Source organism: Mirounga angustirostris, unplaced genomic scaffold (assembly GCF_029215605.1).
Source record: "Mirounga angustirostris isolate CCGP_5_RB_7025 unplaced genomic scaffold, mMirAng1.0.hap1 SCAF_8, whole genome shotgun sequence".
Classification (NCBI taxonomy): Eukaryota; Metazoa; Chordata; class Mammalia; order Carnivora; family Phocidae; genus Mirounga; species Mirounga angustirostris.
Genome location: NW_026991716.1, coordinates 86,187,598 through 86,475,955, shown reverse-complemented (window position 1 = coordinate 86,475,955; position 288,358 = coordinate 86,187,598). Strand labels below are relative to the sequence as shown.

Genomic DNA, 288,358 nt, shown 5'->3' with positions numbered 1-288,358 from the left:
GATGTATGTGATAGTTTTATTTTTATTGTAGTTCCTTAGTGGAATTCCAATATTATTCAGCATGTTTTATGTTTACAGAATTATTTAGGGTATAATCAAGAATGCCATAATACTGTCTTCATAAATGGGCACTGTTTTAAAAACCAGGCACAATTAGCAGGAAGATATTCATAGTGTATGTCTGACATTATTATGACTGCAATATAAATTCCACGAGGTGGAGAAGGCCCAGAGAAAGAAGGCTACAGATTTATCATAGTATGATGCATTTGCAATATGGATTGTACTTATCTTTTTATTTGCCACAGACAATGTAAATTAGGAACATCTGCACGAAGATTCAAATAATTTAGCATCTGCAGCCCACTATAAAATATGCTGCTCTGATGCCTAGAGTGGAAACAGAAATTTACTGTTTCCTGCCTCTAATGAAATGATTTGGCTTTGGGTCCCAGAGGTAGCCTGCCACCAAAGATGGACCGGGAGCCATCGTGAAGGAAAAGTGGGGGAAATGGTGGTGGGTCACTTACCATCGTCTCCTCCTCTTCTCTCTTTAGTGCTCTAAAGAGCATATTGTTCTTTGGTCAAGACGTCAACAACAAACAAAACCCTTTGTGGGGATGACGTTTGGGGTAATGATGTCATCAACCCATTTTCCACCTTCCCGTTATTTATTCCTCTTTTGCTGAAATTAAAAGCAAGTGAACATTTTAAGTTCGTTTAAACTCGAGCGATTTGGGGGGGTGTCCTTCATGGTTGAACCCCTTCTGGTTGGCTAACTGTCCCAGCAGGGAAGAACTGGACCGTGCTGGGAGCACGTGAGCCGCCATAGTGATAGACGAGAGCGAGAGGAATTACAACAAGCCTGGAAACCGGTCATGGATTTTCATGTTCGCTTTCCCCCTCCACCTGGTTATCCTCATTTGACAGATGAGGAAGCTGAGGCTCGGAGATTTTTTAAATGACTTGCTCTGGGTCACTTCCCGTTCTGTGGCGGAGATGAAATAGCACAACTGGGCTGTGGCTAGAGCTGCGGACACGTGTCAGGGTGGCGAGCCTCGGCCCTTCCGGGGCGCTGGGAGCACCTGCGAGCCCAGGAGCAAATGTCAGCTGCGAAGCTGCGGTGGAGAGAACGTGCGACGGGGGCGGGGAGGCGTGTGGCCAGAGAGCCGCGAGGGCGAGCACCGGTGTCGTGGGGAACGTGCGCACAGCTTTCAGCCTCGGAGGCAAGAAGACCGGCGGAGGACCGCACTTTCCTCCTGCCCTCTGAGCGTCTGGAGGCATTTCGGAAGTGGTTTTCCAAGTTTTCTCATTACACAACAATTCGGAGAGTTTGAGTAAAAGCGGCAGACTCTCTACGGCCTGAGAGGTTGTCTCACTCCTGTTTCATCTGTGTCTGACTGAGCCATTTTTCCCACTGGGGGCAAGAGGGGCTTCTCCTTGCTGCACCCATTTAGCAACAAACAACAGCCGGCTAGTTTGGGTCCAGTTATAGCTACTAATTTGCAAGTGGCTCTAAGCGGACCTGAGATACCCCATGACTTTCTCTGAGCTGTGTGTCTTAAGCTCAGAAAGTGGAAACACGATGTCCCTCTGGGCTCCCAGGCTACTATGAGAGACTCGCCTTAATGCGGAACTGATTTCTTTCTTTGAGCTATAATAGCAAAGCAAGCACTTCAAGAAGACCAATCCATCTCCTCTCCATAAAAGGTTAATACCCTTCAATGTGCAAAAAATAAAAAGGTACAGGCTCTTACTCTTTTCATGGCAAGCACCAACTGAGAAAAGCAATAAGGACCAAGAACGTTTGAGTATCTTCTTTTGCAATCCATCCACTATCCATTTATCCGATACTGCAAGAGTTGGAGAATGTGCATCCTCCCTGTGGCTTGCCTGTAAGTTTGAGCTTTGCTTACACTTGGGGCAGGGGGGGTGGGGTTGTCGGGAGTGGTGAGGAGGGACAGCATCCTCTGTGAAGCCGCCCCCCCACCCCACAGCCCTCTCCAGGAGGCTGTCTGTGTGGGACTCTTGCTCCTGGGCGCTTCCTGTGCAACTTCACATCAAAGCCGATCCCCCCCCCCCCCCCCCCCTGGGAATTAGGATCAGGGATATAGGAGAGGAGACGCTGTTTTCAAGAGGCATGTGAACATGAACTTCTGAAGAGTCTTTGGTACTGTCATCATCTCCTGCCCAGTCCCAATTTGGGAGATTACACCACTGGATTATTAGTTTCTCTTTGCCCTCACCAACTTTCTACACTGTTCAGTTAGTCTGATGCTTGGAGCATGCAGTCACTTTTAGAGGGAGGTGTTTCTGGTGAGGAGAGGGGGCAGGAAATAATGAGTAAACAAGTAGCTTAGTCTCATCACTCTTTTTCCTTTGTTCAGGACTAGAGACCAACTCTTGGTTTGGAATACTAACTGGTAATTTTTCAACACAGAAGTGGCAGGAGAAATATTTAACACATTTCATCGACTATCAGTTTCAGAGTTTGCCACCCCCTGGCTGTTAAGGACTGGTAGCAGTTAACAACTTGCACCCTGGACCAAGGTTCCTTATTCAAATTCCAGCTTTGTCCCAAACCAGCACCAGGACCTTAAGGGAATTTGCTTAACTTCTCTTCATCTCCATTTTCCCATCTGTACAATGAAGATAATAATAGAGCCTACCTCACAGGACCTCAAACCCTATCTGGCATGTAGTAAATACTCAGGATGTGTTAACTGGTATTTTTTTATCATAAGGTATTAGGGAGCTTAATTCAATTTTATTTCGTGATACCATTTTGTCAACATTATATAGGTAGCTTATTCTTCTTGCTGGAAAATGATTGAAACAATTTCTCTTAGACTCAAAAAGTAAAATTTTCTACAAAAACCAACTTGTGCTCTTTTTAGGAGTGAAAATCATCCCTCATTGATAACCATGGCTTCTATAAAATAAACATAATTTCTGACACATTTCTGAGTTAACTCTCATAGGGTATCACCAGGGAAGAAATAATTTGCTAGTGTATTTCGATAGCCTGACAGACACAAGTGACCTTTAGATTTAAATCACATAATATTTTCTTCTTTCTCGGTTTATGTTTTGTGAAGGTTAATCGGTATAAGCTAATTACTCTTTTAATGATACTCCCGGGGCGCCTGGGTGGATCAGTTGGTTGAGCCTCTGACTCTTGGTTTTGGCTCAGGTCGTGATCTCAGGGTTGTGAGACTGAGCCCTGAATCTGGCTCTGTGCTGGGCGTGGAGCCTGCTTAAGGTTCTCTCTCTCCCTCTGCCCCTGCACACTGCATGCTCAATCTCTCTCCCTCTAAAATAAACAAATAAATCTTTAAAAAAAATAAATAAAATGATACCCCCAATTTAATTGATTCTCAGGACTTTCTGCAAAATAGGTGAAATTCTAGATAATTTTTAAAGGAGAGCTATGAGATATATAAATTGTGAAGAAGATCGTGTTCCTAAATGATAACATAGTGGTTACATAAAATATCCTTACGCCATTACTCTTTTCCATTTTCAATACTCTCGACAAAATAACTAAGAGAAGCTGAGATGAGGTCTAGGAGAAATAGGCAGCAGGATTATTAGAAAATATAGAACGTAATATTGCTCTGGGACTTTGATTTCATCTTCTTACTGTGAAGGATATTCTGTTTTCTCTGAGTCTAATAAAGGGAGGATGTGAAATATAGACATCTAGGTGGGGCCATATGATTAAATGCTGGTCAATAAGAAGTGGTGAAAGCGATATCCAGGCTACTTCTAGGCCTGGCCCCTCAAATCTCCCGCACTTACCCGAGCTCTCTTTCTATAGGCTAGATGGAGAGGATCCAGTGATGGGCTCCAAGGCCATAGACTAAGGAGAAGCACCTAGATAGGAAGAGTCTGGGTCCCACACTCGTGAGCAGAATTACCCTCACAACCTGTCCTGTGATGTGGATGAAAACACTTCTGTTGTGCTAAGCTCACTGAAGTTTTGGAATTGTTTGTTATACCAGCTGACATTGCTTTCCCTGACTAAAACAGCTCATATAAGTGCTTCTTTACCAACATAGAAATGACTCAAAATAATAAATGTAGCTAATATCTATTGAACACTAATTCAATGCAAGGACTGAAGCTTAGAGAGGATAAGTTCCTAGACCAAGGTCACAAGCTAATGAGCGATAGAACCAGGATTGAAAGCTGGGTAGAATGATCTCGAAGCTTATGCCCGAACCATTTTATTTTGATATTGTCTATGAAATATATCATGTATTATAATTATTTTTGCATTATAGAGGTAAATCATGGGGTGGCGTGAGCTTCAAATAAGTTTTTGCTCTAGTCATCATAGAAAATATTGTGACAAGTAGCTACAAGTAACTATAATTTTCATAGCTGAAAAATCTCAGTTCTTGGGTCATTCGTACCTATTTCAGCACATATAACAATGTAAATAGATATGCATCATCTTTATAGGTTTTTTTTCCACTTGGGCCAGGATACCTCAACTGAGTAAGACATTACACAATAGAATCTACCCACTTTTCTGTTTTTTATTTGGCGGGATTACTTTTTATTTCCATTAGTTCCACATCTCCCATGTGACTCTTTGCACCCCAGCTATCAAGGGAGTATAGCCTCTGAATCCCAATGGCCAAGGTCCTGATGATGATGGAGGTAGTCTCTGTGAGCTTGGGTCGGTGGGGGCCTAGAGAAATACCAGATCAGGGGCAAGATGGCTCTGTGTAGCTCTGTACATTTTTGCTCTATGAGAATCCATTCTTCGTACTTGTCTGTTAAGCCTCCTGAAGATCATTATTTATTTCCCAAGTAGAATGTGTACACTCAAACTCCATTGACCTTAGGGAATTTTAAGTCTGATTGTATGTGGTCCTTTCAGGAAAAAAACAAAAAAAACAACACTTTTAAAGTGTTAAAAAAAAAAGGTTTTCTCTTTCTTTCTTTCTTTCTTTCTTTCTTTCTTTCTTTCTTTCTTCTTTCTTTCTTTCTTTCTTTCTTTCTTTTTTGTAAAGCTAAATTAGAAACAAAAGATCTGAAAACTCTGGAGCCTATACATATAGAAATAGTTTTTTGGGGGGCCATATGTTCCTCTTTGTAATACAAACGTGTCGAAAGAGCAAATATCTGCAAAAAACAACTACAAAGAATACCATGCGAGTTAATGCATATCAAGCCATTCAGTCACGAGAAAAATTTGGAGTAACCAGCAGTGGGTCTGTCCAGACTCACTCTCTGCAGTGGTGATAAAATCCCAGATGCTGTGCCAGCCGTGTGTGTGGAGACTCCAGGTCGGAGGCACCCTTGGGATGTGTGTGCTTGGGGAGAGGACAAGACCAACTCAGCCTTGCCATTTCAAAGCTTTGAACAGCATGTTTGGAATGCTAATGGGTAATACTTTCTGCTTGTAGAGAAGGATGATTTTTCTGCAAAGCGTTAAATCATTCCCTTCCCTCCTGCCCTCACCCCCCTCCCCGCTCAGGTCTTTCCAGTAGTAGTTTTATCAAATTCTATCAAATGATTCTTTCTGGACTGATTTTTACATTCATATTTGGAGAATATATACCACGATCCACAGTGACGTAAGGAAGGCATAATAAGCAAAGCAGGCCAAATTCAAAAGAGGTAACGTGGGAAAGTACTGAAAAGGTTCTTGGGGGAAGAGAAAGGGTGAGAAGGAGCAAGAGAAGGAGGGAGCTGTGGAGCCATTTGGCGTCCATGTGCAAGGCTGAAGCACAGAGTTCCCGAGCATGTAGTGGACCTTCACCCATGACCATGGCAATGTCAATATTAGCTGTGGGTTCAACTCCAGTTATAGCATATTAGTTTATATATAGAACACATATTGCAAACAGAGAAAGCTGGGTTTGTTTTTTTTTTTTATCTGACAGACCTTCAGAGGGAATCGTGTTAACTAGCAATTTCACACATCTTCAGCTGAATGATAAATAGTGTTAAATGATGTGCCTGAAGCAGAATGAGATTCTCAAGGGCCTCCCACACCATTAAGGGAAAAAGAAGTTTATCCCATTGAATGCAGGAAGTGTAATGTTTTGCTGTCGTATCTTCGGACACTGATAATCCATAGATAGCGTGTGTCTATGATAACCGGGGTATTTTCTTACCCAGGACTTTCATTTCTAACTAGGCTGCGAATAGTTTATACTCAAGGAACTCTTGAGTTTCTTGAACTTGTATTTCTTCTCATCTTGAAGTGGAGCTCTTTGGGGTGCGTAGTTGTGTTCTCTGGGGTTGATGTCGAGGCTCCTTTGCTGAAGACCAGAGAGGAAGAGTGCATTCTCGGACTTGCCGCAGTTCATTCTTGTCCCTCTTGTGCTGGTCAGGCTCTCCTTGTAGGGAGCCTGTGCTAATCGGCTCCAGGCTTCTGCTCTTACTGAGGCTGCCTCTAGGTCATCCTAGGAACACTCCTTGAGTTTGTTACCAGTCCTCGTTTCTCCTAATCTTACAACTCGGGTTCTTCCATCCCAGCTGTTGAACCTTTTGTTGCCTTGGCAGTTCCGTAAACAGAGCTGTGTAGTTAAGAGCGGAGTCACCTCTTTGAAAACCAGTGTGTTAATTGCCAGCATATGTGCTGTTGGAAAGCCGTGTGAGGCCATCCATGCGAGTCCATCCATGCGAGCATGCGCCCAAGTCACCTGGCAGTGTGTCCACAGATTGCGGCAATGACTATGCGAAACACGGAGGAGGAGAGCCTTACCAGTACCACTTTGGGACCACTTGAACTTGTCTCCCCTCCAGCTAAAGCTAGGTCCTCAAGGACCTACTATCTGTTGCGAGCGGAAAGGCTGGTCCGGCACCAGACCTGACTGGCCTACACACCCACTGTCTGCCAGATGCCCCCTGTTTGGGAAATTTCCGGATCCTACAGCGTCTATCAGACCTGGCACCAAGCTGCTATCACACAACTGAAACATTTTATTTTTCATGACAATTTTATATCACTTCCAGACTTTCAAACTTTTTTCCATTTTATTGAAAATTCTTGGTTTGCTTGTTGGCAGATCAAATGCTGTTCTTAAGTGCACGTATTTTATTTTTATTTTTTTTAAAGATTTTTTTATTCATTTATTTGAGAGAGAATGAGATAGAGAGAGTATGAGAGGGGGGAGGGTCAGAGGGAGAAGCAGACTCCCCGCCGAGCAGGGAGCCCGATGCGGGACTCGATCCCAGGACCCCAGGATCATGACCTGAGCCGAAGGCAGTCGCTTAACCAACTGAGCCACCCAGGCGCCCAAGTGCACGTATTTTAAAATTAACTGTCCTTTAACTCCAGTGAACAAACCTGGTGGGGAAGCTTTTTACCCCCAACACAAACTCTTTTAATTCTCTCCCAACTCTTGTGAGTAAGGAAAAATCTAATTCCCAGCACCCGCGGGTTGAGTGTCTCTCTACATATGGTGTACAGGGTGTGGGCCTGACTGCTTTCGGAAGCAATAATTTTTCAAGTCTTGTGTTGTTAGTGAATTTTTTATGTTTCCTAGGCTTTGTTAGTGCACTGATTTAAACTGCAGTTTGAAGTTTGAAGATACTTACTTTACCTCATGAGAAAGGTGGCTGATATCTAGATGACGTCGAGGAGGCACTTGGTTATATGTGACTGCGGCCCAGGGTGGCGTCAGTTTTCTCCCGGACTCCGGATTGGACAGACTGATTACTCGAAGGCCTCCACTGTGACTCCTTAGGTTGAAAACCTAGCTAGCTGTGTGATCTTTGAAAATTTACTTAAACTTTTTAAGCCTCAGCTTCATAGTTTGCAAAGTGGGGATGAAACTAGGACTTAATTGTAGGGTTGTCAAGATTATTAATTGAATTATTACACCTAGGAAACCTAGAAGAGTGTCTCAGAAAATGTTAGCCATTATTGTTAAGGGGACCATATTTGAAAGATAATCTTAAAAGCATTTTTTTGTGTTAAAAAATTAGTTCATGTAGTCAGACAAGAGGGGAAGAAGTCTCTCATCGCATCTTCTTCTCTGAAGTGAGGTTATGATATTCTACAAACCATTGCAATTCTGCTCCATTAATTTGCTCCTTAAGCCTTTCCATTATTAGTATTAGTAATGGCATTTGACAATCTTCCTACATCTGTGGGACTGTCTGGCCTATCCATTTTCTCAAGACCCAATGTCAACTCCTTAACCTCTGTGCTCCCTATGGCTCTTTAGGAATTATCTCTCAGCTCCACAGGGTGGGCCCTTGGTGGTCATATTTATATGCTCTTACCTTTAACCAGTGCTGTCAGGACACCTGAGCTAAAATGGACCAATCACATTCTTTCTCCCCAAAATTTGGCTTTGGGACTAAGACTTTTAGTCACTATATGTGGCTGGTTCTATAACATGTAAACCTGGGAGCCATAGGGCCGCCATATTGGGCCATTGGTGCAGAGAAGTAGAGAAAACCTGTCTGCAGAGAGAGGAAAGAATGGAGCAGACAAAAGAAGCCAAGACGTGATTCAGAGAGATTTGAAGAGAACTGGCCTACAGAATTTCTGGTTCCTTGGCAGTTCCAGCTGTATTCTTGCCCCTCAGTTTTATGAAGCCTCCTCTGTCTATATCATTAATTTCCTGTTTTTACTTAAGGTAGTTGAGTAGCAACCAAATCCTTTAAAGACTCTTAGTTCTGATTGGCGATGATTTCAAATCAAGTTCACAAGTCCATTGCCATCAACCCACAGGCCTCCACCACTCACTTGTGACCTCTGTCATTCTATTGTTTTTATTTACTCATTGATTGATTGACTAATTGATTTTTGGTGCAGTGGTACTTGATCTCCATGTATGTTTCAAACAGTTGTTTTGTTTGTTTGTTTTTAACTCTTGGAACACTTGGAACATTTCATCTGGTTTAGTTATACAAATTTGGAATTAGTCTAATTTTATAATTGAGCTGAAAGTTTAAGAAATAATGATTGATTACATTCATTTACTTCTAACCCAGTGTTTGAGAGGTGCCTCAAATTCTGTTAAGATTATTTGTAATAGTGCTAATTCATGTTTAAGAAAGAAACTGTGTAACATTTCTGGTATCAACTAAAGTTGAATCTCAGAGGAGAGGATTCCTCACTTTGGGCAGCCCAGAAACCCAGACCCAGAGGGTGGTTATAGTCGAATTTCCCCAAGTATATTCCTTAGGACTCTTGTTTTCAGATGTTCATGAATGTAATGAGAAAAAAAGGTCCATGTTCAAATATTCTGTGAAATACTGAATTTAAACACAGTTCAGCTCTTTTCTTTATTGAAGCATTTTAAAGACTTTATACATGATACACATTGTGATTCTCCATTTGTGGTAGACTTGTAGTCATTCCTGAACAAACTGGTCATGGAATCCTTTTTCTGTAGAGGACGTTTTCAGGACAAATGTTCCATGGGACATATTCTGGGCGTATTGTCGTAAGAGAAGTACTTAGGTAAGATTGGCATTTCCTGGGGTCGCTTGGCTTGTCACCATTGTCTTATTGCTTACACGTGGCTCTTTCATTTATGAATCCTGCCAAAATCCCTTGGGAATCACAGGTATTTTTTTATCGGTACCAACTTTTAGTGACATGGCAATAATGAAACAATACTCCTAAAGGCACATCTGGGGACACATAGATGACCCTGACTCGATTATAAAATCCTTGCAGTGTCCCATTCATCCTCGGATCTCTGTGACAGGGCCTGTCGATGCCTATCATATCAGTTGAATTGAATTATTAAATTGCCGAAGATCTAGAATTAAATATTGTTCATTCTTTCAACAATTAGGAAACTATATTTCTTTTTCCAACAACACACTCCTTTAACACATTAACTTTGATGTAACAAAGCTATAGCTAAACTGGCTACCTCAAGTGGCACGATTTTAATTCTTGGAGAGAGACTGCCAGGAAGTTTTTTACAAATTTCTTTATAATTTAGTGAAATATCTGTTCTGCCTTTGCTAAAGGAACGAACTAGAAATCCTTATGAGTCAGAGAAATCAAGATTTTGTTTTGGCACTGCTAAGAGGGCCTTAAGTAACAGGCCATCAATATGATAATTTAATAAAATTGTAAGAGAATGTGATGCAGAACAGTTCCCTGTAAGATCTTGTTGTTCTTATATCATTAGCAGAATGGAGTCTGGCAGTATGAAAACAAGCTGGGTAAAGTTAAGATGCTTTAGATAACATAAGTATCCATACTTATAATGCATATAACATATGCCCTGCATTTTAATTTATGGGCTTAAGGGAACAGTGATTAAGTAGGAGAGAGAAGAGCTTTTTAAACACCTTCTGGGGAGTGATTTCTATTCTTTGCTGTCACATCTCCAATTATTCTTTCTCTTCAAATACTTATTCTCAATCTTTGAGTTTTCCTGGTACAGGTGGCTGCCATTTGTAGAGCTATCAATTTTGCTGCCCCGTTTTAAGGCGGCTATTATTTATGCCAGTTCCTGCTTATCCTTCTTTGGATTCGTTTGGACAAAAACAGCTACAAAACATTTTAAACAGCTTCAAAAAAAAAAAAAAAAGGTTACCTTTAAGGATCACATGTTATGATGCATAACCTCCAGATAAAACGTGTGATCGGCTCCAGCACACCTCTCAGGGATTGCGGTTTTAACACCCTTCTAGGTGTCCGCAGTGCGGGGACCCGGGGCCATGCCAGCAAGGCTGCCCCGCGGGAGGGGCCGCAAACCTGAGCTCTGTCCGAGGAAGGTTGTCTTCCTCTTCGAGACAATGTGGAACTCATGTCCCTTGGAAGAATTGCTTTCCTTCTGTTAATTGGCGCTGTGTATTCTGCTCTGCCCCATTGTTTGGTTTAAAGTTTGTTATTCAGAATTAATGTCAGGTTTCATAGTCTGTTAAACCATAAATTACCACTCCTTGTCTTGGTACTGAAAGAGATTACTTAGCCATTCACAATTTTCCATGGGATGTTCTCCAGATGTGTGCCATCTGAAGTCTCCTGACGCCTCTCTCCGGTGGACGAAGCCGGCCTCTTGCTGAGGAAACAAAGAACTGGGAAATATATACATCAACATTAAAGCATGCAGGTCCTCAGACAATGTTAAGACGCCTTCACACTTGCACGGAGTTCATTTGCGTCCCCTAACAATGCCCCTACTGTGGGGACCAAGTGCCACGGCTTTACTTGCCCTCCTGTATGGATAATTTTATGCTAATCCCTGAATTGTTGCAGGAGCCTTTAGCGGTCAGCTGCCTTTCTCTGTCTTTTGAGGTATCCAGTGATGTTACAACTTGGAAATGCCATAGAGGCAGCTGATGGTGTCTTCAGACAATTCGGGCCCATCGGGTTTTCTGATATGTGAGGTGTTCAGGACCAGGTTCTCTCCCGTCCACCCTGAAACAGGGCGGCGGATTCTCGATCTCAAAGTGGCCCAGAGGAGATAGCCATTAAGACAACGCTACCTCTAATCCAATTTCCCATCATCTCAAACTCTGTGCAAAAGCAAATGTTGAACCTGTAGCTGAACCCAGTCTTTTGAATGCCAAACCGAGACCCGTCATGTATTATCTTAACTATTTCGGGGAGAGGCTGATTGTTTGCAAAATATCTTTGGGTTGCCATTAGTTGGGGTTTAATCCTTTAGAAATATTCAGGGCTCAGGCCTATTCAAGCACGCCGGGCCCCTGCTCCTCGCAGCAGCTCGGCTCGGCCCGCGCTGTGGCTTGTGTACTCAGGCCCCACTTATTTTGTTCAGGTTCACGATCAGGCGAGACAGCGCTGTCAATTCAAAAAGACATTCTTTTTTCAAACTATTGATCTCCGTTGCTCTTGCAAATCCTTTCGTATTGGCTCTCAGGATTACTATAATGCTATAATCATTCTGTTAAGGATTCAGATTTGTGGTGGGCGAAAAGATGGGAACATCAAAAGGACTGAAATGCCCTTGAAGCAATCAATTTTTGTTCATCAAATACAAATGCTGAGAGGCTGCTTTCGGCTAATAATTTATAACTGAATTAATGACACATGGCTTCCTTCAGTCTTTTTTTCCTTGAGTTCCCCCCCGCCCCCCGATGATCTGATTTTATATTCTGGGAAGTGAATTTGAATCGCTTCGTGTTCTAAACAAGAGGACTGCTTTGGGGAGTGAAAAGCTCATTTCGCTTGCTTTCAAACTTCGAAGGCAGTACAAATCTTTCCTCTTCCTTTGGGCTCTACGAGAAGGTGAGCCCAACACCATATCTGCTCCACTTCCTCTGGTAACAAAACAATGCTCTTGTGGTTACGGTGTAGGTCACATCCTGACAGAAGCTTCCACCAGCAAAATAATTTCTGCAAAATCACAAGCGGGCTGCTGTGTCTCTATCAACTTTTACACGAAACAGTTTCAACAAACACTGTTTATTAATCATAAGATGATGATGTTAGAGGACAGGCTCTTCTTTGGTGTTAATAAGCACAGTTTGTAGATCTCTGTGAACACCATGATTAAACCTACTAAATGTTTAAAAAGTCCCGAAGGTTCTAAGTTATTTTCAGCTGCATTTCTCCCTCACGGCTTGGAGCACGTGATGTTCTAGAGGGCAGTCTCCAGCTTTCATGTTCCCTGTTGCCAAAAGACAAAGATGACATAGCTGTACTCTCGCAAGAGAACTGAGACAGACTAACATTTTCAGACATTGGGGGTTGGTTCTCTCTCTCTCTCTTTTTTTTTTTAACATTCCAGTTGAAAGTCATCCTGGGGAAATAACAATATAATTTTCACTGAAGTGTAAGTAATGTTTTCCTCATTGATGTAGGCCTGTTAATTTGAGACAAGCTATAAGTCACAGAAATAGCTTGTGATGGAGGAATTTTACTCAGCAGGAAATAAAGGAGGTCCTTTTAGCTAGCAATGTCTTGAAATCTTACCAGCCCGGAGCCTGCTACCGCCAAATTCACATCCTTTTAAAGACTGGTCTCGGGGCTCCTGGGTGGCTCAGTCGTTAAGCGTCTGCCTTCGGCTCAGGTCATGATCCCAGGGTCCTGGGATCGAGCCCCGCATCGGGCTCCCTGCTTGGCGGGGAGTCTGCTTCTCCTTCTCCCTCTGCCTGCCGCTCCCCCCGCTTGTGCTCTCTCTCTCTCTCTGTCAAATAAATAAATAAAATCTTAATAAATAAGTAAATAAATAAAGACTGGTCTCAGTGGCCCAGTTCCAAAATCTGCTTCTCATCGTCTGAGTCAAAATCCACTTCCAGAGGTGTTTAAACACTCATAGCTATACTATTATTTTCTCCAAGTTATTTTTACAAAGCTTTTGACATCTGCTTCTCCCCCCGCAAATTTCCCACTGCTTTTTGCACTGTCAGGAGGAAGTCACATCTTAAGTTCTTTGCTTGCCTGAGTTTCTCAGTGTTGTCTGCCTTAATCTCTGTAAACTCAGATCTATCGAAGGCAATGGTAGAATGTTTGTTATCCTTTGTGTCATGTGATATTTATCTAGCTGCAGCAGTCATACTGTTGGTATTTGGAAAGAAATACCAGGCCACTTGTTTTAAATACCCCTGGCACTTTTATGCAGGTGTGGAGGGTAAGGGAGAGCTTCCTATCTTGGAATAACTGAGTTATCATCTTTTAAACAGAGCCTGGGTTTGTTACTAATGGCACCTAGGAGCTTACTACATGCAGGTGTGAGTATGGGTGGGGGAGAAGGAGACACTCCGCCTGCTATTGTGGGGTCACTAAGTGGCAACAACATTTATAGATTAATAACCTGCTAGAAACTGGCACCCATGAGGAGTGATGTTTTTCTTCCTTGAAAATAAGAACTATCGCTTCCTGATTCATTATTCACACACTCCACCTATTCATGCAGCCAGCTGCAACAGAAGAAAAACACACACAGGGGTCACATACATTTTAGCTACAAGGCAGTCTAGTCCCTACTTATTTGTTTATTTATATTTATTTATTTATTTATTTCCCTCCAGGGGCAGCAAAGCAGGGAGGGTGACTTTAACATAAAGCATGGTTTCACAAAGTAGGAGCTGACTCGCTCATCCTAACACAATTTCAGAGAGTGGGTTGCGTTGGAAAAGTAATGCTTACCCTGTAAACCACAGGATATCAAGCCACACTTGCCAGGTCTACTTGAACTTAGTACCGGGTCTGGTCCCAGATCCTGGGGTGCTGCAGGCTCTGTCTAGACTCAGTACATTTAGCAGCATTGTGGTATAATTACAAAAATAAATAAAATGTGATATCTTTAAAATGAAAATCGCAAGTGGCCTAAATAGAACTGCCAATCTGTTCATGGCACGGACATCATGTATTTGGTCCATTTCTGGCAAACACCATGTTGCTCGCTTTATTGGTTTCACAGATATTTCAGTGAGGGTGGGGAAGAGAGGGGAAGCTGAAAGCACTTCCTCTTTCCTGGTTTGAAGGTTTTTCTCTCCATCAGGAGTTGAAAACAGAATTTTGTTCAGGAAAATAAAACCATTGCCTCCCAATTACGGAAACATTTGGTATTTATTATTATGACTATCTCTTTCTCAATGATAAAAGATTGGATTTTTCTGATGAATCTAGAGAGAGTTTAATACCACTTCATACAATCAGTGGGTTGGCTTTTTCAAGTCGTAAGGAACAATAACATGTTCTGGGACCTTCGCTGGTGGAGTTGACCTGGAGAGAGTCCACGGGGAAAGGCAGAAGGCTGAGAAGCTGCCTCTGAATTAAAGAGCCAGACCTCAGTGAGGACTGGGACATTTTCTAGAACAAGTTGGCAACTCCATCAGGTGGAGTGGTGACTTTCTGGTGACTTGGCCTTTCCCCTTTACTTTTCTATGCATTCTCCCTTCCTGCTTCCCCAAGAACTCCTCTCACAGTCTATCTCCTGGGGTCGTAGTCAGTCGGTGAGGGGCCATCCAGTATGGTGTCTGGCTGTGGGCATTGTCCTTTCTGCCAGGTGTTTGCTGGGCTGGGGATCTGAGCCGGCCAGTGTGGCGCGGTCCTAACGTATCAATCTCTTCAGATGTATTATGTACTACATACTTACTTGTGATGGATTATGTAATGTGCATCTTCTACTAATATATATGTCCTTGAACATAGTCTCCTAATTGTGCCGGGCCCACATCAGCTTTCAGTACGTGTTGCTGTAATTTGCAGAGGAATCTGACCTTCTGCTTCTCATGCTCATGGCTCTGTAAGAGCAAAGAATGCCTCCTATGCAGTTTAGGTAATAATACACACGTTAGAATCACTGGAAGCACCAGGCCACACCTCAGGAGTTCTTAAAACTTCCCAGGTGTTTCCGATGGGCAGCTGAGTTTGACACTCCCTGTTATAAAAAAGCATGGGATAGGGCTTATGTGTTCCTTGGGTTCTAGAGCCTCTGTTTGCATGCGGCTGTGTGTACGCGTACATGCGCATAAAACTAGCTGAATGCATCCACTCTAGCCCAACGCCTAAAGCAGTTGTTTCCTTATTTGGGTCTTCTCCAGTGATCCAGACATGAAATAAGCCAGGGCTTTGGAGTCAGACCCCCTGGGGTTAAGAGCTCATTAGGCTGCTTTGTAGCTGTGTAACCCACGGCGAGTTCCTTTATTGGGGCGGTTCTGTTGTTTATGTGGAATGAACGTGATATGGTCCTTAAGATCCAAACATAGTAGGACCCCCTTCCCTCGCTGTGCTCCTCTAGAGAGATCGGTTTGGCAGCTGTTATTGCAACCAGCCTTTCCCAAAGTGTGGATGTCTTACTGCTGGTGGCACGAGAGATGATGTTTGGGTCCCAACATGGCATTAAATAAAACTGAATCATAGTAAGAGAAAATTTTTCCCTTTTCAATTTTTTCCAGTTAAGTTATATTAAAGGGAAAGTTTCAACCTGGTGCTAGCATTGCCTTTACAGTAACTCTAACCTTGCTAATGATCCTTTTTAATAAAACAGAGATTGGGCCTTCAGCTCAGAGCCTTGATGGATTACGGCATCTAGCCAGAATTTACTGACATTGAACATATTTAGTTGTATTTATTTTTATGGAAGCTCTCTGTTTATGGTACCGATTTTTCATTTTTATAATGCCACATAGTTTTCTTTAGATAGATATTTTCTTTGAAAATACATAGTTTTCTTTAAAATAAGTGTATTTAAGTTTTAAAAGGTGAGTTTCATACTACTATAAAAAAACAATAACATCTGTGGTATGTGGTTTTCTGAGTTTTGGAAAAAGCATCGTGAACCATGGAATGTAAGGTATCCAATGGATTCTTTTCCACCGCCTCTGCATCCTTCCAGAAAGCAAAGTCCCCAGCAGTGCTGGTGGTAAATTTAGCTAGTCATACCTCTTGTTTTCAATCCCAGCACTCATACTGCCCTCCGGCCTCTTACTCCCCGCTCTGGTGGGTTGGTGAGGGTACCTGTGGTACTTGTCCTGAACCTGGTCAGCGTCAAGAACCTTTGGTATCCCAGGCTTGTAGTCCATTGAGGGAATGGAGGGGCGTGGCTTACTGTAAACGTGGAACCACACCCATCCCTAGAAGACTAATTCTGCAATCCAGTTTGCAACCCCCTGGTGTTGGTGGAATTGGATATGGCAGGCTTAATAATGCCCCCCCCCCCCAAGATGTCTATGTTGTAGTCCCTGGAACCTGTGAATATGTTACCTTACATGGCAAAAGGGACATTTTTTTCCCCCTGATGTTATTAAATTAAGGATCTTGAAATGAAAAGATTGTCCTGGATTAGCTGGGCAGGCCCAATATAGTCATGAGGGGCCTCGGAAGAAGGAGGCAGGAGGATGAAAGACCAGGCAATGTAAAGACGGAAACAGAAGTTGCAGTTGTGCACTTTGATGATGGAGGTGGGGGGCCACAAGCCAAGGAATAGAGGGTGCCTGAAGTAAAGGCAAAGGAATGGATTGCCCCATGAAGCCTCTAGAAGGAGCTCAGCCCTGTCAAGACATTTTAGACTTATGAGCTCCAGAATTATCAGTTAATAAATTTCCATTGTTTTGAGCCATGAAGTTTGTGTACTTTGCCATGGCAACAATAGGACACTAATATGTGACCCATGGGACAGGCTTGGTGACAGATGGTGTCTGAGGCTCCAGGAGGAGCCCCTGCTGAAAGATTAGGCAGAATAGCCAGAGGGTCTGGACCTGTATCAAATCTGCCTGGTGCTGCTATTCCATGATGCATGATTCACCATGTTTGGGCTTGGTGGATCCAACATCCAGCCAGGCCCGAGAAAAGAGGAGGTCCTATAAGCCTGGGGGGAATGAAGTTAGGTTTGGGCGCAGTCAGAAGCTACAACTGAAGCAGACAACTTTGGTTGCCAGTCTGACTTCTGTTTTCCCTTTCTCCCACCGAAGCAGAAACTTAATTTTGTTCTAATTTCCTCTCCCCAACCAAGTGATGTTCTCCTGGGGAAGCTGGCTCCATCAGCAAGTTCCAGTGAGAGTCAATCACTAAGCCATTTCAGCACATGGCATTTCCTGATGGCTGTTACTGGTCCAGAAATGGACACATGACCCTAGAAGCCCAAAGGGACTGAAGCAAAGGTCCTATCTCCACATAGAGAACAGCTTTACTCTCTCGTGTGAATCTGAAGGCATGGCTCTGTCATTGTTGCAGCAATCTATTGACCACAAAGGGAAGCCAATTTTAGGAGAAGCTGTTACTGAGAACAGCTAGCAGATGGACAGAAAGAAGCTGAGTCCTTGAGAACATAATAGACAAAATAGCTGATATAACATCCGATGTGAGGTACATTATTACTTAAAACCAATTTGAGTTGGCGTTACTTATAGCAAGAATAATTCTATTAAAACACTTTCTCATGTCTGAGTCCACGTCCCACACCTTCCTTGGTGGATGGTAAATGTGGTTTTCACTAAAAGAAACATGTCTGTTGATAACACTTAGTACCTACAAAATAATGTCACTTTTCCCATCTATTTTCTTCTGTCAAATTAAGTTTGTGATCTAAGTGGTAGGAAATAGGTATTTTTCTTCAAGAGACCCAATAAATGTTAATCTGAATAAAGACAAAAGCCACATGGATTATGAAATAACTTAATTTTTTCCCCAACTAGAGCATAAGTTCTTAAAAGTACCTTGCCCACATCTGGTACTCAAATGTGTTTGATTTTAATAGGCACTTTCTGAAACCATTACTTTATCCCAGGGATGGTAAATAGGTTTAATCTGGTGTGTCATCTCCTACTGATTATTGTGGATTTCTGAAGATCTGCACTGAGAAGGATTCCAAGGCCTGCTGGCCCCAGTATGAGAAGATGCTGAGGTTACTAGCAATGTCCATCATAGACATGGAATGGGGGTTGCTGAAATTGCTGCTAGTGTTCAGCATCCTCATCTTAACCCAAGAACATTTCTCTTGAATGAAGGGAGTTCTAAGTTCCCTGGAGGCTGATTATGTTTATATATGAAGGTGAGTGGCTTCTTTGCTTATGAGTGAGTCAACCTTGCAAGAAAACATTTCTTATTTGTTGGTTTTCTTTCTTGTGTGTGTGTGTGTTGTTGTTATTTTTTGGACAATACTTTCAGGAAATACAGTGGACACATAGAGGGTTAGGTTTAATCTCTGTAGAAATCATCTCTTTATCAAAGACGGTAGTAGGCAGCATTCTAAGATGGCCTTCAAGATTCTAACACTGGTGCACCTGTGTACGTGAATGTGGGCAGGACCTGTGAATATGATGGGATATCACTCTCATGATCATGTCACATTTTCACAAGGGTGAAGGGATTTGGCAGATGTAATTTAAGATCCGAATCAATTGATTGAGTTAATCCAAAGGGAGATTGTCTGAGTGGGCCCAATTTATTTTAAAAACATACTGGACCCTTCCTACAGAGAGATATTCTCTCTCTATCTTTTTAAGATTTTATTTATTTATTTGAGAGAGAGCGCATAAGGGGGGAGGAGGAGCAGAGGGAGAGGGAGAAGCAGGTTCCCGGCTGACCAGTGAGTCCCACATGGGACTCAGTCCCAGAACTCTGGAATCATGACCTGAGCCAAAGGCAGACACTTAACTGACTGAGCCACCCAGGCACCCAAGAAATATTCTCTTTTTGGCCTTGAAGAAGTAGGTAAGCCACTGTGTTGTGAGAGGGCCACGTAGCATGGAACTGAAGCAGCCTCTAGGAGCCACGAGGTACCCCAGATGAAGTCAGCAAGGAAGTAGGGACCTTGATCCTACAATTTCAAGGAAATGAATTCTGACAACAGTCATATGAGCTTGGAAGAGGAGCCCAAGCTCCAGAAAAGAACACAGATACTTAGTGTGCCCTATAAATATTTAATTGAAAGATGACTTGGAAAACATATGGGAGATACAAGGGTTATTTGTGGTCAACATCAAACTTAGTTAATCAAAAAGACTTAATGAGGAACATGGGAGTTATGCTGAACCGTGACAGATGGTCATAAGTGTGTTTTGTTTTAAATTAGTACATTTGTGATAATTTGTAATGCAGCAAAAGAAAACTAATATAATTACCATTAAATCATAAATGATAGAGGGGAGAATGAAAGAAAAAGCCTGTGACAAATGAACCAGTGTGGACATCAAACCATGAAGAGAAAAGGCTTCATGGGTGAATGTGTACAAACTGTACCCTCAATGCCATTGGACACATTGATTTGTCCCTTTCCCAGCTGTATGAGCAGCATAGGGTCCACAAAATAGCTTATGATGCTTTTAAGTCACCTAGAAGGCACTCCTGGTCCTTCAGCATTTACTTGTTAACATTTTCTATGAACAGAGTAACACAAACAGAAATAAGTAAACAGCCTCACCTGATATCATTACTTCTACAAATATAAATGTAATTTATTTCCCCACAGTTCCCTTCACTTGTTGTCTACTTATAAACAAAATATGTTAGATATGTAATGCATATAGACACAATTTTGTATTCTTAAACATTACATGATACGTACTTTTCACGTTCTTTCATGATCTTCAGTTATTTTTATTGGTTGAATATCTTACTGAATTGACGTGCTGAAATTTCTATAATCATTCTCCCATTGTTAGGAATTTAGATGATTCCTTTTTAAAATTTCTACCTCTGCTACTGTAAATAAAATGGATTTTTCCTACCAAAGTTAACAATTTCCTACATATAGATTTTTTTAATGATTACATAATGTTTTTTTGGCTTAAAGGTACAAACATTTCTTTGGACCTAATTGTTTCCCCAAATTTTGCCAATGTACACTCCGACCAGTAGTGTGAGTTGTGTTCATTTATTCATTTCAGGGTCCTCTTGCCAGCTTTAGAAATTCCCTTTTTAAATATTGGCCATTTATTTTTTTAGGCATAACCTTCACTGAGGTATAATTACATCTAATAAATGCACCCGTGTATAATTCAATAGCTCTTGGCAGTTGCAGACATCCATGTAACCACCACCACAATCAAGCTATAAACCATTTCCATTGCTCCTCAGAATTTTCTTATGCCTGTTAGTAGTCAGTTTACCTCCCATCCTGTGCCCGTACAACACTGCTCGGCTTTCAGTAAATCAGTTTTGCTAGTTTTACTAGAATTTAATATAAATGGAATCATACGGTCCTAACTTTTTTTTTTTTTTTTTGGTCTGCCTTGTATAATATATTTGAGATTTATACATGTTGTGTATATAGGTAGTTTGGGGTTTTTTTTTTATTACTAAGTAGGAGTCCACTGTAGGGATATACCACAATTTGTTTATTAATTGACCTACCCATTGTTAACATATGGGTTGATTTTAATTTTTTGGTGTTATGAATAAAGCTGATCTAAATATTTGCACACAGTCTTTATATGGACATACATTTTCATTTCTCTTCGGTAAATACTTAGGAGTAGGATTGTTGGGTCATATGAAAGGCAAATACTTAGCTTTTTAGAAAATTGCCAGACTATTTTCCCAAGTAGTTTTATCAGTTTACATTCTCACTCTCCATGGGTGGGCATTCCAATTGCTCCATATCTTTGCCAACACTTGGTATAATCAGTCTTTTTAATTTGAACTATTCTAGCAGGTGTGAACTGGCATGTCATTGTGGTTGGTCATTTAATTTTTATATGATTGTTATATACAGTTTTTGGGGAAAAACCAGGCTATAAAATTTAATTTCTAATATTATATCAACAATAAGAGTAAATGAGATAAAGAAATACTAGAAATTTAATTTCTCTTTTTGTAATGAAAATAAGTGAAAATTAAAGAACCTGAAAAGAACGCATACTTTGCACAGGAAATGAGAATACATTAAATAGACTTTATCATGTAAGATGGTTTCCAAAGTAGGGCTACTTTGATTTGTTTGAAATGAACAGACTGCCAGACACCATGAGAGGGCCGTGGGGGCAGCATTAGCATCGCGAGCCGTGTGGGAAAGCTTGCGACAGGCAGGGTGCTTGCAGGTAGCCCGCAGCAGCGACAGACTTTCCCGAGGCAGTGCACTGAGGCTGCATGATTGCTTTTCTCATCTTGCTGATAGAGGTTGCATTATTAAATACAGAATGCCGCTTCCCAGGTTGACTCTCTCTTTCGCCTCCTAAACCCAGGGACAAAGGGGATGGAATTGAATATTTACTATTGTCGGACAATGATCTCCCCTTCAATTTCTGCTCTGCTTTGGTGTGCTGGGATAACATTTGGATTAGGTCTGTGGGAGTAGGAAGGACAACGCCAGTCTATTGGCTAACCTGACCAGGGGTCAAGGAAAAGACAATACTCCCGAATCAGCAATAATCATGCCCCAAACCCTCAGTCTCCAATGTGCTTCATAGATGGTCAGTGGCTTATTTCTGAGTCTAAAATCTTTGTGCAGCTAATCCCCTATACCATGAGAATTAAACTTATCGCTTTATGCAGAACTTGATAAAATGTGGAGACATGAGGGAGACGTAATCTCAGTCAGGTGATCTTTAAAAGATAAGCACAAGATGATAAAAATGACGACATTCAGTTTAGAAATTCTCACAAAACCAGTCGTACTCCATTCTCTGAAACATCACTGATGCTTATGTGTGTGCTGACGTATTTTGTCCTAATGGGATATCAGAAAGCTCACAACCTAAGAGAGATTGCCAAAGAATAGTGATTTTTGAGCAGCTTATCATCTGTGATGGGGGACAAAGTTCAACCAGTAACAGCCAGTGTGGATGAAATTGCTGTTTGGAATTATTTGAAATCACATCATCATCACTACCCACTAATGTATCTTTTCCATTAACATTTATTTATATCTTTCACAAAAAAGGAATTTGAAAGGGCAAATTATATATCTTGGTTTATGTGAGAGTCAGAATCAAAGCACACAGATTTAACCCTGACCCACCCTCTATTCCTATTGGGACCAGATTTTCAAAATTCAGTCAAATGAATAATGCCTTACACTCTTATCCTCAGTTTTCTGAGATATGTCCTTTTCCAAATCATCTAAATAAAGACAAGACCACTTTGTTTATTTATTTTTGCCCCAAGTTTTGGTTTTTTAAATTTCAGTGCTGGGCTTGTAATACCATAAACTAATTAATATTCTTTAAAAATATAGTTTAAGTGTGAAGTAATTGTGAGGTTACTCTTGCCACCAAATATATAACTTGGAACTTAATGCCTCCAAGCAATGAGTACTTCAGAGAAGACTCCTGAGAGAATTAGACCCAGAATTCTCTTCTAGAGCTTTGATACTTTTCAAACCCTACAAATGAAAAGGAATAACATATTGAAAATGGAGATCATATGTAGGGTGTAGCTTTTCTGCAGAAATTCCTTAAAATAAAAAAAAATGGCAATAAAGCCCTATTCCTTCAAGCTGAGAAATGGTGCCACGAAGCATCAATAGGGACCTGGGTTAGATCCAACATGGTCCATCCTTAGTAAAGAATACTGTTCAGCTGTTGAAAAGAAAGAGGTAGACTTACGCATACTGGCTTGGCAAGATCTCTAAGACATATTTTTAAGTAAAAAAATACACGAAACAATAATATTGTATAATCCCATTTATACAAAAAAAGACATGAAGTATAATTGCGATATGAACACACATGTATGTAAATGCATGGTATACATACCAAACTATCGACAGAAGTTACTTCTGGGAGGGGAGTGGCCGAGTATGTGTGAGCATGTGCGGGTGTGTATGGATGTGTATGTGTGTTTGGCAGGTGGCACGAAAGTCAGTGAAATGGAAACTAACATGTTTGGTACCATATGATTCATTTTGTTTGACTATTTTGCAAGACGATATTTAGGCAGATGACAATTACCCCCAAACAGAAAAAGTTTAATTAGCTATATCTTCAATGAATCCAAGGTTATAACATAACACTGGTATATACCCAAATCTTCTACATTTTCTTTTTTAAAGATTTTATTTATTTATTTATTTGACACACAGAGAGAGTACAAGCAGGGGGAGTGGCAGAAGCAGGCCCCCAACAGAGCAGGGAGCCTGATGCGGGGCTCGATCCCATGATCCTGGGATCATGAACTGAGTGGAAGGCAGTTGCTTAACCAACTGAACCACCCAGGTGCCCCAACATTTTCATTAATAGCAAAATGGAATACTGTTCTGGAATTAGTTCTTCAGCACCAAATCATTGAAGAGGGAAATACAGACACAATCCAATGATGAATGGTAAACTCTGTAGGTGCCTTGCTCTCTACCCTATCCCTCATGCCTAGCACAGGTCCCAGCATTAAATAGGGATTCAAAAATATTAGTTGAATAAAAGTTTTCAGTGTGTTGGAAGCATATTATTTTTATGACTTAAAATGCAAATATGAAACGAATGCTATTGTATTTGAGACACAGATGAATTTTACTACCTGAATTAATTCAGCTTCCTCCGCAAAGATAATCCCATCACAAACACTAGCAGCCAAGTGCTTTGTGAAACAGAAGACTGCCAGGAACCAACATGGCATCCAGCTCCACACCAAATGGAAATTCTCTGGTATGACGGTAGTGCCCAACCTTCACTGGATGTCACATCTGGCTTCTTGAGCCCTTCCTTCGGCATCATCCACCAGCCCTACTTAACATGAAACGCAAAGCAGGATCACCCACCACATGCTCCTGGAACTCAGCCAGGCTGCCTGCCCTGTGGCAAAGCTGTCTGCAACACAGGATCTTTGGGGAGGACGTGTGTGGAGAATGGACAGCAACGCAGGCTGTGCACTGAGCTGAAATGGGATCGCCGCGAGCAGGGTGGGCAGAAGCAACACTGCGATTTAATATCAAATGATAGGCTATGGAGGTGGACTGCTGGGAAATCAGATGCAATGGAAAAATTCCTTTCAGGCCAAGAGTCTTGTTGTGGGGAAAGGGAAGAGGATAAAGAACGAAAGAATTTTTTTTTTTTTTTTAAGTTTTAGCTTTGATTGAAGGCATATTAGTGAATGGGTGGGATATCAAATAATCTGCCCACCATTGGCTGTCGTCAGTACAGTCATTGCCAACAGTTCTATTAGTTTTAGGCACATAGGGCTTTTGTACGGGTGATAGAAAGTATGTCTATAGATGTTACATTTATAAGGAAAAAAGGTGTTTTCACAGTCACGGGGTTTACCTAGGTTTGAGATTTGCAACCATGTCACATTTTAAAACTTTGGAAAATGATTCTATGTTCATAATTTCCAATGTAAAATGAAAACACAGACCATCTGGAAATTATCAAAATGCTATGTAAAGGCAATGATGCCGTTTACTGTATAGAATCAATTTAGCACACCAATAAAATCATGCACACGTATAAACCTCGAGAAAGGAGGCTATTTTTTTTCCATAGAACTTTCCATTTAAATTCTGTTGCCATTGTTGTGCAATAAATTTTGTTGTCACACAGCTATAGCTAAAGTGCTTTTTATTTGATGTAATCCTACTGCATCATCAAAATATCAGTATTTTTTATGTTTCGCAAATATTTGTGGACACCATTAGGCAGCATGAAGCATAGTGCAGTAACAAATGTCCATTTTATGGCCGCTGTCAGACTATATATTGTATAATGCCCCAATATTATCAGCAATCTAGACCTAAATTATCACAAACCTAAGTCCATGAAACAGAAGACATATATAATCTCCGTTAGTCCATGTATTGAAATGCTAGAATTAAAAGGTTGGGCTATCAATTCAGGCAGAAAATGTTGTTTTCCAGAGGAATTTTTCACTCAGGACAAAAAAGGAGAAAAGGCAAAGGAATGAAGCTCAGGGCTGATTTTTGACAACTCTAAACCCAAAAGAAGATTTTTATGTCCCCGAAGAGGAAACACAGGTGAGAGGGGAAGTAAATGTGCAACTGGGAAAGTTGTTCGGTTTTGGTCACTGGGTTTTATTATTATTATTTTAGTTAACAAAGACATCAGATTATCAGTAGACAATGTTGGTTTATGGTGTTAGAGAGTTTTCTCCCAATTCACAATTCTATTTGAAAGAAGCCAAGGAGATTGATGTTTTGAAACGATGATGACAAATTACCCACAACATACGGTTCATTGTAAATACTGAGCAAATAGTCTCTAAGGTGCTGTGGAATGTGACCAGCCAAGGGGCCGCAGGGAATCTGCATGAGATTGGATCAAAATTGGAAATATTTTGTCACATAACTAGGCAGAGTTAGTGTGGGACTTGTTGTAAACACCCCGTGGTTCAATCTGCCCTATGACAGAGCCCCCTAACTTACTGTTAAATATTTCCTTTCTTCTGCTGGATTTATCACTTCCGTAAATTATAAAAGACAAATCACCTCCCACCGGCGGCCATACATCCCCTGGTCTTCTTTTTGTACAGCTTTGAAGGTGATGAAAGAATCGATCTCATTGACTACAAATGACAGTATTAATCATAAGAGTTTGTCAGGACTCATCATGATGAATGTGTCTAGAGGAGTTAAGTTGGTAAAATAATTTGGCCCACTGTAGTTTCCTTTTCATTGTGACCCTTGGTGGTGGCAGTTGGAAGGATGGGAGGGAGGTGCTGGATCTGGCTACCAAAGAGACAAGGCAGGGGGAGAAAAAGCACTTCTAAAAGCAAGTGTTATTTTCAATACACTTGTATTCCAACAGCAAGGGCATTTTGATGGAAGGCAAGCCGTTACTAATTATGAAGGAGATTTCAAAGTCTTCTTCTGAACTCTGCAGACCAAATGCACATAATCTGCTTCCCAAACATACTCTGCAATGCAGTGTTTTTATTTTTAATTGCCTGTTTATTATAAATTTCAGAGGCTCTCTTCCAATGGAAGAGTTGTATCTTCCCCTGACAGAAGCTGCCTTATCTATTAGATGATCAGTTTGAATTATAGCTTCTTCCCCAGGTGTTTCTTAATACGAGTGCTAATTGAGAAGTTTGATTTTCACTCTGTCGTGGGTCATGTTACTGAAATTGGCAAGATTTGCTAATGTTAGGAGACAACTTGATCAATAATTTTGAAATAATAAAAAAAAAAATCACAGATTTACTTGGAGAGTAGTTTTTCCCATATGAGATAAATTGTTGTCAAAGAATTAAATGAGAGTTATATGATTTCTATCCCTAAATAATAATGAAGTTTTTGATAGATAAAAATTCAATTTCAGGTCAGAATATGTTGAAATGAAGGAATTGTTTCTTATTCATGTAAATAAACAAAATTGTGATTTTTTTTAAAGAACTTAAAAATAAGGAACAGGACCATGAATTATTTTAATTAAAAATATTAAAAATATGTCTAAATGTAGTAGGCAACTGTTAAAATTTCAATTTGATGAGATTTCAAAAAAATTGAAATATTGAGACTTTTAAAAATTTCAGTTGCTCTTTTAAAAATCTACATGGGAGCTTTTGGCAAGAGAGTTTTACTTATTTTTACATATGATATAAAATAAATGGGAATTTTAGAATATCAATTTTTAAAACATTTGCATTTCTTAATTTCTATATCTTCCTATGTTCAATTTAAGCAGTGATGGTTAAAGTTAGGTTTTTCAGATTGCTTTAAGTAGTGGTTTATAAAAGAAATTTAAAATCATACAATCGGCACATAGGTCTTCCTTATGACTTGTTTCTCTTTTAAGGTTTTTATTTTTTTTTAAATATCAGCATTTGAAGTTTTTGTTGTTGTTGTTCCATTTTCCTTTGAGCCTATGTAGAATTATGTGGATAATTCTCCCCATTACTTTTAGTGGAGATTTGGATGTGCTGCATGTTATGAGTCATTAGGATTAGTGACAGGGACTTGAGACAGCAGGAAACAAAGCACAAACAACTGATGAATTTATTTCAGAATCATGCTTCTTATAAAATGTAGTGAAGTCATCATAAAGAAAATGTTCACATTTTTCTACACCAGTTTTCTCTAAAGCATAGAGTGGAATAGTTGTTGCATTTGTGTTCTGAAATGGAAGTACATTATACACACGCTTGTACAGTGGTAGGTGAGTATTCATAAGTGTGAGTACAAATATAAACATGCATTTCTGGATGGATATATTAGAAAGTTTTAAACAATTTTAGGCAAAGTCCAGGGTAGCTGGGGATGAGGGAGGAGGGAGATGTTTACTTTTCATTTCGTTTCCCTTCTGAATAGTTGGAATTTTTAAACTATGTGTGTTCTGCTCTTATTTTTTAAAGTCGATGATTATAATAAATATACTAGATGGAATTATGTATTATTTTCTTCATATTTTCCTGCGTTAAAATTTTTTTGGCTAGTAATTTTTTCCCAAATACAGGAGATTTTAATATATTTTAAAAAAGCTTGAAATCTGGCCACCTTGTTACTTGGCTTTTAGGAACAGGCCAAAGAGCAGTTACACAGGGTCAAAAATATCTTTTAAATGGATTTTGTCACTTGTTTTTGTGCTCCTTCTTGCTATACAGTTTCATATCTGAATATTTATGATGATCAGAGCATTGCTTGACTTAGAGTTAGTTGTTTTTCTGTTGATTTTCTTTAGAAAAAAATTAATATTGAGATCTTTCAGCAACATTGCCTAGATGCCACTCGCGGGTTTGAGAACTCACTGCTAAGCAGAAGTGCAATGTCCTGTGTAAGTCTATAGGAATTGCCTGTATTTGGTGTCCCTTAAAGAGATAGGATTTTCTTTATCAGCTTTGTTTCACTTGGAATGTTATGTTTGCTTGGCATATCATTCTGGTCTGACTTTGGTTGTAATATGATAGGTCTGCAGTGGATATTATAGTGTCTTTTGGTTCTAAACATCCATTTGGATGTCATTAAATAACGTCTACTATTGTTTCTTGTTTTCTCCATTTCATCGTTATACATTTAGTATCTGGAAGGAACATTGTGTAATTTTGCCACATGCTAAAATAGGATTTTTAAAATTAAAAACAATGCCAACTTTCCAAGATGATACTCACCAACCCCTGTAGCTAGAACTACATATGTGTGAGGTAATAATTCATTTACTTCCAAGGCATATCTGCTGCTGGCAAGAGAAGACAGAATTAAGTAGTGCTAGCTTGTGTCTAAAAGATCCCAAGGCAATAAATTTGGTAACAAAATTGTTTGAAACAATTGCCAGAAAATTTTTAGCCAAAACAACTGGCCATTGAATATTTTAATTTTTAAGGAGGTTTTCTGGTATCGCATTGAAGCAATAATAAAAAAGTAAATAATAAAACATGTTTCTATATAAAATCTAGTCTACAAAATAAATAAAAATAAAATAATTATTATTAAATGTATTTCTGTCTCAGTCAGAATGCAGAAAATAATTGGTGGAAGAATTTGATATCATATAGATAATAAGAGTGTGCTAAAGCTGTTACTTGGATTTTAAGGCAGAAGATTTGTTTTTAAATTTACAGATATGCAGATTTTCAAGATTAAGGTTAAAAATATATTTTGCTTTCAACTTTTTGTATTGTTATAAAAGGCCCTGTGGGAAATAATAAACATAGCACATTTAAGTTCAGGTTTATTTTGTTATGCATTTTTTTTTAAAAGATTTTATTTATTTATTTGACAGAGAGAGACACAGCAACAGAGGGAACACAAGCAGGGGGAGTGGGAGAGGGAGAAGCAGGCTCCCCGCCGAGCAGGGAGCCCGATGCGGGACTCGATCCCAGGACCCTGGGATCATGACCTGAGCCGAAGGCAGTCGCTTAACCAACTGAGCCACCCAGGCGCCCTTGTTATGCATTTTTGTTGGAAATTATACTTTCTGCTTCCTTCAGAACCGCAAGTCACTGTTTTTTATACATCTAACAGATAATATTATGACAGAGATTCAAGAGTCTTATCACCAAAAGTGAAAATTGAAGGCCATTTACCATTAAGAAAGCACTATAACACCAAGATTTTTTTTTTTTTTTTTTTTTTTTTTACTATTATGTACTCCTAAGCCTAAATGAAGTCTAGTTTTTCAGTTGCTGGAAATGGTTATAAGACTATGGTCTATGAAAATTTTATTTAATATAAAGACACAAAGATTAGTATTAAGTACAGGAGGAAAAACACATTTATGATTCTGGGTTTAGTTACAGTGTCAATTCCCCTTCATCTTTTTTTTTAAACTTAAGAATTTGTGAGATGTCTCATAGTTTGCTTTGCATAATTCCTGTAACAGTGATTCAACACTTTTTATACAGGTATCTCTCTAAGTTATACTTTAAAAGCCATGATGGTTTGGTTGGAGATTTTTCAGGGAGTAATGCATCAACAGAATGATTTTTTTTTCTTGCCTCATAGCCACAACTTTCTGTCATAAAAATTTTTAGAATACTTCCATTTTGTAAACAGACATTTCTCTAAATTACCGCTCTACTGTTGCTATTATTACTACCAGTAGATATTATCAAACACTTAATTTTTCCAGTCACTTTGCTTAATGCATTATATGTATTATCCCATTTAATCCTTCTGACAACTGTAATAGAAAGAAACACTGCATTTTACAGATGCAGAGGTGAAGGCACAGAGAGGTTAAATAACTTGGCAATTGTTTCATAGCTAATAGCTATGATCTAACTCATCCTTTAGTCATCTCCTAAGTAAGTTTTAAATCTATCCTCTTTTTGGGAGGTGAATTTCCATTTGGGAGTGTGAATTTCCATTTTTTGCTTGTTTTATACAATAACCACTTTTATGAGCAAAAAATTATAAAATTTTGAAAAATGATTTTAGTTGCTTAGTATTTTTCCTATCTGTAGATGGGCTTTACATTTATGGAAAACATAAATTGCATGTCCTCTTTAGATTCAAGAAAGCAGCTGCAGGTAACTAACTGGGGCAAATTGAACAAATGCAGATGAGTACTTTTTTTCATTTATTAGTTGCTGGCTTTGGGTGAACCACTGATATTTAGAAGAAAAGGGCACACTGCCTGTTTTCAATTCCTTGTATTCTAGTTGGGGAATCAGTTGAGTAAATAGATAATTAGATGCAGTACAAACATGACTAGATCAGAGGCAAATGTGAATTCACAGAAAGGATCACCTACCTTCCTTAGTTTTAGGGCCGGTGGAAAGAATTCCTGGAGGTAGGGATCCTTGAGCTGTATACATTTTGAAAAGGATGTGTTAAAGTTTTCCAGGCAGAGAAGGGGTAGGATGGAGGGTCTTGTGGGCAGAGGAACAACATGTTCAAAGGTACAGGGACTTGTAACAGGGTGTGATTTGGAAACTTCATGGCTACAGCATGCGATGTGGAGCATAACAGATGAAGCTAGAGAAATAGCCAGAGCCTGTAAAATAAACTGCCTGTATACTGTTCTAAGGGTCTAGGATTTTATCTTGAAGGTCACAGAGAACCACTTAAGGATTTTAAGTGAGGGAGAAAACATAATTAGATTTGTATTTTAGAAAGCTTGCTTCAGACAAGTAATGAAGGTTTTGATGCAGTGGGGCAACATGCGTTAAAAGATGTACATGATTGTACATGATTATAATAACCCTGGCGAGCTGTAATTAGAACTTGAATTAAAGCAATGGAAATGGGAAAGAAGAAGAGAGAATAGATTTAAAACTTAACTTAGGAGACGACTAAAGGATGAGTTAGATCTAACCCAAAGGTAAAAAAACATTCTGGTTTTTGTACTACAGGTTAGTTTTAGTTGTTTTTGAGTTTTATATAAAATCATACAATACTCTTTTTTTTTTGTCTGGCTTTTACTCGACATTTATGTTATTGCATGTAACAATAAATTGTTCTTTATTCCTTGCTATAATTGTATTCCCTTATGTATTTATCACAATTTATTTAGCCTATTTATTATTGTTTGCCCATTGGGTTGTTTTTATTTTTGTGTTAATTAATAGTGCATGAATATTCTTGTGCATTTTTTTGGTGTACATATATATGCATTTCTATTCGAAATGCTGGATCATGGGCTATAAGTATGATCAGCATTAGTGGATGTATCAGTTTTCCAAAGTGATTGTATCAGTTTTCACCACTCTCAACACTAAACAAGAGATTCAGGTGCTACCTACTTTCACCAATTGTTAGAATTTTTAGATTGTTTAACTTTAGCCAATCCCATGGTTGTGTTGCGGTATCTTACAGTTTTATTTTGCATTTTGCTAATGACTAATAATGCTGACCACCTTTTCATATTCTGGCTGACTAGTTGGATATCCTCTTTTGTAAAGTTCCTGTTCAATCTCTTGCCCAGTTTTTAAAAATTGTGTTGTCTGTCGTTTGCTTATTGATTTTTAGAAAATGATTTTATATTCCAGATAAAAGTCCTTTGTTGGAAAATACTTTATTGGACCTATGTTCGGAATATCTCTTCCTGATCTGTGGCATTCCTTTCATGCTCTTAATGTCTTTTGGGTAACAGGAGTTCTAAATTTTATTTATTTATTTTTATTCTTATGTTAATCCCCATACATTACATCATTAGTTTTAGATGAAGTGTTCCATGATTCATTGTTTGTGCATAACACCCAGTGCTCCATGCAGAATGTGCCCTCCTCAATACCTACCACCAGGCTAACCCATCTTCCCACCCCCCTCCCCTCTAGAACCCTCAGTTTGTTTTTCAGAGTCCATCGTCTCTCATGGTTCATCTACCCCTCCGATTTCCCCCGCTTCATTCTTCCCCTCCCACTACCTTCTTCTTTTTTTTTTCTTAACATATATTGCATTATTTGTTTCAGAGGTACAGATCTGAGATTCAACAGTCTTGCACAATTCACAGAGCTTACCAGAGCACATGCCCTCCCCAGTGTCTATCACCCAGTCACCCCATCCCTCCCACCCCACCACCCACTCCAGCAACCCTCAGTTTGTTTCCTGCAATTAAGAATTCCTCATATCAGTGAGATCATATGACACATGTCTTTCTCTGTTTGACTTATTTCACTCAACATAATACCCTCCAGTTCCATCCACGTCGTTGCCAATGGCAAGATCTCATTCCTTTTGATGGCTGCATAATATTCCATTGTATATATATACCACTTCTTCTTTATCCAGTCATCTGTCGATGGACATCTTGGCTTTTTCCACAGTTTGGCTATTGTGGACATTGCTGCTATAAACATCGGGGTGCACGTACCCCTTCGGATCCCTACTTTTGTATCTTTGGGGTAAATACCCAGTAGTGCAATTGCTGGATCATATGGTAGCTCTATTTTCAACTTTTTGAGGAACCTCCATACTGTTTTCCAGAGTGGCTGCACCAGCTTGCATTCCCACCAACAGTGTAGGAGGGTTCCCCTTTCTCCGCATCCCCGCCAACATCTGTCGTTCCCTGACTTGTTAATTTTAGCCATTCTGACTGGTGTGAGGTGGTATCTCATTGAGGTTTTGATTTGGATTTCCCTGATGCTGAGCGATATTGAGCACTTTTTCATGTGTCTGTTGGCCATTTGGATGTCTTCTTTGGAAAAATGTCTGTTCATGTCTTCTGCCCATTTCTTGATTGGATTCTTTGTTCTTTGGGTGTTGAGTTTGATGAGTTCTTTACAGATTTTGGATACTAGCCCTTTATCTGATATGTCATTTGCAAATATCTTCTCCCATTCTGTCGGTTGTCTTTTGGTTTTGTTGACTGTTTCCTTTGCTTTGCAAAAGCTTTTTATCTTGATGAAGTCCCAATAGTTCATTTTTGCCCTTGCTTCCCTTGCCTTTGGCGATGTTTCTAGGAAGAAGTTGCTTCGGCTGAGGTCAAAGAGATTGTTGCCTGTGTTCTCTTTTAGGATTTTGATGGACTCCTGTCTCACATTGAGGTCTTTCAACCATCTGGAGTCTATTTTTGTGTGTGGTGTAAGGAAATGGTCCAGTTTCATTCTTCTGTATGTGGCTATCCAATTTTCCCAACACCATTTGTTGAAGAGACTGTCTTTGTTCCATTGGACATTCTTTCCTGCTTTGTCGAAGATTAGTTGAGCAGAGTTGAGGGTCCATTTCTGGGCTCTCTATTCTGTTCCATTGATCTATGTGTCTGGTTTTGTGCCAGTACCATGCTGTCTTGATGATGACAGCTTTGTAATAGAGCTGGAAGCCCGGAATTGTGATGCCGCCGGCTTTGCTTTTCTTTTTCAACATTCCTCTGGCTATGCGGGGTCTTTTCTGGTTCCATACAAATTTTAGGATTATTTGTTCCATTTCTTTGATAAAAGTGGATGGTATTTTGATGGGGATTGCATTGAATGTGTAGATTGCTCTAGGTAGCATTGACATCTTCACAATATTTGTTCTTCCAATCCATGAGCATGGAACGTTTTTCCATTTCTTTGTGTCTGCCTCAATTTCTTTCATGAGTATTTTATAGTTTTCTGAGTACAGATCCTTTGTCTCTTTGGTTAGATTTATTCCTAGGTATCTTATGGTTTTGGGTGCAATTGTAAATGGGATCGACTCCTTAATTTCTCTTTCTTCTGTCTTGTTGTTGGTGTATAGGAATGCCACTGACTTCTGTGCATTGATTTTATATCCAGCCACTTGACTGAATTCCTGTATGAGTTCTAGCAGTTTGGGGGTGGAGTCTTTTGGGTTTTCCACATAAAGTATCATATCATCTGCAAAGAGTGAGAGTTTGACTTCTTCTTTGCCAATTTGGATACCTTTGATTTATTTTTGTTGTCTGTTTGCTGTGGCTAGGACTTCCAATACTATGTTGAATAGCAGTGGTGATAGTGGACATCCCTGCCGCGTTCCTGACCTTAGGGAGAAAGCTCTCAGTTTTTCCCCATTGAGAATAATATTCGCTGTAGGTTTTTCATAGATGGCTTTTATGATATTGAGGTATGTACCCTCGATCCCTATACTCTGAAGAGTTTTGATCAAGAAAGGATGCTGTACTTTGTCAAAAGCTTTTTCTGCATCTATTGAGAGGATCATATGATTCTTGTTCTTTCTTTTGTTAATGTATTGTATCACATTGATTGATTTGTGGTTGTTGAACCAACCTTGCAGCCCAGGGATAAATCCCACTTGGTCATGGTGAATAATCCTTTTAATGTACTGTTGGATCCTATTGGCTAGTATTTTGGTGAGAATTTTTGCATCCATGTTCATCAGGGATATTGGTTTGTAATTCTCCTTTTTGATGGGGTCTTTGTCTGGTTTTGGGATCAAGGTAATGCTGGCCTCATAAAATGAGTTTGGAAGTTTTCCTTCCATTTCTATTTTTTGGAACAGTTTCAGAAGAATAGGTATTAATTCTTCTTGAAATGTTTGGTAGAATTCCCCTGGGAAGCCATCTGGCCCTGGGCTTTTGTTTTTTGGGAGATTTTTGATGACTGCTTCAATTTCCTTAGTGGTTATAGGTCTGCTCAGGTTTTCTATTTCATCCTGGTTCAGTTTTGGTAGTTGATACATCTCTAGGAATGCATCCATCTGTTCCAGGTTATCTAATTTGCTGGCATAGAGTTGCTCATAATATGTTCTTATAATTGTTTGTATTTCTTTGGTGTTGGTTGTGATCTCTCCTCTTTCATTCATGATTTTGTTGATTTGGGTCATTTCTCTTCTCTTTTTGATAAGTCTGGCCAGCGGTTTATCAATCTTGTTAATTCTTTCAAAGAATCAGCTCCTAGTTTCGTTGATCTGTTCTACTGTTCTTTTAATTTCTATTTCATTGATTTCTGCTCTGATCTTTATTATTTCTCTTCTCCTGCTGGGTTTAGGCTTTATTTGCTGTTCTTTCTCCAGCTCCTTTAGGTGTAGGGTTAGGTTGTGTACTTGAGACTTTTCTTGTTTCTTGAGAAAGGCTTGTATTGCTATATACTTTCCTCTTAGGACTGCCTTTGCTGCATCCCAAAGATTTTGAACAGTTGTGTTCTCATTTTCATTGGTTTCCATGTATTTTTTTAATTCTTCTTTAATTTCCTGGTTGACCCATTCATTCTTCAGTAGGATGCTCTTTAGCCTCCATGTATTTGAGTTCTTTCCGACTTTCCTCTTGTGACTGAGTTCTAGTTTCAAAGCATTGTGGTCTGAAAATAGGCAGGGAATGATCCCAATCTTTTGGTACCGGTTGAGACCTGATTTATGACCTAGGATGTGATCTATTCTGGAGAATGTTCCATGGGCACTAGAGAAGAATGTGTATTCCGTTGCTTTGGGGTGGAATGTTCTGAATATGTCTGTGAAGTCCATTTGGTCCAGTGTGTCATTTAAAGTCTTTATTTCCTTGTTGATCTTTTGCTTAGACGATCTGTCCATTTCAGTGAGGGGGATGTTAAAGTCCCCCACTATTATTGTATTGTTGTCGATGTGTTTCTTTGCTTTTGTTATTAATTGCCTTATATAATTGGCTGCTCCCATGTTAGGGGCATAGATTTACAATTGTTAGATCTTCTTGTTGGATAGACCCTTTAAGAAGGATATAGTGTCTTTCCTCATCTCTTATTACAGTCTTTGGTTTAAAATCTAATTTGTCTGATATAAGGATTGCCACCCCAGCTTTCTTTTGGTGTCCATTAGCATGGTAAATGGTTTTCCACCCCCTCACTTTCAATCTGGGGGTGTCTTTGGGTCTAAAATGAGTCTCTTGCAGACAGCATATCGATGGGTCTTGTTTTTTAATCCAGTCTGTTAGCCTGTGTCTTTTGATTGGGGCATTTAGCCCATTTACATTCAGGGTAACTATTGAAAGATAGGAATTTAGTGCCATTGTATTGCCTGTAAGGTGACTGTTACCATATAATGTCTGTGTTCCTTTCTGGTCTATGTTGCTTTTAGGCTCTCTCTTTGCTTAGAGGACCCCTTTCAAGATTTCCTGTAGGGCTGGTTTTGTGTTTGCAAATTCCTTTAGTTTTTGTTTGTCCTGGAAGCTTTTTATCTCTCCTTCAATTTTCAATGACAGCCTAGCTGGATAGAGTATTCTTGGCTGCATATTTTTCTCATTTAGTGCTCTGAATATATCCTGCCAGTCCTTTCTGGCCTGCCAGGTCTCTGTGGATAGGTCTGTTGCCAATCTAATGTTTCTACCCTTGTAGGTTACATATCTCTTCTCCCGAGCTGCTTTCAGGATTTTCTCTTTGTCTATGAGACTTGTAAGTTTTACTATTAGATGTCGGGGTGTTGACCTATTTTTATTGATTTTGAGAGGGGTTCTCTGTGCTTCCTGGATTTTCATGCCTGTTTCTTTCCCCAAATTAGGGAAGTTCTCTGCTATAATTTGCTCCATTATCCCTTCTGCCCCTCTCTCTCTTTCTTCTTCTTCTGGGATCCCAATTATTCTAATGTTGTTTCGTCTTACGGTATCGCTTATCTCTCGAATTCTGCCCTCGTGATCCAGTAGTTGTTTATCTCTCTTTTTCTCAGCTTCTTTATTTTCCATCATTTCATCTTCTATATTACTGATTCTCTCTTCTGCCTCATTTATTCTAGCACTTAGCGCCTCCATTTTTGATTGCACCTCATTAATAGCCTTTTTGATTTCTACTTGGTTGGATTTTAGCTCTTTTACTTCTCCAGAAAGGGTTTCTCTAATAACATCCATATTTTTTTCAAGCCCAGCTAGTATCTTTAAAGTGATGATTCTGAACTCTAGATCTGACATCGTACTAATGTCCGTATTGAGTAGGTCCCTGGCAGTCGGTACTACCTCTTGTTCTTTTTGTTGAGGTGATTTTTTCCATCTTGTCATTTTGTGCAGAGGAGAATAGATTAATGAGAGAACAAAATGCTAGCAGAGTAACAACGTCCCCAGAAAATATACTCTAAACAAATCAGAAAAGACCTGAAGCAGTGGGATAAGAAAGGGAAAGAGAGAAAAAAGAAAAAGAAAAAGATAAAGATAAAAACAAAAACAAACAAAACAAAACAACAACAACAACAACAAAAACCAGAATGTGATCAAATATGATTAGGCTGGTATATAGATCAGTGCCACAGACTAGATTTGGGGTGTATTTTGGTCTTTTAGAAGAAAGTGCCTCCCAAAATTTTAAAGAAAGAAAAACTTATATATGTACAAAAATAAGGGTTGATATGGTGAAGGGATGGAATATGACTGTAAAGATGGAAATTATAAAAAATTTTATAAAAGGAATTGATAAGAAGTTGTTTGAAAAAAGAAAGAAGAGGATTTAAAAAAAGAAAAAAGAAAAAGAAAAAAAAAGGAGAGGATGTGATCAGGCAGGGGAATAGAAAACACCATATACTAGAGATTTAGGGTATATTTTAATCTGTTAGAAGAAACTATCTCAAAATTTTAAAGAGAGAACAACTTATATATATAAGCCAAAAATATGGGTAACTACTATGAAGGGATAGAATAGGACTCTAAAAATGAAAAATAAAATTTTTTTTTTAAAAAAAGGGATTGATAAGATGTTGGTTGAAAAAGGGAAAAAGAAAAATTCAAAAAGAAATAAAAAGACAAAAAGACAGTTAAAAAAAAAATTAACTTTAAAAGACTAAGGAATCATGGTAAAAAAGCCGTGAATTCTATGTGCAGTAGTCCCTTAGCGCTGGAGTTCTGCTGTTCTCATTGATGGGTAAACTTGGTCTTGGCTGGCTGTTCTCGCTGATCTTCTGGGGAGGGGCCTGTTGCCGTGGTTTCCAAATGTCTCTGGGGGAGGCGGAATTGCCCCGCCCTTGCCCCCTCCCGGCTAAGTAATCTGCTCGGGTTTGCTCTCCGGGGCTTTTGTTCCCTGCGAGCTTCCCGTACAGCTTTGGAGGCAGAGAGTGAAAATGGCGGCCTCCCAATCTCCGCCCTGGAGGAGCCGAGAACTCGGGGCCCCGCTCCTCAGTGAGCCCCCAGAGAAAAGCCGTCAGTCACTCCCGTCTCCCCGGTCTCCGGCCACACTCCGTGCTCGCCCGGCCTGTGACCGCGTGTTTCTATCTCTGGCACCTGACCCCGGGTGGAGTCTCCAAACCCAGCAGATCCCTGCGGTGCCCTCCCACGCGGCTCCTCCCCGGGGGAGGAAGGTGAGTCTCCTTGGATCTGCTGCTTGTTGGGTCCCTGCTGGAGGAGCAGGGGCCCGACTGTGCCGGGGATCACAGTTTATGGCCACCCCGAGCTGAGAGCCCGCGCCTGGGCTCCGCCTCTGCAGCCGGCTTCCCTGCTCCGATACCTGGGAGCTCTGCCGCACTCAGGCACCCCTGGTCTTTCTGTGACCCCGAGGGTCCTGAGACCACACTGTCCCGGAGGGTTCCACCCCCGCTTAGCCACCAGAGTGACGTCCCTCGGCGGAGCAGACTTTTAAAAGTTCCGATTTTGTGCTCCGCGGCTCTATCACTTGCCAGAAGCGGCCGATGGAGGCCCCTCCCCCGCCGTCTATCCTCCCGAATATCGCCTCGGATTCTCTTCTCCGCACGTCCTACCTCCCAGAACGTGGTCGCTTTTCTGATGAGAGAGTTGTTGCTCTTCTTTTCTTCGATCTCCTGTTGAGTTCGTAGGTGTTCAGAATGGTTTGATCCCTATCCAGCTGAATTCCTGAGAGGAGACGAAATCCAGGTCTCCTACTCCTCTGCCATCTTGCTCCGCCCCCCCCAAGAGTTCTAAATTTTAATAAAGTCTATTTTATTAATCTTCTTTGTGGTAAATGCTTTTTGTGTTCTGTATAAAAAATATTTGCCTATCTTAAGTAAGAGGACCTTTGTCTTTCTTTTCTTCTATTAATGTCATCTATGATAATCTAGAATTGATTTTTCTCTATATTGTGAGGTAGGGGTCAAGTTTCTTTTCTTTGGTTTCTCTTCTCTTCTCTTCTCTTCTTTCTCACGTATGTGTTTCCAGTGGATCCACTGTCCTTTCACCAGTACTGTTCACCTTTATCATAAATCAGATAACCATATATGTGTAGGTCTGTTTCTCAACCATTTGTTCCACTAGTCTATTTGTATATCTTTGCTCTAATACCACACTATTTTATTATTGTAGATTTATAATGTCTTAATACCTAGTTGTGTGCATCCTCTAAATTTTCTCCTTCTTCTTTTTAAAAAAATATTTATTTATTTGAGAGAGATAGAGCACAAGCAGGAGGGGCAAAGGGAGAGGGAGAGAGAATCTCAAGCAGACTCCACTCTGAGTGTGGAACCCCATGCAGGGCTCGACCCCAGGACCCTGAGATCATGACCTGAGCCTAAACCAAGAGTCAGACATTTCACCAACTGTGCCACCCAAGAACCCCTAAATTTTCTTCTTTTTGACCATTACTTCTGTATTAGCATTTCCTTATAAATTTTGAAATTATTTGCAAATTTTTCCAAACCTACCATTACTAATATAGTCTGTTGCCTATTCATAATGGAAATAGCTATTCTTTTTCTATTTGAGATTAGTAGAAATGAAGTTGTACATTTTCTCTTCCTATTTCATGGATCTTTTGAATTTTAGTCCCTAATTAAGAATTCCTGATATAGACATAGCTTTTACTGTTTCTTTCACATTCCTTATAATTTTTATTATGCTTAGGTTAAAGTATTTTCCAATTTTCTTTTTTTTTTTTAAGATTTTATTTATTTATTTGAGACAGAGAGAATGAGAGAGAGCATGAGAGGGAGGAGGGTCAGAGGGAGAAGCAGACTCCCTGCCAAGCAGGGAGCCCGATGCGGGACTCGATCCCGGGACTCCAGGATCATGACCTGAGCCGAAGGCAGTCGCTTAACCAACTGAGCCACCCAGGCGCCCAAGTATTTTCCAATTTTCATTGTTATTTGTGTTTTTTTTTTTGACCATTATTATTTAGAATATTGCTTAAATTCTAAACATGTGTTATTGCTCTCTAGCTTGGCTTAATCTAGTCTGATAACATTTCAATACTTCGAAATTCATTGGACTTACTTTATGGCCTAGTATATGGCCTATTCTGATAAATATATCTTGTGTCCTTAGAAGTCTAAGAGGTCTATTTGTTTAATCATGTTCAAATCTTCTACAGATTCAGTGATTTTTTTTTTCTCTTTCTTCTATAAATCCCTGAAAGGCATGTAAAATAATGTTAGTTTTTGCTTTACATGTTTTGTTACTAGGCACATTTAAATTTTGGATTGTTATATCTTCTTGTTAAATTGACACTTCTGTTATTACAAAATATCTTTCTTTATCTCTAATAATACTTATTGCCCTAAAGTTTTTGTCTGATATTATTATAGCTATAGAAGCTTTACTTTGATTGATACTTGCATAGTATACCTTTTTTAAATCCATATACTTTGAAATTTTTTGTGTCATTGTATAAAAAGTACAACTCTTATAAGTAATATAGTTGACCATTGAACAACATGGGTTTGAATTGTGCAGGTCCACTATACAAGGATTTTTTTTCTTTAAATCAATACAGGACTGTAAATGTATCTTCCCTTTGTTATGATTTTTTAAAAGATTTTATTTATTTATTTATTTATTTATTTATTTATTTATTTATTTATTTATCAGAGAGAGAGAGAGAGTGTGTGAGCACAAGCAGGGTGAAGGGCAGAGGGAGAAACAGGCTCCATACTGAGCAAAGAGCCCAATGCGGGACTTGATCCCAGGACCCTGGGATCATGACTTGATCTGAACGCAGACACTCAACCGACTGAGCCACCCAGGCATCCCTCCTTATGATTTTCTTAAGAACATTTTCTTTTCTCTAGCTTACTTTATTGTAAGTATACAGTATATAATACATATAACATAAAATATGTGTTAGTTGACTGTTTATGTCATCAGTAAGGCTTCTGGCCAACAGTTGACTATTAGTAGTTAAGTTTTGGAGAATCAAAAGTTACATGTAGATTTTTGACTGTGTAGGGAGTCAGTTTCCCTAACCCCCACATTGTTTATATAAAATATTATATATATACAGTATACACACGATCATTGCCTTTTAATTGGGTTATTTATTCTATTTATATTTAATGTAATTACCAGCACATTTTGGTTTAAATTAGTTTTATATACATTTTGTCTCCTCTGTTCTTCTTTCCCTTTTTTGGCATTTATTTAATTATTAATTAATTTTATTACTCCATTTCCTCCATGTTTTAGATTACTAGTAATATATTGCTTAAGGATTACTCTAGCCTATAGCATGCATCCCTATCTTCTTAGAGCCTACCTTCAATTAGTGTCTAATTAGGCTCTGATTTTCCATACAATGGAAAAACTTTAGATGCTTTAATTTCATTTACCACATGTCTGTCCTTTGTGATGCTGTTGTCATATATTTTACCTCTGCATTGTTATAAACCTCACTATACATCAATATTACTGCTTTAAACAATTGAAATTCATTTAGAATTAGCCACATGATTACCCCTTTCCAGGCTTTTCCAGGCTTCCCATTCCTTCTTGCATTACCATAATTCCATCTGAGATCATTTTTATTCTTCCCGAAGAACTGACTTTCTTATTTCTTTTAGTTCAGACTTGCTGACTATGAATTATCTCAGGTTTTGTTTGTCTGGAATCAGCTTTGTCTTCATTTTACAAGATTATTTTCATTGATCATAGAATTCTAGTTTGGCAGTCATTTTTCTTTCATCATTGGCTTCCATTGATTCTGTTAAAAACTCAGCTGTCAGTCTTATAGTGGCTTCTCTGAAAATGTGTCTTTTCTCTTTGGACGCTTCTAAGATTTTTCTCTGTGTCTTTAGTTGCCTAGTTCTGGTTCTATTTGCATTTATCCTTCATAGTTTCATGGAGTTTCTTGAATCTATGGGTAAATTATTATTCAGTTATCTCAACAAATATTGCCTTTGCTTCCTTCTTTCTTCTCCTTTGGGACTCCAATTACATGTGTGCTATTGATGTCATATATGCTTTTCCTCTGTTTTTTTATTATTTTTTTCTCTCTGAGTATCAATCCTAATTTTTAATTTTTATTGATCAATATGTTATTTCTCTTTTTTTGTTGTCTGTAGAAACCATCTATTGAATTCTTTTTTATATTGTATTTTTCAGTTCTATAAGTTCCATTTGATTCTTTTCTTATAGGTCTCAGTATGCTGATTAAATAATCCATCTCATTGTTTTTAATAAAATGCTAATCATAGTTATTTTAATGTCTGTTTTATACAACTCCAACATTTGTATTGCCTCTCAATGTATTTTTATTACTTGCTTTCTCAGTTTTCAGTCATTGGGCTCTGTTTTATTTCATACTTAGAATGTTTTATTAGATGATGTGCAGTTGGTTTTCCTGTCTCTTTTTTTCCTTTATGATCATTTGTTTTGTTTCTTAAATTCTACATATGAGTGAAATCATATAGTATTTGTCTTTCTCTGCCTGACTTATTTCACTTAGCATACTACACTCTAGTTCCATCCATGTCATGTAAATGGCAAGATTTCATTCTTTTTCTATGGCTGAGTAATAGTCCATTATAGATCTATACCACTATAGAGAACAAACTGATGGTTACCAGAGGGAAGGTGGATGGGGGGATGGGTTAAATAGGTAATGGAGTTTAAGGAATGCACTTGTTGTGATGAGCACTAGGTGTTGTACCTAAATGTTGAACCACTAAATTGTACATCTGAAACTAATATTACACTGCATGTTAACTAACTGGAATTTAAATAACAATGAAAAAAAAAGTTATTTTCCTTCATAAAATCCTTTAGATTTCTTCTGGCAGTATGATACATACAATAGGAGAAGGTCACTAAATCTCATTGAGGCTGAACTATTTCCAGTTTGCCTTTATTTCTATGGGGTAGCCCTTTCAGAGATCTCAAAAAAGATCAGAACCCCTCTTCTTTGGTAAGCTCTGTACTCCAACTTTTGTAACACCATAAGAGTGTCACAAATCTCTGCCTAACTTTTAACCTCTTATTAGATGCCTTCTGCTTGGTTTCTCAGAGATTCACCTTGTACATGCACATTCACATTTCATGTAGACTATTGGTTATGCTTTCCTGTAGCTCTGTTTCTCTGGGACCTTGATCCCTCAAGACCTGGCTGTTTTTGTAGCATTGAATATCAACTGTATACTGCTGTTTCTGTTTGGCATTTTAAACTTCCCTTGTGATTTGACAAATGTTCTGAGAGGGAAACCTGCTATGAACAGAGATAGGCCTTTCCTCAATGTACTTCCCTTTCCCTCATAATCCTATCACCTCAAATGCTGGCTGCCTTCATTGCTCTTAGTTATTGTTTTCTGAGATTTTATTTATTCATTTGAGATAGAGAGAGTGAGTGAGAGAGAGAACACAAGCAGGGAGAGGGGCAAGGGGGTAGGAAGAAGCAGACTCCCCGCTGAGCAGGGAACCAGACATGGGGCTCTATCCCAGGACCCTGGGATCATGACCTGAGTCAAAGGCAGATGCTTAACTGACTGAGCCACCCAGGCACCCCTATTGTAACTTTATTGGGTATTGTCTTAGTTGTTATAATTATTACCAGTGGCAGAATTATTGTCCTAGCTTGGATATGTTAAGTTGAGGCACCTGCTCAAATGGAGATGTCTAATAGGCACTATGGTACATAAGGAAGGAATTCGGGACTGAAATTTGTATTGGGACCATGGATTAAGAGTTAACATCACCCAGGGGTTCCTGGATATTATGAGAGTGAATGAATCTCCCAAGGACAATGTGGAATGTGCAAGAACACCTGAGGAGGTTAATTTTGCCAAATATTATGTTTTGGGAGTGAGTAGAGCAAAAGGAAGTGGCCATAGATGTTGGAGGAAATCCAGGAAATGATAATGTCACTGACAGTGAGGAAGGAGTCTCAAGAAAATTTGGAGTGTCAAGAAAAGTCAAGGTAAGCGAAGAAATCTTAAAAGTGTTCCATTGTATTATATGGGCATTCCATTCATGACTTTGGCTAGAGAGATTTTAGAAGTCAGAGGTTAAAGAATAAAGTGGTTTTAGAAGTCAGGTAGGTTAAAGATTAGAGCCAGTAAAAACAGTAACTAGAGACGTAGTTTGATAAGCTTGGTTGTGAGGAGACAGAGAGAGAAAGAAAAGACTTGAGCATTTTTATAGGCTGAAAGAAAAGTCCCATCAGAGAACAAGAGATAGTGCCTAAACTCTGTGAAGGCAGGGGTCACATCTCTATTGTGATATTGTGATTAGCTGAATCCTCTTCGTGAAACAGAATGCTGGGACATGCCTGGGTTTCGGTATTTGTCTGTTGAGTGAAAGACTTAAATGAAGCTGATGAGGATAAATTTGAGAGGCAGGATATGGCTGGAAGGAGATCACAAAGAAGTTTGAGAGGGAAAAATGCAAAGAGATGTACCGACCCGGGAAAGATGCAAATGAGGAAGGGAGAAGGTGCACATAGTTTGTAGGTCAGGAAGTTGAGGGAATTCTTATTTTATTTTCTCTGGGAAGAAGGAAGTGAGAGTGATGGAGGATGCTGACTATGCCTGAAAGCTTACAGGATATTTAAGGTTGAGACCATGAATTTATTTAATCTGATTTTTATTTCTAAACATAATATATTTCAGATATATAGAAATAATGTAAATTAATGTAACACACACCCTCTAGAAGCCCAGATATGCACCATCTAAGTATAAATTGCTAATATTCTTTTCATATTTGTATAAGATCTAGGAGATAAAATTTTACTGAAATATTGACCATTTGACATTCTCCTTCCATGACCTTTCTCCTTTCCTTCTCTCCTCATGTTCCTAAAGATAGTGCACATCATTGCCATATAGATTTTAAATTTTTATCATAATGTATCTACTCATAAACACTACCGGAATACCTCCGAGATATTCCGGGTTTGGTTCCAAACCATCGCAATAAAGCAAACATCACAATAAAGCGAGTCAAATGAATTTTTTTTGGTCTCCTAATACATATAAAAGTTATGTTTACACTGTTCTGTAGTCTATTAAATGTGCAGTAGCATTATGTCTAAAAGAACAGTGTAAATACCTTAATTTAAAAGTACTTTATTGCTAAAATATACTAACCATCATCTGAGCTTTCAATGAGTCAGAATCACTGATCACAGAATATATAATAATGATGAAAAAGTTTGAAAGGTTGTGGGAGTTACCAAAATGTGCCACAGAGACACAAAGTGAGCAGATGCTGTTGGAAAAAATGGCGCTGACAGACTTGCCCAATTCAGGGTTGCCACAAGCCTTCATTTTGTAAACAAACGCAATATCTGGGAAGCACAATAAAGCAATTAAGTGCAATAAGATGAGGTATGCCTAAATATGCTGCGGTTGCTGTGTTTGAATTTCTCATAAATGTAATACTCTATCATTTTACAACTTTTAAGCATGATTTTTATTTTTTAGGTATATCATGCTAATGCATCTAGACTATTCATTTCAGCTGCTATATAGTATTACAGTGTTTGAATATACCAGAAAGTACTGATCCACGGCCCTGAATGACAACTGGGTTGTTTCTGCCTTTCTGCCTTTGCAAACAGAGCTCTACTGAGCTCTCTAGTACATGTCTCCTTGTCTACATGTACAAGAGTCCTTCAAGGGTATTGGTAAAGTTTCTAGGGTTTATGGTTTGTATGTCTTCAGCGTTACTCAATATTGCTAAAGTGCTTGCTACGAAATTGTGAATTTATAATGGAACAATACTATGTGTGTGAGGGAGAGAGATTTTTCACTCATCAGCTTAAGGTTTGGAAGGCAGAAAGTAAATGTTTGGGGTGGCCTATGGTTGAAATATTACTGGTAGTGTGGCGAGGGTCGATAAAGTTGAAACATCAAAGGAAATGAAGACTGGAAGAGAAAGGTAGATTGAGAGGAAATGGAGGATGAAAGAATTGAAGATTCCAGCCAGGCCAAAAGCAAGCCTATGAGAGAACAGGAAGTTCTATGGCTAGGATGTGGTTAGCTTGTGGGGAATGCTGTTATTTAAATTTTTGGCTCTATATCAGTTATGTTAATTATAAGGTATAAGAGCAGAAATAAAGTGGAGGTGAAGGCAAATGGGAAGACTGGGTGTTAAACCTATCACCTACAAACACCATTGAATTTGTCCAGGATAATAGTGGGATTTCACCCCAAATGATGTCACACATTTTGAGGGGTCTTTTTCTGCCAGGTAGCAGATGGGAGGTAGACCCTGAAAGCTCAGTACAGCAGCATGTGATCTTTGCTGAGAGAAGTTGGGAGCAGTCTTTTTTTTTTTTTTTTTTTTTGGCAGAGAGAAGGCTTTTGAATAAGCGGTGCTTGGAATTAAGATGGAGGTGTTAAAGACGCAATGGTTATTGCATATGCTCAGTCTGCGAAGTGGTCAGGGCTGAGCTGGAGCAGATGGAGGGAGGAAAGGATGGCAAATAACAATTCATGTCACATTTTACTCTATAATTGGATGTTTGGGGATCATTTGGGATCAGTTGCTCAGTTGGGATGTCTATGACAAATTTCTATGCTTGTGAAAACATCCCACCCCAAAGCTATGGATGCTACTAGTGGAGAGAGAAGCTTGAGAAGATGAGGAGAGAACAGGTTAAGGAAGACAGCACTCCCAACTGTGCTTTAGGTTCATTCCGTAATCCATATAGAATGGGAAATAACTTCCCAGCCTGGAGTAGCGGCGAAGGCACCATGCCATGTAGTGCCTTGGGTTTTGTTTTTTTTTTTTTAAGATTTTATTTATTTATTCATGAGAGACAGAGAGACAGAGAGAGAGAGGCAGAGGGAGAAGCAGGCTCCCAAGACGCAGGGAGCCTGATGCAGGACTCGATCCCAGGACCCTGGGATCATGACCTGAGCCGAAGGCAGACGCTTAACCATCTGAGCCACCCAGGCGCCCCCAAGCGCCTTGGTTTTGAAAATGGAATTTACCAGGCAGTTTGGCAAACTCAACAGTCCAAGTATGTCATTATGATGATAAAGCAACATAGGGATGATGAGGCTCACTATCCTCAAGAGTGTTGTTTATTCCAGGCGGACACTGTGGAATCATACCGAGTTAGAGCTCTGTCACGGCTGCCAGGTTTATATTGTCCTTGAACCTTTCTTCTCTCCGTCCGGGCCAGGTGGGTTACAAGCTGTGTCTCTTATGTCTCTACCGTGGTACTTTGCTTGACCATATACTGATTAATTCATGATTTCTTGCCTGAAAAATAAAACAAAATAAAAACTATTGTATGCCCCCAGCTAGAGAATCTGGACATGTCCTATTAATTCATTTTCCAAGTGAACAGATCCATTTCTCATTTGGTTGCTTGGCTAGAATTTACACTTGCAGTTTAGTGGAAAGCTGTTTTGCTTAAACTTTCTGAATTAATCTTTGTCTCTGGATAGCTCTCTTTTTAAGGAAAGAAATCTGAAGTTTAGCTGCCGTGCTAGACAAAGGACTACCTATATATTCATTCTTACTATCATCCTATATTATAGATGTGACAGTTTCTTATGCAATTTGTCACACCTTTTGGGCAGCTGTGCCTTACACTTTTTCACAAGGAACACCCTTACATGACGCATTGGGATGGAATTTCCAAAATCAGAGTTAAACTTCTTGGTATTTTCCTTCTTAACATATAGGGTTTTCCCCAATCTCACTCAGGGACAAAAAGCCAAAATCTTCTCTAAAAGATTGTCTTCCATCCCTACACTGCTCTGTTAACCCATCTGACTGGGGGAATTCCCAACTGTCTTCCTAAGAAAACCAGGCCTCTTGTGTTCACAGATAGTTTTTAATTTAGCTCTATAGATAATTTTCTCTCTGGGCATTATTTTAATCCTTAAATTATATTTAACATTTTTAGTTAATACATTTATCATCCTTATAGGTAGTATATTGAGGTGATTATTATATATATATATATATATATATATATATATATATATATATATATATATATATATATATGAATATACCTAATTTGGCAAATAATCTTCTCTTTACAAGCTCCACCTACAACAATCCATATTCATAAAAACATTTCCACAACAAATATATCAGGGACATAGTCATTACCAAGCGGTATGGTTAAAGAAAAAGTGCTGTGGGGAATATCTAGCAAGTTAGAATTTCTTCCATCATTCTCTCCAAATGTATCTTCCTCTTTTACTTATTTATTTTTTGGCATGTCTTTAAAGCTAAGAAATGCTGTGAGTGTTTGGTAGCATGCACTAACAAGAAATCTCATGAGGGATTTGTGAATTTTTTAAATGACTAAGTCATGTGGCAGCAAATGAGATGTGTGCAGAAAGGGTTTGCACTGAGTATCAACAAGGTAAGTTCCAAATTCCCTCATATTTGGAAGGTGGCCAGTTGAAGCAAATGGTATAGAAAGTATTCCATGGTGAGAAGGGCTTGATCCCAGTCTGATTGCTCAAGACTGGGACCCATGGGCCAGGCAGACGAGGGTGGATTGGGGTGCAGAGGAAGTGATTGGAGAAAAGTGAGTTCCAAAGTATTGAGAACACTTCAGTGGCACTCTTATCTAAGGACCCCTCTCTCCAGATCTCTAGGTTGGTTGTAGAGGTTCCTTGCTAATTTAAGGCAGTGTCCTGCTTCAGGCCAAGGGCATGCATCATATGACCTCCTGGGCTCTTCTCAATGCTATGACTACCACTTTAGGCCTTACCATGCAGTGGGATTTAATCAGGAACCACAGGTACATCCTTACACGCTTTCCAAAGCTCTGGGATTTTGTGGTGGGGCGGCCTCATTCTACTTATGCTCTAAGAGAGTTTGATGTTTGGTTGGCTAGAGGATAAAGTTTCCAAGGACAGGGATGCAAACACGACCTGTACTGAATAGCTTTGTAAAGCACAGAGCACAGGGCTCTGCATCTTGTTGAGGACATTCTCTGAGCACCCATAAACCCCCTTGAGATAGGTGCCACTCTTTTCTCCACTTTATGGGAGAGAAGCTGTAGCCCAGAGGAGGTAAAGAACTTACATACAGTAGTAAACAGCAGGGGTGGAGTTCAAACCCAGAAGTCTGCCTCCAGAGACTATGTACCCTGAGATTTGTTGAATTAATTTTAAATGCTTTGCTAAGGGAGGAAACTGTTGCTGGAAGTAGGAAATGCTGTTTTTAGGATTGTACTTAGTACAAGCTACAAAACCTAAGGTTGGCCTCAGTGGAGGTGCATACTTGAGATAATTTATATGATACCTATGAGTTTGGTTAAAAATAGTGGATAAAATCTGAAATAATAAGCAGGAAAAGTTGAATGATTTTGTTATTGATTCAAATGGTAAATTTTGAGAAGTTACTTGAAAAGTTACCTCCTTCTACAAACTCTTTAATAAGCAAACAAAAAAATCACTGGGATTTTTGATTCCTTTTATTTGCTTTGTCCCATAATGCACCAATGTGGTATATATACACAATGGAATACTACTGAGCCATTAAAAAAAGAATGAGATCTTGCCATTTGTAACAACATGGATGGACCCAGAGGGTATTAGGCTAAATGAAATAAGTCAGAGAAAGACAAATACCATATGATTTCACTTATATGTGGAATCTAGAAAGCAAAAAAAAAAAGAACGAACAAATAAGCAAAAATAGACTAAATGAAATAAGTCAGAGAAAGACAAATACCATATGATTTCACTTATATGTGGAATCTAGAAAGCAAAAAAAAAAAAGAACGAACAAACAGTAAGCAAAAATAGACCTTCTAAAGATTTTGAGTTAATTAATACACATTCATAGGTAGACTTCAGGCCCAGGGTATATGGTATTGTTGAAGAGTAAAAAGGTAAGATGAAATGAAGTATTGGCACCAAGGTGGTACTAGTCTGGTAGGAGGCAAGCAGGGAACCAGGCCAGGGGTGTGGAGAACAAAGAGAACAAAGAACACCTTGCAGAATGGAGAATAGAAACAGGTATAAAATCAGGGAGAATTTCCTGGAGAAGGTGAGCCTGGGGTGCCAATTTAAAGCAAGGATTAATTGTAAATTGTCAGAGCCAAGCATATTTTTATTATTCTGGGGCCTAATGGAGATGAGAAAAGGTATACTGAATATAGACATCTTAGAATAAATAATACCAAACTAGGAAGGAAAAAGAGCAGTGGTGGTAAGCCAATGGTTCTTTTATAGTTCAATGTGGAATCCATTAAGAGAAAAATAAATGCTTTGTTTGTACAGTTTTAATATAAAAATTATTTTAGTTTCAAGTGATAAAGAGGTTTATGCAAAAAAAAAAAAAAAAGTAGGGAGAGAAAAATAATCTATTCACTAAACTAAAGTTTGGTGTATCTAGATTTAGGGCTCAGATGACTTGGTCTCTCTCTATCCCAGACTCTGCTTGTCTTTGTATTGTTGTTTTCCCCTTAGGCAGGCTCTGTTCAGAAGGTGGTTAGATGGATCCCAGAAACTCCAGGCTAACCCAGCGAGCCTCTCAGCAACTCTCATGGAAATTCCTAGGGTGACTTGGATTCACCTGTTTGAGTCACAAGCCTATCTCTGAATGTTGCTGGAGGGATGAAACTCTATGATGGGCTGCGTCTGGACACAGGGTAGGAGACCATGGTGTAGTCCATCCCATTTAGACTACATGGTCTGAAGAAGGGGAGGTACCTCATGGGAAAAGTAAGGTCCTGTTACCGAAAGACAATGTTGGGCAAGGCAAAACACAACTGTTGACAGCAATAGTACCTTTTTTTTCTAGAATGTTCCCATATAATATCATATTCTAATACAATATAATGACAATTTAGTGTGTGGGTGTATGTCCTTAAAATAGTTTTAAAGATCCCCACAGCCTTCATGTGTGCTCTTCCCCCTGCCTGCATTGTCCCTCTTTTCCTCAACTCCCTTTATAAACTAGTGACTGTCTATTTATCTTTTGTGTCTCAGCAGGAACATCACTTTTTCAGGAAAGCTTTCCTTGACTTAACCAACAGTTTAGTGCCTCTTTTAAATATAGGCCTCTGTACCTCGTTTTCGTGGGCTTACCATAAGATTTGTTAATTTTCCATTAACATTGACTTAAATTTTTGTCTTCCTGATCACCTACAAGCTCCATGAGGACGGAGCATGCAACTATGCCATCCACTGTTGATTTGCCAGTGCCTGGCAATGTGGGTATAAAAATACTTGCTGAATGAATAAATAACTCAAATTAAGCCTTAAAAATCTGGAGCATTTGGCTAAAATGTAGAATAAAATTTGCTGAACTTTCTTCTTTACATTTTGTTGTTGTTGTTAGAAGCCACATCTAACAACTGAGTGTTCCAAGGTCTTGAAGATCTGCACTTCTGTTGAGAGTTATAGTAGTTTGCTTTTACTTAAAGATATTATACATCTTATAACTAATCATGCTTTTCTTATTTACTGGATTTCTAGGAAGACGAAGAGTCAAATTTACTGAATTTATTTAAATATTTTATCCTGTACTTTTGTAAACTTGCTTCAAATCCCCCTTCAAGCACAAGTAGGACAGAAGTAAATAAGCAATAATGAGTGATAGTTTTCACTTTCTGAGATCAAACTTAAAACTAGAACAGATCTTTGTTTCCCACAATTGTCTTTGTTAAACCCATGGTAAATACCTGAAAAGAGCTGGGAGTTAAAATGTTTCATAGGATCTCTTCCCACATTACAGCATATTTCCGTCTGAGAAATTGTAAAACTATACAGTTCTAATTACCAGAAGCAGAACTGAATTAATTTATGGTGGATTATTCCCTATAGAAATCACCTCCCCTGTCCTTTCAGAATATTTACTACCAGATTTATCTCACTGAGATTTGCACAGATCTGCTTCACACAGAAGTCTTGGGTGATGGTGAAGCCTTCAAGAACTTAAGAAGGGGGTTCTCCAAGAAAATGTGGGTTAAGAACAGTACTGGCTTGCTATCTCCTCTCTCCTCTAGGGTGCCCCCTGGTGGCCCCCTTTCCAGAGCACTCATTTAAAATGGAGGCAAAGGAGTGTCACAGACATACAGACTGAAGTTCCCCCACTGCAGGGTAATCTGATACCACTGTACTCCTTGGGTAGTTGAAGTCCCAAGCATATATTATCAAAATTATCAAGCACCCTTCTGATAATCACCAGGTTTCTCTGAACCTTAGTGTAGAGGAGGAGTAAGAGCAGGGAAAGTATGTTCCTCAAAGATTCTGACTAAGCATGGAGCTCTTTCACGGAAGCATCATACTGAAACAATGTGCTTCTTGCTCTGGATTTAAGGAGAAGCCTTACACAAAAAAGTTCCCTAATTCTATTTCTGTACTATTTTATAATTATAATATTAAATTAAGACAGTGAGTTTTATTGAACTATTTTCTGCCTTAATGATTATTCAGCAAACCACTGTGTTTAGTTTTGTGAAGAATCAAATAGTTCCATGCAGAATAGATAGATAGCAGTGTTCGGGAAGAAAGAGGTTTTCTTTTGTAGTCCTCTTCTTAACCCATGGCCTAAAAGTTTAACAAATTTAAAAAAGACTCCAAGACTTGACCTCAAATAATCTTTACACGGTCTTTAAGAAACTAAGTATAAGTGAACAGAAACATATGGAATTCATTTTTAAGAATACAGATCTTGATTTTAATTAAGAGAAGGATATGTGAAAAAATACATTCTAGATTTCAACAAGTTTTAAAAAGCTGCAAGCAAGTCCAAGATGTTTGATGAACTAGTATCCCTTTTCTACTTTTGAATTTACCCCGTATGCCTTCGCTCACCCTCCCTGTCTATTGCCCACATTTTAGAGGAAAGAATGGGCAATATAATGGGGAAAGACCATGTCAAAATGATATCCAAACAATGGGATAAGACTAGTGAGACATTTGTAAAAGCTTTTTTGGCATTAGAAAGAGAAAGAACAAATTAGAGAAGCTGGTGGTAGTGGTCAGATAATGGGGTGGGATTTTGAAGTGCTTGCCTGTTTCTTGGGTTTGAGTCCACTGCTTCACTTCTTGTTTCATGGAAGCCAAAGGACATTTTTTATTTGAGTAAATTCCATGGGAAGAGAAGATGATAATTGGCTTTCCCTGTTGTTCGACTTCAGAGAAAATAGTTATAGAAGAAGCCTTACAGATGGGATCCACACCAAAAAAAAAAAAGAAAAAATTTAAAACAAAGGTTAGGAATAATCTGAAAATGAAAAACTCTTATTAATGGTAAGCTACTTACAGAGTGCAGCAGACTATACTCCTCGCTACTTTGTAAAAGATTGGCATTGATTATCCCCAAATGCCATGCACGATTGCTGCTCCTAGTCAATTTACCAAATTGTCTTTATGATGTCACCCTTTTCCTAGATGTTTGCTTATTTCAGAAGATGTAAAGAAATGCCGGAATTAGCCAAAAATTCTAGTAACACCTTGAGAATTTTAGGATTGGAGTTTAAAGTCACTATAATGATCATCAATGACTGCAGGAACATTTTTCCACCACAGGAGTTTGTATGTTCAACTTGAAAAGTGGACATTAGGTGAAATTAGGTGGTTGTAGCAGACATACCATAAGTTGACCTCCAGTGAGTGATGCCCTTGTATAATCCCCTACCACCACCCTGAACGCAGAGGGAACTTATTATTTACTTCTAACCAGTGGCAAAGGTTATTCATGGATGTCACTCCCATAAGTATGTTTAGTTGTAGAACACTGACTCAGTGGATTGGAGTGAGAGATATTCTCCTGCTGGCCCTGCAGCAGTAAGGCGCCATGTTGTGTGAGGGTATGTGAGAGGGTCACGAGACAGGAATTGTGCGTGGTCTCTAGGATCTAAGGGAAACCTCTTGTCAAAAACTAGTAAGAAGCTGAGGCCTTCAGCCACAATGCAAGGAAATGAATTCTGCCAATAATCTGAATGACCTTCAAGGTAGATTCTTCTCAAATTGAACCTCCAGATGAGAACCTCTTAGCCCAGCGGACACCCTGACTGTAGCCTTGTGACTTGATGCACAGAGGACCCAGTTAAGCTGTGTTCGGGAATCCAGCCGATAGCAACTTTGAGTTGGTAAGTGTGTGTGGTTTTAAGCCACTATTTTGATGGCAATTTGTTATGCTGCACAGAGAATCAATATAGTAGTTGACTTACTCTAGCTACTCCCAGGATAGGCTGTTCTACCATCTCTCCCTAATGCTCTCAAAAGATCTCACCACCTCCTTGGAAACGTGAAAAAGCAGAGAGGTAGCAAAATAGAAATTAATGGCTCAGCAAATTAGCTTGCCACAAATAGAAGTCATACTGTTAGTAGTATTTTCCTGAAAGTGGAAAAAACATCTAATAAGAGAAATTCTTTAAGAAGCTGTGAAATAACTAAGTTATATTGACTTTAAGTAATAAAGTTTGAGAGAAATGCAGGAAATCAGTTACCTGAAAAATTAGACTAAGACTTGGAAAGGCAGGAAGTTTTAATAACTTTTTGGAAAATCAATATATACTCTGTGTGGGGAAGTTAGAAGCCCAGTTAAGTATTCTAACACCAAGGTCATGGCAGTTCTCAGTGATGAGGACTTATTTTTCTTTCATAAACCACCTTCTTTATAGTCTATTCACAGAATAATATTTATTTCATGGGTATACATAGTGCATAGTTGACTGCCAAGTCCATGTTAAAACCCTATTGAATTTGACTTCAGTTCCCTTGGAGTCAGCTTTCTATATACTTTCTTTCTTTTAATCAGCCTACAAAAGCCTTTTTGCATTCTCCCCACCCTCCCTACCAAAGTTGGCTGTGATAAGCTTCTCTGTTAGCAATTATCCAGGTAAGTCAATGCTTTATATGTCTCAGGACAATTTGCACTTCAAGCTTTCTGTCATTCATTCATTTATTCATCCATCTGACACATTTTTTATCGAGTAATTTTTACATGACAATCAATATATTAGATGCTGGAAACACATCATGGTGGGCAAAATAGACTTTATCTCTGTTCTCATTTTGTTTACCATCTAGTGATGAATAGGAATACCAATCAAATCATCTCAGGAATTCTAGCCACCGACCAGCATGGATTAGTGTATTTTGAACTTAACCTTGTCTACATCATTGATACTGTAACATCTCTCAGCCCAGGAAGACCTACCCTTACTCCAGAGACCTATTTTTTGAAAGATGCACATATAGTGCATGATTCCATGATTAGGAGATGCTTGAAAAGAGCTTCTTTTAATATATATAGGAACATGGCATATACATTCCGAGCATTTCAGAAATATCAATAGTGAAAACATGCTCCATTGCAAGGAAGAGGCATTGGGCGGCAGAAAAGGGGAGCTAGCTTGATAGTTCCGTGCACACTGCAGTGGAGAAGGATGGAGGGATGGGAGAGACTGAGCAGCAACCCCTTTGGCATCAACTGGAGCCCCGAACAAACACCCTGCAGAAAGGAACTTCTTGGGGCAGGCTAGGTTGCTCATTGCCAATGATGTCTGAAATCAGTTTTGAAAAGAGTGAAGAAACCTGACAATGACCCTGAACTCTGGGCACAGTGGTGATAGAAAGAAAGGGAAAGGGGAAATGAAAATAGTATATGTAGCTTATCTCCTGAGTCTAAGATGTGGAAGAGAATTACTGAGGGGATGAGAGGCTGACATACCCCTTATTTCCCTTCATATTTTATTCTCTCTTAAAATCTTTCCATTTCCGTTTTTGCCTTCTCACGAATGTCTATATTTTTATCACTATATGTTTTTGCTCACTTTTGTTTCCTGTTTCTCCTTTAAATATCTCACTCATATACTTTTGGGGTAGTCTGTTAACAAACTGAAATTAGTGAGTAGCTGAATGATAACCTACTGTATCCAGGGTGCTTTGGTGTATAATAGGTGTAGGGGACGTTGGAGATGCACCAGGACACTGTACTGACCACGTTTTTAAAAGAATGTGTAAGAAGTGAGAGTGAAATCCATCATCCCACCCATAAGTCATTCTCTGTCCTATATTTTTTGTGTTTAACCTTTTGTCCAACTTGCATTTGTATGCCGTTGAAAAAGAACTCATCAATATTTAATACATAGACACCAGAAGTTAGCAACATTTATTGCATATTCACCATGCAAAAGGTGATATGCACATTTCTCATAGGTAAGGATAATCACTGAGAAGTTTTAGCTTCAAAATCATAGAGGAAGATTCTCAGAGAAAAGATAGTCTATTTTTTAATGTTCAAATAATACATATGACTGTAAAAATGTTGAGATAGAAAGAGATTTTATACTTCAAGGTGGTCCCTTTTGAAGCTCATTGGAATCTTGAAACTGAGAAACACAGTCATATTTTTTTAACCTCTAACCTTGATCCAGTCAACCAGAGTTTATGTGCCGGCAACAAGAAAGTCACAGAAATGGCGCTGTGGTGGTAAGGTGAGGAGGCACCTTACCTCCCTTGGATATTACAGTCCACCGGAGCAGACAGGATGTATGTACAGATAAGTAAATTGCAAGGCAGAATGTGCTCAGTGCTGCAATAAAGGCACAAACTGAGTGCCCTGGAGGTTCTAACAAAGGAGAACTTCTTCTGGTTTCAGTGTCTGAACAGAGGAAGCATCTGAGCCTCGTCCTGAAGAGCAAGTAGGCAGAGATGGTGTGTGTGGAGGAAGTTGTACGTAGAGAACCAACTAGTAATCATGGAGGATGTGAATGTGGGCCTGTCTGGGGAAAGAAAAATATGCCAAGGTGACCTCAGCCTCTGTGAGATGCTGGGGCCAGGTCACCAAAGGCCTCCTTAAACACCACAGTACAGAGTTTGAGTTTTGTTTGACATGTTGTAGAGATTCAGTAAATGTCATCGGAGGAATGGCAGGGTAAGAGCTGTGGAAACCGCATGGATTCATGGAGCAGGGAAGAGACTGGGGCTGGGGGGCCAGTGAGGAGACAACTACAGGATTCAGGGAGAGAACTGACTGGGTGACAAGAATGATGGGGAGGGTGGATGTAAGAGATCTGGGAAGAGAGATCCACGGGGTTTGGCACCTGTGCAGATCGAGGAAGCATTCCAAAAGAGTTGAGGGTGGTTAGGAAGAGAGGTGTATCTGTGGGGAAAGGGGATTTAGTTTTGGTTAATAAAATAATTGGTCTTTAATTTTTTATTAGGAAATTCTGTATTTTACCATGCTTCAAAAAGAGAATAGGGTAACATTGCATTCCTAATTTTTCACTTAGAGAGAGAAGCATCAAATTAGAATTGCCCAGCAAGCGCTGTGACACCGTAATATGTTTGTTTAAGAAACACCAAGAACTCGAGCGGATCTGCACACACCCCTGAGCCAGCGGACTCCTCGCTGTTCTCTAGATCTCAGTTTAAAGGGCTCGTCCTCAGAGACTGCCTCACCCATGTGGACATGACTGTTCTTGAGCTGTGCCTTCATTACGGTACCCACAGCGTGTTTTGTGAAACTCATTACACCTCATATTAAATATACATGGAATTATCTACTTATCTAACTTTCCACTGAAAGCTTTAGAGCAAGAACGTTAATTTTAACTTAAAAAATTTAGCAAATGCCACCGATATATGCTCACGATGTAACGCACCCTGACACAGAGTAGAACAAATAAATACCAAATCGATGCTGTTGCCCTGACCAAGGACATTTTTGCAGCTCAAATGAAGATGTAGCTTATTGGAAGCTTTGTACAACATGGAAAATCAGGTGCATATTTACAAGATCAACCAGAGAGGGGACATGAAAAAAAACCATTTTTTTTTTCTGACATCTGCTCTTATTTGACTTAATTGCATGTAGAGTGTTAATTTGTCAGGTAAATTAAATTATTCTAGTGGGTGAATGATCTCTCCCTCTCCTTCCTTCCTTTCCTTTCAGAGAGAGTAAGGAAGAAATGGCATTACTTGATGTCAGCTTTCACAAAGGTTGGGACAATCAGACTTCTTTAACTGTGGGCAGAAGGCCCGGGAGGAGCTGCAGAGCTCTGGATGGAGCCTGCAGCCCACATGCATACTCAGGATCGCCCGATGACCAGATGCATTCATAAACACGTACTGATAAGCTGCAAATACAAACAGATGTTGTTGTGGTTAATAAACTAAAATACATATAAAATATCTTCTCAATCAAGAGATATTTTAAAAGACTGGCCCAGACACCACGTCAAACCACTCAGGGGGAGTTTTGACTGTATGACTTGGGCAGTTATGTAAAATTCCGCTTAATGAGATGATGCAAATTGTTCTCCAAAGTGATTGCACCTGCTTATCTCCCACCAGAAGTGAAATCTCATCCTCCTTGCTCCACATACACTCAATCTTTTAAATTTTTGCTAAATCTGTGGGTGCAAAATAGTATCCTATTTTGGCTTTAATTCTAATAAAGTAATATATTTTACTACATTTTAATATATATTTTTATATATTTTAATGTATTTCTTAGACATCTAAATTGTCTTGCCTGTCAAATGCTTGTTCATGACTTGTGCTCATTTTTTATAAGTCATCTGTTGATTACTGATTTGTCGGAGTTATTTTTTTAAAATACATCTTCAGGATATATCTTTCTCTCTTCTGCTTGGTTGTATGTGTTGCAAACCTTTGACCAGTTTGTTACTTGCTTTTTTTTTCCCCCCACTCTATTTGTAGTGTCTTTTGATGAAAAGAAGCTGTTAATTTTTTCTTGGCCAAACTCATCAATCTTTTCCTTTACGGTTTGCACATTTTGAGTCTTGAGAAATCCTTTCTTTATATATTCTCCTTTTCTTTTCACCTAAAGGTTTTTAAAAGTTGCTTTCTACATTTAACTTTTAATGGTTCTAAAAGCATAAGTTTTGTACATTTACCTTCATCAACCGTGTCTTTCTGCTTTTGCAGCAGGTACCCGAGAGCTCCCGAGCAAGGGCCGTTAGAGCGTACCTGCTCGAATGTGGCAACTACACAAATCAGAACTACTTTCCATCCCGAAATAGACTTGCAAGATTGATCCCAAAATGCAACTGTGTGACTTTTTGGAAAGCACTCACTCAGTATTTCAAGTATTTTTAAAGTTGAATGCAAATTTTGGATTTCAAACTACGTTCTCAAAATTGTGAGTGTTTTCAGTCCCTAGGTAACTAACCTCATCTTCTTTCTTAACTGGAAGAAAAAACTGCTTTGTCATGAGGTGGGATAAAGGGGCTGCCTACAGGCAACACCATGAGAAACATCATTTGGAAATGTCTCGGGCATCAGTGAAAGTCTCCAATGTTGTTGGTGAGCAGTAGCTTCTGCTCCATCTGTTTAAAAGATTTTACTTTTAGGCTATTTTTAGCAACTTTGAAAGTTTTAGAAAATCCAGTTTGGGGGGGTCTCATTGTATGTATTACAAATCTTTCCTTATATTAAGTAAGAAGAAATGTGTTCATAAAAATGATCTGGAATTTTATGTATTTCTTCTCCCTGAAATGCCTCATTATTAAGACATTCTCAATCCTTTCCCCCTTAAAAGACATTAGAGAAATTTGGGGGGGATGTTTAGTCTCAATGGAAAGCTATAGAAAATAGCTTTAATTTTTCCAATATGATTTTTCTGTAAGGAACAGTTAAATACCTGATTTTTTTTTCCTTGTCATTTCCTTGGGGAATAAAAGAGGACACAAATCACATTGTCGAATATTAGTATCGCTTGGATTAAATCGAAGACGAATTATTTTAATCATGCATTGGTCTTGGTCTCCAATTTCATATCTGTGTAAAATTAAGTGATACAATTTCCTTACATCAGAAACCTGCCCATATGAAGATGTAGGATAATATCACGTGGAATTAGTGATTCGATTTCCAGAAGTGGATTTAAGCTGTACTGGGTATTAAAGCAATTTGGGAGAGTGCCTTTGTTATTTTCTTGGGCGTTTAGAAATATGGGTTGGAGATAGGAATATAGTCTGGTTGAATCAATACAGGATAGTAAATATTTAAGTGTGTCAGAATAAAAAGAGGTAATGTAGTTAAGTTTAATCCTGGGTAATAACCATCCAGGCCAGTGGCCTGCTTTTGAACTGAGAACACACCTGCTTCCCTATGCATCCTCTGCCAGAATGTGTAACACTTCGAGCTGGGATTTCAAGGACAGTCAATACAGATTACTGCACAATCTCATTTACATGACATCCTGGGTGTTCTGAGAAGAACCTGGGAAACCTATGCAATAGTTTATAGACCAACAGGACTTCCATATTAGGCTTTGCCTTGGCTCTGGGCACGATATGGGCCCTTATTGCATAATCCCTCTTGATGGAGAGGTACCTCTTGCAGTGAAAGTCAAATGCATTATTTTGGCTAGTCAGTCTTCCCAGCTGCCACATGTCTTATTTTATGTCAAGTAGGCAGCTGCTTACAGCTGCCTGGAGATAGTTTTATCCATTATAGTCTTTTGGTGAGGGCTTGTGCTTCTCGAAATTTAGACCATGGGTGGTAGGTGTCTCCACAATGACAACGATGAGAGAACCCAAGCAGCTTTGGGACTTTGAGAGGACTTCCCTGACTGCAGAGGGATTCTAAAGTGCCAGGTTCCAATCCTGACACCAGATACTGTGCTTTGTGGACTAATTATTCATCCTCTTCTGAACCTTATATTTCATTTCCACACCAATCTTGCTCATCCTGCTTCCACCTCAAAAAGGGATAGAAATGTTGGTACAGGGGAAAAACACAAGGTGGTCTTTTAGGGTGATGTCTCTGCAGAATGCTCAGTATTTTAGCACTATTTGAAGAGTTTGAGCTCTTGGCTTTTGCTGCAAAGCTGTGCATAGCTCTGGTGACAGACTGGGACCCCGAGTTGGAAAATGTGTGGATGGCAGAGCAACAGGGAAGACGGGGCAAGCAGAGCAGCTCTGGAAGCTTACACTTGGGCTGCTAAGTGAAAGAGAAACCATTTCTATCTCGTCAGAGTCCTGCTGTGTGTGCATGTGTGTGTTGCATTAGCTAGAGAATCACACCAAACCTGCACGCTAATACACTTTGATGCTTTCTTTCCCTTCTGAGGAATCTCTATGTGTTCATTGTTAGGAGTGTTTTGTGGTAAAAATATGCAGAGATATTGACTGGCCATAAAAATTTAGAGTAGAACACATACTTGCTCTACTAACTAATAGAGAAAGTTCCTTTGCAGACTGTTAATGTACATGCTATCTTCCGCTGGGACACAGTCATCACACTGCTTGGGTGACATTCCATTCCATAGGTGGACAACATGAAGTCAGGTTGGATACAGAAAAGACACATCCAACTCTTCATTTGCAACTTTACTTTCAAGCTTTATTGATTTCTTCCTTCTTTTGAATTTACCTCTGTCTCTTTCTAACTCCCTTTATTGGTCCTAGTTTTGCCCTTTGTAGGTACATAGCAGAATCTACAGAAGCTACATCTCTTTCCATAGAACACACAAAGAAAGGCTATATACTCTTAATAATAAGGGGTTGAAGACCAACCACATACCAGGATCCATTCTAGGTTTACGTGAATGCCACATCCAATCACTGTAATCTTACTAGATAATTCCTATTAATGCCCTCATTAGTTGAACCTTAGAATAATTAGGTGACTTGCCCAAGGCCACACAGCTGGTAAGAGGCTAAGTCAGGGTTTGAAGTCAGGCTCATACCATAGCCCACGCTGTTACCATTGCTCTCACTTTCCTTCTCTTTCTTTTTTTTTTTTTCCTTTCCGGTATCAGTATCTCCTATCAGTGGTTACCCAGGTGATCAGCTGGTCTTCAAGTGATTAACAAGGTCTTCATCACTTTTTCCCATCCTTTCTCTGTCATCCATGGTCATTATTATTTGTCTGGCTTGAGGCCCTTCTCCAGCAGGTTGTGGATGAACTGCATTGAACAGGAGAGAGCCAAGCACGTGCCTCCTGCTGTGTATAAAATCAAGCCATTAGTCAGCTGTCTTTGGGCTCTTTCTCTGCCTCCCTCACTGAGTGAGACTGTCAAATGTTTTGCTGATTCAGAAATAGAGATTTCTTCTTCCTTTGTCATCAGGGAAACTATATTACATTTTAGAACTAGTTCTCGATATTACTTTCCTCTAAACTATTACACATGGTTAGCATGCCCACTTTAAGAGGAAACCCTTGGGTCTATTCACAGTTTTAAGGAGGAAAACACTCTGGAAATTGTGATGATGTGTTAAACCTAGAAATGACAACAGACAGCAAACTCTAGAAAATGAACGACTATTCTAAGCAGCTTTAATATTTGGAATAATAATCATGCATTTCAATACTTTTGTGTGTTCTTCCTCCATTCCATTTACTATAAACTTATAGGCAGTGTACTGTATTCACATATTTAGAATCTTTCATCAGAATATGTTGAACGTGGAACTGGGAAAAGCATGTCTAACTTGACTCACAAGCTGACTATTCCCATATTATGGATGATGCTCATTCTTGGATTCAATTTCTGTTTCTGCTCTATATCACTCTAACTACATCTCAGTTTCGATTCAGAAAGAACAAAGAATGTTAGTCAACCCTGGTAACCGTTCAAATGTCATGTGGGCTAAATCAGTTTAAAATCAGCCAGGGGAACTAAAATATTCATTATTTTACTATGTTTTTATTGGACTTTGCTTTTTGTACAAACTCTAGAGTTCAAAAATGCAATGATTTGGTTATTGGTCTTACTGATTAGATACCAAGTGTACCCTACGTGGGGAAACACATGTTGAATATCATGGCGGTTACTATATTAGGTTGGAATGCTTTTTTCCATCCTGTGACCTATTATAGAAGCGAAGTAGAAAGGGAAAGAGAGGTGTAGCGGGGAGAAGAGTCTTCCTCCAGCTTATATTGAGTTCCCACTCATGTTTAGAACCAAGACTTTAGAATTTCAGGAAGGGAAATAAATGGTGCAGATATTCCCAGTTTTCTTGTCAACACCTATGTTTGGGCCATTCATGGCTTAGGAAAATTTTTTTCATCACTGTGATGCTGATAGGAGGGCAAAATTGTTCTAAGGAAATGTCTCTGGGGGCGTTAGTGTTAAAAGATACCTTGTATGAAAACATTCAAAAGTTGGTGCTGGTTTAAACAAAGTTAAACAGTTTTCTTTCCATCTGGATTTCTCAAAGTCTTTTATATGCTAGTGTGCATTGAGAATCTGAGGGGTAAGGGTAGGGAGAAGAAATAGCTCTCAGCAGTTCCCCAAACTTATTTGACCACAGAATTCTTTTTTTTTTTCCCCCACAGAATGCCATCCAGATATTCGTATTACATGGGATACACTTTCTAAAATGCTCTTTTGAAGACTTGTTGGATAGTTGCAAGACTAACATCAAATTGCAGTGAAGTCATTTTCAAGTTGGGAGTTCAAAGTAGAATTAGGACCCACTCCCATTAATAATGACATAGTTGTTAATCCTTGCTGGATATTTTATAAATAATGCTAGGAACTCTGACTATCAACTAAAGTTGAGTAAAGTTCCTGATGGCTTATAATTTCAGTATTGTAGCCTCCACTGATAGCCTTTTGAAAATCCTTTTGCTTACAAGAATAATCTAGGTTGGTGATAAGCCATAAACCTTCCCTCCCTTTCTGGTCCTCCATATATTTCCTGTCCTCTGAAATCCTTTTAGTTTTTATTGAGTTTTTAAAAGTACTGTGTCAGGTTCTAATGCTCCTGCTGGTTTAAGGAAAAATGCTCTCACTAATAAATTATAATGAATTGTCAGTCTCAACAGGCCTGTGACCTTCAGTCGGTGGGGGGTTCGAGGCTCCACTCCACTTCCCCATCTTCTTGTTGGAGCTACTTCTCTTGTTCCAGTCTGTCCCTCTTAATTCATGGGTGGGCTGCCCACGGGACAGCTCACCTGCAAAAACAGTTCACGCTGTGGTGTTTATTATACTAAGTAGGGCTCATGCTGACTGAGAGTTTGTACAAGGGGATGGAGTTGCTGTCAAGATCTTCCATCATCTTGAGCTGAGCTGGCACTCCAAATCTCTCATATTTCAAACATATTAAATTTAGTGGGGTGGGAGTGGGACGGATCAGAGTGAGATGGGACACGGCAGGGTGAGGCCTGCTTATAAGTCTTGTTCCAGAACCTCTGTAAATCTGACTTTAGCAAAATGTATCAACAGGACAGCAGAACAGAAATAGTAAAATGGCGCTCTGCTAGCCCAAGGTCATGAAAAATCTCTGTAGTCTACGTGAAGGAATGTTAAGATAAGTAGCTTTAAGCTGATTTTTTCAGCGAGCTGAGTGAAATACTAACTAATAAATATAACAGATATATTTTCTTTACTCCCCAGTTTTAAGCATTCCTGGCTTATTAAATTAATATGGACTCCTTATAGAGTATTTGAAAAGAATAAACTCCCCCCAAAGGAGAAAAAAGAATGCCTACCATCCTCTCTTAGGGACAGTTATTCTTAAAACACTGTAGATTTTTCCCCCCAGTGGGTCTTCTATGCATATTTGCCATAATTGTGACAATAGAATATATACATTTTTGTCTTTTTTTTCGCCTAACATTATATCATCAGCATTTCTCATATTACTTAACACCCTTTGCAAATGTGCATCATTTCTAAAGCTGAGCAGTGCTTTATAGCATGCATGCTTTGTTAAGTCATTCTTAACATTCTTAACATAGTGGAAAAACCTTAATATCATGCTCAGTCACATGGGCTTTTAGTTTTTACTTTTCTTTCTTTTTTCCACCCTCCCTCCTTTCTTTCCTTTCTCCTTCTCTTCCTTCTTTCTCTCCTTTCCTCCCTTTCTTTTCTTTTCTTTTTTTTTTTTTTTTGCAAATCAAGTTTCTTCCTGAAACTCAGGGCCTTTGCTCTGCCATCTCCTCTCCCTACAGGACTCTTCTGTCAGATTTGCAGAGACAGGCCCCAGGAAAGCTCTGGGGGAACAACTGATGGAATCATTCATTCACTGTTAGTCCTGCTGCTCTTGGAATAAGAACTCCTTGTCTGTCTTGTTCAACACTAAATCTCTAGCCCCTCTGATGGGTCTGGGACATTGTAGGTAATTGGTAAATATTATCAGTAAAAAAAATTAATTTATTGAATTAATAATATCAAACCTTTAAGTTATTCCTCTTTACAAACTATTTTTGGTTTTACAATACTATGAAAAAATGTTGTGCTTAAATTTTTATCTGCATTTTGAATTATCTACTTGGAATTGATTATTAGAATGAAAACTTACAGACCAAAGAGCCTGAGCATCTTAACATTCTTAACGCATGCCAATTGGCTTTTGTGAAAAGTTGTACTGTTTATATCAGCCATAAAGGAGTGTGCTCTTCTAACCTTAACCTCAGTTACAATTCTCACTGCAACCAGGATAGGCTCATTTGTAAACCAAATGCCGCAAAAATTGGGATCATGCAGTTTTAATTTAATGTCTTTGATTACTGTAAGTTGACTTCTTCCGTCATCTGTGTTTCCCCCTTTGTGAATTGTCTAAGTTCTTTACCACTTGTCCCTTGGGTGTCTTTATATTTTCTTATCAGTTTACATGGGGTTTTTGTAAGCCAAAAATCTAAGTCTTTTGTCTGTCATATTTATTCAGATTTTTAGTTTACTTTAACATTTTAGGAATCATTTATAAATCAAATTTATCAGTCTTTCTATATTTCTGTAATTTGTTCAATAGTACTTAATCCTAGAAAATCCTACTCTATTCCAAGAGCAGATAGTCATCTGTCTTATAACCTTTCTATGGTTTGACTCTTTTTAAAAACTTTTAATTTGTTAATTTGTCTGAATTTATCTTTATATATAATGTGAGGTGAGGATCTAAATAGAACTTTTTTCCAAATGGCATATCACCGTCCCTGTCTTTCCAACTGAGTCATGGTGCCTCTTTCTTTATCTTGAAATATTTTGAAGTAACATATACAAATGTAACAATTGCTATAATTGAAATGAGAATAATTTAAATGTCTTCACAACTTTTAGAAAATATGTGATTTAGTCCTCCTAAAACATGAACAAATTTATTTTGGTGTTTTACTGACTGCTAATTAGCATGTCTTGATATATCAGTAAAGGCCTGCAAAGTCTTTTTAAATTCAACAAATTTTAACATCAAGACTAAAAACACGTTGGTGTAAGGAAAGATGTTCAAGTGAAAAGCAAGACAAGACCAAAAGAACATACAGTAATGTATAATACAAAGATTTAATACCCAGAATACAGGAAGTACTTTTATGAATCAATGAAAAAGATAACCAAACAGAAAAATGGGCCAAAGTTAGGAATACGTGATTCATAGAAGAACAAACAAAAATCACTAATGAATAGGAGCACCTGGGTGGAGAAGTTCTTTAAGCATCAGATTCTTGGTTTTGGCTCAGGTCATGATCTCAGGGTCTTGAGATCAAGACCCATGTGGGTCTCTGTGCTCAGTGGGGAGTCTGCTTGAAATTCTCTCCCTCCACCCCTCCTCCCCATGCTCTCTTTCTCTCTCTCAAATAAATAAATAAATAAATAAATAAATAAATAAATAAATAAATAAATAAATCTTTTAAAAAATGACTAATGAATAAATGAAATATGCTCAGACATGAAAAATTAAGGAATTGCTATTTAAAAATGGAAATATATTTTACCTTCATCAATTTGGCAAGTATTTTAGAAGACTGAAAATATTCAGTACTTCCATGAACTTTGTTGGATGGATAAACTGGAACAGTCATTTTTGGAAATCATTTTCATAATTCATCAATGTGAAGTAAAGATGAATCTATATTTCTTCAATCTAACAACTTTATTTCCAGAGTTTTATATTGTAAAGCTACTTAGATATGTTTCCAAAAAGGCATATTAAATATCTTTTAAAGGATGTTTAAAGGTTTGTTTATAACACTGAACTATTTGGTCACGACCTACATTTCCATTAATGAGGATATGGGTAAACAAATATGGTGTAACCGTATTATGAAATAGTAGTCAGCAGTTAAAAAGGAGATAATAGCATCCTAGAGAGAACTCCAAGACATGTTTTTAATTAAAGACAATTATGGAATAATCTATATGGTATGAACTTATTCACATCTACACTCTATTCACAAAACAATGCTCCGTTTCTAGATTCTATCATCTATCTATTTTCTATCTATTTATCTATCTAGTTTCTCTATCATCAATCAATCAGAAGCATGTAAGAATATTTAAAAAAAAAAAAAGTCTGGAATGACAGATACCATAGGAATAATAGTAGTTATTTGAGGAGAGGAGAATGGGGGTTAGTGAAGGCAAAGGCATATTTTTGCTTTTTCCTTTAGTTTTAAATGCAGATTTTAGATAGGGGTGACATTTATATTTGTGTACATATTGGGCTGATTTCTAATTTTGGCTTTTACAAACCAATGCTACAATTAAAAATCCTGAAAATACATTGATTGGTCCATCATTCATTTCTATAATAATTGTATCTTTTCATTAAAAAGAAATCAAATTAGGGCGCCTGGGTGGCTCAGTTGGTTAAGCGACTGCCTTTGGCTCAGGTCATGATCCTGGAGTCCTGGGATCAAGTCCCGCATCAGGCTCCCTGCTCGGCAGGGAGTCTGCTTCTCCCTCTGACCCTCCTCCCTCTCATGCTCTCTGTCTCTCATTCTCTCTGTCTCAAATAAATAAATAAAATCTTTAAAAAAAAAAAGAAATCAAATTATATCAAAGCATATGGAGGAAAAATCAATTCTGGATTTAGGAGGTGTCAGGAACACATACTATAATCTCCCCTGCCAACCTTAAGACTATATAAATGAAATAAATAAAAGGCTGTTCTACTCTCTGAAACCAACTAAGTATCCAGCAATTCAATTCACTTCTGCCACTGATTAACTGGAGTTAGCATGGCCTCCACAGTTAAGGTCCAGTCCCATATAACGGTCCCCACTTCAGATGCCAGCAGCAAATGGTGCGCCCCATTGCCCACCCTCCCACCACCTGATCACAGATTTGAGGGGTTTCCCACAGCCCCCTCCTCAGATCATTCCCTAGAACAACTCATAGGACTCAGACACTAACACTTTGCTTACATTCACTGGTCTATTATAAAGGAGGCAATTCAGGGACAACCAATGGAAGAGATTTAAATGCAATAAAATAAGCTTAATGAATTACTTATTTCTAACTCAACTTTTAAAAATAACCTCACTTCAAATACTTTGAGGCACATTTGTCCCTGCTTTTAAGGCAATTATTTACTATCCTGCATGTAGGTTGGCAAAAATTGCCCATTTTTTGTTTTGTTTTGTTTTCATACAGATTTTTAAAAATACATTGAAGTTGCCAGATCTTCCATTTCTCCTGGTTGTGGAGCTTCTCAATGAAGCAAAAAGAGGGAAAAATTTTTAAAACTTTATCTAAAGTATTGAAAAAATTTAAACACAATTGCATGGAGCAGTGTTTTCAGCCTAGAAATAAAATAGACCAGTTTTCCCTGCTATTTCCATGTTTATATTTATTCACTGTATTTTATTTTCACCACGAAGAGAATATGACTAGTAAAAGATTCTGTCTTAAGTTGGACATTGCACATTGGACAGATTGTATCAGTAAGCCACACCTGTAACTGACTTTGTAGAGATCAGATGCTGTTGATATGAAATATGGTATGAATGAGAGATAGGCAACTCTTTTACAATAAAATGTTGTGGCTTTGAATTTTTCCCACAGTTTTAATATTTTGTATTAATAAAATAGTTCACCAGAAACATACACCAACATGCTTTATACATCAACATAAGCAAAATGACAAATGTGCTTGGCACCTACACATTTTGTAACTTGTAATTAATGTTACCAAGCCTGAGAAAATATAGAAAATATTTATCCCTGAAAAGAGAATTTCCCAATAAGTTAGTTTATTCAAATTAAGCTTACCCCTTTCCCTGTTTTCCTTTACTTGGCTGAATTTGTATTCACAGACAAGGTATTGTGAGCAATCCCCAGGGTCCCAGTGTCTCAACTTCCTACATGTAAAATGTGTTTCCTTTCTGTTGGGACAAGGGAACTCAGGACTCAGTGATTGGTTTGACCCTGAATTTGATTTCATCTGGATCGTCTAGCTGGTAGTGCCATATACAATATGATAGTGCGGTGAATCTTTTTCACCAATTTCCCTGTTTATTTTTCACAGGGTAAAGTATCTGAGTGGTAGAAAATCTGTAGAGAAGTCAATTCCAGTAATCAAGAATTTTAATAAGAACTCTAAACAACTGTCTATTCAACACAGCCACTTGGGTGTCTAACAGGCATGATAGATTTAACATGTCCAAAAGAGACCTTCCAATTCTCTCCCACCACCCCCATACCACATTTAATAAATGTTTTGCCATTTGTCAAAACCTGGAAAGTTCTCCTCTCCCTACTCTTCCTCAGTTTAGTAACTGGCATCTTCAGCCCCTTAGTCCTCAATGCTGAATCCCAGTAAACCTCTCTGGTTCCTCCCTTTTCCCTCTTCATTCACCTCCAATCCCTCAGCAAGCTAATTGACTCTTCTGCACTATTTCACAATGCAGCCTTTGCCTCTGCCTCTGACTTTATATCAGATGGCTCTTCCTTGTTCCAGATGCCCCAGCCATACTCACCTTTGGTCTGTTTTTGGAACTTGTTGAACCCCTTCTTGCCTTAAGGACATTGCACCACTCTTCCCTTGTCTTGAAATGATTGTCATAGTGTCGCATAATTGGCTCCTCCTTGCCATTTAGGTCTCAGCTTGAATTTCACCTCTGCAGAGACTTTCCTGACCACACAATCTAAAATAGCTGGTTCAGTGGCTAATTTTGTTTCGTTTTTATCTTAATAGAGAATGTCTAACACATATTTTGTTTGTTACCTGTAAGTTTCAAAAGAGAGATACTTTTAAGTTTTGTTCAATACTCTGTATCCCATGCCTAGAAGAAGGACTGGTACATAGCAGATGTTCAATGAGTGAGTTACTCAATGCATGACAATAACATTCTGGAATCTATGATCCAAGTGAATTGCAGCTTTTAATCTATACTTCACAACCTACTAAATCTTTCTGCCTTCCTTTGCCCCTCTTGACTATTTTGCTTTATCATCTCTCCTTTTCCCTTTGTCTTTCTCACTCCATCTGCATTTCACTTTTATCTTTGTGCAGCTTCTTTCCCCCTCTAACCTTTTTCTTCTATCACTCCCCCCAACTGAACATAAAATGGGCCTGGGAGATCTTTTAAAAATATTTGTTTCACTCATTGAATAAATCTTAATTTCCCTGTCCTTAATTTAAAAAGCAGATGAGCTGAATGTTTTATATTTTTCTAAGAAAAAGAGATATAAATTAATTTTTAAAAATTATTTCAATATGTCAGTGACCTCAGCGAGGTGGGGAAAATCTTCCCCGTGTCTGCTCCTGCTTCAGTGTTCAAATAACTTTTGAACATCTGTAAATCTGGAGCTTAAATGGAAGAGTCATTCCCAGAGAAGGAGAGGAACTTGCTGTCATGTGCATTGCAAGAAATCCAGAAATCCAGAAAAAGCACCTGGTGTCCTCTTCCTGGGGCTGACTATTCAGGAGGCACCTAAGTCTACTTAGGTAGGATGACTCTGATGACCCCAACCACACATTGTCACACTCCCTGTGACCCAATGCCAAACACCACACCGAATACGAAGGCTCTTTGGTTTTACCACATGTGCTACGGTTTTGATGACTTGTCATCAACATGTTGCTGATTCTTCTAGTTTGAAAATGACCTAATCAGGAAAAGTGCGTATCTTGGGTTGTTTTGTCTGGTTATGGAGTTCTGAGAAAATAATGTCTGCAGAAATGAGAAACTACTTGATGAGACTATGTTTTGAGGTTTTAAGAATTAGTTCAAGAGAACAAAGAAGTAAAATTGAGATAAAAAGTGGCCTGCTATAGGGTTGCCTGGGTGGCTTAGTTGGTTGAGCATCTGACTCTTGGTTTTGGCTCAGTTCGTGATCTCAGGATCATGGGATCCAGCCCCTGTCGGGCTCTGTGCTCAGTGGGGTCGGTGGGGTCTGTTCAGGATTCTCTCTCCCTCTCCCTCTGCCCTTCCTCGCCCCTCTTTCCCTCTCTAAAAAAAAAAAAAAAAAAATGGATTGCTATAAGGCTTATGCTGATAGACTGTTTTTTTGTTTCTAAAGATTTCATTTATTTGTTTTTCAGAGAGAGAGAGACAGAGACAGAGCACAAGCAGGAAGGGGAAGGCAGGCAGAGGGAGAAGCAGGCTCCCTGCCGAGCAGAGAGCCCAATGCAGGACTCTATCCCAGGACTCTAGGATCATGACCTGAGCCAAAGGCAGGCACTTAATTGACTGAGCCACCCAGGCATCCCGAACTTATGCTGATAGACTGTTAATCACCTATAACAAGATGAATAACCTCATCTTTGGTGGATCATGATTAAACCCAATGGGTTAAGAAAAACCAGCTGGAGGATGATTGTGGGGGCATTATTTATTTTCTCTTCTTGATAGTTCTTTCCAAGTAGTAAAAGAAATCTCATAACACTTCTTACTCCCTCTAAGACCCCCTTTAACTAATTGCACCAAAGGAAACTTGGAAATGATTAAAAGGCAATGCTTGATTAGTACTGCTATGTCCTTCTTTCCCTTGGGCATGAGTTTCCCACAGGTGTGGGCTCTGATCCTGAAGAGGGTGAGAGCTACCCTCATTGGGTTATACTGTGACTGGGTGGGTAGTCTGCTTGATTCAGAGATTCAGGTAGAAAATCGATTGGAACCTCCGTATTAGACTTAATCATGAATAAAGTTTATATCTTTCTCAAAAAAATAAAAAGTAGATTCCTATAGAGCCGGAATGGCATGGTCACATCTGATGTGAGTGTGTGTGTGTGTGTGTGTGTGTGAGAGAGAGAGAGAGAGAGAGAAAGGGCAACCATCAAATTAAACGAAATAACTTCTTCGGTTACAATTTCAAAATACAACAATAATATTAGAATATGATCCACCAAACTCAATGCTTTTTTTTTTTCTATTTATGAAGCAGTAAGAGGGCTTGAAAACTATTTGACATTCATTGTATTTTTAAATTCCTCATTAAAATGTGTAACGTCTAGGAATATTAGGAGTGACTAAGCAGATTAAAATATTAGCATTGAAATTGTTAATATAAATCAATTTTGTTTAATGAAGAATATATTTCAGTTAAAGGGGAGGCTTTATTATGAATGTTGATAGCTCTCCACTTCAGACGCATATGTGAATTCTAAGATGTTTTGACAATTTAAAAAAGTTTTGACATGTAGCAACTGAAAAAAGTTGTTTATTTATCTGAGATAGGAGAAAGAAAATTCCTGAAGTGGTTTCCATTCTTTCATGCCAATCAGGCTGTTCACATTTGAATAGCACGGGTCTTGGGAGAGGAGGGGGAAGAAGGAGAAAAGACATGGCAAGAAAAGAAAATATTTAAAAATTTGGTGGTGCACCAAGGATAAAAACATGAGAATATGTTTGCTTCCACCCAGACTGTCACAAATCTGGAAAGTAAAGTTGAGGCCCCATTAAGAATTTGGCCCGAAATGTAATGTCATCTAACACTTGCAGATGACACGTAACACAGATTTTAGCTGTACAGCTGTGAAGACACCTGCCAGGACCCTCCAACTCCTCAGATTTCTTGCCTCTGCATTATTGAAAGATCTGATCTGATTTCCATGAAGGTATTTCTCCTGTAAATTTAGGATATGGTGACTGCAAAAGTATGATTTGAGTCTCATGTGCCTTCATTTTGATACCCCTTTTGTTAGAGTACATTGCTAAGCACATTCGTTCAGATATTTGAAACATAAAGCCACTCACAATCATTTCTAATTGTCTACATAGTTCACTAGCCTCTTCATTTCTGGTTATTAGATGATCAGAATACCTGCCTTTCCATTGAGAGGACCTGTGATATATCCTTCATGAATGTGGCTTTCCTTCAAAGCAAGGGAATTCTCTCGGCAGTTCCTGACTTTACAGTGGAGGAAAAGGTCTCAGTTGCTGGAAGTTTCCACTTATGACCCAGCTAAGGATTCCTTCTCGAGCAGGCATCCCACACAGATTTAGAAGAGCTCTCTGAAGGCAGGAACACTCCAAACCAAAGCTCTGTTGCGAAGGTCGGGGGAATCATTCCTTCATTCTACTCTGTGCAAGGCAGTCCACGTTCCAACCATGGGGCATATATCAGAGAATAAAACAGGCAGGAATTCATTCCCACAAGGAGCTGATTTTCTAGTCAGGAGGAGACACCACAAATAAAATAAATAAGAAAAGTACATAACATGTTAGTATAAAGAGCTAAACAGAAAAAAGAACAAAGAAATATATAATGTATCAGGGAAGGGAGAAGGCTAAAATTTACTTAGAGGGGCTAAGGGAGGCCTCCCTGAAAAGTACTGACTGTAGAGGATACTGGGGTGTGTCCCCCAGATTCTCCCTCATGCCTATGGCACATGCTCCCCAGCTTCAGGAAGAGCTTGTGGCTGGCAGCTCTCAGCTGAGTCACTCTCATGGCTTAGTCTTCAGAAGGGTAGTCTTGAGGCCAAGGTCATACCTGGGGGTAGCCCGCATCCAGTGACTGGTGAACAAATTGTTGTAAAATCCAAGCCCCAGGGGCTTGGGTGGCTCAGTCGTTAAGGGTCTGCCTTCAGCTCAGGTCATGATCCTGGGGTCTTGGGATTGAACCCTGCATTGGGCTCCCTGCTTGGCGGGAAGCCGGCTTCTCTCTCTCCCACTCACCCTGCTTGTATTTCCTCTCTCGCTTCTCTCTCTCTCTGTCTGTCAAATAAATAAAATCTTTTTAAAAAATAAAATAAATAAAATAAAGCCCAAGCCCCTTTGTCTCAAGATAGTGTCCTGAAGGCCATCCCAGCACCAGAGCGCCGATGAAATAGACTGAGGCCTTTGGTATGATTTCATCACAGTTCAACTCTTTCCTCTGCATAGGAACTGAGATCACAGCTTTATTATAAGAATTTCAGGCCTAATCCGTCATTGTGACCTGTTACCAGAAAATGTTCTAATTGGCAAAGGTGTTTATTTGATGGAAAGTGATTTCAAGATGTGCTGTTTTATATGCCCCTTTATCTTTTTTGCCTAGAAGATTGTATTCTGAGTTCTGCTAAGCAATCACAGAACACATTGGTCAAGATCATTTCAATTAATGTTCTGTTAAAAATGGATTTAATTTGTACATTTGAATCCATTCTATTCCATAGATGGTTTCTTTCTTTGTCCCCAAGCCCTACCCTCCAGCACAAACCCTGACCCTGTATTTCAAGGGTCACACACATAAATGACTAAAAGGAGCTGACAGGTAACAGAAACGTGCCGAGCAGGTTCTACAGTGGGGAGTGGTGCAGACTGTGGTCAACTAGAGGGTGCACGCCCGGTCTAAAAGGGAAAGCCAATACCCAGTGCCATCTGATCTATTACCGAGTTGTAATGATAACCCGATGTTGCCAGATCCTCCAATTTTTATCTGGACAAGCCTGAAATTTTAATATTTTAATGTAAAATCTCTGAAATTTAGAATGTTGGTAACCAAATCAAAAGTCTAAAAAACACCGTGCATGACAAACCACATCTGTAGTTCATAGTCAGCTGCGAAGCTTTGCATTTAGGCTTCTGACATCGATAGGAGATTTAAAGAAGATCACATCTTCATGCAATTATAATTTGGAACCTGATCTGGCTACTTTTTGTGGAGCCCTGCACATAAAATATCACTTCTTCTTTGTGCATGTACGTTTGCCCCACTAGAGAGCAAGTGCCTTTGAAGAGAAGAATCAGGTTGTCTTCATCTCGGTGTCCCTCAAGTACCTACCCCGAAGCTTTCATGTGGGAGGCACATATATATGCTTGTTTGATAAATACCACAGAGTTGTCATCCACTGGTCCCGTTTTAAGCATTTCGGGTTACGATATTATGGCAAAAACAAAGTAAATTGAGTATAAAAATCAGTTTTTGTGGGACAGTGATTTCATTAAGTTGGTGCCAAAGGACTTCTTAGTAAAACACTCTTATTCTATAGAATCTTACTCTGTTAAAACTGTAGATCAGAACTGGTTTTCTACTACTGTTTCCTAAAATAAGGTTAGTTACACTTTGGTAATATAAATGGCTCATTTATAGAATAAATAAACTATACACGTTGAAAAGATGTTTTCACTCAATAACGATTGTGCAAATTGAAGTGATAATAATGCAAGTATTTTTTACTTATCAAATTAACAAAAGTTTAAAAGTTTGATGATTCTGAGTATTGGCCACTGTTTGGGCAAACAGGTGGTCACGCATTGTTTCAAGGAATATAAATTGCTACAAATTTTTTACCTTGTAATTTGACAGTAATAAAAATACACATACCCTTTGATCTGCAACTGTAACTTTAGGAACTTGTGGTACAGAATGATGGCTGTTAGTGTTCCGAGATGTCCATGCATGGATGCAGCATCTTTTGTAACAGCAAAATATGAAAACAAGCTGCATGTCTGTCTGTGGCAGATTGTTTAGGTTATACTATAATTCCATTATTATATAAATAATATAGATCTATCTGAATGTGACAGCACAAAGAGATGTCCACAATATAGTGAATGACCAAAAATGTTCAACTTTTGTAAAATTATAAAACATGTTTTTATAGACATATATATTTGAAAGACTTTGAAAGCATAGGAAATGTCCAGAAAGATAAACATCACAACACTGGCAAACTGGAAAATGACATAGGGGAGGAGGAATTTTTTATCTTATGCTCTTCTATATTTTTATTATTTTTGACAACAAAGGCTCTGATTTTTCCCTGTATGGTCCTAGTGAAAGTGTTGTTTTATGAAACTACTCTTAGCATATAAACTCATACTCCATTATAACTATCATGTTAAAGACATACAGTTGTGTTTTTTTTCATTAAAAGGCTCAAAAGATTTCAGAGCTCAGTATGGACATAGTTTGTTACTAGACACCTCATCTGAAATGATTTGCTTTGATGCAGTTGATATGGGACATATAATAATACCTAGTGCCAACTCCATCCTTATTTGAGTTACATAGAGGCTTCTAGCTCAGGAGTGGGAAAAGCCCCATGTTTGAGATATAAGACCTAGCTTGGTTATACAGCTTACCGTTGAACAACATGGGTTTGAACTGTGTGGGTCCACTTATATGTGTTCTTTTTTCGATAAATACAGTAAGTGTATTTGTGAGTGAATTTTTTCTTCCTTATGATTTTCTTAATAACATTTCCTTTTCCCTAGCTTACTGTGTTGTAAGAATACAGTATATAATACATTTAACATACAAAATCTGTGTCAATTGACTGTTTATGTTAATGATAAGGCTTCTAGTCAACAATAGGTTATTAGTAGTTAAATTCTGGGTGTGTCAAAATTTATATGCAGATTTTTGACTGCACAGGGGTGAGTACCCCTAACCACATGTTGAATAACCCACGTTGTTCAAGGGTCAACTGTGCAAGATTTGGCTTACGCATTTTAGAATATGGTTCATTATTGTATGAATTCATCTCTACTGTGGATTAAGTTAGTACTCCTCAAACCTCACTATATGCAATAAAAGCCAGATGAGCTCCAAGTCATGCATATTAACATTGAAATGTTTTATAAAGGACCCTAAGCACTGGTGTTAGGAGATTCTTAGTTTCTCAACAAAACTTTTGAGGGATTGGTACCATTTTTTATTCATTTTACAAGTGAAAAAAACTGTGCTACTTAAGGCTAAACAAGGAGTAGTTAATAGAGTTAGGGTTTGAACCTGATATTTCGGGGAGCAATGTGGTCCACAGAAAAGCAGAGGCTTCCAAGTGAAAAGTAATAAAAAATCTGCTTGATCACACAATAAACCATATAACTGAGGAAGTGCCACGTTGGCTCTAAGAGTTAGAAGATCAGGTAACAAAATGTTGCTATATTCTTACCTCTTCATTCTGTTAATTGTGAACTGGTCAGGTAATAAACACTGTACTTTCGGGACAAGCCCAAGAATAACAAACTTAACAGCAGTGGAATTTACCGATGCCCTCTGCCACTAAGGCAGTCAGAACCCAGGAACATATGCAGAGATGATAAATTCATGAGTGTGTCTGGTGGAAGAGCTGAAACAGATGTGCAGAGCGAGGGACATCAAAGTTAAAACAATTACCATCTCAACAAATGGGTAGTTCTCCCAGATACAAGCTTTGCATTTTTAAAAGACCTGGGCATTCTTTCTATCATACAGGCAAATCCGAGGTGGTACATTCGGCTGTGAAGCATATGTAAATCATTAAAACAAAGTAAAACAAAGCAAAACAAAGCAGAGTGGCCATTAGTTGCTTTAAAAGATACTTCCATTCAGCGGCAAATGTCAGGGCATGCATTCAAATCATCTGGGGAACAGCCTTTTTTTTTCCCCTCCTCCCCTCTACCGCCCTCTCCCAGAGGCTTCCCTAACATGGATACATTTGCAAGGTTGAGAGTTGGGGCCAGAAGGGAGACCAGCCATCCTGTACTGCCGGGTGATGTTGACCATAGGGAAAACAGTGAGTGCTGCAGACACAGCCAGGCCTAGGGCGAGATGTGGCTGGATGCACAGCCCGAGTTTTCTCTGGTCCATGGACCTGAAGTCCTCATAGTGTGGATGTTTCATTCAGATGCTGGGGATTTCAAATGGTTTAAAAAGAACAATCATTCAATGTGCTCTTTTGCCTATGTTACATGTAAAGGAATTTGAAAAGATTTTTCCATTAAGTGATGATTATGTGTTTTATTCCAAGCTTATTATAATAGGTAAGATCAAGATTTAGTAAATTAACAAGTAAATGAACCATGCTCTTTTTGACTTTATGTATAGGTATTTATAAATGGAATAGAAATGGGCCAAAAACATAATTTTTAAAACTATATTTCATTTTCACTTACCTGCAGCTTCACCGTCTTGTCTTAAAAACATCAATAACTGGAAAGACTTGCACCTGTGGATATTTCAAGGGGGTGCTTTGCCTGCAAATGGTATTTATTTGGTATTTCAGTAGCTTTTAAGTTTTAGTGCTCCTGTTTAACAGTCTTTAAAAAAATGTAAACTACTTGTCTGTATTTCCGACAAATCATAAATTGCCTAGATGGAAAAATAGCATTATAATGAATTAATGGCTGATGACCATTCAGTATCAGATCTGAAGATTCTGCTTTTTCACTGTATGCCCCTAGTGAAAATGCTGTTTTATGAAAATGATACCTGAGCATGCAAACTCATACTCCATTATGACTTTCATGTCACAGTCACACAGTTTACTGGTTCAAAAAAAAAAAGTGTTGCTATGCTCTGCGCTACTGGAATTGAATTAAATTATTAAACACAAGCTGCCAAAGAAAAAATAGTGCAGCTGAATATTTTTGTGGATTTGTTGGTGAGCCTGTGTGTTCTTTAGACTTTAGCTGCAATTATAGGAATTCTCCACAAGGGATGAGTGCCCTTTAAGTGGCTGCCTCCAAGAGTAGAGAAGATGCATGTAGCAAGGGGAATAAAGATGTATTTGACTCTCTTTTCTAAAAATAGATATACATCTCATTTTGTGTGTATATTTAGAAATTATTCTTTTAGGGATGCCTGGGTGGCTCAGTCGGTTAAGCGTCTGCCTTCGGCTCAGGTCACGATCCCAGGGTGCTGGGATCGAGCCCCACGTCAGGCTCCTTGCTCAGCGGGGGCCCTGCTTCTCCCTTTGCTTGCCACTACCCCCCTGCTTGTGCCCTCTCTCTCTCTCTGACAAATAAATAAATAAAATCTTTAAAAAAAAAAGACAGAAATTATTCTTTTAATTTCTAGGATTCTGGGAGTATATAGTAAAGTGTTTTTGGTGGCCATATGGATTAAAACTACAGCGGCAGAGTTGCTTGACCTGGTCATGTGTTGAACGGAAGCAATCACTAGTTTGCCAATTTTACTTATCTTGCCAGTGCTTTCTTATATCTGACAAATTCCAAGTGTGAATCATCCATGTGGGAATAGACCAGCATACTATAGCTGTGCTCCCTACTTTCCCCTTTTATGTATGCCTTACAAATAAGCCAAGATATTTAATACATTGATTAAAAGGCATACGGAATTCTGTTGAGATCATGGACAAATAGAAGAGTGAAATGAGAATCTCTACCCCCACCCACCATTGTTCTGAACTTGAAATATTTTGTCCAAAGCAGGCTGTGTAGAGTTCTGAGGGACCAACCCAGGATACAAATTTAACGTGCACTTTAAATTTTGGTTGTTCTATCTTTCAAGCTGAATTTAAATCTCATTAATTTTTAGTGAGAGCACAATAGTTAAATATCTTGCAGATGTAGCTTGTGTATTTAAAATTCCTTAGAAGTTTTCCATTTAAGGTTTTTACTGCATTAGTTTGATCTACTGTGCATGACGATATGGCATGTGCATTTCTCTCAGGATGTGCAATTTGATTTCATACTGTGGAAAAATCCAGAGCGTAAAATATTAGCATGAACAGTGTCAAGTATCGGTGCTAATTCTTTTATTACTGTGACATTATTTAAGGACAGCAATCATTCAACTATTTTAAGTGATAGATATTAGAGATTGAAAAATAGCTATGTGATCGGCTAAGATACGTCCTTGGAGAGGTGAAAGTTCCAGAAAGTTCTAGAAAGATGATAGATATACATCCAATCATAGATTTCTTCTGCTTGTGCAAGATTACAGAGAATGCAGCTGTTGAATAAAATCAAAATATAACATTTAAAATTGTTGCATGTGTGTTACAAAACAAGTTTGTTCACTTTGGGGATCATAGGCTAAAGGCATTTATTTCCAAAGAAGGATAGATACCTTCATTCCTTAGCAGACATATATATTTTAGCACAAATGATGTAAGATGACCAAAAAAAAAAAAAAAATCCAATATACACTTCAGAGACTTCTAAGGAATTAGAAAGGTAAAGTCTTCTGTTAAAATGAAAATTATTTAAAAAGAAAATATTCTGATTTACATTGCCTATTTTTAGAAGTTGTGTTAAGTATAAACTTTCTAGAGAAAATTTAGTTGGAATAGAAGAAAATTCCATACCATTGGTTTTCTCTTGGATTCAAATTTCTTACCCTGATTTTAGGAATAGGACCAGAGGTCTTTTCTCCAAGTACTTTGTGGAAAAGCTAGAATATATTCAGTGGAGGATGCAGTAATAATATTTTACTTTATTATCATACTTTTGCAGTTGACAGAGCACAATGACCTATATTATTTACATTCCTAAGATACGTTCAGGACAAAAATATTAATCACAATGTAAAATTCTAGAAATGCCAATTCATTCATTAAGCAAATGCTTTTTGAGAATAAAAACTAAGCACATAAAAGAGTTAGATGAGTTAGATGTTGGAGATGAAAGCACATCAGGTTGGTGAGGAGAGAAAAATTACGATATAATATCATAGGTCTACAAGGGGATCACTTACAAAAGGCGTCAGGACAACCAATCTGCTTGGGAGAAGTTGGCGCATGCAAGGAGGCTTCAGGCAAGAGGCTGATAGTGAAGGACTAGGGAGCATTGTTTAGTACACCAGTGAGGATAGGGCAGGCTAGAGAGGGAAGCTGAAGGGCAGAGCTCTGAGCAAAGGTGGCATGCTGGGGACTACACAAAGTTTACTGTGGTCAGGAGCAGAGTTTGATGTAAGGAGAGACTGGCTCAAGCTGAGATCAAATCATGCAAAATCTTGTACACTCTGCAAGGAGATTAGATTAAATCCAGTAGGTTAAGAGAGAGCTTTGAATTTTGAGCAAAGGAGTAACATGCTCAGATCTGAATGTATCATTTTGTCACCTGTTTGGAGAATGGACGGGAAGAAAACATCTTGAATAACTCTTGGGTTCTGGCTCAGGTTGATTCTGGTGCCATTCCCTGATCTTGGGATTTCAGGAGGGGAGCGGGTTAGAAGGGTGGAGGTGGGGACAGTAAGGGAGACAGTGAGGTCTATTTGAATATGCTGAGGAGCACCTGGGTGGCTCAGTCAGTTAAGCCTCCGACTCATGATTTCTTGATTTCCGCTCAGGTCATGATCTCAGGGTCAGATTCAGGCTCCCCACTCATCGGGGAGTCTACTTGAGATTCTTTCCCTCTTCCCCTCCCCCCCCACTTGTGTGCTCTCTCTCTTTCTTTCTCTCTCTCTCTCTCTCTCAAATAAATAAATAAAGCTTTAAAAAAAAAAAAAGAATATGTTGCGATTGACAGGAGCAAGAAAGATCAGGCTTCTAGTAGGCAATTATATATCCTGGTCAGGATTCAGTATGGAGCTAGAAGGAAATGCTAATAAATATAAATGGGCAAGTCACGAAAATGACCATAACTGAAGAAGTTGTAGGCCAGTACGACATCTCAACCATTTTGAGCAGGGAATCCCAACCATGAGGAGAGAAGCAGTGCAGTGTAGGTGTTGAGACTAGAGCTGATTGCCTGGGGTTAGATCCTGGTTTTCCTGCTTATGACCCAAGGCACTTCTATGACCCTGGGCAGATTAGTTTCTGTGCCTCAGTTTCTCCCACTGTGAAACATAGATAAGAAAAGTACTGACCTCAAAGGGTTGTTGTGAGGACTAACTGAGTTTCAGTAATGTTTATCTTTTATTCACATGTAAAGTATTTGGGACTTAGAAGTTGCTATTGTTATCATTAATAATTATCTTTATTATTCTTCTCCTAAGCCCTCACACTGTAATCTCCATCGTTCATTGGGTTGCAATGGGTTGTGATGGTTTAATTTTGTTCTAGTTGGACCTGAGGGATCTGTTAAGAAATGGTCAGCCATGGTGCCAGAGGTCCCAGTAGAAAGTAGAATATTCTTGTCTTCAACTCAAAACTGTGTCATCTGCTTTTAAGAACAGGGGCCAGCAGCCAGCTCAGCTTGAGGGAAGCTTGTAGTTGGCCTCGGGAATGTAGAATCAGCTTGGTGGAGCCCTCCTGCTTTGAAGGACTGGAGTTGCCTGGTGGAAGAGAAAATGGGGGAGATGTGGGTGACTTGTAGACTCATGACTAGCTGTTCCAACTGGCAGCCGGATGAATAGGCCAAAAACTAATATTTACTAAAAGCTTGCTATGTACCAGGCCCAATTTAAGCACTTTGCATGTATAATTTCATTTAATTTAGCATAGTATAGTCTTAATAATAAATTATTGCTGTGATTTTCAATTGATGTCTTCAGTTATTTTTTTTATAGTTTACATCTTGTTTACATAATATACCTTGTATTTCTTAATTCATATACTTCCCATGAGTTTATTCCTAGAGTTGAATGACCAGAGATCAGGGAGCTTATGTTATCTTTCAGAACTTGATAGAATGTGATGCTTGTTGATTTGATCTGATAGGATCAGGGCTGCCATGTTGCACAACTTCGGAGGGTATCAGTTCAACTGGTGGTCTATGTGTATGGTGCCCCCCGAAGTTGTGTTGTGCATGGATGGGGTGGTCATACACATTGGCCCTGGATAGGAGGCAGAAGGATCCATCATTGAACTGAAAAGCAACCTTACCCAAGGACTGGTGACTTCTTTGCCTATTGGTCTGTTTTCCTCTGATAGACTCTGAATTCTTGGCAAGCAGGGTCCACGTGGTGCTGGCCCTGCCCTATCTTGCATAGCACTAAACACACAGGATTTTGCAGCAAAAATATTTGCAAATGGTATTTGAGAATAGGGCAAGGGGGGCTGAGGCAAGGTAGTTTGGCCAGCCCATCTGTACTCTTGCCTTCTTGCGCTCCAAATAGTAGAACAAATGGCTTTCTTGACCTACAGAGTGAAAGAAATGACATTAAACACATTTAAGAGAAGGTGGATAGAAAATGAACTTCATGGATGTTACAACTCATCTGCCCTTCAGGTATTACAGATAAGGCTAGGCAGGCCAGAGAGGTTAAATGATTTGCCCAAGGTTACACAGCTCCCTGGCAATGGAGCTTGGTCTAGCTCATAGGTCTCTGACTCCCAGTCCAATGCTTTTTCCATTATACACTGTCAGAAAGAGTGTCATGTAATGATTTCTTTTCAAGGAAAGGAAATCCCGCATTAGAATTTACAGATTGCTTCTAAATAAATAGATTTTAAATTTCTGAAATTAACCTATTGTCTATTTAACAAAAGCCCTCCTAACACCTACGGACTAGTGTGTCTCTAACCATGTATCTACAAATGGATACATATTTCTAAGCCTTTGTATTTCCGATCAAAAGTTACCCCTGCACGTAATGCTGAACTAATTTAGAACGTTTGCCTTTGTTGAAACAAAAGCAATTCGTTCCATTCACAGCAATAATATGTAATTGTATGTGTGGTGAGCCGTGTTCGCCCGGGCTAATGAATATTCAACCAGGAGTGAGAGAAGGGCGCCCCTGGAATGACCACGAGGGCCCCTTTCTGGTTTAGCATCGCACCCGAGAGCCGGGCAGGACAACACAGCTTTCTCTTCCCAGTTCGATAGCGGGGCCCCGAGGCTCCGCCCACCCTGACGCAGAGGCCCGCCTGTCTGATTTGGGGGCTCTGGCAAAAAGCCTGAGCCCATTGATTACAGATCGCTGTTAATAAAGAGCATTTGTAATGCAGCAGTGGCGAGGCGGTCTCCGCACGCCGGTTCATGATGGCCCTTCAGGCTCCACAATTAAGTCGTCCAGCAGGCATGCCCCCTGTTGCAGCTGCTCTGTCAATCTCATTTTGAAGCACAAATGATCTTAGACCCAGTGTTTGACATGGGGTTTTAACACCAAAGAAGGCAATTCTGCAACTTCAAATGAGCCTAATTGGCTGAGCGCTCGGGCGTTCACTCAAGCTGCTTCGGTCCATCAGAGAGAGATTTCCCGCTAATTGAACTGCTCAGAAGGAAAAGGACCACGAGGAACCACAAGGTGCGGAACCACTGGAGAGAGCGGCGTATCTTTTTTTTTTCATGATAGCAAACCTAAAGATACATTCCTCCTTCTTAATCAGCCACCTGTCAACATAAAAAAGGTAGTTATCGCCGCAGATGCTCACAGAGTTATGATCTAAAATTGAGTTGTTGCTGTCAGGGGTATAAATGTACATGTGCTGCTGATAAAGGACATTGCAGAACATTTGGTCTGTACAGCATTTTTCTGCATCAGTCTGAAGGCTGCCCGAAATAAAAACATGTAAATCCAGACTGCGTAGAGAAGACCGAGGAAACTAATTAGAGGTGCCTTAGTTGGGGTCAGTGTGTATTCAACCAACACCTTCCTGTACCTGTTCTTCCTCTGTTAAATGAGGATCAGATGAGAAGAAATGTGTGATTATGTGTATCTGTGTCTATAGCCGTATTTATATCCTGATCTATATGGCTGATATATCTGTGCCCATATCCACACCCATATCTGTATATCTGGTATTTCTTATGCAACCCAGAGTAGATAATATTCTGTGGATAATCAGCCTATATAGCAATATTGAAAGAGTATTTAATTTTGAAATTGTGAAATTGATACAGTAATGTATCAGGCAGGACCTTGGAACTAGGAGAATTGATCTGATGTGAGGTTTTCTAAGCCAAAACATTGCTTAAAAAGTATTACTTAATAACTCTGTTTTTGGTGTCAGATTCTCCGCATATGTATCTAATTTACACAAATGTGGTTTTACAAGACATGGTGGTTGAAAAATAATTAGGGGGAGGGATAAAGAAATGAGAAGATACATAAAAAGATTTAGGACTGGCTTAATTTTTTCAGCTATATTGTTTCAGATTTGGAGAGGATCTAGAAAAAATTCCACTACCTATTTTAAGATATGCAGGGGTTGGCGAGTGAAATGTGCTCGGTTTCAGTTACTTTTCAGTCTGGGAGTCTATGGTGTGCATTTTATGGTGGCCAAGTCTAGGGGCTCATAGCAGTAGCTGTGCTCAGGTGGCGGAATTTTAAGTCTTCAGAGTTGTCCATCTGAGTTCTTCCTCTGCCTGACTGTGAGTCTGGATAAACCATTCACCTTTCCTCGGCCTCACTTTTCTCCTCTTAAAAAGTAGCACGACTGAGTATGATCCACTGGCAACATCATCCTGAGGATGCCTGATGAAAAAGACAAACCACTTTTTTCACAAGTTTAATCTCTTTTTGGGGGGAGGACGTATATAATTTTGTGCCCTGTGTCATGGTCAATTTCTATTCAAAACTCCAAAGAAATCAGATCCTCAATTCTCCACTTGAGGCAGATTTAGCAAAGAATCCTGGTCAGAATCGCCCTACTGAAATGAGTCAGTTTGGGAATCAGCATCTGCTTGCTGGGTGTCTTGGGCCAATGTAGAGAGATGTTGCTGTTTTTTCCCAGGCAAGGGCTCGAGGCAGGGTGACTCTTTATAGGCTAAGCTGGCAGTAAAAAATTAACTTGTCTTATACTTAGTTTTTATTTTTAGTAAGGTAATAAATGCACATGGTTAACAGAGCAAAAGATAGCACTAAGAAGCTCCTATTAATAGTTGCAGCTCCTACCCCACCCCACCCTGCCCTAATTCCTGTTTTCGGGAGGAAACCACTTGCTCTTCTTAGAGCTTCTTTGGGCACAGTTACCTTCAATTTTTAAGTAGCATGCTTATTTCTCTAATATTTCTTATTTGTCAATTTTAAGCACAATCTTATTAATTTCTTATTAATGTAGTATGAGGAACTATCCTATACCTCTCCTAACTTCCCCACCCCAACCCTCCATACTACTAGTATATAGACATTTTTAGTTAAATCAATAATGCATATTGTGATAATATGCAAGTTCACCCATATCATGTGATACAATTATTTTTGCTCTCCTGAACACTTTTTTTAAAAGACTTTATTTATTTATTTGACACAGAGAGAGAGAGCCCAAGCAGGGGGAGTGGCAGGCAGAGGGAGAGGGAGAAGCAGGCTCCCCGCCGAGCAGGGAGCCCCATGTGGGGCTTGATCCCTGGACCCTGGGATCATGACCTGAGCTGAAGGCAGATGCTTAACCAACTGAGCCACCCAGGTGCTCACTTGAACACTTTTTTTTAACTTGGAATCTAGATTTTCCTGATTCTTCCATTTATTTATTTGTTTTTAATAGTTCACCCAAAGTGTACAATTTAATGGTTTTTAGCAGATTTATCAAGTTTCACAATTATCATCACCCTCACCTAATTTTATAACACTTTCATCACCCCCAAAAGAAAGCTAAAACTCATTTAACAGTTGCTGTCCGTTCTCCCCTCCCACCCTGTCCAGCTGTAGGCAAACACTAATCTGTATCGTATCCCTATACATTTACCTATTCTGGACATTTCATGTAGATGGAATCATATGATATGTGGCCTTTTGAATCTGGCTACTTTCACTTACTGTAACCTTTTCAAAGTTTATCCATGTTGTGGCACGTATTAGTACTTCCTTTTTTTCTGTGGCCAAATAATATACCATTGTATGGATAGACATAGATATCCATGCATCAGCTGACCAACATTTGGGTGGTTTCCACTTTTTGGCTATTTTGAATAATGCTGCTGTGAATATTCATGTATCATTTATTTTTACTTGTATAGTTTTCTCTTTTTCCATTCTTATTATTTTTTTCCATATGTTCCTTCAGATCTGATACACAACAGTTAGTGATTTTTTTCCTCTAATGCTCAACTACATCAGATAAAGTTTTTTCCCCCCTTTTCTTCCGGAAACCTTTCTTATGGGTCTTCTTTCCTTCTGCTCTAATATGGATGGTTACCCTCAAATCTACTATGTAGCTTTTTTACTAGAACATTCTTTCAGTGTGTCAGAGCCTCTGTCAGAGCCCTTATATCCTGGATCTTATGCCATCCAGTTTCTCAGTTGATTCCCCTTTGAGGCTGAAGATGTGTGGGGCACCAGAGGGCACTTGAGGTCCAACTGCTCTGTGTACATGCAGGCTTTCAATTGACATCTCTCATCCCACCTCCAAAGCCTGAGCCTCCTGGGGCCCCTGGGTGAATTGACTGACTTCCCATTGGTAACCCCTCTGCTCTGCTTTTCATCTCCCAAGTGTGCATTAAAATCCCTCATATACAGAAGACTCCTCTTTAGTTCTCTTGTCCTTATGAGTTTATGCTGTCCTTGTTCCTTTACTGTCACTGGGAAAGGGTCTCTGGAGAGAGAGAAGGGAGGTAAAAATGTGGACTGAATGAGGACTTGATTTCAGTGATTTAGTGTGTGGTTCCTCAAAACCATTCTTTCCTACTTACAGGTTTTCTCCTTTCTTTGGGATTGGAATTTTAAATTCCCTGTAAGAAAAAATAACCGCCAATGTTTATTTTATTTTACCTGTTCATACTCGCAAAACATAGATGTCATTAAAAAATTATGAAAGCAGAAATGAAATACCAGTAGTTCCTAAAGGATAGGTGTGCACCAAGCCCAACAGGTGCTGGAATTAATTAGACGTGGAAGGGAGATTAAAGACATAGGGCCTAACTCCGTCCTGCAGGAATGCGGAAGCAGGTTCAGTGAGGCCACCTGACATGCTCGGGATCCCACAGTTAATAGGTGAAAGGGAGTCACGAGGAGGACCCAGGAGCACTGGACTTGACTCAGTCCAGTGAACCTTTTATTGTACCCACTACCTCCCATATTACCCTTTAGCCTTTGCTAGTCTGTCTATAAAGCCCTCAAGGAAGAATTCTGCAACCTCTGTAGAAGCATATTCCAGGACTTAGTGATCCCCATGGAAATTCTTTTAGACATACAGTGTAACCAACCCTCTTGGGACACAATTAAAGCCTGCTTCTTTGCTTGTTTTACCGTGTTTCCTTAGTAAAGATAGAGTCTCTGGTACGATTAGATTTGATGACTATCAAGTCATTCCTCATTATTATAGCCAAGGAATGTAACATTTTTAAAAATGTTATATTTTTTTAAGGAGGGGGAGAGAGAGAGAGAGAGAGAGAGGCGCATGGGGGAGGGGCAGAGGGAGAGAGAGAATCTTCAGCGGACTCCACACCCAGTGTGAAGCCTGAGGGGGGGGGCTGGATCTCACGACCCTGAGATCATGAGGTGAGCCGAAATCAGAGTTGGACACTTAATCGCCCCAGGAAATTTAACACTGATACAATATTATCTAATATCCAGCCCCTTTCAAAGGCCCCTAATTGTCCCAAGTATGTCCTTTAGAGGTGTTGCATTTAGCTTTGTGTTGGTTACCTACCAATGTGTAACGAATCAACCTGAAAATTGGTGGCTTACAACTATACCTATTTATTAACTTATTTACTTATTTATTTACTTACTTATTTGATTTACTTACTTACTTATTTACTTACTTACTGGCTGATAAGACAGTTCTTCTCCACATGGTATCAACAGGGGTCACTCATGTCACTATATCCAGCTGCCGCTGGGGTGGACGGGCTGGAGGGTCCAAGAAGCCCTCCTCACATGTCTGGGATTTGGGTGCTGACTGTCAGCTGGGTGCCTCAGTTCCTTCCCCTGTGTTCTCTCTGTCCCCATGGCGTGTCATCTATATGATCTCTCGCTCCAGTAGGAGAGCCTGGACCCTCTTCTAACGTGGCAGCTGGGTTTGGAGCGAAAGCCGAGGCTGGCAGGCCTCGTGAGGACTACTCCTGGAACTTGCACAGCATCTGTGGCTTTTTATGGATCACAGGTCCAAAAGCCAGCCCAGGTTCGAGGAGGAGAAGTAGACTTTACCTCTTGATTCGGAGCAGCAGGGAGGTCCAGGGAGCCAGAATTATTGGCGACCGTCCTTGGAGACTGTGCTCTGCAATTCTTTTCCTTCCCTTTTCTTTTTATAATTTTTCTTTTTTTCTTTTTTAGAGGGAGAGAGAGAGAAAGAGAGAGAGGTGGGGGAGGGGCTGAGGGAGAGGGAGAGAGAGCATCTTAAGCAGACTCCACGCCCAGCACAGAGCTCGAAGTGGGGCTGGATCTCACGACCCTGAGACCATGACCTGAGCCGAAACCAAAAGTCGGATGCTTAACTCACTGAGCCACTCAGGTGCCCCTTTGCCTTTTCTTTTTTTTTTTTTAACCTGTGTTCACCTATTTTTTTTTTTCGATTGATTGATTGATTGGTGTAGTGTTCCATGATTCATTGTTTGCGTGTAACACCCAGTTAAAATGCCTTTCAGGACATTGCCATTTTTGAAGAGCTCAGACCAATTGTCCCATAGAAGTTTCACAATCTGGATTTATCTATTTTCTCATGACTAGATTCAGATGAAACATTTTCGGTGAGAACACTATGTAAATGTTTATGCACTTTCACGGGAGGCACAGTGTTAGTTTGTGCTATTGTTAGTTGTGCTAAGTTTGATCACTTGATTAAGGTGGTGACTGTGTATTGTGATGATATCTTTTCCCTCCATAATTATTAGTAATACATGGTGTGATAGTTGGCTTCATGAAGTGACTTTCCCAGGAAATTTGCCCCTAATTATTTTAGCACTCAGTAGTAATACTTGCCTGAATCATTTATTGCATGAGTAGTTATAAATTGGTAATTTCAGAAATTCTATCATTCCTTCCAATTTATTAGCTGGCTGGCATTCTTCAGCTTGTCCTCACATACCTTCTCTCCCCCTCCATTATGTTTTGTTATTATCTTATACAGCATGGATTACAAAAGCAAATGTGTTATAATCCATTAACATCATTATTATCTGTGATGTTCAAATTGTCCCAAATTTGGCGGGTGAAAGACCATTGGGGCTGACTCCCCTACATTTTTGACATGTCCCCATCAGTCTTGCACACTTTCTTTCTCTATGACACAAAGCAATGTTCCAAGAAATAAGCATGTTTTTTAATCCTGTTATCTGTGTCATTCACAGTTTTCAACAGACTGGATTCTTTCTAAATCTTTGAGGGAAATTACTATTGTTCATCTCCAAAATGCCATGAGATTTTCTTCATAACTTGTGCATCTAGGGTAACCAACCATTCCAGTTTCCCCAGGACCAGTGGGCTTCCTGAGATGAAGGACTTTCAGGTTTAAAATCAAGAATGTCCTGGGTGAACCAGGATGAGTTAGTCACCCTTTGTGCATCAAAACCTTTCATTTCAAAATGGGGCTGCCTGGGGGCATCTGGGTGGCTCAGTCTGTTAAGCAGCCAACTCTTGGTTTTGGCTCAGGTCATGATCTCAGGAATCTTGGTTTCAGCTCAGGTCCTGATCTCAGGGTCCTGAGATTCACTGAGCCCCCTGTTGGCTTCATGCTCAGCGGGGAGTCTGATTTCCCTCTCCCTCCCCTTCTACCCCTCCCTCCACTCATGCACTCGCTCTCTTTCTCTTTCTCAAATAAATAAATACATCTTTAAAAATAAAATAAAATAAAATAAAATGGATCTGCCTGTAGCTTTATTACATTTTTCAAGATTTTGTTGCATATACTTAAACTAAATTTATAAAAACTTCAGATAAACAGGTTACACAATTATGTATAATACACTTTTACTTAAGGTCTTATGACAAACCCATATTGAAATGAAACATAAAAAGACCAAATGAAAAGAAAATTAAAAGAATTTTTAAAAAGATTTATTTATTTTTTAAAAGATTTATTTATTTATTTGAGAGAGAGAGAGCATGCAAGCATGAGTGGGAAGGGCAGAAGAAGAGGGAGACAGCATCTCAAGCATCTCAAGACTCTGAGCTGAGTGGGTAGCCTGACGCAGGGCTTGATCCCACAACCCTGAGATCACAACCTGAGCCAAAACCAGGAGTTGATGCTTAACCAACGGCGCTATCCAGGTGCCCCTAAAAGAATTCTTTAAAAATTAAAAGGAAAATAAGAGATCGGCTACTGGCTGCCTCCATAGGTTCTAAGTAGGCCATTTATGCAGAAAATATTTATAATGTGTTATGGAATAATTAAACTAATGGTTAGAATACTCTAGTTCTGTGTAGTAGATTTTAGAGAGCTTTTCCAGTTACCTTCTTTATTCTTACACCAAGTCTACAGTGTAGGCAGGATACTGTCCTGTTATTATTGCTGAGAAACTGAGATTCAGAGTTACAATATCAGAAATTAGAAGCAAGAGCTAGGAGCAGCATATAGTTCCCTGATTTTCTGTCTTGCTTTTTTTTTATTACAGTACAATTGATCAATCAATAAACAAACAACACACATGTATCAGAGCCTAAACAAAGGTGAGGAGGGCTTTAAAAACTAAGAATATGCTTTAAAAGATACCATCTTATTTGTATATTTGAAAGTTGCTAAGAGAGTAGATCTTAAAAGTTTTCATTATAAGGAAAAAAAGAATCATTACACCTTAAACTCATGCAATGTTACATGTCACTGAATTTCAAAATTTATTTTTTATTTTTTTAATGATTTTTCAATAAAACTGGAAAAAACACTTTTTACAGAAAGAGAAACATTCTGCAAACTTGACCAGAATAAACAATTTCTTCAGGAGTCCTAAATCTCTTTTGCTTAAGAACTAACTTCACCGTCTGGTAACTGCTAAGGGAATGGGTCCATCTGTCTCTCTTTATTTGGTGCCCTCACCTGGCAAGGACCTGGGGCAGTTGTTTTAAAAGCTCATTTCAAGTTCATTCTACTGGCATCACACAAGCTTGCGTATCAGGGTCACTGGGTGACCCATGGGTAATGATCTCCTTTCTTGGTCCTGAGAAGACACCACATCTGGTGGCAGACTTTGTCTTTGCAATCGGTCATGTGTAAGATAACTAAAAGCTTTCTTGCAAATAGTCCAAATTCTGATACTTTAACCTCTCGGAGGAGACTATTAAAAGTAGAGATAAATGTTCATAAAACTTCCCAGAAAACATAAAGAAATTTTTACAGGAAAAGAAAGTTTCAAATTACACAGACCCTTCCAATAATACACTTTTGGGGGGATAATTGGGATAATGTTGGTGGTGAATTATTTTAAGTGCTTACCAAGAAGACAGATAAAAAGTCTGAGATAGGCTTTAAGAATATAATATGTCCTTATCAAATCCTAAGAGTGATGTCTATGTTTATGTATGACCTAGCCCCCACCATGACCTCTTATCTGTTGACGCCCATCTGCTCCTCATTTCCTCCTGGCTCTCATCTTTGTCTCCCTATGGCACCTCCAAAGGACACGAGGAGCACTTTTAGTATGGGCCTTAGTCCTCTCCTCTTTTTCTATCTGGCATCGTCTTCCCCCAAATATCCACAAGGCCAGCTCCCTCAACTTCTTCAAGTTTTTTCTCAGATATTTCCTCAGTGAGCCTACCCTGACCATCCCATTTCAAATTTCAGCCGTACCAACAAAGCTCTATTTTTTTTTCCATACCACTTATTACATTCTTACATAGGTATAATTTCCTTTTCTTATTGCGTTTTTCATTTTTGCTTTCATATTAAAGCATAGACTCCACGAAGGCAAGGATTTGTGTCCACCTCGCTTCCCACTGCACCCCAAATTCTTCAGTACAATTTGATGATTGGATGAATGTCTGTGAGAATGCATCTTTATGCCTGATTAAAATAGTACCTTAACATTAAAAACTTAAAACAAAATCTGAATTTATATTTCTTATTATAAAAGTAACATAGGCTACAGCAGCAAAATCAAACAAAACAGAAATGTATAAAATAAGGAGAGAACATCTGCCTTTTATCCTCACGCATATCCCTGGAGATAATCTCTGGAAATAGTTTGATATGCTTTCTTCCTGATGTTTCTCTTTGATTCCTCAAATATACATATTTGAATGTCTATATTTGGCATCACTTAATATAGCTTGTTCATCTTTCCAAGTCAGTGCTTTGGTTTTTCTTTTTAATAAGTGTATATTTTTGATTCTGTGTGCTATAGTTTGTTGATGGGCATTTATGCTACATGAAATATTTTTCTCTTAGAAACAATGATGCAATAAATACCTGACATGTAAGGATGTAGGTATTCGTCCTAGTATTTCCACAGATAGAGCTCTTTAAAAGTATGTACATTTAAAATTTTAAAATAGTCTCCCAACATGTCTTCCAAAGAGCTTGTCCCCACTTTCACCACTTCAAACATTGCCAGAGCCTGCTTATTTCTCCCGCCTTGCAGGTATTTGTTTCACTCATTGCCAATTTTATGGAAAAAATAGTTTTTCTCTTTACTTACCATTTCCTGGTTGTTGGCTAAATTGAAAGTCTTTATACATGATTACAGCTATGTGCATTTATTCTATAAATTGTTTATTTGAGTTGTTTCCCATTTTTTTCTAATAGATTATTTGCTTTTTCTTGAGTTTTTATGTATTAGATTGTATCCCTTTGCTGGTTAAATGGGTTATACAATATTTCAATCTGTCCTTTATCTTTGCACATTTCACTGTACAGCAGCTTAAGATACTTACATTATTAAATTGTCAGTCTTTTTCTTTATGAATTCTAAGATTTGGGTCTTTCCTTACCAGAAACTGTATAAAAAATATCTTAGGTTTTATTTAGAACATTCTTGGATTTATTTTGGTTTGGCAATTTCATCTGGCTAAAATTTATTTTGTGTATCTTTGAGGTAGGGAATCTACATTTATTTGTTCTTAATAAACAACCATATTTTCAACTCAAATAATTAATTAAGCCAATCAATGTTATTCCCACATTTTAAGATGCCACTTTTATGTTTATAAGTTCACATATATTCATGGGTTTTTTTCTGGACTCTCTCAATACTATTCCATTGATATATTTGTCTTTTCTGTGCCTGCATCACACTATTTTAATTAGTGTAAGTTCAGAGTATATTTTGATATCAAGCAGAGCAAGCTCAGAAGAAAAAAAAATTTGAATATTTTTATTTTTCTTTCTTTCTACATTGCCCTTTCCCAACCTAACTGCAGTCTCTCCAGTTTGCTATGGCTGCGCTGATTTCTGTGTTTATCTTGGCTCTTCAAGATCTCATACTTTACATTCTTATGCACTATAGCCACTTTCCTCCTCCTTTGAGGCTAGACCCCATTTGGTAAGAACAGTGTTGTTATTAAGATTCTGAAGGATTTAAATGGCATCTTTACATGCCAAGTGAGGTAGACTTTGAATAATTAATTGACAGATGACAAATTTGGGTAATTTGATCATTTCCAGCTCATCAAGCTAAAAGGTAAAACAACTCTCAGGACATCTTCCTGCCTCATTCTCCCAAATTCTCCCATTTCTATTTACTCATTAGGACATGACCAAATTCTCAGTCTGTGCTGAATAAGAAGAAAAGAAAAGAAAAGCCATAGACCATACAGCATCTCCATTCACTTTAGCTATTTAAGTGAACTGCTTACTATATAGCTATGCCATCATTTGGCCAGGTAAGAACAGTGATCTTTTGTGCAGAATAAGGATTGAACTTTATACTATAATACTGTCTGCGTCCTTAATAATAATAATAATAAAATACTATATTTGTAATGTACTTTAAAATTTTCCAAGTGCTTCCATTCACGATATAATTCCAACAGACTCTTCAAAATAGGGTTTCCCGTGACATAGGATAGCTATGGGTCTATTTACAGGTATTTCAAGCAAACTATATCTTGGGAACCCTGAATACTAATTAAAGTTAAATTTAATAATGAAATGTTAGAAGGAAATAGTTTTTTAAATTGTATTTCCAAAATGAAAGTGGAGTTTTGGCTTCTGAATTTTTACTGAAATAACATGATGACTTTGGCTATAATTTTTCCTCTTTTCATACAGGACTTTTGATCTAACATGGGATGTCTCCCCTCCTCCAATCCTGCATTGAACAGTGATTGTTGACTGCTAGGTCCTTTGACTGTGGGGTTGGATGTGGACTCTAGACTCCCCTGCTGTTGAACATAACAAACAAGCTGACCATGAGATTCCAGATGTTTCTACTTCTTTTTGTTTAAGACTATTGGACCTCCCAGGAGCACACGTCAGCATGGTTGAGTGGTAGACCCTGTCCCCTTCATGTCGGGAACAAAATTTTAACCGTGTGACATTGCCAAAAATTTCAACGTGGGTCTCTTGGAGCAGAAGGGTCTCACGGATGCAGAGCATCAACTTGCACGGCCAGTGATAGCAGTCAGAAATTAAAGTACGCTTAGAAAACAGCCTAGGTCGAAAGACAGCTATACTGATTTGGTGCTGTAAATGGGCTACATGAATTACGCCGAGCTCTGACTGATTGTGATTTTTAAAATGGGATGGGGACGGGAAGGAGGTTATGGGGAGATTGAAGTAGAAAATTGATGGCCCCTAATTGGGGTAAAGAGGACGCCTAATAGAGATTCTGCCTGGAGAGAAAAGGGAAGGCTGGTGGAGAGAGTCATCAGGTGTTTGGTTTGATGAAGCTCATTGTTTATCTCATTTACTCTGCTTGTCCTCCCAAATGTGCATTTGGAGCCCAATCAGCAAGAGCTGGTTTTAAAATGAGAAAGCCTACTTAAAAACCCATTGACAGAAACAGAACTTTTGAAAAACAATCCCTTCACGGACTCATCACATTTTAGTGGTATGTGGGCTTTGAGGTCAATGCCATGGAATGAATTAATCTCCTCAAGTACATACAGGCTTACATCTGAGTTTAATGTGGTTGTTTTAGACCGATGGTTTATTAATCCATGGCTGTTTTCATAATTTTATTTTTTTTGGTCTTGAAACAGACAGTCCTTTCTAACAAGCCCTCTAAACTTCTACTTAAGATTCCACTAAAACCGCACTGAGGCAATTAGTGAGAGGAATTGAGAATTATAAATGGTCCTCACAGTGGTAGTTTGGCATTTGGGCTTTTGAGGGAAGGAAGGTGTGCTGCTTGGGTTGTTTTTTGGTTGCCACGCAAAAGTCATGCAGAACCATTAACAATGCTAATTTTAAAAGCTAATCAGTAAGATGAATTAAACTGAGCCGTGGAATTAATCTTAAGAGTGCTTCGCACAGAGACGTGTATGTATACTAAACAATGGCAAAAGACAAAGGAAGAAAGTAAAATACTCCTTCATTTCAAGACTATTTTCAGGCCAAGGGCAAATATTTCCTAGTGTGAAACTGGTGCTTTTGATTTTCTGAAGAACTGATATCCTGTGCCTCCACCCCTATATCCCCCTAGTCTGTCGGTTCACTATTAAAGTTGAGTTTTCACTGGGCTGAAAACTGCTTGTACCTTGGCCATTTGACTTGCCAGCATTCTGCTCTCCTGTGGAAAATGTGGATCTTCAGCCACATAATGTCCTTCCATTAGCGATGGCGGCTCTCCAAAGTAGGGCTGTGGTTTAAACACAAATGGGCAGTGTGGGCCAAAATGAATGCAGTTTTGAGTCTACTATCTTTAAAAGGTGGATCTGGAGGCAATTTAGTGAGTGTAAATTACAATTGACTTTGGAAGAAATAACTCATACACTTGAACCTCCTCAGATGTGTAGCCAATAGGGGGTAGCCAGACTAACATGAAATTTTACACATCCATCAGCTAAAGAAGAGATCCAAATGTAAAAATCTAGCTATCATATGGATTTGTAACACCCCCTGGAGGACTTGCGGCCCACAAATCAATGAATGGTTTATGCTGAGCCAAAAATGTACTTTCATGGCGCTTCTCATTTTCCTTAACTGTTTCAGAACACCATATGTGAGAGGCTCAGCAGCCTGGGAATTGCTCCTGCAGAAGGCACTCCTCGGCAGTGAGGGGGTACCCTGTAAGGCAGCCAAAGGCATGTTGTTGGTGAGCTCCTTAGCTTGACAATAAACTGCATTTAGTTACTTTAAACATTAAGCTGGGGAGATATTTTCTGCCGTACACGTGTTTTGGTCTGTGGTACTCTAGAAGGCATCAGATACGCTACATACTACCACTGATTTTCTTCACTGTTATGTTACTAATCAGTGGTGGATGAAAACAATCTGATTTTGGTTACTGTCTTGTTCTCTTCTGTGTGTGCGTGAGACCTGTTCATCATCTTTGCTTGAATCAGCAGCCAGAAATACTTATGCATTCACAGGATTTGTTCTCTCTCCCTGTGTGTTCCCTATTTAAGATTGCTCAAGAGAAACGTATTTAATGTTAGCTCTGCATATGAGTAAAAAGGACATTTTTTGTAGCCAAATTTTTAAAGCGTCAATAATTAAATTATAAACAGCAAGAACTGTTTATTAACAAGTAAGTGAATAAAATGCAGGTCATTTCTTTTTGGATAATGCTGTTGTCTAAGGTGATAAAAATGATAAATTCTTGTGCCTATTTTGAGAAGGCGGTCTGATGTTTATGTGTCTTGAGTACTGACATTTCTCTATTCAGCAGACTTTAATGAAAACATCTTCATTGCTTGCATGAAAAAATAGCCAACTAAAAGGTTCAAAACAAAAGCTTATGTGGATTCTATGTAGACTATTCTAAACAAGTAGATGTGGAAGAAAATGTTTTTCATTTATGGTGGTGTGAGACTTGGGATTACAAGTTTGCACCGCATTTTATGTGTATTTTTGTATAAATATAAAACCTTAATATATATGTAATATATATGTCTATAACATATATAACCTTTTTGTTGATGTTGTTTGTAATCTCAGCATTTCAGTTAGAAATTGCATCTAGCCACTTGTAACTGGGATCTGAACAGCAACACAACTGTAGAAAGAGAAATTAGAGAAACGATTCCATTTACAATAGCACCAAGAACCATAAGATACCTCGGAATAAACCTAACCAAAGAGGTAAAGGATCTATACTCTAGGAACTACAGAACACTCATGAAAGAAATTGAAGAAGACACAAAAAGATGGAAAAACATTCCATGCTCATGGATCGGAAGAATAAACATTGTTAAAATGTCTACGCTGCCCAGAGCAATCTATACTTTCAGTGCCATCCCGATCAAAAAATTCCAATGACATTTTTCAAAGTGTTGGAACAAACAATCCTAAAATTTGTATGGAATCAGAAAAGACCCCGAATTGCCAAGGAAATGTTGAAAAAGAAAAACAAAGCAGGGGGCATCACGTTCCCCGATTTCAAGCTATATTACAAAGCTGTGATCACCAAGACAGCATGGTACTGGCACAAAAACAGACATACAGACCAATGGAACAGAATAGAGAACCCAGGTATGGATCCTCAACTCTATGAACAGAGAGTGGTTTAAACACATCAGGGCACTCGTTTTTCTGAAAGAATTCTGAGGTTTGAGGTTCAGGCTAGCATGGTGGCTTCATCATGTCGCCAAGGATCCAGGGTCTTTCTAGCTTTTGGCTCGCCATACTTATGGTAGGGGGTGTAACCCTGCTCTCATATGCTCAGGTTGGCTGCCCCTGCTCTAGCCAGCCTCACACCTCACACTTTCAGGCGAGAATATGGAGGCCAAGGAAATATTCCAGTTGAGTCAACATCTTTAAGTGCTTTCCCAGCAGCCCCACCCAGGGCCTTCCATTTAGATCTCATTGACAAGAACTTTCTCATATGACCTGCTGCAAAGGAGGCTGGGAAAAATAGATTTTTAGCCAGACACATTGAAGCCCCAAATATCAGTGTTATGTGAGTACGAACCCTTGAAGAGGCAAGTAGTGCTGTTTGCCACAGGTGTATCAGGTAATTTAAACTTCTACTCTCATAGAACATGCTAGGAAACATAGTGACTGCCCAACATGCTTCTTTGTAGAAACCTTTGCCCTTTCTGTTCCCTTTGCCTGAAAAACACTTCTCACAGAGTTGCGGAGCTTTATGCTTTATTCAAGTCTCTGCTTAAATTTTACCTCATCACTGAGATCTTCCCTGACATCTGGGAATGGATCCCGGTTTCGCGGGATCTGAAGTTTACACCATTTGGGAGACAGAGAGAAAACTGTAAAAATCAAATTAGATACTTACATTTGAAAGTGAGTGTTGGTTTAGAATGAAAAACTTCCTGTTACACAATTAAGAAGCTTATAACCCCACTACTTATATCACAAAATCCAAAAGAATAGCAAAGTAAGTTTTATTAATTAATGACTAAACACACCTCTTTAAAGCTCTTTTCCCCAATATTTTGACTGTATATCCTTTGATCCCCTCTATACGTAACAACTTTATATTTTCTATAAAGAAAATAGAAAGATATCCCAGCTTTTTCTGTAGCATGGTTATAAAACATTTTTTATCATTGATAGTTTGTAAAAATTCCTTTCAGCTTATAAACAACTTGTGATTGGTAATATTGTGTAAATTTTTAGAACTGTCAAATTCAGGGAAACCTCTATCAAGTTTTTTTGATATATGAACTTTAAGATTTTAGGAAATACCAAATTTTCCTATGCATTGACTCACCTTAAATAGTCTTCAACTGAGACACTCATTACCTTGTTTCTTGTTGATGTTTTTCTTGTAGTGGTGAGTTATGCAGTAGTCTCCCCTTATCTGTGGTTTCACTTTCCATGGTTTTAATTACCCATGGCCAACTGCAATCAAGAAGCAGATGAGGGGCTCCTGGGTGGCTCCATCAGTTAAGCATCTGACTCTTGATTTTGGCTCAGGTCGTGATCTCAGGGACATGAGATCATTCCCCATGTCGGGCTCCATGCTGGGCATGGAGCCTCCTCAGGATTCTCTCTCTTCTGTGGATAAAGGGGGAGCTACTGTACACAACCTTAGATTGTCTTCGTTGACATTGGCTTTTTGTGTCCCATTTATCAGGTGATTAATAATACCAAGACAATTTCAGACGGAGAGAAGGTCATGGGCAGATGTGGGGTCCAGTGAAGGCAAGGAGCCCAGTTTGGGGCAGTGCAGTATACAGGTGGAGTGCTGCAAGAAGTAAGACCACGAAGTCGTGTTGGAGCCAGATGGGATGATTGTCAAATGCTGGCATCGCTGAGGAATATTTCAAGTTGTGATTCTTCTAAGTTAAGGGATGGAAAGCTCCTTAATGAAAAATTAAGCACATGAAAAGTGATAAGCATTGTGTTGTGATTGGTATCAGAGTTGGACAAATGTAATTGGTATCAGAGTTGGACAATATAAAGTTGTGTACAGTAGCTCCCCCTTTATCCACGGGAGATAGGGTCCAAGACCCCTCCTCCCACCCAGCAGATGCCTGACACTGCAGAAGGTATGGAACCCTATATATGCTCTGCATTTTCCTATGCATACATTCCTATGATAAAGTTGAACTTATAAATTAGGCACAATAAGAGATTAACAACAATAATTATAAAATAGAACAATTATAACAATATACTGTAATAAAAGTTATGCGAATATGCAAATGTAGACAAATGCTCGAACAAATCTTAGTTCTAATGCTTACTGGTCTATGAAACCTTCCTAGCAGTATTATAAGCAGTAATGACACTGAACTACATAACTATATCTCACCAAAACCAACTAAATGGATTTCTAGTTCATACCCCCCTTAGCTATACCCTAAATATGCCCAAGACCTACCAACACCACCCCACATGAGGCAAAGTGTGATGGAGGGGAAATGAGAGGAAGAAGATGGCAATGTAACCAGTTTCAGTTAAAACTTCATACATTTGCAAATTTTACAAAAGCATATTGGAAAGGGTGCATATCACTGAGGGCTTCAGTTTCATTAGCTTCACAGTAAATCCAGCTCTGTGATCACCCCTTTCAAAATTACACTCCTCTCCCCAGTACCCTGTTTCTCTCCATTCCCTTGGCTCTTAAGTTTCTCCACAGCACTTATGATATTATATGTTGTAAAACTATAATATTATCTATTTATTTGCCTACTGTTTGCCATTTAATCCACCTGACTAGGACATAAACCTCCAGGGTGAGAGGGACTTCTTTGCTGCCAGTGTATCCCAAGTGTGAGAAAAGTATGTGACATGTTGATCCTTGTTGAGTGAATGAAAACAATCAATGGCTTGTCTGTTTTGTTTTGTTGTGTTTTTGACTTCTAAGTCATATTTGGTTTATTCTGTGGATACAAACAAACTGGTCAAATGATTGTTTCTATGCTATATTTTGGCTTTCAGAAAGCAAAATGGGAAAATTGCTGGTGGGGAAGGTGATGGGGGTAAGGGTGAAGAGACAGCCAAGGCAAAGAGAAAACTCAGTCATAATCAAAAAGTGAGTAAATGAAGTCGCATAAAAATTAGGCCATCTAAAGGAGCCCATGAGTAAGCAAGGCTCCATTTCTGACTTTCCAGGTCCCTTAAAAAGCTGTTTCTGATAAGTGTGTCCTTTGAACCCTACAGTGAATTTTTTTGTGTTGCACTTGAATATTTCAGACCTCTTGCTCCTGCTTGGTTCTCCTATCCAACATCTACACTCCACAGCCCTGGAGAGAGGCACAGCTTGATCTATGAGTCCCATAAAGTCTTAGCAAAGACTAAGTCTCGTGCTGATATGGATGTACTCTTGAAACAAGAAACCTGACTCTGTGTAGGCACTAATCATAACTTTGGTCTCCTACCATATAGAATTATTAAATAAAAAATTGAAAAGAACTTAAAATTTGCTTTTCCACCTTTTCTGTAATACTTTGTCAAATGAGGTAGAGTGGTCTGTCCCAACCAGAACTAGAACTCATCTGTTCTATTTCTTAGCCCATGTTCTTTTGCTATAATTCAGAGATAAAACTTGAAAAGGAAGAACCAAAAGAAAATGATCATGCACTTGCACTTATTTCAAATTTTTACTTCTGTGAAGCTTAAGGTTTGGGTCAGGGAGGGGACTCTGAACAGCAAGCTTACATCTTCCTTTGCAGTGAAGGTGTTATTGGGGTGCCTGTGGACCTAGTGGCGTGATGCCTCCAAGAAAATTTCCAAGTAATTTTGATTAGCTTCAAAGCCTATGATAGAAAAATTCAGATATGCTTTTGTGGAGAGCAGTCTAATTTCCACAACTCATATCTACTCTTCAAATATTCCTTCTGAGACGTGGATTCTCGTGTTCAGAGCATTAGGTAAAGAGGACCCCATATATATTACTAAGAAATAAAAAGGGGTGATGTAAAGAAAATTGCATTTTCATAAAAAGCAGCCTGCATTCTGTACTTTGTGTGGGGGAGAATTCATTTGTGGGTTTGTTTGTTTGTTTGATTGGGTTTTTATGTTTGAAGTGGTCAGCCTTAAAAAAATAGGTCTAAAACTATGTTTTAAGTAACATTGCCTTTCTCTCCAATGCCAAAAATGAATGTATTGTTAAATAATCCAGTTGTTTATGAGCTTTCCTCACACTTTTCCTTGCAGGCCTTCCACATCTAAATTTGTTCCATAGTACTCCCTCTGCTACAAAGGAAATAATTTGGTTAGAGTAGACCCAAGTTGTGCTGGCTGATTGGCTCACAGGGATTCTGCAATGAGTTTATCTGGGCCCCAATCTTCAAGAATCCACTCCTTCTTCCCTCTATTCCAGTGTTTTCCTCTGATACTCTTTATTAAATCCCTCTCATCCTTTGACCACTATGATTTGTCATAGCAAATGTCCCCAACTCAACCTAGGCCAATTATAACATCTTATCTGCCTGACTGGTTAATTGAGTCAAAGTTCTTCCCTGAGATTTTTCAAACTGCAATTGAGGAAAGAAAGCTTTTCTCTTTGTCCATGGAGCTTCAAACGTACAAGCTTGGCAACAGCCCTAAGCCTGCCTCCTACCATGGGGAAAAAGCAGGATGGCAGAGGGAGAGTGAAGCCGAGATGAACCTAAAGATGAGCTAAGGGGTGCATTTCCTGAGATCAGGGCTACCATTGTCTTTTCTTTTCGGTTATGTCAGTTGATTTCTTTTCTCTCTTCCTTTTCTCTGTTCCTCCCTTCTTTCCTTTCCCCCCTTCCTCTTCAGGCTAGGATTTATGAATTTCCAGCCTCAGCAACCCAAACCCTGATGGATACAATAAATCAAATCATTTCTTCCTACTTGGTAGTCTAAAACTCAACACAGGCATCTGTAGGTGTTTTGTAACTCTAATATATATATTTTTCTGAATAGAATTTTGCCACACAAAATTTTTGCTGTTGTTTAAATGTAAAAGTATTTGAAGGCAAAATATATTATGGTGTTTCCACCATTGGTCAAATTTTCTCAGAGCAGATTAACATTGTTAAGGGATCAAGAGGAGGGAGGCAGGAAAAGAGTCCTCTGTAGCATCCATGCCATAGTCCTCCCAGAGCCACCTGATCATAGCATGGACATTGTCTGGAGTAGACAGGCAGGTTAAGGCTGGCTGTGGAACTGAGTTCTGGGGTGTGGCCCATTAAAGTTTGGTACTCAGAGTGGGGATGTGAAGGGATCTGTTATGTTCTGGCCCAGGGCTGATGAAAACTGGACTTTATCGGGTTAGGGAGATGATTCTCTCCCTTTCCCTAGATTCCTGGTGTAGGAAATGCTCCTGTGGTTTTCTTGTTGCTCCTCTTCCTGCCTTTTCCTCTACCAGGTTGGGCTTGTAGGTGCTATGTTCTCTTTGGTCACTCCTGCCCAGAGAGGAGAATTTCATTCCTTTTAAAAGCTATATGTTCTTTTAGTACCTTAAAAATAGCTTTTAGGTGGGAATGTAAAATGGTGCAGCTGCTATGGAAAAGAGTATAGAGAGTCTTCAAAAAAATTAAAAATAGAACTACCATATGATCCAGCAATCCCAGTTCTGGGTATCTAATCAAAGGAAATGAAAACAGGGTATTGAAAAGATATCTGTACTTCCATATTCATTTTGGTATTTTATTTACAATAGCAAAGAGGTAGAAGCAACCCAAATACATATTGATGGATGAATGAATAAAGAAAATGTAGTATATACATACAATGTAATACTATTCAGCCTTAAAAAAAGAAGGAAACCCTGTCATATGCTACAACATGGATGAAACTTGAGGACAAATATGCTAAGCAAAATAAGCCAGACACAAAAAGAAACATAAGGCATGATTTCACTTATATGAGGTATCTCAAGTAGTCAGACTCCTAGAAACAGAAAGTAGAATGGTAGTTGCCAGGGGCTATGGGGAGGAGGAAAAAGGTAGCAGTTGTTTAATGGGTATAGAGTTTCGGTTTTGCAAAATGAAAAAGTTCTAGATATCTGTGGCACAACAATGTGCATATCATTAACACTTGTGTTGCACACTTAAAAATGGTTAAGATGGTACATTTTATGTTATGTGTTTTAATCACAATTTTAAAAAGTAGATTCAGGACTACCGTTCCTTACCTTAAGTAGGGATGGGCTACAATGTATTACATTCAAGAGTCCAGGCCTTCCTTTCCTTTGTCCTATGTTCACTCTGTTTCTATCTTGTCCTCCACAGATGAAATCATCTTGGATCTTGGAATTTCCCCCTGCAGAATCAGAAGGAGGTTAAGGAGGTAAGATAACCAGGGGTGTAAGGAGGGAGCAGGATGGTGTTGCTGCTTAAGGGTTTCTGAAGAAAGAAGGAGAGAGAGAAACTAGGGTGAGAAGATTGCATATGTTTGTATACACAAATAATATGTAGTATCTTTGGGCATCTTTGAGAATTTGTATCTATCGAGAGAATCCTTTTGAAACTTGCTTTTTGAATTCAATATTGTATTTTTGAGAGATTTTCATCTTACATACAGATCTTGTTCCATCATTTTAACTCCTCTATAGTATTCCTATATGACTACCATAATTTATGTACCTATTTCCCTACTGGAGAACAGTTGGGTTGTTTGCAACTGAAAGCAATCCAGCCCCTCTGTGCATGTTCTTATCAGCCTACATAAGCACATGCCCATTCTGCTACTTCCCTCATGCAGAGAGAACTACTGATGGATTGCCCTGACACCGAACATTCCTGGGGTAGACATTCCTATCAGGTCCCTGTTGTCAAAGTTGATGCACTTAGGCCACTTTCTGCCCCAGTGTCTGGCTTTTCCTTCTTCTTGGGGCTCTCCCCAAGTGCTCTCTCCATCATAACAATCATGAAATGCTTTGATTCTTCCATCTTGCAGAAATGTTGTGCAAAGTGAATAAGGTACCTGAGTTTAAGTCTGGATTGAAATTTAGCCCTAGGACCTTTGAAATCTTGATGACAAGTTTAGAAGTAGGACAAAATATTATTCAAAAGCTGCAATTTTACCCTTTTCCCAGAAGTGGGATGGAGAGTTGGCCACAGGTTGGCACAGGCTGTCTCTTCGTCTGGGACAAGCTTTCAAATGACACATATAGTTTGGCAAACTTAAAATAGTAACTACAATTAGACAAGATGTTTGAGATCAGTGGTTCCAAGGAGCTCCAGATAAAGATATTCCATATCTTCTGAGTGGTAAATAGAGTAACATGTCTGCAAATTCTACTTCCTTGGGTCTTTTAAAATTTTTTTCTATGCAGGTTTGAGACTGTTCCTGTGCCTGAATAATGTCGTTAAGACTTGTGGACATGGATTATTTTTTTTAGACATAGAAGCTAAAAGAGTTGTTGCCAGGAAGCACTTCGTGCAACACTGCACACAAGCAGGGCAACTTTGGGGCAGAGTTGCCAAAAAAATATTTGTTGAATAAATGAAAGCGGGCTTTGTTGGGATGCAGGACATTCTTTCCACTTCCTCATGGATTCTGCGGTCCTGTGAAGAGATCCATTAAAAGGAGCTGTAATAAGGATTCCTTGTGGCTTGTGAGCAGGAGAGCAGGGATTCCAGAGAAACAGAAATAAGAGGACAGAGGCAGCCCTCTGGTTGTGACGGGGGTGTGTGGGGGGGAACCTTTGGTTAGCAGACACAATCACCTCTTCGGGGACTTCCAGAAATAATTGGGAGACATTTTCTAGGGGCACAGAAATCAATCAGGTGAAGAGACATTGTAATTTGAACATTGAGCATTAATTCAACCTTACTGATACTCAGAGGCTGTTGACGAACTTGTGCTGGTAAGGAAGCCAGACTGTATAGCTCTGTTCTTTTTTCTTTTGAGGAGCAGTGTTTAAAAAAAACGGCTATGTTTCCTCCTGTCCTTATGCACAGAAATCCTTTGGAAAGTGGTGAATTCTGCAGGGAGGGTTTTAGGCTTGTAAAGGAGGTAATTATAGAATAAAAATGGGAAAAGATTTTTAGCTGGCAATCCCAAAGGAGTTGAGGTGTAAATGTACTTCATATATATTTTGAATTTAATTCCTTACCTTTTTTGTCTAACCTGAATGTTAAAAGTTTGGGGGAGGGGGTAGGAAAGGTCAAATTCAAACCCCTTTACACTGTCCGAGGTTGGGGTTTCACATAGATTTTTATAACATTTTAATCCAAGTATATACTTTAAAAAATCCTTGAATAATTTTCTTTTTTGATAACCTAATTATTAATTGAACCGAGATGATGTATTTTACTTTTGACTGCATTGACTAGATTTCTCAAATGCATTTGGCATACATAGACGATGAATATGTAGTATTTCTATCCTTGAGGGGTAGGAGATACCTCATTACTTGTCTGGATCACTTTGGACTTTAAAGTCCTAATTTTTAAAGGTATTGGTTTATTGTTGCTTTTAATTTCATTTTGAATTATAAAGCTCTCTGAGACCTTGCTGAAGAAGGCTGTGTGAATTTATTATATTGTTCGTATTACCGGTCATACATTATCCATGCAGTATTAAGGGGAAAACCAGGAGAGATAAGTAAGGTTTTAAAGCAAGAGACTCATTTACAAGAACCAAACCTTAGAGCCTCTTCTTTTTCCTCTTTTTTTTCCCCTCCAGTTCCATCATTTTTCTGCCTCTGCCTTGTTCTGTTAGCTTGTTAACAGTATAGTTTCTATAGCAACACCTATTGGTTGTTGTAATAATGGAAACCACAGCAAGATCTCCTGCAGAGAAATCCTTGATGCTGACAAGATCAACTCATATTTTCTTTGTCTGGTGCTTTCTATTTCTTGTTGGAATGACCCTTTTAGCAGAATATAAAAGATCTGTACTAATTACCTGTGAAATAAACAGCTGAAGTCAGGCAGCCCTGCCAGCACATTGGATGTTAGTGTTATTCCAGTGATGGTGAAATGCAGCCTGAAGGAACAAGCCGATTTCTATTACTATAAATTTTACTAGCTAGCGTGGTTATAACATGAAATAAAATGAAGGTCAGTCCACTTCTTCCAATTTGAGTTAAAAGGCTTTATTTAGAGACAGTTTTCCATGTACTCAGGTTTTAGCACTTCATCAAAATAGCAAGAGTAAATGTCTGTTGTTATTTTGATGTATGATTTGGAATAATAGATTAAAAATAAAAATAAAATGTTGAATAGTAATTCTGACACGACAGGTTTGGATAACCATGATAGACCACCACTTAGACAAAATCCCTCTTTTGTCTCTGTTTTTGGAGCTACTAGGTACAAATTTTTCTATCTAATATTCCTTTCCTGAATTGTTCAGATAACTGCAGTGCTTTTCCATTTGCCTTATAGGACATATTCATACCTGTCAACTTAAAATGGGAGGAATTGAGAAGTTATGAGTTTTCTTTATTGTGAATTTACCCATTGTACATAATTAACCAAAAATAAAGTATTATTGCTTAATGTTTAATCCCAGGTCCTTGATGAGTTGAGGATCTTTGGCCTTATTTCTTATCTATTCCAGCTTCCTTTTGGGGTCTTCCTGATTTCCAAGTGAAGACATCTACTTATTATTGTTTGTTTGTTGGTTTGTTTTTAGAGAGAAAGAGGGAGAGAGAGGGTATGAGTTGGGGGAGGGACAGAGGGAGAGAATCTTCAAGCAGACTCCCCGCTAAGCCTGGAGCCCGAGGCGGGGCTTGATCTCACCACCCATGAGATCATAACCTGAGCTGAAACCAAGAGTCAGATGCTTAACAAACCGAGCCATCCCAGTGCCCTTTTATTATTGTTTTAATGACATCTTCCTTCTTATGAACAACAAGAAAAATCAGCATTAAGTTGGGCTCTTTGAAAATCTACATTAATTCTTTCTGGGTGCAAACCATCTATTTCATAAATTTAAATAGTTTTTAGGGTTTTAAAAAGTTGATTCATCTTTCAATAGTTTAAACATAAAATATCACTTAAATTCTTAATGTCTAGATGTCAAAAGCACTATTAGATGGCCATGCTTTTTGATTTCAATTATAGACATTAAATATGTAAAGTGTTTAATTGAATTGAAACCCAGAAATTGTCAAAGAGGACAGGGCCAGAATTAGTGTTTCCCTTTCCAATTTCTTTCATATTTTTGTATTTAGAGGAAGTTTTAATGTCTACCTAGCAAACTCCTACAGTTTTCCAAAACTGTCATCTCTTTAAAATACATAGACACACACACACACGCAAATACATACATACATCTATAGAAAAATATGGTAATGTTGAGCTGTGAATGTTGGGGTTAAGGAAGAGTTTTGTTTTCTTCTTAATGCTTTTTTGCATTTTTTCCAAAATGTATTCATTGAGATTATCTTATTTTTATAATTAAAAAATATAAGGAAAAACTTCTTGGTAAAGTTAATTATGGTAAATGCCTTCCCACTAGGCTTCATAAATTCTGGTCAGCCTCTGAGTGTTATTTCATCCTGAAAATCTAGTAAATCTCATCTCCAGCAGAATGAGTAGTTATGTTAGAGATAATAAGGAAAAAAGCGTTAAGGACTCTGCCACCTGAATCTCAATGAGAACCATCTTGAACCCTACATATCCCTTATTTAAGGTACAAAGACACCCAGATTCAAAATCCCATGTGTGGTTTAACATGCATCTAAAAAGTGCTCCACCACACACTCTTTAGAAGAATATCAGACGTAACCTTAAGCTATATCTGCTATTCCGATTCATCAGGGTATCTCTAGAGCACTTGTTTATTCGCTTGCTTAATCATAGCCTTTAAATGCAAATGTTTCTTAGGGCTTGGAATCCCATCTGGCCTGAAGATCAGCTGATACTGGCTCCATTCCATAATCTTGAAATTAATCTGTGACCACAACCTGCATATTTCCAATTTCCGTAGCTATTAAAACTTCTCTCCATTTAGACCAAGTCTCCAGTTATTTGATTCCTCCAACTTTACCCAACTTGTCACTAGTGTCTCCCTTGGAGCCCATTTTTCTAAATGCCTCAGTTAGTGACTCCAGTGCTTTGTTCCTTCTCCCTTGACTTGTTCACCCACTACCCGCCTATCATGGCACAATGTTAATCTAGGTTATTCCCAGTGTATTCTCTGCACGTGTCCTCCTTTTTTCTAGTTTGCACATGTCTTCTCATCTTAAAAAAAAATCAAAGGCAACAAACAAAAAAACCTATCCTGTGTACTGTCATAAGGTTAACCACTATTCAATTGATTTCTTTCTTTTTTGTGTCAAACTCTCTAATGAGTGATCCGAATCCTCTGCCTTTCATTTTGGTACCATTTATTTCATTCCCTAATTCCACATAGAAGCAAGTTTCTGCCTCCATTCATTTTTTAAAACTGGTCTCTCAAAAATTGCTAGTGAGCTCCTGGACAAACATAATGGCGCTCTCAGTCCCATTCTCCTGGGATTTCTGTATTATCCACCAGTGCAGACGCTCCTCTTTCTAAATGCCCATCTCCCTTGACTTCCATAAAGCCATTGTTTTCTGTTTCTTGTTATTTATTTATTTATTTATTTATTTATTTAGTTAGTTAGTTAGTTAGTTAGTTAGTTAGTTAGTTAGTTAGTTAATTTCCTCAGATACCTCATTAGTTGGTTGTCTTCTCTTATTTTTTCCTTTCTTACCTGGGGCTTTACCTAAACCTCAGAGCCAGGTTGCTGCCTTTGTCTCCTTATCCTTTTCCCCTTGGAGAACATACTGATTTTTGAAAAATATGATCCCTATCCTGATCACCTTTTTACATTCCAGCCCTTACCCTCTCCGTAGAATTCCAAATGCCAACGTATTCCAGGCCCAGAAATCAGGAAATAGCCCTATACTTTCTGTAGGTCCTTAATGTAGTTATTTCATTCTCTGAAACCATGACACACGTTGGTTCTCAGCAGGGCCTATATAGGGTGGGGTGAAGCATGGCTGTGGTGGTGGTCTGGGAGCTTTACCAAACTATGGACGGCAGATCCTAGCCCTAGTGGCTCACCAAAGGTAGAGTGGGCATGAGTGAACTGCTCTGGGTGCAAGCAGTAAGGGTGTGCATTTTCAGTATAGAATTTAAAAACAATAATAAAACTGACTTGAAGTTGATCTGCTTTTTATTATCACCATGTGCCAGCAATTCCAAACAATGTCAATGAGAAATTCCTCTTCCTCAGAAAATGTCCTTTGTTCCTCTACATTCTAAATAACAGTTGTGATTACTGTTGATTTTTAACTGTACAGGCAACTTTCAAATTAGAACATTTTAATTACTTATCCTTTAATGAGCATCCAATTCCATGTGAAAGTTAATTTGAAGCAACTCCCTTTTATACGGTTGCTCCCACACACAGGGACTCAGCTACTATATATGTTCCTTCCAAGAATAAGTTCAAGATTGTTTGGAACTTTTGAGCTCACCTCAGGAGCAGTTCTTGTCTCCAATCCCTGTGATACTTCATACTCCTGAATTTAAGCAGAAGGTTCAAAATGAGCAAGAGATTGTAAGGCAGAACTTGAGTCATTTCCATTCTATCATACTAAGTGGACCCTTGGAGTTTGCATTTCTGTTTAAAAGAGTATGACTGAGTATGAACTATGAAGTGTGATATTTTTGTTTGGTTAGTGAAAATTTGACCTTGTATGTGCAATATTTTACTGAATTTGAATAATATATTTAAAATTTAAGTTTATTTTTAAAAAATTATTTGTTTGCTTTGAAATTAAAGAAAAACTCAAAAGCAATGATTACTGATTACTATAAAATTATTACTCCAAATAATTTTGTTTTATAGATGAGGTGGTCAGATCACAATGAATGTATATTCCATAGTTTCCCTCTTTTTCTTTGTTATTTATCCAGTACTTTTATAAACATCAATGTTTGATTTTCCTTGATATTATGCATCATATAATATTCATATCACACACTAAAAGACGTCCACACTCATAGATTAAATTACAACAATACAAAAAGCTGACTCCCAAGCGGTATCTTTATTTCCTCTTGTCCATGATTGAAATTTTCTGTGGTCAGCTCCTACTTTATTTTCTAAAACCTGGAAGGTCATTTAATTTCTCTGACATCTTAATGGAACAATGGAGATGTGTGTGTGTGCACGCATGTGTGTCTTAGTCCGTTTGGGCTATTATAGCAAGATGCCATAGACTGGGTGGCTTGTAAACAGGAATTTATTTCTCACAGTTCTGGAATCTGAGAAGTTCAAGATTAAGATGCTGGCAGGTTCAGTGTCTGGTGAGGGCCATTTCCTACTGCACAGATGACTGTCATTCACTAGCCCTCACCTGGCAGAGAGCAGAGAGAGGAAGCAAGCTTTCTTGTGACTCTTATAAGGGTACTATTCCCATTCATGAGGATTCCACCCTCATGACCTCATCTAATCCTAATTACCTTCCCTAAACCTCATTTCCTGAAATGATCACAGCCAAGGGTAGGCTTTCAACATACACATTTGTCGGGGGAGGGGCATAAACATTCAGTCCCTAACAGTATAGCTACATACTAAAAATACCTACTTACATCTCTATATTATGTCTATATCCATGTACATACATACACTTTCTTTCCTAACTTCTGTAATATTTGATACTATTGACCATGTCTTCTTTCTTTCTTTCCTTAACTTCTAGGACACCATTCTCTTGATTTTTCTCCAGCTTTACTAACCAGTCTTTCCTTAACCTGACCTTTGAATGCAGGATTCCCTAAGGCTGAATTCTGGGTCTTCTCCTTCCACATCCTCTTCCCAGGGTTTTCAACTACCACCCATGAGCCCAGGACTCTTAAATAAATAGCTACCCACCCACTTGCCTTTGCTTCAGGTCCATATTTCCAGGTGGATATGCCACAGACACCTCTAACTCGGTGTGTGCAAACATATCCCCTTCCTCCCTCCGACCTGCACCTACTCTTGTTTTCCTCACTTCGGTCAGTTGCATGAGAAATCTTGGAATCATTGTAAGGTCAAACCTGAAATCATCCTAAACTTCCCTCATCACCCCCCATTTCCAAATTCTGTTCTTTCTACCTCCTAAATACATCACCAATCTGTTCTCTCTTCTCTAACCCATTCCCAGTATCCTAATTTGGTATCTTCCTAAATAGTTACTGAATTCCTAAAATTGGGCCCCCTTCCTCTCTGTTCTTCTCCCTTTTCCTCAGAGCTTCTAGAGGGTTTCTTCTACAACATGTATCAATCTGTGTCACCTCTTTGCCTAAAATCCTCTACTAGACTCCTAATGCCTTCATGACAAAATTCACACTCTTTAGAATGGGAAGTACAGTCTGTCATAATCTGATGTCTTTTTACCTTCCCTAAAATATCTCCAGCATCTCCTCATTTGGACCCTTTCCTTCAGCTTTGTTGGGCTAACTTGGGTCCCTAAAGCTGCCTGTGCACTCATTCAAATCTCCCATCTCTGCCTGAAGTTTTCTTCCCCCTTCCCTACTCCTCTCCACAACCTTTCTCTTCCTGGTTAAACTGTTCTTGTCTGTTCTCCTTGGCTCCTCACAGATTTTCCTGACTTCTCTTACTGCTTCTTCTCAGCCTTCCTTGCTCTCTCTTCCTCCTCTAATGAACTGCTAAGCATTGGTGCTCTTCAAAGCATGATCCCAGATTGTTCTCTCATTAAAGTCTCTCTTTTGGAGATCTCATCTAGTTCCATAGCTTTCTGTCATGGACTCATGTGTCGATGCCCCCTAAGCTTATCTCCAGCTGAAGTCTCCTTTGCACACTCTACCTGGATGTATCTGGCTTCCTAAATTTAACCTGTCCAAAGTGGAACATCTGAAATTCCTGCCTTGTTCTCCTGCTCCTCTTTCTTTCTTCCCCATCTTAGTAACTGGCACTACTGACTACCTAGATTTGGGTGGAAATAAACCAGGTTTTGAACCTTCTCTTATTTCTGACCCGTCCCTATGTCCCATCTATTATACCTCCTCAGTACATCTCAGGCCTCTGGTGTCCACATCTCCACCGTCGTCATCCTAGTTCAACCCCCATCTTCTTTTACATGCATTCATGATGTAACCTCCTGCCTGGTTTCCTTGCTTCCATTTATGCCTCTTTATAATTGAGTCTCCAAATAGCCACCAAAACAACATTTTAGAAAAGTAAATCCAATCAAGTTGTTTTCCTGTTTAAAACCCCTTGGTAGCAAAACAAACAAACAAACCCCAAGTGGCTTCTCTTTACACTTTTTAAAAAAGATTTAAGATTTTATTTATTTATTTGAGAGAGGGAGAGAGAGAGGGAGAGAGGGAGAGATCATGAGCAGGAGGTAAGGGTAGAGAAAGAAGCAGACTCCCCACTGAGCAGGGAGCCCGATGCGGGGCTCGATCCCAGTACCCTGGGATCATGACCTGAGCCAGAGGCAGACACTTAACTGACTGAACCACCCAGGTGCCCCTTCTCTTTACATCTTTGATAAAGTCCCAAATTCCTGCACTGGTCATCAGTGCTCTGAAGGCCCTGGCTCCTGCCTCCCTCCCCAGGGTCACCTCACACTGCTCTCCTACTTGTGCACTACACTCCATCACAGTGCCCTTCCTTCATTTTCTAAAACAGGCCATATTGTTTCAGGTACCTGCTTGCTTCTCTTGGAATCCTTTTCACTCTCTACCACCTCACGTGAATGACTCCCTCCTTCTCATCGTTCATGTCATAACTCAAATGTCACCATTCTATTTTATTTTAAGATTTATTTATTTGAGAGAGAGAAAGAGAGAACATGAGTGAGGGGAGGGGCAGAGGGACAAAGAGAGAGAAAGAGAGAGAGAATCTCAAGCAGACTCCTTGCTGAGTGCAGAGCCTGAGGTCTCCCATCTCTGCCTCGGTGTGTGCAAACATATGGGCTTGATTTCATGACTCATGTGATCCTGACCTGAGCCGAAACCAAGAGTCAGATGCTTAACCTACTGAGCCACCCAGGCACCATAAATGTCACTGTTTTATTTTTATTTATTTGTTTTTTATTATGTTCAGTTAGCCAACATATAGTACATCATTAGTTTTTGATGTAGTGTTCAACGATTCATTAGTTGTGTATAACACCCTGTGCTCATCACATGCCCTCCTTAATACCCATCACCTGGCTACCACATCCCCCCACCCCCCTCCCTTCTGAAACCCTCAGTTTGTTTCCTGGAATCCATAGTCTCTCATGGTTTGTCTCCCTCTCTGATTTCTTCCCCTTCAGTTTTCCCTCCCTTCCTCTATGGTCCTCCATGCTATTCCTTGTGTTCCACATATGAGTGAAACCATATGATAATTGTCTTTCTCTGCTTGACTTATTTCACTTAGCATAATCCCCTCCAGTTCCATCTGTGTCGATGCAAATGGTGGGTATTCATCTTTTCTGATGGCTGAGTAATATTCCATTGTATATATGGACCACATCTTCTTTATCCATTCATCTGTTGAAGGGCATCACGGCTCTTTCCACAGTTTGGCTATTGCAGACATTGCTGCTATGAACATTGGGGTGCATGTGCCCCTTCTTTTCACTACATCTGTGTCTTTGGGGTAAATACTAGTAGTGCAATTGCTGGGTTGTAGAGTGGCTCTATTTTTAACTTCTTGAGGAATCTCCATACTGTTTTCCAGAGTGGCTGTACCAACTTGCATTCCCACCAACAGTGTGAGAGGGTTCGCCTTTCTCCGCATCCTCACCAACATCTGTCATTTCCTGACTTGTTAATTTTAGCCATTCTGACTGGTGTGAGGTGGTATCTCCTTGTGGTTTTGATTTGAATTTTCCTGATGGCTAGTGATGTTGAACATTTTTTCATGACATGTCACCATTTTAGACTTCCCTAACCATGTTTTTCATAGTTCCACACATCCCTAATATTTTCTACTAGAACAACCAATCTCTCTTGTAGCATTTATCACACTATCAGTGTTTTATTTACTGACTATCAACCCTACTAGAATATTTGCTCCATGAAGACAAGGGCCATGTCTGTCTGGTCCAGTGCTGTAATGTAGCACAGTGCCTATATGCAATACATATTTGTGAAGAAATAAAGGAACACTTGACAAAAATGCATTTTAGGTATTAATCTCTTTTGGAAACATTTCCTAATAATGCCCACAGGAATTAAGGGTTCAGGTGAATCTTGCTGAATGAAGGACTCCTCTTGGAACTCATTCCTTCCTTTTATACTTTACTATAGCAAATTTTTAAATAGTGTGACTGTTGATTTTCATATTATTTTCCCCCAATAGATTGCAGGCCTGAACCTTGCTCATTGGTGCATCTCTGATAGTCTTAGCACAGTGTCTAACCCACAGTGGGTGATCAACAGTCATTTGTTAATGAGTGAATGCATTGAGGTCTACAGTATCAAAGTCAAACTCCCCAGGGGTTTCCCAGTTGGGTTTAAAGAACAGTTGGCATTTTGTATCAAACCATTCTTTGGTGTATAGAACCATCTGGTATCTTGGGGACATTGGATATCTCTGACTTCCGGGATCTAAATGCCAGTAGCACCCGCAGCCACTGTGTCAACCAAAATTGCCATTCTACCTTTCCCAGTGTTACCTCCCTTTCTAGAAAGTTCTAAGAGTTCAATTGTCAGCTTGAGGTAGCCATTGTGTCTTAACTTCTCCATTTCCCCTAGAACCAGGACTATTCTTTCCACACACGTGCTTAGAAATCAATAAACACATATTTATCTTTAACTCATACTGGAAGCCATTAAGTTTGTTGGAACTCTACAAGACCAAGAGATGAACTTTTGAGATCAGTTTAGTCATTGTCACCTTTCTCTGGTATATTTACTTATGAATTATACACTATTGTTTCACTAAAAAAAATAAAATGAGGCAGTTAAAAGAATACACTAAGGGAAAGCCAGAGAATATAAACTTTTTTAAGAAGAAAAGGAAAAGAAAGGAAAGAGAGAAGTTAGCTTGGTACAGTAGTATCTGAATATAATTTGAATATAATATATAAGTTGAGTATATAATATAATATATAACATAATTTGAATACTCTTAGGATTCATTGTATTCCCATACTTAAATATAACTGAAAGAAGTTTACCATGGTCCTTTCTTTGAAAAATATGGACTATCAGATGAGGATCAAACATTTTACTCATCAAATTGAAATTCTTCAGTGGCATGTGATTTCAGTGCCTCCTTTTTCAGAGTGCAGTCGTGTTTTTTGTTTTTACCTAAAGCATTTTGCTATCTATAATGCCCTCCTGGTACTTGTTAACTGGCTCCTTAGTGAAGCCAATTGTTTCCTTTTTTATGTTGCTGTGAAATCTGCCAGAATTATGTTTTTAATGTGAAATGATATTTCTTTCCTAAAGTGATTAGTCTGGCACATTTCTTTCCTGGATGTGATTTTGTTTCTTCTTCTATTTCATGTGAGATAGCAACATAAAGAATAAAACAATAAATATTAGACTAACATCAGCCACATGAGTAAGCTGGTACTGCATCTAGCTGTGGGATGTGTGGAATAATGTGTTTATCTTTTTTTCTTCCTCTCATTCTAGTGAGTTTTATTCTAATGACTGATTCTGAACTATAAATTTATTATCTGTGAAAATTGAGCTGAATTCCTTTGCTGTTCGTAGCTCCAAATTAAAACCCATAGTCTCTCTCCTACTACCCCACCCTCCTGGAAGCAAGCCTTATATGATGTTTTTTAAATATTTAAACTCATTTTTATCATTCCCACACCAGGCTTTGCTAAGGAAATTGAGGACTCTCTCTTTATAATGACTCAAACATGAATTTTTTTCTTTTTTTTTTTTAATGATTTTTATTTATTTATTTAACAGAGAGAGACATAGCGAGAGAGGGAACACAAGCAAGGGGAGTGAGAGAGGGAGAAGCAGGCTTCCTGTTGAGCAGGGAGCCTGATGTGGGGCTCGATCCCAGGACCCTGGGATCATGACCTGAGCCGAAGGCAGATGCTTAATGACTGAGCCACCCAGGCACCCCAAACATGAATTTTTCTGGTAAGGTTATCAGTACCAATTCTTCCTTAATGCCCATATGAATTGAGTCAACTTATCAATTACTGTAGAAGACAAATCCGGTGTCCCGATTTCTTCCAAAGTGGTCCTACTGCCCTCAACCTGTGTAGCTAGGTGAGGTCTGCCTGCCACACCCTCCATTACTAAAAAAAATCACTGAGGAAGACAGAGGGAAAGCAATTTAGGTATATAATTTAAGTATGTAATGAACTTCTAGACAATTTAGAAATCATATAATATTGTCACAAGCAGATTTCTGTTAACAATTTTTAAATCAAACTTTTATAGTTTTTCTAAGAAAAGCATTCTTATTTCTTTCTATTTCTAGAAAAGAAGCACTAGCATGAAGGGAGCTACTGAATCAAGAATAAAAAGGAAAAATAGATTTGAGCCTTTGCTGATTAATGAAATGTTTAATCTCAGTATAGAAATGATCCCATGCTGTGCTTTCCACAAAATCCAGACTTGTGTGCTATTTGGGCTCTATTTCATATTCAAATTCATTCAGATTTAACTGAGAAATCACTTACTAGTGCATGAAAACATGGACTATCCTTTTAACATTTTCAAGTGAGGTTGTCAACTCCATTTTACCCTATGTGAAATGTATGAGCTCAAATGATTTGGATTGTAAATCATCTATATTCCCGTAATTGATTGGAGCCAAGTAAAATGGAACTTACTGTGAGCAGTCGTCTGAGCTCAATAGAATTTGGTGACAGCTTTATGAAATGGAAAATTTTAAGGTGAGGATATTAGCACAGATGTGAAGGGACACTAAACATAAAAACAGTAATTTGTCTTTCTTTAAAAGTTGCAAAATTCATTTGAAGGAAATATTGGAGCTATATTGTCACATTTAAAAAAGATGCTTAAGAAAATTCAGAAAGGGACAATAGTTGTTCACTTGAGATATGCTTCGTAGTTTTATTTCTAAGAATAAAAAAATCTGAGGGCATCTTAACAGGCAAGTTTATAAGGAACTTGAATAGTGTATTATGGTACGTAAATTAGAATGTTATGGAGCTGCCAAAAATGATGATACCTAATGATTTTTTAATGATTTTTCCCATTTTTTAGTTAAATGGGAAAAAAAGAATGTGAATTGAAGCTATGCTTTGATTTCAGTGGTGTTGAATTATGTGTGCTTGTAATTAGTATTAGGATGATGAGAACGTGGACTTTTTGCCCCTTTTTTCCCCTTTGCTGCAGTACAAATATAATTTGTGCTTTAAATAAAAATTAGGCAATAAAATAAAGATAACAGAGCCATTCCTAACATAAAAATATTGTACAACTGTTTTCCATTGTTTTTGGTTCTGCTTCTGTTGAACTTGATTCTTATAAAGGACAGTGAGCTTGACTTCAGTGATTTTGTTGTTCACCATATAGTCCCAGGATAACTGCATTTTACTGCTGAAACACCATCTGGACTTTGTTCAAAATCCTCCTTAGCATGAATTATAGTTGGCTAATGTCTCTCCCTGAACAAACACGGTAAATTATCTACTCTCAACAGGGACTGCTATCACTTTATAATTTAAGTCATTTCAACTTTTCGGGACACGGCTACAGAAACTTTTCAACACTTTACACTATTTTTTTTTTGTTATAATTAGCATATTTTAAAAGATATTTTATACTGAGGTGTTTTTTTTTTTAAGATTTATTTATTTATTTTAGAGAGAGCGAGCATGAATGGGAGGGGAAGAGGGAGAGGGAGAGTTCTCTCAAGCAGATTCTGTGCTGAGTGCGGAACCAGACATGGGGCTCAATCCCAGACCCTGAGATCACGACCTGAGCCAAAATCAAGAGTCGGTCAACTAGCCGACTGCGCCACCCAGGTGCCCATATACTGGGTTCTTTCTTTCTTTCTTTCTTTCTTTCTTTCTTTCTTTCTTTCTTTCTTTCTTTCTTTCTTTCTTTCTTTCTTTCCTTTCTTTCTTTCTTTCTTTCTTTCTTTCTTTCTTTCTTTCTTTCTTTCTTTCTTTTCTTTCTTTCTTTCTTTCTTTCTTTCTTTCTTTTCTTTCTTTCTTTCTTTTCTTTCTTTCTTTCTTTCTTTCTTTCTTTCTTTCTTTCTTTTTCTTTCTTTCTTTCTTTTCTTTCTTTCTTTCTTTCTTTCTTTCTTTCTTTCTTTCTTTCTTTCTTTCTTTCTTTCTTTCCTTCTTTCTCTCTTTCTTTCCATGCTCAGGTTCAGGATTATATACTTATATTCTGTATTCTTTCCATCTTCAAAAGTTTTTTTTTTAAACAATCATACAAGAAATATGTTGGATACACTGTGTTAGAACAAGAGTAGCAAGGAAGTATTTCCCAGTGTTCTCTTACTTTAACTGGTAGAGGTGTGGAAGTAATTTTAATTTTCTCGTCCAACCATCTCACATTCCTTCCCTGTGATGGTCTTGCTCCTTGTCATCCCTGGAGGTTCCTGCTCCTTAAGTAGCAAGCAGCTGTGGAGGTGATAAGAATGTGGTAATAATCATCTCGAGGTGATTCTTTGTGTTGACTAAAGGCAAACACTCCAGCCTCAAGAGATGAGGAAGAGAGATTGACCTCTTGGCCCCTAACTGGAGAAACTAGAAAGAAGGCTTCACTTTGAATCTTCAGGAACACAATGGCTGCCCCTTAATCTCTTTTGAGCTGATAGGCCGGCCTTTGCCTTTCTCCATCTACTGCATTTTTGGTCCCATAAATACAATGAATCACCTTGCACCTGCTCAGTAGGTACATTAACTTGACCTCAGAAAAGCATCAAGCCCATTCTCTCTGTCCTGCTTTCTGGGTGTGGCAGCGACCTAATACCCCATGAGATGTGGGTGTTAGGTTCACTTTGGAAAGAGAGCTGAGAGGACAAGCTATCAGCCATGCAACAGACCATCTAAACCTGAGCTAAAAATACAGACAGGGAGGTTTGAAGTGAGTATTTATTTCTCAAGTAATTATCCCAGAATTTGAGCACACTAGTGCGTCTGGGTGATATTTGGTCTTGGCAGTTGGCCTCCCATGACACCGTAGTAAGTAGCCCATGGCCAACACCATAGACGGAGAGTAATGGATTGATAAAAGGAATAGGAGGAAGCACTGAGATGTGGGGGTTTTTATCAGCTCACTGAGGTGACCCATCCTGCTCTATTCTCTCCAAAATAATGTTTCAGAGTGAGACCTTCAGGAACCAAGTAGCCCAACTGTTACAACCAAGTAAGGGAAGGTGGGAGTAAGGGAAAACAAATAATGAACACCTACTGTGTACCATATATGGTGCTAGGTGTTTTATGTATCTTAATCCTCACCCTATTGTGAGTGACATGTTAGCATCCCTGTTTCTAGATGAGGAAACCACAGTCCATACTTGGTAAGTTGTGGAGAAAATATTTGAACTCCATATGAGCCCATAGCCATCCTGCTAACACATGCTGTCCTTCATACGTTGTCCGAGCCTAAAATTACCTCTCAGGTTTTGGGGGTTACCATATGGAGATGTGCTTGTAAATAGGCAGAATGGAAGAGAATCAAATGGGATGGCAGTCAGCGGACTTCAGGGCAGCAATGGGAAGGAGCAGGCAATGTGCTGTTTTAAGATATTGGATATTTACGAGAGAAATGGTAATCACTAATAGTGTGCCTTTATATTTGAAACCTTCCAAAGAGCTTTGCTCTCCATTTTGTCTGCCAAAGTTCATCATTTACAGTGAGGCCAGGACTGGCCAGACTAGATATTTTTTGAACTGCCAGAGTGAGGACTTGCATTCAGTAAGGCTGAACTTGGAGTAGGGAATTTTATGCCCAAGGTAGAATACGACCCTGAGGGTAGGGAATACAAGTCAAGTCAAAGTCCATAGGAAAATGTCAAAGGTCACACCCAGGGAGACTCTGTATAAACATCAAGTCCACAGTGCCAAAGGTAGGATCGAGGGCAAGGTCAGAGATCAAGGGTTTGAGACCAGATGGGGATGAGATTGGAGCAAAGGCAGGCCAGGGGCAAGCAGGTTAAGACTGAGGGCTGGTGGTAAGGCTTAGAATGCATTCTTAGAATCATAGTGGAAGTTTGTACTTGCTTTCCTGGAGGTGGGTTCATTATGTGTGGATAGGTAAGACTGGCTTAAAGCTGAAATGTTTTCAGGGTTAACATTGGCATTTGATTTTCAGGATGATAGGGGATATAATACTATTTATATTTTTTTAAATAAAATAGACCAAGGGAGACTGACTCTAGTTGTCAGTCACACAGCAGCTAAGCAATGGAGTGGTGGGTTGGATTTACAGAAATGGCAAAGGAAGAAGTGAACACATCAGCACTATTCATGAGAATGGGATGGAAGTAGGCAGAACCCAGGTTCATTATCTCCACTTGTCTGGTTGACAGGCTGTCAGGTTAACACAGATGTGAGGGGTCTAAACTTACTCCCCAGACTCAAATGTGCATGAAAGGTAATTTTATTAGTTTTTATAAATTATATTTAATATAATTTACATTTCTGTGATGATCACCTGCCCCATGGCTAAACATCTCAGTCAACTCAGGGAAAACACCCCTTCTTCCCAGAGTTGCTTTAAGTTTCAGGTGGTGTGACAGTATGAGGGCTGGGAGGGAGGAAGGGTGGGGATGGGGATCTGGTGTGGGTCTGTTTTTCCACAGTGGTGTCTGCTGGGCTATCTTCAGTCCAGTTTGTTCTCCAGAGATCTCCAGTTGGTCCCTTGTTATCTCATGTTTCCATACACAAGGTTCCTGCAGCTCTCACCAATGTCCCCAGAGGATATAGACTCATTTGCTTCCCTACTGGGGTGTCATAAAATCTGGTGGTGTGTTGAATGGGGATTTCTGGTCTCAGATACAGGGGAATTGTTCTCTTGTTGGAAAACTCGCCCTTGCTCCTTTAATTATTTCCACAAGTCTTGGTCCCCTGCTCTAACCATCTCTGATGTGAATAATTAATATTTCCTCAATTGAATGTGAAATGTAAGCAAATGCTAATGCCCAGAGCAAGACCCATCTTGCCCATGAGCCCTCCTGCATAGAAATTCTGGAGCTGTCCTGGCTGGCTCCCTTAATAAAGCCAGCAAGACTTCATGGGATGCTGGGTAAGATGAAGACTACAGTGAATTTCTCTGAGGTATCTTGCCCAATGTTTATCTAGCTGCCCTGATTTTCCTCAGTCCCTAGATGGGATTGCCAAATACCTAAATGACTAGGTATCATTCTGTCCCCTTCATCAGAAATTACAGCTAAGGCCAGGTCAGCCTGACATGGAAGAGAAGTCAATTGCTGGCGGCTGACCTCATCTCTGGATGATATCCTTTGTAAAACATCTATAACCTTACATGTTTTAGGAACATTTGATAAATGCTAATAGAATATTCTGCTAAACTCTTCATCCATTAAAGATATTTTCTTTTTATTATAATAATTACGTGACTATTTTTACAGCTGATTAAGAATAATTTTTCTCTCATTCACACTGTTGTTGTTGTTGTTGTTGTTGTGTCCTAGTGTTGTATTCCCATGTCATGGTGTGAGGGATGAAGGTTATAAAATTTCTTGCATGAGACTGAATCATTTTAGCTAATTGTGTTAGAAAATTGAGCTTTTCTCAGAGATAATTCTATCACCTACGTAAGTGGAGCCTCTATGGGCTGCTGCCTTTCTCTTCATCCATGCATAAATAGAGTGTCTGGGTACCACGAAATGGAATTGCATCAAACAGATTGAGAATTGAGTTCAAGGGGCGCCTGGGTGGCTCAGTTGGTTGAGCGACTGCCTTTGGCTCAGGTCATGATCCTGGAGTCCCGGGATCGAGTCCCACATCGGGCTCCCTGCTCAGCGGGGGGTCTGCTTCTCCCTCTGCCCTCTTCCCTCTCGTGCTCTCTGTCTCTCATTCTCTCTCTTGCAAATAAATAAAATCTTAAAAAAAAAAGAGAGAATTGAGTTCAAATTCTGACTCAGTACTAATAAATGTCACCTCAAGTCAGTCACTTAAATTCCCTGAGTTTTTGGTCTCTTTCTCTGCAAACTGTGCCAAAGTACCTGCTTTGTGAGGAGTGTACCTTCCGGTGAGTACTTGTACTAATTTGCCCCAACGCATCTTCAGCTACTTAGTAGCTCTTTACAGATATGTCATATTTAGTGAAAAATGAGAACACAATAGTAAGGTTAAAAGATGCAATTAAAGAAGAAAGACCTTTTAAGCACTTCAGCTGAGGCTGGAGTTATAGCAGAGAGAGTGCAGGTGTCAGAAGACCTGATTTCAATTCTTGTCTATTGTTTTTTGAGCTCCTGGCAAAGAATTTCTATGAGTCTCAGTTGTAAAAAAAAAGAAAGAAAGAAAAAAGAAACAGTCATATCTAACTTACAGAGTTTTAGAACTTAAATGAGATAACACCTGAATATTTACAACAATGATTGGCCTTTGGTAAGTGTGTAATAGATGCTTGTTATTGAATTAAAACACTAAGGTTATTGAGAATTAATTTTTATTTTTGCAGGGAGGTAGGATATTTAACACTTTAATTTGCCAATCCATGATGTGCTTTTGTAAATACAATAACGGGATCACCTCTTAGCATTTTTTCTTTTTTTTCTTATTGGTTTCAGAGGTAGAATTTGGTGATTCATCACTTGCATATAGCAACAGTGTAGGAGGGTTCACCTTTCTCCGCATCCTCACTGACATCTGTCGTTTCCTGACTTGTTAATTTTAGCCATTCTGACTGGTGTGAGGTGGTATCTCATTGAGGTTTTGATTTGAATTTCCCTGATGCCGAGTGATGTTGAGCATTTTTTCACATGTCTGTTGGCCATTTGGATGTCTTCTTTGGAAAAATGTCTGTTCATATCTTCTGGCATGTCTTGATTGGGTTATTTGTTCTTTGGGTGTTGAGTCTGATAAGTTCTTTATAGATTTTGGATACTAGCCCTTTATCTGATATGTCATTTGCAAATATCTTCTCCCATTCTGTTGATTGTCTTTTGGTTTTGTTGACTATTTCCTTTGCTGTGCAAAAGCTTTTTATCTTGATGAGGTCCCAATAGTTCATTTTTGCCCTTGTTTCCCTTGACTTTGGCGATGTGTCTAGGAAGAAGTTGCTGCGGCTGAGGTCGAAGAGGTTGCTGCCTGTGTTCTCCTTTAGGATTTTGATGGACTCCTGTCTCACATTGAGGTCTTTCATCCATTTTGAGTCTATTTTTGTGTGTGGTGTAGGGAAATGGTCCAGTTTCATTCTTCTGCATGTGGCTGTCCAATTTTCCCAACACATTTGTTGAAGAGACTGTCTTTTTCCATTGAACATTCTTTCCTGCTTTGTTGAAGATTAGTTGACCATAGGGTTGAGGGTCCATTTCTGGGCTCTCTATTCTGTTCCATTGATCTATGTGTCTGTTTTTGTGCCAGTACCATATTGTCTTGATGATGACAGCTTTGTAATAGAGCTTGAAGTCTGGAATTGTGATGCCACCAGCTTTGGTTTTTCTTTTTCAACATTCCTCTGGCTATTTGAGGTCTTTTCTGGTTCCACTCAAATTTTAGGATGATTTGTTCCATTTCTTTGAAAAAAGTGGATGGTATTTTGATGGGGATTGCACTGAATGTGTAGATTGCTCTAGGTAGCATTGACATCTTCACAATATTTGTTCTTCTAATCCATGAGCATGGAACGTTTTTCCATTTCTTTGTGTCTTCCTCAATTTCTTTCATGAGTATTTTATAGTTTTCTGAGCAAAGATTCTTTGCCTCTTGGGTTAGATTTATTCCTAGGTATCTTATGGTTTTGGGTGCAATTGTAAATGGGATCGACTCCTTAATTTCTCTTTCTTCTGTCTTGTTATTGGTGTATAGAAATGCAACTGATTTCTGTGCATTGATTTTATATCCTGCCACTTTACTGAATTCCTGTATGAGTTCTAGCAGTTTGGGGGTGGAGTCTTTTGGGTTTTCCACATAAAGTATCATATCATCTGCAAAGAGTGAGAGCTTGACTTCTTCTTTGCTGATTCGGATGCCTTTTATGTCTCTTTGTTGCCTGATTGCTGTGGCTAGGACTTCTAATACTATGTTGAATAGCAGTGGTGATAGTGGACATCCTGCCGTGTTCCTGACCTTAGGGAGAAAGCTTTCAGTTTTTCCCCACTAAGAATATTCGCTGTGGGTTTTTCATAGATGGCTTTTATGATATTGAGGTATGTACCCTCTATCCCTACACTCTGAAGAGTTTTAATCAGGAAAGGATGCTGTACTTTGTCAAATGCTTATTCTGCATCTATTGAGAGGATCATATGGTTCTAGTTCTTTCTTTTATTAATGTATTGTATCATATTGATTGATTTGCGGATGTTGAACCAACTTTGCAGGCCAAGAATAAATCCCACTTGGTTGTGGTGAATAAGCCTTTTAATGTACTGTTGGATCCTATCAGCTAGTAATTTGGTGAGAATTTTTGCAACCATGTTCATCAGGGACATTGGTCTGTAATTCTCCTTTTTGATGGGGTCTTTGTCTGGTTTTGGGATCAAGGTAATGCTGGCCTCATAAAATGAGTTTGGAAGTTTTCCTTCCATTTCTATTTTTTGGAACAGTTTCAGAAAAATAGGTATTAATTCTTCTTTAAATGTTTGGTAGAATTCCTCTGGGAAGCCATCTGGCCCTGGGTTTTTGTTTGTTGGGAGATTTTTGATTACTGCTTCAATTTCCTTAGTGGTTATGGGTCTGTTCAGGTTTTCTATTTCTTCCTGGTTCAGTTTTGGTAGTTTATACATCTCTAGGAATGCATCCATTTCTTCCAGATTATCTAATTTGCTGGCATATAGTTGCTAATAATATGTTCTTATAATTGTTTGTATTTCTTTGGTGTTGGTTGTGATCTCTCCTCTTTCATTCATGATTTTATTTATTTGGGTCATTTCTCTTTTCTTTTTGATAAGTCTGGCCAGGGGTTTATCAATCTTGTTAATTCTTTCAAAGAACCAGCTCCTAGTTTCATTGATCTATTCTACTGTTCTTTTGGTTTCTATTTCATTGATTTCTGCTCTGATCTTTATTATTTCTCTTCTCCTGCTGGGTTTAGGCTTTATTTGCTGTTCTTTCTCCAGCTCCTTTAGGTGTAGGGTTAGGTTGTGTATTTGAGACCTTGCTTGTTTCTTGAGAAAGGCTTGTATTGCTATATACTTTCCTCTTAGGACTGCCTTTGCTGCATCCCAAAGATTTTGAACAGTTCAAATGAAAATGAAAATGTTTCCATGAATTTTTTAAATTCTTCTTTAATTTCCTGGTTGACCCATTCATTCTTTAGTAGGATGCTCTTTAGCCTCCATGTATTTGAGTTCTTTCCGACTTTCCTCTGGTGATTGAGTTCTAGTTTCAAAGCATTGTGGTCTGAAAATAGGCAGGGAATGACCCCAATCTTTTGGTACCAGTTGTGACCTGATTTGTGACCTAGGATGTGATCTATTCTGAAGAATGTTCCATGGGCACTAGAGGAGAATGTGTATTCTGTTGCTTTGGGATGGAATGTTCTGAATATGTCTGTGAAGTCCATTTGGTCCAGTGTGTCATTTAAAGTCTTTATTTCCTTGTTGATCTTTTGCTTAGATGATCTGTCCATTTCAGTGAGGGGGGTGTTAAAGTACCCCACTATTATTGTATGGTTGTCGATGTGTTTCTTTGATTTTGTTATTAATTGGTATATAAAGGGCTGCTCCCATGTTAGGGGCATAGATATTTACAATTGTTAGATCTTCTTATTGGATAGACCCTTTAGGTATGATATAGTGTCCTTCATCATCTCTTATTATAGTCTTTGTTTTAAAATCTAATTTGTCTGATATAAGGATTGCCACCCCAGCTTTCTTTTGATGTCCATTAGTATGGTAAATGGTTTTCCACTCCCTCACTTTAAATCTGGAGGTGTCTTTGGGTCTAAAATGAGTCTCTTGCAGACAGCATATCAATGGGTCTTGTTTTTTTATCCAATCAGATAGCCTGTGTCTTTTGATTGGGGCATTTAGCCCATTTACATTCAGGGTAACTATTGAAAGATAGGAATTTAGTGCCATTGTATTGCCTGTAAGGTGACTGTTACTGTATATTGTCTGTGTTCCTTTCTGGTCTATGTTACTTTTAGGTTCTCTCTTTGCTTAGAGGACCCCTTTCAAGATTTCTTGTAGGGCTGGTTTCATGTTTGCAAATTCCTTTTGTTTTCGTTTGTCCCAGAAACTTTTTATCTCTCCTTCTATTTTCAATGACAGCCTAGCTAGATATAGTATTCTTGGCTGCATATTTTTCTCATTTAGTGCTCTGAATATATCATGCCAGTCCTTTCTGGCCTGCCAGGTCTCTGTGGATAGGTCTGTTGCCAGTCTAATGTTTCTACCATTTTAGGTTACAGACCTCTTGTCCCAAGCTGCTTTCAGGATTTTCTCTGAGACTTGTAAGTTTTACTATTAGGTGTTGGGGTGTTGACCCTATTTTTATTGATTTTGAGGGGGTTCTCTGTGTCTCCTGGATTTTGATGCCTGTTTCCTTCCCCAAATTAGGGAAGTTCTCTGCTATAATTTGCTCCAATATACCTTCTTCCCCCTCTCTCTTTCTTCTTCTTCTGGGACCCCAATTATTCTAATATTGTTTTGTCTTATGGTACCACTTATCTCTCAAATTCTGCCCTCATGATCCAGTAGTTGTTTATCTCTCTTTTTCTCAGCTTCTTTATTTTCCATCATTTGGTCTTCTATATCGCTAATTCTCTTTTCTGCCTCATTTATCCTAGCAGTTAGAGCCTCCATTTTGATTGCACCTCTTTAATAGCCTTTTTTGATTTCTAATTGGTTAGATTTTAGTTCTTTTATTTCTCCAGAAAGGGTTTCTCTAGTATCTTCCATGCTTTTTTCAAGCCCAGCTAGTATCTTTATAATCGTCATTCTGAACTCTAGTTCCGACATCTTACTAATATCTGTATTGATTAGGTCCCTGGTAGTTCGTACTGCCTCTTGTTCTTTTTTTTTAAGGTGAGTTTTTCCATCTTGTCATTTGTCCAGAGGAGAATAGATGAATGAGAGAACAAAATGCTAGCAGGGTAAAAAGGACCCCAGAAAAATGTACACTAAACAAATCAGAAGAGACCTGAAACTGGGGGGAAAGAAAGGGAAAGAAAGAAAAAAGAAAAAAAAGAAGAAAAAGGAAAAGAATATGATCAAATATGATCAGGCTGGTGCATAGATCAGTGCCACACACTAGATTTGGGGCGTATTTTGGTCTGTTAGAAGAAACTGCCTTCCAAAATTTTAAAGAAAGAAAAACTTATATATGTACAAAAATAAGGGTAAATAGAAGGGATGGAATATGACTATAAAGATAAAAATTATAAAAGATTTTATAAAAGGAATTGATAAGATAAGAAGTTGGTTGAAGAAAGAAAGAAGAGAAATAAAAAAAAAAAGGGGAGAGAATGTGATCAGGCAGGAGACTAGAACAAAACAATACACTAGAGATTTAGGGTATATTTTGGTCTGTTAGAAGAAACTGTATCCCAAAATTTTAAAGAGAGAACAACTTATATATATACCAAAAATAAGGTTAACTACAATGAAGGGATAGACTATGACTCTAAAAATGAAAAATAGAAAGATTTTTTTTTAAAGGGATTGATAAGATGTTGGCTGAAAAAGGGAAAAAGAAAAATTAAAAAAAATAGAAAAAGAAAAAAAAGAAAATTTAAAAAATTAATTTTGAAAGCCTAAAGAATCATGGGAGAAAAGCCATGAATTCTATGTGCTGTATTCCCCTAGCACTGGAGTTCTGCCATTCTCATTGTTCAGTAAACTTGGTCTTGGCTGGCTGTTCTTGGGGATCTTCTGGGGGAGGGGCCTGTTGCCGTGGTTCCCAAATGTCTTTGCCGGAGGCAGAATTGCCCTGCCCTTGCCGGGTAGGGCTAAGTAATCTGCTCGAATTTGCTCTCGGGAGCTTTTGTTCCCTGCAAGCTTTCCATACAGCTTTGGAGGACAATAGTGAAAATGGCGGCCTCCCAATCTCTGCCCTGGAGGAGCTGAGAACTCGGGGCCCCGCTCTTCAGTGAGCCACCAGAGAAAAACAGTCAATCACTCCCATCTCCTGGGTCTCTGGCTGCACTCTGTGCTCACCCAGCCTGTGACTGAGCATTTCTATCTCTGGCACCTGAAACCGTTTGGAGACTCCAAACCCAGCAGATCCCTGCAGTGAGCCCCCGCACTGCTCCTCCTGGAGGAGGAAGGGGAGTCTCCCCGGATCTGCCCCTTGCTGGGTCCCTGCTGGAAGAGCAGTGACCCGCCTGTGCCACGGATCATGGTTTATGGCAACCCCAAGCTGAGAGCCTGCGCCTCAGCTCCGTCTTTGCAGCCGGCTTCCCCACTCCGATACCTGGGAGCTCTGCCACACTCAGGCACCCTGGTCTTTCTGTGACCCTGAGGGTCCCGTGACCACACTGTCTCAGCAAGGGTTCCACCCCCTGCTTAGCCACTGGAGCGATGTCCCTCAGCAGAAACAACTTCTAAAAGTTCCAATTTTGTGCCCCACTGCTCTATCACTTGCCGGTAGTGGCTGATGGAGGCCCACTCCCCCACTGTCTATCCCCCCAAATATTACCTCGGATTAACTTCTCTGCACGTCCTACCTTCCAGAAAGTGGTCGCTTTTCTGTTCAGAGAGTTGCTGCTATTCTTTTCTTCGATCTTCTGTTGAGTTCGTAGGTGTTCAGAATGGTTTGATCCCTATCTAGCTGAATTCCTGGGACCAGATGAAATTTAGGTCTCTTACTCCTCCGCCATCTTGCTCCCAGACCCCACAGATTGGTTTTTGACTTTTGGAATCATCCTCTGTGTCTGGTGATTGTCCATTTGTTTTGTTTCTTAAATTGCGCATATGAGTGAAATCATATGGGATTTGTCTTTCTCTGACTGACTTATTTTGCTTAGCATAATACCCTCTAGTTCCATCCATGTCATTGCAAATGGCAAGACTTCATTCTTTTTGGATGGCTGAGTAATATTCCATTGTGTACATATATACCACATCTTTTTTATCCATTCATCAGTCAGTAGACATCTGGGGAGAGTTAATTATTTGAATTGAATTTGCATGGAGATACTTTTGTATTATGGCCCATTCCATAGTTTGTTTTAAGTAAATATATCCAAAAATATGACACTAGAAAATAACCTTTCATAGACTACCTTTTCTCCACAAAAATTAATGGTGATGACTTCATTTACACAGAGAGGCCCTATGATAATCTATCCTGTTATAACACAGATTTGGCTTTGATACAACTGGTAATTGGGTCCTGTCCTCCACAGCAGGCTTATCCTCATCAGATCTTTAGTCTTGCAATAATGACACCAAATTTTATGTGACTGGATTTTTCAGACCCCAGTTATAGTTGTATGGTAAGGTTCATGACAACTTTACCCCATGGCACTACTACTATGTTTGCTCAGTATCTTAGTAGAATAATGAGTTGCCACCATATTGCAGGTGAGGAAACAGAGCAGACAGATGGTCAATACCTGTCCAAGAAGAGATGATAACAGCAATGGATTGGGCTTAACAGAAGAAAATTTTGGGATAGTTTGTCTTCAGCGCTCTCCTACCCACTCTCTTCTTCCAGTCTAGCATCTGGATCTCCTTTTTTTTTTTGCTTCAGATTTTAAGCTTCCTTCACCTTTCATCTGTCTCTTGAACTTGGTAAAATGTATGGGGCAGATCCAGTGCTTACCAAATATTCCATTTGTCCCCTAAGTTTGCCAGTCTTCCATGGAGCTTACAACCAAATGACTAAAGCTCCCCAATGGAATATAAATGGAAGTGACACTTGTGACTTCTGAACCAAGACAGTTAGGAGCCAGTGTGTTTCCTTTACTTCTTTTCTCCCCAGCTCCAGTGACCTTGGAAATGTGTGGAGATGGCAACATTCCAGAGGGAGAGAATCTGAAACTTTGCATCACAGAGTAGATAAGAGCCCTCGTGGGCTGCATTAGACTTCATGTAAGGGAGAAATAAACTTTTCCTGTGCTGATGCACTGAAATTTCAGGGATCATCCATTACAGCACCTAGTATTAATAATTTCAATAAAGAACAAGGTATTCATTTGCATGAATGAATTATAATGAATTATAATTCATTTAAAATGAATTATAAAATTCATTTTATAACTATGTGTTTACCTTCTTTTTGCAAAGAGCACCTAGCTTAGTTTTGCCTTTTCTAGAATTCCAAATAAATGGAATCATACAGCATAAATCTTTTGTGTCTGGTTTCTTTTGCTCAACCTAATGTTAATGAGATGCACCCAGGATTTTCCATGTTAATTCCTTTTGATTGCTAAATATTATCCCATTATATGGATATATCACAATTTATCTATCCCATTTACCTGTTCTTGAACATTTGGGTTGTTCCTGTTTTTGGCTCTTACAAAAAAATTGTTTTAAAAATCTAGGTACCTTCTGTATATGAATATATGTTTCATTTCTCTTGAATAAATACTTAGGAGTGTAATGGCTGGGTCACAGGGTAAGTGTATGTTTAACTTGAAAGAAATACAAAACTGTTTTCCAGAGTGGCCTTATCATTTTCCATTCCATGAACAATATATGAGAGTTCCAGCTACTCTGCGTCCTCATCAGATCTTGGTCTTTTCTTCTTATTTTTAAAACTTAGCTATTTTAATAGGTGTATAGTGGTATCTCATTCCAGTTTAATTTACATTTCCTTAGTGGCTAAGGATGTTGAGCATCTTTTCACATGTTTTTCTTTGTCATAATATCTCCTTTCTGTCAAATGTCTGTTCAGATGTTTTGCCCACTAATCAAAATCAGGTTGTACATTTTCTTATTGAATTGAAAGAGTTTTTATACATTCTGAATAGAAATCCTTTATCAGACATATGCTTTGCAAATATTTTCTCCTGGCCTATGGCTTGCCCTATCATTTTCTTAGCAGTGCCCTTTGAAGAGCAGAAAATTTTAGTATTAAAAAAATCCAAATCATTACTTTTTTTTTTAATTCATACTTTTTGTGACCTAAGAAATCTTTGTGTAACTCAAAGTCAAAAAGATTTTGTTCTGTGCTTTCTTTTAGAAGTCTTACAGTTTTGCTGATATATTTTGACAAAATTTTTGTTTGTGATATGAGGTATATTTATTTTTGCATTTATTTATCTTTCATTTTTGTTCTGGCACCATTTTTGAAAATTTTATCATCCTTCATTGAATTACCTTGACACTTTTGTTGAAAATCCATTTCCCATATCGGTCTGAATTTATTTCTGGATTCTCTATTCTGTTCTCTTGATCTACATATTTATGCTTATGCCAATTTCACATTAGCTTGCTTACTGAAGTAATTCTTGAAACCAGACAATGGAAGTTCTCCAACTTTGTCCTCCCACTCCCATCCCAAAGTTATTTAGGCTGTTTTAAGTTTTTTTTTATTTCCACATAAACTGTAGAATCAGTTTATCACTTTTTACAAAAAAAAAAAACAACACAAAAAACTTATAATGATTTTAATTAGAAATGCATTGAATCTGGGGCGCCTGGATGGCTCAGTCGTTAAGCTTCTGCCTTCAGCTCAGGTCATGATCCCAGGGTCCTGAGACCAAGCCCCGCATTGGGCTCTCTGCTCTGCGGGAAGCCTGCTTCTCCCTCTCCCACTCCACCTGCTTGTGTTCCCTCTCGCTGTCTCTCTCTCTGTCAAATAATCTTTAAAAAAAAGAAAGAAATGCATTGAATCTGTACACTAATCCAGGAAGAAGTGACATCTTAACAATATTGAGCTTCAATACATGGTATAACTCTCCATTTATTTAGTTGTTACGTAATGTTTTTAGCAGTGCTTTATAGTTTTTCAATATTATGTGTCTTGTACACACTTAAAGAAAATATTTCCTAAGTAGTTCGTATTTTATGATGTCATCATTAATAGTATTGTTTCTTTGTTCCAATTACCAACTGTTCATTGTTAATATATAGAAATCCAATTGATTTGTACGTAGACCCTGGATCATGTGAGTTTGCTAAATTCACTTATTAGTTTTAATAGATTTTTGGCACAGCCTCTAGAATTTTTCACATAGACAGTAAAGTCATCTGAAAACATAGAAAAGGAAATAAAGTTTTAATTATGGAATTTCAGACATAAAAGAAGTCCCAGAGGAGACACTGGAAAGGTGCCGTATAGGTGTGATTTGTGAAAGTAGACACTAAATTAACTTGTGCCTGAAGTTGACTTCAGACCCTGTGGAAAAAACAAATAAACAAACAAACAATAACAACAAAACAAAACTCAAGTCTTCTCTTTCCATAGATCTGTGTCCTAAATGTTAATTGTAGTGCATCCTTGGACTTATATTAAAGGTTAATCAGCACAAATTGTGCTAAAGATTAAATTAAATACATTCAGTGACTCCTCAGACTGAAATAATTTGTCATAATTTGAATTAAACTTCTAAGCAAAGTGACTCCAATCATTTCTTGAAGAGGTGCAAGAAAATTACGGTGTTATATTCATTCTTACAAGTCAGTAAGATCAAGCCTAAATAATTGTAATTAAGGAAGAGCAGAGATATACAAATATTATTTGTCGATCGTACTCTCCTCTTTCAAGGCTACAATAAAAATAACTTGATAGTTAAATATTTGTTGATAACGGTTCACCGTATTTTATTCATTTAATTTCTAATATCATCCAGCTCTTTCCCATTGTTGCCAGACCTAGCCATTTCATCGCGTCTGTGGTTAATTTATATTCCACTGAAGGAATATCTTCCAGAAGAATGTGCTTGTCTGGTTAAAAGCTATGGTGTCTTAAAGACCATAAGTCTTTCGAATTTTCAGAAGGCCGTAGAGCCAATTTTTTAATCAAGGAATACACTCATAATGTTTTTATGGATACTTCATTTTTAAATAATGCCAATCTTACATTATATCGATGCTGGCTTCCCTCAAATACATGTAGAGCTTTAAAATGTGCATCGTTTTTTTTTAAATGGTCAGTTTTATTCCCCCCAAATGTTGATTTACTCAAAATAGATTTTTTTTCTCCTCTGAGACTGCACTCCAGTCTATATGTAAATTGAAACACAGTCAGATTAAATTAAAATAACCGTGAATTATGGGGCAGTTTCCTCACATGAAGTCTTTTCTTACTTAACCTTTCCACATGAAAGAGAGAATCTGTATTTGGTGTCTACTGAACCTGTTTGACATTCCGGAGATGTCAGAATCCTGAAGAATACATCTTTGCTGGTCTGGGTAATGCTTTTGTTGCATAAAAGAACTAAGCTGGAGAGGGATTTGTGATTTTTCAATTCTGGAAATAGTATGATGAAAAAACTAATGATCCCACACAGAGTTCAATGTTTGTGCAATGTTTATTCAGCCAAACAGAGCTGTTTTCTCTGCTATTAATCCTCAGCTTTTCTTAGGCTATGGCATAAAATATTGGTGGAAAGCAATGTTTCAGTAGCATGTTACATTTCATTAAATAAATGTGGGCAAGTGAGTGGATTCCCACAACTATTTTTGAAGTCAAGCACATTTCCTAACCTAAGAATTCAACCTTTTAATTTGTATTCATTTTCCCCCTAAAGAAAATTATATTTTCATCCTATGTCCCTTTTACCTTGCAAATCAGGAAGCAATAATTTAATGTAGAAACCCAAAAATCTGTTCATGGGGTCATTTTAAATGTTTTGAAGTAAAAAAGATTTTTTTGTGAATGGCACATTTTATGCATAACTTTCTTAAATTTGTCTTTACTTTTTTCCAAGTTACTCCGAACATATCCATATGAAAACATTTGGAATGACGTGATGCACTAAGAATTCAAATTCCACCGCATGTTTTCCTCAAATCTCTTACGTTTTCTTCTTTACATTTTCCCAGTGAACATGCCAATTCTAATGAGATTACCATTTTAGCTTCCCGGAATCACTTATGTATCCTTTTGTGAAACATTTTAGAATCAGTATTGTCAAATTCTCAATATGGTGGCAAAGAATTGAGCTGGAATAGGTGAGAAAGACAGAAAGGAGAAAGGGGGAGGGAGAGAAAGGAAGGGAGAGAATCCTTTGGAATCTTAATGAAGTTCAGCCAAATTGCAAACCTTATAAAGCAATTACAGCCAACACTTGGCTTTTATTGAACAGTTACTACCTGGTAGGCACTGCAGAAAGTGCCTTCCATAATTTGTCTCACTTAATTATCCCTCTTCTGTGAAGTAAGCAGTCTGATTATGCCCATCATAAGGTGGAGGAAATGAGAAAATACTGAAATGAAGTGACTTTTCCAAAGTTAAACAGCTAATAAATAGCAGAAATGTGACATGAATCCAGGTTTGCTTGATTCCTGTGCGTCCTGCAAATCCGTATCACCAGCACTGCAACCAGCTCCGTCAGGAGCATACGTTTCCGAAAAGGCTTGTTTTCTTCTGAAATTACTCAGAATAAGGCCAAGGCTTGTGTTTTTGGTTTTATGTTCCCCTGACAACTTGTAGCCAAACCCTCACCCCTCAAAAACTTTGAAATCTTATTCTAGGGTTTTTTGTGCAAGTCTCTTTGTAAATAATAATAATAAAAAAAATGCAATAGAAACAGAGAGGTATTAGGTTCAAGCCAGCATGAAATTTGCCCTATGTTAGTCAGTCAAGCCATGCTGAGGGCCCCAGGGGGCTGGCTCCAGTCAGAGTAGCACTGTGAGAAGGCTCTCAGCACGGCACTCTCCTCTCCCAGCCAAGCCCCACTCCGAGGCCTGCGAGCACCCTGCTTCCACTGTGCCTGCATCTCATTACCGAGCAAGGATCAATTTTCCAGCACTTTGTCTTTTACAAACTGGAAGAGCTGTGGTTAAAGATGTAGAAATTTTATTTAAAATCTGAAAATCTCTTGGTCGACCATACCCCCTTCTTTTTTTTTTCTTTTTTTTTTAAGGTTTTATTTATTTATTTGACACACAGAGAGAGAGAGAGCACAAGCAGGGGTTGCTGCAGGCAGAGGGAGAAGCAGACTCCCTGCTGAGCAAGGAGGAGGATGCGGGACTCGATCCCAGGACACTGGGATCATGACCTGAGCCGAAGGCAGACGCTTAACGACTGAACCACCCAGGTGCCCCGAACATACCCCCTTCTTATTCCTGTTCCCCAATTTACAGCCATCTTTAACTTCTTTTTTTTTTTTTTTTTTGGTCTCAAAAAGGACTGTTTTGTGCCCTGATCTCGACTGCATTTGATTTCATAAAGAACCACTCCTTTGGAATAGACAACAGCATAAGGGGCTGTCCCAGTGGCCCCCTCTTTCTCAAGCCGGCAGAGGGCTGATGGCACAGTGCTGACAGATGCTGGTGACATTTTCTTCCACCTGTAATTATCAACACTTCTATTTGCAAAGCATTTTGTCCTATTTTATGTAGGGGAATGCTTGTGGCAATTACATTTTAACTAAGGTAATTATACTCCATCTGCTGAAACTTTTCACTTACAACTTTTGAAGTATTCCAAATGTATAAAGTATTCTTTCTTCTTCCCATGTTGTTCTGTTGAGTTCTTAAAGACAACAATGTCTTGTTCGGTAGGAATGGTTAAGGAAGTTTGTCTTCTGATTAAGCCAATGAGCCAATGTTCTGATGACTTTAGATTTAATGTGAGAGTCCTTTTGGTTAAGGCTTTGAACAATCTTTTTTTTTTTTTATTTTTTAAGATTTTATTTATTTGCGTGAGAGAGAGAGCACAGAGGGAGGGAGAGAAGCAGAGCCCTGCTGAGCAGGGAACCCGATGTGGGGCTCGATCCCAGAACTCCGAGGTCATGACCTGAGCCAAAGGCAGACGCTTGACCGACTGAGCCACGGAGGTGGCCCTGAACAATCGTTTTTTAAAAAATGAGTTGTAAACGTAATGCAGTTGTTGCTGGCTGAGGTGCACTTCTCGGGGTCTGAGTTCATAATCTGAATGCAGTTCCTGGAGAGAACTGTACAAATTGACGGCCAGTGGACCTATCACTCGTTTCCCCTGAGTCCTTCCTAACTTGGGTTTAAATCCCGCCTTCTTTAGGTATTATTTGATCTTGGGCAAGTTCTTAATTTTCCCTGAGCCTCAGTTTTTTTTATCATCTGTAAAAAGAATAATGACTGCCTCAAAAGGATGTTGTGAAGATTGAATGTTAATTCATATTAACATGTTGCACAATGTCTGGCCAAGTCTAAGGGCTGAGTTAAGTCTTAGTTATCATTGATAAGCCGTCTTTAACTGTGCTGAGCTCAACATATACTTTGTGAAAATTGCTTTCCTTTAGGTAAATACTCCACAAATCAAATTATTTTATTGCCATTTGCTTCTTTTGAAAAGAGAGTTTAGTTGTAAGGCAGTTAAAACTACTGTAGCCGTCTGGATCTGGATTGAGGGGGTATAAAATGTTATGTGTCATCTTACAGATGTAATAGTTATTTTATAGCGAGCAAAAATAACTTGTTTAGATTTGATGAATGCCTATGTAACCCGAAGATGGATTGGTTGGCTGACCTCCAGATACGAATTTCAAATTCCGATTTTGTATTAACAAAAATCCTTAATAATCGGCATTGTTACTTTAATGGCTTTCCAGAGTGAGGTAGCTAATGCCAGAAGTTTGCACCTAATTAGAGTGTCCGCCTTTTCCTCCCTCCTTTCCTTCTTCCCTTTCTTCCTTCCCCTAGCTGGGCATGACAAAGAGAAATAGGAAAAGGCTTATTTGTCCACTCCCTAGTCCCTCTCTTGGGCCATTCTCTCCATGGTGGAAGGTCGATGTACAAAGGTCATCTTCCAGGGCCCCTACAATAAACACTCTGACCTCACTGCCAAATCACTTTTCCAGAAAGTGCCACCAGATCATGTGTCACTTTTATGAACTTTTGGTCTGGCAAACCTGATGTTAGATGTCACTTCCTTTTTGGTTAAAATGTGTGCTCCTTAAAAGTAAACTATAGATGGATAAAAATATGTTTCCAGCCTTATTTCAAGAATTTTCTTTATTTCTTTCTTAAAAATTGAAAGTATATTTAAAATACAGTCCCACAGCAGGAACCTAGAATCTGCTGGTTAACTCCTTGTTAGCATATTATATTCACATAATATATTCACTAAAACAAGGTTACAGTTCATGAAACTTGCTTGTAATGACCTCTTTTAGGAAGTATATTTGAATTTCATTGTGTAGAAGTCTGCAATTTGATTAAAGAGTATAAACATCAAGTTTATGTTTTGCCCACTTAAGGGCTAGTTTTTATTGCTTTAAAAGTGCTTGCTTTAATTTTATTAAATACACAGTGGCATATTGCTTATGCCACTAAATGAATAAAATGAATAATTCACTAAATGAATAAATACGCCTTCACTAAATGAATAAATATGTATACATTTAACTTTTAAAACATTTTAATGCTTATTTCTTCATATTTTAGTTAATATATTAAAACACTGTTGCATCCTTTAACTTCAAAGCTAGTTTATTAATAAGAACAAAAACAAGTCACCTCCTCCTCTCCACCAAAAACATCCAACCAGATGCTAAAGCATTTTGTATTTGTTCATACATGCATAGATTTCATGGTTTACCTTTCATTTATAATTGTGGAGGAGAAAGACATTCACATTCTTAATTTTTAAGAGATGATTCGATTACATTTGACAACTGGTGTCTAATGTATTTTATGTGTTCTTCAAATCATTATTTTGTTCAATGCCACAATTATCCTCAAGTAGGCTAAATATGTATAACTTCACATCAGTGAATTATGTCATTTTAAAAGAAATATTTACACAAAAATCTAATAATTTTTGGCATTGGGATTACAACTATTTATTAATATTTTTAAAATATACACTCTTTTTAAGCCTATGGATTTCTCTGAGTATATTTAAGTGGATGTCTAAATTTATAACTAACCAAATTAATTAAAATTCTTTGGTAGTTATATTTTTTTGAAAGCCTAACCCCAATTTGGAAATAGTAACAAAAAGCCTGCACATTCATTTTATGTTTAAAAGAACAGTTGAAGACCCACAATATATTTGATTCTACAAATCAGAAAAACAGATTTTTACAATCCTGCTAGCTGTGATGGGTTCACTAAATTTTGTTGATATTTTTATACATTCCTGGCAGTTCTTATACTCTAGCAGCTCATGGCCTATGGGAATGTCATTTAGATGTAAGGGGACTAATATATAATTTATCCAAGGATCAGCAAATATTTCCAGTGGTAGGCAGGCTGTGATTATTTTACAAGATGAAACACCCTTATAAATTTACTGATGGCCAGTGCTGGGTGATTAAATGTTGTAAATAGTTGTAAAAGATAGTGTGCTTCCCCCCCGCCCCTGCCCCCCAGCTTGAATTCATCAGTGCAGTGAATGAAAAACTAGAAAAACAAAATCTTGAAATGACAAAAGCATAGACTTACAGCACAGGAGGGGAAAAGCTCTGGAAACTGGTTTTTCAGCCATGTTGTAGCTACATAATGCTCCCAAAGGTAGTGCTCTGTCCTATTTCTACAGATTCCCACAGAAAGATATTATATGACTTACTATTTCTAGTTATACTGATTAAAACTAAAGTGCTTACAAGATCAATAATCATATCTGACTTGCTTATGTCCATTTCAATTTCAGTGTGGAAGAAACTAGACACAGAACCATATTCCTGGCTCATATATTGAGTGATACCTGAGTGGCAAGTTCACAAGCCTGTCTTTTCCACCTGGCTGCCACAGTCTGGGTGGAGGACACCAATCTCCCCATAAGACTATTTTTGGAGGAGTGAAAACCCATCACTTTCTTACATCCATTGCTTTCTCTTCCCCTCCAACAGTATCTCCAGTGGTTGCCGCCCTTCATGGGGACACAGCATTAAGTTGAGGGAGGCTATCCAGTCTGCTAAATTCACTCAGTATCTCACCCCAGCCTCCCACTACCCTGATGTCAAATTTGAGCCCCGACAATGGTCAGGTTTGAGGCCAGCCATTGAAGAGTTGAATCCAAAGCTGTTAAATCTGGGAATGTAAAGGGACTTCACCACTGCCTCTGAGCAGCTTATTGTTAAATGCAAATAATCCTTGATGGCACCCTGAGCTGATATAGGTCATCTTTTCCTTACCTGCAAGAGTACTTGTTAGATTTCTTTCTGCCATGGCCTACTGCTTACGGTGGAGTTTCTGAGATAAACTGTCAGATCTTTGAAGCCCTGTTAGTGGTACTGGATGGGGACAATCTACTTTGAAGGGTCCCTAAGGTGGGTGACATGAGGGGTTGAGGAACTATCAGGAGGAAATCATTTTCAGGCAGATAATAATGGCTGGAAGAGCCAGAGCTTCTAGAGGGCTTACCATGTGCCAAGCACAGTCCTAAGGCTTTTTTTATATACTGACTCATTTAATTCTCATAAAAAATCTTAAGAAGTAGATTCTACAATTATCCCCCTTCTACAGATGATGTAACGGAGGCAAAGTCAAATAACCCCAAGGTCACAGTAAATAACAGCGTGGGGATTTGACCTCAGCTAGCTTGGCTTTAGAGCTTAAGGCTTACTGTCTATTCACCTGGTTCCTTACAAACAACAGTGAGGATTTGGGGGTGAGAACCTAGGAGGGAAAGAGAGCCCAGCAGAGGAATAGGAGCCCCACCAGCTAAATCACAAGTTTCAATTTTGCTTCAGATTAATTTCCACAGTCTGTTCAGGGAAGGAGAGTTTTGATCCCATGATCTCTCCCAGAAGTAGGAATCTGTGTTTTATGTCACCTTTGTTAAGCCATGTCACTTTGAATACATTTATCTTTTCCCTGTATCTTAGATTAATTTACAAATAAATAAATTGGTTCCATAAAAAAAAATGAATGGGCATAAATACTTTTAGATGTGAAGTAATCGGTCTATATAATTGGTTTTGATAAGCTTTTTTGTTCAATTTGGAAACAACCAAAAACCTAGGTAGTTCAAATAAAACTACTACTAAATAGAAAGTCTGTGAAAAAGGAAATTTAAAAAAGGTAACTTTTGAAAAAAATCATTTTGATTTTTATTGTATTCATAGATCTTATCTCCAAGGCAAAGTGAAAAGTTGGTGAAATTTTCTAGGTAATTCCTAAGGAAAGATTACTGTGTCCATATGTCCTGACAAATAAGAACAAGTACCGTTAGTTTGCCCTACCCTGTATGTGGGTTTCTTCCACTGACTGATTGATTGATTGCTTTTTGTTGTTCTAAATCCTCAGGAAAATTGCCACGAGCATATAAACCAACAGCAGTTCCTGAAAATTTGCTTTTCTTTTTAAATTGAAAGACATTTGGTGAATTTTCTGTTCTAAAAGCAGCAGTTTAGGCAGAAACATTCTGGGATTGATTTTAGAATCATGCCTTGGTTCTATCCTTCATTTTGCCTGTAGAGATTGGTCACACTCCACCAGCCTGATGTTGTGTTTTGGAGCTTGGAATTTCCTATCATTGGGATTCATTACCATATATTGCTCTGGGATCAACAGCCTAGCTGTTGCTAGTTTCCAGGAAAGCCATTCTTCTCTCTTTCCTGCTTTGAATCAATAAACAGGTCTGTTATTACTTGGGCCGCTAGGCAATTTCTCCACAATGGGGTCTAGCCTGGGGAGTAAGGAAGTGAGGAATAGGATTGGGCCTAGGGAGTGGATAGTTCTTTAGAGTCATGTGACAAGCATCACCAAATCATCTCAAATAGTGCTTTCATTTTAAAGTTTAAGTTAGCATAAATTGTTTCAGAAGGGCCAGAGCTTTTGTTGCAACTGGAGAGTTGTTATTTAGTCCAATTTGCCTTGGATCTTGGGTCCTGTGGATGATGGCATGAAGGTACATGATCAAAGTGATAGTAGCAGGGTGGAGAGCAGGAAGCTCGAGTCAGCTCATTCACATGAGTAAAGAGCTAATCAAGTGCCATATCAGCAAGGTAAAGTTAAAGAGCATTTGGAAAGAACCACCAATGCCAAGGTTTCCGTGCATGAAATATAGCACAAGTTCAGGCTTCTAAACTCTACATACCTCTGACCTTTGGCTCTTTTATGTCTCTATTTTTCTGGCCTGACAGACCACATGCCAATGTGCAACCCAGAATCCCTCAGCCTCGTGATTTATGGCTTACAGCTGCGGCAGGGTCTTTGGCATGGCAGCTGCTTTTCAGATGTCTTCAAATTGGAGGGGGAGTGTTAATGTGAACTTGAGTGGCTGCAGAAGAGACGAGGAAAAGTTGATGAAAAAATCATCTGAATTCAGCCCCAAAGCTTTCCATTGATCTTTGCCTTCGGGGCCAAGCAAAATGTTTGGTTTATTTCATAAGCTAATTAGGTGTGTGAAAGGCTACTTGGCATCTGCTATTGACTGAACCCAACAAAAGTGATCACCAGGCTGGGTAATCAATAAGGGATCAATAACAAGCGTGTGATTGGATTAGCCATTTGATCAATGCTGTGTGCTAATATATTAACAAGCAAATTACTGAGCAGCCCTTAAGAGCAGAATGCTGACTCTGATTGCATTACAAACTAGTGAGATCTAATGACCCTCCAAGTGCAAGGGGTTAGTTATACAAATCAAGACCTGAAAGTATTTTTACCTTGAAGATTTCTCCCCCGCCAAAGAAAATGCTTTCCTAAGTGGGATTCAAATTAAATTACAATTAGCAAGCAGTTGCACTGGGACACCTAATTTCAAAGCAGATATATCATTCATGAAGAAGAGGGCTTGGGAAGTCAAGATATCATAGCCTGGAGAACTTTTAGGAAAATCCAGGTAAATATCAAAAAGGGCAAGCACAAAGAATGCCAGAACAGTCACTAATATTTCCCCAATACAATTTTGGTAAATAGATTCCTAGGATGAAGCTATAGAATTCCATCATCATAGGATCTACTGGTGATCTTTATCCAAATCATCTAGTCTTCTGAGCTCCCGTTTTTGTTTTAAGGTGACCCATTATCTTAACTATTCCAATCTCAAAATGGGTAAACAGTGAGAGACCTCTGGGTGTGTATGTGTAAGTTTGCACATGCGTGTATGCGCAGAGTGAGGGATTGCGGCCAACAGCACAAAGTGTCTTTTCAAAAGAAAGCAAAGAGAAGAAAAAAGGGAAAATGATGGCATGGGATGTGGAGCAGTGACGAAGAGGTCTTTATTTTCAAACTGCAGAACTTGTCACTATTAGATGATTCTATAAGCAACCTTACAGGAGGAAAAAGCCACAAAGCAGAGCTTCTCCTCTACCCTGCTGTCCCCATGATTAGGTGAACCATTTATTCGATTGATTGTGCTCTTTCTGATTCCCTAAGTGGAGACCAGGCAAGCCTTTGCTCACTTTCCCTCTTAATCCTTTTCCTTTTAAGAAACCGTTTTTTCCCCTTTGCCTAGGGAAGCTGAACCGATTAGTGTGAATTCTCCAGTGCTATCTGCGGGCTAGAAAGGTCTCCCCGGGCCGAGGCAGAGCTGCAGCCCAGGCAGCGCCGAGCCCCCGTAGCAACAGTGAGGCGGGCGGGGCGCGCGGGGCGGGCTCCCGGGGCGCGGAGCCTCCAGCCACCGACGGGCCCCCTGCGCCGGGCCCAGGCGGGCGGCAGCTGACAAAACAGCCGGCCTGGCCCTCCAGAGCTGGGGGCAGCAGGGGAGAGCCTGTCAGTCAGCGTCCCAGAAGTGCGGGCAGGCAACATAATAGCTGATGGAGCCCTGTCAGTTCCAAGACTTTAAGGCGAACTGTGGTTGGTTTACCTGAGGCTGAAATGCCGGGTACCTCCGGGTTGTGCGTTTGGGCACGAGGGGCTATAGGCAGATTTTCCCATTTGACATGCATTGGGTGGGTTTCAATGTTTATACCTTTACCAGTTAGCTTCTGTACCCAAGTAGCTAATTCAGTGCCATCAAGAATGTCTCATGACATTTTTATGAGAACTATTTTTCCATTTGAATAAAACTGCTAATATGCCGTGATCACGGTGGTGACAATCCTCTTAGACCCCTTCCTTCATGGTGTTATCTGTCTTGTGTGGAAAGCCCTGTTCTGTGTTTTAAAATACTCTTTTTCTGGTGCCTACCAAAGCATAACTTACAGGAAGCTAGCAATATACAGTTAAAGAGTTTAACTCTCTTTTAATATGGCAGTACGTGAAACGATACAAGCATTACATCGACTCTTAATGGATTCTCACCCAACACTTTACCAGAGTGAGATTTTGTAGCTAAAGAAGAAATCTTTGGGATCTGACAAAGCCTACGCTACAGTGACATATGGTGTGATGATATAATAGTCTATGCTACAGAACTAATTCTTATAGTCATCAAAAATTACATCCATGGTAAGGAGCAAATACTATGAACCAAGCAGTAAAAGCCCACCTAATTAGACTCCATGTTCATCAGAAACCTTAAAGAGAGCAGTTAAAGAATATCCCCCATCTCATAAATGCAAAACAGGTGACTATAATTCTATAAACCCCTTATTGCAGTGTTGCCGGTTAACGTTTCTCCATTATTCTATTCTTCTCCTTCTGTGGTGTTATAAATTTGAAGGTTTCAGTGATAGCCTCAGAAGTATTTCTGCAGGGAGAACCAGCTGCATGGCTCTGGATAATAATGGTTATTTAAGATAGAAACCTTTGGAGGCCAAGCTTCTTGCTTGTCAGTGTGTCTGATTGTGTAATATGCTGGCTTGCAGGAAGAACTGAGATGGAAGAGTGAATGGTAACAGGCAAAAAAAAAAAAAAAAAATTGCTGATTTTTAGTAATTCATTTAAGAATCTGTGATTATTTCACTTGAGAAAAAACCCCACAAAATCTTAAGTGACTTGATAAATATGATCAATAGAATATATTATACCTGGAACATCCCCTATATATACACATCTTCTAATCAGTAGTTTCTTTTTAAAAAAATATCTGTTTGGTTTCTAAACTGTCTCATTTTACCTATTTCCATGTTAAGTTTAATGACAGTTAATCCTAAAGATTTAATGTTTTGTTTTCCATCAGTCTGAAGATGACTGTGTTTCAGAATCTTAGCAGTTTTCTTTGGCTTTAGCGAAATCGTATAGAGTCTGATGTGGGCCTCATCAGTGTGGGGGTGAAAGACATGTTCTTTTGCCTGCTTTCACCCACAGAGGACGCATCTTCCCCTGACATAACTGGTTACATTCTTGAAAGGTCCAGAAGGCTGGACTGTGACTTGGTTCCAGTAGATAGCTCAAGTGTGATCCTGTGAAGGACTGAAAATTCATCAAGACAAAAAGGCAGGGATGGATGGTTAGCTGAAGCATATGAGGGAAGTGGTTTACAAGAAAGGAAATAATTGTAAAAAATGCTACAAAATGCTCGTCAAGGGTTTTCACACCCAGTAGTTGGTTATTATTCAAAAGAGACTAACCACTTCACACCCATGGGATGGCTATTAAAAATATCCCAGAAAATGACAGGTGTTGGCAAGGATATGAAGAAATTGGAGCTCTTGTGCACTGTTGGTGGGAATGTAAAATGGTGCAGCCACTACGGAAGACAGTATGACAGTTCCTCAAAAAATAAGAAATATAACTGCCGTATGATCTAGCAATTCCACCTCCGGGTATATACCCCAAAGAATTAAAGGCAGGAACTTGAGTAGATATTTGTATACCCATGTTCATACAGCATTATTCACAATAGCCAAAAAGCGTAAGCAAGCCAAGTGTGTGTTGATGGATGAATGGAGAAACAAAATGTGATGTGTACATACAGTGGAGTGTGTTATTCAGCCTTAAAAAAGAAGATATTCTGACCCAGGCTACAACATGGATCAAACTGGAGGACAGTATATTAAGTGGAATAACCAGCCACGAAAGGACAAATATTGTATGATTTTACTGATATGACGTATCTAGACTGGTCAAATTCATAGAGATAGAAAGTAGAATGGTGGTGCCAGGGGCTCAAAGGAGGGGGAGATGGAGTATTGTTGTTTAATGGGTGCTGAGTTTCAGTTTGGGAAAATGAGAGAAGTTCTGGGGATGGACGGTGGTAACAGACGCACAACATTGTGAATGTCCTTAATGTCACTCAACTGTACACTTAAAAATGCTTAAAATTGTTCCAGGTTACCACAGTTAGAAAGTACTAGTTAGGAGATAACACACAGAGACATCTATGACCTTCCTACATTTCCTCCCTGCTTTTTGAGAAGAGGAAAGAAGCAGTCACCTGCCCAAGTGCACGTTGCATTTTCCCCTGCTACTGGGAGCTCAGGCTAGAGGACAATATTTTTCATTCTTGTGCTGCCCTTGATTGCCAGAGAGTGAGGTTTGAAGGTAATGCTGAACAGGGAGTTGAACTAGTCATGCTTACCTCAGTCTGTTTTCTGGAGTAAGGTCTAGAGTCACACAGGTGGACTCCACCTACTAGAAGCTTCTCTACTGCATCAGGGGACCACAGTAAGAAGACCGGCAACTTTCATTTTTTTACATTTATTCAGTAAACATTTGCCAAGTGATTATGTGCCACTTTACTCAAAACCAAGTCCTACATCCTCAGCAGGAGTCATGGTCATGCCGGTGCTTGTCCAATACTTTATATAGATCGCCTATGATAATGGTTATTGTCTATCCCAGCAGTTAGGGCTGTAACCCCAACAAACCAGGATCCTTTAAGACATGTCATTGGTCAGTTAGTTCTGAGATTTCTAATGCTTTTAAATCCCATTTATATTTTTGCCTTGGCCTTATAAGGGAGCAAAAGTTTCACTAGTTCAGGAATACTATCGAATGATCATGGCAAATACTACTTCTTCAATGCATAACGCACCTGCAGTTTATATAGACTACTATCCCAAACTGACCATCCCGTAGTCTTAAATTTTGAGATTTGTTTTTCTTATTCATATATTTTAATACAGAGACTTAGGTTCAATCTTTATACACTGGAGTTACTTGCTTTTTATCCTCGTTTTAAAGTATGAAGTATTTGATATGCTCAAAAGACTATATGTAATGTATTTGTATTATGAAATGTAATAATGAAATGAATACCTATGAACTGACCATCGAAGTTAAGGCATAGAACAATACCAATATTGTTTAAACAACCTTCTTACTTCTCTTGGATGCCATGTAAAGTCTCAAGAGATAACTCTAACATAATTTTTAAAATCATTCTCTTTTCTATTATCTAAGTATATATCCCTAAGCAATGTATTGTTTTTCTTTTGTTTTGAATATTGAAAGTGGTACTGTGTTACATACATTGTCTGAGACTTGCTTTTCTCATTCATTATTATGTTTCTGAAATTCATTCCTTTGACTTGGATAGCTATAATTCCATTCATTTTCACTGATGTATAGTATTCTATTGTATGACTACACCACAATGTGTTTATCCAATCTCCTGTTGATGGAAATTTAGGTTGTCTCCAGTTTTGGGTTTTTTTTATTTGTTACTGTGACAGTTAATGCTATGAACAGTCTAGTGCGTGCCTTCTGGTGAACAAGTTTTTCTAGAAGTTTTTCTCTGCAAAATATTTTCTAAGATGCAAATTTTTTCTAAGGCCAGGAGAGAAAATACTGGATTATAGGCCGTGTTAGTGTCAGTTACCTATTTTTTTAAAAAAGATAAAACAAGTGGAAGCTGACTTCTAATCTTCACCACATATGCACCACTTCTAATCTGTTTCCCTAGTTTTTTATTTATATCTCCTTTAATTTGCCTTTTATAAACTGTGGTGCCTCCCTCTACTCCAAAGAAATGCCTTTTCCATCCTAATTTTTGTTTTTCCCATAAATGAGCTCTACCTCGTCAGATTGTACATTTCTGGTTGATCTTTAAGCCCAAATGAAAGCAATTCCCGTCCCCTGCTCCTAAACTCCAACTATCTCAAAGCTTGTCAATTGAATATTTCCAGTTTTTTAAAGAAGTAATTAATTCCAACTGTTATGCACTACTTTTGTACTTATATTGAATGCAATTAATGCCTAGAAAAAGAATAATTTACAAATACACAATATAGCAAGAAGTTGCTGCAGCCGAGGTCAAAGAGGTTGCTGCCTGTGTTCTCCTCTAGGATTTTGATGGATTCCTATCCCACATTTAGGTCTTTCATCCATTTTGAGTTTATTTTTGTACATGGTGTAAGAAAGTAGTCCAGTTTTATTCCTCTGCATGTGGCTGTCCAATTTTCCCAACATCATGTATTGAAGAGACTGTCTTTTTTCCATTCGATATTCTTTCCTGCTTTGTTGAAGATTAGTTGAATAGCCAAAATATGGAAAGAGCCCAGATGTCCACTGACAGGTGAATGGATAAAGATGAGATATATATACACAATGGAATATTACTCAGCATCAAAAAAATGAAATCTTGCCATTTGCAATGACATGAATAGAGCTAGAGTGTTATGCTAAGCGAAATAAGTCAGTCAGAGAAAGACAAATACCATATGATTTCACTCATATGTGCAATTTAAGAAACAAAACAGATGAACATAGAGGAAGGCAAGGAAAAATAAAATAAGGTAAAAACAGAAAGGGAGGCAAATCATAAGCGACTCTTAACTCTAGGAAGCAAATTGAGGGTTGCTGAAGGGGCGGTGGGTGGGGGGATGGGGTAACTGGGTGATGGGCATTAAGGAGGGCACTTGATGTAATGAGCACTGGGTGTTATATGCAACTGATGAATGACTAAATTCTACCCCTGAAATTATAATACACTATATGTTAACTAAATTGAATTTAAATTAAAAAAAAGAAATATGCAAGTATATTTAATGCAACCTGCTAATATTCTAGCCAAGAATTTAAAGCATCAGTATTTCAATTAGGTTTTTCATTCATTCAATCAACTCTGTTCGCTCTGGGATGGACGATGTACTAATTACTGGGAACATGGCAATGAACAAAACAGGCATGATCTCTAGAAGACAGGTAAAAACTAAATGTGATTGGCTTCATGAAGAAGAGAAGAAGTACAATGTGCTTTAAGACAGTGTCATGGGGGACCAACCAAGTCTGCAAGTACAAGGAGTGGGGGCCAAACAGGCTTTCCCAAGAGAAAGGTCTCTCCGATGAGATGAATAGCAGGATGTGGGATGGTCATCCAGGTTAAAGGGGCCTAGGGCAGCAGGTGGAAGGAGCAGTCACCCAAAGCCCTAAAGAGCTAGAGGACTGAGGGGTGAGAGGGTTTTGAGAAGGTAGACTAAAGAGATAAGCAGGGGTTAGATCATGCATATGTTCAAGAACAATGAAATACCTTGGCTTCTTTTCCCTAAGGTCAGCAGAATGACCTGATGAAATTAATATTTTAAACCTATTGTCTGGTAGCTATATGAAAAGTATATTAAAGGAGTGCATTGTTAGTAGTGGGGAGTCCATTAAGTGTTCTATTGTGGTGAGAGAGGATGGGGCTTGGCTCAGGTGGTGGGTGGGGGGGATGAAGAAGACTGGAGAGTTTTAGAAGCTGAAATCAGGACAAGAAGGTGAAGATGAGAAAAGAGTTAAGGAAACTTTCAGAATTCTGGCATGAGTATTTATTGCCCTATAACTAAACATAAAGCAAGCAAAAGGGTTCTATTCTGGGGCTAGTAGAAAAGAAACAGAACCATACTACTGGTGCAACAAGGAGAGAGAGGAAATCGCCAACGTATTTCACAGTGGAAATCATACTAGCGGTCAATATCTGTCTTTGAAAAATTTGCTTCATCTTTTTCTCAGCCCGCTTCACAATCCCCAGCTGTTTCGGTCTAAATCCTTCCCTCTGCGCCTCCAACACCATCTTCTCAGCAATGTGGGTCCTGATCTCTCAACAGACAAATCTCTCTCCTTCTGCTGAGCTTCCCCGCATTTGCTGCCCATTCTTGCTGACACAGCTCATCGTTACTAAACAGGTTTATTCACCTGACCCGCCTGGAAAAGCCCTTTGAGGCAGGGCCTAGGTTAAGATCATTTCACAGCCATCATGGTCTCCGCTTCCTTCTCCCTCTCTCCACTCTGCAACAGCACTGCATCATCGCTGCTCCTGATGGATGAGCCCTCAACATTGCCCATTAATCCAGAAACCCGTGTCTCCTTATTTTGTAATCTCCATGGCCACCCACAAAGAGGTAGATCTGGAATGTAAAATTAGCAATATAATAATATTATCTCCCCAGAATATGCCCATTTTTTATTGCTATTTGTCAAGTAAAAGAATACTCGAATTTCAAAGTAACTAAATAACAAAACATCGAACACAGAAACCACTTGTTGTTGACTTTTTGCTCAGGACCAAAATATAGCAAATATTCATATCTGTTGGGTTCTGGGGAAGTTTCTGGAGAAATTCAAACAGCTCACATTTCAAAACAGTGCACATGAACCATGTATTTTTCTAAGATGTATTTTGTAAATATGATTCACATTGCCATGAAGAATTATATCTCAATAGTCCTGATAAGTTTTTTTAAATTAAAATGAAATGACATACCACACATACACATATTTTGTTCAAAGATAAAAGGCAAGGGGAGCCTGGGTGGTTTAGTCAGTTAAGCCTCAGACTTGGTTTGGGCTTAGATCATGGTCTAGGGTTTGAGATCAAGCCTGGTGTCCAGCTCTGTGCTCAGCAGGGGAGTCTGCTTGGGATTCTCTCTTTCTCTCTCCCTCCCCCTTCTGCCCCCTCCCCACTCATGCCCCCTCTCTCTAAAATAAATAAATAAAATCTTTAAAAAAAGATAAAAGGCAAGACATAATTTAAAGTACAGATATATAATTTAAAGTTTAGGTTTATAATCTAAGTTTTAAAATTCAAAAGTGTACCCATAATTTTTTAGTGTGCATTTGTATTAATACTCAATTTATGTACAGCGAATACATATTTAATGATGTTAAATTATTGATCCCCAATTGTTTATTACACAGAGTCTTGGTGGAGAAATATTCTGAGTTGTTTGATGCTTCTTAACAATGTAGTGTTTTGATTCAAATGTTGTTAAGACCTTGTGAAGGAAGAAGTCATAGTTTTATCAGTTTTTTGGTTTATACAAGGGCAACTAAGACACCGAGGAAGCCACATTCTTAAATAAACTTTGAGAAGGACTGCAATGTCTTCCGTTTCAGGTCAGAGGGGTTTTTCCCACTACATTTCGCCATTGGCATCCCTAATCCATCTTGGATTTACGTCTCTAGAATCAGACAGAACTTAGGGATGACTCACTGAATCAATTTTTTTGAAGTCTTAGAAGTGGAAACCATTCTAGATTTTGGTCTAGCCCCAGATTGCATTGGATACAATAAATATTGTTTTCATTCACGTTGGTTTTTCAGAATGGAAGAGATAACATTATTTAAGATATCACATTATTTTCTTTTGAAACAACAGCATGAAATCCAGTAGGATTTTATAGTTTGAAAACCAGGGAAGACATTAATTTGGTTAAAAAGAAAATACAAAAATATTCTCATTATTTGGAAAGTGAATATTAAGTGTTATATCACTTTCAAATAAATAATTTCTGATGTTATTTATATTAATACATTAGTGGTGATGACAGTTTCTTAGTAAGTACAAACTTTTGTGAAACTTATTATATATAAAAAAGTAAAAGTCACAAGTGGTGCTCAGGAAATAACATGTACTTGCATTTTGTTTTAATTAATTAGAGTTAAGTAGGAAGACCTCTAAACTTCTTTTATTCCTTCATGAAGTACTGAGCTTCTTTGATAGTGCGCCAGGAAAAAGTCATATGTACTTCATATATAAGGTGTTATCTACCTGTAAAAACCTTATGTCATCCTAACTGAGTTATGTATTTTTATATTGAAAATGTTATTAATATTACTGCCTAATGTAACACACATTAGAAAAAAGAAATGATTTTTTAAAAGACTTATTTATTTATTTGAGAAAGAGAGAGAGAACAGGGGAGGGGCAGAGGGAGAGAATCTTCAAGCAAACTCCCTACTGAGTATGGAGCCAACATGGGCTCTATCTCCCAACCCTGAGATCATGATCTGAGCCTAAATCAAGAGTCAGCAGCTTAACCAACTGAGCCACTTAGGCGCCCCAGAAATGAGTTTTTTTAGTGTTGGCTTTTGTTTTCTTTTATTTTTAAAAAGTTTATTTATTTATTTATTTAGTAATCTCTACACCCAACATGAGCCTTGAACTCACAGCCCCAAGATCAAGAGTCTCATGCTCTTCCAGTTGAGCCAGGCAGGGTCCCCAGAAATGACGTTTTACACATGCATTTACGTATGTATCTAGTGATGATAGGGTAAAATGTGTCCTTGGATATCCCTTCAAACAACCTAAAAGCAGCCTTTTCAGCAAAATTAGAGTCACTTGGCATCTGCCCCTAACTGCAGTGTACATGCCATCATGCACTCTGACCATAATGTTTCAGACCAGCAGTTGCCAAGGAAGAGCAACAAAAAAGGGCACGATGTGAAGGTCAGAGATCCAATGGCATCTGAGTGGTGGTGTCCTCTGTGGCTGGATTCTGTTCTCACACCAAAATATGGCCACTCGTGGCTTTATCCAGCATAAAAAAAAATACAGAGCTATTCATAAGGAAATGTTGAAGTATAAAATATATATTGATTCGTAGAAACAAAAGACTGATAGCCATCAATGGATAAAATATATTAATATAAGTAAATATATATTTTTGATCAAATGTATCTACTTTCAGTAATTATGGCAATGTAATTTCAATAGCTCAGCTTAATATATACTCCAGTCAATGTGAAAGATAAAGCGCTGTACCAACGACCCATTTTTTCTTTGATTTAGCTTTTTTCCTTTTTTTAGTATATAAAATATATACATTTTAACATTTATATAATGTCATCAATAAAATACCAGTTTTATCTTCACTCCTGGGTATGAATACTCCTTGACTCATTTAAGGATATGAATTATACAAGCCACAGACTCTTCCTTCCCTATTACATAGGATGCTGGCTTGCCTTTTGTATTTGTAATCTGTATGCTGAATAAATTGGTGTGTTTCTTTCCCTTGAAGAGGCTCCATATTTCATACATATGTGGCAGTTGTAGGTACATATGTCTGCTGTAGGTACAACTCACATTCATTGCAAGTAATTACATAGAAAGGGTTATAGTGAGCAAAGTGAGTTGATAAAAATGATAATGCAAGGCTCTATATTTATTCATTTGCAATGATTTCCACATCAACTTCACTCAGTTTATAAATCTAAACATTAGTTCTCTTGCTGTCAGCACTTCAAACTCCACCTGGGATCAGTCAGCCAAGCTGTGCTTTCTGCCTCCTAAAATCATCATGCAAAATAAAGATTCTGCATTTGGAATGTAGCTGACAGGTTGGTTGATGATGCACCAGACAAAAAGGAATGCACTTTTCCTCCTCAGCTGTATAAGCTCCTCTGTTCCACAGGCTTATTTCTTTAGTAAAGAAAGCAGATGTGACTTAAAGGAGCAGGGACAAGGGGGTGGTAGGGAAGGACCTATCCTTCTGTAACCACATCTTTAATTGCAACACATTTTTTGGCTCATCATATAAGGTATTAAAATTTCTTGGTGATCAATAACTAATTAGGTCTGATATTTTTTATTCCTGAAAGAAAAAAAATTATATGCAAGTTTTGCATATTTAAGTGGGGGGGTGTGATAACAAATTTGCCAAATAATCTATTTTGTCCAACGTATATTTCTTTTCCTTTGAAATTCCCCCCCCCCTTTTTTTTACATTCTAAGTTTTGTTTTGTTTTTTTCCTGCAGCACTGACTGTGGTGGAATTTATCATGCTGTTTATCTTAAACATGGTAGTCATGTGTTACCTATCTCTGGGGCCTAGAATATTAAATTCATGAATTCTTCTTGACTTGAGGCTTTGACAACCATTCATCCGTACATTTCTTCTTTTCTGTTGAATGTTTAACATTGAATGTTTATTTCGCAAAAAGAGTTACCGCTAAAACATGGCATTTATCTTTCACTAAGCGAATATGAGATCTCAAAAAAATAAGAACTTCAAATATAAAGAATTATTCAGAATTAGGTTGTTAGTTGCTTCTACATCAAAGAGGCGGACTTTGTTAAACGGAAATCCAGCCTGTACCAGGTTCTGTTGGGTATCTGCGATTGTTATAGATACAACAAACCAATAAGTTGATTCTATACATAGCAGCTAGAAACTCATCATCTGGAGTTTTAGGTATCTTTGCACGTGGGCTTTAGCAAAGCTATGAATGGAAATGTTCCCATAAAAGAATTATCCCATTTGTATATTTGAAGCTTACTTTTGAATCATTCTCTCTACTGTTTCTCCATCTCCTCTTTTCTCAAATACAAGTTAATCTGTTTATTTAGATTAGACAGCCGATCAAATAAAACACCAAATAAGAGTCTGAATAGCCGAGGAGAGTTGAAAGTTAACCTGCTGTCAAAGATAGAAAAATAGACTAATAAAAGTAATGCCTTGGCAATATATAAGTCTATTTCCTTTCTTATTTTACCTGCCACATCAAACATAAAATCATCCTGGATACTTTATTATTTCTTAACTCAGTAAATTTGTTATTAGGTTAGTATTAACCTACATAATTTTTATGTTACTAAGAAAAATATTTTTATATAATTTTACTCTTAAAAACCTCTCTCTCACCCAAGAAAGATATCTCCATTTGCAAGTGGAATGAAACATGTATCTCTAAATGTGTCTTGTAGGGCCTATTGTTCTTGTACTGACCCTTTGGAAAGTCAGTTCATTAAACAATTATTCTGGGCTGTGGTCTGAGCTTCTAATAGAGCAAATTTAAAGAATCTAAAGCAAAGATAATAGTCTGACACAGAGTCAATGAGCTGTGCATTAGGAGGGGTTCACTGGCTATGACTTGTGGTGGGTTATCTCCATCCCTGGTTTCTCATGCCATTGGGGTTCATATGATAGCACCCAGGGGAAATCCTTTTTTATTCTTTCTTTCCTTCTGAACAGCCAAGATTAGGGATGCTTTCATGGCTTTTTCTAACAACTGCATATTGGCAAAATCCACAAACTGATCTTTCCTTGGAACCATAACATTAATAGAAAGCAAAATAAAATAAAACAGATCCTGACTGCTTTGGTAAAATTAGGGATTGGTGATGGATGGGGTGGCCTGGCACAGTGCCTGGTACAAATTGGTACTCAATAAATACGTGCTGAATAAGTCAAAGAATAACAATAACCAATAACATCTTAATGTATGACAAAGCAACTTTTAGGAATCATCCTGTGATTCACATTTTATTCCCAAAGGGGTCATTTAGTAATTCAACGATTATTTACTAGGCACCTAGCCCATGTAAAGCTGTAATATCCACTCTAGGGAATACTAAAATGGATAAATCATAATATAATACAAACTGATAACCAAATTATCGTAAAATTTGCATGAGTACTAACGTAAAGTGGAAAGAAAAGGCTATGAAGAGATCCAGATAAAGTTAGTGTAAATGTCATTATTAGTTATCCCTGCTGTGGCTAACATACATGACCGGCACAGTGACTCTCAATATACTCCTCAATAAAAGCTATTAGTTATTTACTGCCATTGCCAAGTGCCTTCTACATGGTACTTGGTTTCTATTTTCCAATTCGCACAACAGTCCAGCATGGAAAGCATCACTGTCCTCATTTCATAAATGGGGAAATGGCAGCTCAGAGAGGTCAAGAAGAAAATTTTCTCGAAGTCATAGAGCTACTCAGCTCTAGATCCAATGTTTCACACTGCTGCAAGGGAAAGACCTAGTGAGTTCCTGCCTCTGTTTCTCTCTTCTTTCTGCAGCCCAGACCCTTCACTCTTAACAGCTCAGGTTGTGCCCTCCAGTCCCCCCACCTCTACTCACCAACTCGTCTCTCAAGAAAGGAGTTAAGAAACACTAGTGCCACTCTCTGAAACTCTGCTCCAAGTTACCTCCAAAGCTTGTCTGGGACAAACAAGAGTTCCAGGTTTCTTTCTTGTCCCTAAAATCAGTCCCCACATGATCATTTCCACCCTCTTGTAGCCAGTGCCCAAGTTGTACCTGGATTGTCTAGTTGTCTAGTCTCTCTGGGACTGGAATCCTCTCCTTGAACTCCAGCTAGGAGTCTGAGGCACTGCTACCTGACAACAGAGTTCACTGCAAGTCTCCTGGCATTTTCTGCTTGGATCCCTTGGGCCTGCAGATTCCCTAACATGGAACACGAGGTCTTTGATGATGGGCCTCCTGCTTACCTGTCCAACCTCACCTTTATCCCCCACACCTCAGTCAGGCTGAGCTACTACAGATCTCTGAATTTGATCTGTCCATTTCCCCACATAGGACTTGGCATAAATTACTCCCCCTATCAGGATATTTTTCCTCACTCTTCTCCTGCTTTCTGGGTTTGCTCTTATTTAGAGCTTAACTTAGAAATCCACCTCCTACAGGAAATTGTCCTAGGTTTTCCCAAGGCACTCTAGGTTTGCTCCTCAGTCTCCTTCCTAGGCTAAGAGCCATTTGAGGCCATCACCACTGTATTTCCAGAAACTTAAGCCAGGACTGGCATACTGCAGACACTTAACAAATACTTTTTCATTGATATAAACCTACTCAGAAGGCAATTTACAAAGACCATAAAAATCAAACAAGTAGCACTGGGATGACATTGATTTCCAGTTCCCTATTCTTTGATACAGTAATTTCCCCCTTGATGCAATATTCTAATATACTAGCTGACTCTTGTGAATCTTTCAGGCAACGATGAGAATTTTAGTTCTAGTGCGTGAGAATGTTAAGTCCCTCCTATTGGGGGAATTATTACCACTCATAGTTATTGCAAGGACTTACAGAGTACATATAATGGTGTGATTTGCGGGTGTGGAATCTGGGACCTAGACAAGTGTCACATGCTGTTGTAATGAGCCTCATTAATGGAAGATTTGAACTTATGTTCAAATTATATTTCTACTGAGATAGAATGTCAACATTTCAGGTATGTTGTTAATTGAGATGATTCTATGTCTGTAAGTCTTTATGTATGACAAAGCACTTACTGGAAATTTTAGAAATTAGGTAGCTATATTCCTAGGGAAAATGTCTGTCTTGCCACCCCTCTGTGTCTGTAGTGTGGGCCATCATTTTGCTGTGTCTCCAAGCAATGCCATCTGAGAAGGGAGAGGATCTTTGTCTGGGAGTGGTGATGGCAAACTCAGAAGATGGAATGAGTATCCCATGCAGCATGGAGCCATTGCAAAAGGCCTGGAACGCTGTCCAAAATGTGGTAAGAGTTTTCTGGCCACATTCTCAAATGATTGGGAACATGTCATTCTTTTATGCTTTGTGGAAGTCTACTGCGTTGCTGCCATCCTTTAAATAAAAGTGTCTTCCTTTTAGTGGAAGGAAGGGATTTCTTTGTTTTATGTTGAATTGTGTTCCTTGAGGCTGAATTTGCACAGAATGCTTTCTTAAATAAGCAATTCCTGACTGTATCTTTGAAAGAAAGCAAAAGAAGAGAAAGGTCAAGTTTTCTGGCACACATCGGCTAGCACTAATTCATTCCACGTTCATTCACTCAGGTGAGGTTTTAGAAACCTGGATTGTGCCAGACACCGTGCTGGACACTAGAGACTGAGGTGGGCAGTGAGCAAGGCACCATCACAGTTTTCAAAGGGCACTGGAGTCCCGGGAGTGGGGAGTGGAGGGAGTTGGTGGCCACTGACCTGGGTGAGTTCTTCCTTTTGACCAAGTCTTTCTTTCTGGATTCAGAAGGCAAAATGGCCCAACAAGAACAATACAAGGAACAAAATCTTTTGTTCACTTAGCTCTCTAATTTTCTTCTTAAATAACCTGATAACTCTCAGGTGGAATCAGCAGATTCCTGATCTTTGGTGAGGGAAGATGTCATAAATTGCCACCCTGCCAGGAAAGCTTGGGCACGTGTGACTACTTTCCACTCTGCTTGCATTCCCCGTGAGACTTCTGTGCTTGCATGCATTCCTGTATAGAGCAGCAGAGAGACATTTCATTCTTGGATGAACTCGGGAGAGGTGAATTACCCTCCACATTTTAGACATATGAATTATTCTTTAGTCTTCTTTATAATATAAAGGGAAATACATTTCATCCCATGCAAATACATATTCAACCTTTTTTATTTAATTGAGTGCATGAGTCAGTCTCCTATTCTATTTTTATTTACTTATTTGGTAGTTTTGAGGAAATTTCTCCATTTTACTAACCACTTTAAAATCCTTCTTTGGATTAAGATCAACATCTGAGGCTAGAATTTAAACCCCAGAAAAGGTAGTAAGTAAAGAATCTTTAATTTATGAAACTGAACAAGTTGACTTATCCAAACATCTCTAGGGCTTTAATGGGGGATATCTATAATTCTCTGAATTGTATTCCTTTCACAGTGATATTTTGTAATTCCATTCTATTACCCTTGCTTAACATTAATGAGATAAAAAGATCACATTATGGCGATTGATGTTCTTCAAATTGAATGCACGTTTCCATGTACAAAGCTGTCTGCTAATTTAAAAAACATAGCATGTAACATAGAATCATGACCATGGTCATCACTCAGCTGGGACCAGATAGCATTTTTTATCTATTCATTGGATTTAACAAGGCATGAGATGGAAGCAGAATACAAAGTGTGGGTAGATTATCCCATATCCCTCCTTTTGGCCAATTCTTGGCAATCTCAGCAAGGAAACTGAGGCTTCATGTTTCCATGGAAATAAACCTCAAGGTCAAAGGGGCATATGGAAGGTCAGACAATGACAAAGGAACATCTGAGAGGCCATCTGGATGAGTGACCTGACATAATTAGTCATTAATCCCACTCTGGGGAACAATAGAGCTGGCAGAGAGTGTGTTTGGGCTTTGATCGTGGTCTGGGTGATCTCATGGGGAAGAGGGAAAAAAGCTCCACTTGGTAACTAAGCAGATTACCCCGGCATGCTATTAACTAAAGACGGGGTGGCCGAGGAGACCAGTGGGATACGCATTTTACATATTAGACTACATTTCCCTTTACTTACCACAGGCCCCTCTAGGGCCATGTGGCTTTCGGATTAGCTTCTGGGTAGCATTTTTTACAGTTTACAATGGAAAGAGAGCAAGAGTCCCAAAATGCTTTGCTTAAAATTCTCAGGCAACAGATGGGAAGATAGCTGGAGAGCCAACGGCATTAGCCAGCTTGGTTTACAGGTGTCAATATTTACTAAGCAAAGTTTGCCATGGTGCCTTTTGGGAAAAAGCAGAGAGAATAGTTAATCAGTAAAACAATAGCAATCAGTCTGTTGTCTGTTTTTAGCCGAATGGTTAGAATTATAAGTTGCCTTAAATGGTAAGAAGTACTCATTGGCTTCTGTCTTTCTCTTTGGTTCTTTTTCGTGTTTATTAGTCTTTGCTGACTGATCAGTTACCCCTCACGTGTAGCTGGAATCCCCCTATTTGAAGAGTTGGTGATGTTTTGAGATTGACCGTGTGCATTTTTGTAGGATGTGAACATGCTAGCAGTCTTTACAAATGCATGTATTTCGGCACCTGCTGAAATCACCCTCTGCGCCCCCAGGGATAACTGATTATACTTGCTGTGTAAAGAATGGTGGCCAGATGAGGTAGTAAATATATTGGACCAAAGTCTCTTTATTAGAAGAACAGCTTTTTGAAGAATGAAATTTAAAAGTCATTGTGAGGTTTTTTTAATTTTGAAACCAGAATCTGATTAGTCATTTGGGTGGTATATTCTGGTAAATTACGCATGGGGCAGTGGAAAATTTCACTGGGCTGAGCGTGGGGGAGCTGGCACATATTGTTGCCCTAACTCTGCCGCTGATTTGCCGTGCCACCATTTTGTGAGCATGTCTTCTTCGGTGAAAGGATGAGTTGTGGTGTATCAGGGAGAGCAAATATTCCCTCTCTTGTGATGCCAACGATGATAGGTCGGTAGTGGCTGCCTACACATCCACGGAACATTGAGAAGGACTCTGAGCGGTGTCTGTGCTTGGTGGGAAAGAGTGATTAGTTGGGTATCTGCCATTGGTGTGGGAGTTAACTATGTATATCTCCAGATTTGCTTATCTTATATATCACTTCCGGTTCCATTGTAGAGAACTTGGGGAGGAGCCTAAAACGATCTAACATTGTGGCGCACGCGGCTGTTACTGTTATTCTCAGTAGTAGTAGTGGCACTAGCACTCAGGGCAACCCAGACCCTTGCATTAGGTATGGTCCGGAAGTGATAGGGATGAAAACGTCAAATTAGCTTGGTTGCCAATATTTAACTCTATTTCTTCAAGTAGAAGGTGGGCGCCCAAATCACAGAATGTACTGACAAAATTAAGATGTCCAATCAAGGCTGAACGTAACTAATGACAGAATATAGCTCTTAGGTAGCGCCATAGACAATTGTTACTTGGTCATGCTTCTCCTTTCCATTAGAAAGGTGAATTTTGAAAGTATGCGTTGAAAACTTTAGCTATAAATTCAGCTGTGTTTTGAGTTGACTAATATCCTCGAAGGCTGCTCAGAGTGGCTAGACGTAGATAACACAGCTACATGTCCAGGGACGTTGCAAGGCCCGATGAGAAGTGTGGCATACAGAGCTTTCAAGATCTCTTTCTAGATTGCTTGCACTGAGAATGAAATGGAACTGAACATTCAGGATTTTGTCCTCCCTCCTTGTCCCTTCAATCTGTTACATCGGGAGTCTGTTTCTCTGCTGACATGTTAATTCACATGAGTGATTTACTTAAGCATTTCCGCCGATGCAAAAGATTTCTGAATTCCCTTCTATGATTAGAAAGTACCTAAAATCAGCATGAAATATAACTCGAGTTATATCATCATAATATCTTGAGTTATTCAAGGGAGTATCCTAATATATTTTATTTATGGAATGTCTACATGTGAGAATTTTACAAAGGGAGTTTCAGGTGCTTAAAAAATTTTTGACACTCAATTTTCACTAAAACTCGGCTTATTATGAGTTTGCCTAATCATTCTCATCTTTGAGTCTGTGAGTTCTAGGAAACAAAGTTGTCTGAAGACACCCCCATTTGGGAAGAGCTGGAATTTGCTTCTTCGGCTCACGCTCCCGGGTGTGCAGCTGCTTTAGCTCTTTACTAGAGAAGTTCACAAGTAGAGAATAATGTGCTTCACATGCTCTCTTTCCGCCCAACTTTATCGTGGTATAATTGACAAATAAAATGGCAAGGTATTTAAAGTTCACAGCAGGATGATGTGATATGTAAATACATGGTCAAAGGATTTGCACCATCTTGCTAATTAACACATCCATCACCTCACGTATTTATATTTTTCTTTTCTTTCTTTCTTTTTTTTTTTTTTTTGGTGAGAACATTTAAGTTTTACTCTCAACAAATTTCAATTATATAATACAGTGTTGTCAACCATGTTTTTTTTTTTTTGACGTTTCACCATTTAATATTCAAAACCTTTAAGTAATAACGATCCCAGTACAGATATGTAACCCTGTATAGTCATCCTGTTTTGTTTCTTTTTTTAAAGTTTTTATTTAAGTAATCTCTACACCCAGCGTGGGGCTTGAACTCACAACTCAGAGATCCAGAGTTGGTTGCTCTTCCAAGTGAATGAGCCAGGTACCCCTCTAGTCATTATGTCTTACATTAGATCTTCGAACTTTGTTCATCTTAAGCTGGCAGTTTGTACCCTTTTACCAACCTCTGCCCTTTCCTTAACCACCCCCAGACTCTGGCAACCACTCTTCTGTCCTCTGAGTCTATGAGCTTAACTTTTTTTCTTTTAATTCCATATGTAAGTGATATTACGTGGTATTTGTCTTTCTCTGTCTGGCTTATTACACTTAGCATAATGTTTCAAGGTCCAACGATGTTGTTGCAAATGGCAGAACTTCCTTCTTTTTCATGGCTGAAAAATATTCCTGTGGGGGTGGAGCATGGGTGTGTGTGTGTGTGTGTGTGTATGAAAAGTCTTATGTATATGTTTGGCAGAGATTCACAAAAATCTCAGAAAAAATTTCACAAAAATCACACAAAAATTCACAATAAATTCCAGAAATTGTATTAATATCCATATTTTTGTTTCTGTAAGATTGATTCAAATAGTATTTAAATGTCTCTGTAATTGAGAACTTCCACTAAAATATTTTCATCAGAAAACTCATAAAAAAATTCTATCACTGTTGGTAAAAGCTTCCAAAGTTTTTCTTCTATGACAGTCAGAGAAAATGGCTAACATTATTTGCTCCATTGCTTTGGAATGAGTGTCCAGGTCTGCTAAAAATAATTGAGACATTCGAACATGGCCCTTTGAGTTCTTCTGACAATGAAATGCTAGCATCTTCTGTCATTTGTCCTGCCACTCTTCTTCAAAACTCGATTCTTCTTCTATGAAATAATTAATGGCTTATCTCATAATTTCTGTGGACCAATCAAGGAACGATTTTAAAGCTTGATGTTTTGACTGTTCATTGTTCAAGGAGAATACCAGCTCTTTGTAAATATTTCTTTGCATCTGATTAACCTCATTTATAACTTTATGACAGAAAAAAAATTTTCAGGAAAGAAAAATTTATACAGCCATTGCTGTTTATTTCATATCTACTGCTTAGTTAGAGGACTGTGTAGAACCCTAGGGGTTGCAAACGCCTATTAACACCGGAAATAAGCTCAAAGGATTTCAACCTGTTGGGAACTTTCACCCGTAAGTTGAGCTTACACGCATAACTAAGTCTGTGTAGGTTAAAGGATAGCTCTAAAACTGGGAACTCTCCGTGTCAACTTCCATGTAGGAAACTATGCTTATTAAAGGCTAAGTAACAAAAATACATTCATTTAAAGCTTTCACATATATCATGAAAAGTCAACAGCCACCACAGTAATTGTTGGAACTTAGACAAATAACAGATTTGAGGGAGAAGTGTTTTTATCACTGACGTTTTTAAGAATTCTCCATTTGAGGGACGCCTGGGTAGCTCAGTCGTTAAGCGTCTGCCTTCTGCTCAGGTCATGATCCCAAGGTCCTGGGATCAAACCCCGCCTCGGGCTCCCTGCTCAGCAGGGAGCCTGCTTCTCCCTCTCCCACTCCCACTGCTTGTGATCCCTCTCTCGCTGTGTCTCTCTCTGTCAAATAAATAAATAAAATCTTTACCAAAAAAAAGAATTCTCCATTTGAGGTGATAATGAAAAGTGAACTAATTTTTTTGTCGGTTTTATTTTATTTTTTGTAAATTCTTTACGATATACGCCCCCCCAAACGCCCCTTAATTGCCTGTGCCCAGGGCTGACCATTTCTCCTCCTGCCCTGGATGCTGAGTGTGCTGAGGGCTGCCTCCATCACAGGGCAGTTTCATCCCACCACACTCTTGAAGTGTGAAAGAACTCTAGCCCAATCGGCAAGAAGATTATGGAGATTTTAATATAGTGAGATGCAAATTGTTTCCCAAATTATTGGGATATAATTGGTATCAATATCTCCACTTCCTCAACTCTTTTTTCTTTTTGTCCCATGGACCTCACATGTGATTGAATGGTAAGGCCAGCTACCCCCTTTTAAGTATAGTTTCATAGTCATAATTTTGTCACTTTCCCAGCAAAGCACAGATCTTCTTCCCACCTCATTATACTTTATCACAGGACCACCTCTCTTCAGTTCTTAATTTTTGCAGTTCTCTCGAATGTATTTTCTATTGCTCCATTTGACTGTAGCATTCTATATTTATCATTTGTATTAGCTTCTTAGTACATTCAACAAATCCATCAAATCCAAATCTCACCGCATAAATACAATTTTCTCACTCTACTTTTCAGAGAAGCCTTCCCAAATCGCTGAGTAGAATTAACTCCTTCCCTCACTACGATACCAAATGGTTTTTTCTGACACCTCTATTGTAGATCTTAACATAAATACCAGGGGCACCTGGGTGGCTCAGTCGGTAAGCGTCTGCCTTCAGCTCAGGTCATGATCCCAGAGTCCTGGGATCGAGCCCTGCATCGGGCTCCCTGCTCTGCTGGAAGCCTGCTTCTCCCTCTCCCACTCCCCCTGCTTGTGTTCCCTCTCTCGCTGTCTCTCTCTCTCTCTGTCAAATAAATGAAATCTTAAAAAAAAAAAAATAAATACCATAATGATTTCTTATATATAATTTTTTATTTTTCCCTTAGCATGTGAACTACAGAACAGGAAACTTTCTTCTCTCTCCAACATCTTGTACTGCTTGAGATGGAGTCAGTGATAATAAATTATTTTGAATAATGAACAAATGAAGATTTAAGTTGGTGTTGTCTAGGACTAACTCACCACGATCTTCATGGGGATTTTTCCAAATATATTCCCCTTTTCTTCCTCAAAAAATCATACACTGACATATATAATTAATACTGTCATATTTCCAGGCAATAATTTTTGTCCTATCATGTAAATATTCCACACCTTTACCTGCACGTAGGTCAGAATTGTCAAGTCCCTGACAATCAGAGAGCTTGGTTGTCAGGGGTGGTAGTACAGCACCCAACATGGTACTAACGGACACAAGCCATTTCAGGCTTTTGAAACCAAATAATAGCAACTGGTGGCTCAAGTAGGAACTGGAGAGAGGCAAATGGACCAGAAGATAAAAGACCATATTGTTGGCTTATCTGACTAAGAAAACATGTACTTTCTCAACACTATCTAAGACACAATGCATTTGCAAGCAAGATCATATTTTTTAATTAATATTCTTTGTTGATAGGCCTTGCTTATTTTATTGACAGATGTTTTGGATTTCTCTGGTAATACACTTCAAGAGAAAGTGCCAGGCTAGATATTTCTTCGTGATATACTTGAGTGATTACTGTCATTGAACAATTTCTTGCAAGAAACAACTATGAACATAGTACTCAGTTCAGTGCTAGGAAATACAAAAACACTATATGACATAGTCTTCCCCTGAGGCTAATGATCTTTTGCAGGAAGATATGGCATATTAGGGAATGATCTGAAAACAATGCAGGGGTCTAGAGTAGTATTAAATCATGTAATACAGGCTCTTTGTACTAGCTTGGACTAGAGAGTATTGGGAGAAGATTCTCTATGGGCTGTGAAGTTTCTGCATGTCTTTCAAGCAGAGGCACTGACTGCCTTTGTTCTAAATTATCTTTTCAAAGACTGGAAGATAAAGATAGTGTCTTCCTCTGGGGCAAAGAACAGGCTTGCCTGTTATAAAATATTTGGGTTACTTGGGGCGCCTGGGTGGCTCAGTCGTTAAGCATCTGCCTTCGGCTCAGGTCATGATCCCAGGGTCCTGGGATCGAGCCCCGCATCGGGCTCCCTGCTCCGCGGGAAGCCTGCTTCTCCCTCTCCCACTCCCCCTGCTTGTGTTCCCTCTCTCACTGGGTCTCTCTCGGTCAAATAAATAAATAAAATATTTAAGAAAATAAAAAATAAAAGATTTGGGTTACCTAAGATCAGGATTTCTCTCATGTAACACAATCCGCTGCATGTTTGGGCATCGATTTCTTTCTCTCTGTGGAACTTGGGAACAAGAAAATGTAATGCAAATATAATGATACTCAGGATGCTTGCTGTGTCATGAGTAATACAGTCCTTCATCTCTGATCCAAGAGTCTCATGTCCTCTGCCAACACCTATGAAATTATGGCAGGCTAATTTGTAAGCTTGCAAGTAGTGCAATGTCTTGGGACCTTTACAGCTCTTGACAGAGACTAGGAAGAAAGCTTTATGGAATCAATAGGATTAGAGCTATACATGAAAAATGAGTATGGTGTGGTAGGGAAGGAATGCTATTCACCAAATAGTGAACTATGTAAAATGGGCTCAGATTTTGGAGGTTCTTAAATCAAGTTAAGTGGTTGGATTTGTTCTTATATACTGTATATTTTTGAAGAGGGTAATAAGATGAAAGCAATATTTTAGTAATATTGGTCTGTGTATTAGAAAGGAAGAGAGAGAATCTAAAATCATGGAGACCCATTAGGAATTGTAGCAATCTTCTAAGTGTAAGATTACAGGGAGTGAACTTGATAAAATTGATATAGAAAGAGGGAATATGAGAGAAGACAAAAAAGTAATAGGAAACTATAGCTTCTTATTCTAGGTTAAGCCTTTCAGTGACTAATGGTGAGATGAGTTTTAAAGTTAGATAATATTAGCAGTATGATCTTAATGTAGTTATTTAATCTCTCTGAATCTTAGTTTTTGGCATTAAAAACTTCTATCCCACACATGTTATTATAACGATTAAAAAAAATAATGTCAGTGAAAGTGAATAGTCTTCATTCTGCAGCTGTCTCAATCAAATAATACAAATAAGGGGTAGGATAAGAAATAGTATATTTTGGTAAAAGTTGTTGATTTTAAGCTGGATGCTTTTACCAAGTCATTCCTAGAGAAGGGATTTGATTATTTCAAGGTAAGGAAAATAAAGAATAAAATTATATTTAAGAAAATTTTATTAACAACTGTGTAATCAATTAAAACACAGGAGAAGAAAAGTCTTTATTAGCGGCGGGTGGAGGGAGCAGATAATTGCTTTGGATGACCTAGACTAAGATTATCACTTACAAGTCACAAAGATCATATCTTTGGTTTTTGGTTTTTTCTTTCTTTCTTTCTTTCTTTCTTTCTTTCTTTCTTTCTTTCTTTCTTTCTTTCTTTCTTTCTTTCTTTCTTTTTTCAGTTACTCAGAAAGAAAAGGGAAAAGAATAGAAAAACCATTCATTGGACTGCTATGTGCCAAGGTGACCCTGAACTGGTGCTTTGCCAAGTTCTACCAGAGATGAATGACCTTTTTCATGGCATTTCTAGACTCTTTGTTCCTTTTATTCTTTACATCTCATTTTTATGCCTATTTCCACTTCTCACCATGTCCATCACATAGCCATTAGAGCAAGAAGAGAGCATAAAGTACAAATCAAGCTGTTTTGTTTCTACTTAACCCCCTTCACAAAAGCTTTTTTTGAAAAAAGAGTCAGAATGAGATCAGGCAAAGAGCCCATGGATTTCAGAATCCTATCCATCCCTGCCACCCAGCTCTCTACACTGAGCACCATGACCAGGTTGTGTGCTCTCTAGCCTAGGAGTTCCCTGTAGCCTCTAATTTTGCTTCTCTGTCTTTCTACACACTTACGTGTTTAACATGATCTTAGTAAATATCACTGAAAAGCAACTGATCAGGCATTAGTGAACAGAGAGACAAGAGAGAACAAAAAGGTTGAAATATTGCACATTAAACATTTGCAAAAATTAGCTACTTCTTATTCTGAGAAAAAATGATACTGGTCTTCAAACTCTAGAGAGAATAAATAAGGGGGTACATTTATTGAAATTAAACTTACATCCCTGGACTTATCAAATAACTAGGAAGTACCCCCACTAGCAAAGTGAGACTGTTGCAACCTGGGAGCCCTGCGTAGTATCATTCCCCAACTCCAGCACACACTCTCTCATTTCTGCTGGATTTCTCTTCATAGCACTTACCACTTACCAAAATATCATTCACTTATTTGCTATATTGTCTGTCTCTTTCTGGTGGAATGTAAGTTCCACAAGAGTAGGCCTGGACCAAGGGACAGAATTTTGGTTTGTTTCCTTTGTTCTTCACTACAACTCTGGCACCCAGGATAGTCCCTGGCCCAGAGGAGGCACAAGGAAACAGTTTTTGAACAGTTGCAAATATGGAGACCAAAACATGGGGGAAATAAAATGATGCAAATTATGGGTGCTACCAGTGTTTCCTCAAATTAGCAAAATTCTTATGTTTCTTAGGAAGAAGAAGATGCAAAGAAGGATGAAATGGGTAACTGAAGTTGGCAGAGTTGAGAATGTGCCATTAGTAATGGTCTCTAGCATCTATGACCTTTGCTTTTTGACTCTTGCTCTCACGTACTAAGGCAGGACCACTTAGAACAAATTGTGAGAACCCAGAAAGTGTCAGCAGGACAGTTTTGCTCCAGCTCCACTTGAGTAGGCCCCCCCATCCAGTGTTCCCCACTAGTGCCCTTTCTGCCAGTCTACACAATGTTCCCAGGCACATTCAGTGCAGAGGGCTCCAGAAAGCTAAAAATTCCCTGTGCTTGTTTTTAAAGGGGAAACTCGCGCACGTGCATGCGTGTGTGTGTGTGTGTAAGTTATATTTTTTACCTCTTACTTAGGACTGTCTCCCTTATTCTTATTTGACCAGTGATCATCTCTTCTTCTCCTCCTATCAGACACATTTAATCTTCCACTAAAACCTGATTCTATTTCTTTAACATATCTTACACAGGACTCTCCAAGATCTAACTCTTTCCTGTGGCCCCAATTTTCATCTCTTACTACTATATTATGTACTGGATCTGGAACCTCAAACTGCATAATTCAGCCGGCAAATATATTTCATCTTTTTTTTTTAAGAGAGAGAGAGTGTGGAGAGGGAAGGAGCAAAGGGAGAGAGAGAGAGAGAAAGAATCTTAAGCAGGCTCCATTCCCAATGCAGAGCCCAATGTGGGACTCGATCTCAGGACCTTGGGATCATGACCTGAGCTAAAATCAAGAGTCGGATGTTTAACTGACTGAACCACCAAGGTGCCCCTGTTTCATCTGGTTTTGAAGACTTCTAAAAATTGGGAAGTTTCATAGGAAGCTGTGGATTTCCAGTTACTTCTGCAAAATCAGAGTTGACCATACTTAGTCTGCTTTATCACAGACAACCATCAGCTGAAGTTCTGTCACTGCTATGACACAAGGTGGACATGTTCCATTTCACCACCTACCCTTCTTTTCTGCTCCAGCTGGTATTGATGATCCAGGTTACTGTTTAAACCAAAAGACAGTGGAAAAAGAGTAGCACAAGGATGTGCCAGGCCATATTCCCAATGACCTTATTATTAATATCTACTCCTTTTAAAAGACCTAGATCAAGAAACTTCTACTCTATGACATTGACTTGCTCTCCTCCATGCAAAAATGCATTCATTCATTCTCAAACATTTATTGAGGATCTAGTAGGTGCTAGGATTCAGCAGTGAAAAGTTTGGGGTAAGTGTACAGAACTAGGGATATATATTTGACAGTCATTAGCATCAGGTGGTATTTAAGCCACTGGATGTCACCAAGAGGCAGAGTGTGCATGGAGGAAAAAAGAAGTCTTCTTGTTTTTTTTGCCATCACTGTTCACTACCACTGCTTTTTCTCATGGCATTTTCATGATATGTGGCAAAATTATTGATTTTTCTCTTTACAATCATTTAAAAAGTTCTCCACTATTTATTTCAAAATAATTCAAACCTATGGAAAAGTTGTCAAATGGTACTACGGATAACCAAATACCTTTCCCCTACATCTCTACATTGGTGGGTTGTTAGCACTTCATCATATTTGCTTTCTCTCTCCTTCCACCCCAGCGCTCTCTCTCTCTCTCTGTGCCCTATTTGAGAATTATTTGTCAACATCACTATGTTTCACTCCTAGATGCTTCAACATGCATCTCCTAAGAAAAGGACATTTCCTTTACAACCACAATCAGAAAATTTAATATTGACACTATTACCAAATATGTTTGTCCCTATTTAAATATCCCCCCATTGCCCAATAATTTCTTTTGTAGTTTTTTGTTTGTTTCTTGGTTTTAGTATGTGTTCAAAAATCACTTGTATTTAGTTTTTATATCTCTTTTGTCTTACTTAATTTAGAATAATTTTCTAGGCTTTTGGTAGGAGGATGGGGAAGTATAGACAGGAAGCTTTTGTCTTATTGACTTTTTTTTTTTTTTAGAATTCTGGACAGTTGTTTTCAGAATGTCTGTTCATTTGAATTTGTCTGACCTGAATGTTTCTTTATGATTAATTTAGGTTAAACATTTTTGGCAAGATTATTACATAGATGATGTTGTATATTCCTCATTGAATCACATCAAAGGCACATGGCATCAGTTTTTCCTATTATTGTTAAATTTGGTAATCTAGTAAGATAGTGTTTGTCAACTCAATTTCCCCATATACTGCTCCCAACAAGGTTTCATTCAATATTCTAGTATCCAAGGATGATCCTAACTGAAAAATTATTTTTATAGTGCTAGTAAAATGATGACTTTCTGTTTTTATCATTCCTTCTACATTTATTAGCTGGCTTTTTTATTGTAATAAGAAAGTTTTCCTTTTCTCCCTCTCTCTCTCTCAAAAAAAAAAAAAGCTTTTAAAGTATCAGTTTGGATTCATAAACTTTTAAGAAATATTTCATGTCTTTTCCCCCATGCTTGCCATTCATTTTGATTCTCAGAAGTAATTATTTATTTACAAGCTCTTTTCCATTTAACCGTGAGCCTCTTGAATGTGAGTCATAAAATCATGTCTTGTGGATTTTTCCCCATTGCCTAACACACATGGAAATCTATAGATGTTTATCAAATAAATGAATGAATATAACTACCAAATTACCTATCAAATTTGTTCATAGCTTTTAGCAATTAAAGCAATGAGATACCATTTATTATTTATCAATTGACAAATATTAAGACTTGTATCCATATTTTATATTAACATGTGTTGGGGTTTTATTTTTGTAAAGATATTATTTATTTATTTTAGAGAGAGAGAGGGAGAGAGAATGAACGGTTGGGAGGGGAAGAGGGAGAGAGAGAGAGAGAGGCGGACTCCCTGCTGAACAGGGAGACATACTTTGGGCTCAATCTCAGGACCCGGAGGTCATGACCTGAGCTGAAGACAGATGCTAAACCAACTGAGCCACCCAGGTGCCCCATGTGTTGGGGTTTCAAAAGGATATTCATCATATTCCACTGGAGGGTAATTTGGTAACATGTATTAACAATCCTTAAGGAATAATGGCTAAGATTATGATGGAAATTATTAGAATTAAAACACCTTCAAGTTTATAAGGAATAGATAAAAAAAATAATTTCCTTCAATTCAATAATTCCACTTCTAAAGTGGTATCAGAGATGCATTTTTGAGACATCAAACCAATGTTTGATGTGACAACCCCCTTTTTAGAGTAGTTTGGCAGCTGACCCATGCAATGGATCAGTGGAATTCATTGCCTTGTGGAATTGCGGTGGGAAGCTGCCAAGAACAACGGAATCATTTCTTGACTTTAAATTTCACAACAGAGGTTGTTGAGTCCATTGTGAATTAAAAGGCTAAAAGCAAGTACTTTTGATTTTCAAAAGCCAGATTTTAATGAGAAATGGGAAAAGTTTGTACATTTCAAATGAATCAGAGCTTAAAAGACTTACCACAGAATAGATGATAAAGCAGAGAAAAATCTAGATTATTATGTAAGCCTTTCCTGGGGGAAGAGAGAAGAAGCCAAAGAGAAGAGAGGGAAGGCATGGAGTCAAATGTCAATGTCCTTGTTTCCACTCTTCAGAAAGGGGGTGTTTTGAATGGGAAGCCAACACATGTGCTCTGTTTTTCATTTGCTACCCTTTTAGGAGATTGCTATGCTCTACGCCAGTAGGAGAGTAGAAATGGTAACTTGGCCAGCTTAAAACAGAGAAGGGTCAGGTCTCAATGGGCTATTCATGGCTGGCAATAACCAGAGCTTGTAATAGACCCAAGGAAGAATTCTGGGCACAACTGAGAATTAAAATTGTGCATCTTCCAAGGCTTCATGATGGTAGCAGACAAAGGGAAGACCCAAAGGTGGACTCAGAGGGTGACCATGAGGTTGCTGAGGGTGGGGCATGGGCAAGTTCCCAGACCTAGAACTTGTTCTAAAATAATTTTCGAAAATGGTATTTTTAGACATTTCATGGGTTACAAATACTTTCAACATGTATAGTAAAATTTTTGGTCTTAAAACATTTTTAAGTGTGCCCTCCCACTTTTCACCTTTAAGTGAAATGGGCACAACAGAGGTAGGGATAGTTAGTGTTAAGTCTCATATTAATCCTTTACCAAAAACATATATAATTACTAGATTCCAAAGGTTGAGTCATGAAACATTTGGCAGTCACATTCTTTATATTTGAATAAGATTCAATTGACTTGTATATTTCATATCCCTGTATTTGTTTCTTTGTCCAGGTTTACTTAAGAGCCAAACTATAAGATGTTCCTCCCATTTGTGACTGGTCATAAGATTATTACATTTTAGGGCTGGTTAAGTCCATCTACTATGAAGTCCCATGCTTAATGAAGTTAATACTTTCTGCTTTGTTTCACTTAGTTTAAAGGAAAGAACAACTTAATTTTTACTACATAGCTGTTTGGGGAAATTTAGTTCTTGCTCTCAGAAATTTCTTAGTCTTATTGTGATGGTCTAAGATCATAGCAAGGTCTGAAAGGAGTTTTGTGGTTGTTTGTGGGGCGTGGGGGTGGGGGGATTGGATCAATTATAGCAGCTGTTGGCATTTAACAGTAAGTTTCTGTTCCATGTCCTACCCATCAAATTATAAATGAGTGGATGAGATGTGATTGGCTAGCAAGCTGTACCTGTGTCAAAACTTAGAGAATTGCCAATGTGCACAGTCCTCAAATGGCTATATTTTCTCCTTTGGGAATGCTACGACAGTTTGAGAAAGTTCAATAGTGAAACATTTTCATCATGCTAATCAATGGACTTTTGCCTTTGTTTTTATTTGGGTTTTTTTGTTGTTGTTGTTGTTGTTAAAGTAGATGTGCCTTTAAGTTTCGTTTATCCTTTACAATAGATCTTTTTGCTTCAAAGAAACAAAGCTTATAAAAATCTTACAAGAGGGGGAGGAGTTAAGATTGTGGAGGAGTAGGAGGACCCTGAGCTTGTCTCATTCCTTGAACACAGCTAGATAGTTACCAAATTATTGTGAACACCCAAGGTATCAATCGGAGATCTGAGAACAAAAACTGCAAGTCTACAAATAGAAAAGTGACCACTTTTTGGAAGGTAGGAGATGCGGAAGTTCACTTGGGGAAGACATAGCTGTGGATGCAGTGGATGCAAGGTAGGGGATGCAGGCCGGCTTACCGAGGCTACCGCAAAATACTAGAAGCAGTGGAGGACAAAATCTGAACTTTTAAATTCGCTACCATGGGGGAGGTGACTGGATTAAAGGTGCTCAGGTAGCAAAGACAGACAGAATCCCAGGAGTGACAGGGTGGTGTAAGGATCCTCTGGGTCGAAGAACGGGTACTGCCAAGGTGCTACACTGTTCCCAGGCATAGGAGCCAGGAAGCCTGCAGAGAGTAGCGGGTTTGGATGCCGGCTTTCTGCTATAAACTGTGAACCACCAGGCAGTGATGTGAGGCTTTCCTGGGATGCGGTCAAGCGAGGCGAGACCCTCCCCCAGAGGAACAGTGTGGGTCATCGCCCAGGGCGTCCCTGAACTTTGGAGTTTTGAAACTCCATCATGCGCCTGAGACAAAAAGGCTCCAACGTGGGCAAGGTGAACTCAGGGTTCTGATAGAAACCAGGGAAACAAATAGGGTGATCGTTTGCTTTTCTGAGGGCTCACTGAAAAGTGGGAGGGCACAGATTTTCAGCTCCAGGCCTAGAGAACAGGGTGCAGCCATTTTCATCCCTCCCGCCCATTAGAGCTGAAAGCCTTCAGGGAGCAAAACATTGCCACCCACTGGAGTCCAGAGCCGCTTACACCAAACCCCGCCTCCCATGCCCTGGAGGAGCATTTCCACTGAGAATCGGGGCAGCAGGCTCCTCCCCCAGAAGACCAACACATGCAGCAAGCTCACACCAAGTCTACCGATCAGAGAGTGCTGCAAAGCTCTCAGCTCTAGGGGAAGTAAGATTGAGCTTCCTTTTTACTCTTATTCATTTCTTTTATTTTTATTATTTTTTCTTTTATTTTCTTATATTTTCCAATTCCTTTTTAAATTTTTATTATTTAAAAAACTTTATATGTATGTGCTTTTCATTTTTTTGTCTACTTTCATTTCATTTCATTTCATTTTATTTTTTTTTAATCTTGGGATCTAGATTCTTTTATTAAGCAGACCAAAACACACCCAGGATATAGTGGGGTTTTTTGGTTTTCTTGTTTTGTGTTTTTTTTTCCTGTTTTTTGTTTTTTTCTTTTTCTTTGCTTTGTTTTTGTTTTGTTTTTTTTGTTTGTTTGTTGTTCTTTTTTCTCTTCTTTTCTTTTCTGGACAAAATGAAGAGACAGAGGAATTCGCCCCAGGAGAAAGAACATGAGGTAGGACTCACAGCCAGGGATTTAATCAATACAGACATAAGTAAGATGTCTGAACTAGAATTTAAAACAACGATTATAAAGATAATGCTGGGCTTGGAAAAAGCATAGAAGACACTAGAGAATCCCTTACTACAGAGATAAAAGAACTAAAATCTAGTCAGGCTGAAATTAAAAATCCTATAACTGAGATGCAAACATAAATAGAGGCCATAAAAATGAGGATGGACAAAGCAGAGGAGAAAGTCAGTGATATAGAAGATAAAATTATGGAAAATATTGAAGCTGAAAAGAAGAGGAAAAGAAAGGTAATGGACCACAAAGGTAGACTTAGAGAACTCAGTGACTTAGTAAAATGTAATAGCATTCTATCATAGGAGTCCCAGAAGATGAAGAGAAAGATAAGGGGGCAGAAGGTTTATTCAAATTATAGCCGAAAACTTTCCTAATCTGAGGAAGGACACAGACATCAAAAATCCAAGAAGCACAGAGCACTCCTATTAAATTCAACAAAAGCCAGACATCACTAAGGCATATCATAGTCAAATTCACAAAATACACAGACAAGGAAAGAATCCTGAAAGCAGTGAGGTCAAAAAGGTCCTTAACCTACAAGGGAAGACAGATCAGATTCGCAGCAGATGTGTCCACAGAGACTGGGCAAGTCAGAAAGGAGTGGAAGGAAATATTGTATACAATAATACAATAATACAGTAATAATAAGGGACTTTAATGCCCTGCTTACAGCAATGGACAGATCATCTAAGCAGAAAATCAACAAGGGAACAATGGCTTTGAATGACACACTGTCAATAGATGCAGAAAAGGCATTTGACAAAATGCAGTATCCTTTCTTGATAAAAACCCTCAACAGAGTAGGGACAGAGGGGATATACCTCAACAACATAAAAGCCATATATGAAAGATCCACAGCTAATATCCTCCTCAATGGGAAAAACTAAGAGCCTTTCCCTACAGTCAGGAACAAGACAAGTATGTCCACTCTCACCGTTACTGTTTAACATAGTACTGGAAATCTTTCTCTCCCTCTGCCCCTCTCCCCACCTCTCTCCCTGTCTAAAAAAAAGAAAAGAAAAGAAAAAAAGAAAATCGGCTTTAGAGGAGAGGCCATGTTTGTCCTCTTCAATGGCATGAGCAAGGGCTTGGCACATAGTAGGTTCTGCATAAATGATGTATAAACAATGAATGAATGAATGATACTCTGATATAACCCTTGCAGAAAGCTGTATAAATCTCCTAGGCAAATTATTTTCTGTAATAAATAGAAAGCATTAAAAAAAAGAGAGGTTTTAATGATCGGACCTCCATGGGAGACTGAAGGCCCCTAGTTTCTCCATGTTCTCTGGTTAATCAAACTTCACCCTTGTGTGGGGAAAGGCCCGTCCTCACCTTGGCAAAGTGCCCAATAGAGAGGAAGGGCCTCTGGGCCATTCCTGGAGAGATGGATTAATATCAGGACCAAAGGGCGATGTCACCTGATGAATGATGCTGCTGAAGAGGTGATGCCCAGGAAAGCCACACTGCAAGTCCCCGGGGGGAGCATCCAAGGGAGGGGGGGGTGGATAGCAGGTGATCCTTGTAGAAGCTGCTCACAAGAAAGGCAGGCATGGGAGATCTGAAGCCTGAGTGATTTCACTCCTGGGGCTGACAAGTATGGAAATTATTACAAGTTTTAAAAAACATTACTATTGTTGTGTCACCTCTTAATTTTATTCCCCAGGTTGGCATATTCTGGCCAACTCCATTTCATATTTTCACCCCCCCCCCCACCCCACCTCCACTGCTTTAAAGCACAGATATCTCTGAGGTTGTTACAGTTAAATTGCTCTCTGCTTGAATTCAGTACCGCATTTTTAAAATATATCTTCTCTCTCTCATCTTTTAAAAACATTTCAAAAATAAATTGACTTCTCCTCCTTTTGTGTCCCTGAAAGAATTAAATTTGGGCAGCAAAAGCAATACCATTTATGCTTCTAATGTTCACAAAGTTTTTCTTTGAACTTAGAAAATTTTCAGAGTCAGATTTTAACTTCAGACTGTGAAGGTTTTTTGCCCCTAGTAATTTCTATTTGAGGGATTAAATGTATTTGTATGGTTTAACTCAAGCCTTTCTATTTAGGAATAATAAAGTTAATAATAAACAAAGTTCTACCCCTCAAATAACTGGTAAAAGAACGATGAATGTATGTTTTCTCTGTGTTTTTCTCAGTTATAGACTAAATAATTTACTAAATAATAGCAGTGATCAAAAGACTGTTTGCATTTCTTCATTCACTTTAATTTAAAACAAATCAATAAACATTTATTAAAAAGATACAACTTAGCAAAATTAAGATTTAAACACTTGAGAGCCTATGTGTAAAAACAAGTGTGCTAATTTCCACGACCATAGAACATAATTTGGTGGTTGAAACTGACCTTATTTAGTGGGCAGGAAGTTCTAGTCCAACATCAGACTACAGATCAGGGAAGAATCCAATTACAGAATGAAGACGAATGAGAAAAATCAAGGTGCTATTTTGAGTAATCCAAATTACCACTTTTCTTTGGTTTAGAGGCTGCCAATGTGTAGCATTCCATGAAGTGGAATGTTTGATGAAAGTGAGGATTGTGGCATTATTCTAAATGTTTCATTTGTTGAATTAGAGGGCCATGTAAAAGAGGATGAAAGGGAAGGGTCAGTGGGTGGCAGTGGAGGACCAGTAATCATGGAAATGAATCATTACAAGAAAGGGGCAGAGAGGGAAGATCCCTCACCTGGGTTGATGAAGGTGAGAGCTACTATCTGAGCCAAGCATTTCTTCCTCAGCCTCCATCTCCTTTTTATTTCCAAAATGCTACAGGGAAGAACACAGGTGGCCACAGCTCCAACTGGGCACAAGTCTGGCTTGCCAGAACCCAGGATATTTCAAGCAGCAAATCCTCCTGAAGCTCTTGAGGTTTGAATCATTAATTGATGACTCTTCCAGGCTCAATGGAGCAGCTAATCAACAGCATGATCAGTGCCAAGATAAGAGGGTCTCCTGTAGGCCACTATCTTAGATCTGCAAGTTGCATTATTTTTTTTTAAACAATAGCATAATCATAGTGTATGCATTATTATTTTTTTAAACAATAGCATAATCATAGTGTATACACCAGTGGCTAATTCTGAGATGTGTGATGTGTTAAGTGTATTTAACTATGACTTTAAACCTGCTAGGGTATCAAATTGTTTTACATCAAAATCAATTGTTTCAAAATAGATTTTTGATATCCAGACAATGGCATGCTTGTTTCAAATAATGTTTCCTACCATATTTCTACAGAAGTGTTTTGGACAATAACTTAGAATTTTCTGCAGTGAGACTTGAATTACCCATAAATTTCCTATGCAGTTGACGTGAAGCTATTAGCAAGGAAAAATTGCTGTGGATTGTGTAGCAAAAATAATATTGTTTGAACTTTCTAATTTTTATAAAAATAATTATTTGAACTTACAATTAGAAGGTCTAATAATCTAATAATTTAATTATAATGCTAATAATTTTTACTATTACTTTTTTACTATTTACTATTAATTATAATACTAATAATTTTAGTAGTACTAAAATTTACATGTGAACTGGCCAGGTAAATCCATGCTTAATATACATAAAGTTAATTGTTACCATTTAAATAGGAAGAATATATGTAGACAATGAGGAACATTCTTCATCTACTAGGTTTTAGACCCACTTTGTCACATTAAGTCTGGCTTTCTTCTCTTTTTAAGGAAAATCAAAGGGACCTGAAGGCATTGAAACAAGTACAGAGGAATATATACCAAAGGAATAAATAACTTTCTAAATCACAATGATGACATTGTTTTTTGGGGTGGGTGTTGTTTTTTTTTTTTAGTCTGGAAAGGATTCAAGAGTAACTATCTGTCTTCAAGTCACTACATTTCTGTAAAGGTTTGCATTGAAAGAGGCTTTACATGCAAAGGAAGTTTGGTCAAGTAACACAGAGGACCATTGGGGCCTCTCTACCCTGTAAGTACAATGGAAGACTGACTCAGGCCCCAGTGTCCTCATAAAGGTGCTTGTCAATTCCAACAGGGCTCACTCACACAGGGTCACCTTTGGCGTTTAAGTCCTGCCTCCACTGCATTCTTGTTGATCTACCATGCGCTGTTCTTCTGTACCTCCACCCCAGTGTCGTGTTGGCCCAAACACAGAATGCAGTCTGTTTCCTTGTTTCCACACACGTGCATGCGTGCATGCACATGCACACAACATCTACTGACAAAAGATGCTTTTGGAATTAGCAGACTTTATTGAAGATTTTTGGCAGAAAGAGAGTGGCTTATATAACAGGAACTCAAACCACTTCAGCTTGACTTTTAGATGTCATAAACCCTTTGCCATGCCCTGCCAATTTACTCACCTGTTTCTTATTTACACTCTCCCCTCTTCTATTTTTTGTGACTTCCTATTGTTCCAAATTTCAAATGCAGAGCAGTTTAATCCCTTTTGTTGTTTGTCTTCTGCCAACTCTTGCTGATGTGATTATATTTTTCAACTCAATCAGTTTATAAAACATTGTTTTCCAAAACACTTCCTTCGAAGGAATTCTAGCACCAGCTATTTTAAGGTATTGTTTTCCCACTCTTCTATAGTTAGAAATAAGATGAATATATTTATATGTTAAGATAATTAAGTGTAAAACGGACTGCCAGATGAGATAATGTATAGAAGATCCCTGAAATAGAAATGCACTAATTCATTCTTTCATTCATTCAGGAATATTTATGTGCTGGGTTATTCTAAAAATTGAAGATACAGGAGGGAGAGAAAAGCAAAGAAAGACCTTGCTTTCCTGGAGAGAAGACAAGCAATACATATGCAAATAAATTAATATAGAGAGCCTATCAGGTAGTGATGCATGTCATGAAACAAATGGAGATGGGTACTAGAGAGTAATGGGGATATATGTGTGATATTTTACATGGGGTTCAGCAGAGCTCTGCAGGAAATGAAGATGTGAGCCATGCAATATCTGGGGGAAGATTCTGGGAAACAGAATTAGCAAATGCAAACATCTAGAAGCAGGAGCATAATTGTTTTGTTTTCAAAGAATAGCAAGAAGATCAGAGTGACCAAGGCAGAGTAAGTGACAGATAAAATCAAAGTGTCCAAGAGTAAGTGACAGATAAAATCAAAGTGTCCAATGAAGATGTGAGCCATGCAATATCTGGGGGAAGATTCTGGGAAACAGAATTAGCAAATGCAAACATCTAGAAGCAGGAGCATAATTGTTTTGTTTTCAAAGAATAGCAAGAAGATCAGAGTGACCAAGGCAGAGTAAGTGACAGATAAAATCAAAGTGTCCAAAGTGTACCATAACACATAGAGCTTTGTAGAGAAAGATTTTAGGTTTTATTCCAAATGAGATAGAAGCCATTGAAAGATTTTGAGCAGAGGAATGTTGTGATACGAATTTTGTTTTGATGTGGTTGCTGTGTGGAGACTAGATTGAAGGGGCTAGAGGCACAAGTGCAGAAACAGGGAGACCAGTTAAAAGATCATTGCAATGATGTGACGAGAGATAAAATAGTAGCCTGGACCAGGTCAACAGTGATGAAATTGTGAGACGTGTTCAATAATAAGGCTGAGTTTTTTTTTTTTTTTTTTTTTTTTACTACATCCACTAGAAGGATGGAGTTGACATTTACTGCAGGAGAAGGAGGTTTGGGGAAGAAAATCAAGAGTTCAGTTTTGGACATGTTAAGTTTCAGAAGTCTGGAACACCAATAAAAAGCTATCAAGTGGGCAACTGAATACATACTTCCAGAACTAAAAAGGGAGGCTGGAACTGGATATACAAACCTGGGAATCATCAACATTTAGATGTTATATAAAGCCATGGGACTAGATGAGATCACCCAAAATGTGGTTCTAACGACTGGGCACACAAGAGACTCAGAAGATGTGGCCAGTATTGAATGCAATCATCCATTATCCCACCAAATGAGACAGGGAAGGATATTCTTTAAGACCCCTGCCAGCTGTAATTCTTTAATTTACCCTATTTTGCAAGTGAAGAAATTTATGGTTGAGAGTCTGGGAGTACTTTTCTAAAGGAGATGCTGAGTAAAGGACCTATTTGAAAGGAAATGGTTGAATTTATAAGAGAAGGTATAATTGGTAATGTAAGTTTCTGAGGGACTAGAAAAGATCAAATTCAAAGTGCAAGTAGAGGGACTGGCTTTAGGAGTCAGAACAGCTCCTGTACTGTTAGATTTAAATAAAAGAATAATATTCCATTGGACAGAAACACCATTGTTTCCCTACTGTTAAACAAACCTTCCTTCCCCACTCCTTATACTGTGATAAATGCCACAGTAGACTAGGTATAAAATTAATTAAAATTAAATGGAATGTATCCGTGAGGTTATTGCTATAACAAAGGCCAAAATAACAGCAGCTTAAGCCAAGTGAAGTTTATTCTTTCTTACTCAATGGTTTCAGCATGGACAGCCTGGGTCTGCTATGGAAGCTTCACAGTGTTTAAGACTCGGGCTCTAACATCCTATTGCCTTGCCATGTTGCTTCTCTTTTTGTAGTTTGGGGTAGCCATTTCAGCTCTATAATGACTACAATCAAGAGAACAAGAGGAGAGAAGGGGAAGGAAAGGACATGAGCCATCCTTCAAACAACCAGAAAGTGGCTCAGAGCACCGGGGTCACATACCATTGGTAGAGCTTTGTTACACAGCCCAGTAGGGAGGCCAGAGATGTAACCTTTGGCTGATTGGCTATGTGTGCAGCTCCATTCAGGATGATGCTGCTGAAGGAGGAAGAATCTATGCCAGGCTGGGGGAAAGAGGTCCAAGAAGTATTTGCAAGACTGAGGTTTGAGCCAAGAACTCACTTTGAGAGTACAGCTTTGGATTTAAATAATATTTTATTAATGACAAGTGATTTAACGACAGTGATTATCCAATATAATACTCATAGCAGCCCTGTTAGGTAATCAGGGCAAATGTGATGATTTCTGTATTACAAATTAGGAAACAGAGACTTGGGTTAAATGACTTGATCAAAGTCATATGTCTAATACATGATCCTAAAATAAACCTATGTTTTCTGACTTCTCAAATCCAATGCTATGGCAGAGAACACAGCAAAATCTGACTCATATCCAGATGAAATGGTACTTAAGCAGAATTATGTCTTATCTCCAGAGACCTTCTCTATTTGGGAACTTTTAGTTGCTTCAGCAATGTGGCATTCAAAATAACAGTTTATAAAAGGAAGTGGAATGATGATAGGAGAAATATAAATAAATTTCAATCTTCTTGAGTTTAATTTGTACTGAGAAAACATCCAGACTTTTCCAAATGATCTGCCTTGGGAGGGGAAGAAGGAGATCAGGGGACTCGAGAGGTCCTGGTAATGAGTCATGGACTCGGTGCCCTGGCTGCCTGTTTCTGTTCAGTGTGAGTCACTTCATTTGCACAGATGACTCTTGCTGCCAACCACTGCCCTCCAGGGAGGCTGTGGAGATGGGTACCAGTGTGTGAGCTTTGCTTTCACACCCTCCATAAGCAGAGACTCAGCTGCTATGAGCAATATAACACTGACTCTGGGTGCCTTTCTTAAACTCTTCATTTCAGTAATATCTTTGGGCCTAAAAACCTTGCAGATAAGAGAGTTTTTTCAGTAGCCATCATTTGTGCTCTGACATTGAGGTGGGGTTTCAGCATGCAGAGTTCCTACCTTGTTGTGGGGTCCCCCTTCATATTACACATCAGTGCATGGGTGGTCTTCTGTCACCCACACTTAGTATCTTTTATGGGTTCTCGTATTGCTTCCAAAATAAAAGACAAATTTTTATCCAGTTTAACTATTCTTTTTGCAATAATCAAAAAGAATGAAACCCAAATCTATCTTGTGATGTGCATGGCTTCAGCTTCTTTTAGAAGAATATACAGTAATAGCCTTACTCTGGAACCCAAATTCTCCACATGCTTTTCTTCATCTTGTGCTTAATATTTTACATTCTTAGAAAGTCTTTTCTTTGTGAAATGATATATATCAGAGAATATTCATTCAAATGGATAGATAGATCCATGAAAATGGATTCAAAACATGGCAAAATGTGGTCAATGCTATAATTAATTTGTGATTGAGAAGTAATAGAGAAGATGACAAGGAAAGAGAACATAAGACTGAGTAACAGTTGGGCTAGGTGGGTGATAGGTATTAAGGTGGGCACTTGTTATGATGAGCATTGGGTGTTGTATATAAACGATGAGTTACTGAATTCGACTCCTGAAACAAAACTGTATGTTAAGTAACTAGAACTTAAATAAAAATTAAAATAAATAAATAAAGGTACTTATGTACAAAAAAAAAAAAGACTAACAGAACATCTTTTCATCTGACACCTTGTAGAGTTAAGAGAGAGCATACTGCATACTTCTAGAGTGGACTTTCCTTTTACTCAGAATAATTTTTGCATTATGGTAACAACTTCTGCCTAAACTCTCTTCTCCCCTCTGCTTTTTTTTTTTTCCTTAGGAGAGGGATATGGTACCTGTTCACAGGGGGAAGGGAAGGCCTGCCAATGTATCAGTGGCCACCCCCCATCGTCCTGGGTACAAGGAACCTTAAAGGAAACCCTATGGGCATTCCCTAACTTTTGTTCTAACCAAGGGATATGATGGGAAGGGAGACAATTCTAATCTGGGAGAAGCATGAGTTTCCTGTCAAAAGAACGTGAAATCAAATGAAGACTTTCCATCTGCTGCAAAATGCTCCTCATTTCCGTGTGGGTATGTTTTTCCTCCCCTTCACTTTGGTGTCACACTCTAGGGACTGCTGTGGTCATTATCACCATCATCATCATTGCGGGACATGCAAGACTTCACAGATCCCTTGATCTTTATACCTTGTCCCCAAGGGAGGATATGGTTCTCCTCCTTTCCATCATTGGCCAGCTCTCCTCCCCAGGTAATAAATAAGGTCACAAGACCGGTCAGCAGCTGCTCTCTCTCTATTTGTCACAACTAGTTGGGTTCTTTCTTCTGCCCCATTTGGCTTGAGACCTTCACTCACCTCTCACTTCCTTTCTTATCAGACTTCACTGCTTCAAAATTCTCCTGGCCAATATGGAAATTCTCCCAGATTCTACAGTATTTTATTGTTTCTGACTCAAAGCTTAGAAAAAAAATAAGTGATTTTTTAAAATATTGAATTTGCTAAAGATAGTGATAATGGAAGTATTTTTCAGAAAATGAAAAAATTTTTCGAGACTTCATTCTTTTTTCATCATCTATCCAGTTTCTAGTGATTTTTAATAAATCATGAGGCCTAAATTTTCAAAGCAGTTAACCAATTAATTATGTCTTACATCTGAAAATAGGAGTATTTAGTTTGATTACCAAATGCCATGGGTAGGTCAGCTGAGTTAGCACTTACTGGGATTATAAAAATTACCAATTCATGATTTTGTGTTAATATCCAAATATAGCTCTCAAGATTTCTGCCTAGGAAGAAAATACCATATGATTTCACTTATATGTGGAATCTAAAAAACAAAACAAATGAACAAACAAACAAAAAACAGAAACAGATGTATAAATACAGAGAACAAACTGAAGGTTGCCAGAGGGGAAGGGTGTGGGGAGGATGGGTGAAATAGGTGAAGGGGATTAGAAGGTACAAACTTCCAGTTATAAAGTAAATAAGTCACAGAGATGAAAAGTACAGCATAGGAGATAGAGTCAATTAAAAAAAAAAAAGAATTCCCCTTAGTTAATAGAGCAGGGATAGCTTAAAACTTTCTACATATTTATGTATATGTACCTAATAGTTATAAATGGAAATATTTTTTCTTCATTTAATATAGGAATAGTGTTAATCACTTAAGGTTATTTTAACTCTGTTGCAATCTTATATTTTATTCATCCCTGTATTTTCCTTAAATTTAACTTACCATCTTAAATGTTGGCCTCTCAGAAGTATTTTTCTGATATATATATATATATATATATATATATATAAAATATATGTATTTCCATATACATTTATATATATAGCTGGTCTGAGGAAGGCAGATAATTGGTGTTCTTTGCAGCCTGTGTCTGATGCTGTCTCCGATACACTCTTCTCATGGCCGTTGTATCTTGTCAACTAAGACTCCAACATTACCTAGTCAGGGAAGGCTTGCCTCTGTATCCATCTAAAGGAGTCTCGGGTCCCCTACTTCCATGTGATCTTTGGTATAGTTCTGATTTATTTTCTTCATGATCCCAATTTCTTTCAGATAGCATCTTGCTCCTGGTTACTTATTGACCATTCTCAACTACAGTGTAAGCTCCGTTTAATTATCTGTTTAGTCATCACCATGTCCTCAGTTCTTATAGTGTGTCTGGCACCAAGGAGGTGTGAAATAAACAAGTACTGAAGGAATATGTGTTCTGAGTTCCTGGTGGGGCCAATGTCACAGAGAAAAGATAGAGAACTGGTACAAAATTAGAAGGGAGGGGACCTCTCCCAGGCTAATGATATTGGATAATTCTTTACAAGCCACACTACTTGGCAGCACAAGGGCAAAATAGTTTCCTGTCCTATCTGTAGTCCACGCTTTTAAAGGAAAAGGGGAGACTAATTAAAATTGTATGCCTGAAAAGACATGGAGAAAAATTGTTTTTAAAAATAACAATTTTTAAAAAGAGAAGGAGAAAATGAGAAGGGAGATGGTATTGCTGAAATGATTGAAGAGTTGACATATGTATTTTTAGGGAGACGGTAAATGATTTTTTTTTAGTAAAGATTATTTTTATCCTTTGAACTTTCACTGGGGGAAATTTCATTTCAAAGCAGATTCTCACAAATCATAATTTAAATCCTACACACATAAAGACCTTTCTCTTTCCTCTGTCAGGTGCACATCACTCTTTGGAGGGCTGGGGAGACCTTCACGCTTGATCACGGCTCTCCCTTCCCCGTCGCTTTCCCAATGATACTGCCCTCTTCCTAGGCCAGCAGATGGCCATGGTGAGCAGGGAAGTACCACCTGGAAAGAGAGAACAAGCACTGAGATGCACTCGCTCCAAGTAAAAAGGAAGTTGGAGAAGACTAGACTCTCCAGTCTGAAGGAGGGCGAGAAATGAGAGAAAGCCGACACGAAACTATACCTTGTTTTTTTTTTTTACTTTTTGTTCAAGGGTAGTATTCTCAGAGAAATTTCACAAGTCCCAAGCACATAACCAGATGAACTTTTACAAACTGAGCACCCCTGTGTACCAGATCTGGAAACAGGACATGACCAGTATCCCAGAAGCTCTCCTTGGGGCTCCTTCCTGTCACTAACCCTCCTCATCAAGAGGAACCACTCTCCTGTTTTGCTTGGTTTGATACTTTATAAAATTGGAATTATGCAAGATGTATTATTTGGTGTCTGGCTTCTTTCATTCTCTATCATGTTTATGGGATTCATCCACATTTGTCATGTATTATGTTGGTTCATTCTTGCTGCTGTGCAGTGTTCCGTTGATGAACACAGCACAACCCATTCATTCTGCTGCTGACAGGCAATTGAATAGTTTCCTTTCTTGAGGAAGGGGGTGAGAACTATTCTGGATAGTCTGTTATAAACATTCTAATACAGCTCTTTTGATGAAAGCATGCACATACACACATGCATTCCTGTTGGAGATAGAGCTAGGAGCAGGATTTCTGGGTCATAGGATGTGCATATATTCAGATTTTGTAGATAAGCCAGTTTCCAGAGTGGTTACAAGTACTTACACTCACACCAGCAGTGCATGAGAGTTTCAGTTCCTCTGCCTCCTCACCAATATTTGGTATTTTCTGTGGTTTTTTCCCCCATTTTTAGCCATACTGGTGGATATATATTGAATGTGATTTAATTTCTATTTCTTTGAGGCTACCTTGTTTTTAACTGCTCCAGTCACAGAGTTTTGGTATCATGTCTGATGCTGAAGCCAGGAGTGAGCTACCCAGGGGATTACATCCAGAATGAGACAAGAGAACAAATTCATTCCAAGACAGAAAGATTAAAGGTTCTTGGATTCAGAACCAAAGAGAAAAAATAAAAGAGGGCAGCAAGGTTACTTTTGAATCAACTTCACTTTACTCTAGCAGTTCATCAGGCAAGGTAGAATCCATCTTTTCAGATAGAATAATTCTATTCTATTCAAGAAAAATAAGAGTAGATTTTAAAAATGTCTGCAGCCTTTACTAGAGAGATGACTGCATAAATACTAGACTATAAAATTCAGAAGAATAATTACATGATGGACAGATCTGTGACAGACTTGGTCCTCGTGCTTATGACCATTCTAAAGTACTGCGAGAACAAGAACCCAGAAACTCACAAATTAATGTCCTTGATAAGCCTCAGAAATCACAGGTCTCATTAACATCTCTGCCAGAGTACTGTTTTTGCTAAGGTGAACAGATGTAGGGGGAAGAAAAAATCACCACTACTAGTTTCTTCCTGCCTTTCTTTTTTGCTATGGCATCAAATTATGGGCCGAACTCATTTAGGTAAACCAGATGGAAATACAGAGCATTGTAACTAAAATCTTGGGGCGACCCAAAGAATGATGACATTTGGTTTCTGATTCTTTGAGACAAGCGGTGGGGCTTGATTTTATGTCTTTATAACTGTCCTGCCTCAGAAGGCACAGGACCATCAAAAGTCTCTTCACTTTAAAAAAGCCCACTGAAATACTATAATTATATAAGATTTTTCCATGGGAGAAGCTAGGTAAAACATACCCAAGACCTCTTTGTTTTGGTAACTTCTTGTGAGCTACAGGCATTTCAAAGTAAAATTTAAACATCCTAAATATCTGTCTTCTAAGACAGAGAATCCGTAAAAATAAATTTCTTTGGCTTTCAAAAGGATATAAAAATGTTCTGTAATTTTTTTTTAGATTTTATTTATTTGACAGAGAGATAGAGAGCACAAGTAGGCAGAGAGGCAGGCAGAGGGAGAGGGAGAAGCAGGCTCCCCGCAGAGCAGGGAGCCTGAAGCGGGGCCCGATCCCAGGACCCTGGGATCATGACCTGAGCTGAAGGCAGCCGCTTAACCGACTGAGCCACCCAGGTGTCCCAAAATGTTCTGTAATTTTAACAGCAATCGCATGTATTCCTTTAGGTTAAATACAATAGCGAAACTCCTGTCCAAAGTGCCTATTAAAAGATTTTTACACGAGTTGGAAGCATTAGCGTACTAAGCTATGATACTAGAGCATGACATCTCAAGTACTCTGTTTAAATGATGGATGTATGATAGTGATTTTCACTGCTTTATTTCTCCAACCTGAAATTGCCACTTAGCTTTCATAAAGATTTTAATGAAAAAAATAAGAACATAATCAAATAGTCTGCAAACAAATCAGCAAACTAGTTGGATGTAATGGCTTGTGGTAGGTCAACTATGTTAGCCTCACATAAGAAAGATAAATAAATAGAATTATTTCTAAACTCCCACGAGATGATGATTGAACAGGAAGATATAACCAAATTATTTTCCACCCCCTTTAGCTTCTAAATTATTCCCAATTTTAGTCCTTCAGACTTAACTTTAAAAATAAATGACTAGATTTTTAAATGTGAAATGGAAAGCAATTAAACACTTAACAATTTTAATTGCTTCAATTAAAATTGAGAATAAAATAATGAAGATTATGCACTTAGATTTCACTATGACCACTATATGAGAGAGTTTTCTTTTTATACATTAGGAAGAAAACAACATTTTTGAGAAATTAATTATGCTTTACTTATTTTTAACACATTAATTTTTTTCAGGCAAAGTCTGCTATGAGTTTCTTTGTGGAGCTTGCTTTCCTGGAGACTCTCACACATCTTTTTTTTTTTTTTCCTTCACCCAACAGATACTTGTCTTCAGTGAGGAAAGACAAAAAGCAAACAAACAAAGAATGAGTGATTACATAAATGCCTAGCTGTAGATAAGCACCTCATAAAAAGTGATAAATATACCAGACAATAGGATGATTTAGTGGAAATGTTATGCATATTGTAAAACATATGTGAATTTATCCATAGGATAAAATAGAGTGACAGAAAGCTAAATATTCCCACCAGGTAAATAATACATGTGAAGTTGGATAATGCAAACAAATTCTAAATATGCATAAAACATAACCAACTAAATACATATTTATTTAAGAGGTCCCATAGAAATTTATACTATTTACTAATATTCATATAATATTAGCATGGAACATATTAAAGGGCATTTGGTCACACATACCAAACATGCAAAGACTATGATGAGTGTTATATATCAGCTAATGTTAGCTTTTCACAAAGGAATGTGAGACCCCCCAAGAGAGGTAATTAGACATTATGGTAGAAGGAGGAGGTTGGAGCCTTATCTTACAAAGGAAGTGATATTTGTGGCACTATGATAAAGTTATGAACACGCTTGCTCTCAGCGTCAAACAATAAGAACTTCAATCAATATAGCAACCTTGAAGCTACTGACTGAAGCAAATCATTTTTAGGTGAAGCTTAAAGAACAGCAATGTGCACATTATGTCACTTTCTTTGGAGGGAACTTGCATTTCTTTCCTTTGAACACTGCAGGTATGATTAAATTTAAGGCTCATTTACTCTTGTATTCATTCATTCGCTCATTTATTCTTGCATTCAGTAGCAGTGAACAAAATGATGGAAATCCCTGTACTTACAAGGACAGTAAACAAGTGGATAGTAAGACATATAATATAGCATGTCAGATGTGGAAAATAAAGCAGGAGGGAAAGTGGAAAGGGAATGGTGTGCAATTAAAATAAGGTCAAGGAAGCAGACATTTGTGAGACGAATGGAAGAAGAAGGAGTGAGTCATGTAGTTACCTTGGGGCATAATGTTCTAGGTAGAGGGAACAGCATGTGCAAAGACCTTGTGAGGGTAACAGAGTTGAAGTGTTGGAGGAACGGCCCTGAGGGCCAGTAGGGCTGGAGTAGAATGAGGAGCAGAGACATAGAGGAGGACAGAAGGGTGAGGCTTATGTGGTATAGACCACTTAAAAGGCTTCAGTTTTCACCCTGAGCTGGAGGAACATGTTCTTTCATGGAAAATAGCAGCTGGGCTGAGGTGGGGGGTGCAGCTTAGCTGGAGGGAAAATTAGGGAGGGGGGCAGCAGACATCATGGTTGGTCAATCTGGTTTTCTTCTGCTTGAAAGCTTATCAATTATCCCTAAATCTGCCTTCATGGGGATGAGTGAAATAATAAGCTAGGGGTCCAGTTAGGAGATGTGAGTTCTGTTCCCAAGCAGGACACTGATACCCCCTCCTCTGCTTCCCGGCCACCACCGGATTCTTTGGCTCCTTCATTTCTGTACAGGAGAATACTGTGGGCAGGTGGATTTTCTCTCTTTCCCCTTGTGGCTTTTTAATGACCTCCCACACAGAAACACGAATGGACAGCAAGCAAATATACTACACATGTCACGTTTCTTCACCCAGACACACCGGCAGATTTTATATTGATGAAATAGAATTGAAAGATAGTCTTTATTTTGTTGAAGTCTAATTGCTGTGCACTTTCGCTCCCTCTGCTGGTTGTGAGGAATGTGGAAAACCACAACTCTGACATTGCTCTGCTGGAAGAGGTCAAGAGCAACCTGCCAGATGTGGTTTTACCATGGCTTTACCATGGTTTAAGCCAGAGGAGAAAGAAAGTTGAGCAAGTAGCCTGCATCTAGGCAGACAACCACACGAGGGAAAGATTCATTCTCTGCCCTGCTGATGATAGAGCTGCAGAATCATGTGGAACCTCAGGGCTCCAGAAACTTAGGGCAGAATCAGGACTTGTAGAAATGCACTCACTGCTCATCATAAATAAGAAAACTTCATGAACAATGAGATTGTGCTGTTAACCAAGAGTTAATGTAGCTCTATCTGGAGCACCCCTTTCTTGTGATCTGATCCTAATTTCAAGGTAATAACTGTTGTGGGGGGGGGGGCTTATTTTAATGTTCATTTTTTAATATGTTAGTAGGGCAATGAAATTCCAGCTTAAAGTCATTTCAGTTATTCTCTGAACTCCTTTAATGACCCTCTAATTGGATTTTTAAAATGTAGTTCTGTAAAAATTAAGTCTTAAGGGTTTTCTTGGGTTTTAATGCCTTTCCTTTGTGAGACCAGAAGGAAGTCATCACCACCAGCAAAGCATTTATTTTCAGGTTTTGTGTGGGCCTGGTGTGACCTGAGGTCCTGTGCCAAGTGAAATAAAAGAAGCTTGGACATAGTTTGGGAAGAAATTAACTTGTATATTTATTGTTTTAATAGGTCAAACATTTCCTACTCCCTCACATTCAATGACTCCCACCAAAAATAAAAGCAGATCCATTTAACGCACATCACATTTCCTAGAAAAGCCACCAAATACAAGACCTCCATCAGTCAGGATCTTTGCACAGTGTTTATGGCTCTGCTTATCTCTGCAGGAGGCAGAGGGCTGGAGGAGATCCCACCTCCATCCTCCCTCCTGCAGGTGAATAGGAGTTGTGTTGATGCAGGTGGTGGAGGAGAAGAAAATGCCCGGTCCTCGCTTCCTGTGAGCACCGCCAGCCATGGGAGTCATGATGTTGGTCTTGTAAGTCAGTCACACGGTATGTTTGCCTTCTTCCTTGTATGACAGTTATTTATATATACTATTCTTATGGAACTTCTTGATTGTAAACTCACCAAGGTCTAATACAATGTCTTATTCCTTACAGCACCTAGTATGTACTAGTTTCCCAGAAGAGATTGTTGAGGAACTACAGTTAATTACAGTTATTTATAGGTTCTGAGTAAACGTGTATTGAATGAAAGAATTAATAAAGGTATTCATTTGAGACTTTTCTAAAGCATACCAGAATCTATGGATTGCCTTTAATCAATAACATTATTACTATTAATAGCTACATTTGTTAAGCATTTATAATATGTTATGGATTGTGCTCAGCTTTTCAAATACTTTCTCACTTATTCTGTATAGTTGAATGAAGTAGGTCCCAGTTATTTATCTCCATTTCACAGATGAGAAAAATGAGGTTTAAAGAGATTAAATTACTTGCTCAAAGTTACCCAGTGAAGCACTGTGCCCCAACCCACTGACATCATCTTTGATTATCGTCTTATGAAATGACATGGCTTCTATGGGGCGGTGGTAACGGGAAAATGGGGTCTCATTCTACCAACCTGAAACTATTTTGAGCCCCCCTTTTCCATACCAGGACAATCAATAGGAGCTATTCGAGTATGAATATCTTCGGATTTATAGGGATCCAAATATCTGGAATGCTTTTGAAAGGACTTTTACAACATTTTCATTCATTTAATTAAAATATCTTGCTGTCAAAGTGCTGCAGATACAGAGATGGTAGAGACACTTCAACTCTAATGAGCCAATCATTAGAATTAAAATCCAGTATGCTAACGGCTTAGTTAGATGTGTGTAAAAGGCACCACGGAGCTTAGAGCATCAGCATAAATCTCTACCTGAGGCTGGTCTGGGCAGCCCACTCTGGGAAGAGGACATCTGTGAGGTATTTCAAAGGGCAGCTGAGAAGGAGGTGGGGGACCAGAGACCCATTGACAGAGGGCCAGCATGGGGGAAAAGTGAACATGAGTCCACAAAATAGAAGTTGGCTCCCCTGAGCTCCCTATTCAGTTCACTTTTAACCAGCCTTGGTGAACACAATGCAGTATATGGTTTTTAAGGATACTGAAGAAATCCAGGGGCAGATAAGTGCTTTAACAGATAAGGAGGCATTTTTTTCATCGAAAAATCCATAGCACTAAACATGAAGTGTCTTGCTAAAGGCAAAATAAGGAATTGTTGAGCGTTGGAGGATTGATTGAGGCTGGTTACTGGAGTTGGCTAGAATACCTCGCAGAGGGACCAGTCTGAAAGCTCTCCCCTGTGCTTTTGGTCTCAAAAGAACCGGGTGAAAGCTGATAAATGGAACAGAACAAATGAATCCTCCCATGCTAATCCCAGTGCCAATCCCAATACATGAACAGCAACAACACATATGTCTTTGTCTTTGAAAGACAGAATTACCGGGAAGGCATGAAATTGCAAAGGTTAACGTTTATTTTTGGCTACTGTGAAGTAGTAAATGCAAACTGCAAAGTTAAAAAAAAGAAAATTGCTACGGCCCCTCTCTCAGTTTCTTGAGAATAGTCTTTATACTGCTTTAAACCTTCAGAGTTGGCAGAATAGAAAAAGTACGGTTTTTAAAAGTAGTTTTTAAAGATAATTAGCTATGATTTTGATGTTTCCTTTCCCTGTCAAATTTAATTAAAATGACATATTTATCATTATTTTGTATATAAAAGTTATGCTAACAGCTTTTATATGGCATATATATGATATATATATGTCTCCTTTGACAAATGTTTGAAGTTTCTTTGTAAAGCCTGTGAAATCTGACTGCCCTATTTCCAAATTATTTAGACACTTTTTCCTGCCCACAATTTTAATTGCCTGTTAACATTATTTTTACATACATTTTTTTTTCATATCAGAGACAAGTACTGCCTTAAAAATAAATGCTCTAATCGTAAGATTTGGTATGTGATAATTATTAGTATAATTTTTTTAAGGAAAGACTATTTGCTGCACATTTAACACTAAGTAACTAGTATAAATAATGTGTGAATTGTAGGCTGTATGAATTCTAATAAATGTGAGGTCTAATTGCCCTTAACAAGACCAGTTGAAAAAAGCACGTTTCAATTGATAAAAGAATATGCCACTTTCATGGTTCTCTGGCAAGTCAAAGGGCTTGTCCATTTTCTTGACATTGTATTTACTTAAAAGAGTTTATCTAAAGGGAAAGAGCAAGGCTGCAGGCAGCTTAGAACAATGTTGTAATTGTCACTAATTAAGTGCCCTCAGCTGTGTCTATACTGGGCCACTGTTTACTTGCCTTACACATACTCAGCTGTAGGTAGCCACACTAAAAATTCCTCCACTTATTACCTTCCTTTCTGTTTTCATTTCTGTGTGGTGAAATATTGACAAATATGTCACATTGGACTTTCACACTTTGTTCCGTCAATAGGTAAATTGAGGATGCAACTATTCTCCCTTCCTTTGAATTATCTGTGAAGAGAGTGGTTGGAGTTGGGGGGATACTGGAAGTTGCTCAAGTACCTAACTGATGAAATGATTCTGAGGAGTAGAAATGCAGCAGAATCATGCTTGGAGTGCATCAACATATTCTCAAACATGCTCTTTATAGCCATAGGAAGCAATTCTCAAAGCTGGCTGGTATTTCAGCTAATATCTAACCACCAACAAAGTTAACTGTGACTGTTATAGACCTAATCCATTACTAGGATCTATTTAGTATCATATTTTAACCTCTGTAGCTTTCAGCCTTAGAGACCCGAGAGAGTTCATTTTTGCCACCTTGAACAATTCTTAAGCTTTCTTTGCCTTAGTTGCCATGTTTGTAAAAAAGATAATGAAAGACTAGACCGGTGTTCTCAAATTTTAATGTGCACATGAATCTTCTGGGCATTATATTAATTCAGATTTGGATTCAGTAAGACCTCAGTGAAGGTGGAAGGTCCACCTTGGTTCCCAGGTGCTGATCCAAGACCATATATTGAGTGCCAAGGAACTAGCTGATTTCTAGTGAGCTCATCAACTCTGAAATTCTCTCATTAAGTCTCTGCTTATGAAATATACTTTATCCTAGATTATGAGATAAATTCACAATTCACTGATTTTTTTTTTTTTTTGGATATCATCTTATAATGTCAGTGAACAAGATAATGAATGAGGGACTAAATTTAACCCTGGACTGTTAAGTTTCATAAATATACAAGAATTATAGCTATAGAAATTAGGTGCCCAAGCTGTGTGCCTATGATTTTATCACTAAATACTAAATAACAGAAAAGTAGACAGCATCACTTTGGAACTTCACAGGGCCCTATGGGGTACCCATTAGTGTTAGCTATTTCATTTCTTTTAGTGTGAATAAACACACATTCCAAGAATAGAATGAGCTTTCGAATATTTATTTCTGAAATGTTTCATGGATTTCATTTTGATGCATTGATTTTCTTCAAGATACCTCAGAATTCTGCCCATCTCAGTTTTTTTCTCCACTCTTGCCTCTGGCTACATTTCTCCCATATACCAGGATACCACTCCACTCAAGCTCCCCAGAATCAATTTAGGTGGAATTTTACTGAGGAGAACTCTCCTTCTGGAGTCTTTTTATTTGATTCAACTGAACAGGTATGTTTCTAAGAGCAGCAGAAATACACTCACAAAATTTAGAAGACTCTATGGCCTCTTGTTTCTTGGGATGTTATTTTAGTATCTGCACTCAATTTCAAAATCAGCTTGACTATTTCATATTCTTATGATTTTATAAATCTTGAACAACATTTATACATCTTGCTCTCTTGGTTTTATTGTACCAATTGCTAAGTGATGGTATGGATGATTTTAACAAAAATATTCATTTCATATTTTTCTTTAAGAGAATAGATGTGATAGGAGCAAATATTTTTTAAAAAGGGTTTCCAGCATTGTTCAAAGCATAATATGAAAGGCTGGAATAAGGGTTTATGCAGATAATGCATTCATGACTGAACAATTTGGATATTAAATATGGTCGTGGGATATAAATTAACTTAAGCTCTTGAAATTTATAGATGAATTCAAAAATGTAAATCTGCTCAGAAAAAAGCTATTTATCTCATCCATTTGTATGGTAATTGGTGGTTCATAATGAAATAATCTGATGCACAGGGTCCAGCTAAATTAGCCTGCCCATAATGCACTATCTTGAAGTGACTTCACATTCTCATTAGAGCCTTTCTAATTTCTAAAGCAAAATTAATGCAATTAGTGATCAAATCAATACATATTGATCATGAGTTTCTTCAATATGGCATGAAAATATCAGGTCAAAAAGAAAGGGCTTTTTTAAATCATGGAATTAATAAAAGAAATTTAACTTGTGGGGGGAAAAAACCCAGCTTTGTGCTATTTTCCACAGTTAGCTATTATTTATGAGAAAGTAGCAATATCACTTTTACCACTGTTTGGGTGAAATTCAATATAATGTGCTATGCCCCCATCCCTTCCCCCCAACATGTCAATACTGTATTCATTGTCCATATGGATTTTTCTCCCCATAAATATCCAAAAGCAAATTTTTTCCTCATGGTGCAGAATTTCAGATGACTAATTACTCAAAAGCATTTCTTTCTTTTCACATGCAAATGTAAGCAAGATTCCAAAGAGAAGTACATCCCCACAACCCCTCGACCCAGTAAATGTACCAGTGTTGGAGTGGGCTGCAGTTAAATGTATGCAGGAAGGAACTTGAGGCCCAGAATAAAAAATCAAAACACATTTGTGGAAATCGAGAGACTGTTGCTTTTCTACATACTAATCAGCTTATTTCAGTGTGAAACAAAATGATACTTCCAAGAAAAAAAAAAAAAAAGACTCAGTCCCTGGAGTCCCTCCCACCCCTACCCAAATGGGTTCTGAGATGTGTTCAACTGGTGTCTACGGAGGTGGTGAGGGCAAACTAGGGATGAACTATCTCAGCTGTTCAACTTCTGGTTATAAAAGTCACCAGACTATATGGATTGTGGGGTAATTTCTGAGTAAACTCTGAGAAAAGGATCATATTATTGGGTTAGTCTACCTTTGAGATCTTCCACAGGGCTAAGCTGGAGAGACCTGATCCAAGGCCCCAAGCCTATGGATTGTAGCTATGGCCAGTTAATTTGCTTCTACATCTTGAGGACATGTAGAGCACAAGCCACTCTTCCTAGGTCTTATTTTATGACTGTATTTCCAGAAGTTTTATGGCTTGTGAATAAATTCCCTTTTTTGTTTGTGATAAAATTAAATTGCTTTGTTTTAAGAAAGGTAATTAATTTGAAGTTTTTCCTGCAAGTTTCACACCCTACGAACATGAATAAAGCTTTTCATGGCGTGTAAATTTATAAACTGTGATTCTGGAACTGAATGGCAGGGGCAGGTGTGCATTATATTTTGTTTACAGACTGGTCGCATTTACTTGAAAGTGATTTCACAGATTTTGGTTGAAGTTCGGACGCTTTTTCAATGGTATGAGAACTCTTTGGTGCTTCTGATGGGGCAACCTGGCAGAACTGATTTCATATCCTCACCAATGTCACAGTTCTTAAAATTAGGGAGTGTTTTGGTGAAAATAATGGATTTGTATTCGCGAAGTCATTTTTTAATTCTCCTGAGGGGAACAGTGCATGGGTTTATAGGTGTTTCTAGAATACTATTTCAGAACAATATTGTCCTGAGTGTGTTGTATGGTTCAATCAAATCAGCACTTTAAAAAAACCATGAAGACGGACAATAACCTTCACCTGTACCACCTATTCTGTAATCTCCCACTTTCTGAGGAAAACATAAAATAGCTCTCAAAAGAAATTAAATAATACACACTCGTTATAGAGATTACAGAGAAGTAAAAGGGAGAAAAAATTACCCTTGATTCCTATAAATATCTTGATGTATATTTCTCCTGTATTTTTATTTGAATATAACTATGTATCAAATTGGATTTGGCACATACTATTTTATAACCTACTTTTTTTCCGCTCAGTGATACATAGTGAATATGTTTCCATGTCACTCATCATTGTTTCTTCACTGCAAGCCTGTGCCATACCTTTTAAAAGACACAAGACATGGAGCGTCCAGGTGGCTCAGTCGGTTAAGTGTCTGCCTTTAGCTAAGGTCGGGATCCCAGGCTCCTGGAATCCAGCCCCACATCGGGCTCTCTGCTCAGTGGGGAGCCTGCTTCTCCCTCTCCCTCTGCCTACCACTCCCCCTGTCTGTGCTCTCTCTGTCAAATAAAAAAAATAAAAAATAAAATAAAAGGCACAAGACATATAGTCAGTAAAGAGCGGTGTGTTTAAAGGGCTTCCGTGTGTTCTTGTTAGGTATGTAGCAGGGCAGGTCCTGTACAGACACCACTGCAGTGCTGCAGGGGTGGAGGGGTGCAGGGAGGTCAGTTCTTCCTGGAGAGGAATCCCTCCGCAGAGGGAAATCAAGGACCACGCAGAAGCTGAGCCCTCCATCTGGGTCTGCCATCCTCCAGGGCTCCTCTCTCCAACTCATCTTCCCAAACATCTCCCCGGGCATGGCTCTCATTGTAAGTGCACCTTTCTCACAGGTTGGAGGTGATATTCGCCTTAGAGATGGTCTCTGCCGGGTGGAGTGCGCACTGCCCTCCCTTCACAGTCCTCCAGGGCAGGAGAGGCAGTGCCTCTGCCTATTAGGATGTCTAGGGTGATCAGAGCACCAGCCAAGCCCACCAGCCAGCCAAGGCTGCTCTAGAGATGCCTAATGGCTACACCATATCAGCAGCTCCCCTGAACTTCCCCGGGTTGGACCCTGGTTTCTGGCCAAGCTCTGGAAACCTGTGTTCTGCTGCTGTGAGCCCTGATCTTTCAGCAGCCTTAACAGGTTGCCACTAAGGGTGGTGCTCATTTGATTTGATTTGATATTTAAAATTATTCCTTGTGGACATGCTGTGCACACTTATGCCAAAGATTACAAGAATGCTTGCAGTAGAACAGGGGGACAAAGAACAAGATTTTCTAAGGAAATGGAAACCAAAACTCTGACATCTCTCAAGACCCCAGTCTGAATTAAAGGCTCCCTTATTTACATTTCCCAACTATTTTGCACATTCCTATGATTCCTGTCACCCAATGGTGTTTGCCTATTTGTCACTGTCATGTGAGCCCCTGAAGAAGATCCCACCCTGTCTTATTTGCTTATTTTTAATTTTCTGTAATCCAACAGGGACCCTAGACACTAGTTGTGGAACAGGGAGCTTGGTCTCTCGCTCCAGCTCACAGAAGTGGTTGAAAGCACGGACCTTAGAGTTCAAGTGTCCGCTTGCTGTGGACCTTGGGCAAGTTATTCCATCTCTCTCTGCTTGGATTTCTCCATCTTAAAAAAGTAGATGATAATAGTACCTGCTTTGCATGGTTATTCTGAGTAATAATGAGTTTGTATTTATAATGCACTTTGAATAATGTCTGGCAGATGGAAGGATTGCATGGCTATTAATTTTACTCTGGTCGTATCGAATTGCTACCGAAGCCTCTGTTTCTTTAGAGATGCAAGTATATATATATTGGAAGTGACCGGGACAGAGCCTGAAACATGCTACAGGCTGGGCAGACACTTCCTGGGCCCCACTTCTAACTGCTGTGTCTGCTCATGAAAGGTTTAGATGGGGCAAGCATGAAAGTACACTAAAGGCGTGCCCTTTAGCAACTTCTTGGGGCTCTTGCTTGCGAGCCCCCTTTCCTGCACATCCGTGGTGGTCAAGCAGTTGGCTACTTCATTTAAGTTATACCGCCAGGCTGTTGTGGTCGTTTCTCACGAGGAGAGATCAGAGTATGTATGCGTGTAGCGGGGGGGACTCGTGTGAAGACGGTAAGAAATGCTCAATCCTGTGTTCCCTGGACCCTTTCTCCTCCTAAGCCATGCCACTTTGTAATGTAGATAAGAGAAGAAATCATAGTGGGGCTTCAGACTGGAGATGGGAAGGAGGCCCATTTTTAATGGCATTGAAATAAGAGGTAAGCCTAAACCCACCATTGCTTATTTATGGCCGTAGTTATTTCTCCCTGGTCCGTCCCAGAGGGTTACTTTCTGTTGTTAATTGGAACTTCTAAGCCATTTTTATTTACAAAGTGTTTTACAGTCATTGGTATTGATGACTTATAATTCCCCCATGAGTTAGGTGTCAGGATGAGGCATTGACACATGCTCCACTCTGAGGAAGCTGAGACGTGAGGGTGGATAAATCGGCCCGCCCCCTCCCACACGGCAGCCTTGCCCCGCCCCCCGCCCCCCCCGCCCCCCCCCCCGCCCCTTGGCTTTGTTGTGGCTTGGCAGATGAGTATCACCCTCTCCGTGCTCTAATAGCAGCTACGATTGGATTCCTGGATAAAGGGCCTTTAGAAGAGGGACGGAGAGGAAACAGCCACACTCGCAGGCTTATTTTGGTTTTTAAGGAAGTAAAACAAATAACTGCCTGTTTATTGTTAAATGTGTAGTGCCAGTCATGACAGGCATAAGGATAGTAACACTCTGGCCAGCAGGGTGCTTATCTGGTTTACTAGTTCAGAAGGACTTGATTGATGTGAAAGGCCAAGGTCTCAGTGAAGATAATTTAGCCATTTCCATACAGTTTATGCTTGTGTTAGTTGTATCCTGCAGGGGAGTCCCAGGGGGCGGCTTCCCTGACCTTCCCTCTAAAAGGTAACACATAGGAGTTCCTGAAGGAACCATCATCTAACAAGACTAATGATGGCTTCCATGCCTATTATCATTCAGAGACATAGAAAAAGGCTTTAGAAATGCAGTACCGCATTCCTCCCTTGATGTTGCACATGATCTATTAAGGCGTTATGTGGCAGATAAATTAATCATTAAAAACTTGCTGTTAAGTCTTTACAAATAATAACCAGGTGTACCTTGATTATCTTTGATCTCAATATATATTTTTTCTGTCGCTAAACAGATGATACATAGCAGTGTGTCTTACTGACAACTTTTCTGAGGGACTCAAAGAAAGGAGGCTATTTTCCTCCAGCACTTTTTTTCTCCTTTTTTTTTTTTTTTTTTTTGTTAGAGAGAAGGGCTAAAAAGAAGTTTTTCACTCAGTGATAGCTCCTGACAGCCAGGGTCACTTTTTCATATTGCTTTGCTGGGATGTGAGTATGAAGCATCTTCCCTGTTTATTATTCCAGCCATCTTCCCATTTGATTTATTTCTCCCATTCACTGCTACTTAGTATTTAAAAGTTCTGACCAAGGGACACGCTCCACATCTTGTGTGCATTAGGTTTTCCATGATACACTGGATTCCACTTAATGCCATCACTTTGGATTGAGGTGGATGGTTTTTTTTCAACATAATATGTTTTTTCGTCACATTAACCACTTCCAGAGCTAACAGTTTCTACATTCCAAAAAGAAAAGGAAAAAAAAAAATGAGAAGAGGAAATCATACAAATGCAACAATCAAGGTAGATATATATAAGGCAAATGAAAATGCATCACAACACAGGACAGGTTTAGTATCATAAATGATTTCATGATTAAATCATTTAAGAATGATTTAATATGCTTCTGGGGAAACTCACGTTAGTGGAAATTGCTCGAGTAACTGATAAATTCAGGAACAGCCCCAGGAATGTGGAGATGGAGACGGAGTGGTAACAGGAGAGGAAAAAGTGTCCTTCTGAAAGCAGTAGGTTTGTAGAGCTTAAAAGACAGGAAGTTTGGTCGAAATTCTTGTTCGCACCACAGATCTCTACAATCTACTCCATTAAGTTATGCATGCTTTTATTAAAGGTCAGTTTAGAGAGGCAAAAATGTTAATTTGGCCTTTCAAAAATTATTTCAAAAATCTTTTCTTTGGACATGTGTGATCTTCTTTTGTATTTTGTTCAGTATCTTAAGGACTGTTTTATGGTTAGCTATCACAATATGGGGATTACTTGGGAGGGGGAATTAAGATTATTTTTTTCTGTTTTGTTAAATACAATATATGTGAAGAGGATGTCTTTATTCCCTCTGAATTCTGAGAAATTGATGTTGATGATATGCATTTTTACTTTTGAAAAGTTTATGCAGGACATGATTAATAGGAAGCAAAAAACAACCATATCTTCATAAAGATGCCAATTACAAGAACTTACGAGGGATATTGATGTAACTTAATATTTTCTATAAAATCAAAATGTTTTGGGGTGCCTGGGTGGCTCAGTTGTTTAGTGTCTGCCTTTGGCTCAGGTCATGATCCCAGGGTCCTGGGATCGAGCCCCGCCTCGGGCTCCCTGTTCCGCGGGAAGCCTGCTTCTCCCTCTCCCTTGTGTTCCTTCTCTTGCTGTGTCCCTCTCTGTCAAATAAATAAATAAAATCTTTAAATAAAATAAAATAAAAAAATAAAATAAAAAAGTTTTTGAAGGGACTAATAGCTATTATTAACTGTGACTATAGCTAAAATCTACCAAACATTTATGTGTCAACACTATTCTAAGTTTTTCACATGTGCTACTTCATTTTCTATCATAATATCATAATCCAGTAGTTATTATTTTTTCCTGTTTATAGAGGCAAAGAGAGAAGGAATAAATTTCCCAAAAACATAGGACTAGTGAGGAGTAGAGCAGTGATGGATAAAAACAGAGGTTCTCTACTGAACAAAATATAAGGCCTTGATGATGATGTTTTTCTTTTTCTTTTCTTGGTAAGACTGACAATCCATCCAGCACCACTCTGGCATCTTATTTTGATAAAACTGAGGTCCAGAGAAGTTAAGTGATTTGCCTAAGATCACATAGCAAGTTAGTAAACAGGAAAAGCCCTTTAGCACTCTACCACCTATCTGAATTGGGCCTGTTTGGCAGCCTACACTAGACGGAAGCGGTACCAGTGGTGAATGAATTCCACTCCAAGAGCAGGAGGGAAGGGCATTTGGTTAAATAAAATCAACACCCTCTTCAGTTACAAACAAGACACCTTGGGAGTAGAGTAAGGGCATGAGTCAGGATGAACCCAAGGTGCATTTATGGGGCAAATGACATTTTTCCTGGGTATGATCCTAACTTCCTACTACTAACAACATCCTCATCCTTTTCCTGCACTATCCAGTGACTTGAATTCATATTTCTAATGCTTATGCTGACTGAAATCCAGTCTCCCTCTACAGCCATCTACTTTAAAGTGTGAGTGCTTTAATAATCCCTTTCTGGGGATTTAAAGAGACCAGCTAAAAAGATCATTGCATGCAGATCCTTTAAGTATTGTAGCATCTAGAGACAGAAACTAATTTAACATAAAAGAGGTTTCCAAGTATTTTTCAGCTCAGATAATATAAACAATGAACTTTTCCATTTGCGAATATGTCTGACCCTAAAAAAGGTAATAAAAATTTGGTGGGAGAACATTTACAATAGGCATAGTATTACATATTTATTTAAAGACTACCTATCTTTGAGATGTTCAATGATGGTCAGGTTTTAAAAATAAAATCAACTCTTACACTATTATACAATATATGGTAGAACCTCCCCAATTAAAATCCCTGGAGATAAAATAGAAGCATGGGGAAATTATTTCTCATAGAATGAAATCAAGGCAAAGATGGAAGCTTCCTGATTCCGATTTGCATGAGCCATTATGCCGATTTATTTAGTAATAGTTACATGGATGGGAGTAGATGCTGGGAATATATAACCCTTGGAATTCAGACTAAAATAATTATTTTGAGTTCTTAGATTTCTGGACTAGTCTGACTAAATACTAATTTTCTAGGTTCTTATTCCTGTAAATGAGTGAATGTTCACATGGAGAACACAGACTCACAAGCAAAAAATCTTGTATCCCTTCCTATCTTCCCTAAACCCAGTGAAGAAGAAAACAAAGGATTCTTATCCTAAGAAGGAAGTAATTTCCCCTTACCACAGAAATAAAGTTGTCAGATTTACTAAAGAAAACCACAGGACATTCAGTTAAATTTGAGTTTAAAATAAAGAATGATTTTTTTTTAAGCATGTGTCCCATGAAATATTTGGATGTACTCTATCTTATCTGGCAACTCTGAAGAGGAACTCTGAGCTCACTGTTGGTGGAAAGGGGGTGTGGGCATTGACCAGCAACCTATCGGTGCCTGTGGAAATGGCTGCCTCATCAGGGCTGGGGAAGAACAGCACTTCTGCCAACAGATCTTGGGCCATGCAATAGTGTAGGTGCTGTCCTAGTGTCTGTCCTGTTGTCTCGGGCTGTGCTTGGAGAGATGGTCTTTGCATCTTCTCCATGTATGAGGCCAAATTCATGTAGGGGAAGTGGCCAAGCATTCAGGAACTGGGCCACAGAGGCAAAATTAATCCTTCAACTCTTTTACACTATTTTGATGGAGGCCATTCTTACATGTTAAGCATGGCATTGATGTCTATATTCAAACTGCTGCATTGTAATCCAGTTGTATTAGCTGGATTATATTCAAGGTCTACAGGCTTCATTTAATTTAGGGCATAATTTGCTGACCAAAGAAATAAATTTTATATACAAAGAAGTATTTGTTGTGGGCCTCCTGCACAGTCTTCCAAAGGGGATTTTTCTAAGTACCCCTCCCAACTCTATGGTAACCAAGCCAAAATCATTTGTCCTTCTCAGTCTTGGCTTTCTTACCATCCTTATGTGAAGTATAGGAAGTGAAGGTGTTTGAGGGATAAGACTTAGCTGAATGCTATTATAACCAGAGCTAAGAAGTGATGACTTGTCCAGGAAGTACTGAAATGAAAATCAATGCTGATTTTTTTTAAAATGGTAAATCAGTTTCCCCAGGAGTGATTTTATTCCCACCACTGGCTATTTTTTTTTTTAAGTATAAACTAGAAGATGCAAAACATGTATAAGGATTTTATTTTTTTATTTTTTTATTTTATTATGTTACATTAATCATCATACATTACACCATTAGTTTTTGATGTAGTGTTCCATGATTCATTGTTTGCTTATAACACCCAGTGCTCCATGCAGAACATGCCCTCTTTAATACCCATCACCAGGCTAACCAATCCCCCCACCCCCTCCCCTCTAGAACCCTCAGTTTGTTTCTCAGAGTCCATAGTCTCTCATGGTTTGTCTCCCCCTCCGATTTCCCCCCCCTTCATTTTTCCCTTCCTGCTATCTTCTTTTTTTTTAACATATAATGTATTATTTTTCATTTTCAGAGGTACAGGTCTGTGATATAAGGATTTTAAATGTGTAGTGTAAAAAAATAAACACTCATCACCCTATTTTAAAAAATACCATCTAATGAGTTATTTTAGCCAAGGACAGTAAATTAACACAGATTGGCCTGTGGTTTGAACAACAAGAATGATAAGATTTTGACAAATCAATACCATAAAAAGCATGCTAGGACCATTAAACAAAAGAGAAAAGCCAAAGGACTCTCTGGCAAGGCTTATTTTCCAGCATAGCTGTTCTCAATTGCTCAGTGTGCTTTTCCTGCAGCATATGAAGGGCTCCTAGCGCCCCCTAGCTGAGGACTCTGTGTAGTCTCCCGCCCTTCCCCCACTTGACAGACAGCTGGCGTTCTTGGCGCCTCTGCCCCTGCACCCCCTTAGTTCTTGGGAGAGAGCCGCTCTCCGGGCAGCAAAGCGCCCCGCTGATGTAGGCTCTCTCTGCCTTGTCTTTTGTGTGTTTTAGCAATCAAAACTAACATCCTCTTGTCTCTCTTTTTTCGTGATTTGTTTCCCTCCAATACTTACATCCAAAAGGAAGATGCTCAGAGTGATAAAGTGGTCCGGAGCCTTGGCCACGGCAGGGATGAGCCACAGAGGAGCGTGCATTATCCCCTGGCAATCAAATGCATTGTGAGTCAGGGCTTGGAAAAGCAGCCCAGTGTGTCCCTGCAGGTTGCCTTACCAGTGGCTTCTCACCAGGCCGTTGTTCTATTAATTTGTTAGAAATTAAGACAAGTGACTATATACGGGGAAAGCTTTTTAAAAAATCTTGCAAGAAAATACACCAAGATGGATGGATGTTTTGGGGTGAGCGACTATGGTTGATTTTTGTGAATTGATATTCGCCATCATTTTAGTGTTCTAAAACGAACACATAAAACTTGATAGGTAAAAAAAAATCGAGTAAACTGTACCAAAGCAAAAGGAATTTGGCGTTGTGTATTCCGAGTTTGTCTTTCATTAGGTTTCAGGAGCTCAGTATAAACTTGTTGCCTTTGTGAGCTTCCGCAGTAGAAGCAATTCAGTGCGTTGCCATGCAGCATCAGTTTCTAGACTTCAAAGACCTAAAGCAGGAGAAGATTGCAGAGACCCCTTGGGCCCTTACGGCCCTAGATACAGGATGTAATGGGTGTGCCTCTTGAATTAAGAGAGTGGTGGCCGCCTCTAAATCACCTGCGCTGAGCTAGCTTTAGAGCACATCGTGTGGCAGCTCAAGAACCAGCGTGGAAGTTACTTTTGAACGTACACAAATGGGTCCGTTAAATGAAATGCAAAATTACTGGTAGTAAAGGGATGGCCCAAATATATCCATTCTCCTTCTCTTCTTGAGTGCTGCAGGATCTCTGCGGTGAAGTCAGGGGCTCTAGGTACCTTGTACCTTCCTCCCCCAGCAGTGGCTGGCACATAGTAGGCATTCAGGGAACTTCTCCTGAATGAATGAACTGTGAGACTGAATCAAAACTACATCATCACATCTGATCAGAATCCAGTTACAGGAGCAAGCACATGCTAAGACGTCTAGCACAAACCCAGGACAGGTATGGGCACTCGGTAAGTGCTAGATAAATGTCTAGAGACTTCAGGTTTTTCTGCTTTCTATAAATTCGTGCTCTTCCTATAAGATAGTAGTTACCAAATGGCAACATTTGTGCCTTTGAAGAGGTTAACAAGTGATTAAAGGAGTAAATATAAAAAAGTTCTAGGGCCAAATAAGTTTGGGGAATGCTGCTTACCTTATTTTGCCCTTAGAAAATTTCCACTTATAAAACACTTGAAAAGTACAGCAGTAAAGCAGCTCGTTTAACCATTTCTTAAATATTTTTATCTTTATGAAAGTTATACAAGCACATAGTTCTACAGTGTTCATTATGGAAAATAGAAATCCTTCACACCAGCTTTACATTTCTCACTTCCCAGAGGCCCTAGTGATTCTGTTAGTATTACTCTCAATATCTCTAAATAGCCCTAAACAACTATTTGTACTCCTACTTTTTGGATATGTTGGTTTTAGGTATTATCTATGGACTTTGACAATGGACGTGTTAAGTAAAAGGGTTCAGGCGGAGCTACAGTGTCGGACAGGGCAGGCTGGAACTCACGGGTGGAAGGACTAGCAGGATACACACAGACCCCAGTCTCTTGGCATCATATGGAGAGGTGTGCTTGGGCGAGCATAGCCAGATGTGTTCTGGAGAGGGACGCCTCCATTGCCCCCGTTGCTTTCTTTGTTGGAGGCTCTGGGTGGGGGGGGAATGTGACAGTGGGTTTTATACAGATGAAGGTGGTGTTGCCTGTGGAGATCAGTACTTTGCAGCTTCATGCCAGTTGCCTAGGGCAGTCGCATTCCAGTCTTGATAGATCCTGGCGGGAGGGAAGCATTGGTCCCAGTTGACTCATTGAACCCAGAGAATACTGCTGGGTTCACCAATGGACAATCCAGTAGGACTCTTTTACTCCACTGCCCCATCCTCCTGGTAGTTATTTCACACTTTGTTTTGATCAGTATTCAGTGTATTCATTATTATGACCATGTGAAATGCTATTCATGGTTGAGCCATGTAATACCTTTGGTTAATTTCTCCTCCTGTCCAACTTCTAGTTTTCCCTGGAGTTAGTTTACTGTTTTCTGTTTGCAGAGTTCTTCATGTACCTATGACTAATTTATCCCCAAACTCTCCCTCAGTTATCTAACCTTCCTCTCAATATGTTCAAACACATTAAGCATTCCCTCGGTTTTATCTTCTTGAAGACATCTCTCCCAGAACCTTCAGATCTTCTCTAGTCTGGATGTCTTGCCCTCAATGCCTGTCTCACGTTGGTGGCTCAGGTTCTCACCATCGTAGTGGTTCCTGTTGGTACCCTGCTCAGACGCCCTCACAGGGCTGGGGCGCCCATCCTGCAGCTGTTCTGTATGCCGGTTCCTCACAGATGCCCCTTCTCCAGGGAATCACCTGAAGTCAAATGGGAGCCGCTTCAACCAAGGGGTTACACCCCTCTCACAGTCAATGCTGGATTGATCCAGGAGTACAAAATCTGGTCTCCTTGCCTTTAGGTGCAACTTATGCAGCTGAGCTCCCCATGGCATGAGGCTGAGCTGTTCTTCAACTGAGTCCACATCTTTCTTTGTCTCCTTCCCCTGCCCTATCTTGTTTCCCCCTCTTGCTTTCTCCTGAGAGCCCTGCTCCAATAAGTCACAGGCACATGAATTCCTGTTTCAGGCTCTGCTCTGGGACCCTGACCTAAGACAACCATCATCCTGAGAGGTCCTTTCACATCTCTCTTGAGTTGAATTTCTCATAGTTCTCCCTCATTTTCTAGAATTGTGTCTTCCTCCCTCTTGGTTTCTTTTCTTGGTTAAAGGCATCCTTTTGTCATTTCCTGAGAAAAGTTGCATGGGAGATAAGTTTTTAGTTATTGATTGACTTAAAATATTGTAGGCTACTCTCACATATGATTAATAGTTTGGCTTGGTATAGAATTTTATATTGGAAATCATTTTCCATCAGAATTTTATTTTATTTTATTTTATTTTATTTTATTTTATTTTTTTAAAGATTTTATTTATTTATTTGACAGAGGGACACAGGGAGAGAGGGAACACAGCAGGGGGGAATGGGAGAGGGAGAAGCAGGCCTCCCGCCTAAAATCGTAAAAGCCATAAACTTTCTTAATCAAAGTTTCTTGGTCTTTTGAGCATTTATTATCAACTAGACATTTTTTTTTAAGATTTTATTTATTTATTTGACAGAAAGAGAGGCACAGCGAGAGAGGGCACACAAGCAGGGGGAGTGGGAGAGGGAGAAGCAGGCTTCCCGCAGAGCAGGGAGCCTGATGTGGGGCTCGATCCCAGGACCCTGGGATCATGACCCGAGCCAAAGGCAGACGCTTAACGACTGAGCCACCCAGGCACCCCTTCCATCAGAATTTTAAAGGCAAGCTCCCATCCCTTCTAGTTTCCAGTGTTGTTGAGAAGTCTGGTGACTTTTTGATTCTTGAATCTACTTTCTGTTACCTTTTTTCCCCCTATTGGATTCTCCTGAGATCTGTTCTCTGCTCCAGTATTCTGCAGTTTCTCAGTGATATGGGTTGATGCCGGTCTGCTTTTTGTTCATTGTGTTGAGTATGCAATGGACTCTTTTAGTCTGCCAACTTATGGGCTTTAGTTTGGAGAAATTTTCTTGAATTATTTTTTAGAAGGTTTTATACCTAACTTTTTTTTCTCTTCTTTTTCTCTGCAATTCCTATTACTTGGATGTTGGAATTCTTGAATTGATTCTTTTTAAAAAAATACATATATTTTTCTCTTATTTATCATCTCTTTGCCTTTTGCTCTACTTTCTGGGAGATATTTTTCAATTTTACACTCCAGCTCTCATTAAATTTTTTATTTCTGTAATCATATTTTTAACCTCAAAAGCCATAACTGTTTCTGTTCCATTTTTAAAGTATTCTTCTCTTGCTTTATGAACTCAAGATGTTTATCTTCTCTATCTGAAGAGTTAGTAATAAATTTTGGATTTTTTTCTTGCATAGTTTCTTTTTTCTCCAATTTCTTTCTTATTGTTATCATTATTGTTGTGGTTGTTGTCTCTGTCTTTAATGATAGCTCAAAAATCTCTCAAATTTCTGGTAGTTTTGGCTGACCTCTTAACTTTGAGAGTGAAGCTCTATAAAGCTGTTTGTTACCTCCATGGGCTTGGGCAGGGTTCTTCAACCATGTGCTTCACTGTAAGGTTATTGGGCTATGCCATTTCATTGAGGAAGCATCTTACATTATTATATTGCTTATTATATACATTCAGCTGTATGTAGCATAAAGTTTAAAGAAGAGTATTTTAAACAAGGCAAAGCTTATTTGTATCGAATGCAGGTTTGGGCTTAGCATAGCACTCCAGAGTTTCCAGGACAAAGAAATCCTCTATCTCATTGCTTTACTATTTTGTGAAGGTTACACTCCATGGTACAAGAAGGTTCAGCACCATGTCTACATTCTAATCAATGAGAAAATGGGGGAAAAAAGGGAAGGAAAGATACATATCCTTTCCCTGTAAGTTGCACACAGAACATCTGCTTACATCACATTGGCCAGAAATTTTGGCCACATCTCATGGCAAAGGAGATTGGCTTTTTACAATATTTGTATAACTATATGACCAATTAAGAATTATATTACTAAAGAAGAAGGGAAGAATAGATATTAGGATACACTAGAAGATGATGGCATAGTGAGTATCTTTAGGGCATTTCCCTTGGGCTGGTCAAATCTCCCAGAAAAAATTCTTCCAAAATCCTGACTAGAATAGCTATAGCCCTGGTTGTTAGAGTTCTGGGGATTGAATGAGACCAAAAAAAAACACAACAAAATGCAACAAACAAAACAAATAAACAATAACAAAAAACAAAACTAAACTAAACTAAACCCCAAAAGTAGCAATAGTGGTAGTAGTGGGGGTTGGGACTCATTATTTATTTATTTATTGCAATTATTACTATTTTAATTTAATTTAATTGTAATTTTTAAATTTTATTTAATTATTATTACATATTTATTATTTTATTTAATGTGGATAATTCTGATTCTCTAATCCAACGACCAGTGCTCTAGAAGTAATCTAGCTTTTGGTTGGGAGTGAGGTGGGTTGTTTGGGTTGTTGAATAGTCAGTCGCTTTTCTTCATGGAGTGGTGAGGAGGTCTGAGAATCTAATTTTCAACCACTTTGTTTTCAGTCCCATCTTCACTTCCAGTTTCAGAAGTGTTGCCTCCAGCTTCTGAGTACAGCAAAAATTGAGTTGCTTCTCAACTTTCCTCACTCTTGACTTAGAAGTCAACTTTCTCAAGTCTCCCAAGTCATTAACCACTCATTCATCTGATTTATATCTTCCAAAATTTGGGTTTTGTTGACTTCTCACCCATTCTCTTTGTCTAACAGGTTTATGCTTTAAAAAAAATCTCTTACTTTTGTTTTAGTGGGAAAGAATGGAAATAACTTCAGAGATTCAACCCATCATCATTAACCTAAAACCTGAACTGTTCTTTAAAGCCATTTGTTTTAATACCTCACTTCTTTTTTGCTTGGAGTATCTATTAACATTTCCTAAGGAAAGGACAATTTGATGTGATGATGATGATGATATCCAACATATACTGAGCTCTTACTGGTTTGTAGGTAATATGCTAAGTACTTCACCTTTTATTTCCAGGACTGACATGAAAACCAATTATATAGGTATTACTGCCCTTAGACTAGGCATATAGGCTCCTGCACCAGGTCCCAAGACCAAGGGGTCCTGTACTTTGGGAATGCCTTCTTTGACAACTTTTAAGAATTTCTCTAGGCCTTGGGACCAACCAGGGCTGGCACTGCCACCCAAGCCAGATATTGCAAACTCTACTTAGGACCCAGGTGAGCTCTGGCTCCAGTTTCTCCCATTTAGGGCATTCTCTGGTCCTCTATTCCTTGTGTTAGGTTGACCAGATGCACTAAGGAGCCTGTAACTCACACCAATAGACTCACTCCAGGGCCTGGTGACCAGGCTGGTTCCAGTGGGCTGCCCTGGGGAGCTGATCCAGCTGACTGGAGCAACATTCTTTTTTTCTTTTTTTTTTTTTTTTAAGATTTTATTTATTTGACAGAGAGAGATACAGTGAGAGAGGGAACACAAGCAGTGGGAGTGGGAGAGGGAGAAGCAGGCTTCCCGCGGAGCAGGGAGCCCGATGCGGGGCTCGATCCCAGGACCCTGGGATCATGACCTGAGCCGAAAGCAGACGCTTAAAGACTGAGCCACCCAGGCGCCCCTGGAGCAACATTCTTTCACAGAATCATGTAAGATTAGATCAGAAGAATGTGGCTGACATGCTAATTTGGGGGGGACTGTCAGTCAGAGGATAAAGAATCTGGACTTGCACTGGTAGTGCAGTAAACAAATATGCATATTCCTTTTCTCTACCATTATTAAATCTTCATTGATAAATCACTATACCTCACATGAACCTGTAAAGATTCTCCATCCTGTGTCCAACTGAGTAAGAGTTACCTCACACCAGTATGTCAAAGGCAGGTCTTACCCAGAATATACAAGAAAATGTAAATTATAGTTCATTTTATGGCTATGTTAAACTTACCATTTGGAACTTTATAGTGTAAAAGTAGAATGACAAACCTTTCAACCATGTTCCCTCTTGAACTCTTTAGACTGCAATCGTTGCACTCCTAGAATGTTATCTTTCTCAACCTTGACTGAACCTCTGACTTTCCACAGTGCCACCAAGGGGGAGGTTGGCAAGGATTCTATGGGCAAAGTGAGAAAAGGTGTCTCTATACATACCAATAGCTTCTCCTGGTGATTTCAGCTGGTTCTTCTAATCATTGGGTGCCCTGTGCTCTCCCAATCATTGTGTATTCTGAGCATCAATCCTTGTTATTTCATGTAACTTTGTTTTATTGTTCTTGTTGCACTATTATAACTGAAGGTCAAATGGATGAAGTATTTTGTCTAAATTTGCAAGCTAAGAAGTAAATGACAGAGCAGGGATGTTACCCTAGGGCTGTCTGACTCTAGAACTTGCTTTTCAGGGTATACTCTACTACTTCTAAGATCAAAAAACACCGATGCAGGATTTAGATATTTCCCTCACAAGAATCCATTGCACTTTTTTGGTACCCTCCAACTCAATTAAAGTAGTTAGCTTGTTGTTTTATACTTTAAAATGATAATTCCGTGTATCTGAAGTCTCTAAAAAAGAGAATAAAATGGACATATATGAAATGGTAAAAAAGCTCAGAACATGGTACAGTGAAAAAACGCTTGGGCTTCTGATTCACAACTAAGTGAGCCCCAATTCCAGAAAATTACTTTGATTTTATATGTGTCATTTTTCTCATCTGTAAAAGAGAAATTTAAATATCTATCTCAGTAATTAGTAGTGGGTATTAAATAAGATTATATGGATAAACCATAGCAACTGTACATGTAGGCATTCAATGAATATATTTTGTCTTCCCCAACTCCCAAACACATGCACTTAAGGATATGGATAATTCTGGTTTACAAACCTATCTAGGGAAACCAATGTCTGAGTGTCAATGTATACCCTTGAGTCCTATCAATGATATAAAATGAAAGAGTCAGTGACATAACACACCTATGTTATAGTTTCTTATCTTTGCTTACTTAATTTTGCCAAATGGTTTAATGACATACCTAGATTTCTAGAAAATTTGTCAAGTATAACCTGTGACTGAGTGACTGTTTTTCAATGTTCAGATCTTGGAACAAGCAAGAAAAAAAATCAGAGAACACTTATTAAAGACAAGCTTTGAAACTTTAAGAAAAAGAAAAAAGTATGGATTTTTAAAATATCTATAGTTTGGGAGATTTACATTTGGAGACATTTTGAGCATGGAAGACACAGTGAGGGCAAAAGTTATTTTTTATGGTAATTTAGCTCCTAGGGAGTTTGCAAAAGCAAAGTTGGAGAGTTTTTTGAGATCCAAGTGCCAAGATTTATAGACAGCAGCTGGCTAGTATTAGCCTCACATTTCCAAGCACAATAGACATATAGAAACAAACTAACTTATGAATACTAATCTTGGAAGAAAACCAGTCAGAAATGTTGCTGCTACTCTTTGGCATCTGTATTGTCCTCTTCCCTTTCCTGCCACCACTGTCCACTTGCAGAACATACTATCCTGGTCACTAGGCCTATGAGAGAGGTTTTTTACATTCATGCTCCACTGGCTTCCCCCATCAAATGTGAAGGTGGATTCCTCTTGGAGCTCTCTGCTCTCCACAGGCCTGGTCATGGGTGCAGAGAAGGAGTAATCACTCTGTAGATTCTATGTGGGCAAATACTTTTGCTGAATGTTTACGATATGTAAAATAATATTTTATTGGTGGATGGTTAAAAAGCCCCTTTTGGGACTTCTATTAGAGCTAAATTACATGAATTCTCAGCCTTTTCCATGGGAAAGTACCATTTTTATTTTTAATGTAATTTTCCCATTTATTTTCATTCTTAAAATCTAAGTCATCATACCAGTGATGGTCACCGTGCTTTACCACACAAGTAAAGACATTTATATTCATGATGACTACATTTTGACTACAATTTAGTGAACAAGAAAATATTCTGGAAGAGAGAAATGTAGCATTCTATAAGCACTGTAGAAGTAGAAATTTTCTTTTAGTTTGGTTCTAACATATACATTCTGTATAGGAAGTATCTTCTGCAAAGGCAACTCAAGAGACCTAAAATTAGCACCATACCTTTGATTTAAATAGAATACAGTATCCAAAGATTAGAATATAATGACACTACATATTTTCTCATCAGTCCTTTCATAAAGGAAATAGAGAATTGAAAATTAAACTCTTGCTAATAGGATGCTGAATATTGGCTTTGTATCTCTTGAAAAAATAAGAGAAATTAAATTATAAATCAAATCAGCTTTATTTTTTTTTTAAGATTTTATTTATTTATTTGAGACAGAGAGAATGAGAGACAGAGAGCATGAGAGGGAGGAGGGTCAGAGGGAGAAGCAGACTCCCTGCTGAGCAGGGAGCCCGATGCGGGACTCGATTCCGGGACTCCAGGATCATAACCTGAGCCGAAGGCAGTCGCTTAACCAACTGAGCCACCCAGGCGCCCAAATCAAATCAGCTTTAAAAGTCATAATGGAATCATGCTTACTTGAAATGTGTGTTCATGCACAGGTTCAATAGACTGTCCCTAACATTATCTAGCAAAGACAAGAGTCAGAGAGAAAACGGTTTGTTGTGTGGAGTTGCTAAACACATATATACTTCAAAACAGGATGACAGATGTGGAACAGCTGCTCATTATCCATAAGGAAGTGGGAGTTTGCCTTCTTTGAAATTATTTATAAGCTGCTTCATGCTTAGTTCTAATTTTTTTTTCTTTTGGGTAAATAGAATTAAACATTCATGATCAGAATTTTAAAGTATATGTTGATTTGCAACAACAACACTCACATATATCACATTATCAAAATGCTTCACACTTTAATTATAGCAATATTCATGAGGGTCTTGTTACATCTAGTAATTATAATAAACATCTATCAAATGCTTACTATGTGCTGGGCACCACTTTAAGTAATTTAATTCATTTGATCCTCACAACTACCTTCAGAGGTAGATACTATTCTCATTCTCATGTTACAAAGCTCAGAGAGGTTATTAACTTACCCAAGATCACACAGCTAGTAAATGGTGTTGCCTAGATTCAAACACTAGCATTCTGACTCCAGAATCCATACTTGGCTAAATCATCATATTGTATATTGTGTTCGTAAAACAAGACACAGACTATTTCAAGTGTGCAATTTACGTAGTATGTGACAATCATTGCCTTAAAAGAGAAACTTCCTGACCAACAGGATTATCAGTCAGAATAGGCTTGGCTAAGATGTGGGCACAAAATGATCCAATAACATCACATGCCCAAGGTAGGTCAGCAAGAGGCTCTCCTCCCCCCAGTTACCTAAGGACCTAGACTTCCATTTTCTCTGGCAGCAGAAGAGAAGATGGAGCAGGGGCACAACATTCCTAAATGTCCCAGCTCGGAAGTCTCACATTTCACTTTCACTTATATTTCATTGGATGAAACCAGTCACTTGGCTGCATCTACCTGCAAAGCCGTTGGGAAATGTGGGTAATGGGTAGAAAAATATTAGAGAAAAGCCACTGAAGCCAAAGAAGAATAAAGAGATGGCAAGGAAGCATTTAGCTACTCTAAATGTTGACTGAAATTTAGGAGACATAGTATGTCCAAACTTCCATAAAGCATTTGACACCAGTGTTAAGTGGACAAGACAGAGAAACAATGGCTGGAAGTGGTTGTGGCTAAAGAGCAAGGCTGGCCCCTAAGGACACGACTGGACGCAGTGCAGCTCCTTGCAGAGGCCTCAGCCTGATCACCAGTTCTTTGTGGGTTTTTTTTTTTTAATGCTATGTTAGTCACCATACATTACATCATTAGTTTTTGATGTAGTGTTCCATGATTCACTGCGTGTAACACCCAGTGCTCCATGTAACACATGCCCTCCTTAATACCCACCACCAGCCTCACCCATCCCCTCACCCCCCTCCCCTCTAAAACCCTCAGTTTGTTTCTTGGAGTCTATAGATCACCAGTTCTAAATCCAGGAGCACCTGATGGAGGGCACATCTGAAAGTTCAGGTGTCTCACTGATGGGGGTTGACAGCAATGTTTAAATCAGATTGCTAAATTATTAATTTATAATAACCATAAAAGTGGAGTAATCTTATTTTGGCTGATAAATTCTCTATTTGGTAGATATATCAATTCGGAATGATGTATAAATTCTGCATATATATATCATATAAAGTCAGAGAATATATGGAAAGAGCAAATAGAATGAATTGATTATTTTAGTTATCATTGGTTTAAAACTAGGAGAGCCCTGAGCTATGCCAGACAAGAAAGGCAGGTCCACATATGAGAGCTGGCGAAAGGACATCTTGGATACAGCCACGCCTACTTTGAGTCGGTCTGCCAGCAAGTAGAGGGAAGGGCACAGCAGATCAAGGATTCACGAAGGAACCGGCGGATGTGGCCCAGGGTCCTACTCTGGTCCTCGCGGAGACACACCCTGCCATCTCAGCAGATTATGAGAAGTGAGTGTGGATTCTGCCAGGGTGGAGGGACCCAGAACTTGAAGTTCACCGCTTTCATACAGTGGAGGGCTGGGGAAAGGGAATAGGACACAGGGGACATATCAGCCATGTCGTGAGGACCTCACATCTCAGTTCCAGGCCCATCATTTCTCTCTCTCTCTTTTTTAATTTTGGTAAAATACACATACCATAAAGTTTATCATTTTAATCACTTGTAAGTGTACAGTTCAGTGGCATTAAGCACGTTCACATTATTAAGCAACCGCCACCACTATCTACCTCCGGAATTGTTTCATCATTCCAAGTTGAAACTCTTTACCCATGAAACATAATTTCTTTTTTTTTTAAGATTTTTATTTATTTATTTGAGAGAGAATGAGAGAAAGCACATGAGAGTGGGGAGGGTCAGAGGGAGAAGCAGAACCCCGCTGAGCAGGGAGCCCGATGTGGGACTCGATCCCGGGACTCCAGGATCATGACCTGAGCCGAAGGCAGTCGCTTAACTGACTGAGCCACCCAGGCGCCCCATAATTTCTTTTTTAAAAAAATAATAAAATAAAAAGATCTTTACTGAAATAGAACTGACGTACAATACCCTATTAGTTTCAGATGTTCATCATAGCAATTCAGTATTTTTGTACATTACAAAATGATCCCCACGGTAAGTCTAGTTACCATCTGTCATTATACAAAGTTATTACAATGTTATGGGCTATATCCCCTATGCTGTACTTTACGTCCCCATCACTTATTTACATCAAAGTTACAAAGACCTAGGTGCCCCCATGTTTTATTTCTTGTCTATCTGCTGCCTGCCGCAAGGCTGTGGCCATATACAGCTGGTATACCTGCCTGGAGGGCTGAATGCTCACGTCCCCTGGTTAGGGCTACAGGCACACAGAACAAGTGTGTCTGTGCTCCCTGGCTCTCCTCCCCAGCATGGGAACATCTGCTCCCTCTGTGACCACATTCCTTCTTCCAACTTAGTATGTATAACAAATTTGGACAGTAAATACACTGATTCTGTCTTAGTTCATTCGGGCTGCTATAACAGAATACCAGAGACTTGGTAGCTTATAAACAACAGAAATTTATTTTTCACCATTCTGGAGGCTGGCAGGTCCAAGATCAAGACACCAGCAGATCTGGTGACTTCTGAGGGCCCACTTTCTGGTTCATAAACAGCGCCAATGGCTGTGTCCCCACAGGGTGGGAAAAGGGCCAAGGGAGCTTTCTTGGGCCTCTTTCACACGGGCACTAATCCCTTCATAAGGGTTCTGTCCTTATGATGTAATCACCTCCCAAAGGCCCCAGTTCCTAAGACCACATCACACTGGGCATTAGATTTCAACATAAAAATTTAGCCAGGGAGGGGCACAAACATTTAGACTATGACACATCCTTTTTTTTTTTTAATTAACATATAATGTATTATTTATTTCAGGGGTACAGGACATTCTTTTTTTTTTAGTAGCACATTCTTTGTAGAGGCTTATGCCTTATTTATCATAAATAAGGGTTTCTCTAGATACCTCGGGTAATTATTTACAGATTACTACTACAGAAGAACAACCTATATGTATTTCTTTTCTAATTTAATTTTGAAAAACATCTTAAACTTGATGTTAGGTGAACACTCTGTTCTTCCTTCTATTCATTATCTACAGACGTTAGTCCAGTTGGACAATCCCTATCTGGTTGAACAGCACCAGGGATGCTGAAGGGTGGGTTGAAACCAGTCCCTATAGAGTACAACCTCTGGAGACATGTTTCAGGTGAGACTCAGTTCTTGGCCCTGTTCAACTAAGAAGTTTATCCCTTAATTGGATAAAACTGTAAAATGAATGCTGATCAAATTGTTGAATAATTTCAAGCAAGGAAGGAAATGCAAGATTTCAGAATCAGAATCTAAAAAGGCCTAGTGGGCTGAAATGATGAGATCTAACACTGAGACTGAAGGGTGGTAAATTCAAGGTCCTGCACTTGGATCCCAAACTTGACCTGCTTAAGGGCCAGGCAGGGGTCATGGGGTTTCTAAGTGCTCACAGGTCTGACTTTGCTCTTTTAGATTTCCCAGCTTCCCTGCAGTTAGGTTTGTCATTGCCTGACTCTGACAGTGGAATGTGAGTGGGAGTGACATATGTCACTTCTAAAATGAGGAAACTAAAGATCAGGTGTGCCTTTCCCCACATTCACTTCCTCCTTCCCACAGCAGGATGATACCAGGGAGACCATGAAACAACAAGCTGGAGGAGCCACAAGATGAAAGCAACATATTCCCTTAGTCACCTCTTAAGTGAACAACTCAAACCTCCCTGGAATCGGATGTGAGGAAGAAAAAACTTTGATTCTATTAAGCTACTGAGATCTTGGGGTTGTTTGTTTACATCTGAAAAAGCATTTAAGGATTTTAGCTGGCAGTAAGTTTATATGAATCAACTAGAAGGATGCTTCCTATTCTTAACTTCGCAGCAGCCCTCCACCACCAGCTTCCCCCTTGATGTGGAAAGGCCGACCTCCTCTGGAAATCTCAGCATCCTCTAGGCTTTCCTCCCACCTTGCTAGCTGCTCCTTTCTCTGACTTTCTTTGCATTTTCTTCTCAGGGGCTATTAATTATTGAGTTTCTCTAGATTCAGTCCTCTGGCCTTTCCTCTTTTTATCTGATGTTCTTCCATATAGATCCAATTGCCATTTATATGCAGAAGACTCACAAATTTATATCACCACCTGAGAACACTCTTCTGAGCTCCGGACACACATAATCAGACTTTCTACTTGATAGTTCCTTGTGCAATTTTCAATGACTCTTCTTACAAAACCTCACTTCTACTCGTTCCTCCCAAATCTGGCCCAAGAGTGTTTCCCACCTCACCCAATGGCACAGTGCCCCTCCAGTCACATCAGACAGAAGCTGTAAGTCCATGAATCCCTCACCTTTATCTAATGCTCTCCTTCCCCACCTTATATGATCCATTATAAAGTTTTACCAATTTTCCTTCTAAACACTTCTCAATTCCATTGTCCTCTTGCCAGTGACACCAAGCTACCTTGCCATTGTCTGTTCCCCAAGCTCCTGCAGACATCTTTGTACTGATCCATATGCATATACACTGGTGTCTTCTCAATCCACTCTTCATGGTAATCTTTTAAAATTAAAATGTCCTCTCCCTCCTGTTTAAAACTCCTCATGGTTTCCCATTTGTTGTGTTAGGCTCAAGATAAAATGGCCTCAAGAACCTGCATGATCTGGCACCTTCTATTTTCTGATTGACCTCACTTCCTGCAGGCTTCCTCTTTCTTTGCTCCATTCGCGCTGGACTCCTTCCCATCCCTCATACCTTCACCAGGGTCTTTACTATCCACTCGCACTGCATATGCTTGTTTCCTTGCCTGAGATAATTTTCTGTCTTCTCATCACCCTATTAGCTCTATCCTTCCTTCAGCATCTGGCTCAAGAGAAGAGAAGCCTTTTTGATCTCCCTGATTAGCTCAAATCCTCCTGTAACAGTTTCATAGGACTGTATACCTTTTCTTAGGACTTGTCACAGATGCAATTTTACATTTATTTGTGAGATCATTTGTTCCTCTCAATATTCTTCATTGGATTATAAGCGCTGAAAGTAGAGGCCAGTGTTTTCTTTTGCTCATTTTTATCTCCAGCACCTAATACAGTGCCAGATAGAGATTATGTTCTCAGTATTTGCTAAAGGAAGAACAGAAGGGAAAGGGTGGAAAGGAAAGATGGAAAGAGAGAAGGGAGGAAAGAAGAAAGGAAGAAGTCAGGTCAGTTTCTTCTCTAAGGTTGCCAATTTGCACGTGGAAAATTGGGTTAGGTTGTGAGTGCCATATTTTGAGACAAAAACAAACCAGAATATATTCAGAAGACAGAAACCAAAAAAGTAAGGGGAGGCCAAGTTGGGAATCGAATTACCACCAATTTCTTGTAGTCAAGGGATCCTATTTTAAAGAAAAATATGATGTACTATTTCACAATGTGAAACAATTCACACCATTCATCTTTTGCAGATAAAAGCATTTAAAAGGAAAACAACTGCAAGTTTGTAAATAGTCTTCAGAGTCTATTACTGGACAAAAATACATATGAAAATTCTTCAGTGTCTCCACGCACTTATATTGATTGGCGCTTTTGTCCCCTTTTCCTGTTCCTATTTCTAAACTAATATAATAGAATTATCTGCTTCAGTAAATCTCATGAGTAGTCTCCTGTGAACATGTAGGGTTTAATTCAAGAGGAATAGTTTATAATAATTGTCAAAACCATTGCTTTATGCTAAGTAGAATTACTGCCTGATTGCTTCTGAGTTTGATTTTTTTTTTTTTTTGGCTTTGAATGATATTGCATATGGGGGTGCCTGGGTGGCTCAGTTGTTAAGCATCTGCCTTTGGCTCAGATCGTGATCCCAGGACTCTGGGATCGAGACCCGCATCAGGCTCCCTGCTCTGCGGGAAGCCTGCTTCTCCCTCTTCCACTCCCCCTGCTTGTGTTCCCTCTCTCACTGTGTCTCTCTCTGTCAAATAAATAAATAAAATCTTTAAAAAAAAAGATATTGCATATGAATATGAAAGTTATAGTCATGTAGTCATGAATTAAAGAATATATAAATACACATGTGGTAGCAAAGTTAAAATTAATAACCAGATTAGCTGTCAACTATGAACATTAATAAAAGTGACTAACCAAGTTATAAAACCATCTGCCATGGTCATTTACTGGAAATTGCCAAGTTCCTAAAAGTTGCTGATATTTATTATATATCTTAAGTAATAGTTTAGACTTTTGCATTTTTTTCATTTGTACTTCTCTTTTTATAATTCAAAATTTCACAGTGCCAAATATATCCTTCTCACCACTTCTAAGCCTTTAAACTGCATACCAGAGGAGGTTTAATTTGTTTGTTTCAACACCAGTAAAAATAGAGGAAGAATCAAATGACTTGATTCTGGATTAAGGAAGTTATTATCTGAATCAAAGGAAGTGCCTATAGTCTGTAGCACTTGGCTCCCAGAAGAATATCAAACTGGGTCCACCTCAATCACTCACCAAGTGCTCCATCAGTGACTATGTTAAGGGAACAGGAGCAAGACTGGGGCTCCACATGGCAAATCATGTTGGCAGGAGAGGGGTGGTACCCACTTTTTAGTGGGGAAGAGGTCTGGATAGAAGCATTGCTCACAAGAACATGGCTGAGGAACAACTCAGAGAAATCACATGAGACTGGCCTCCAGCTTCAGGTCTCCAAATAGGTAAGGGCCAAGGATAAGGCAAGTTGGAAGAACTGGATTTCAGCCGCTGTAAAATCTTATGGGATTGTCTTAGAACAGAGTCCAAATCAGTTCCACTACTAAACAAAACAGGGTCTAGAGTCAAAAGCAAAATTGCTTCAAGTGAGCCTTAAGTAAATGGAAGGAATTTAGAAGGAATTTAGAACTTACCCACTGCCCAGGTAGTGGGCAGAGAAGAAAGTGAAAATAAAGTGATCGCATTGACTCTATGAAAATCATATGTGAATCAGAAAGTTCATGATGTTAAAAAAAAAAAACACTTTTGCCTTAGTTACATTCACGTATCTTACGAAAGTATTCTAAAGAAATGAACTTGGACAACAAAAAATTATATGGCTACCAGACTCAGACCCTCGCTTCATCATTCTTGCACAAATCTGGCCATTGGAAGCATCTGTGGAAAGAATAACACGGAATGAAGATTTCAGGTTGCAAAAAAACATTGCTGAGATCCCTTTTAAGAAATATTTTTTAAATGTATTTGGCCATCTTATCTGAATAAATACATTTATAAACATCGTTACCAGGTAGCAAGAGGTGATCCTGTCCAATGTTTGCAGAGATTTTTATGGTTGGCAAATATAGTGTAAAATTTGCAAAGATACGGGGCTAGGAGTATGTTTATATTGGATAAGTGAAAAAGCCCAGCTTATGCAGTGAGCTTCATTAATGTCGACAGTCAATTTGAAGCATATAGGCCCGGAAGTTCGCTTTTCTTATCAAAACTTTTGGGTCAAAATGATTGAAAAAAATATTTCAACTCACACCTCTCTTGGTTTTTAAGAGAAGAGGTGTCAAATTTATAAAATATCAAATATCTGTTACTTGACAAGATTAAAAGAAATTCCACTTAAAAATACTTGCTGGCAATGTATTCTATGATTAAAATAAAATCCACTAATGGTGTGTTTGTGCGTGTGTGTGTGTGTGTTTTAATAGCCTTGGACCTTGTAGGCTTGAAGCAGGTACATACTACTTGCAGTAACTCTTGGAAGTAGCACATGCAATTCGACCCTGAATCTAAACCTCTAATCATTTGGTTTTGACAACTTCTATTCAGTGTGTCCTGCCAACAACATATTAATTAGATGTGACCCAGTGGTTCCAAGTCATTGCAGGAAAGCAAACAAAGCTCCAGAGATTACATGCTAAAACTCAACTATCTTCTTGACTGCTTTGTAAAATAAAGGAAGTGAAAACCTGAAGTAATTCTCATAAAGGCCAGCTACATGGAGGAAAAGAAGGGGCAGGGACAGGTGGATTACCAAGATTATATGTCTTTATGAATTGTTTACCTTGCCTGCAAAAACCTATTCAGAGTGGTCCTACCAATATTCCCAGCCCAATCTGCTGAGTGTTTCTAAAGAAAACATAAAGGACTAAATAAACAACTTTGATTTTGTGAAACAGTTGGTATAGAAAGAACACGAATTGTGGTGGTCATTGAGTAATGTACAGAACTGTCGAATCAATATGTTATACACCTGCAACTAATAAAACATTGTATGTTAATTATACTTCAATTTAAAAAAATCAACTATCTATCTGGATGAATCTAAGTGTTCTAAATATGTAACAGTATTAGTTTGCTAGGCTGTCATAACAAAGCACTACAAATTGGGTTGCTTAAACAACAGAATTTTTTTTAAGTACACTGTAAATAATAGAAGCAAGTGTGGGAAACATTTGTGCAGCACAGGAAAGAATGTAACTCAATCACTTAAAGGAAAATTATTGTATCATCTGTCCCAGTCCTATCAGTATTTCATTGAGAGTAGTTATTGTCCCAAAAGATTAATAATAAGATGATACTTCTCATCTTCATTATTATAATTAATGACAATAAGGATCACTGGTGAAAATCAGTATTGATCAACAACATTGATCTGAGTCATTGAATTAAACTTCTTGCAGTAAAAATCTTTGCAGTAAAAAAAAATGAAGTGGTACCAACAGTATTTCTATGATTGTAACACTGATGATTAAAAGTAAAAAGACTAATGGAAAATGAATATCTGTAGTATATTTTGATTTTTCATTCTTAGGATGTTAGAGAAAGAGGTATCCTGACCTTTTAAGCAATTTTCCTGTCAGAAACACTAATTTCCTTCTATATTCAGTGCTGGGCAGGGATGTAGATGCTTTTGCTTTTCCTAGCATGTGGTATTGACTTTGGAGCAAAACTTAAATGGAACCCAGATGTTTTTGCCCTTAACCCCAACTCCTGCCTCCAGGCCTGCGGTCTTAGGCCAACCCTGATTCATAACTCAGCACCTTTCGGAATTCCTTGAGAAGAATCCACCCTCTCAAAGGCATTATTGAGATATATAGACTATACTGAAGACTCTGAGGGAAAGGTTTGCTTTGCAAACTCCATAGCAAGCAACTTAAAAATTAATACAAATTCTTTTCCTAAACTCTTTTCTTAGACATTCCCCCCTCCCCTTTCTAACCATCCCTACTGGATTTTCTACCCTCCTCCTGGATTTTCTGGAAATTTCATATTACTCCCCCATCTTCTGTGCAGGGCCTTTCAACTCTGCCCATCTTCCATGCTAAACATGGTACACTCAAACGCACCATAGCATTTAGGCAAAGGGTCCCCCAGGTAACAAGATCCACTTGCTTTATAAGGCAATTTAATTGTCCATTAGGATCTCATCTTTCATACTAAGAAGTTCACCCAAGTGGGGTTTTTTTCCTAAAAATATACAACGTTCTCCCTAAGAAGAATTCTGTAGAATAAAAATTTCTCCATTTCTCTTAATAAAAGTCACTCTCTCTGATTCAAAAATTCCAATAGCCTACAACTACACAGTAAGAAATACCAAGGAATGTGACAATCCACGAACATATCTACCAACTCCCTGGAGATCTCTCTCCTAGAATAAATTCTTAAAAATTCTAATTTCAAAGTATAAATTGCCACACATGTTTTGGCCTAGATAGAAGACCTGGTTTTAAAAAGATATCCCTGTTTTGAAAATGACCTTTGATCACTCAACATCATTTCTCCATTCCACTCCCCAAGAGTACATACTTTTTTTTTTAGAAAATTATGTATCGCTTAAGTTCATATCAATGGGATCCAAACTTTTAAAAGAAGCAGATTCATGCAGTAAAATAACTTACTCAAAGATCCTCTTTTCTTGTAATAAGCCATACCAAAAAGAATTTGAACTTGCAGATGCATGTGTTATGGCATAACTGTTTAAGATGTAACTAACGAAATAACTATTGGATTACGAATCTAAGAAGGGCCTTGATGGAGTGATGAGGAGTGGGGTAAGTGTAGTGTGGGCTGGGTAGAAATTACACCTGTCTGATTTTCCAATTTTGTGTTGTGACACCATGTTAACTAGGCAAGAAAAGGAGTCTCAGCTACTTAAAGTCACGGCTTCAGGTCTGATGATGGCTCCATCTCTAACATTAGTGAGTTATGTCATCTTTTGAGTTCCAATTTTCTCATCTGTAAAAGAGGGATAACAAATCCTACCTCAGAGCATTATCGTGAGCATTAATTATATGAGTGTTTAACACATGGGAAGACATCAGGACAATGCAATTAGAATTTCATAGATGGAGAAAGTGAGCCTCTTCTTCCTAGCCTCAACTCGGGATACCTCTTTGCAAGCCCCCCAGATCATCTCTGCTTAACACTCAACAACCTACCATGGAGATTATTTTGATCTAATATTTTGTCTAAAATTTGCCAGGGCCAGATTCTGACTTTCATGGGCCCTGGGCACTTTTGTCCTTTTGGGCTCCTTCCTCTGTAAAAGCATATTGAAAACTTTGTTTTATGAATGTGTTGGCATAAAGATGAATACAACCCAGGCTTGATCCATTTTTATATATTTATTATGATAATATTCATTTTTCTCTGATTTTTGAAAGAAGTTAAAACATTTTTGTGGGCCTCTAAAAGTATCTTGGGTCCTGGGCACTCTGCCTATTGAGCCTACTGGATAAGTCAGTCCTTGTTAGCTTCTTGCTCCTGTTGTAGGCTCCAACTTTTCATTTGTGGTACTTTTTCTCAAGTATTTAAGGAGAAGTCTCAATCCCCTCTCCTCTTTTACTCTTTGTTGAACACATTAATTTTCTATAATCTCTCTTCATAGACTCACTCCTCTTACCCTTTTATCATCTGGTTGATTTCTTTGGGTGCCTTTGAATTCTAACCACAGTACTGATGTTTGTCTTTGGTAAGTATAAAACTATGATATCCTAGGCCACCTGATGGAGGCCATATTGAATACAATGATTTATTTCCTCTTCAGACATGTGAAACTCCAGTTTTTGAACTTTTTAAGTGCATTTGGGCTTTTTAATTTTTATTTGTTTTTAGTAGCTGACAGAGCATATTTAATTTCTTCTGAACTCTTACCCTCAGATTTTACTGCTTTCCAAATGTCATTGTTTCATTTGTTCCCTTTTTTGACTGCATACACAGAATATTCTCAAATCAAAACTAATAATAAATCAAACACTTAGCCATGGAGATTTAGCATTCCATCACCTGTCTCCAAAGTGTAGCCATTAAAAGAAAGCGACAACCCTAGGGACCCAGATTTTAATCGGGTTTACAACAGAAGACACACGAAATATGACACAATTCACCTTTATTTGCTACTTGGTGATCACTTAAAACATTCACTTTACATTTATCAAAAGTCATTTATACTAGTTTTCGTTTTATCTTAATGTAACTAGTTTACATTTTTATTTTATTTCTGGTTTTAAAATTCTAGATGTCTTAAAAAAATGGTTTCTCTTAATTTTCTCCACAGTTTTACTAATGAGTATTGAATTGAAGTTTTAAAAAAATTAACATTATATCAAAAACTAATACCTTGGCTAATTGAATTTAAATTAAAAAAAATAAAAATTAACATAATACATTTTTATTTATACTGTGCTGTATTCTAAGAAAAGATTTAAGAAGGTCTATAAAGATGCATACAAAATGGTAAAATAAAATAAATTTGAAATAAATCATGGGAAAAATCAAAGAGGTAATAAAAGTAGGAAATGAGTTGGAAAAATGTATGTATGATATCTTATGCTGTGAGTGCCCACACTCTTGCTGGAAACAGGCCACAGCTTTGACTTTAAGCTCAGTACTAGGTAAGGCAAACAATATATGCTTCAATTTTTCCACCTAAAAACTGATAAAAATATTTACCAGATACTTGGGATGAAAAAAAATAGTATCAAATAATTTTTACGTGGCTGTGACCCCTTTAAAGGAAAGACAAAGTGTTATTTCATAAAGCTTACCTCTGCCTACCCCCGCCAAGCTTCCCATCTGCCATATTTGATTTCTCAGTAACACGAGGAAAATTGTCAATTATCTACAGCCAGAAATTCTCATCTGCTTTTTAAAAATCATCAGGGTTGTCAAGTTGTGCACTGCCAAAGTAAGGGATACTATTCACAGGCTATATGTTAGAAATAAAAAAATTTGGAAAACAGAAAAAATAAAGAATATACAAAAGAGTATAAAATACATCTTAATTACACAGAGATAATATCTGTTAACACTTTGTTCCTTTTATCTTTTTTTTTTTTTTTTTTTTGACAAGAGAGAGACACAGCGAGAGAGGGAACACAAGCAGGGGGAGCGGGAGAGGGAGAAGCAGGCTTCCGGCTGAGCAGGGAGCCTGGTGCGGGGCTTGATCCCAGAACCCCGGGATCACGCACGACCCAGGCGAAGGCAGATGCTTAACGACTGAGCCACCCAGGCGCCCCTGTTCCTTTTATCTTTTTAAGGACAACTTCCTACAAAGGGAATTCTTGCAATAAAAGATATGTTTGTTTGTTTGTAAGATTTTATTTATTTGACAGAAAGAGAGGCACAGCGAGAGAGGGCACACAAGCAGGGGGAGTGGGAGAGGGAGAAGCAGGCTTCCCGCAGAGCAGGGAGCCTGATGCGGGGCTCGATCCCAGGACCCTGGGACCGCGACCTGAGCCGAAGGCAGACGCTTAACGACTGAGCCACCCAGGCGCCCCGATATGTTTGTTTTTAAAACAAAGTTTGCCAAACCAGCCCCCAAACTGTAGTATATGAGGATGGCCATTTAAGTATCCTTGCTAAATTTATGGCTTGTATTTTTCCTTTATAACATGAAGATAATAACATTAGCTAACAATAACCCTATTAGCGCATAGAGCTGTTGTAAATAACAAAAGAGTTAGCAATACGTAAAGTACTTAGAACAATGTCATGCACATTTTTGCTATTATTATTTGCAAATTTTGTAGGTAAAATTAGTTTCTCATTTTTTCATAGGTATTATGGATATGAAATATGCTTTCATATATTTATTGGACATTTTTGTTTCTTTCATTAATTGTCTATTCAGATCTTTAGCATAATATTCTAATGGTTACTTGATTACTTTATGTAGTCTTTGTATACTAAGGATATTAACCATGTATTTGACATAAATATTTCAAATGCATGGTTAATTTTTCTCAGCTCCTGTTTTGTTTTGTTTTTTTAACTTTGGTTTTACGTTTCTTTACATGCAGATGTTTAAATTTTTTATTAAGTCAAATAACGAATTTTGGGGGGTTTCCTTCCTTTTCTACTTAGGAAGTATATTATTTTTCTATGATTGCTGTAACAAATTGCCACACATTGGGTGGCTTAAAATAACAGAAATGTATTCTCTTACAGTTCTGAGGCTAGAAGTACAAAATCAAGGTGTCAGTAGGTGTGGTTCCTTCAGAAGCTCTGAGGATAAACCTCATCTGTTCTCATGCTTCTCTCCTAGTTTCTGGTGATTCCCGGCAACCCTTGGCTTTCTTGGCTTGTAGATACATTACTCCAATCTCTGCCTCCCTCTTCAACAGGCTTCCCCCTGTATGTCTGTGTCTGTGTGTCCAAATTTTCCTCTTTTTACAAAGACACTGGTCGTATTGAATTTAGAGCCTATCTTAATCCAGTATGACCTCATCTTAATTTGATAACCCCTGCCAAGACTTTATTTCCAAATACAGTCATATTCACAGGTTCTTGTAGACATGACTTTTTGCAGAACATTATTCAACCTATCACATGAAGTAATTTTGTATCCCAAGATCACAAAAATATTCACCTATGTGTTGTATGCATGTATGTATTTTTATATTATTCTTTAATCCATCTGTATCTCCATTGTTTTCTGACGTAGTGTTAGTCATTTAGGCTGGAGTACATTATCTTGAAACTTGAGCATTCCCACTTTTTTCAAGTGGTAATGGAAAGGTAAAATACCAAATGATCCATTTACATAAAAAGTTAGAAATTTTACACACACACACACACACACACACAGAAATAAAAAAAAAAAATTTAAGAGGACAATTTGATGACCCAGAACATGCCCAAGAAATACCAGGCTTGCCCATTGCAAAAAAATGCTCATCACTCTTGGAAATCTTAGTCCTCATCTCTTTCTTCTCAGCTAAGAATTACATAGTTTTATGAAGATGAAATCACATCCTGATTTATCAGGGACTGGTCAGCTGAACAGAAGATACTTGTAGTACAAGAAGCCCTTCAGCATTTTTTGTCTTCTATTACATCATGGGTTTGCTTTCATGTCACATTTTCCCTCAGATCTGGCTTTCAGATGAACACTCCACCCAGTGCTCTGGCTTTATTCATTTCCATGTTGTCCCTCCTCATCTTGGAGCGGATATATGGGGAGAACTCTGCTTGTTCTCCAGATACTTTCCTACAAGTCACATTGGATTCTTTAGTGATCTTCAATTATACTAACGTTTAATGGGTTTCCTCCTTGGGTTGCCCTGCTGACTGTGTTAAGTCACAGTTTGTAATGCCTTTTGCTTTGGTTCTCCAACAATAGTAAAATACATATATATTTTAGTCTCTCAGACTAAAATCCTCTCTATCCTGCCTGAAATGTCTGTGCATTGACTGGCATGCTAATTTATCACATACCTGTTTGTTTGTTTGTTTGTTTGTTTGTTTGTTTGTTTGTTTTTCCTGGAGATTTGTGTACTTCTACTGAAGATTTTAGGTGGTTTTATATCCCATTAAAAACTATTGTATTGGGCGCCTGGGTGGCTCAGTTGGTTAAGCGACTGCCTTCGGCTCAGGTCATGATCCTGGAGTCCCTGGATCGAGTCCCGCATCAGGCTCCCTGCTCGGCAGGGTGCCTGCTTCTGCCTCTGACCCTCCCCCCTCTCATGTGCTCTCTCTCTCTCATTCTCTCTGTCTCAAATAAATAAATAAAATCTTAAAAAAAAAAAAAACTATTGTATTGAAGAAATTTCATCCACTGAAATAATTTCTGGATTGTATAGCTGCCAATTAACATAAGATTTAAGCTGTTCTTCAAACTGATGCATACATTTGACATTAATCTACTTAACAGTAAAATTGGAAGAAATTATTTTTCAGTCAGTTACTAAACACACCAGTGAAAATACCCCTTCTGGATCTAGACTTCTGGGTACTGGGAAGAAATAGAACTTAAATCAATAAGCTAATATTAAGTTATATAAATATTAAAACAATACAAGAAAAAACATTTTTGACAGAGTGAATCACTTTATCAACAACTTTTAACTCTTATATAGCTTAGTTCAAATGTAAGTGGCTCAGTAATGTTAAGGCATATGGACTTTAGAACTCTTTGGGTATTCATTATTTCATATATGAATATATCTAAACATTGTTATCTTTGCACATAAAGTTTACAGGGCCCCACCGTTAATGGTGATTCTGCAAGACCACAAGCAAAGTTATGTCTAGATATAAATATTATAAGCTCTGTGGGCTCCCCTGGGTTTTTCTACATCATTGTCATCACCTGAGATCTACTAGGTGCTTTCCTTGGAAACAAGCTTTGATTGGACCACAACTATGGAGGCTGGCAGAGAACTTTTGTTCTAGGAGAAGCAATCTACCCTAAATAGAATATTTAGTCTAGAGATATTAACAAATTTCTAAAAGTTTTGTCCTGCAACCAGATTGCTGAAGGCCTGGTCATCATCACGACCCATATATTCTATTTATTCAACAAATAATTATTTAACCTCTGCTATGTGCCAGGCCCTGTTCCAGGTATTAATGAACAAAACAAACAAAAAAATAATAATTCCCTGCTCTTATAGAATTTACTGTATGGTAGATTCTCTTTAACCAAAACTTCAAATTCCACAATCTCTTAAGACTAATGTTCTGAAAAGGATGTTAGGAACACCAGAAATAAACAGACTTTTTAATGAGATCTGATAATAGCATTTTTTGATACAGGAATAGATATGAGATCTTACTCATATAGATATGAGTTGTGAGAAGGAATAGGGCCCCCCGGGATTTTAATAACAGTGGAAAAAAACTATATAAGGTAGGATGTTCCCGCCACTGGGGTGAGATGGTTCCATGTAAATATTTGTTAGCTCAAAGAAGGGTCTTAGCCAGTTGGGTCCTCTACAGTAGTTGGATGAGATAATGGGGGAGTCTTAAGGCAGCAATGCATGCCACAAATTAGCTGGTTTGGGATTACACATTTTTGAAATTCTGGATTATGGGTAAGAACAGCCTCAAACCAAATACTCTGTTCACTTGGTCCTTCATTGAATCTTTTTGTCCAACAGTGAAATGCTAAATGACAGGAGAAAGCCTTTTCATAAACAATGATGATTTGTGTCTGATGTCAGCTGCGAAGCCATCTAGAAACAATCCCTTCCCATCGCCCGGCTCAGCTGAGCAGCTGCCATTTCCCTGGCCTAGCTCGTACTGTTGCAGAGCTGGGCAACACAAACGTGGTCGTGCACCTGCTGCCGGGCCTGCCAGAACGATGGTGGTGCTATCACTGGAGCCAGGAGGAACGGGACCATAAAATACAGACGCGCGCCCTTGCTAGCTCAGCTGTTCTCCCCAGTGCTCTCTCCTGCCAGACCAACAACCTGAACTGTGTGCCTCACAAATCCCCTGTCGGCAGGACTGCGCTGAGGTAGAGCTTTGTTTACTGTACCCAGTGAAGGGAGGTGAGTCTTTCACGAGGGGTATCTCCTCCTTGACTTTCCCCGCCTTGGTGACTCCACTCCTCTTGTGATCACTCCGCCAAACCGTAACTTCAGGTTAGAATCCTGCAACTTCGGTGCTGGAAGTAACCATTGAAATCATCCTAACTCCCAATTTTTAAAGATGAGAAAAACTGAAGCTCTAAGATGTTAAGTGACCTTCCAAGCTTATATAAAGAAGGGGCTAGTAAAAACAAGATTGCTGCCTGGACCCCTGACTCCCAACCAAGTGCTCTCTCCACCCCTCCTTGTTGTCCCTGCTGCCTCTCACAACGGCTCATCTCCTCCCCTTATTTTGATTTCTGTAGCCATTTCTGTGTTCCAGGTGGCCATTTTTACATGCCTTCGTAATAATTTTCTGGTATATCCCACCTGCATTCTCAAATTCAGTGTAAGATAACCAGTGCGGATTACATCTTTAAAAGAGCTGTCTTTTTGTGACTATTCTAACTCAAAAACCTTTCATGGTTTCTTTATTGCCTCAAATTAGGTCTAAAGTGGATCCAACACACTGTGTCTGCCTTCGTCCAGTTCCCTGTTCTTGGAAAGCTGTTCATGCTTTTCTATTTTCTGCTCCTTCTATTTCGAAAGACCACCCCATATCTCTGCCTATCAATATCTACCCAACTTTCAAAATCAGATCAACTGTCACCAACTCCATCTATTACTCCCCACATGTGATCTCTTCCTTCTATGCTTTCCCATGAAATTTAATTTTCTCTCTCACATAGCATCCAACCCCACGGTGTATTTACTAGTGGATGTGTTTTATTCCTTCAAGTAGACTTTAAATTTTCCCATGCCTGAGATTCTCTCCCATACAGTCTTATACTTGCCACACCCCCAACAGCACCTAACACAGTGCCTTAAATATGGTGTATGCTTAGTTGAATGTCATACTATTTGAGCAAAATCTGAAAACAATAACTTAGTTCATTTTGATTTTGCAATCTGTATTCATACCTCCACTGTATCTTGGAATTGGGAACCAAAGCTTAAAAAGTGGGATTTTTTTCTTTGTTTTTTATTTTTAGAAATTTTTCAGCAAGCACTATCTTTTTAATAAATGTGTTAATTGCAGTAAAACACACAATAAAACAAAATAAGATAAAATTTACTATCTTGACCATTTTTAAGTGTACAGTTCAGTAATATTAAATACATTCTATTGTTGTGTAACCATCATCACTGTCAATCTTCAGAACTCTTTTCATTTTGTAAAACTGAAAGTCCATACCCCTTAAACAGTAGTAACTCTCCACTCCCCTCTTCCTTCAGGCTCTGGAAACCACCATTCTACTTTCTGTCTTCATGAATTTGGCTACTCTAGGTACCTCATGCAAATGAAATTATACAGTATTTGTCTTTTTGTGATTGGTTAATTTCACTTAACATAATGTCCTCAAGCTTCATTCATGCTATAGCATGTGTCAGAATTCCTTCCTCTTTACGGGTGACTAATATTCTATTGTGGGTTTATGCTACATTTTATTTACCCATTCATCCATGGATGGACACTTGGATTGCTTCCATATTTTGACTATTACGAACAGTGCTGCCATGAACATAGGTGTATAAATATCTCTTTATCACCCTGCTTGCAATTCTTTTGAATATATACCTGGAAGTGAAATTGCTAGGTCATATTCTATTTTTAATTCTATTTTTTAGAATTTATTTAAATTCAATTGGCCAAGGTATAAGTACATCATTGGTTTTTTATATAATGTTCAATGATTCATCAGTTTAATTCTATGTTTAATTTTTTGAGGGACTGCCCTACTCTTTTCCACAGCATTTATACCATTTTACATTTGAAAGTCAGATTCTTTAAAAAAAAAAAAAAAGTCTTCCAAGAGTCTAAGATGTAACAGAATACCTGAAATAAAAAAAATAATAGAAACTGCAGTCTATGATCCAAGCAGCTTCAGTCAGATGAATCACAGCTGGTGTTCAGAAGCCAATTCAATGTGAAGAATACAACACAGAGCTCTGGAGTTCCTGAGCCTGACTGTGCCTCAGAATCGCCCCACCAGATATCCTGAGCTAGAACCTCTGGGAACCTGCAATTACATAGAGCTCCTCTAATGGTCATCTGGCCTGGGTATATGTGGAGAGTTTTCTCATGGACTATGAATATGCCCACAAACTTGTTTTGCTGATGGCATCAGGGCTGGGGGAAAGGAACAATGAGTTATTATTTATTTTAAAATATCTACTTGTTTAGATTCATATTCATAGCCATACCTTGGGACAGGACCCCTGCAGATGCTCAGTTAACTCCAGAGTGGTAGGGCAGAGAAACCAGAGCCCCAGAGCCAGGGGGATGGACTACGGGGCCAAACCTAGCGGGGAAGAAGTGAATGCCAATAATAGATGCCAATAATAGCCAAGAAATCAGTGGCTGTGGATTAGATTGGCTCTCTACACGGGGGATGGACGATGGTAGAAGAAGGAATACAACAGAGAATCCAAGAGTAGGCAGAACTTGGAAACCAGATAGTTGCGAAACAAGTTGGAATCAGGGAATTCCATCAGTAGGGAGCAGGGGCAAGACAGAATAGAGGGTAAAGAAGAAAGATCCTAGTCCTAGAGGGAGTGAGGTATTTGGAAGCTCACAAATTAAGATATCAAGCATAACCTAAGAACTAGGCTAACATTAGAGGTGACATCCCTCTTTCCATAATTTCTTCATTTTGCTATCCTTTCATCTATGCAGTGACAATCTTTGTAGACCTTCTTAGTGCTTGGCATTATTATTCTGCTCCAGAGTGCTCTCCTGGAATCCTCCAATTCCTGTTCCTCAAGGTAAGGAATGGTCCAGCAGCCTCCCTACTTAATATTGTTACTAACACCCTATAAACTAGTGATTCACTTCCTTTAAGTAGTGTTTTCCAAACAGTCCTAGTCTGTAAGTAAAAAAATGGGCATTCTTTCAGTAGACATTTCAACCATATCATTAGAAAAGTCATTTTGGCCTTCAGCATTGTTTTGATTTCTAATTTTGCACTCTTGATTAATTTAGGGAACCATTACCCAGCCAGTGAACCTTTTTCCTGATGTGGTTTGGTTGTTTTTTTTGTTTTGTTTTGTTTTGTTTTGTTTTTTAACTTATCTCTCCTGTGTCCTGCCTTATGGACTTTCATTGCTCATTAATGTGTGGATAGGAGTAGGAAAAATAACAAAACTAAAATTAGTTGTGTTTCCTACTTTTTAGCAGCAGTGATATGATTTACTCGAGGAGGAAATTGGAACTGTGAACTAAAATTAAGCTCTTGAATTTCTCAATTCATTAAGCTCGAGATTTCACTCATTCTTGTTATTCCTAACCCCAGGGAAGAACTCTGTGTTTACTACCACGAGGCAGGAAGAGCTTCATGCAAAAACACAGCTCGGTTCCAAATGCTTCCTGCCAATTTGAACAAGCATAAATTGTGTTTATATCTTGAACATTTAGGTTAGCAATCTTAATTTAAACTATGCTTCCTATAATTTCATCACATATGTATCTGTTAACTAAACTGGCAATGTTCATTTGCAACATGGATGGACCTAGAGGATATTATGTTAAGTGAAGTAAGTCAGAGCAAGACAAGTATCATATGATTTCACTAGCATGCAGAATCTTGAAAACAAAACTAACGAACAAACAAAACAAGACTCATAAATGCAGAGAACTGGAGGTTGCTAGTGGGAGGGGAGTGAGGGGATGAGCAAAATAGGTGAAGGGCATTAAGAGGTACAAACTTTTAATTAGAAAATAAATCACAGAGATATAAAGTACGGCATAAGAAATATAGTCACTAATATTGTAATAACTTTGTATGATGAGAGATAACTGCATTTATCATGGTGAGCATTTTCTAATATACATGTGTATAAATGTTAAATCACTATATGCTACACGCCTATTGTATGTCAACTATACTTCAATTGGGAAAAAAAAAAAAAAAGAAAGAAATGGCCTGTGTTACTATTCTCCCATAATGGAGTGAGATGCATTGCTTTAACTTACTTGTAAGCAAATAAAAAGTACATGACACGGCAGAATTTTTGTATCCAGAAAAAAAAAACAAAAAAAAACTGGCAATGTTATAAAAGTAAAATTGAGTTTCAATTTAGTTTTGCAATTATATTTTTCACCACCCAAAACAGTTTTATAGCTAAGTATAAATACAGAGCATTCTTTGAATAGATAATCATCATTACCTAAATTAAGCAAGTGTTTGGGTGTTCCTTCACTCTTCTAATGGAACATTATTTCTGACTTAACTGATAAGGGCCTGACTTACCTGCCCCATGGTTAAGTGATTTACCAATAACTTAATTGCATCCATTATTCCCTCTGAAATTATGCTCTTCTTTTTTTCTTGATTTGTACTATCTTCCTGACATCTTGGTTGTTAAATAGGTGTTTAGGGTTATCACCTCTGAGGGTTTCTGTGGAAGATATTCAATGCATTGCAGGTAGAGAGATAATTACTTATTCTGTTCTCATCTTTGTTATCTTAAGCAAAAATTTAATATAAAAATCCAACATAGATGCTTTATGATGGCAAAAGCCAATATAAGTATTATGACTGATACACCTTTCTATCTCTGTTCCATTGTTTTCCAAAGTTGTGAGCATCCCTAATGCACAGGATGCTCCAAAAAAGGTGGTTCTGAGGTGGCAGATTTTGGCAAATATTGCCCTGCATTCTCACGTTTGGAAAGGTCCAGGCCAATTAGTGTATTATAGATTCAGTAGACTTGCTCTAAAGGAAACTGTATAACTTTATTCAAGTCTTTCCCGCAGTTATTCAGAAAATCTTTTCCTCCCCCTTGGAAAAAGTATTCCCCAAAACACTGCTTTTTTTTTTCCACATATAGTAGTGACACAGATATTAGTAAATGTGCTAGTATTTGTATCACTACTCTAAGTTAAACATACAGCACAAAAAGAACTGCCTTCTAATCAGCAAATTATATGCTAGCTTTAAAATACAATGTAGAGTCCCCACTAAATGGTGTATTCTTCCAGTCAGACAATTGGCTAGATGATACTTAGAAAATAGTGCCAGATGGGGGGCGCCTGGGTGGTTCAGTTGGTTAAGCACCTGCCTTTGGCTCAGGTCATGATCCCAGGGTCCTGGGATCATTATCTCAGGGTCCTGGGATCGAGCCCCACATCGGGCTCCCTGCTCAGTGGAGAGCCTACTTCTCCTTCTCCCTCTCCCCTTTACTCGTGCTCTCTCTCTCTCTCTCTGTCTCTCTCTCAAATAAATAAATAAATCTTAAAAAAAAATAATGCCAGATGGTTAAAGATTGGGGTGCTGAGGAAAGTACAACAATGAAATATTCCTTGGGCTTTTGGCGTCTTCAACAAATTATTAATCAAATGTATATATCCTTAAAATTACTATTGGTTTCTTGCAGAAAGAGCAAGTATTCATAGGGATGTGAGCATTGATATGTCTTCACTCAGTGAGATGCGGGAAGCTTTAGGTTCTATTTCTTTCCATAGATCGTCATTCTTGCCAGCACATTTTCAATTCTCAAAACTAAAAAAGTGACAGCTGTCTCCTTCTCTGTTTTGATTTTCGCTTAAACTGATACTATGTTTCAACAAAAATGTGCTGTTTTCCTCTTACACAAACGAGTGCTTACTTTCCACAGGACTGACACTTGCAGGAGCCTTTGAGATGTTAGAGGACATAGCCCAGGATGGGCATCAGCACCCATGCACTCCTGTCTCAGTTTTGCTCTTTCGAGTAAACAGACCCATTTAAACTCTCGCCAAAGTTTCACACTGTGGGAGCTGATGCAGTGGACCTAAAAATATCCAGATTAATAATATAGATTAACATCAAATGTGTAAGATGGAAGGCACCTCAGAAATCTACAGGTCAGGAGCTCTCAGCATGAGCACAAACAAGCAAGCAAACAAGCGAACGAGGCTGAAGGGCCTAGCACACCGAAGAGTTAGATTTAATTGATCTGGGGTGGAGTCTAAAGTCTGTGATGTAATATTTCAAAAACTCTCCACTGGGGAGGGTAGCTAAAAGTGCAGTTGGGGTTGAGAGCAATTAATCTTCTCAAACTTCATTTTATGAGTGAGGGATTTTTTGAGCAGTTAAGTGATTTGCTTGCTTACCGCTGCAAAATTAATTAGCTCACTGGAATCAGAACACATCTTCTGATTCTTAACTGGTGCACTGCTGACCCTCCTCAGCACTCTCCTCGGCTGTGTGACTGGGCAAGTCAGACAACTCTGTTACCTTATCAGTCGTAGCTGACAAGAACCATCGCAGGATCAAATAATCAATGGAAAACATGCCTGTGCAAATTTAGATGGCGTTGCTAATTCATTATTAATGATCCAAACCAAACCGCATTGTTCATTTGCACTCATTAGTGCGATGCTTCCCATCAGCTTTCACTTGAAAAAGTGCTTTCCTCAATTTGTATTTGAAATCTCTTGGCATGTTATTCACTTCCAGATTCAGTATCTTTCCTGAATCTCCTAAGTGGTTTTTACACAGCTGTCCCAACATTCAACCCACTCTGGGACACAACCTCTTTTTAATAGTTTTTTAAAAGAGAACAAAAGTAAGAATCCTTAAATAAGTGCCCTATCTCCATGTCCTGGACTATGACAGTGCTTTGAGATGCCACAGAATAAGTAGCAAGAGCAAACAAAGAGAAAGTACTTTCTCCACATCTTCCTGCGGGGACCCAGCCAGCAGGCTTGCCCCTTTGGGGTGGCCCACTTGCTTTCCTCACCTGCCGTGTTCCTGCCCCTATGAGCCCGGCACAGCAGGCTCTCCACCCTGCCACTTGCTCTCTCCACATCAGCTGAGCCTCCATCCTCAGTGGGTCTGCTCTACACCCAGAGGAAGGCTACAGAAGAGGACGAAGGAAGGCCACAAGGGAGGTTGTATGCCGGGACTGCCAGCGTGTCTCTGCAGAGCAGATGGGCTGCGTTGCATTGATGTTCTAGGTGGTTCTTGGAGTGCTCTTTAGAATCTTGACATCGTAGGAGGCCAGTGGGCATAGTTAAGTGTTCAACAGGTGGCTACTACTCTAAGCTCTCACCTACTACCCTGGAAAAATGCAGAAAGTACCACTGACAAATGCCTGACTGGCCCCTGGGTACACAAACCCAAATACTGCCATTATTTCTAGGCCATCAGGATTTAACTTGATGTCCCACTGGGAACAACAGGGCCGCCTGCCTGGTCCTCATTACCATGAATAATTGAATATTCCAAGTATGTCAGAGGGCTTCTATGGACATTGCTTTTCACCTACCTTAAAGGGATGGCAGTTTGTAGGCAAACCCTTTCATGGAAGGTCCCTAGAATGTGCTGATCTAAACAGCTAACATCAGTCTCTCTAAATCAGTCATGTCATGGTTTCAGCCTAATTACTGGAATTGGTGTTCCCACTAAAGTCAGTAAATACCAGAAAGTAAGTTTTATTGCAAAACAGATTGTAGTGCCAGTAAAGATGCTGTACATGAACAGAAATGTGCTGGTTACAGATGTCCATCAGCCTCAATCCTAAGTGATAGAGATTATAAAACAAAGGGGGAGGGTGCCCACAGTAGTAAGGACAGATGCTCCTCGCAAGGCATCACATTTCAAAATCAAACCTAAATGTTCACAAACGGTATGCCGTGAGCACGCAGAATAAAATCAGACAGACTCAATTTTTAAAACTGCCCTAGGTGACACTCTTCTCCAGGAAAAAAAAAAGTTGGGGGGGGACTCCATTTTTAATCCAATGCCTGTTTAAGAGCCTTCATCTACAGCTCCACTATGCCTTGCATAGAGCAGGCACCCAGTGAGGCAACCTCAATGAATCCTATAAATAGGAAGAGGAGAGAACATACTGCCTGTGCCTTCCTCCTGAATTCTTTCATTACAAAATTAAGTTTTTCATAAATGAACCTCAGGTATACCAAATTGGAATGATCCAATTCTTAGTTCAAGACATTGTCACTATGGGCTCATGCATAGTCTCATGTGAAAGCTTTTTGGGCATCTATTTAATAACCTAGTGAGCCCTTGTGAACACACCGCCTGACGCAAACCCTGGAACATTGCCAATGACTTTGATCAACCCGTGTGTCCCGGTTCCCACCTCCAATGCACGGGAGCCACTGTCCTGAAGTTTGTCTTTATCTATCATCCCCAGGCTTTTGAAAATGTGGTTTTTATCACATATATGCCCAAATGATATATTGCTTAGTTGCTTTTTGAACTTTTTGGAAAAGATATCCTGTTGTCTGAGGTAGTCTCGTGCTTGCCTTTGTCACTCAGAACTTCCTTCCCATGATTCACCAATGAATCTCCTTTTACAACAAAATAGATTTATCTTTAAATGTAAAAAAAAAAAATGCCCCAAAACCAAAACAACAAAAAACAAAACCTCCACCTAAAATGCTTATATATTCTCCCACTGTGAGTGGTAGGTCCCTGAATTTAGGCTATGTTAAATCACAAGACCACTTCCATTGAATAAAATCTAGAGTAAAACGTCATACTTTGACTCATTTATTCTCAGTAACTTCAAGGAAGGCTAACACAAGAATAACTGACCCATTAATGTTCATCTATGAGTCATGTTGCTATTTCCTAATATTTTCTACCAAGTTGTTACATGAGGTAGGCTACAAAAAATATTTTTACTTCAATATATGCTAAAACTTACTGTGCATATTTTTAGTATGATGCTCAACAATTTGATTCAGGGGATTTCTCCTGTTAGCCTCATATCTAGTCTTTCCAGATCATGAAAATCATCTCAGAAAGGTATTTCTTTTGCTATTTCTTGCTCAGACAGTAGCAAACACCTCTCAAAATTTTCTAGATAAGTTTTCTAGGCTCCACACTATAACAACTCAGAATTAAATTCACTGGACTCTTTTGGGACTACTCATTGGAACTTAGTCTTTGAATCTTCTGAGACTTGGCCATTAATAATCTAAGCTGATTCTTTTACCCAGTAGTTACACAACTCATCACAGAGCTGCCGCATCAAATCAATCTGGCCCCAGAAGTCCACTCTGCAGGCCTGGAGGAAGCTGGGCAACTCCTCATTCTCCAGCTGGAAGATTTAGACCCTCACACACCACATCTCTCCTGCCAGGCTATTTGCACAGCAGCATGGAGTCCTGGTTTAAAAAAAAATTAAGCTTCAGAAGCTGGTGTTGAAGTCCAGGCTGCATGAGAGATGAGTCAGAGACATCAGAAATAAAAATACAGAATGAATGGCTGGAAAAATCCAGACTCCAGTTCTTGCCCTGGTAATGCGTAGAGGAAATTTCTAAAATGCTAAGCAGAGGCTGTGATGCTAGAAAGGTTTCTTCATTTCCCATGACCTCAAAGAGCAGCTGTAGTTAGGAAGCAACTTTGAACTGAATTATGCTCATTATATGATTGCACTCTTCTTGTGTGTTTGGCTAAGACACCTGCTAATCCTTCAGCATTCTAGTGGGTGCCAGTGAGGACACAAAAGGAAGGAAGGAAACTAACATTCATTTCATGCCCAGCACTGTGTGAGACGCTTCTCCTTTACAGCTGGGGAAACTGGTGCTCAGACAAGTTACCTAACTGCCATGCTGTATAATAATGTCAGCACCAGGTCTGAATGCAAAGCCCATGTTCTTTCCATCATAGCACTGCCTACTCTTAAGGAATTTTAGAAGCTAACTGAGGAGAAAGGCACAAACAAAACAAAATAAAAAAAAAAAAAAACACCTGAACCATAGTATGTTTATTGATGGCCAGGAAACTGGATTGGACCAGAATTGTCACTGGAATGAAGGGAGAGAGGTAGAATCCATAAGGAGAAATTCTGGTCCAGAGTTCAAGCTCAAGCTAATAACCATCAGAGAACAGAATAGAGGCTTTAGTAGGATGGCTTTGTTAAAGACAGATTTTAGAGAAGCTGATCTGATTACAGCAGTCCAGATTTGATAGCTGTGGTCATAGAAATGGAGAGAAAGTGTCCCATAGGAGGGTCCTTTTTTTTTTTAATCTCCACAGCTTGGCTAGAACATGGTACATGGTAAATAAAGATTTATTTAATGAAAAAATGGAGATATTGTGAAGGAGGGCATGGCAGAACTCAATAAATATATATATAGTCATTCAAAAAGATGGAGAGAATCATCATGCTGTTGGAAGAACTGGGAAAATGATACTATGAGCTAACGTACAGTGTCAGCTATTAGCTAGGTGTGGTTCTAAGGGCTTTTACATACATTAATTCAATTAACATACATAACAAGCCTAAGAATAGATACTATTATTATCCCCATTATACAGGTGAGGTACAGGGAAATTCTTTTTTAAACATTTTTAAAAAATTTTAATTCAATTAATTAACATAATGTATTATTGGTTTCAGAGATGTCTGTGATTCATCAGTCTTATATAATACCCAGTGCTCATTACATCACATACCCTCCTTAATGTCCATCACCAGTTACCCCATCTCTCCACCCCATTCTCCTCCAGCAACCCTCAGTTTGTTTCCTATGATTAAGAGTCTCTTATGGTTTGTCTTCCTCTCTGGTTCATCTTGTTTTATTTTTCCCTCTCTTCCCCTATGATCCTGTTTTGTTTCTTAAATTCCACATATCAGTGAGATCATATGATAACTGTCTTTCTCTGACTGACTTATTTCACATAGCATAATACACTCTAGTTCCATCTACATCGTTACAAATGGCAAGATTTCATTTTTTTTAATGGCTGAATAAAATTCCATTGTGTGTGTGTATATATATATAAATGTGTGTATATATATACATATATACATACATGTGTGTGTGTGTGTGTGTGTATATATATATATATATATATATATATATATATATATATATATATATATACCACATCTTCTTTATCCATTCATCTGTCGATGGACATCTGAGCTCTTTCCATAGTTTGGCTATTGTCGGACATTGCTGCTATAAACACTGGGGTGCAGGTGCCCCTTCGGATCATTACATTTGTATCTTTGGGGTAAATACCCAGTAGGAGGCACAGGGAGATTAATGTCTTGCCCAGATCAACATGGCTACTCAGTGGTAAAGCCAGGATTGGAACCGGGCAGTCAGGCCACTGTCTCCATCTGAATCTCAATGCATAAGACTTGATACATGAAGACTAGGACAGAAAAATTCTCTTCTCCTTTTGATAGGCTCCCAATGTAGACATTCAGAAGGGGGACAGATTTTATGGAAAGGACCAAGACATATAGGTGAACTGTGGTTATGCGAGTGGGCTATGCCTGCAATAAAAGTGAAATATTCTAGGGGTTTATTCAAATACTTCATAACTTCAACCAATACCCCAGAGCTGGGCACTGGTGAAAAGCAGCAACTCACCACAAAGCACACTGTTCCTCCATCCTTCCGCCGGTTAGGGCTTTTACTTGGTTAGGCTATGGAACACATTACACTGGCTATAGCTTTATGAATTGATTTGAATCGATCCCTAGTTTTGTTGATATGTTTTTCATGCCCGTCTTAGTCAGTTTGGGCTGCATTAACAAGTTACCATGGACTTGAACTATAAACATTAATTTCTCACTGTTCCAAAGGCTGGGAAGTCCAAGATCAAGATGCCAGCAGATTCAGTGGCTGTGGTGAGAACCCTCCTCCTGGAGCCTTCCTTCACCTACATAGAGAAGATACAACCTCTTCTTTTTTTTTTTTTATTATGTTATGTTAATCCCCATACATTTATATCATTAGTTTTTGATGTAGTGTTCCATGATTCATTGTTTGCATATAACACCCAGTGCTCCATGCAGAACGTGCCCTCTTTAATGCCCATCACCAGGCTAACCCATCCCTCCCCCCTAGAACCCTTAGTTTGTTTCTCAGAGTCCATAGTCTCTCATGGTTCATCTCCCCCTCTGATTCCCCCTCTTCATTCTTCCCCTTCTGCTATCTTGCAACACTGTTGAATCACAGATCTGTACCTCTGAAGCAAATAATACATTATATGTTAAAAAGAAGAAGAAGAAGAAAAGAAGAAGAAGAAGAAGAAGAAGAAGAAGAAGAAGAAGAAGAAGAAGAAGAAGAAGAAGAAGAAGAGGAAGAAGAAGATACAACCTCTTCTTTATCTCAGAGGCAGAGATAATCTCCCTTGTGTCTCTTCTTACTCATGAATGAATCCCATTCATTCGGGCTCCACCTTCATGACCTAATTATCTCCCAAAGACTTTGCCTGCAAATACAATCACATTGGGACTAGGGTTTCAACATATGATTTTGAGAGACACAAATGTTCAGTCCATAGCAACCCACAACTAAATTTCAAGACCTTCAAAGACAGAAATTGTTCCTTTTACTGCTTTGGGATTTTCAGTGCCTATGGCCATCCTGGGCACAGGGTGGGTACTTAATAAATACTTCTCTCATCCACTAAACGTTTTTGGAGCATAACCTAAAAAAGACTATTTTCAGTTATGCAACATCAACTCACCACATGGCAACTCTTTTCACCCACACTCTGCTGGTTAGAACAGTTAGAGTTAGGGAGAGCTATAAGAGAGTGAGAGATTTTTAAAACTGTGCAGGAGGGAACAGGTTAGAGCCCCAGTGATGCTACACTGAAATAATAAGAGATGCTTTGGCAGAAGCTATAGGGAACTGTTAGTAAAAACAAAACAAAACAAAAACAAACAAACAAAACCTAAACCCTCTCTCTTACATTGTCATTACTTTCATTTTTACCTTACATATTGTCTGCAGCCTCACCTCTTCTTCTCTAGTAGACATATCTTGTTTGCCCAGCAGCACCCTTTTCTCTGTGGAACCTAAGCTCCCCTCTCCAGGTGGTCTCAATGGGGCTGTCAATGACATCTCCTCATTGCAGAAAGGTGCACTTGACCTATGACCATCAATCCCCCAGCAGGGCAAATTGGTGGCATGAAGCAGGGCCGATTACCTTCTTTCATGAGTTTTGCCAGGCCACCCGGCCACAGAGGATCTCTCCTTGAATGATAAATTGCAAGAATAGGCTTAAAGATGTCCTTATCTATCTTCCCCACCATATCCAAAGACTGCCTTCAGAATGAAGCCCTCATGCAGAGAAGGCTGAGTTGAAAGATGGGAAGAGAGATAGGTCCTGGTAGCTTTGGAGCTCCTACCTCATTCTGTGCTCAAGGCAGCACCACCCCTAGACTTCCCAGTTACATGGGCTAGAATTGCCCTTTCTTCTTGCTCTATTTGGAGCTGGAGTTCTGTTGCAACTCAAATAATTCCTCGACAAAAACCCTTCCTCCTTTTGCCACCCTTCCCTACCTGATTATTATTACCTGTCTCTCCTGGTTTCCTTCCCACCTCTGCTAGCACCTCTTCTAGCAGAGAAACTTCTCTAAGGGTAGAATTACATTTCATACCTATTTTAGGACCCAGCAGCATCTATAATAATGCTAGGCACACTCTGGTCAGTGCTGCTAAATGCAGACATTCCTCTTTATCTAGATCTGACATATTCTAGTTCGTATTAGAGTGAATTCTCCATGACGTGCCTCGGGGAAGATGTTTTCATCCCTGCGGCTGGGCATTAAGGGGAGTCCTTTTTTTCTCTGAAGTCCTTATGAATTACATGGAAAATTCCCTTAATTTGGAAACTTACAAACATTTTTATAATATCTAGATTTATTACAGGACAAACTTTATTGCCTTGGGAAAATTTATAAAATGAATCCACAGTAATTTATAGTTGATTTGCAATCCACAAATTAGAAATTACTACCCAAAATGCATTTTTAAATAAATTTTGTATTAATCTTTAGGATGAGAGAAATAACAGAAAACCCAACAATGTCAGCAACATTGTTGCTGACAATTAATATTTTTGAGTGTTTGTATGTCCTGCACACGTTCTTATTGGATTTATATGGATTAATTTAATCCTCACACTGAACTTATAAGATAGAATTTATTATTATCTTCATATTATGAATGATAAAACTTGGGCCCAAGGAAGTTAAATAGTCTGCAGTAGTCACACAGAAGTAAGCAGGTACCAGCCCACTACCCTACTATCTTCAAACATGTACTATCAGAAGGAAATATCTTCCAAAAATGGTTTAGAGGCCAAATTTTTTTCTTCAAGTACTGTCATTGGGGTAGAATATGCATTTAAAAAATCAACATGGGATTTATAGAACAGAGTTGAATATAATCCTTGGTAATTCTGCATGTATTACGAGTCAAGCTAGAATGCTCTATTAGGCACATATCCTCTCCTCTTGGTTTTTTCTACACTTATAACAATGATAGAAAATGACATCCAAAGTAGGTAGGGAGTCATGGCAACCTTAATTCAGTCACTTGATCCTGAGAACTGACATGTTTTCGGCCTGGTTTTTAGGAGTGTATGAAGACGAGTTAGGCAAGCAGCAGGGAAATCTATGTTCTCACCTCACCTGAAACTTTGGGCTGCGCCTGCGTAGATGCAGACTACCAAGATTTCAGGAGAACAACTTCTTTCTTGACTCATACAAATGGGTCTTGACTTTCAATGACAAGGGGTTAATTTAGACAGACATCAGAAACCAATTCAGGCCCCAAGTCAGAGAGAGAGCCAGAAAAGACTTCAGAACCAGCAGCTTCTCCTGCAGAAGGCTGTGGTCTGCGTTCCACTCATCTGTTCATTTTCCTGGTATGTTTTACACTTCTTAATTTGCCCCCATCCCCAAATAGCCTATAGAGCAGATAAGAGCATTTTAAATACATATTTCCTTAAACTTTTTAATAAGAAAGAATACGTGACTTCTCTGCCCCTAAAAGACTTTTCAAAATCTGAAGGCTTTGAAGATTCAGAGAAATAGCAAGGCAGAGGCGATCAGGAGAGAGTGGGCAGACTTCTCCACTCTCCTCCTCACCACTTCCCTCAGACATCTCAGCTTATATATACAGATATTAATGAAGTGTGCAAGATAGAGTTCCTGAAAGGGGCCTTGGAGAGGAGTAGGTTCTGAGGAATGGCATCAGAAAAGGAAGGAGGAGGTAGCAATGTCAGTGAAATACCCACCCAGGTGCATCTGTGGTGAAAATGTATGCGTTTCATTCATAGATTATGTCTCCTAATGAACTGCCAATTTAGGAATTTTGTTTCTGTTTTTGTGTGTATCTTTCTGATACCCTAAGGTTTGGGAGGAATGGAGAATACATTGTCAGAAAAGAAGCAATACTATTAGGATAATCGAGGTTACATCTAGCCAGAGGATGGAGCAAAGCAACTTTTTATTTTTCCTCTTAGATTATCCATCACTCCATACTGAAGCCATCTTAGTTCAGTGTCAAGGATTTTCTCCTTTTCTGTCTCCCTCTCCCTTATTCACCTCCCCTGATAATCCAGGCTAACTTTTCACCCCTCTACTTTCACCCCAAGGTATTGGATTTTGTTTTTTTTTTAATTTTATTTTATTATGTTATGTTAATCACCGTACATTACATCATTAGTTTTTGATGTAGTGTTCCATGATTCATTGTTTGTGCATAACACCCAGTGCTCCATGCAGAACGTGCCCTCTTTAATACCCATCACCAGGCTAACCTATCCCCCCACCCCTCTCCCCTCTAGAACCCTCAGTTTGTTTCTCAGAGTCCATAGTCTCTCATGGTTCTCTCCCCCTCCGATTCCCCCCCTTCATTTTTCCCTTCCTACTATCTTCTTTTTTTTAACATATAATGTATGATTTGTTTCAGAGGTACAGGTTTGTGATTCAACAGTCCTACACAATTCACAGCACTCACCATAGCACATACCCTCCCCAATGTCTATCACCCAGCCACCCCATCCCTCCCACCCCCCACCACTCCAGCAACCCTCAGTTTGTTTCCTGAGATTAAGAATTCCTCATATCAGTGAGATCATATGATACATGTCTTTCTCTGATTGACTTATTTTGCTCAGCATAATATCCTCCAGTTCCATCCACGTCATTGCAAATGGCAAGATTTCATTCCTTTTGATGGCTGCATAATATTCCATTGTATATATATATATATATCACATCTTATTTATCCATTCATCTGTCCATGGACATCTTAGCTCTTTCCACAGTTTAGCTATTGTGGACATTGCTGCTATAAACATCGGGGTCCACGTACCCCTTCAGATCCATACATTTGTATCTTTGGGGTAAATACCCAGTAATGCAATTGCTGGATTGTATGGTAGCTCTATTTTCAACTTTTTGAGGAACCTCCATACTGTTTTCCAGAGTGGCTGCACCAGCTTGCATTCCCACCAACAGTGTAGGAGGGTTCCCCTTTCTCCGCATCCCTGCCAACATCTGTTGTTTCCTGACTTGTTAATTTTAGCCATTCTGACTGGTGTGAGGTGGTATCTCATTGAGGTTTTGATTTGGATTTCCCTGATGCCGAGCAATACTGAGCACTTTTTCATATGTCTGTTGGCCATTTGGATGTCTTCTTTGGAAAAATGTCTGTTCATGTCTTCTGCCCATTTCTTGATTGGATTCTTTGTTCTTTGGGTGTTGAGTTTGATGAGTTCTTTATAGATTTTGGATACTAGCCCTTTATCTGATACGTCATTTGCAAATATCTTCTCCCATTCTGTCGGTTGTCTTTTGGTTTTGTTGACTGTTTCCTTTGCTTTGCAAAAGCTTTTTATCTTGATGAAGTCCCAATAGTTCATTTTTGCCCTTGCTCCCCTTGCCTTTGGCGATCTTTCTAGGAAGAAGTTGCTGCGGCTGAGGTCGAAGAGGTTGCTGCCTGTGTTCTCCTTTAGGATTTTGATGGACTCCTGTCTCACATTGAGGTCTTTCAACCATTTGGAGTCTATTTTTGTGTGTGGTGTAAGGAAGTGGTCCAGTTTCATTCTTCTGCATGTGGCTATCCAATTTTCCCAACACCATTTGTTGAAGAGACTGTCTTTTTTCCATTGGACATTCTTTCCTGCTTTGTCGAAGATTAGTTGACCATAGAGTTGAGGGTCCATTTCTGGGCTCTCTATTCTGTTCCACTGATCTATGTGTCTGTTTTTGTGCCAGCACCATACTGTCTTGATGATGACAGCTTTGTAATAGGGCTTGAAGTCCGTAATTGTGAAGGTATTGGATTTCAGCTATGTTGTGTCATTTGGATTCCCCACCTCTTTCTCATGAAGCTGGTGAGACTGAGTGCAGGTGGGAGGGCTTTAAATTCTTCAGGTACTTCGCAGTAATATTTACAAGGTAAACACACCCCATCTCTTATAATATGACCACTTCTCTCAGCATAATGCTAGGGTATTATTATCATATAGTTCTTTTACTCCGCTGTGCAGATATCTACTTCTACTGCTCTGAACTGACATGGGCAGCACTCAGAGAGACAGGTGAGCCAGATCTTCCCTCTGCCCCACAATGAAGAGAGTTCAGGAGTAGGAGGAGAGCTCTTCCTATCTGGTGCAGCCTTTGAAGTCTGGCACAGGGGTTTTGCTAAAGCTCACCAAACAGGGGATACTTTTCACAAAAGCTAGAAAATGCAGGTTGCAAAGTTTTTCCAGGCTGCTAATGCAAAGAAGACGTGGAACACACTAGTTAGGCAAAACAGACCGTCTGGTCAAGATGGCAGAAAAACTGAATTGGGGCGGTGATTGGCAGTTCTAATAGCCAGTGATGGAGGCCATGGACAATTCCTTTTTTCCAGGGTTCTAGCCTTTCCTGCTCAGAGGTTTTCCTGCCTTTCACTGTTGACCACTTTTATAAATCCCTATGCTCAGTACATGTTAACATCCTCACCTGTGGAAGGTAATCTTTGTAAATTTGAAGGCTGCTTGTATTAATGGTAGTTATGCCAAGTATGGAACACATAAACAAGCACAAGTGGTAATAGAACACTCTTTAAAAGGTTAGTTCCTAAATATTCTATGTTTTTTTCTAAGACCTATAATTGCATTATCTATGCTTTCTTTAGGAGATCGCTTCAGAAATAAATGTGTCTTTAAAATACTATATCTGAAGCTGGAATCATGCTCTCCCTCCCCTCTCTCCTGAGTCCCAGGAGGCTGAGGCAATATCAGTAATGGAGACACTCAGATATGGGCAAGATACACATTGAACAAGTCCCATGAAGGAAAGCTTGTTTGCTGTGTCCCTATGCTCTTCAAAGTCAACCAGGATGATGGCAAAGGGCAACTGTCTTACAACCCCTTACTTTAGTGCAGAAAAAGGCCTTCAGTGGTCAGAATTACTCACTTTACACAAGGTAATCGTCAAAACATTTCTGAATACCATAATTCACCATGATAGAGACAGTGTTATTAGAGAAAATAAAATTATTAAGCTACAATAAGAGGTCAGGCTGCCCAGTATTAAACATGTCATAAGAATGCAGATGTTGTAGTTACCTGAACTTCCTGTTTCAAATAAAAATCAAGTATAAGCTTTTTCTGTTACATGAATAATCATGCAATCTTCTAAAGGTGGCTTTTACAACATGAAAGATTCAACATTTTCTAGTACGTATTAGGAACATTCTTAAATTGAATCTTTCCTTTTATCTACTCTTTCTGAAAGCTGCTTCTTTGGGGACAGATGAGCGTAGTAGGCAGGTATTGGTTGACTGCTGCTTTATAGAAAACATTCAATTTGCTAAGCACTTGTCAATAAGCATCTCTTCACCACCTACTATGTGCTGAGCACAGTGAGTAAGACAAAATGAGTCAAAGATCGAGAATATGCCTTTCAGAAGAATATACACTTGTTAGGAAAACAGCAAATGCTAAAACAAAAAAACAAAAAAAAAGTAAGACAAGACAGAATATGGAATAGAAATACTAAATGCCATGGGAGAGATTGCAATCAAGAGACAAGGAATGTTAGGAGAGGCCTGGAGCTTGGCAAGAAGGTAGAGAAACCATTCTGAGCAAAATGCCAGAAGGCAAAAAAGCAAGGCAAGTATAGGACAGGATGAAGAGCCTCAGGAAATAAGGTTATTCCCATGAGGAAAGGTCAGATGATAAGAAAGTTTCGATTTCAGGGGCTCCTGGATGGCTCAGTCAGTTAAGTGTCTAACTTCAGCTCAGGTCATGATTTCACGGTCCTGAGATCGAACCCCACACTGCTTCGGGCTCCATGCTCAATGAGGAGTCTGCTTGTCCCTTTCACTCTGCCCCTGTCCCCACTTGTGCGCACTTTCTCTCTCTCTCTCAAATAAATAAATAAAATCTTTAAAAAGAAAAAGTTTCGATTCCATCAAAAGGGATTTTTCAGTTGATCTCATAAACAATGGAGTCACGGTAGTAAAAAGGAACCATGCAAGTGGGCGGTGGGGGCACATAGAATACACTCAGAGATTAAACATCAGCAAACATGAACATTAGAGCAGGGCTTTTGCAGTAATACACCCATTACATGAGCAGAGTCTATGGTAGAGTCCATGGGCTAGAAAGAAAAACCCAAACTGGACTGATTGATGACAAGATTGAAAGAAAATAAAATGCTGAAGATCAGGCCCTAGGACGGGGCCTGATAGAGTTAAACAGTGGTTATTCAGTGCGTGGTGTCTGAATAGGTAGCTAATAAGTAAATCTCAGATTCTGAGCCTGGGCAACTGAGGCACTGATAGACAATAAATAAGAGACTGTGGTGTCACCAACACCCTCACACTGGCTCCGTGGAGACCACGCAAAATTGAAATTATGATCACTCAAGTCAGTTCATTTAATTCAGTAAATCCAGTTTTAAAAAATCCAACTGGTTAGTTTAAGGATACATAAGAGGGACAGCTAGCTTTTCCATAGTTCCCTTCTTGCCCACTCATTTTTGATGTCGTGGAGACCTAGACCCATAAACGAAGAAGGATCGAGCCATATGAGGGCCTGTGGAATATGCTAACCTTTCCTACATTTTTTTTCTTGTACAGAAAAGATTGCTGACTAAGCTGACTATACTCTCAATGAATAAATCTTTCCGTAGGATCATTTGCCAAGTCCAAAATGAAAGAGGACTTCTCACGGAGCAACAAACAGCTTTTCCTAAACACATTGAGCCATTTCCACCAGGGCAGTTCAGCTCACCCTTCACCAGCCTGCTGAAGAGCCGTCACTCCCTCTCTTTTCCTGTTCCTGGTTTTAAATCATTTCTTTATTGTTATCCCCTTGGCTCAAAGCTCCCATAATTGCTTTTTCCTCAAGCACAGAGACATGGAAAATCAGAGCAATAATAACAATGGCACAGTGCTGCTGGTGTGAAGGATGGGCAGCCCCACAATCTTATCTCGGCACGGAAGTCACAGACCAAAGCCTCCTTGCACTTCTAAGCTCTGTTTTATTTTCAAGCCTATCTAAACTGGCAGTGGCTCCTTGAAAAGGAGTATTTTTGCATGAAAGTCAAAACAAGCAATATTTAGTCTGAGGCTAGAAGAGATCATTAATAATTGGATGCTTCCTGCCTAGTTCCAGGTTGGTAGCGCCTCGGAGGTGTTTATTCCTGGATCCATTGTTTTTATGTAGTTACTGTATCTTCTAATTAAAACACTTCAGAAGGGGAGGATTTGAAAGCTATGAACATGCTGCCACCTTGAGGATTCTTCCTGTCCGTTTGGAGATTTACCTTTACCAAGCAAGGGTAGATTCGTGGTGGTCTCATTTTATTCTGGGAGGAAACTGAACTAACTTGTAGCTCTCCAGTTTGGGATTTTGCAGAACCTGGGGCAAGCATCCTGATGGACGATGACACTGTACGCTCTTCAGCCGTAAGTTTTCGCATCAGGTGCCACAGGCAGCGATCAGAAGCAGCCTTTCGCACTGTCCTCGCTGGTGACTGCTTAGACTCACAGGAACCTTATCATCCAACTCCCTCTTCTTGCCCCACCTCCACCTCCCACAAGCAGTATAAAATACTGGAGAAAATAAAAAGATAGGATTCTATTTCATTGAGGTTTAAAACAACATAAAACGAACAAATAACTTAAAATACAGATTTAATTATAGAAAAAAACTACAAAACCCTCACCTCTCCAACCCTCCCAAATGCTGTCAATTCTTTCCGCATTAATGCCTTAACGATGACAATGGTGCCCTAAAAATGCTCTGCTCAGAAAATAGAGGAGTTAGGGATGGATGGGATCCCACTCCTAAATTTATAATAAGGGGCAGGGTGGCTGCCAAGTTCATTACCTTCTCCAAATGAAGAGACAATGAAGTGTGTTACCAACGGTATCCTCTATCAACCAGTCCCCATTTGATGCGATTTAGTTCTATGTATGTTAGATTGATGTATTCTTTAAAAAATAAACCTAAACAGTAGACTGTTCATTTGGGGGATCGTTCTGTATTTCTTGGCTTTCAGAAACGCTTCTCATTAAACCTTTAGTACATTCCGCATGAATCCTTTAGAACATGTTTACCAAGATGCCTGCTTCCAGCATGCTGAGGAAGAGAAGACTTGAACTTCTATTGAACCTGAGGCGCAGGCACAATTCCGGGGCAAAAGTGGTTCTATTTCCCCATTAAAAAGCTTTCATTTGTAAGCCACAGATGAAATTTCATCTGCTTTGCATCAGTCTAGTTTTAACTTGAGAGAACTTGGCACCATAAGCCTAAACCCCATTATTGGTGTTCCCCTTCTGAGGGGAAATAATACATTTACGGCTTGGTTTTTGTTTATTTTGTTTTTGTTTAAAAAAAAATTAAACACAGTGGTGCCCTCACATTTTTCACCTCTCATTCGAAGCTTATTATTCTGGGCTCCTCTCCACTGAGCATCCCTGGAATGACAGCCATATGTGGTTTTTTGTCCTTGTGTACATTGCCAAGCATCTTGGAGCTCTTTTGGCACCTACACACGCCCTCCTGGGTTGCTGAGTCCACTTACATACAAAACACTATTTTATACATGGGAAAATAAAATGGCCCATTTTAAGTTTTCCCTTAGAAAATATAATCATGGGACAAATAAGCTTTCTCCTTCTCCATGTTCTTATACTACAAAGGTGCTACTCAGGAGGTACTTATTAGACCCATAAAGTGCAGTTTAATGTAAGGGGCCCAGAATCATCCTGATTGGATGTTGATAGCCACGTGGGGGACTCTGTGAGGATGGATCGCTGCAGGGCACAGCCACTCAATAATAAGATTTTTGAGGACAGGAGCCGGTCTCATGCATTTGGAGAATATGTATTTCTTGGAAAAGGATACAGAAGAATGAGAGAGAAAAAGGAGAAAAGAAAGAGTGCCACTTGCTGGGAAGTGGTGGGGGGCTACCATAATCCCCGTTGCTCAGAGAGTCCCAGGCACTGAGGAGGGGCCGGCCAGTGGGGCCTGTCTTAATCCCTTGCATGGAGTGACAGCCCCCAGAATTCACCATTTCCATTTCTCCACGTACAGAATGCAGAAGGAATGGCAAAATGATTGGGCAAGCAACTGGAATAAGCCCCCATTTCATTCCGGCAGGGATTTCTTTACCTTCCTCTTTTGGCTAGGTTTTATCTTCCTGAACCAAGTTCTTGTCACTTAGCTGTTCTTAGCTTTTAACACTTGTCAATTAGCTCTTATCATCAAAATAAATACCTGATTCAACATTGATTCTTTCGGTAGAGAGAAATGGTTTGGCCATAAAGTCCTTAGCTGAAATGAATAGATTTTATCAAATAACAGAAAGAGGGCAAATCTTTGCAAAAATATAGCATAGACGTTTTTCCCTCAAATAAAATTTGAAAAGCAAAACGTTCAACTCGTTCCGCAAAGTTAAAAATAAAGGAAGGGGAAAATGCAACCACCGAACTTCTTGGCAGATGAAGTCACACGATATAACGGATAGTATGACTCACATTCCAAACTGTTATCATGTCCCAATATTAGAAGCACTTTCTAAAATACCTTAATATTTAACTCAGTGATAAACTCAATTACATGTTATTCATTCTATATCTTTTCTTCATGTGAAAACAGAAGTAAAATGTGCCTTACAGTGTAACCACGGATATGGATAGCTAGAATTATGAGAATTTCAAGATGAACAGCTCACTTAATCCTATGAATTTATGTCACTACACTTAGATTATAATAACATAATAATGGTTAGTGTAACCAGGTATTGTGTTAGAAGCTTTGGATCTACCATCTCATTTAGTCCTCCTAGCACTATGAGGAAGTCGCTATTATAATTCCATTTTATTCTGACACTCAACCAGAGGATACAACTTCCCAGAGTGAAACAATAGCAAATGGCAAATTAAAATTCAGACAGCTGGAGTCCAACACCAGAAACCACCCTGTGGGCAACCGCACGGTAAAGATCATCCTGTTATAATCATTCACTTATTCTAGTTCCATTTCAAGATTCTTATTTACAGTGACTATTAACCTGAGCTCGCGTTGTCCTTGGAGGAGTGACTTTTGGCATCTACTATGCCTAAATTCACTTAGGGAAGTTCTAAGAGAATCTGCTCAGTTTTTTTTTTTTTTCCCCTAAGTTACAATGAATGAAGAAAGACTCACCTAAACCATCAAATCTATAAAATGTCAAAAGAATTTGATTTTTAAAAAAGCCATGTCTGTGAGAGACGATGGACTCTGAAAAACAAACTGGGGGTTCTGGAGGGGAGGGGGGTGGGGGAGGGGTTAGCCCAGTGATGGGTATTAAAGAGGGCACGTACTGAATGGAGCGCTGGGTGTTATGTACAAACAATGAATCATGGAACACTACAACAAAAACTAATGATGTAATGTATGGTGATTAACATAACAATAAAAAATTTTTTTAAAAAGCCATGTCTGCAGCACAGTTTTGGGGTCTAAAAGAAGACCAAGTGAAAAAACCAGCAGTTGAACGATGTGTTCATTCTGTCACTCTGTTAAAAGCTTACAACTCAAAACCCAAAAAAAGCTTCAGGAAGAAACTAGTAAACTTGTTTGTAGTTTTATAATACTGGCAACAGCTAACAGCCTCCAGCGTTAGAACTGATGCTCATTAGGAAGAGATCCCCAGAACATTGTTTTATTGGTAATGGCTGTATGTCCCTTATTATCATCACATGAAGAACAAAGGGAGCTGCATAAACCCAATGTTCTCGACTTACTCATATGGATCATCACAGCCTCCATCTACCTACGAATTTGTAACACGTGTTCCAATTAATGAGCAGCGTTGCACTGTGCCTTTTACAGATTTATCATTCACTGTAGATGTTAACTACCACAACGAAGCAAGAGAGAGGGTTGAAAGAGTTCCAAAAAATTTTTCACGGTTCACATAGCAGACAGGCATGTGCAAGGTCAATTTACAACAGAGGGCAGAGGTTGCAGTAAGAGCCTTTCCCTTCATTTTACCTAAAAAATCAGCACGGTGGAATTAGAAAGTCATTTTAATGACCTCATTAAAAACTTTACTTGGTAAATAGAGGCATACAATGTACTTTAGTTTTTTCTGTAACTAAACTAATAATAAATAAAACTCCTTAGAAATTTTGTGATGGCACAATAAAAGTCAAATTTATGAGGCTTTTTTCACCTCCAAATGATCCATCTAATGCTTTCTCCTTACCTCCCTAGGTATTAAAGGGAAGGTCTGCCGATTTTCCATGAGGAAAAAAACAAAAGGATCTTGATACTCTTCAAAAGTAAGACAACATTTAAATGCAGATTGCTCACATTGTTTTCCTTTCATATATATAAAAGCATATATATATATATACATATATATATATATTTCCATTACACAGTGACTCCATTCCTACATTTCCTACAAAACCCAGAGAAACATCAACCCTTCCATGCTTTCTCAATATTCCTTGGCTTCAAGTGGCTTACAGTACTTTTCCTATTCCCCTAAAGCCCTTGGAGAGTTTGACAACAGTTTCACCAACTGGAATTTTAAATATCAAATTTGTGAAGATCATGATATTATTTATAGACTATGGATAAAATGTTTCTGAAACATTTTCCTACCTTTAAAATCAGATGAATGCAGTCTAATTTTAAATTATATTTGGTCAAGAGTGCTTTTGTTGCTTGGGATTTTTATTTATGGTCTAGGATGTGGCCATAGTTTGAATAAGATTCCTTGCCTATGAGGAGCTTGGCCTGATGAAAGGGATAAATCACCTCTTATTCATGATGCTGCATACAACAAGACATAAGCCACCTTCCTGCTTATTCTGGGCACTTCATTATTCCTATTGCTGTCAGCCTCCTTGGTAATCCTATTTTAGAAACCTGAACAAACTTGAAGAGTCACAGAGCACTGAGACACTCTTTTCCTGAAAGGTAGTTGGATAAGCCACCTCTTCTCTCAGACAAGTATAAGTAACTTGGCTTATTCATACACTTAACTTGGTCATTTTTAACCATTTTTAGACAAGCAAGCCCGCCTTCCTTTTCCTGGGATTTGAGGGTACATTTTCTCACATGTTTAACCTGGTTCATTCATCAAAGCGTTTTCCTTTCTAACAAAAGGCCATCACCTTGTTCCAGCTTCTTTACCCATGACCTGAGTCTTCCGTAAGGAATGATTCCTGGGCTGTTCAAAGGGGCGGTCTGTCTCACACATCATCGCGAAGAACTCTTCTAACTGGAAGCTATCTTTGAAATCCTCATTCTAAAAGAACTGTATTTTAGAAAATAGCCAACAGTAATTTTCACTACTATGTTTTACTACAAAGAAGTCTTCCAGCCTATATGATAAAAACAAAGAGAGAAACAACTTCCTCCCGTCCGAAGACACAGGTTAGCCATGATGGTGAGAGGCAGTGGGCTAAGGCAGAAAGAGCCCCTGAGTAGGACACTGGCTGCCTCCTAGACTCGGTGACCTTGCGCAAGCATTGAACTGCTCTGGGCCTCGGTTTCCTCTTCTAAAAAAAATGAGGATCTATGCTAGGTGAACCCTAAAACTCTGTCCAGTCTGATCTATGAATATGCTAGCTTTATAAACACGACAGAAGGCACAAGCTTTGATATTTGACAGTCTCTCATGCACACGTCCTTATTTCACGTCTTTATTCCCCAGTAACTCCTCTCCTGTACTTCTTGTCTGGTAACCAGACCATGCAGGTAAATCCAATTAGGGGCAGGCCTTCTCTTTGGGCACCAGCAGAGTAACCAACTGCTGATCATTAGAGACCCTCCACATCTAGCTAGTTCTACAAAAACTAATTAGAGCGCTTACATCAGGATTTTTAACAAAAAGATGTTGTCTTTGAATAAGCCCAAAGTGATATGGACAAAATGATAAGCAGCTTTATTAGACACTGAATAAAACACTAAACAAATCACAGTACCTGTAAGTAAGCCAGCAGTTGGCAGCCACACTTTTTTTCCCCATACATCCTTCCCATCTTCTTCATGAGAACCTCATGAGTTGTATCGCAGGCTGGGTCTCCAAGACACTGGCCGTCTGTGATGCTAGGAATGCCAAGGACACAGCAGAGCCTAGCTCCACAGAGATTTCTCAGTTCCCAAACTGCATGATTATTGTTGGAGGTATTTGTGGAAAATTCTTCTAACTTTGTTCTTCTGCCTCTTCCTTCTACCCTGTTTATATGGTGCTGGCTCCTGTTTTATCTCCCCCTCTGGACTCCGGCTTTCTGAGACAGCCTTCCCCACGCTCTACATGACCCTTCCCTGGGCAGTGTGGCTGCTTCGGCTCTCTGCCTACACTCTTCTCCAATATGGGTGGCCAATCATCTATAAAACGAGAAGCTACACTAGGTAATCAATAAAACCCAACCAGCCTGCTTACATGGGTAGCCATTTGGAGTCGTCTACAAAGATTCTTCCATCCTTGGTTCTTGGAACGTACTCAAGAGGAGAGGCCACTCACCACTCAGATTTTTCTTCATTTTAAAGCATTCCCAGACCTTATCAAATTCCATGAGCTCTTAACCCCTTCCTTACCAGTATATTTATATATAATAAAATAATAAAATAAAATTATATATAAATATAATTTTTATGTAATAACTATAAGCAATGTTTCTATGTGCCAGAAACTATACTGAGTGCTTTTATTCATCCTCACAACCACTCTTTGAGGAAAGTATCATTATTATACCCATTTCACAGATGGGGAAAATGTGGCTCAGATTGGTTAAGTAATTTGCCCAACATCACATAGTAGGAAATAGCAAAGCTGGGCTTTGAAATCAGGCAACCTAGCCTTAGGACCTACACCCTAAAACTCTTTGCACTCTCCTGCCTCTCCACATGGGTTTCAGATGCACAACAATTTGGTTGGAATCATGTGCGTATGTCATGGAGAGGGAAGGGTTGAAATGATTTAATTCCATGGAATATCAAGTAATTACCTGGACCCTCTTCCCTCTTTCAAAACAACTGTTTGTCAAAAGCCCAGCTTATTTAATTTATCAGTTCCTATAAATCTTAAGTTGTCAGATCTGCTCTTCCAAAATTATACACCCTGATTTGGGCTGGGAAACAAAGATTGTCATCTGGTTTGGGATGGGTACAGCCACTTTAAGAGGGAGCCATGTGAATAACAAGAAATATAAGCAATAGAGAGAGTATGAGGGGACTTGATCTTTTGTTATACAAAAGAAAATTGAGGCCCAGAAAAATGAGGGGACCTGTCTGGGTTCAGAAAGTCTGTTAGGGATAGAACAGAATTAGAATCACCAATTTCTCTTTTAGACTTCTTTCTAGAAATGGATGGTGCTTCTTATTTGGTAAATTATCTAAAATAAATGCCACAGCCTTGCTACTGTCAATGGGCTTATATTTTTGATAACATTGTGTATGTTTTCCTTTCTTTCTCCCATCAGTGTCCAAGAGAAAAGAAAATGTCAATAAGAAACTAGCAACCATAGCCACTGTACCTCTTCTCTCACCCCAATACTGAGGAAGCAGTTCCTCTACCCCTATTCTTGGGCCAGAGGGGCATGACAGAAACTGGGGTGGGGGATATGATGAAGAAAGCAAAGCCAGATTCAACACCTGTGACCTGGCCATTGTTTAATGTAGTCATATTCATGGTGCATTTCCTTAGAAATTCTCTTCAATCTTACCAGACCTTTTAAATTATTTAACCTTCCTGGAGTTGAATCAGGAGAGAAAGGTATTTTTTTTAAAATACTCCCTCTGTCCCCAAATCCTGAGTCTCAGATATGTAAATAACCTAATTCAATTATTAGACCTTCTTTCATGCCCTCTTGGAATCCTTTCCAAAGTATTTGTCAATGGAAAAGACTTTATTCAGGAAATTTAATAATTTACTCTTTTACTCAGTTTAGGTTCCCCATAACATTCAGCTTGCTTGTAGCTTTTACTTGCTATGTCACTGAATCAAGCTCTGCTTCTATCTGACCTTTCAGCTCAAACTTCAGCCCCCAAATTATTGTAGTGCACATGTCTCCATGGCCCATTTCCTGTGAGAGAGCATCTGGCCAATCAGTGAATTGATAGGCCTTGGATGATGTATCCATCCCTTGTTCAAGGGCCATAGGGATCAGAAGAGCAACAAGCCTGCCTTTCTATTACATAGTCATCAGGGGACTCTTAAAAAAACGCTAATAAATTCAGTGAAGTTCAACAAAAAGTATAAAGACATCAAGCTGAAATGAAGAAAAAGACATGGGTAGCATTAGAATGTTCAACCCCTTTTGCTGGAATAAGATCAATCCCAATCTATATAAAGCCAGATAGTCTGTTCAAAGTGTGACAGCAATTCATGCAAAGAGAAGTATTATAGAAACTCCAATTTTTTTTTACTTCATGGGATTTTACTGTGTTTAAATACAAAAAGGAAGGACAGGAAGCATTTTCTCAGTTTGAAGTTCAGAGAGAGAAAAGGACCATGTGGCTTTAGCAGTATAGAGATAGCTCCATTACTTCCTGAGGACTGGCATTTCCCAGCTCCCATCGTGGAGGTTATAGTCTCCTCCTTTGAGTTCCTTAAGCTATTCCTGTAGTCTTTAACTTATTCCCCTTAAGTCAAGTAGTCTTGTGGAGTTCTTTTTTTTCTTTTTAACCAAACTAACTAGCAAGTCTACATGAGCATCCATATTCAAAATCTTACTTGTTTGTTTAATTGTTCTTTCACTAAAATGGTGAAACACAGGAGTCTCAACTGGAAAGAGAGTTAAATGCTTCCATAATCTGAAAGGTTGTCTGTGTGTGGAATCAGATGAATTAGCAATATGGTTAGTTGGAGTTCTGCTACCATCATGGAAGCCATTTGTTGAGCGGGAAATACCTGTAATTTCAGGCTCAGGATAACTAGTTATCATCTGGTAAAGCCGAATCTCCACAGTCAAGCTCAGAGAGCTCAGATTCAGTACCTAGGATCTTAGCACTTGATATTTCCAAATCAGAATGTATACTATCCTTTCAACATTAGGCATCATAGATATAAAAAGCGAACACACACACACACACACACACACACAATTTAATGGGAAGCAGCACCCCACAGTGGTGAGACAAGGAATAGCCACTGTTTAAGGGAGACACCCGCATTTGTTCCCTTGGAGACAGAGGACTGGTTCTTTGTTATTTTTCCAGAGCCGGTTAGATGTGATCAATGCAGTGTTATTTTCTGTGAGAAAACATTTTTATGATGTTTTCACTTCTTGACCTCGGAACAATTGTTGGCTAAATTTCAAACTTCCAGATGAAAATGCTAACAATGAAAAAAATAGTTGTCATATTTTGCCATGTGTGTTTGTGTTTATTACAACCAAATGCATTTCAAAAAATAATGATTGAAAAAATGCTATTGCCTGAGGATTTTCCTTTTATGCTTTGGCACAGAGAACATTTTACTGCTAAATTTAATCTACTGAAAATCAAATTTAATAACTGAAAATTTAGCACAAATGTAACCATAGGCATTATAGTGATCACATTAAATAAATGAACGTAAAATACACCTCTGATATGATAAATTTGGCCACAGTTTGGCTTATAATTTATCCTGTGTATGAGGTATAAAACAGTGATCTTAAAACCTTTCCCACCTATTTCAGTCGAAGGATATCGCTGCTTCTGCTTTTTGAAGTATCAAGACCTTAATTTCTAGAATGTATTCTGTTTATGTCATGATGGGATGTTCATCTTTCCTCAACAATGCTTGATCTCTTAATACCTTCACTGACACCCTCAGTGGGCAGCCTTCCTAGACATTTCTCCATAAGTGAAGAGTTTTCAAGAGAACTTCTGCAGACTCACTGGTATCTAAAGAGTCATTTTCTCATTATTTAACTTTTTAAGGCTTCTTGCTATTGAAAAAAACATGATTAGCAGCAGAGCTGCAAAATAATCTGTAGTTAAGAGGAATGCCTGGTCAGGATCCGCAAAGCTCAGATAGCATCTTTGAAGGGTTAACAAAGCATAAAAATAAAGACAGCCCTTAGCACAGCTGAGTGACATACAGAGTGATGCCAGACCCAGTGTTTTCAATACTTTAATATTCTTCATATCCCAGAACGCAGAGAAAGAAAGGTTCTGGATTACCCATATTCTCATATTTTCTCTATTTTTTGATGCTCTAGGGCCTCACCTGCCTTGGAGAGACCGTCTCTCAGGGGCAATTCCTAGGGACCGTAAAGGACTTGCCTGGAAGCACCCCTTTCATATGCAAACCACCCAATCTGCAGCCCAAGCTCCCTGACTACCTCCTTTACAGAATTCTCAGGTACCCAGCCACCAGCCCCGCTGCCCTGATCACCTCAGGACCAAGTATAAAACAGTTCAGGACAATCCATACACCCCAGAGCCTGCTGCAATTATTCAAACTAGCCAATCTTAAATCTGCTTGCCTTGCCTTGCCTGGCCCATTCTTTCCCACAGAAACCACAATGAAGACTTTTCCCACACTTCCCCTTGCCTTCCCTCTACCTCCTGACCAACCTGTTCTTCCCATGTGGACCTGCGTGGCATGCCTAGCTTCCAGCTTCTAAAGATCTGTGAGTATAAAAACTCCTTCCTTCACCATAGTCATTTCCATGTCTACGGGTCTTACCATAAAACAAATTAAATCAACCCCTGGGTACATTTTAAGACAGGTTTCTGATAATGTAGTGCTCTCTCATCCCCATCATTTTCATTTCCTGATACCACTTTACTCCCCAAATTATGTGAAAGTATGTTTTGTCCAGGACTGTGGGTGGATTTGAAGGCCCAGAGATGTATAAAGAGAAGATGATTACTCTCTTTGTTACTTTGTGTGTGGGTCTCATTTATGCCATTGAGAAAATTTCCCCATAAGCCCTAGTCTACATAGTGATTCTGAAACCATGCTTTCTGGGGCTTTATGAACCAAATTCAGTTTCTGACTTTGAAATTTGATTATGGCTTTGATCTCTGTATTAGCTCCAACCATTGTTTTTATTGCACTGGCTTTTAACTGATTTTAAAGTGCTAAAAACAAATACAAAACTGATTAAACAACCAAGGCATTAATTTGGTGGTGATCAATAATCGCCACATTTACGTATTTGCCCCACGTGGCTTGATGCATTTGGTATGTTATGACATATTATATTTTGACTAAATAATTAACTTCCAGTCTGCCTGATAAATGGTTTCACTCTTCTCATAGCTTGTGCCCAATTGACTAGGCTGCTCTATTTCCTCTATTGGATTCAAAGTGCCCCAAGGCTGGGCACGTTTCATTTGCACAACTAAACACTGTTCTCCTAGGGGAACATTTAATTAAAATAGCAGTGTTTAAGAGAAATATTCCACTTCCAAGATCCAAACCATCCTTTGCTAGTATAATTACTTTACCAAAGTCACACTGTGGCAAGATAGGGAGAAAACAGATGCAATTATGGAATCACTCTCTGAAAGCTAGAGAACAAAATCATCAGGAGGCAGCCGTCATTTTTTTGCCTTGTTTCTACTTAATAAACTCATACACCAAATATATCAACAAAACATCATCCACAGTAGATGCCCAGGTCTACTGCATATTTTATTTTACTGACAGAAAACAGCTTTTGAATCTTGTATCCGAGTATGCTAGGTATGGGTGAGTGTGTGTAGATGTGCCTATGTGTGTGGGTGAATGCGTATGTGTGTGTGCATGTGTGTATCACGGGGGACACTATCATTAATTCAATTCCTCCTACATCCAAGGCACTTTGTTTGACCACTGTGCATTTGTTCTCTCATTTAATTCTTACAATTCTAGTAAATACTATGATTCCTACAGTTACAGCCCTATGTAGTGAATTTTCAACTTCCGGTAACGTAAAGATTAATAAGAATGGACATTTATGTTTTATACATGGGTAGAGAACTTAACTGCTGAAATGAAAAAATGTTTTAGGAACTCTACTTACGTTATAGGAAATTAATATTTCTGTGCCAGGCCCTGAGTTAAGAATTTTATGTATGTTTTCTCATTTAAGCCTTACAACAATCAGTGAAATGGGGTTTATTATTCTCTTTTTATTGTTGAGGAAAATCAGGCTCCCTAGAGGTAAAATGATTTTTTTACATTTATGTAGCTCTTTCTACTTTCCTGTATTTTTTGTTAAGGGATATCCAGATGGTGAGGTAGACAATATTTTAAGATCTTAACAGAGGTTCCTTTTCATGCTTTTTCTTGATTTGCCTGTCGCTTTCCTTTCGGTGGGTCAGTGAGACTCATGGCCTGGGGAGTGGGCAGATGTAGCTTCCCAGATCGCACAGAGAAGCCCTATGCCAGGTGCAACATGGAGCCTGAACAGGAAAAGCAATCATCCAGGCCAAGACTTCTCAAACTCACTGTGGTGAAGGCCCAGTTACTTTTTTAATAAAAATAGAATAATAAAAATGAATCACTAGGTATATAATAAAGAAAATCCAAAAACATAAAAATACAAGCCCCAAGTTTTAATTATTAAATCCAAATTTCTACAAAAGTTTCTGAATGTTTATTCTCAATTCCTGTACTGATCTCATTAAAAACTAATAACAAATAATTTAAATAGTTTATGTACTCATATCATGTCCATATACCACCCTTTTTTTAAGATTTATTTATCTGAGAGAGAGAATGAGAGAGAGAGAGAGAGCACATGAGGGGGGGAGGGTCAGAGGGAGAAGCAGACTCCCTGCTGAGCAAGGAGGCCAATGCAGGACTCGATCCTTGGGACTCCAGGATCATGACCTGAGCCGAAGGCAGTAGCTTAACCAGCTGAGCCACCCAGGTGCCCCACATACCACCCTTTTTATCCAGAGTTCTACTCACCTTAGTTTGGGGTAGGGACCAGTCGGGGGTTCCTGGTCCCCAAGGAGGCAGAGAAGTATCTAAGGGAATGATGGACTAAAGAACCCTTGTGATTGGGTCAAGAAGGACACAGAGAGTATAGATTATACAACTGGAAGTGGAAGACGAAGCAAAGGCAGAAGTCAATCCCCAAGACCTGGTGAGGTGAGTTACACCTCAGCAAAGGCCTCTGAGGGCAGGAGACCACCACAGATAAGACATGCACTCTTCAATGCACCAGCATTCCCTTAGATAAGCCTCCATAAACCCAGATTCTTTCAAGGAGAATGGAAGAAGGGGGAAAAGACTCTTGAAAGGCTGAGTAGTAAGTTTCCAAAAAAACTGAGTTTAAAACCAGAAGTGACTGAGTTACCTCAATTGGGCAAGATTCAGTTTTCTGTTGTTAAAGAGGGTATCGCACACTAAAATAAATGCAATTCCAGATATTTTTTAATTATATTTTTGAAAACTTGAGTATGTATTTTGTGAAACATCATATCTTCTACATGGAATTATTTACATTTTAACAGAAGACAATGTTCTGCTCTAGAAAAGTGAATTTTTAACAGAAGAATGTTTAGTCACAAGTCTAGAACAGACTTTTTTTTTTTTTAATGGGAATTTTAATTTCCTAAGTCACAATGCCACAGAGAGTCACTTACCCATATGCTCAGGCCTTTTGAGAAGTTCTGTTTTGCCCCATGGGAATCACTGGCAGATCTGTAATAATATATGACACTGTAAGGCTTTGCATTTTAGAAATCATTTAATATTCCATTTGCTTATTTGAGAATTTAGAGTGATACACAGTTAAATATCTGCGTGGTAAATAACCAGTCTAGATGACAACTGAAACTTTTGCTCTTTCAGTCAGATGTTTCACCAGTATGCAGACCATGGCATCCATATGTCACTAAGACCTTCACTAACTTATCACAGTGTTTTCGGCTATGCCTTCCAGGCATGGATACTCACCTATTCTGTATGGCAAGGGGTCTCCAAACTTTGTAGCCACTGGCTTTGTTTTTTTGTTTTTTTGTTTTTTTTTTAAATAAAACTGAATAGAGGATCTTGATATATAAAAGATCTTTTTATAAAGCAGAGAAAAGAGGTAAGGAATGGAATCACATCCACTAGTACCCTCCTCCTCATGTCCGTCCCTGAGCCTTGGCAAAACCCTGGGTCTCTGAAGAACAAGCTTGGAAACCACTTCAGGGGCTCTACCTACCCAGATGGCGACCTCCTCTCTGGAGAAAACTAAACCATGGGTTTTACTCAGGTGTGTGTTTCTCTCATATTTGAAGTGGTCAGCAGTCAGGAGACACTTCAGTGGGAAAAGTTCTGGCTGGTGGTTAGAACACAGTTGATGAAAAGAATGCCTTATCTCTGAAGGCATGGTCTGTGTGGATACTAGAGATCAGGGCTTAACATATGCTATGTGGCCATAACACTGGACCAGAATGAAAGATGTGGCTGGTTTCATTCACTGTGGCTTGGTAATAAGGCAAAGCCATAAGGCGGAAACCTGGAAAGTCCTGGGCTCCCATCTTTCCTTGTTGACACGGACTTCGCTAAATGACATCAACAACATGTTTTTAGTCTCACATTTTCAATGAGTATTCCCAGATTTACTGTTTTGATTTCTTGTGATAACATCTTATGACAACATCTGAAACAAGTTTTGAAAGTAATGATATGAATATTTTATGCTGTCTTCCACTTCCTGGACTTTAATCTCCATATTGAGGGTACTGTTTTCTCCATGAATCATCCTTCTAACTTTCTGTTTGGCTGTGTGGGGTAATAACAACATATGGTAGCTATTACCACAATCAATAGCAAAAATAACCAAAAAATGCTCAATTTTAAACATGACTACTTTCTCAATCCATTGACTTAGAAAGGTATTTTTAAGCCAACGTATTCATACTTTATTTAAAATCATAAAAACAAGCCATTATTGAATTCATTCTTTAGCCTCTGACTAACTTATTTTAAATATACATTAACTGCGGGCGCCTGCGTGGCTTAGTTGGTTAAGCATCTGACTCTTGGTTTCAGCTCAGGTCGTGATCTCACCGTTGTGGGATCGAGCCCCACATCGGGCTCTGCACTCAGGGTGAAGTCTGCTTCAGATTCTCTCTCTCCCTCTCTCAAATAAATAAAATCTTTAAAAATAAATACATAAATATATATTAATTGAACACTTACTGTATATGACACTTTGTGTTGGGATAACCAATGTGAATGAGCCATGATGGAACTAATGAGCTATCTACAGTTCAGTAGCATTGTCAGAGATCCAGAAAGGAGTGGAGTATATATTTCCCTCTTCCTAACAGAACCTTGAGTCTTTCAGGCATGAAGTTTGGTTGTAATTGACCCCAGCTCTATTCCAAGGACAGCTTCTAATTGACTTAAACCATTCAGATTAATCCCATTCTTTTGACCTAGTCCCAGAATGAAAGACACAATCTAATTTGATGCAGAGTAAAGCCCTGTCTGGAGCTTTTTAGAGGGAGAGGGAAAGAAAAGCTTTCTCCTCCTGGATGATGCAGTGATGGCAGGTATGATGGATTGTGTTATCACCATGAGAGAAGCCAGCTAGAGGACAAAACCTAAAACAGGGCTAAGAGAACTTAGAGAAACGGAACCAGAGCCATGATCAAACCAATTGTATAGGTTTTTACTGTATGGGCAACAGACTATCTGGGTTTTCTGTCGCTTGCTACAAAGGCACTCCAACCAAAACAATATCAAAAAGTATCAACCTCAGGAGGGATGCCTGCATGGCTCAGTTGGTTACGCGTCTGCCTTCCGCTCAAGTCAGGATCCCAGGGTCCTGGAATCAAGTCCCACACTGGGCTCCTGGCTCAGCAGGGAACCTGCTTCTCCCTCTCCCTCTGCCTGCCACTCCACCTGCTTGTGCTCTCTCTCTCTCTCTGGCAAATAAATAAATAAAATGTTAAAAAAAAAAGTATCAACCCCAGGAAAGGTGAGAAGTTACCAAAACTATAGTCAGAAGTTCCCAAAATAATCTTACTCCTTTAGATGACATTTAAAATTGAGCTGAAAGTTGTCATCAATTCTAAGTGATAAATTGTCTTCTAAAAAAGCAGGAAGGCACCTGGATGGCTCAGTAGGTTGGGTGACTGCCTTTGGCTCAGGTCATGATCTTGGGGTCCTGGGATCGAGTCCCACATCAGGTTCCTTTGTTCTGCAGGGAACCTGCTTCTCCCTCTCCCTCTGTCTGCCCCTCTTCCTGCTTGTGCTCTTTCTCTGTCAAATAAATGAATAAAATATTTAGAAAAGAAAAAGTAAGAACAAATAATCCAATATATCTTTCTAAAGAGAGGACATCTGTAAGGAATTAACATTAGGATCAATTATTCTCTTAGATACCACCTTATTGTTAGGTAAATGCTTTATTTACATTCCTCCTTAACTTTTGAAATAGTTGAATACAGTTCTGGAGTTTGAAATCATGTGAACCAATGAGGAAACTTGTGAAAAGAAAACAAATAACAGCATATTTACAGTGATCCCTGTTTTTCACTATTGCCCTATGTCCCCAATCACTCAGCTAGGACATCCCAGCACTAGCAGTCTATGATTTTAAGTATCTGTTAAGCAGCTACTTTGGACTTGACATTGTGTGAAGCTCTGTGAATTCCAAACATTTCAGTGAAGTCTGCAGAATACTAAACATCTCAGCCATGACCCATGGGAAGTCTACTAAAAATAACTGGTTGCTTTCTTTAGGTGAAATTAGAAGTTGAGTTTAATTTAAAATATAAGTTTGGTTCACTCAGAGTCCATGGTATGAAAAATTAAAAAAAAAAAACACTGCTTTTCTACTTTAAAATATTCACCCATGAAACAATGACTTCATCACTTTATTTCTTAGAGAGGATGGACCAGAGAAATTGTATAAACACTAGGTGGCAGTATAGTTTGAAATAACTTTCAGATGAAAGACAAGCTATTTATGAGAGATGGTAAAACAGAAAAAAAGAAAACCAAAAGAGTATAATAAATCCACACTTAAGAAAAGATTAAATACTGAAGTCCTTTAGTGCTTATTAGAGAAAATGAATTAACTTTATTCAGTTAATCAGTTAATTCAATAAATTAACTTATATCACCTGTCTAATCAAAAAGCTGTTTTTTTCCTCCAGTTAAAATAAGGCTACTACTCAATAGAAGGCAGCAACTAATTAACCAGTCATAATTATTCAAAAATATTTTTGTTTTTTGAGATGAAGTCTAAATTTAGGTCCACCAAATTTCACAACTCAATAACTTTTTTTTCCTCAGTAAACAGAAACAAAGTTATCTACTGGCATTCCTTAGTGAAAAAATAGGTTACATAAGAAGTTAAGCATATGGTTTATTTCTTTCTTCTATTTAGAGCATAGGCACCTAAATAGTTTATATCCAATTAACTCAGTAAATTATATCTTTTATAAATTTGGGATATTTGCCTGAAGTTACTTTTTTAAAAATATTTTATTTATTTATTTGAGAGAGAGAGAGAAAGCAAGCAGGAGCAGAGGGGAGGGGCAGAGGGAGGGGGAGAAGCAGGCTCCCTGCTCAGAGCTCCATCCCAGGACCCTGGGATCATGCCCTGAGCCCAAGGCAGATGCTTAACCGACTGAGTCACCCAGGCACCCCCTGAAGTTACTTTTGTATATAAAGTTAACTTTTACATACTTTAAATATATATGTGTGTGTATATGTTTATGCAGTACTTTATGGATGGTGCATAGTCTTTTTTTTAAAGACTTTATTTATTTGTCAGAGATAGAGAGCACAAGCAAGGGGGCAGCAGGCAGAGGGAGAAGCAGCCTCCCTGTCGAGCAAGGAGCCTGATGCAGGACTTGATCCCAGGACTCTGGAATCATGACCTGAGCTAAAGGCAGATGCTTAACTGACTGAGCCACCCAGGCATCCTGTGCATAGTCTTTGTTAACCAGCTTCAAATTCAGAACCCTGGGAGAGCACATGGGAACAATCAGCCCCCCGAGTGTGTAGTCCATTGGACTCCACCTGGTCTGGGACCTCAAGCCATCCAGAGATCTTGGTTAGTTTTCAAACTCATGTCTTCTGTCCTTCAGATCAATCTACTTATATCAAGCAGTGGCCCTTAGAGAACTTCTTCTCAAAGTCAGAAAGCAAAGCTCAACAGTGAAATAAAATTGATTTTTAAAAACTTCACCTGAATATTTGATTTCATGTGACCAAAGACTTGGTAGAGTAAATGTAAGCTTGTTTTTGTCCCATTTCAGAGGGGAAAAATGTGCTATTTGGATAGGTCAATCTGTCCTCCCTGAATGTTCTCTGCCAGGCTCCATTCTCTCCTACGGAAAACAGTCCTGTCAAGTCACTGGGAAGAGATATTTTCAAAGTAATTAGGTAGGTTCTGTTAGGGATTTCTTTAATACTGCCTGTCTTTACTCACAAAATATTGCTACTGTAGCTGGATAAGCCTAGAATACATTCACTATCTAAGGCAGGAATATCATTATCATAACATAAAGAGGCCAAAAGAACTAAGAATGAGGTTTTTAATATTTGGACTAATAATGTGTTATTTTATTTTATTAATTTAAGAAATGAAAGTATTATATCTTTGGAGACAGAAACTTGAATTACAAGCAATGAAAAAAAATACAGGAGCTCTAGAGTAGCCAAAAATCATAAATACATACTGAACTCCTCTATTTCTTAAAATTTTTATTGTTATGTTAATCACCATACATTACATCATTAGTTTTTGATGTAGTGTTCCATGATTCATTGTTTGTGCATAACACCCAGTGCTCCATTCAATACATGCCCTCTTTAATACCCATCACCAGGCTAACCTATCCCCCCCCAGAACCCTCAGTTTGTTTTTCAGAGTCCATCGTCTCTCATAGTTCGTCTCCCCCTCCGATTTCCCCCCTTCATTCTTCCCCTCCTGCTTTCTTTTTTTTTTCTTAACATATATTGCATTGTTTCAGAGGTACAGGTCTGTGATTCAACAGTCTTGCACAATTCACAGTGCTCACCATAGCACATACCCTCCCCAATGTCTATCAACCAACCACCCCATCCCTCCGACCCCCCACCACTCCAGCAACCCTCAGTTTGTTTCCTGAGATTAAATTCCTCATATCAGTGAGGTCATATGATACATGTCTTTCTCTGACTGACTTATTTCACTCAACATAATACCCTCCAGTTCCATCCACGTTGTTGCAAATGGCAAGATTTCATTCCTTTTGATGGCTGCATAATATTCCATTGTATATATATATATACCACATCTTATTTATCCATTCATCTGTCGATGGACCTCTTGGCTCTTTCCACAGTTTGGCTATTGTGGACATTGCTGCTATAAACATCGGGGTGCACGTACCCCTTCAGATCCATACATTTGTATCTTTGGGGTAAATACCCAGTAATGCAATTGCTGGATTGTATGGTAGCTCTATTTTCAACTTTTTGAGGAACCTCCATACTGTTTTCCAGAGTGGCTGCACCAGCTTGCATTCCCACCAACAGTGTAGGAGGGTTCCCCTTTCTCCGCATCCCCGCCAACATCTGTCATTTCCTGACTTGTTAATTTTAGCCATTCTGACTGGTGTGAGGTGGTATCTCATTGAGGTTTTGATTTGGATTTCCCTGATGCCGAGTGATGTTGAGCACTTCTTCATGTGTCTGTTGGCCATTTGGATGTCTTCTTTGGAAAAATGTCTGTTCATGTCTTCTGCCCATTTCTTGATTGGATTATTTGTTCTTTGGGTATAATCCTAAAATTTGTATGGAACCAGAAAAGACCCCGAATAGCCAGAGGAATGTTGAAAAAGAAAAGCAAAGCTGGCAGCATCACAATTCCGGACTTCCAGCTCTATTACAAATTACAAGACAGTATGGTACTGGTGGAAAAACAGACACATAGATCAATGGAACAGAATAGAGAGCCCAGAAATGGACCCTCAACTCTATGGTCAACTAATCTTTGACAAAGCAGGAAAGAATGTCCAATGGAAAAAAGGCAGTCTCTTCAACAAATGGTGTTGGGAAAATTGGATAGCCACATGCAGAAGAATGAAACTGGACCATTTCCTTACACCACACACAAAAATAGACTCCAAATGGTTGAAAGACCTCAATGTGAGACAGGAGTCCATCAAAATCCTAAAGGAGAACACAGGCAGCAACCTCTTCGACCTCAGCCGCAGCAACTTCCTCCTAGAAACATCGCCAAAGGCAAGGGAAGCAAGGGCAAAAATGAACTATTGGGACTTCATCAAGATAAAAAGCTTTTGCACAGCAAAAGAAACAGTCAACAAAACCAAAAGACAACCGACAGAATGGGAGAAGATATTTGCAAATGACATATCAAATAAAGGGCTAGTATCCAAATCTATAAAGAACTTATCAAAATGAACTCTTCTATTTTTAAGGAATAATATTAAGGATCATGTAACATAAAAATTCATAAGAGATAGTCCCAGTCCTTTCAGGAGCTTATAACTTTGGAGAGAAAATCTATAAACACTCATAAAGTTAATTAACAGTAAAAATATAAATAACAGATCAAGACAGAGACAGATAAGAAATAAAAGGTAATACTTAAGCTTTCCTGCATGAATGATACAAATATAAAGGTGTAAAAGTTGTTTAGAAGAGAATGTGTTTATTAGTTGGAATATAGACTAAGCTACTGTAAGAGAGAGAAGGAGAGACCTAAAAATTCAGAGGCTCAAACAACACAGACATTTAAAGGAAAGGTGGTCAGGGGAGATATATAACTTGGCTCCACTGGGTCATCTGGGAACCCCCAAAATCCCTTCCAATTAGTTGTTTCATTGCCTTTCCAGGTATCGTATTGGTTAAAGTGATGTTAGCATCTCGGGTAGATAAAACAAGCATCTCAATGGTTCAACACAATCATTTCTCACTTTCAGAAAGTCTGGAGGGTAGCCAGAATGGCAGCAGGGGAAGGTGGGACTTCTGCTCCATGCAGACATTTAAAGACCTAGGTGGACTGAGGCTCTTCCATCTTCAGCAGTGTGGTCTTGGGCATAGACATCCAGCAGTGATTGCTTATGAAAGTTAGGGGGCTCAAAAGGTTTTTTTTGTTTTGTTTTGTTTTTTTATTTTATTGTCATTTTTGGGGTTATTTGACAATAAAAATCCCTCAAAACTTGATAGGCTTCTAACCTATTTAGTCTCATCAGTGCCTGTGGTAGGCAGAATTCTAAGATAGTCCCCAAAATTCCAATCCCACCATGTACATACATGCCTTCTCTAATATGTAAATATATATAAATGCCACCTTGAGTTTGGGCAGAACTGTGAATATGATGGGCTACCACTTCCACGATTAGGTTACCAATCAAATGACTGAGTTAATCAAAAGGGAGATTATCTAGGCAGGTGAGCCTTTAAAAGGAACTGGGCCCTTCCCGAAGGCAGAGATGTGTGTGAGGGAGATCCTCTGTTGCTGGCTTTGAAGATAGAGGGGGCTACCTGGCCAGAACCTGATAGCATTCACTAGGAGCTGAAAGCGGCTCCCAGCTGACACTCAGTAAGGAAATGGTGACCTCAGTTCTACAACCTCAAGAAATAGAACTTTGCCAACAACCAGTAATTTTGGAAGTGGACTTTGAAACTCAGATGAGACCACAGCCCCAGTCAGTACCTTAATTTCAGCCATGTGAGACCCGAACAGAGGATTCAACTATGCTATGCCCAGCTTCTGACCTATGGACCTGAGACAAAATGTTGTGGCAAGCTGCTAAATTTTTTGGTAATTTGTTATGCAGCAATAGAGAGCTAATATAATTCCAAAGTTGCTAGACATAATTCTCAAGCCCAATTCCCTTCTTTCTTTCTTTCTTACCCTCACACTTTTCTCCTTAACTTAAAGTGTCTTCGTTGAGGCCCCCAGACTTGGGAAAAAGGAACACATATGACATTTCCCACAGGCTAAGTATTAACGGGCTTTTGTTACTTAAAGGTTTTTAAAATTTTACTTCTTCCCTTTGGGGCTGTCCTAGTCAGTTCAAAGTAACAAAGTATTATGTCAACAACACAAATTTGTTTCCCACAGTTCTGGAAGTTGGAAATCCCAGATCATTGTTCCAGCATGGTCAGGTTCTGGTGAAAGCCTGCTTCCTGGTTTGCAGTGGCGGTCATCCATGGTCTCCTCACGTGGCGGAGAACAGAGACAGGAAGGAAGCTCTCTCCTGTCTCTTTATATATGGGTACTATTCCCATTCAGGAGGGCTCTACCCTCACAACCTAATTACCTCCCAGAGACTTCACTTCCAAATACTATCACCCTGGGGATTAGCTTTCAACACACAAACTGGGGGCGGAGGAAGGAGGGTGGGCACAAATATTCAGTTCGTAACAGGGGCCTGTAGGCAGTGGGTATTTTCCACGCCTCTAAATCCTAAATCTCTGGCCTCTAGTCAGTCCTTTGTCTTGCAAACCTGCTAACTCTTGCTCATGTTCTCTTTCTTGTATAACCTTGCTAAATGAAACCAGTTACAACCACACACACTACTAACATTCTGTTTTCCAACTATATTTGAAAATCTGAATAAAAAGGATAACTTTCCAAGAAAAAAATATATATATTATCAAAAGTTGTTCCTAGGGATGCCTGGGTGGCTCAGTCGGTTAAACGTCTGCTGTCGGCTCAGGTCATGGTCCCAGGTTCCTGGGATCGAGTCCCACATCGGGCTCCCTGCTCAGCGGGGAGCCTCCTTGTCCCTCTCCCTCTGCCTCTCCCCTCCACTCATGCTCACTCTCTCTCTCTGACAAATAAATAAATAAAATCTTCAAAAAAAAAAGTTCATAAAAAAGAAAACAACTTGTACGAACAAATAATAGTACAAAATGATAGTTTTGAAAAAACAGCCTTGAAAACATTGGCTCAGATAGGGGACTTTTTGTTCAATTTCAATAAAAATCATAGGAACAATTACTCTCATACTATTTATACACTTCTAGAGCAGAGAGAAAAAGAAAATCTCAATTTTAAATAAGCTATTATAATTTTTAATCCTAGCCTGACAAAAACAGAATATAGACAGACTATAGACCAATCTCACTTTTGAATTTTTTTTTTTAATTTATTTATTTGAGACAGAGAGAACAAGAGAGAGAGAGCACATGAGAGGGGGGAGGGTCAGAGGGAGAAGCAGACTCCCCACCGAGCAGGGAGCCTGATGTGGGACTCGATCCTGGGACTCCAGGATCATGACCTGAGCCGAAGGCAGTCGCTTAACCAACTGAGCCACCCAGGTGCCCCCAATCTCACTTTTGACTAGGATGTACAATCCAAAAAAAAAAAACTGGCAAAATATATCTACATTTTAATATATATGTAAAAATCCTAAAATATTAGCAAAGAATCCTGCAATATAACAAAAGAATAAAACTCCATCACCCCAGGAGGGATATTCAAGTACTGTGAGCATTGTTTAATATTAGCATTGGTTAGCAAGATGAAAATACATACTATTATACAAACAGGCCAGAAAAGAAAAATCAGATCTTGATAGACTTTCAAAAAGGTTTCATGAAATTTAACATTTATTTCTGATTAAAGTTCTCAATAAGATTGGAATATAACATATTTCCTTAATATGGGGAAGGGTTAAAAATCTATTTCCAACCAACAATGTCATGGTTAGTGTTAAGACAGTGAGGAGAGAATCAGGAATATTTATTATCACTCTTATTATCTAATAAAGTCCTGGAAGTTCAAAGCAAAGACATTTTAGCCAAAAAGTTGTTAATATTGGGGCGCCTGGGCAGCTCAGTCGTTAAATGCCTGCCTTCGGCTCAGGCCATGATCCCGGGGTCCTGGGATCGAGCCCCACATCAGGCTCCCTGCTCAGCCGGGAGCCTGCTTCTCAACCTTTCCCACTCCCCCTGCTTGTGTTCCCTCTCTTACTGTCTCTCTCTCTGTCAAATAAATAAATAAAATCTTTAAAAAAAAAGTTGTTAATATGATTATAATTTGGAAATATACCTGAAAAATTCCGAATAATCAATTGAAAAAAGATATTAAATATAATTTATAAAAACATTACAGGTAAGGCAACAGATTAAAAAAATAAACAGACAATAATATTTTAAATATCAATACTAATCAGTCATGGGCGCCTGGGTAACTCAGTCAGTTAAGCGTCTGCCTTGGACTCAGGTCATGATCCCAGGGCCCTGGGATGGAGCCTCGAGTCGGGACCCTGCTTTGCGGGGAGCCTGCTTCTCCCTCTCCTCCCCATTCTTGCTCTCTGTCGCTATCACTGTCTCTCTCCCTCAAATAAATAAATAAAGTCTTTAAAAAATAATAATTATCAGTCAAAATATAATAGGTAAAGGCTTGTTCATAATAACAACACAAAAGTAAACACCTAAAATGTACTTAATAAATGCAGAAAATATATGGGGGAAAAACCCTACAATGATTTTTAAAAATCACTCAAGAATAGTTGAAGTGCTATTGACAAAAACAAAACATCTGGGACACCTTGATAATCAACCAGAAACATTTAGACGATCCCTATTTCATAATAAAAATGCAATATATTTTAGCTGAATTAAAAATTACCTATAAAAAATAAGATTGCAAGACTACAATGAAGGATTGGTAAGTATTTTTAATTTTGGTGTGAATATGGACTTGTAAACTTAACTTCAAAGGCAGATTCCTCCAATGAAAAAAACTGGTAGACTTTTATCATAAAAACTTTAAAACCATCACCCATCATTTTCAATAAAGAGGAGGGAGTGATCAAAAGGCAAGGCCTCTCTTTCCCATGGCCAGGAGCGTATCAGCATCTTCGTGTGTGTGAATTATAAAATTACTCTTGCTTTGTATAATTTTTATTTTTTAACTGTCATTCATTGAGTGTTTAATATGTGCCAGGCAATGACCACACAAGGTAGACATCATTATTCTTGTTTTACTGATGAAGAATGACATTTAGAGATGTGATTATCACCATTATTATTAATACCAAGGTAACATTATTTAGCAACTTGCCTATTCTGAATACAGTGCTAAGTATTTTATAAGGATTCTCCTTTAATTCTCATAATGATTCTACGAGGTAGGAACTATTACTATTCTAATATTCAGATAAGAAATCTCTGGTTCAAAGAGGTTAAAGAATCTGAGCAGCCTCCTAAGTGGCAGCCTGGAATCCAGCCCACATCTGCCTTCACACACCCCTCCCCCACAAGCCAGAGCTCAGAAGCATTAGCTATGCTATTTAAATTTGTGTTGAAATTCTCAAGTAATCTTAAAGGTAGACATGAGATTTTCATGTTTTTCACAAGCAGATATTTGTTTGAAGAGCTTGAGAAATAGTGACTTAAAATTCCATAAATTCAAAAAGTATCAATTAATAATGTCAAAATGTAACATAAAAATTAGGAAAAATTATTTGTAACATTTAATAAGCATTTATTGAATGCCTATTAGGTGCTGGACACCATTTTAGGCACTGGATATTTAGAGATGGACTAGATAGGTCCCTAACCTTATGGAGTTTACCTTCTAAAAGTAACATTAATATTCTTATAAATTGTTAAAGAAAAAATGAGCAGCAATCCAATATAAAAAGGAATAAGGATTCAAATAGGCAAGGATGAAATGCATTCTCAGGAAAATATACTCAGATTCTTCTTAGTAATAAAGGAAATGAAACATAAACAATAAAATACTAGTTTTGATCTATCAGAAGAGCAAAGATTAACAAGAATGATTAATGTAGTGTTGTGGTCGGTGTGTGGAAGGACTGCCCTACCAGTCAGAGCATAAATGAGCTCAGAACTGCTGTGAAGCTGTGGGTACAGGCCTGTTGCCAACGCAAAAAGGTGGATGTAAACAGCCAACAATAAAGAATCAAAGAGTATAATGGAACTTACATATAATGGAACATATTCCATGATTAAACATGATGATTCAATCACTACTTCCCAAAAGGAAGGATCGTTAAGAATTGAAGAATATCATATGGGAAGAAGAGGCTATAGAGAAAAATATATAAAATGAACTCATTTTTTTGAATCAATGTATCTAGACCCTGTCACAATACTAGGAGATTTTTTTTTAATTTTGCCTATTTAAGTTTTATTAATAATGTATAATTTCTATACTCTTTAGGCTGCATCTATACAAGTTGAATAAATCCAGTAAGTTGAGGAGAAGGTCAGAGACTCACTCAGCTGTTGGGATCTTAGAGACAAAATGCCTGTGGTTAGAATCTCACTGCCCCTGTTCTATTCTGTCTCTGCACATTGGCTAACTTCTATCAAACCTGTTATGTGCAGACAGATAAAATATACTAGAATTAGAGGGTATATTTCAAAGCATTTTCCGCTAGAAAATAACACAAACCACAATTAATTAGCATTTGTTAGTCTCTAAAAATAATGTCTTACCATCCATGTCTCAAATAGGCATTAAAGATGCAGAAGCTATGAGTCATGCTTGGCAGGTTAAATATCTTCTTTGCCCCTAGAACTTGGACCACGTCTTTATATTTCATCAGGTAAGCCAAATATGGTGCCAGGGGAACAGCTAATTCCCTCTGCTGTCCTAGGTCAGTGCTGATATTAAATGACCCTTTCATCACTACCGAAGTGCTAAGGAACTGACCGAGGCAACTACAACTTTGTTTATATTGGGAATGCTATAATTTGATAAGCTCAGGGCTTGCCTAATTGGGTCTACTAGTCTAAATGTTCATTCAATGGGCAAATCAATTTAATGTGCCCCCACCACTAAATTAATTTTTTTTTTAATTCGAAAGAGCTGCCGATGGTATTGGTATCACATAGATATGGTCTCAAATGTTTTACTAACAAAGGATCCTTTGAACCTAAGAAAGGGTATTTCTGTTAGAGAAATTATATGTCACCTATGCTTAATTTCTAGCTGGAGATTGCCACCTATAAGCCAGAGCATTGCGTTTATGAAGGGTACAGAGACTTTAATTATGGGAACGTAGGGTTTCCCCATCAGGAAAGGATAGATTTTTTTTTTTCCATACTCTCCAGTTCTGCAAAAAGATGTCTAAAGCTGAGGGAATGTGTGTGCCCAAGCCTCACAAGCTATTGACTAGCAAGCTAACTTCTCAAAAACACCCAAATTTAAATTTTTGGCAAGATTTAAAACAATATATCAATTATTATCTAAAGCTTTTACTTAGTGTTTCACAGTTCACAGGGAACTTGTGTAGTTCTCATTTGAGTTAATCCACAAAACCACTCTTGCCGCTGAGGAAGGTTAAGTGCCCCGCCCTGAAACACTCAGGTAGGAAGCAGTGAGGTTCAATTCAAATCCAGGTCTTCTGAGTCTATATTTGGTCAGTCATCTTTCTATGCCCTACGTTTTCTTCGGGTTAGCTTTGACCTGATCACAGCTTTGAGTAAAATGCCCCATAAATCTTCCATGCCCATCACAACACTAGGCAGTAAGGCAAAGAGCATGAATGACAAATGGCTGACATTTACGCTGGCTCTCCCCAATCTGACACTGCACTCTCTCCTGCTATTCCTGGATGTGGCCTCAGAATTCTTCACAACACAACCCTCCATGCATCCACCATAAATTAATCAGATTTGGAAAGCCAGAGGAAACCTATTTTTGTCATCCCTGAAATAATATTCTGTCATGTTCAATCCTCTTAATTCTTAACAATTACAAATTCATAAAAAATATTTATGTGCATCAAGAATGAATAAATTCTCTATAATTTTAATCATAGATGATTAGCACTCAGCCTTTGAATTTCCCTCTCTCATTCCACCGTAAGTTCATCTTCCCAAAGTCCTGTTTTTATTATAACACCTCTTTGTTTAAAAACCCCCATTGCTTCTCCAGCAACTACTGACATCCAAACTCCTTGCTCTGCATCGGAGTCCCAACACCATCTGGCCCTGCCTCTCTTTCTAGTCTCACCTGCCCCTATTCCACAACGTGAACACCATTACCAGATGATTGGGACCACTCATTTTCTCATACACACTCTCCTTAACACCACCCTCTTTTCTTGATGAGCTCTATCAGAAATGCCTTCTTTCCTTCCTTACCTTACTCCAACTTCATTCACCAAAATCCTGGCCAGTTTTTCAAGTTGACCAATTGCTATCTAAGTTTTAATTTTGGTTCTTCCACTTACTGGCTGAATGAGGTTGGGCAGGTTACTTACCTTTCCTGTGCCTCTAATTCATCATCTATAAAATGGGAACAGTAAGATGTCATGGGGTTATTATGAAGATTATTCTATGCAAAGATCTCAGAACAACAATTGGCACGTAGTTACAGGCTATGCCATACTTGCTATTAGGATCATCGTTATTACTTAAGAAGTGATTGTTTTTCATTATATTCTAATGCCATTAGGTATTATCTTGTGATAAGACACCACACACCGCCTTGATGCATCATTATTTGTATATAGGCCCTAAAGGCATTCTAAGTTCCTATAGGAAAGTAACCATGATGTTAAGACATTTTTATTTCCCAAAACCAATAATATAGGGCCTTAAAAATTTTAAGTAATCCATAGATATCTATTGAATCCCATATTTTCACAAAAGAACACTATCCAAAGACATAATTTAATAAGTATCATATTTTCAAATTTTATTGCCTTTTCCCACCGTACATAAAATAAGAAGTAAATTATTTGTTAGAATCTCAGAGCAGGCAATGAACTTGAAAAGGATTGCAATTCACTCTCTGACTTCTGGTTTAGGGGAACCTAAGCTATTCAAAACAAATGACTACTTCTCCGTGTTTAATTGATCTCAAAGGACAAAAATACTTCAATCATCCCATTTGGCTTATTCCAGTGTTTATTTAGCTAAATGCTTTTCCTCAAGTCTAGCCAATTTCTCTTGACACAGTGAATATCTCCCCAAGATATTATCTTCTCTGTCTTTAATCCAAGTAAAGCAAGATTATTAGTTTCTTCTCAAAGGATCTATTTTTCTTGCCTTTAAATCAACTTGAATCCTCTTTCAAGATTCATTCTTATTCCTGCACTGAAAAAAAATATAGAAACCAGTGCCAAGAATCAAGGATGAATGACTTTCTGGATACATTAAAATAGTATCTTGTATTTTTCATAAAAACTACATTCTTGCCCTGTGCTCACTGTGATTAATAAGACCCTTGAAACTTGGCTGCATTTGTGGGGATTTTGTCCATCCCAGAGCTGTCTGACTTAGTTTTAGTCCCTAAGTGAACTGTTTTGCAATGGGGTCTATAAACCACTCTCAAATGTATCAAGGAAACTCTAGGAGGTGTTATTTGCCCCAGCTAATTTAGTGTCATGAACAGACGTGATGAAATCTCAATTTCTTCATCCAGGTCAGAGTTATCCAATAAAACTAGCCCTTGAGGGGCTCCTGAAGAGCAATTCCTAATGGGTGATCTTTCAGCTTGTTATTGTATACACTACCAGTGGTTTGGTCTAGATTTAATCTTTTTAGCTTGTAGACAAGACTATCAGAAGACAAGTAAGTCGTGGTGGTGAAGGGGAATCTAAATCCAGTCAGGATATGCCGATTGTCTCTCCTTGGTCTGAATGCAGCTCATGTCTCATATGGCACGAACACAATCTTTTATAACATGACTCACTGCACAGAGAACCCTGTCTCTCACATCTAACACCTTGTGTTCATTTACATCATTGGAATAGATCATTGGGTCATTTTTAATATTTCAAGAGCTTTTTCTGTTACTTTTAAGGTTGTACCAGCCTGGAAAACTATTTTAAGAATGCTCCTATACATTAGAGCAAAGACTAAGAAGTTTACAAAATAGTGGATAAATTTGTGGTTGAAAGCCTAAAGTGATAAATGATAACCACAAAAATCCCACATGTGAGGAAATACTCTGTTCTTTTTGGAAAACGAAAAGGCACTAGGGAAGATCAGATCTAAAGTTTTCCCAAAGGCTTATGCCCTGAAAATTGGAAAAAGACCAAACTCTGGAAACTGTTAAGATTTTTTTTTTTTTTAAGGGATTAGGTCTGAAAGCAGGCTGAGGGATAACTACGCTAAACTGAGAGATGGATTGTGCCCAATTGCTATCAGATGTCCCAAGTTAAACACCAAGTAATCTTTCCATTTACTTTTCATGATAGTGACAGGCAAATCAGAATCTATTTTGGATGCTCTTTCATGACAGATACTGGAGAATCTGTCCTACCTTTGTACATTTGGTGTTTAGGACAGGTCGTATTTTCTTTGAAAGCCATAGGGATTGAATATATACTAACCCAGGAAGTGGCATAAATGATCCAATAGAGATGTTACTTATTCCTAAATGGTATCTATAGCTTGGAAAATTTGCCAAAGGGATGAAAATAATAGCAACAGCAACAACAACAACAATAATAACATAATGATCCTTCAATGCAGCTGCATTTTCACTTGAAATGAAAATAATGTGTTGTTTTGCTTATTACAAAAATTAGATATTCACTGTCTACTAAAAGTGCTAAGAAAATGAAGAAAACTACAAAGAAAATAGAGTAAAAATCACTGACAGCCTTTCACTCAGATAACTACTTTTAATTTGTAGGCATCTTTCTATCTCTCTGCATACATAAGCACATGTAAAATTGTATTTCCAAGTTTATATACATAGGATCAAATCGTGCAATATATTTTCATTTCACAACATAGTATGCCTATTTTCATGTTATTAAATACATTTTTAAATGGTTGCATAGAATTCTATCGGCTGTATGTACATTTAGGTTAATGGATATTTAAGCCATCTTCAATTCTTTGCTATGCTAAGTAAGACTTCAACAAGCAAACTTCAGCATATGTGTTGGCAGATTTGTGCAACTGTGTCTTCAAGAAAATTATTAGATGTGGAGTTTCTAGCGCAAAAGGACTGTCTTTACATTTTGATATGTTATTACACTCCAGAAGAGTTTTGTTAGTTACTCTCTAAGCAATGCATGATCAAATTATCGACTTTTCTAACTCTAAGCTTACTGTTGCAAGCACCAGGTTCCATCAACTTTTTCATCTTTGCTAAGTTGATGGGTGAAAATGATATTTAATTACTGTCTATATTAATTTCTTGGCTTCATAGTGGGACTTAAGATATTAACTTTGATTTTTAATTCTTTATCAATTCTCAGTTTATTATGTTCTTGGTCATCTATTTTTCTTTTATTGATTTCGAAAAGCATATTTTTAAAATATATACTAGGGATTGTTAATTTTGTCTGCCTTGTTGAGTTCAAATACTTTTTTGAATTGTTACCTGCCTTTCAACTTCGTTGATCTAGGGTGAGGTATAGATGTATACTTTGTATATAGTTTTTTTTAATTGTATAAAATTTGTAATCAATATCGTCAAATTGCATGCAGTCAATTCTACACTTCTGATTTTCACATAATGACATGCTTAAAAAAATACTCAGCCCTAATAATTTAATGACTTTACTTTTTACATTTAAATTTCGTAATCCGTCAGGGATCAATTTCCAAATGAGGAGAAATAGGAAATAAGATTTTTTAATTTAAATGGCTAAACAACCATCCCAATATTCTTTAGTTAAAAGAAATATTCTTTTGCACAGTTATTTAAATCCCTCTTCTCATCATATACAGAATTGGCATATATCTTTTTGCAATCTCCCTGCCACTTGACTGGTATGTTTCTTCCTATAGCAGCACCACCAACTTTAATTTTAATTACTGCAGTTTTCTTTTTTTTTTTTTAAGATTTTATTTATTTATTTGACAGAGAGAGACAGTGAGAGAGGGAACACAAGCAGGGGGAGTGGGAGACGGAGAAGCAGGCTTCCCACAGAACAGGGAGCCCAATGCAGGGCTCGATCCCAGGACCCTGGGACCATGAGCCGGAGGCAGGCACTTAACGACTGAGCCACCCAGGCGCCCTTTACTGCAGCTTTCTGATATGTTTTGATATCTGGTGAAGAAAGAACTCTTCATTACATTTAAAGAACATTTCCAGTTATTCTTCTTATGTATTCTCCAGATGAACTATAGAAGCATTTAATCAAGTTCCAAAAACTTTCCTGGACTTTTAATTGAATAAAAAGATGAATTTAAGTAAAATTAATATTTGCCTTCTGTAGTGGTTTGTGATGTGTCAACTTGGATAGGCCAAACTACCTTTCCAGGAATTCATTTTCCTTTATGTTTCCTGTTAGAATGCATCCCGAGAGCTTCTTGGGTGAGACTTGGGGGGTGAAGGTGAAGCAGCAACTATTTGGCATCACTGTATCACTAATCTGCTGACTCACTTGGTTGACCTAAGGCAGCAACTAAATCTGCAACTGTTCCACCTCCTGGGTCCTCCTTCAACTTCTCTGACTCCTGGACCATGACCAAGGTCCCCAGCTTCTGAAGGATACCACACCAACAAGATCTGAAATGGACAGGATGAGGGTGAGGAAAGCAATGCACCTAGAGCACCAAAGACTCTCAGGTTTGTGCAAGTACCACCCTATGATTGCACAAACCTGAGCATGCGCACTTCCTTAAATTTGCACTCTAGGATCCCCTCTCACCTCATCCTAGATCTAACACTACGTGATGCAACAAGAACTGTCCCAGGTTTTAGTTGGTCCCTGTGGGCTCCTGATTGTGTTTGTGGGTTCCAGATTGTTCTTGCTCTGTCCCACCTTATATTCATGCTCTGGCATCAGACATAAAGATAACAGCTAGTTGAACTAGTTCCTACAATTGCATAAAGTCAAATCCCTGTAACAAATCCTATACACACACACACACACACAGAATCTAGGAAAATATTTAAATTAATTATGGCAGACAAAGTTGAACAACCCTAAATATATAAAAATGCTCTTAAGAATCAACAATAGAGGGACGCCTGGGTGACTCAGCCTTCGGCTCAGGTCATGGTCCTAGGGTCCTGGGATCGAGTCCCACATCGGGCTCCCTGCTTCGCAGAGAGCCTGCTTCTCCCTCTCCCACTCCCCCTGCTTGTGTTCCCTCTCTCGCTGTGTCTCTCTCTGTCAAATAAATAAATAAAATCTTAAAAAAAAAAAAACAATAGAAAAATAAACCAAGGATATAATAAACCAACAATTCATGAAAGAATGAAAAATCCAAATTAATATTTTAAACTTCACTATTAATCGAAGAAATTCAATGTGAGTACAATTAAACATCATTTTTCACCATCATATTGGCAATGGTGCTATGTAGGCATCCCCCCAGCTCCATTCCATTGCCCCTCCCTCAATAATCCCAAATTAATACCTCTCCTTATTCCATTTTGTCACAGTCCTCTACAGAGCTCCAGTCACTGAAGATTTTATCCCCTGGCTTACCATTTTCTCTGCCATTAATGCTCTCATCATCCTTGACGTCTCACAAATTATCTGTCCGACACCCTGGAATCTCAGTTCACAGAAATCTTCCCTCTCAAGGATTTTGCCCTTCACGTCATCCTAGCCACTCTTTCCCATGCTCACACCCTCTGCTGGGCTGTCCCTGGGCACTGTACCACATCAGAAATCTTGATGTCAATCACTTCATTGTCACTTAGCAACTGATCAATCCAATGTATAACGCTTACAGAAGCAAGGGTTTAGAAACTTAGGTAATGACCTCACAATAGTAGTATTTTTGCCCACTATTGGTTTTCATTTATAACAATCTGACATGCATCTTAGCTCCCAGATTATAGTCTCCAATGCCATTCTCTATCCAAAGGAACCAGGCAAGTGTGAAAGTAGCCGATTCCATGTCTTGGGTGAGGAATAAATCCAGATAGATGGATCCGCAATATATTGCTGTTTCCAGAAATCAAGAATACTTTCTTTTAAAAGTGCTTAAAATGCAAAAGAGCTACATAAAGTTGCTCTCAAAGACCGTTACCACAATTTAATACCAAAATATGTTTGGAGAAACTTAAATCAGTAAAAAGCCATTAATCTATAATGAAATTCACAAAGGGAATATGATATATTTTTTAAGCAGTAACAATAAAAAGAAAGGTAGCAAGATTAGAACACAGTCACTTTTAAAATTCAATTTTTAAGTATTTGGACTTTTGTATATATGGATGTTGTTTTCTCAATACTTCTATGCTTGTCTATGAAATGCATTATTAAATCTGGAATTGATGGTCATTTTGATTTACAAGAATGGCAATTTCATGTGGTTCAGCCAATACATACGCTTTTATCTATCTGTGTAAGAAACAAAGGTGTAAACAGGTAACTGTAAATGCCACAAATACTAGAAACTATACAAAGAATTGTGAAGACTGATTTCCTTTAGGGTTCACCCAAATAATGGATTAGCCCAATGTCCAGAAAGGAGGGCTCACTGCACAAAATTACCTCCTCATCCTTTGGATGACCCTGATATAAACAGCAAAAGTACTCCAACCAAGTAAACTGAGGAGACATATTTGACAAATCCTTGCTGAGAATGAAGAGAGAAGCATCATCAGACATCATCAGACATCAACAGATCTGGTTTAGAGTGTCCCATGTAAGTAGTAACTGTAAAAGACTTTGATCTGAGGTAACGACCAGGTCCTCATAGGAGAAGGGCTCACCATAATGCCTTGGTCACCTTGCATCTCTTCGTATAAATTAGAAGCAATGCTTGATTGCAGTTTGACCAATCTTGGCAGAATGTCCTGCAATTTTTTGCAGAGCAAGGGGAACATAAATGTGATGAAGAGCCACCAGGAAACAGTGCCTTTTCCCTATCATGTGGGAGATTGCCACTAGGCTGTTTCTCTTCCATCTCCCTAGCTCCAGTTGAGCACAGGACTCTGATCTTGACCCTCCCTTTTAGGGTAGAGCTGCAGGCTTCTGTGTAGGACTATAAAACTGTTTGGCTGCATTTTAGAGTTGGCTCCCCTACAACAGAGCAGCCCACCACTCCTATTGTCTGTCATCTGGACTCTGATTTGGTGCCATCTTGTGGTACTAGGGAAACAGGAAGCTGACACTGCTGTTTGCTTTTACTGTTGGAATCCATGTGGATTCATGTTGCTGTTGTTCTTTTTTACCAGATTCAAGCTATGGAGGTGTATGGCAAGCCAAGCTAACAGGTGCAGTAGTAAACTTGTGGCCTCTTAGCCACAGTGCTGCTGTTTTGGGAATGCTCACCTGCTTGATAGTCCTCTGGCCCAACCAAGAACCAATCGTTCTGTAGCTCAGAAACAAACATCTCAGCTGGTCTGAAACAGTATCCTCTCTGTTTTGAATCTGACATGACTAAGGACACCTTGAGAGGTAGAGAAATAAGTACAAAGAAAGAAAAGAAGCAGACCCATAATTTTGCTACTTTGAAACACCATAAATGAAACAACAAATGTTTATCATTATAATAATTTGTGTATATGTTTAAGGTGGAAGAGGCACTTAAGAAACTGATATGGTAAATCATGTTATTTTTAATAATATTTAGGAGATTTGTGTTAGTTTGAAATTAACATCTAAATGTTTAAAAGGAATTTATTTATAACTAATACATTTTGCTTTATTAATAATTTATTAGTTGTACCAGCAGGGTTTAAATTTTTTAAATTTAACAGATTTATAAATTATTAAATTGAAAATTAAAATAATCAAAATTAGTAACAAGTGTTCTTTTCCTCATACAAAGAAGCCCAGACATTATAGATTCCAGCTACATCACTCTCCCTTCTGCATCCAGCCTCCCTACTCTAGGACACAATGCAATTCTGTGATGCTGACAGCATTTGGAGTCCATTGACCTCAGTAATTTACACTGCCCATCACCCCCTTGCTGTTCTCACATCTCTCCTTCCTGGTGCTGAGGACGTAGTCCATCACTGGAATTACTCCTTTGCAAACATGTTCCATTTTCATGTTCTCTTTCTGTAGAAACTAGCAATTAAATCCAAGATTTGCTGAATTATTCCCTTGCTCCATGTCTTACTATGACTGGCTGACTGGCCATATTTTAAATGTATGACTAAAACTCTGAAGTGGGCCTTCAGCATTGCTTAGCAATTCTAGAAAGTTCACTCTCGACAACTTTATACTTCCTCTCTACTTCAGATTTCCAGGTTTTTTCCCATTTCAGCTGATGACCTTGCTTTTCCATTCACTGGGAAATCAGAAGAAAACTATCTCATTTTCTCACCAGCAAGCCTACTAACCTACCCATTTAGGTTGCCATAAACTCTGCCTTCTTCCTATTGTTAGAGATGGCCACTATCTCCACTTATGAATTTAATTGTACATTCTCTTGCCTGTTCAAAGACTTTGTTCCTACAATTACCTGCTTTTTCCTCCTCCAATTACCTGATGTTCTTTCCAGCAGTATAAAAATGCACTCATTTTCATAGTAAACAAAACAAAACAATAAATCCTTATTGACTCCAAATCTTTCTCCAAGCTCCATTTTTCAGCAAAACTCTTTACAAGAGTTTTCTATACTATCTTCCCTTCCTAACACTCATTCTCTCCATTTATTTAGTCCAAATCATGTCACTAGAAGCGTTCGTGTCAAGGCTGCCAAGGACTATCTTGCTGAATTTAATAGTTAATTTTTGCCCTTCATATTCCTCCAGGCTCTTGGCTTACCTCCTTCTTGGCTTTTATTGCTTAGCTCTAAGGATGCCATATTCTTTCTGTGTTCCTATTGACTATCACTCCTTCTCAGTTGTCTTTGCAAGCCGCTTGGCTTAGTACTAGGTTCCCTTCTCTTCTCCACGTCTTGCTCCCTAAATATCTCATCTAGTTCCATATTTTTAAATATCACATAAATTCTGATGAGTCTCAAATTTCTATTTCCATCCTGACCTCTTCCTTGAGTTCCAGACTCCTGTACACTGCCTACTCACTTCACTTGGATGCTTCATAGGTATATTTGTCAGGACTTTCCAGAGAAACAATAGTCAATAGGATGTGTATATACAGAGAAAAAAATTTATCTTAAGGAATTGGCCCGTGCATTTATGATGTCTGGCAAATCCAAAATCTGCAGGGTTGGATGACAGGCTGGAGACCCAGGAAGAAGCCAACGTTGCAGTTTTAGCTCAAAGGCCATCTGCTGCCGAATTCCCACTTGCTTGGAAGAAGTC

General features: G+C 38.8%; 2 long non-coding RNA genes across 3 annotated transcripts; one reads left to right on the top strand and one right to left on the bottom strand.

Moving 5' to 3' along the window:
* Positions 1 to 132,633: 132,633 nt before the first annotated feature.
* Positions 132,634 to 267,503, bottom strand: LOC123837965 (uncharacterized). Its single transcript, XR_008505359.2, has 3 exons — positions 267,359 to 267,503; positions 264,894 to 264,951; positions 132,634 to 132,809 (listed from the first exon to the last, which is right to left on the bottom strand). It is a non-coding gene; the product is annotated as an uncharacterized LOC123837965 (long non-coding RNA).
* LOC135365586 (uncharacterized) lies at positions 181,612 to 185,570 on the top strand. 2 transcript variants are annotated; one of them, XR_010413709.1, is made up of 3 exons: positions 181,612 to 181,921; positions 182,754 to 183,007; positions 185,122 to 185,570. It is a non-coding gene; the product is annotated as an uncharacterized LOC135365586 (long non-coding RNA). The 2 variants fall into 2 exon arrangements; XR_010413710.1 differs by lacking the exon at positions 181,612 to 181,921 and adding an exon at positions 182,209 to 182,421.
* Positions 267,504 to 288,358: the final 20,855 nt, after the last annotated feature.